At 36.8% G+C, this 288,358-nt stretch overlaps 2 protein-coding genes and 1 pseudogene across 3 annotated transcripts; 1 reads left to right on the plus strand and 2 right to left on the minus strand.

Moving 5' to 3' along the window:
* Nucleotides 1-3,488: 3,488 nt before the first annotated feature.
* Nucleotides 3,489-85,472, minus strand: SAMSN1 (SAM domain, SH3 domain and nuclear localization signals 1). Of its 2 annotated transcripts, XM_027586852.1 has the most exons (9): nt 85,376-85,472; nt 83,890-84,242; nt 32,085-32,156; nt 27,480-27,629; nt 22,767-22,896; nt 20,159-20,310; nt 16,729-16,935; nt 14,661-14,811; nt 3,489-4,371 (listed from the first exon to the last, which is right to left on the minus strand). In XM_027586852.1, exons 1-9 carry the CDS (start codon nt 85,467-85,469, stop codon nt 4,169-4,171), a joined length of 1,512 nt encoding a protein of 503 aa, XP_027442653.1. In that variant the 5' UTR covers nt 85,470-85,472; the 3' UTR covers nt 3,489-4,168. The 2 variants fall into 2 exon arrangements, with proteins under 2 accessions (XP_027442653.1, XP_027442652.1); XM_027586851.1 differs by lacking the exons at nt 83,890-84,242; nt 85,376-85,472 and adding an exon at nt 53,400-53,543.
* Nucleotides 63,251-63,419, plus strand: LOC113919142 (annotated as a pseudogene).
* A 17,958-nt stretch (nt 85,473-103,430) lies between the features above and the next one.
* LOC113918698 (putative uncharacterized protein ENSP00000383407) lies at nt 103,431-215,036 on the minus strand. Its single transcript, XM_027587395.1, has 6 exons — nt 214,980-215,036; nt 134,896-135,027; nt 115,186-115,223; nt 112,460-112,497; nt 110,028-110,114; nt 103,431-103,662 (listed from the first exon to the last, which is right to left on the minus strand). Exons 2-6 carry the CDS (start codon nt 135,016-135,018, stop codon nt 103,574-103,576), a joined length of 375 nt encoding a protein of 124 aa, XP_027443196.1. The 5' UTR covers nt 135,019-135,027; nt 214,980-215,036; the 3' UTR covers nt 103,431-103,573.
* Between the last annotated feature and the right edge of the window lie 73,322 nt (nt 215,037-288,358).

A 288,358-nucleotide genomic window follows, 5' to 3' on the forward strand; every position in this document is an offset into this window, starting at 1 on the left:
AGGATAAGTGACTTACCCAAAGTCACATAGTCCTCAAACCTGGGTCAACATTGGGTGTGATCAGATGAATTCAACAGTAGGACATGGGATAGGCTAAAGTAAGGGTTACTTCTATCTTATTTCTGTAGCCAGAAAACCTGGTCAAATTTAGAAACTGCTGTTCTTTTACCTATATTTAGTTCCTATTCATTTTTCTCTCAACCTTTACATAATTCTAGCATGACTTCCCACTTTATGAAGGAGTACTTGAAGTGTGCATCCGGATTAGTTATACAGTTTTCTTTGTTCGTGTGGGGGGATGGAAGCGTGTCGTGTGTGGTGTGACAGAGTATCTAAAATTTCTTCATATTATTTTTCTCAGAACTTGGGCTTGTAACGGAAGTTTCTCAACATGAAATGTCATCATGTCATCAATTTGGCCTCACTCAGGAAGTTGCAAGGCGCTTGACTAACCTCAATGAATTGGATGTTGTCTAAAACCTGATAATCTTTAGCTGACTATCATTTTAGAAGTTTTAAGAGTTAATTTATTTCTTAACTATCTTGGAAATTTAAGTGGTAAAAAAAGAAAAGCTTCTGATAAAAAATTTCAGAGGGAAAAAATATATTGGAACTTATATCAGCAATACAATTGAGGGGGCAGAATTTAAATGTTCTTATCAAAAAAGTATTATGAAGAGTTTATCCATTTATCTGGACTAAAATTTCTCTAACCATGCATACTTTCACCACACACTTGAATTTGTAAATATAAGATGTTCCTAGGATCAGAACAATCATGGCATTCCAGAACAGTTTTATAACCTTTCTGTACTGAAAGACTCAGTTTATTCCAGTGAGAGGCTATGGCAAGATTCTAATGCAGATTATATGATCCAAAGGGCCTTTATTGGCATAGTCTTGGGCAGCATATACATTCCATGTCTCAAAATTGTTGAGTGAATAAATAAATGATTGAGACTGGGACTCTCACCACATTTCAACCTGGAAACACAAAGCCATCTGGTAACCATTAAAATACCAACTTTCTAACCACCCTCACATCCACTCTTGAAAGGCTCAGACTCATGTCTGTCTCCTAGCCAAAAGCAGCAGCAGGTCTGTCTTTACCTTACAACCTTGGGTGAACTATGTCTTGCCTTTTTACTTCTCTTTATCCAGCGTCCATGGTTGAGAGAAAAGCCCAAGGAAAATGAGCAGCAGGGATCCAACAGATGAAATGAGGGCAGCAGGGATCTGTTAGTGTGATACATACTTTTGCTACAGATATCCTTTCCAGTGCTGTGCTACGTGATGGGGCCATCCTTCTGGCAGCTTGAACCCCGTAGTGTCTCCACTCCTGCCTCCTCCTCTCTTTGTAAGAAACCAGTCTCTCTTCCTCTTCTTCAGCCTCCTCAAGACCTTTGCAGCACTGCCACTCAAAAGTATATCCCCAGATCCTTGACTGGGTACCAGATCTTCATTTTGAAGGAGTAGAAGTTGTGGCTGAGTAAGCTTCACCAGCGATTTCTACCATTTTACAATCAGGCAGTTCGTTTCATCCTTCCTAACCTACAATTTCTTGGTATCTTCATAAAGAGGCTGTACTCTCTAGAACTACCTGAGGCAGCAGGTTGGTTAAAGTTTAAAAATTATGGTCAGTGGCTGTGCTGTGTCCAAGGAGGTCCTAGAATAATCTGTTTATTAGAGTTGTAGCCATAGTCAGGAGCAGGGCCATGATGGAGGCAGCATGTTGGAAATTTGAAATTGAAACACTATTTCCTGCTGTGGAGAGGGAAGAATAGAGAGTAGGCATGTGATTTACTCCTGACCTGGGCACTGCATATGGGATTAAATCTCATGGATCTGGAAAAATATACTGGAAATTAACAATGTAATACTGTCTCCCAGCATTTGAAATAACACTTTGTATTTCCTGATTTTTCCTAAGGTATTGTGTTTTATTTTTTAAGAAACTTTTAGATCACTTTATAAGGTATTTACCTATAGACTAAGGACATTGATTTAAATATAAATATGGAATGTGTTATATGAGAATAATTATTATATTCATTGCACTCCGGCAAATGTTTCCTAAATGCCCACTCTGTACCTGGTATAATACCAGGCACCAGAGATTAAAAAGGCTAAACAAAATAATAAGGAGATCATGGTCTTGTGGAAAGGTAAGTGCCTCTCAAATAGATAAAGTATAATATGGTAAGTCCTATAACCGACAGAGATACAAGTTGCTATGGAAACCCAGAGGAGAACACCAAAGGAAATCATGGAAGGCCTCACAGAGTAAGTGACTTTTGTGATGAGTCTTAAGACAGAAAGCAAAGGGAGACTCTTGGATGTAGAAAATAGCAGGAGCCACTCCAGGAAAATAAATAGCATAAGAAAAGTCACAAAGGAAGTGGTGAATTTGTGGAATTGCAAGAAGACTGTTATGGCCAGAGAGTGTAGAGTGAGAGGTGGGAGAGGAAAGGTATGACTCATAGGGTAGGTGAAAAATGGTTGAGAAGAACCTTATATATCCCGGAAGAAAGTTTAAAAATTATACTAAAGATAGTGAGGGGCTATAAAAAAATTTCAAGCCGGAAGTACATGATTTGATTTACATGTTAGATCTTTCTGGAGGCTGTGTGGAGGATAGATTGAAAGGTAGGGCACTGGTAGAATAGAGGTCAGTTGGAAAGCTATTGCACTGTTTCATACATGAGCTCATGAGCTTCCAAAGCAAGACAGCAACCATGGGAATGGATAGGAAGCCATGAATGACAAAACGCTTCTAGAGGTAGGACTTGATTGTATATTGAATCTACATGAGAAGGGTATATGTGAGATGAAGTGAGAAATGATTTTCTGTTTTGGGTAATTGGTTGGGTATTGGTGTCATTAAAGAGAGAGTTTTGTTTGGAATAAAAAAGTAGAGACAAATTTGTAGAGAAAAATCCAAGATTTGGGTATGTTGATCTGAAGCTTCTAGAGTGCTATGAGCTGAATTGGACCCCTTTCCCCACAAATATGTATGTTGAAGCACTGACCCCCAATGTATGATATTTGTAGATGGTGTTTTGGGGAGATAATTATGTTTAAATGAGGTTGTCAGGGTGGGGCCTTCATGAATGGATCAGTGCCCTTCTAAGAAAAAACACCAGAAAGCTTGCTATCTCTGATGTGAGAGGACACAGTGAGAAGGCAGCTATCTGTGAGCCAGGAAGAACTCTCACTAGAATCCAACCATGCTGCAACCTGATCTTGAACTTTTGGCCTTCAGAATTCTCAGAAAATAATTTCTGTTGTTTAAACCACCCAGTCTATGATATTTTATTATGGCAGCCTGAGCTGACTAATACATTGAAGTATTCAGGAAGTCAGATAACACAGAGCTGGGGTTCAGGAGACAGACTGAGGTGAGATAATTCATTTGGGAATTTCACTGTTAAGAGAGATTTTGTCTAGAGGTCTAATATAAAAATACTTTCAAGTACCACTAATCTGGAAAATGGCAAGTGCACATACTGCTTTTTATTATTAAAATTAGGGTATTTCACAGTTAAAAATATTTACAATTAAAGATGAAACATCTGTACAATTATTAAAATTCATTTTACTAAATGAGAATCAACAATATCTTGTTATCTATACTTTTATACCAGATAACAGTGAAGAAGTTAACAAAAAATAATTACTAAAACTCCACTGTGGATCAGGATGAAATGTCTCCAGTATTAATTCACACTCTCCCATTAAGTATAAAAATGAGTGTGAATGCTGCTTGGACAGTTGGTTAAACAGACACATGCTCCATTACTATTTGTTGAATAACAAACACAAATGCAAAACTGGCAGGTATGAAAAAAGGAGTTTTTTTTCCTGCAGAATTTATCATTTCACACTTAAAGCTGAATAAAGCTTATCTCACACATATCAAAGACTTACACTATAGCTTTTCTAACACAGGCAAGTGAAATATTAACAGGTAGCATTTAAAATAATAAATATACATACTATTTACAATAATTGGGAATGTTAGAGACATGAACTCTTATGTAAAATCATTTAGATTAAAATTAACTTTAGGCTGTATCGGCAAAGGCTTTCTTTCTCTCCTGTTTGATCTTTTAGCTCAAGTAGGGTTAAAATGGAATGCATCTATAGATATAAAGTTGAGAAAGTGTGTTCAGTCACTTGGCTCTGTGATAGTAATCTTCTGTACCATGTCAGAGAGATTTTCAGACTCCAGATCTTCTTTGCCATTATCTGAATTTTCTGATGAGATATAACAACCAGAGTCCCTTGGGCAGTCGTCTAACTGTGACTTATTTAAGGAGATGTCTGGGCTTAAGGATAGGGGCACAGGTTCATTTTCTTGCTCTTGAATAGCTGTAAATGGAAAAGAGGAGAGCAGTTAGGAGGAGCCAAGACAAGTTTTATTCACATACTCATTCGCCTTTGAGCTATTTTAACAGTACTAACCTTGACTTCATTACATTTGAAACTTCTGTGAGTAAACAATATATTTGTTTATTATAAAAGAGATATTTGCACTCAAATATTCAAGCCCTGCTTTCCTAGAAGACAAAGTTTGCTCCCCCCCCCTTTTTTTTTGCTTGCTTGCAGTTTTATGGAATTCATGTGAACTGCTTGCATAAGCGAAGATCAATATGGACTTTCTTACATTAATGATAAGTTGCCAGAGAAAGCAGATTGTATCCACAGTTTGACTGATGCCTTGTCCAAATACTCCTTAAAGTAACATTAGAAAAAGTCATTTGTGGTTTAAATGTAAAATCCAACTCAATAGTGATCTTTGTGGACAGTTCTGGAATCATGATAATGTGGAATAATGAATAAAATATCACTCTGGGCAACAATGTATAGTAGGACTTCAATTATTTGGAATTTAAGTAATAAAACTTAAAATATTCAGAATTTTCCTGTTTGCATTCACCAGAAAAATCAACATACAGACCAGGTTGCTCTTAGATAGTAAAACACCACCATTTTCACTGACTCTGCCTTATTTAGTCTTCTACATCTTTGTAGTTCTGAAGAACAATTATTTATATTCAGATTGGTAACTCTGTGTTATCAAAGCAGTATTCTAGATTCAACAGACTTTCTCTTTCAAAAAAATTAATACTAGAAATGTAACAAAAGATATTTTGAAGAACCTAAGCAGCACTATGAAGTTTTACTCTTCTCAAGAAGCTTTTAGCCTCAGAATTCTCTTGGTCAATGTAAAGTTTCTTTCCTTGCCTTCCCTGACACCAGTTAATGTGTGTTTCTCTGCATCATGAGATGGGTCCCTCAGGGAGGAGATTATCTTAGACCACCACCTGTCAGCTCTATCAGCATATCTAACCTCAGAGCTTCTCCGCTTTAGACATTTGAATAACTCCACTTTGGAAGAACCAAACGCACACATTTCAGGGTGGGACAAAACCTCTGCCTTCGGAGGCTATGTACTTCATCCTATTCTGTGAGAAGAAAGTAAATCCCAACTCCAAAATCCTTCAAGAAGGAAACTGTAATGTTCCTCAACAGACTTTATAAAAGTAAAATGCTAAGTAATTTATCTTTAGGAAATCCACCCTTTATCTTGCCTACAGATACCCTGCTTTTTTAAATGCATTTTCTAGGCTTCAGATACCTTGCCAACATTATGTTCTACTGTGCATCCAACTGCTTATCAACATCCTTTATGAGAGAGAATTGAGCCGTGGTGCCCTAAGGCATCCTTGTATGTAATGAATTCACTTCTCAAGGTATCTAGAGTGGTACTCATTTATGTACCATCCACAGAAGAATTGAGAAAAGAGTCACATTAGTTTTTGTATTCTGTGGTTTAGACGAGGAATACAGCTGGAGAAAGGTTGGGAAAAAATGATAAAGATCATTTTAGTCTACTCATCTTCAAAATGAACCATAACGGTTCTTTTAACCTTTTCCTCAGAGCTCTAATTTGCAACAATAAAACCATGTTTATGCCATTCTTCTGAATTTTCTCCATGTTTGCCACAACTTTTTTTAACTGTGGACTCAAATATCAGGTATTTAAGGCCAGTGATGTTATTATAACTCATTCTAGGTATCAGGAGCTTTAATTTTAATATGCATCGAATGTGACTGTTTACAAATTTTAGCCACCATGAAGCATTTTCTCTTTATAAGTCTTAGCAACCGTGAAGTTTAGGGAGAATCTTCTTAATATTCACTAGTGTTTGTGAATGTCAGTCAGTCAGTTTTGTTTCCAAAACCGCCTTGATGAAAAGACAGCCCTGAAATGGGACCTCATTCTCTGAAGGAAAGCTTTCTCCCCTGCCTCTGCTTTTCTGTCTTCTTGCCACTGACGTGAAAGAACCAGCTCTGTGTTTCATTTCCAAGTATTTCTGGAAAAGGCCAGAAAAATTAGTCCTTTTGTAATGCTTCCTGCTACTTCAGCAGTGGTTCACCATATTTGGAGTGTGATCCTAGGCCATATTTCCCCAGATTATATTTGGGCCTATCACCTCAACACAAAATTGAAGGAACTTAGTTATTGCTCTTCAGACCGACATTTTAAACAGGACTTAGCATAATAAAAATTGCTCCCAATACTGTGTTCTATTTAGGCTGATTACTGATTGTGGGATTCTCTTCAAGATATAAGACTTGGACTTAAAGAACTCTGATTTCCAAAATTAGTTCTTTTTCTTTCAAAAAATAAGTACTTAGCTTGGTATTTCGTCTTCGGAAGCCTCTATCCATTCCCCTCAAAGGGTAGCAAAGTAAACAAACAATAAATGAAAATCTGATGCTAACAGAGAATATGTCATTTTTAAATATTGGTAATAAAATGTATTTGTTTTTATTTTTGCCTGAGAAATGCTATGTCACCTTCTCTAAATTCTCAGAATTGGTTTGTTTTAAATACAGATTATTTATTATAGGAACCCTTTATCTGCAATTTTTATGGAAAAAGGAAATAGTTTCTCAGTATGAAAGTTATGCAGCACAGTAATTTACAGAATAGCAGCAATTTGCTAAATGATTTCCTAGTGAAATGAAAACATGACTTTGCCTCCTCAAATGCTTCCCACCAGGCTGGCAATAATTTCAGGCAGGTGATCAGCTGGAGCCCCTCAACTGTAACTATAAAAAGAAAAGGCAGGTCATTATGTTATATTATGGAAATGAAAGCTATATAGCATTCAGTTTTTGTGTTTGGAGGGTCAAGGTTTTCCTTTTCTTGTTTTTTTGTTTTTTTTCCATCCTGACACTAATGACTTCGGGATTGGCACAAACCTAGGTCTTGTACTATGGATACTTTTTCCAGCAGAGGGGCTGAATTCATGCTAATATGTCCATATTTTCTTTCTAAGTCATTTAGTCCCTTCGTGTGGCCATGAAACAGAGTAAAGCTAACTGATCCACCTAGAAATTGAAACTATAACCTTCATCAGTTTTGGCCCATGGTCCAATCATCTGAGCTAACCAGGCAAATAACACATTGGGATAAGAAACAGTTTGCCTCCAAAATTACAGACTTGCCATGTAAGATATGAGTGCATCTTTTTTTATATCAAAATATTTCTGATAATATGTTAAAAAAATCAATATATATGATTAAGTATTCTATTACTAAAATTATGTGAAGACCTATAGACTTATGCATATAATTCACACGTAAAAGTGTTAAAATTTTAGATAGATTTTCTCTATATTTCTCATGTCATCTATAATGTCTTATATTTTAATTAAAAAACAAAAGAAATTAAAATGGTACAGTTTTTCAATAAAGCCCCTGCATAGTTTGCAAATATTCCAAAGGCTATACATTTTCAAATCTGGGTATATTGGAGAATTATTAAATAATTTGAAAAAGGGTGTCTCTTATTGCTGCCAGCTAACAGCAGGCACAATCAGAAGGCCAGAAAGCAACCCCAAACATTTCTGTACTCGATATCATGAAAATAAAATAATTACATTAAGGAAAAATTATTTAGGAAATATTTTGTCATAAAGAACTAATTTGAATATTAAAATATATTATTTCTTACCAAATTTTTATGGAATCATGTAAAGCCCATGGTTCAACATTTTAAGATAGTCATCGATAAAGATAAAAAGTGGCATGGTGATTAGATTAAAACAGAAGACAGCTAATATAATTATTCATAAAATAATTATATTGGAATTGTGACATTTAATTAATTAAGTATAGGCAATCTCAATTATACTAAAAGTGAAGAAAGCTTTAAGGAATTCAAACTAAATCGTAATTCTGGGAAAAAGTCCTCATATCCTAAAGAGAGAAATCTGTCCTATATTCACATAGGTTTCTCTCTCAATTTTCTTCACCCAAATATTCCAGATTTTGACTTTACTTTTAGGTCTGAAGCTTCTCTTTCTTTGGGCTTCTGTTTCTTTTGGGTACTATAAAATAATGCAATCTACAGGGCATAAGAAAATGCCTGGCCAATGAAAGTGTTCAATAAGCAATTTTTTTTAATAAAAAGAATGTGATGTTTAAATTAATTAAAGGAAGTAGCAACTAAAGATCAAATAAGAAATTTCGTTGAAATTCAAATGAAGATACCTCTTGGCTCTTTGAATTATTGTCCCTTTTTCTCTCCTGGTGCCATCTCCAAAGAGGAAAAACCAAGCTATGTCATCCTCTCTGAGGATGGCTCAAAACCTCAACTTCATGTTGGAGTCCCATTTGAGTCACTCAGAACAAAACTCGGGCATTCTCCAGGTATCTACGGCTGTGTTTATTTGTCCAGAGGCAGTGTTGTCCAAGGAGGAACATTCAGTAGACAATATGGCGAAACTCTTAGTTATTTCTGATTTCCTCTTAAGCACATCCTTAAATTACCTGAACATGTTAGTTTTATAACAATGACTTTTTGGTAATCATGTCATTTGAATACTAACCTACATTTGGAAAAACAACAAATGGAAAACAGGAATCCCTTCATGGAATAACAACCAGTTACTCTTGTTTTCCTGAAGCCGTGAGAGAATAGGAGTTGAAATGATGCTCCCTCTTTTTGCACATCTCTCTTTGCATCTTAACAGCGTAGTCTACCTTCTGATGAGATGTGGGCCACGCAGTGAATCTTTGCACTCACATTCACAGCAACCTCCCCTTGCACCCTGCTGACTGCCTCAGTAAGGGCAGAGGCACCCTCATCTGAGATCTAATCGCTCAGCAGCACCCAGATGCTGAGGATCCGGATGCATCTGCCTACTGCAAACATTCTATCTGTGAGGTGGGATTGCTAGGGACTTAAAGTTTTATAATCAGAAAAAAGTTTCCTTATGATTTACAAGTCTCTTTATTTCCTCATTCTACAAGCATTTGTTGTTTTATTGTTATTGTTTTTGTTTTTCATTCTGCAAGTATCTGTAAACCATCTACTCAGTGCAGAGCACAGAACTAGGGGCTTTAGGAAAGGCATACGGTATTAGAGGATTCTGTCTTCTTTGACCAGGGTAATCATACAAATTCATGCCTAGTATACAATCATAGTGCAATATAAAAACAAGTACATTACAAGTGCCTTAGGTGACTGAGGTGAAAATTCTATGGACTCTCTCCTCTGGGCACTGTTCTCTGATAGAAGACCAAAAATGTTTACATTTCATTTTATTGTTTTTTTATTATATGGAATATGGCATCAATCATAAATTAAATCTTTGGGGGGAGGTGGTAAAACCAACAAGAAATCTGAAGAAATTGAATTGCATAAAGCTAAACAGCTATAACTAGAAATATATATTAAATATATTTATAAATACATAAAAGTCAGAGATGCCCATGTGCCTTCTCTACTGTGTATATGTGGATGGTTAACCTGTATTTCTGAAAAGCTATACCTTTCTTGAGTCTAGATTCAAATCATACAGCAGGTGGGTTGGAAACACCAGGCATGCATGTCAGGGGCTAGGGCACCAGGCTACCCTGGCACGCTGTCAGACCGACTGCTGGACTGCTGCTTGGCATTAACTACAAATCTCCCCTGCCGGCAGCTCATGTTCCAGGCTCCTGGCTGGGACTTGCCTCTTGCTCTGCGTCGTTTTGGGCACGTAGGCAGGCAGGAAGGCACAACTGGGGATAGTTGAGCAATGTGGAGCTGCTGTGACCACAGCTGGTGCCAACAGCCTGGCGCACAACCCACCCTTCCCCCTTTCCTCTTCACTGAGCACTGCCAACAGAGGTTGCAGTTATCTAAAATATATGATACATAGCTTCTAGGACAGTTTGCTTATTCAGTTACTAAGTTGATTTTTTTTTTTATCTTTTCCCTCCAATTTAAAATGTAATTATTCCTGTGCTTATACGGAGAACAAGCTATTTCCATCACCCATTTTCCCTGAGGACAATAGTACACATTCTCATCACACTTTTAAGACACATCAAAGTGCCTCTAAATGTGGGAAAAGAGGAACAAGTTCAGAATAAAGAGAAAATATTTACTATGAATAGCAGTTAACTCTGATTATTTGCAAGAAGCATTTATTAGCAAGCAAAGGGGTCCTGAAGGTTGTGTTTATGAACAACAAACACATGCACACGCGCACACACACACACACACACACACACTCTATTCTTACTGGGAATCTTTATTCAAAGCAAAGAAACCATTTTAAAATTCAGATGAGAAAGAGAGCAGTCTTAATGTGCACCAAATAATTCTTTTGCTCCTTCAAAAGCCGAGTCTCACTCCAATTTTTCTTCTCCTTCTAACCTTATCTAGATTCCCAGCTGAGGGAGCCAGTGACCTAATTCTGCTCAGTTCTAAGGCAACACGGGAGCAAATTCAGAACATCTCGGTATTGGCCTTGGCGGGATTGCAGAACCCCAAAGTTGTTAGCCTCCTCCAGAGGTAATCCTGTAATCAGCGCTACCACCACTCACCCAGCCCTTCTATCAGCTTGTAGGAGAAACACCTTTACCTCCTGTCAAGCGGTGACCTAAAAAGTGTTAATCCAGTTTACATGTTCAGGGTCAGAGTGGGTACAGTGCTATCTATTTTGGCCTAAGAGAAAAGGAAAATTGCTTGCTCTAAGTATTCGATTTCTGTTTTTGTCCCTCTCCCACTCCGCCGTCCTCTTGGGCCCTTTAGATACATTAAAGGCTCACATGTGGCTTGTGGTTTTTCCTCTTTCCTCTCAAAGTTTTAACTCTTGTTCTTCACACAGGTGTCCACTCTCCTTGATTTTTATAATGAAGGGTTAGTAAAGCAAAACTTTCCAGTTCCCGATCGAAGAAGCATTGAGGTTTTAAATTAGGAATTTTATCGACATTCCCCAAACTGACTGTATTCAGTGATCAAGATAAAATGCATACATAAAATCCTGGCCAATTTGCATGCTCCGTTCTTACACACACACACACACACACACACACACACACACACACACACACACACACACCCCTGTTTTTAACCTATGACTGTGACATGCATTTGTTTTTAATAATATCTTAGTTTTATATAACCATATATTCAAGGTCTTTATCTTTCAAGGTACATGAAGGTTGTGCATTTAATCTTTAGCATGGTTGTAGGAGATATGATTCACAGAGTAGAGAATAGATAAAAATAAGCATGCATGCAGCAGCATGGTGCCGAATCATCAGAACTCACCATCTTATCAACAAATAGAAGTCATTCTTCTTTATTTCTTGAGCAAAGCAGTTTCATATAAGATAAATAGCTTTCAGTCAGAATAGCCTAACATGTAATATGCATCTTTTTGACATGTATATTCTAGTACTACTTTAGACCATAAGATTAAAATAAGAAAAATCTCAGGGCTGTGTGTTAACAACAAACACTGGTTGCATCGGCATTTTTTAAAATATTTTTCACCCCCCAAAATTTGGCTTTGTGTGTGTATATTTGTACATTACTGGTTCTTATTAAATGATCAACTTTTAGTGACCTTCACATACCATTTTCTAAAGTCTTATAAGGGAAATAATTTGGGGGATTTTTACTTTTTTATATCATGCTTTGGAGATATTGTGTTTTGTTTCCAGGGCATAGTAGGATGTGTTTCTAATAGATGTGGGAGACTGGGTTTAGATTTGTGACCTTGAGAAAGCTACTTAACTTCTCTGGTTTTACTTTCCCCATCTTGCAAAGGAAGCATTTGCGTCAGATGGTTTTTCAAATTGCACCTAGCTCTCATACAATGTTATCTATACATCATTATTCTTTCATTAACATAGAAACTAGAGGGGGGAGGAGGGGGGGTGAAATGAAGCGGTTAAGTGGACACCATACATGGCCCAAGCCACAGCGCTGGACCGATCTTCCCGCCGTGGGTCCAGACGGAGCACTGTTTTATGGCTAAAAACCTTTCTCATCCAGGCTCTCTTGCCCTTCCTATTCACCAGTCCTGTTGCAATGCGGCCATAGCTGTCTTGCACCTTTCAGGCAGTAATGTTGTTGCAAGGTTTCTGTTCTCACTTACGTATTAACTTCCACTTTCTGAGATGGAAAACTGAACTGAAGCTCCTGAGAAAATTGGCATAGTAGAAAACTTCAATTTTCAGATATTCATTGTTCTTTCTATATTTACCAGTTTGCATGTGTGGAAGAAAGAACTTGGATTTTTATAGCACACTGCCTTTGATTAAAACTTCAGCTCTGCTACTTATCTAGCTGTTTTTGGCCTTTTTAAAATTCATCTCTGAAATGTTTTCTCATCTGTGGAATGGACAAAATACCTATATGGATGGTATTACAGAAGAAAAGCAATGTGTTTACAAGTGCTCAAAAAATACCTTTTCCCTCCCACTACTTCAACATCAAATTATTCTGGAGGGTATTGACAACAATACTGAACATTATCAATTCCAAGAAATCTACAGAATCTGTTTCTTAGCCTCACATTATTTAGTGAGGAGCCATGTTTAGAAATGACAAGATGTGAAAGAAACTGCCTCATTTACCCCAGAGATATTGCCTCATCAGTTTACATGGATCAGTTTTGTTTTGGCTTGTACTATTGAGTAAATTGGCTACTTTCTTAAAGTTGATCTTTGTCTGCCTTTGTGACCTCATCCCCTTCTCCTAGCCCCCACAGTTTCAAAGGATGCATATAAATACCTGGGCCTAAGAGGAAATAAATTCTGGAGGTGTCAAATTAGTCTTACATGTGAAAGCTCTTTGAAAAAGGAGGAAGATCTATGCAAACGCAAGACAGTAAGTAAGAATAAAGTGAGATGCAGTTTCTAAAAAAGTAAATTTATTCCTATGAGATAAAAGGCCAGTGTATAAACACGTGCTGTGTAACTATGCCCATTTTAGAGCATATGAGACAGGATACAGGAAACCTACTACGAGACAGTCAGGAGGCCTGGGTCCTAAATACAACTTTCCTCCTTGCTCTCCATCTGGGCTGTTACTTGTAGAAAGTAGAGTAGCATCACAAACACTGGCCCTGGCTCTCCATAATTTACTATGTGTGTGAGCTTGGACAAGTTACTTATCTCTCCATTTCTCATTATAAACACGGGACAGTACTCTCTGACTCACAAAACTGTGGAGTGTATTAAAGAAGATAATAAATGTAAAGATCTTGGCTCAAAGTTTTACTCCGAGAACAGGTTCAAAAAAAAGTAGCTAATGATTATGAGCAATATTACTTTTGGTTTTTTTTTTTGTTTTTTTTTTTTAAGATTTTATTTATTTATTGGACAGAGAGAGACAGCGAGAGCAGGAACACAAGCAGGGGGAGTGGGAGAGGGAGAAGCAGGCTTCCCGCTGAGCAGGGAGCCCGATGCGGGACTCGATCCCAGGACCCCGGGATCACGACCCGAGCCGAAGGCAGACGCTTAACAACTGAGCCACCCAGGCGCCCAGCAATATTACTTTTGAAAGAGAAAGTTGGATTAGATGATCTGAGTTCTTTTTCATCTTTAAAAGTCGCTACATCCCTCTTTCTTCCTTAGAAAATATTCCTTGTGGAGTTTGGTACGTCCCGAGCTCAGGGTTTCAGAAGCCTGACCAGATTTAGTAAGAAGAGCGTTCAGATTGGGCAACTGTAGAAACAAAAGCTATCCTATCTTTACAAACCCAGTTGGTAAGTGAATGTGCATGCATTACTCCATCTTCAGTTTATACTTACAAATACAGAGAACCATCTCAGATAATAAAAGTGAGTGCTGAATATTTTTGCAAGCTATATAACATTTTGAAAGAATACTATAAACACATACAAGATGTGACTATATGGTAATGAAATGAATTTTCCTGTGCGGCGCGAAGGCTCATTAGCTTAGAGCCATGCTCGGTGCTGTTCTACAGAAGTTGCATATGACATTTCTCACTAATGGCTCATGCTGTCACTAAATATTTGTCTCTAACTCCCTCAGTCTTTGGGAATGCAGACATCCACTTGTGTGTAAATTAATAGCTCTGCAGAATCTAAATGAGATGCCCAGAAAAGTCCTTTCATTTTCTGAGTCCAATAAGGGAAAAAAGTCCTCTTCCTAATTATAGACCTGACCAGAGTTGTTGTTTCTAAATAAATAAGAAAATACTTATTTTATGGGAAAGAATGCTTTATAGGATTCTCTGTAAATAAAACTGGGGCTTTGTTTTTAATAATTATGCCATTTACATTGAACTGTGATTTTTCAGCTAGGGAGAAAAGTAGGTGTGCACACTTACTTTCTTCATCAAGGAGATTTTCAGCAGCTGATAGTAATCTCATCCTGTCTTCTGGGTTTTTAATGTTTAATTCAATGAGATGACTCTCTCTTATATCCTTTAAATCTTCTAGGGTCTCATAACCATTGAGCAAAAGTGTTGAGGTATATTCCTATGGGGGAGAAAAAATATGTATAATATAAACTAGTCAGATTCAAATATTTTATTTTTAGTTCTCTTTAGATTTAAAGAAAGTGTAGAAGTGCGTATGGAAACCAAAGGCACCGATAGAACTTTTGCTTAACTTTCCTTTGTACTAGTTCTCCACATATGAACTCTAGGGCATTTAAAAGAGTATGTTGGAGAATTCTCACCTTCTGGAAGGACAGATGTAAAGAAGAAATAATTACGTTAAGCCGTGCAGTGCTAAATCATGGATCAATTAAATAGCTGGATCATTCATCCCATTTGGCACTTTTTCACTTCTCAAATAGTTCAATTGACAAAGCTAGCGTGTCCTTACGTCTATCAATAAAATGCCTCTAAAAGAGTAATTATAGTAATATTTCTGAATCTACATCTTGTTTGCTGTCTTGCAAAAATAATTTACCCTCACTAACTTCTTGGGGTAGTTTAAAAAATGAATTTGAAACAGGCATGAAAAATAGCATTTGGTGAAAGTCATTATATAAACCTAAGGAATTCCAGACTTTCTATTTAATTAAAAGTTTTTATTAAGCATAAAAGCACTGTGGTGAGGAAAAGTATTGTTTTCTTTTCTCAGCATGTATAGTTTGTCCATCATTTGCATCAATATATATTAATTTAAAATTCATAGGCTTCTGATTTCTGAGTCTGTATGTCATTTATGTAACCTTTGTTCTCTGTAACAGAATAAAAATGCAAAGTGAAGCTGAAGGCTTTACAGCTTCCTCAAAACTTCCTTCCATTTTACCTGATCATAATTTCAGTAACCTTAGTTTGGTTACCAAAACTGAGTAAGAGGAAGCATAAAAGTTTTAAGTAATTAGGAATAACTACCAGCCCCTTTAAAAAAAAAAGAGAGAGAGAGAGAAAGAAAAAGTACCACTTCTTTTAAAAATAATGTCTCTTAGAAGGAGCACTGAATTAGAACAGAGAAACCAAAATCCCTATTCTGACATAATCATCTAATTGTGGGTTCTTGAGTAAGTTATTTCACTTCCTTAGACCTTGGTTTTCTCATAGGTCACAGAGCAAACAAAAAGAAGAAGCAGGGTTTAAACTTTGTACTTCATCCAAGCAGTACCACATTTGGGGGGCACCAAAAGTAATATGAGAGGGCCTACGTAGTGTGTCTACAGACAGGAGTATAACTAGATAATTCAGGAGAAACAGTTAAGGAAAGTTTAATTGGCTATTGCCTTGATGAATTTTGAAAACTATCAAAGTACGGCTGCATTAATATTAGAAATGGGTTGCAAAACAGTAAATTGAGTGAGGCTAGGTAAATTGTATGTATACACCATTTAACAAGGTAGAGATTTCATAAAAATTTTGCTAATATAACAAGAAAAGAATTGGATTATAAATATAGACAATACAGTTTCCTTAACATAATCATCATGGGGGCTTAATGATTACTATTTCCTAAGAAATTGCTTTTGAAACAGTTATATTTAGTTATCTTCTCTTGACTTGCTTTTGATCTCTGCCATACAGAAAGTGTAATTTTCTTTCCCTGTTTCCTTTCAATTCTCTGGATTTTTACCTTTACTCTTCATACTCTCTTTATCATTCTCATTTCCATGTTTTCTCTGGACCTTTTATTCTCCTAGTTATTTTTCATTTTTCACTGCACTTTCTCAACATTAATCTCTACTGTCACTGCTAAGTACCATTAGAGTTTAGTCCAAGGGAGGTTATAACAAGACCTGTCCTTGTGTAATAAAAGTAATAAAGGAGAAATAAGAAGTCTTCTTGGAAAACAGATTTTTCTTTGCTGTAAGTCCTATATATTTTTTTTTACCGCTGTACCAACACTGATCCATTCTCCTCAATTATTCCATCCAGAGGCCACCAGAATCAAATAGGTCACAGGCTTGCTAACCTGAAGTTGAATCCTCTCTAAGAACTCCTGCAGAGTCTTGGGTTTTTCCTTTCCACTCTTTCGGTGTGCCTTTATTTTCTTGGGGGCTGCTTCCTCTTCGGAGATGACATCCACATAAATAAATTTGAAGTTTCCCACCTTATTGTTCAACATTCCTGTCCACATCCCCATTGGCGTTTTGCAGATAATGTCTATGATGTCTCCTTTCTAAAGACAAAGAAACACACCAATGAGTTTTCAGAGGACTTTGGTGCTATGCCAATTAGTAGAAAGAATGGAATCATAGAAAATTAGAATAATGAGGGAATATGATAAGGGAGGTTACTGATAACCGAAATAAATCTAAGAGAAAATTTCTTTTAAAAAGTTCAAGGGAACTCTTTGCTAGTAATAATGAAAAACACTTCAACAAGCTTGAAGAAAAGCTCCTACATGCATTTGATGACATCTTTATGTTTTTGGTATATCAATTTATGAACTTATAATTGTAGGGCACAGTGGAATTTACAAAGTACTTTTGCATACAGTGAGTCATTTTATGCCCATGACACACTTCTTAAGTACATATACAAGGTATCTTTGTAACTCTAAATATTATGGAAAAGAAATGCAAACATTAAATAACTTCTCAAACTCATGGCAGTCAGTTGTCTGAACTCAAAAAATGATGCTTTCTTCATTCATCTTGTCAAAGCAATAGATATATAGCAAAGCTCAAGCCATCATTCCTGGAGGGGCTCTCAAACGGGGAAGGGAAAGAAAAAGAAGTCTCTGTCCATGCTTCTAGTTCATCTGAAAAATTTATCTACAGTAAAAAACCATCTAAAGTATTGCATTCATCTAAAATCGTGAAACTGTTAAGAGCTTCATATATCTAAATATGTAACAAAAGTATGTGTGTGTGCACTAAGGATAAATTATGCTACTGAATTATTTTAGAGAAGATAATACTTAGATTGAGCTTCACAACAGAGTTTGGATTGAAATATGAATGAAGCACATTAGGATGGACAAACCAGTTGGTCTTTTTCTTCATTCATATCTAAGACTGATTGGCTGCAGGGTGCCAGTTACTGGCAAGATTAGAAAACCCCCAGGGGTACTTTTTTTTTTTTTTAAAAGATTTTTTTATTTATTTATTGAGAGAGAGAGAGAGAATGGTAGAGAGAGAGCATGAGATGGAGGAAGGTCAGAGGGAGAAGCAGACTCCCTGCTGAGCAGGGAGCCTGATGCGGGACTCGATCCCGGGACCCCAGGATCATGACCTGAGCCGAAGGCAGTCGCTTAACCAACTGAGCCACCCAGGCACCCCCCAGGGGTACTTTGTAAAGAAAATTGATTTCTACACAAATACAGTGCCTACATTTAAAAGTCGCATTTCCTCCTTTGAGACTTACAAATTTCTACCCCGGAGAGGACATTATAGATTCTGATATGGGGACTACCCTCAAACAAACAAAACAATAAGTCTGCTACTAAAAATGCTTTTTCCCCATGTTCTATGAATGTGTATTCTTCCATCTAAAACACGCATTGTCAATGTGATTAAAAGATTTGATCTTTCTGATTTGTGATCATCTGCTTGTCTGACCTTGTGAGCTGTTCATCTGGTTCTTCCTGCCTTTAACCATGGGGAATCAAATCCTGGGCTAGATGGGATCAGCTAAACAGACCTAGAAAATCCCCAGAAGCTCTGGGGGAAGTTTCTAAGCATGGGAGCTCTGTGCTGCATCCTTCCTATTATCCTCTAAACTTATAAAAGTATACGTTCTAGGAACGCCCACAGGTCACCAAGCAAAGACCCAATTTCATTATGGATAAGACCCTTGATATAAAGGATAGCATTCAATCCTCAGTGGTGACTGGGGGATTCTTACTGTGTCCTACAAGAGCTCTCCAAATAGCACCTTAGACAGCATAAGTGGTGGGGCACTGGTATGGTATTATAGGGAAGGTGAAAAGCTCTCCTGAGTCAAAATGTGTTCAATTTGTTCCCTTCTGCACCCTCCCCCAACAATGGTTACTAGGCTACAAATATTCTTTCCCCAAAACTTTAACTTAGACTTCAAATCATTTCATAGAAACGACTAAGGAGCTAACTATGGAAAATAATGTTCTCCTCATTCTCCCGCTGAGCTTACTCTGGTTTGTTACAATAGAGGGGATAAAGAGAAGAGCAGAGTGTCTTGAATGTTAAATAATAACATCAATACTTCATAACTTATAATTGCTGGTTAACATTGGCTTGGTGTTGATAGTATAGAAAAGTCATAATTTCTGTCCTTTTAGCTATATCAGTTTGTGTTACTAAAAGGAATAATTTAACATGTATAAAATACTTTAGCACCAAACCTTCTATTTGTACAATTGCAACAGCACCTCCCCTCTAGTGTGAGTAGGACTATGAAAGCGATGGATTTCACACCCATGATTATGTTGTATTTTATGGTGCAAGGGACTATGCAGATGTAATTAATGTCCCAAATTAGTTAATGTTGTAATTAAGAGGGAGATTATCTGGGTGTTTCTGACTTTATCAGGTAGGAGCTTTTAAAGAGATTTGAAACATGAGTGAGCTCTTCCCCTGCAGGCTTTGACGGAGCAAACTGCCATGTTGTAGAGAGGACCACGGCTGGCAACCTCAAGGGCCCGAGAGTGACTCCCAGACAATATCCAGCAAGAAAGCAGGAGTCTCAGTCCTGCAACCTCTGCCTTGGAAGAGGACCTGAGCCCCAGGGAGATTACAGCTCCAGCTGTCACCTGGATTTTAGCCCAGTGAGACCTTAAGCAGGGAATGCAGTTGGGCCATGACCAAATGTTTGACCTATAGAACTGTGAGGTAATACATTTGTGTTGTTTAAAGTCCCTGAGTTTGTGGAAATTTGTTCCACAGCAATAGAAAATGAATACAGAGAATAAGGGTTAAGAAGAGGGAATTCAGGAGGGAATATCATTGGGAGAAAGATGTCTGGTTATTCGTAGCAACTAACTTAGGTACCGAAGTTGCCCAACCAAGTCTGGTTCCCAAGGGAGTTGCTGTGAGGGGCTCTTGCCTGATATCACCATCTTTTCTCTCTCTCCTTTTAACTCCAGCAAGTATCAGGCAGAGCTGGGCACCTCCACCTGTGAGGCTTTTGGTTTTCAGAAAAATGTAGACAATTTCTCCTCCCCTGATAGGCTCGGATTCTGCATTATCTCCATAACAGCAACTTATGCTGTAGCCCCAACAGAATCTGATTCCCCTCTCCCACCTCATGTATTTTGTTCAAATTCTTGCCACAGTAACCCCGTCCTCAGCTCTACTGCTGGGAAGAACACACTCGCCGCGCACCGCCCCCCCCCCCCCCCCCCACTGCTTGTACTTCCTGACACAGATCATACAACCAGCGCTAGATAAACCATACAGAATGCAGATATGATGTGCACACACCTTGATTTTGAGGGAGTCAGTGTCATAGGGGCTTGGTGTAAAATCTGTATGTACTCTGGCACGGCCACAGAATGGTCCAGAGTAGGGGCCATCATCATCAAGTCGAAAGCTATCCCGGTTACTTGTACCATCTGAACAGCTTGTTATTCCACCTGATGAAAGCAAAGCAGAGGTTAACAGTTCTCACTGAAGGTTCATAACATTCTGAACCATCATCTGGATAGAGCTAAGCAGGGATAATGCTGAAGCACTGGATGCCAACCTTTTGAGGGGGTTCTAAGTGATGGATTCCTATTTTTTCTGCCTCCCAGTCACTCTCCATCATTGACCTCTGTCCTCTGAGCCATTTCTGAACTTCCTCCAGCCAATCTGACCATTCTTTCCTCAACCACTAACCCAAACACCCTCTCACTACAGTCTCTGTGATCTGATCCAGTAGCACAGTGTTTTGAGCATTGAACACTTGCTAAAGAGGCAGACGATACAGACTTAACTCCCTATACAGGCCAGACAATTAATTTTGTACCTGTAAACAAAGATAAAAACCTATAGCAACAGTTGGACCTTTATGTGCTACTGATCACAAATGGTCAAAGCATAAGACTACAGGGTTCCCTATACTTACCACAATGTAGCTAGAATGCTCTCCCAAACATCCTATTCTGTACCAAAAGCCATTTTGAAACAACATCTCTATGCATAAAAGGTAGCACTTTTGCTTGTTGTGTGAATGTGAAGGAAAGAGAAAGTGTGTTCCGGTGTCTGTACTCCCAAGTGGTTCTAAACTTTCTAAAGTGGGCTTTTAAAATTGCTCCAAATCCTTGTTCTCTGGTCCTTTTCCCTTCTGAGTTTGAACCTCAAGGGAAAAAAAGAAAAAGATTCCATTTTTGCTGCCTGCAGGACGGGGGCAAGAATGGCTCCCAGTGGAAGTAATTCTCGGTTTCTCCACCACTCTCACCACTCTCCACTACTTTCACTGTCTCCTTCAGTGTGGCCTTGCAGTGCTCTTTTCAAAGATGAAACAGCCCTGGTTTCTCTGCTATTTATTCAAATAATTATGGAAATAAGGTAAAGAACCTTAGAGATGTTCTATATCGAATATGAACCATTGTAAGAAAGGGTGAGTTGCACGTAACTAAGAAACTAATTTGTGTAGGACAATAGCGAAGTGGGCCACCGTCTCCTTACACCTTCCCTTCCATGGCCACCCCTGGTGCTGGCTTTTCATGGTACATTCCAGTTAGTAAAATTCTACCTACATTCAGCAATACAATTGAGAATTTTAAAACTTCCAGCAGAAGTGAATAGTAATGAAATCTGAATTTCACACATTGCAAAAATATATCCTTCAAATGTTTCTACATTAGTTTTTTTTTTTTTTCCACAAAATAACTCTTCTTCAGCCCATAGGAAAAGTAGGAATAAAATTCAGGATATCTGAAACATCTGGTCTTTGCAATCTATCTTCAAATAACAGAAGCAGTTGATTAAAAAGGAAATGGAAAATAAACTTTGCAAAAAAAGAAAACATTTAAAAGCCCTGAAAAGATCAGAGGAATGTATAACAGTGTACACATAAAAAAGTTATAAGGTGCCCTGCAGTTTCAGTAGTTTCATCCAAATATTGTAGCAGGCTATGTGACTGAAACCTGAACGACTTCCTTCTTGGAAACAATGATTTTGGAAAATCCTGTTGAACACATGCTGCTTCCTTTCTGTCACCTGGTGATATTCTTTCTATTTAGTATTTACATTAGTATTTCATTCTTGACTCACTAATGCTGGACGGACACCTAAAAAGTAAATGTGGGAATTGATGCATACGTCCTGCTCTTTTCAGAATACTTAAGGCAAAAAGGAACAGAAAGGAAGGGAAAAAGTGAGGACAGGAGAAGGGAAAAAAGAGAAGAAAGAAAGGAAAGGAGGGAGGGAAAAAAGGAATAAAAAGGGAGGGAAGGAAGAAGAGACAGAACGGGATTTCATTTATCTGAATACGTCAAGTCATTTTAAAAATTTTGACTCAAGATAATGCTAGTTCTCCTAAGCAAACATTTTTATTTTAGGGATGCAGATTTTAGTCACCCAACATGATCTTTTTGAAGCATATCCCCAAGAGTTCTGCCAACTACAGTGTTAAAAGTTTCAAAATAATACATAATTCTGTCGAATATTTTGTGTATCCCCATTTTAAACACCAGCAGCTCTACCAATTCAGCAATCCTACATTTTCACTATTTCTCTTATCAAGTAGCTGGAAACTTTTTGCTAATTTGATAAGCCCCAGAGAAGCCAATCTGTTATTACTGGTTTTCATTTGAATTTGTTTCTCTCTCTCTCTCTCTCTCTTTTTTTTTTAATTCCAGTATTATTAACATAACAGTGTTATATCAGTTTCAGGTGTGTAGTATAGTGATTCAACACTTCGGTACATTTACACAGTGCTCATCATGGTAACTGTACTCTTTAGTCTCCATCACCCATGTCACCCATCTCCCCACCTACCTCCCCTCTGGTAACCATCAAGTTTGTTCTCTATAGTTAAAATCTGCTGTTTTTAATTAACTTAGCCCTCCCAGTAAGGATCTTGTCCCTTATTCTATAGGCTTACTTGATGAACTCCGCCCACTGAAGAGACTATCCATGGAGTCACTGGCTTTGAGGGAGACCTTCTCTGTGTGAGATCCAATCATTGGGTCACTGTTCCGATATGGGAGGGCACCCTCTCCATCTTCCTCATCCTTCAGAAAAAACATATCAGAGGTTAAGTGCAGAGAACTGATATCCATGGAGATATCCACTTGATTTAACAAACAAGACATATTTTAGCAATAAAATACTTAGGAATACATCGGCATAAAATATGAGGGTCATTAATCTTTAGTTCAATTTCGAGCAAAACACGTTATGCTTGGAAAAATTCTTTAGATGAAACATTCCACATTATGGAATTCAAATGAAATTATAATAGTTCATTTTGTAAATTAGGATGACTATCATATTGGACTACTTAATCAGAAATGTTAGATTTATTAACATCTATGCTTTATCTGTTTAAGCACTTTAATTTCTTCATGTTCTCCTTATCATCTATTTATCACCCTTACTAATCCTTTGAGATCTGATATTACAAGTTTAAATTCTGCATCGTTGTTTCATGTCAGTTATTTGCACCCTACCAGATCACTAGATATGAATAAAACATGCACATTTTGCAATTCTAAAGTGAAGCTTATCTAAGAAGCTTTACAAATCGTCATACCGAGCTTGCACACCTAGTCAAGTGAAAAGCAAAGCCTGCATAAAAAGACAGACAATTTGAAAACAAATTACATCTGCTTGAAAACATCTCAAATGTTTTCCGTATTTAGATAGTTTGGACAAAACCTATAAATTTCTTAATATTCATCAAAATGTAATTCAATATTCCTCATTTATGAGCATTTCTAAACATCGATAAAACTTCAGAATACATATATGATACATACTCAGTTTGATTCTCTGCTCTTATCCATTCCTTTATTCATTTGTTCAGTCATTCAACACAAGTTTAGAGAACACCTTGTAAGTTCCTGGCACTGTTTTTGGGAACTGGGGATACCATAGTAAACAAGATAATATGGTCCCTACTCTAATGAGATACATTTTAGTGTGTTAGGGTTTGTGTGTGTGTTTGTGTTTAGTGTTTGTGTGTAAACAAAACACAAAAGAAAATTTCAGGGAATAAGTGCTATGAAGGAAATAAAACAGTGATGTGAGGGGATTAGCTACTGGATTAGGGTTAGGGGAAGATTGGCTGATTTCGATGGAGTAGCCTCCAAAGACCTCTTCTGTAGGGTAATATATGCTCTGACTTCTTGACCTGAATGTTAAGATGTAACTTGTAGAAAGAATTGGAGGCAGTTTTCCAAGCAAAAAGAATAGCAAGAACAAAATAACTCAGAATTAGCTTGGGTTGTGAGCGGGAAGACCAGGCCAATGTAGCTGGAGCTGAGTGAGAGCAAGGATAGTGTTAGAAAATGAGCTCAGAGGGCGCCTGGGTGGCTCAGTTGGTTAAGTGACTGCCTTTGGCTCAGGTCATGATCCTGGAGTCCTGGGATCGAGTCCCGCATCAGGCTCCCTGCTCAGCGGGGAGTCTGCTTCTCCCTCTGACCCTCCCCCCTCTCATGCTCTCTTTCTATCTCTCATTCTCTCTCTCAAATAAATAAAATCTTAAAAAAAATTAAAAAAAATAAAGAAAATGAGCAAAGAGAAGTACACTGGAGTCAGATCAGGAAGAGCTTTATAGACCAAGTGTAGCGGTCATGGAAATGTGTCACTCAGATCTTTTGCTGCGAGACCCTTCTTTACTGACAGCCCCAGCTACTGAATCCACCATGGTGTCTGCATGGAGGCCATGCTCTCTGCCAATGACTGAAACAGTGGGGATACCATTTGAGTCCATTCTGGTGGGATACAGGGCTCCTTTAATTGAAAACTGGTTCAAGGACTATCTGCCAATCTGGCTAACACTTTCTTCCTCTCCTTTCACAAGTTTCAGACTTGCACTGTTGTCTGAAGGCTTTCCTTATCCAGTTCTTCTTTCTCTATCCTTCACATTCATTTTCCCCAATAATCTTTGGTGTGTCCATTGCTTTCTTAGGACCTGCTTCTCAGAGAACTGGAATGAACATACTATAGTAAGGAAAGGCATTGTGAAGGCATTGTAAAATTTTAAACAAGGGGCATGATGTGTTCTGAATTCCACTTTAGATCCTTCCAGCTTCTGTGTGGAGAATGGCTTTTATGGAGGAAAGAGTGGAAGAAAGATGACCAATTAGGTGGTTTTATGGCAGTCTCGGCAAGAGAAGTTGTTCTTGGTTGGTTGGTTGGTCTAAAGCAGGAATAGTTTACATAGAAAAATTAGGAGTTTTAGATAAGATTTTGGAGTTTGAGCCAAGAGGATGTGGTGATGAACTGGTGTGAAAAGTGAGAGAAAAAGGGAATTTGGAATGAATCTTGGGCTTTCTTCTTTCTTTACTTCCTTCCTTCCTACCTTACTTCTCTTTCCTTTTCTTCTCTGTTCTGTTTTTTTCTTTCCTCTTTCTTCTTTCCATCTAGAGTTATGGCAATGTTGTCTATTACTACTGGGAAGACTGGACAAGAAACATTTTTTTTTGTAGAGCATGGAGAATTAATCATTCAGTTTTGAATATATTGGGTTCCAGATACCTATTGTACATATAAATGATGATATTGAATACACAATTGGTTGTTTTTTTTAAAGTATGTTTAGTTTTTTTTTTAAGATTTTATTTATTTATTTGAGAGAGAGCACAGAGGGAGAGGGAGAAGCAGGCTCCCCATTAAGCAGGGAGCCCGATGCTGGGCTCTATCCCAGGACCCTGCGATCATGACCTGAACACCAACTGAGCCACCCAGGCGCTCCCACAATTGGTTGTTTAAGTACAACAGGTAAGATATCATAACTAGAGATTAATTTCAGAAAAACAAAGTGATGAGACTAGATGAGATCACTGAGGGGGAGAGTAGACTGAGTACAGCATCTAGGAATAAGCCTCAGAAGGACTGAATATTTAGAGAGACAGTCTTTCCAAAGCCAAGAAAGGAAACTCTGAGAAAGAAAGAAAGCCAGAAGAATGCTCAGTTGAAGAAACCAAGAAAAGAGAATGTTTCAAATGTATTGAAATCATCACTTGTGTCAAATACAGTTGAAAAGTAATGAAAGAAGAAAAGTGACCAGTAAATTCAGCCACACAGAGGTTAATATCTATTATGATTACTGTTTTAATGAATTATTGGGGACAGAAGTCCTACTGAAGTGGGTTAAAAAGAGAATGGACTAAGACTTGCAGATCAATGTAATAGAATTGAGAGTCAGAAATAAACCCATATATAATTATGACCATGTATTTATTATCAATCGATTTTCAACAAAGGTGGAAGAAAAGACAACAGTAAAATAATTGTCCTTTTAACAAATTAGTGTTATGACAACTTGATATCCACATTCAAAAGAATGAAGATGGACTCCTACTACACTCCATAAAAAAATTAGTAGATCATACACCAAAATTTAAGAGCTACAGCTGTAAACTCGGAAGAAAGCACAGGAGTAAATCTTTGTGACCTTAATTTAAACAGTAGTTTTTTAATTGCAATATTAAAAGTTAAATGACAAAAAAATAGATAAATTGGGCTATATCAGATTATAAACATCTGTGCTGCAAATGATACCATCAAAAAAGTGAAAATACAGTCCACAGAATGGGAGAAAATATATAGTATTGCAAATCATATATCTGATAAGGTACTTGCCTCCAGGATATATTTTTCAAAAGCTTAAAAGTCAACAATAAAAAAAAACCCAAATAACCCAATTAAAAAATGGTCAAAAGATTTGAGTAAACATTTCTTTTTTTTTAAATTTTTTTTAAAGATTTTATTTATTTATTTGACTAAGAGAGAGAGCAAGAGAGAGCACAAGCAGGGGGAACTTCAGGCAGAGGGAGAGAGAGAAGCATGCTCCCTGCTGAACAGGGAGCCTGATGCAGGGCTCCATCCTAGGATCCCGGGATCGTGACCTGAGCCGAAGGCAGACACTAACTCGACTGAGCCATCCAGGTGTCCCTGAGTAAACATTTCTTTAAAGAAGATATACAAATGGCTCATAAGAATACGACAAGATTCTCAGCATCATTAGTCATCAGGGAAGAGCAAATCAAAGCCACATTGAAATTCCACTTCACACCCACCAGGAAGGCTAGCATCGAAAAGACAGTAACAAGTGTTGGCAAGCATGTGGAGAAACCGGAACTGTCACACATTGCTAGTGGAAATGTAAAATGATGCAACTGCTTTGGGAAGCAGGTTGCCAATTTCCAGATAGTTACCATATACCCAAGAGAAACAAAAGAATATTTCCACACAAAAACTCATAAATATTTATGGCAGCATTATTTACAATAGCCAGAAAGTGAAAACAACTCAAATGTCCATCAACTGATGAAAGGAAAAATAAAATGTTGTTTATGTGTAAAATGGAATATTATTTGGCAATGAAAAGAAATGAAGTACTGATGTTTGTTACAACATATGACATACCGTTCTTCATATGCTACATGTGTGATCTTTCTGAGCCTCCATTTCCTCTATTAACATAGGAGTCATAATGGTTTTTTTCCATCTAACTTCTGAGGGAGAAAATAGATTTTGAAGTCCTTCCTAAAGGACCAAGTAATTCTTTATCTAGGAGAAGAATCTGTTGACTATTTTAAGAAAAAAATTAATAGAAAAATACAAATGATTAGCAGAGTATATTTACCTTTTCCTCAGAAAGGGCTTTGATGTACTTTTTACCCACTTTTTTCTTCATTGTCCAGGAAATAGCTCTCATTTTTTTCCCTAAACCTCCTCCATTATTTGAAGTTTTATTTTGTTCTCCACTTTCATTTATGGGTTCCCCTTCATATACCTAGTTAGAATTGTTTACAAAAGACAGAATAATAAAGCAATAAAAATCATTGATCTGAAAACATTATTAAAGAGAAGATTTCAGATTTGTGGGCTTCCTGTGTGTTATGTTCAGCAGCCTCCAAAACTTCGATCTGGATATAATACATATTTTTAAAGTTGTCCAAGCCTGGTTACATGTGTTACAAACTCAGAAAATAAAACTTGCGATATCGAAGGACCTGAGCTTCACACCTAAAAGTTTTTTTTAAAGAATTTTAGTTATTCCTTGAATCGCTGTACAATAGAGCCACTTTAGTTTTTATTTATTTACTGGGGGGGGAGAGCACGAGCAGGGGGAGAGGCAGAGGGAGAAGCAGACTTCCCACTGAGCAGGGGAGCCCGATGCGGGACTCCATCCCAGGACCCTGGGATCATGACCTGAGCCAAAGGCAGATGCTTAACCGGCTGAGCCACCCAGGTGCCCCTGGTTTTCCCATTTTTGAGATGGGCAAAAGAGAATTAAATGACAGGCATAATGAGTGATTAAGTCTACATAGATGGAGATATTTGGGGGCTTTAGAAAGGCTATAGCATGTATTCATGCTTAACAGGCATTAAAATATCCTCTTGATTCTTTAGAAGTTGAAATAGTCATTTGTAAAAACGTTTTGGAGTTAAGTAAATCCACTGAGAAAGTGCAATTTTTTCTTCTTGCAGGTGAGTATCCCATGCGTATTTCCCACATTCTCAAGCAATAGTAAATATGAAGTTGGTCTAGCCACTAGTATAGAAATCTTCATGTAATTCATATGTAATGTATTCTAAGTATTTAACATTATCTGATACTTTGATTGGTTGATTATTGCCTGCATCTCCCACTATGAGGTATGCTCCATAGCCTAGAGATTTCATATTTTTTATTTATTCTGAACATCTAGAACACTTCCAGGAACATAACTGACACTTGATATTTTTTGAATAAGCAAAACTTCTCATGTAGAACTTTGGAGTGATTTTTTTTTTTCTTTTTCTTGAAGGACCTACTTGGGTTATATATCCTCAATATCTTAGATTTCAAGAAAGGACCCTTAAGGGTCATCTAGTCTAGCATTGCCCACCATTCTTGATGGGTGGACAGACAGATATTTCCTGAATATAAAAAAAATTAGGGGAAACTTCCCTTTAGTTAACTTGAATATTTATTTTGTATTTTTGTTATATTTAAGATTTATTTATTTATTTTAGAGAGAGAGAGCATGCATGGGGGTAGGGGGTAGAGGAGGGAGGGAGGGAGTCTCAAATAGATTCCCTGCCAGCCCAGGACGGGGCTGAATCTCACAAGCCTGAGATACAACCTGAGCTGAAGTCAAGAGTTGGATGCTTAACTGACTAAGCCACCTAGGCTCTCCCTGAAATTTTTTTTTTTAAGATTTTATTTATTTATTTATTTGAGAGAAAGAGAGAGAGAAACAGCATGAGAGGGGAGAGGGCCAGAGGGAGAAGCAGGCTCCCTGCTGAGCTGGGAGCCCGATGTGGGGCTCGATCCCAGGACCCCGGGATCATGACCTGAGCTGAAGGCAGCCGCTTAACCAACTGAGCCACCCAGGTGCCCCTCTCCTTGAATATTTTAATAGGAAGGCTTAACCACATAGTTAACAAAATTATTAGTCAATATTATGTTTTACTTCATATTTTACCCCAGATTGCCTATGATAAATATGAATGGACAGCCTATTGAAGTCCTCATTGAACTTTAATTTCTACATTCAAGGTTATAAAAGGCAGATTCTTTGCTTAATTAAAAAGCCCTGAATAAAATATAACTTGGAAACCCCTTAAAAATTTAAAGTCAGCCTTTTCTTCTCTCTTCTCTCTACTTAAGCTCTATCTTCACTGTAAAATTACAAACTAAAAACAAAACAAAACAACCCACAAAAAACCAAAAAAACAAGAAAGTATATTATTTTATTACTATCTGTGTTAAATTACCATTGCCTAAGCTTCAAGAAAGTATCACAAATACTTTTTTAAAAGATTTTTATTTATTTATTTGACAGAGAGCGAACACAAGCCGGGGGAGGGACAGGCAGAGGGCAAGGGAGAAGCAGGCCCCCTGCTGAGCGAGGAGCCCCATGTGGGGCTCGATCCCAGGACCCCGGGACCATGACCTGAGCTGAAGGCAGATGCTTAACCAACTGAGCCACCCAGGTGCCCCAGTATCACAAATATTTTTAATTTTAGGTTTTTCTATTGTTTCTTACAGATGTTTCAAAGAAACTACCTTAGCATATTTTCAACTTCCGCATTTTTCCATGCTGTTCTTTTTCATTACCTGAATCACACCTTTATTAGATATTTATTTACAGTCGTTGTCGTTGCTTTTCTAAGATCTGTCTCTCTCTCCCTACATTAGCCTTCATGAAGTAGGGATTTTCATCAGTTGCAACAGTAATTTTTGAGTGCCTAATGGAAACGCTGTCCTAGAGTAGGTGCTCAAGAAATACTTGTTGAATGAATGAATGCTGAATTGCTGAAAAACATGTGAACTACTTTTTCAGGGTCACTAAATTCTTTCACAAATTACTAAGCCACCATTACTAATCAATGAACCTGAATGAGCCTGAGCTACTTTTACAGGTTAACCCTAGTTTTAAACTAAACAGCAGATTCTACTGTGTAGAATCTACAATCTGTGTGTGATTATGGGAAGTTAAAGGTTTATATAAGATGTTAATTGAGAATGAAATTATATGGGGTTTCTCACTATATACATATATTGTCTTATTTAAAACTAAATAAATGTGGATAAACTATATAGCTATTTATAGGTTTATCCATAAGCATGTGTATATAAATAATATACATATATATAAAGGGGATATATTATACACACATGCATATATGTGTACTAATGGATATATTTATAAAGTAATACTAAATGTCATTCTGTTTTCATTTCTTTTGTTTAGAATTCCATTACTGAAATACCAATATTTAAAAATATAGATATATACACATAGGAATCTGAAAAGTATATTGAGAAATTAAATATAACAGGAAAATTCTTTATAAAAAAACAAAAAATAAACATTCAATAATGAGAATGAATAATTAAGAAATACATAAGATCCAAAACCTATTGATCTAAAATGTATCACATGTGGAGTTGCTGAATCAGGTTCAATGATAAACATTATTTTTAATTTTCTCAGTATATATCCCTCCTCTCTACTGTTTGATCAGATGTTAAACTTTTCATTAATCACATCACAGTTGGCCTGTCATTTGTGAGATAGTATAACAGAAATGCAAACTTGAAGTCAAACAAGATGTTGAGTTCTGCCTTTGTCATTTATTAACTGCGTAATTTAGAAGTACTTTCACTCAACGAAATGTATTTCTTCATTGGTAAAATAATAATACTAATAGTCCCTACACTAGAGGTAGGTAAAGTGTTTAGTGTTGTGCCTATATCATGATAAGTGTTCAATTAAATGTAGATATTATTATTACCATTATTTTTATATAGACTTAATTTTATGGGAAGATTTCCTTAAACTACATTTAAAGTGTTCATTGTTTGCAAACGTGGATGTAATAGTCACCTATGAGGCATATCAATGCATATGGTAGAAGTGTTGAGTGCAATTGAGCAACCATATGCTCTCCTTGACAAATTTACAACTAAGCCATTTAATCATTGAATTAAAGCAATTACCATCTACATAAAATTTAACATATATATTGTTTTATGGTGGAAATGCTCAGAAAATTTGGGATTATTTGTGTTCCTTTACATTGTAACTCTCTCTATTTTTTAGTACCATTGACTATATTCCCTATGCTGTTATTTTTGTTTTCTGTGACTTGTTCACTCAGTAACTGGAAGCCTGTACCACCCTGTCCCCCAACCCTCTCCTCTCTGGAAACCATCAGTTTGCTTTCTGTCTTTTTTTATTTTTTAATTAACATATAATGTATTACTTGTTTCAGGGGTACAGGTCTGTGATTCATCAGTCTTACGCAATTCACAGTGCTCACCATAGCACATACCCTCCCCGATGTCCGTCCCCCAGCCACCCCATCCCTCCCACCCACTCCGCTCCAGCAACCCTTGGTTTGTTTCCTGAGATTAAGAGTCTCTTATGGTTTGTCTCCCTCTCTGGTTTCATCTTATTTCATTTTTCCCTCCCTTCCCCTATGATCCTCTGTCTTGTTTCTCAAATTCCTTCTATCTGTAACTCTCTTCTTAAGTTCATGTTCTGCTTTTCCTAATGTTAGGCTTCTTATAGAGCTTTTTACTTTTAATACCCAGCATGGTAACTAGGTAGTAAGTAGTTCTTTGTTCATTTATTACAAAAATATAGGCAAGACTGATTTTTAAATATACTTTACTTTGCAAAAGTGATATTGGCTTCATAATTTTTCCTAATGTGTTTGCATAACATTCATAAAATTGTAATAAAATACTAACCTCAGTTGAATCATCTGGTTTTGAAATGGAGTTATTCCGAAAACGATCAAAATGCCCAAAACTGCTGCTGCGCTATAAAATAGGAAAGAGAAAGGAAAGGACATTTAGGATTTGTGACTTTCACTGATAAAATTGCTAGATAGATTAGATTATGTTCAGTAAGCGTTAATATACTGCAAATATAGGATTAAAAAACTCTTCTCTCTGGAATATCTGAAAGTATAACTATTATTAACATTATAATATTTACAGTTGACAAAAATGCCTTCATACATTTTATGTTACAGTGTTAAGAATCTTGAAGAAAATCTATTAAACTGTTTTCAATTTATAGTGTTACTTCTGCTCTTGGGAATGGCAGCTGAAGAATCTATGAATTCTAAGCTGAGCTCTCTTCAAGTGAGCTAGCCACAAACTAATTTCCATGACAGAATGACATGTATTACTAACCAACCAACTAATAAATAACAACAACAAAACAGACAAAAACATGAGTAGATCCACCAGTATGCCTCATAATCGTATTTGTCAAAAAACCAAAATGAATACAAATGCATTTATCATTGATCACTTGTTAATTTGAGACTCTCTACTTGGTGTCAGAAAGAGAAGGCATACACACAGAGCTAGTAATAAATATCTTGCATTTAGGCATGCCAGTCAGAGGTTGGAAGTAAAACTGAATTTGTCCACATTTAGCATGGGATTACAATGAGACCTCTGGGTCAATTTCATTCACTGGTTTTGAGAAAAAGCTCAATATGTTAATAGAAGACTTGTTCCCTTGGATACTTTTTGCCTACAAAGCTAAATTTTTATTCTTACATAACTCATTCTAGGCAGGTAATTATAAATAATTCTTGATATGTTACAAAGTAAATGATTCTCCTAAATACAGTTTCAACAATCTTTAGAGTCATTGAGTCAAAAAATGGATATTTCTTCACATCTAATTTTATACATTGTTTGGAATGGTGGATATCTTGATGTTGTGTCCTTTATGTACCCATATATCCTAAGAATATGTTCTATCTCAAGAACTTAATTTCATTCCAAGCTTATAATATTTTCAGAATAAGCTGCTGGTACTGAAAAATAACCTGGTCATTTGAAAAGTTAACAATGGGAGCCAGTAATTTATAAAACCGTGTCTTGTCCTTTCAGAAGTCACAGCCCAGTTTAGTACAAGTCAGCTTGGAAGGCTCGTTGTTCTTACAAGCACTCTTAGACTCGTGTTTCCCCACCAGCTATCTTTAAAACTCCTTGTTTCCGCCTGGGTGGCTCAGTTGTTAAAAGCGTCTGCCTTCAGCTCAGGGTCCTGGGATCGAGCCCCACATCTGGCTCCCTGCTCTGCGGGGTGCCTGCTTCTCCCTCTCCCACTCCCCCTGCTTGTGTTCCCTCTCTCGCTGTGTCTCTCTCTCTGTCAAATAAATGAATAAAATCTTAAAAAAAAAAATTTACAAAACTCCTTGTTTCCCTTTTAAATGAGGTGAGATAAAAAAGATCCTGATGTGTGACAAGGGGTTAGTTTGATAGACAGTGTGATATGTAATATTGCCCCAAGGACGATGGCTGTGTTAGACACAATTAACGCCTTTTGCTGACTCGCCACCTCTGCTGAACAAGCCCTTCAGCTTGTGGCAAGAAGAGAGAAAGAGAAGGGCCGAAACTGAGAACCACACTGGAAAATACAAAGTCTTCTCATGCAGGGCTTACTAACCTAGAATGACTTCCCAGAGCATTAATCACTTCTACTTGCCTAGTAGGCATTTCCATGAGGCTATCATTGCCCAGAGATCACAAAAGGGAATTGAGTGTATTGTTGTCCTGCTTATAAACAATCTGAACACAGGGAAATCTGTTACTCTTTTATATACTTGAAACATTCTGATGGCCTATTGGAACCTATGCCTAGGGCAATTTTGCATCCTGCATCCAGCCTGCGTCCTGCCTATTAAATATTAATGAGGGTTACAGCATGATTTCCACCACTGGATAATGGGTCCTGTTGCCCAGGAGGGCACAGAATAGGCTCACTTCAGCATTTCTCAACACTATCGTCTGCCATTAAGTAATCAATAGTCACCACCTTTTAAAATTAATTCTCCCCTCATTATATCAATAAAAAGAAGCAGATTTGGAAGTAGTGGTTTAAGAAGTCTTTAGACTATTACTTTGGGTTTTGTCAGTCATCTCATTGTGAATCACTCAACAGCTTTAAACGAAAGGAGTATAATATCAATCCATGATAAGACACCATTAAGAAGCAAATCTAAGTATTTAAAATGATGTTTTTAAAATTTCATTATTCTCTAGTCTAAAAGTTAGTGACTTTCTGAGATGGTTTCATAATGTATAGGTTATGGCTTATGATGAAAAGGGCTAATGTCTACTGTGAGGTATGCACAACGAACAAATTTGTAATTTCTACTCCTATTAAGTTTCCAATGAAAAGGTGAATCATGTGGAAGCAAGCTGGCTTCCTAGATAATAGTCCTTTATAAATGAGAATGTTTGAATATCAATAATTTTGCATTGTATAATCATAATGGATTAGAATTAGCAAATATTATCTGTGGCAGAAGCTCCCATCAAGACAGAGCTGTTATATAAATGAATAGCTATCAATGGGAAGGTAACTTAAATAAAAATGCAATTAGTATTTTAGGTAGTTCTTTGTATCTGTTGACATTAGATCATATTTGGTCTTTAATTCCACTCTCTCCATATTTATACAGTCTTCCCTTGTGCAATTAGATATGCATTTGTAAAATAGCACAACATTTGTGGAGTGTAATTTGGCAAAACTAGTAAAATTATATATGTATTTGCCCTTTGACCCAACAATTCCATTCCTACACATCTATACCAGAGACACACACTTGACTGTAAACTGACTTACACATCCACATTCATTATAAAACTTCTATATTATAAAAAAGCTATAAACCCTAATGTTCACTGAGAGGGGACTGATTGAATAATGTGTGGTAAATCCAAACAATGAAACTGTGTAACTGTAAAAAGTTGAAAGATATCTCTTTATACTTCTATGAAATGATCTCTAGGATACTGTGTAAGTGAAAAAAGCTAGATGTGTGTAGAGAAAAATGTACATAGTAGGATGCCATTTATCTAAGGGTGGCAATAGATGTTTGTGTTTTAATACAGGTGAAAGCATGTTTTCTTTCTTAGAAAATGGGGCAAAATGAACAAAGTGAAAAAGGAGAGGAAACAGACTTCTTTGCCTATACCTCGTTTTGTAGAGTTGACTTTAAAACCATGTAACTTTTACTTATTTTTAACAGAACTTAATAAAAATAAAAGCCATCCCTAAAAATTCTAAATAAAAATAAAACAAATGAACCTAATTCTATATTGAACTGGTGGTTTAGAGAGGGGAATTACTTTAAGTGATTTTTAAGAACAATAATTTGACTGTCTAAAGAATAAAAAACAAGGACAAATTTTAACCTGTTTTCAGTAATCCCATTGTTATTAATAATATTGGTATACATAAATACATATGTTGAGGGACAATGAAAATAAGTATTGGTCATGGCATAAAGCAAGTAGTCTTTCAAAGACTACTAGGCCCATGTCAAAACAACACAGGGGCCATATTGAAACTGTTCTCACTGTGGTAGATTGTATCCAAAGATGGGATAATTTTCATATCAATAAAAATAATAAGTGAATATTGAAATACATCTAATATATCAAAAGTTCATGGGTTATTAATGATACCAAAAGGAAAAAAAATCAGTGATCGCCTTTGGAAACATTACAGTTGTATTATGAAAACTGGCAAATAAAAGACAAGCATTTAATGTAGTCTTCTTTTATGAAATATATTTCAGAGTAGATAGTTAATGAGGAAAAGTTTATCTTTCTCTATGTGTGTGTGTATTCAAGCTAATCAATTAGGAATGATGAAATGAAATGATGAAGTGACTGTTTCATAAACCCTTGCTGCCAATAAAGGATCTCAGCGATGATCCCTGACGGCTGCTAGAATTACAAAAAGAGACAGCTAGAATATGTGCTTCATAGTAGTAGCACCTCATACCACCAATGAAGTATTCTTAGAAAAATTAACACCAAACTTCTGTATCTAACTACCAGATTATAGGAAATACAGGGATGAAGGAACATTTTAAATGACACCAGAAGGATGCAATCCGAAAAAGCTAGACAGTGAGAAAATCTACAGGACAAATAACCTGGTTTCTTCAACTAATCAATAGAAAGAGGGAAAGTATAGATTAATAACCTCTAAGAGTTGTCTAACCAAATAACAACCCATAGATCTTGTTTAGATAGAGATCAAAGAAACCATTGTAACAAAAGCAGCCAGGACACAACTGAGGAATTTTTTAAATAACTAGCTGATGATACTGAGGAAGTACTGTTATTTTTCACTTGTAATTCAAGATAACCTAGTGAGGGGCAGCAAGTATGTGGGCATAAAGAAGATACATGACTGGCCATTATTTAATGGTTAACTGGGTGATGGATACATGAGGTGAATTGTACTATTCTGTTTTTGCATATGCTCAAAAGTTTCCCGTAGTAAAATGTTCGGCTAAAAGAAAGAAACGTACCTAAATAATAGCTAAGAAATAAGAGTTAACCATGTGCAGGGGCTGGGAGGTACATGGCAAAACTACTTTCCTCTTAATTTTGCTCTGAATCTAAAACTGTCTAAAGAATAGTCTTTAAAAAAAAAAGTTAATGGTTACACAACTTTCTAAGGAACCAAATATCATTAATATTGCTTACATCATAGTTGTTTGGAAGTACAGACATATTTAAGGAGAAAATAAAAGTTTTGCTTTCCAAGTTTATTTTAGAACAACCAACTTTCTGATATAGATGCACATGATTAGATTGCCTTTTGAAGACTCTCTGCAATTACATGGTACAGATTACTTTCTTCCACTTAGTCTACTTGGCTTCCACAATAAAAAGGCTGAATAGTGTCATTTGGGGTGTTTGAACACAACTGTGTGTGTCCCTACACAATGCAATGAATAGTATAAAAGAACTTAAGAGGATTCATTTTTTTGTTAGTTACATTTTTTTCCTCTAGTTTTGTATAACAATTCTAATTATTACAGAATGTCATGTCATGATACAAAGCTGACAGTGTTCTTAGAAATGGTCTAGTCCTTTTCAGTGAGGAAATTTACAGGAACCAGAACTTGCAAAAATAAACTCTTTTTTTTCAGTTCTCCACCCTGATGTACTCTCAACTCTGCCATCCCATTCCAAAGTTTTGATCTTGTCTTCTATTTTCAAAGAAACTTGCTATCTGAGCAGGATGAAAATTTGGAAAGTTATCTTGATTGAACGAATGGAACTGAATCGGATTCTTAGAACAACGGCCAGCCTAAATTTATCAACATGAAGGACAACTGGGGGTCTCTTTTTGGAAACATGAATCAACCTTTTGACCAAAACCAAGACAACTAGACCCTTATTTTCGTTTCTTAACCAGCCATCAACTTTTGGAGTCTTCAAGGAAAATCTTATCTCCAGCATGACTGGTAAGGCCCTGGTGGAAAAGTTTCACAGTCTATTTCAAAGAAAAAATTTACATATCTGAGTCAGACATCCGCAGTATTTTGAAATACACTGCCAAATTAAAGATTACACCCTCTCTGCCAATGAGTTCTCACATCTTCTAAATACTGCACATAGAGTGATGGTTAGTAAATGCTCTTGAAGATCAGAATTGTTTCAGCAGTCACTTGTATGAATATTCTATAATAATAGTATGCTAAATGTCATTAGCTAGTCAGCCTTTATCCAAAGGCATTCGAGGATTTAATTGTTCTAACTTAACTCAGGTGCTGAGATCTTTTGAAGAGTGTGAAACAAATTTAACTCACTTAAAATAACCTGCTAGGATTGCTTCAGTGTTAAATAATGACACTATCATGTGGTGTCAATGGAGGATGGTTGTGTGTCGGAGTTGAAGAGTAAAAGACAACTGGAGCTGTGAGACATAACCTTCAACAACAACATTTCCACCCCGAGTAAAGGCCACCCGATGCTCAAACATACAGTAGTGCTCTAAATATTGTTAATGTAGATCTGGACTCTTAGGACAAAAGTTAGTTCACTTGATCGCTCTGGTTCAGTATCTTTTCTGTCAACTGCAAAATATCTAAAGGAAGTGCAGATTCTGATTCCACTCTGGTGTTTGAAAGTTGTGTCAAAATTTCCACGTGAAAGCTTTCCTCTCAGAAGCTGATGTGCCCCTACAGATGTTTTTGTGTAAACTGAAACTGCCTCAAAAGAAACTAGATCTAAAAAAAAAAAAAAATCAATGCAAAATGATCCATAACCTATAAAAGTGGTTATTCATATCAGCCTGTTTAATGTAACAAAACAAGTTTTGCGAGTTGGATATTTAAAATTCTCAATTGCGCCTCTGCATCATTTATTACTGTATGTCATGATTTACATTACATCCATAGATTGTAAGTCAGGCTGCAGTTTTAAGAATTGAATAGAAATTAGGATATTCTATTTTAGTTGAAAAGAGGTTTTAAAATAAATAATACTGATATGTCTTAAATATCTTGTTTTCAGGTAAAAGGCCTAATGTGGCAAGAGTTCAGTCACTTGATATCACCGATTCCTACAAAATCCTACAGAATAAAAAGGATAGGAAAAACTTCAAAAAATGTGACCACGATCAGGCTACCCTGGACTGCTCAGCCTCTTATCTTCCTGATTTTAAAAAACTTCTGCTTGGCCCGCTCACTCCTAGACTATTGCTATAGCTCGTGGTCTATTCCTTCTTTCTCTTTGACTACTAAATGGTTCCTCTTGATCCTTCTGGAATTGTTTCATTATACCACTGCTTCCTTGAAATCTTCAAGAATTTCTCCAGGGAACCCACGTTCATAGCTGCTCTAGCCCTCAGTGGCTTCTCTGCCTGCTTTCATGCTGGAAGGCAGATGTGCCAACCAAAGGCTCTCACTGCTTATATCCAGTTGCCCCTGAGTAGCGGCTTTGATTATGCCTTCTGAGCCATCTGCCTGCACTCTTGGAAATCTGTGTTTGCTCACTTTGGGAAGTTTGGACACATATGCAAAATGCAGGATACCCCTCACTCATTCTTTCAGCCTCCACATCTCAATTGTTTCTTGAAATCTCTGTCGTAAACATTTATTTTCATTACTGCTAGTCAAATATGTGCTTACAGCCTCATTCCTGAGCCAATGTGCTAACATTTAGCTTCTTAGTCCCTAAACTCTTGCCTTTCCAGTCATCTAACATCACACCATTGAATGAATTTTCCAAAAATACCAGTTCTTATCATTTCGTTCCTCTCAAAATGTAAAGCTTGCTCCACATTGTTAGGATGGTTACTGAGGATTTGTTCCATGTCAGGTGATCTATCTATGATTATCTCATTAAATAAACACAGTCACCCTCTGAGCTAGGTATTGATTTCTCCAGTTTACAGATGAGGAAAACTGAGACTCAGAGAGTTTAAGTAGCTCTTCCTTAGTCAGTGAAATAAAGCTCAAACTCAGCACGCTGCAATTCATGATTCCCCATGGTATCAGGTAATGGTAGTCTGATTTGGCAGAACTTCTGGCAATTCTTGCCGGTCAGAATGGACACATTCACTTATGCTTCTGAGCTGTTGCTCATGATGTTTTTTTGGTTTCTGTTTCTGTTGGTTTGTTTTCCAAGAAATGTCCTTCCTCTTTTTTTTTCCACCTACTCATATCCAGTCCATTCTTCAAGGGCAGGATCCAGTCCCACCATCCCTATGAGATCACGTGCCAGTGCCTCCCCAGTTTAGCACACACTCATTGCTCATGTTCTTAAGTGCTAGAGTACCTATGCAGAAAAATCCTACAGTTGTGAGGCTTGGGAAAACCACAGCAGATGACAGATCACACATTCCTCTTCAAATTAAATGTCCAAAAGCCATATATTTCATGGTTAACACAAAAGCAAATTATAATTCGATCATGTTATAGCCAAGGAGGATAATTTGCTGATGTCTAATTGAAGACTATAAGGTGTTGCATTATGCAATTCGACATAAATATATTAAGTGCCTTCTGTGGCTAAACTTTATGCTTGGGGTCAGGCTGTCTGTATGAATAAGACAAGAATCTATCCTGGAGGAATTTGCACTCTATTGGTCCCATCAACCAAATAACTTCAATCCCTAAGAGCTAAATAGAACCATATTTAAATGAATGGTATACAAATATAGAAGCAGTTCCTAAAGCAGATTATATTTATTCACAAAATAAATGAACTTAATAATGTATAATAGAAGTCAACTTGGAAATTTATATTCATCCATTTAGGAATACTTACTTACACTGACTACTTAGTACATTAAAGGCATTTTGTATACATATGTCTGTACCTTTATTATTTATAGTCAGTCTAAAAGAAAGGGGCATTAAAATGAGAAAATTTTAAATCAGCTGAAATCAGTATAGTTTGAATTTGCCTCAAAAATTATTTACCCTGAGAGATTATATAGTTGTTAACTGAGGGACTCTTTAGAAATCTCCAGACCCAAAGATGGTGATTGCTAAAACAATGACAAAATAACAAAAAAGGTGATGGACCACACACTGTATATTAAATGGAAAACTGGATAGCAAAAGTGCCACAACCAAATATAGATGATTCAAATTTCCAGTTGTAAAAATATGCACTATCCTTCCATAAATTTAGAAATTGGCTCTCTCTTGTGTGCATATTAGATTTCTCCTACTTAAACCAAGTATTAAATATTTTAATTGTTGACACATAATTATCAACTATTTCCATCCTATAGCTAAACTTCAAAAACAAATAATCTTGCAAATAAACTGTATAAATAATCTTTATATTAAATACATTTATAAATAACTGTATAAATAATCCTCCTGGGTAGGTTATGGCTAAGAAAAGAAGATAATAGTGAATATGATGGGAGAAGAAGGCAACAGTTATTTAGGAGAAGAAGAATTTTCTTAATTTTTTTTTTTTTTTTTTTAAAGTAGGCTCCAGGCCCAGTGTGGGGCTTGAACTCATGCTCCATAGACTGAGCCAGCCAGGCGCCCCAGGAGAAGAATTTTCATTGTTGTCATTGTTGTTTTTGTTTGTTTTTTTAAGTAGGCTCCCCGTTGGGGCTTGAACTCACAACGCTGAGATCAAAACCTGAGCTGAGATCAAGAGCTGGGTGCTTAACCAACGGAACCACCCAGGTGTCTTGGAGTAGAATAATTTTTCAAGTACTAAACATAACAGGCCTTCATGTTTTGACCATAATCTTAAGTTTCAAAATTCTTGTTTTCTTAACAAATGCCTCTTCCTCTATTCTACTTTTTAATGAACTTAGACTTAGGTTTTTTGTTTTTTTGTTTTTCCTTTTCAATAATCAGAGAGAGGAAAAGTCTTGGAAATGCTTCATTAGCTGACACATACCAAGAATGTACTTTTAAGTCTGTCAAGATACTTTTGAACATACTTAATAGTTGAATGTTGACTAAACTTTAGGTTCCTGAACAATTTCCTAACATATTTACCCATCAAATGTTTATACCACTAAACCCAGTTACTCCAGTTTAAAAAATAAAATCATCACAAAGAAGCAAATATTCATTGTTTTGAAATCATGTTTAAATAAAAAAAGGAGTGGAAATTAAGCTGGGAAAACAGAGTCCATTGAATAAACATTCCCCTCAAATTCTCTGGAACAAAAAGTCAGTCATTTCCATTAGTCTTAAATGTCCTCTGCATTCACGTGGCCTCCGGGTACATAATAACCTTTCTAAAGGTCTCCTCAAGGGATATTTTACTCATGCAGTGATCTCCTTGAACACAAGTAATGACAAACAATAAGCTAATTCTCAAAAAGTTTTTTTTTAAGTCATTTTTACTACTTTTAAATGAGTGTGTTTGATGCATGATTTTGGTCCCCCTGATTAATGGTCACCGCCAGCCCAGCTTCTGGAGTTGTAATGTTTCTGTGAGCTTCCCTCCAGCAGAGCTCGACCATTAATCCAGTGGCATATGTCAGCTCAGCAGAGCAAGGTCACTCTTCTGCTTCAAGGGGAACCTTTTTAGAAATAATAAAACTGACAGAAAGTTCTTTTTTGCATGCTTTATGCCACCTGAGGTTGAGTGCTGCAGTTAATATCATAAAGCTTATAAACATTCCCATCTCAGGCAGCACCCGCTGCCACTATGGTTAGGAATTTAAACGTTTTCTCCTTAGTAAGAACAGACATGTTTATGTGGAGCAAATATACAGTATGTAATCCCAAACAAGGAAAGAATGGGTGGAAAAAAATAGTTGAAAGTTCATGCTAGGATATTTGGAAGAGATGTTAGGGTTCTGTAACTTCCTTCTGATCAGTTACATTCTCCTTAAGGCAAATTTGGATTTGGCTATATAAATATTTCATTATACTGAGGCGTTAATAGTGATGTTAAAATGTAACAGTAGGTAGAAATGAATTCCACTGATGATAATTCTTAAACTTAGAATGTCTGACAAGACTGTTTATCTTGGAAGGAATTTTCCTTTAAAATTACAAATCTACTATAATTATTTGTTTTATAGGTAATGGCTGCTTTAAAATTGAGAAATAATTTTAGTAAGATATTCTTAATCTTAAAGTAACTTGAAACGTAGATGGCCTAACTTAGAAGAAGATGATGGTTGTATAATAACTAGCAATATAAAGAATATATACCCATAAGCATTATAAAGTTTATATATTTAATTACTCATTTTGTTATTCTTACTTAATTAAAAAATAATCAAGTTGCATAGCTGTAACCATGTGAAATATTCAGAAAAAATTTAAACCAAATATCCAGATTAATGCCTAGACATATCACTGTGTATATTATAAATAGAATTTGCCACAAGGTAAACCTGCCTTAAATCTACTTCAGGAATTTAAATTATTTAAATTATTAAAAACATAGAAAGGAGACTTCATTATTTATAGTTAGTTGTCTTCGTTGTACGTATGTAGAGAAAAGGTGGGGCCAGGTGGCAACTCATGCTTATCCTTTCTAGAAAACCAGTTCCTTGGCCAGGTCTCCATGTCCAATGCCAGCCTCTCACTTCATCAGGTCCAGAAACTTTATTTTTCAAGCTTTCTGAAATAAACAATCTCTGAAGGACTGACTCATAAACTAATGTAATAAGATACCAAAAATGGCAATGTCAAGTATTGGTTAGGTATGAGAAATTCAACTATCAAGAAGAATACATATTCCGGTTGACTTATCAAAGATTTTTTTCCCCTGGAGGAAACACTATATGAGACACAAGATCATGTTGGAAATTTGTTTCCTTATGTATAGTAAAGCTACAGTAACTAGGTGGTATCCAGGGCTAGAGACATGAAGTTACATAGCCTGAATTACTTATCTTATGAAGTGAGCAAGTCCACTGAGCCAAATGGAATATTTGCTTTGGTTGATCTATGCTGTTCTTCAGGCACTGACACATTTCTACTCTTCAACTCTTTTTTGGGTTCTGGCAAAGCAAGCCCTTTTGCTATTTTTTTTTTTTTTTTTTTTTACTCTTCAGACATATTAAATTACCATGTTTGATTATTGTTTTGTTTCATTACATTCTGATTCTAAGAATGTTGCTTTGCTTTATGTGGGTGTTGCCCAGATCTTTGTCAGCAACCCATTTGTAAACTATGCCCTCGGGTAGAGTACTTTTTAGATGACTAATATTATCCATTAGTCATTTCACACTCATTTTACACACATTGAGAAATCATGACTGTTCTGTGTGATAAATATTTTTGGCAGTAGCCAAAATAGGAATAGGAAGCACATGGAATCTGAAAGTCAGGCAGACTTGAGTTTAGTCCCCCTTGTTCCCAACAAAAATTCCAGGGATGCAGATATGCGTAAGGTATAGCCCCTGTTCTTGATGGTAACTCTGGTTGGGAGGGCATATTGGAATAAACTGTATTACAAGAAACAATAGAGGTGTGGAACAGGCACTGTGAAAACAGGAGAGTGAGATTATTAATGGACCATGTACTATGTGCTAGAAAATTTCCATATGGTAATTAACTAAATCCTCACATCAATCCTACGTGGCATGCTTTCATACACCCCTTCCTCCGAGAAGCACAGTGAGACTCTAAAGGGGTTTAATAAAATGTTCAATGTTCCCTGGTGTGGAAATACCAAAATAGGACCTCAAGATCAAGTCTATATGACTTTAGTTCACGTTCCCTACTGCTCTGCCAGAATGCCCTCTAAGACATTACCTTGGCCCTATTGGTGGAGGCTTTGTTGAGGGTTGAACAGTCCAGCTAGATAGGTGATTTTAATCTGTAGCCAGAAAGCCACTGGCCAGGGGGGCAGAGCAGATGCTTTACTTTTATTTATTTTCAAATGATTCTTAATAGAGGCCTAGTGGGATGTAGCAGAGGTAAGTTTGGACGGAAGGAAAGAGCAAGGAAAAAGACTGGATGGTGTGGGTAAAAGGGAGTCAACTGTAGTGAGGTCAGTGGGGCTGGCCCAATGAGGGGACTCGTCAACTGGAAGTGAAGAGGGACTTAGGGCAATTGGAAAGAAGGAAGCAGCTGACAATCAAATCCCCACAGTTAGTAGAACTTCACGGACTGTGTCATGAACTGCATTTTAATTTTTCCCAAAATTTGTATGTTCAAGACCTAATCCCTAGTACCTCAGAATATGACTATATTTGGAGACAGGGCCTTTAAAGAGGTGATTATGTTAAAATGGGGCTGTTAGGGTTGGCCCTAATCCGATCCTACTGGTGTCCTTATAAGAAGATTAGTTTTGGATGCAGAAAAGAGGGACATCAGGGGTGTACATGGACAGAGGACTGACCAAATGAAGAGGAGTAATGGGTGGCCATCTCCTAGCCAATGAGAGAGGCCTGGAACAGAGCCTCTCCTCAGGACCCACAGAGGAAACCAGCCCCCAGACACCCTGATCTTGGACTTCCAACCTCCAGAGCTGTGAGACAATACATTTCTGTTAAGCTACCCAGCCCGTTGTATTTTGTTAAACTCCTACCGGTGAAGCTCATCATGAGGGGGAGAAAAGAGACGCAGCCAGCTGGGTTAACAAATGGCTCTGTGCATAGAAGAATCACTTTGTCCACCCCTAGAAACAGCTTAAAAACCTCTTCTATTCTTCTTAATCAATTCTTAATGTAGGACATTTTTGTCCTCTGCTAAGAAGCTAATTATGAATGTCTTCTTTCTAAAAGTTCACCTAAATCCTTAACACTAGAAAGGAAGAGAAATGGATCAGTTTGGTAATGCTAAATTTGCAAACGTAGAGTATGGAGTTAATGCCATTAGAAAAAAACACAATCTTCAGGGATAATGAAGCAATTTGTCTCCAAAGCAAGGCAAGGAAAGATTAAAGAGATGTGTTTCATTAAATTGATTTTTAACAAATCCAGTGCGTTGGTAGTCAAAGTAGTGACTTGATACTCTTCCCATAGGATATAATATCCAAATTTCCAAAAAAAGGAAGGCTACACTTTTGTCATTCTCTTAGTCATTTGTCTCCTGAACTTCCTGTATGCTGTGTGGACACTGTTTCTTTGATTTTTTTTTTTTTTTCAAGTTTAGCCAACCTATTTGGCCCTGCTTTTTTGGCTACTTGCTTGCAATACAACTTGATTATAGATTCATATTCTGTAAAATGGGAAGGCTAGATGAATTAGTGCTTTGTTTGGAGAAAAGTTTTCAAGGCTAAAATTATTTAACTCAAGCAATTAAACATGATGAAATGAGCAAATTATTTGTTCATCTCTTCTGATTTGAGGTACACTAGGCATGAGAATTAAGTTCAACAAGAAATTGTAGTTTGGAGAAAGAGAAAATCTGGGGAAGTGACACATCGATTTTGGGGTGAATTTCTGTTGGTGTGACACAGAAATATAGGCATTTCTCCTGGGAATGTGGGCACAAATTAGAAACGAGAACAGTGTAGGGCAGTGGCGGCCTTTCTGTTCACCAGCTTTTCAATACACGTGGTGTGGTTAAGTTTCCTGTACATATAATACGTATGTACAAGCAGATTCCAAATTCAACATCTTGGCATCCACCCTGCCACTCCCCTTGTGTGAGCCACCATCATGTCTTGCCTAGTTTCTGTAGGAGCCTCCCATCTGGTCTCTTCTCCCTATTTTCTCTCTAGGTCCTTTCGGTATATTTGAATCCCAGAAGACAGAATAAACCCACTACAATGGAACCCAGATCCTTCCTTTCTCAACATTTTCCAGTACTAGCCCAAATCCTTGTAATGACCTAGAAGCGCCCTGTGATCCTGCTCTTTGGGAACACTCTTCCCCGTGCGCACTCTGTTCCACTGTTTCTCAAACACACTAGGGACATTCCCGCCTCAAGGCTTTTGGACTTACTCTCCCTTCTGCCTGGAATATAATTTCATCAGTCAAACGCGTGGGCAGCTCTTTCATTTCTTTCTGGTCCTTTTTCAAATGTCCCATTCTCACCAAATCTTTCCTGGTGTCTTGTATTCCTTCCCTTTTTAGCACTACTTAACATACGATATATTTAACATATTTCTCTTGCTTGTTGTGTGTCATCCCCAGTAAATGTCAGTTCTGTGAGGGCAGGGATCTTTGTTTTATTCACCACTGTATTCTCAGCATATGGTCTATATTGTCTATAGTAAACACTCAAGAGATATTTGTTGTATTAAATGACTGAATGAATGAATGAATGAATGAGTAAATGGATTAATCAATCACCTTCTAAGTCTTTTGAAAAGATTAATAGAAAAAATGTTTCCAGATTAGGTAACTAAAAGTTCTTGATGCTCAGGCACATTCTATATTAAGTAATCAAAATATTTGAATATGGAATCCAATCATTAGTATTTCTTAAAGTTCTTCAGTGATTCAAATGTGCAACCTAGGTTGAGAACCATCAATGTAAACATTTCTGAACTTTAAAGTTCTCAGAGAACTGATAGGTATCTAGTGAGGCCAGAGAATCAGCACTTCTAACAGACTCCTAAAATGCCAGAGCTGCTGGTCTGTATGACCACACGAGCAGCAAGCATTTAGACCCATGTTCAACTTGACCTTGGTGGCCCTGTGATACCTTTTAACATGATCTATACTCTGTTTTCTCCTGACCTGTTTTTAGTTTTGGATCATAATTTATTTAGTTTTGGATCATCATTTATTTTAACTATTTCTTGGAATACAAAGGTGACATAAATACGAACTAAATACATAAATGAACAGAACCTTTGGGAGAATTTTTTCCCGCATGGAGAGGAGTAATAATCAAAAGTAAAAATAAACATTTATTTACACCCATCATTTTGTAAATGGAAAAAATATTTCCTCCATTATATATCACGTCTCTTATCTGGGATCACTTTGAAAAGCCAGAACATTCAACTGAATTTATCTAAATTAAAGTCCAAAATTACACACCAGTCGAAGAAGCAAAAAGAAGTAATGGGGGGAAATCCACAGGTTTAGAAGAAGAAAAGCTGTCCCCTATAATCTTGAATAACTTTTTTTTTTTTACCAGCTATGATACCTTGAGGAAAATATTTCACATCTACAGGACTGCTTTCTTTCCTGTAAATTGGAGAGGCAATGCCATAAGCTCCTTCTATAAGTGCCTGGCCTAAAGTAAGCACCTGTACATGTGAACATTTCTTCCCTTAACTGGTTTGATAAGAGTTAAAATGTATCTCTGCAGTCCTGATAGGAAAAGCAATGAAGAAAGCTCTTTAATGCCCCAACTATGTGTCACCCTTGTCTAGGAGCATAAATTTGCACAGCGGGCAGTGCAGTGAAAACAGCTCATAATCAACTCATCACCTCTCATCATTGCTAGGATTGAATGCAAATGGGAAAGAATGCCACTTCAGTCATTGCTAGTGAAAATTAGCATCTGTGACACTAATGGTGTCTCATTTAGTATGTACTTTAGATTTAAAAATATGGTAAAAAAAAGCTATTTCCAGAACTGCCATTATTCCAGTGTTTCCCTTTAAAATAACAGTGGTATTTGAATCTCCTTTACTGAAAAAAAAAAAAAAATCCTGTTAACACAGATCATTAATCCCAGCCGAATAAAGGCCAAGTTGTTCTAATTACAGTTGCAAAGTTTCATTTATCTATTCCTTTTCTATTTTCGAAGTTTCAACATATTCCCTGACTTGGAACAAAGGTCTACGGTTATGTAAAGGTGGGCCTCTCCAGAGATTCTTTTTTTTTTTCCTTTTAGATTTTATTTATTTATTTGACAGAGAGAGACACAGCGGGAGATGGAACACAAGCAGGGGGAGTGGCAGAGGGAGAAGCAGGCTTCCCGTGGAGCAGGGAGCCGGATGCAGGGGCTCGATCCCAGGACCCTGGGATCATGACCCGAGCCAAAGGCAGATGCTTAATGACTGAGCCACCCAGGCGCCCCATGTCTCCAGAGATTCTTGTACAACATTTGCTGTGTTGGAGTCCTTAAAACTTAAAAATGAATTACAGTTGCATTTATACACATACATACAAACTTTCTTACGAACACACTAACAGACTTAGTACCAAGGGAAATGAAAGTTCACTGCACTGATGGGTATCCATACTTGAACCAGGATACATAGAGTAGACACAAGAAACTCCATTCACTCTCCACATGTTTGTTAGGGGCCTGCTACATTGAAGGTATGCTAGGGACAGGAGGGAGATACGTGGTTATACTTAATCTCAGTATTAGGTCATGACTTTTTTTTTTGACAATTTGAACATTTGAATATTTTAAAAATTGTTGTTGTTGGGCGCCTGGGTGGCTCAGTCGTTAAGTGTCTGCCTTCGGCTCAGGTCATGATCCCAGGGTCCGGGATTGAGTCCCACATCAGGCTCCCTGCTCACAGGAGACCTGCTTCTCCCTCTCCCACTCCCCCTGCTGTGTTCCTGCTCTTGCTGTGTCTCTCTCTGTCAAATTAATAAATAAATAAATCTTAAAAAAAAATAAAATAAAAAAATAAAAATTGTTGTTGTTTTACAGTTTTAAGTTTTGAAGCTTGAGTGGACACCTGGAGGAATTTTGTTGGTAGCATTCTTGTATCAGAGACAGGAATGGAGGACTTCTAAATTCCTTTCAAACTTAAAAGAGCCTCTTAAACATATGTTCTCTTGGGCGCCTGGGTGGCTCAGTTGGTTAAGCAACTGCCTTCGGCTCAGGTCATGATCCTCGAGTCTCGGGATCGAGTCCTGCATCGGACTCCCTGCTCAGCAGGGAGTCTGCTTCTCCCTCTGACCCTCTTCCCTCTCGTGCTCTCTATCTCTCATTCTCTCTCTCTCTCAAACAAATAAAATCTTTAAAAAAAAAATAAACATATGTTCTCTCTGTTTCCCATAAAACATATTTGTTAGGGGTGCCTGGGTGGCTCAGTTGTTAAGCGTCTGCCTTCGGCTCAGGTCATGGTCCCAGGGTCCTGGGATCGAGCCCCGCATCAGGCTCCCTGCTCAGAAGGAAACCTGCTTCTCTCTCTCCCACTCTGCCTGCTTGTGTTCCCTCTCTCGCTGTGTCTGTCAAATAAATAAATAAAATCTTTTTAAAAAAACCCAAACATATTTGTTAATTAAGACAGAAATAGGAGTCATATCTACAGTTCCTATGCTAGTAATAGCAGCATAATAAGAACAGAAATACTAGAAATTGACAGATGTATTTCACATCTCACAGTTGTATTTTTCATCTGACTGTGTCTCTGCTCAAGTTAATTAACCTTCTCTATGCCTTCTCATCTATGAGCTAAGTAAGAGTGATTCACAGAGTTGTTAGAAATATTAAATATTAGGGGCACCTGGGTAGCTCAGTTGGTCAAGCGTCTGCCTTCGGCTCAGGCCATTATCCCAGGGGTACTGGGATCAAGGCCTGCGTTGGGCTCTGCTTCTCCCTCGGCCCCTCCCCTGCTCATGCTCGCTCTCTCAAATACATAAAATCTTGAAAAAAAAATTATTAGTGTACAAGAAGCTCACAATAAATATAGAAAAATAAAACATTTCAGTTGGAAAAAGTCATGGAAAATCATGTTCTATAATTTAAGCATTTATAGAGTGTAATGAGATCATATCTTACCAAATTTGAATCCTAGATATGCTTAAAATTTTTAAAAATCACTATCAGTAGTGGGCACTAGTGATGAGAAGGCAAAAACAAACTTCAAAAAGCAAAGTATAGAACCTTGCATGTATGTTAAACAAGGCTATTTTTGAGTAATTAATCTAAATGTAGAGTACTTAGCCACTATTCATCAAATTTCTTTATTAATTTGGAATTTACTTATATATACCATAGAGAGTTCTGAGACACAAATTAAACCTTTTGGAATTTATTAACATTCCAGTATACATAGTGGGTTTTTTTTGTAATAATTCTCCAAGGCCTTCCCAGTTTCCCTTATAGAGTATCTCGGGTCTCACTCCCTTAACCTACACTATGAAGCCCTTATAACAAATATGAATACAATTGGTCCGATTTAATGAGCTATCTGAAGGAAAGATCCCATACCAAAAAAGGAGAAACAGGTATAAAAGGTGAAAAAGATAACATATTAATGATAAAGATGGTAAAACTGTATTTTAATTATTTTTTTGAATCATGGACATGTTTGTCTATTGGTAAGGCTTGTGAATGTAAGAAAATAATAAATCATTTTGTATATAGACTCCTATAAAATCTGTTGCTACATTTTATATCTGATTGTTTTGAACTTTCTCACAATTGTAGGATCTACTTAAAAATACTCAAAACAAAGTCCTTCTCCATTGATTCCCTTTTCAAATGAACATTTCCATAATTTTTATCTGGGGTGACACTAGGTATAATATGCATTCACCATTTGAATTGGGTACTAGGTCACCTGAACTATAAGGCACAGGAGTTAACACAAACTAGATGATTTAGTAATGGTTCCCTCATTTTTAATGCTGTTGCTCTTTACCTACTGTAGCCTTCACAATGAAAAACAAGAAAATCTCTCTCAGACATTCTGAAAGACTATAGTGCGAGGAGTATGTCTTTCTGGGTCAGGAAATGTGAACTATTGTTTGGTCCCATAGTTAATTAGCATAGACTATGTTATTCCCCATATTTCAGGCTGAATTCTTGATGGTTCTATTCTTTCTTTCTAGACACAGGCCGTATGATCCCTTCCAACAGATGAAGGAATTTACACTCTTCATTCTACTAGCCATTTATTTGTAGGGATCATCATGATACCCATCTCTTTCACCTTTTAGGGATTCTGCTGTTTTCTCCATAAAATTCACAAAGAAAATTACCCAGTAAAATAAATAAATGTGAATTGAAGAGGATTTCTTTCTAAGACATAATTATAATAATTAGAAAAATATTACCTCAATATAAAAGGAAAGGCCTTAGTGGACCTGGAATATACAAAAAATATACATGTACATATACGCTCACATATCTCTTCAAATTCATGTAGCATGAAATCACTCATCTAAAGAAAATGGGACTCCATTCACAACAGAAGTCAATGTTTCCAATGTGATTATTCTCTGTGATGTATTTTATTCCCAGATAGATGTTATCAAATATATTTTTATTTAAACGAACAAACAAGTCAATATGATGAACAATACTCCACTTATATTTCAATGGTTCCTGCAATTAAGGCAAATGATGATGATAGACTAAAGTATTATTTTGAAAATAGTTCAATGACATAAATATGACAGTTAACTACCTAATGCAGTTCTTGTGAGATACTTTCACTTCAGATTTTAAGTACTTGAAGGAGAAAACCTCTGTTTCATGTTAACTTTTATGATCTTCCTAAAACCTACTATTGTCAACTCAATATTAGTTACATTTAATTGAGTAAATTCTATATAAAATTAATCTTAAGTATAAAAGTGATGTTTTTAGGGGCGCCTGGGTGGCTCAGTTGGTTAAGCGACTGCCTTTGGCTCAGGTCATGATCCTGGAGTCCCAGGATCGAGTCCCACATCGGGCTCCCTGCTCAGCAGGGAGTCTGCTTCTCCCTCTGACCCTCTTCCCTCTCATGCTCTCTATCTCTCATTCTCTCTCTCTCAAATAAATAAAAAATATTAAAAAAAAAGATGTTTTTAGAATTTTTTTTTCTCTTTGGGAAACATTGCTGTGAGTTTTTATTATAATAGGGAAAAAGGCAGAAATCATGATACATTATCCAGTTGTATTTTTAACTAAAGATGCTTGACTTAGTTTTTAAAGATTGGAAGTATTTCCTTTTTAGTTTCCTTCAGACGGGTTGTATAGTAACTTGCAAAGACTTAACAAAATGTTGACCATTGTTCAATGCCACATCAATTTAGAAGTTCACAGTCAGTTCCCAACTCCTTTCTCTCAGAATGGGTGCCAAGCAAATAAAGACCAATAATAGATAATATGTCAGTCCTCTAAAAGTACATCTGACCTCAGCTATAGTTTATTCACAAATAGATTAAAAATGTTATTTATCTAGGGAACTCAAGAAATGTGTAAGTATTGGGGAAGACCTTTGAACCCAGTATTTTATAGTTTCGTTCATGTTATTAATGAAAGTAATTTAGAGTTCTACAATAGAATCTAAACTTTGTAATCTCATGCTGTACTTTTTTTTAATGTGGCAATTATTGTCAAGACAAAAATAGCATAACATTCCAAATAGAACCAATTTGACAAATCTATCAATATATGGGGTTTTGATGCTTCTTAAAATATAACCCAATCCTCTCACTAGTAGAGTATTAGCTCAAGCAAGAGTAGGAAAAATAATCTTTTCAACAAGCTATCATATTTTAATACAAAAAATGAAAAAAAGCAAATATTTAGCTAAAACATCTATATTTTACAATGTTCTTATAATTAAAAGTATTATGGGAGCTGAATACGTGAGGGATAAAATGCATTCAGTTAAATAAACATTGACAACTTTATAGTCATTAAAAATGTTCAGGAGTATTTCATAATATCAGCCTTTCTGAGAATTCCACATTGATTTCCATGAAGTTGGATCTGAGTTCAAACTTCAGTTACAAAGGTAAATGATCAAATATACACTATAAGGGAAAATTACAGAGACAGTAATTGTCAGGTATTAGTTAGCACCTAAGTTTGCAATTCAACGTTCATGTTTGCCATGAGGCATTCAGCCTATGGTTGAATTGATTTATGACTGACAAGAGAAGAACTGTGTGTGTGTGTGTGTGTGTGTGTGTGTGTGTGTTTATTCTACTAAATGGTTTTGTTTTGTTTGTATATGAAATTACCTTACCTTTGGTTTTTGATGTTTCTCCTTCTCTGAAGCATTGGATGGTTTTCTCTTCAGCATTTTGAATTCAGACTACTCCGAGCGAGTGCACTTTCTGTTGTACAGAAACAACTGAAAGCTGTCAGCACCGTGCCTTCTATGATGTGTAGCAGATAAGTTTGAGCCCAGTGACCTGCCACTTCCTACTTTGGTCAGGATATGACTTCACATCTACGTGGGTAAAGTTTTTTTTTTTTTAATGGTAATTCTTTGGTAACTCATGTTCTGTATCTTGTTATCCTTTGAGGTAGATTCCTAAATCTCACACTTTGACATGCCTGTAGTTACCATTAAGGCCACAAGTATTCAAAATAAAGATCTTTTTTTTTTTTTAGTTTATATGAAAATAAAAATCTATAACACATTCTGTGGATGGAGAGAGGAAAATATCTGCGATAAAACTTGGGATGTGGGCATTTTACTGTTAAAAAAATGAAGAGAATACTCAGGGTAGCCAGTTTTATACTTCTAAGTAAACTTTGTTATAAGATGAAATAAACTAGACTTTATGCATTACTCATCCTACTTAAAGCACGGATGCATATACTTAAAAAACAGTATGGATGGAATTAATATAAATATAAATAAGAATATGACTTCAGAATTCAATGATTATACATATTGTTACTTTTTAAACACATTACTATGTTGTCAAGCCCTGATTAATATGAATATCAATGAAACCCAAAAACCCTGCCTTAACTGGATGTCTCTTCTGCCACAAACTGCAGTGCCATCCACTGATAATTGCTATTTCAGTGATGATCCAATGGATCAATGGTACCTTCAAATGAAACATCCAGAGTCTCTATTTAATAGGCCTGGAATAGAGCTAATATGGCTTAGAAAGACTTTTCTCATCCAACTAAAGGATTTAACATTTTTATTATAATGTCAAAACCAAGATACCCAGAAAGTAAAAGCAAAAAGTTCAAGCTTTCTTGTTAATTAGGGATTTACCAAAGGGAGACTTGTGGAGCATCTAAAATTCCAGTTCTATTAAAACAGGCATATTAAGAATATCAACCCAGATTTCCATTTATCAAACCCCTGGGTTGAAAAGCTGTGGTGCCATATTCTTTTTTTTTTTTTTTTTTAAAGATTTTATTTATTTATTTGAAAGAGAGAGAACGAGAGATAGAGAGCATGAGAGGGAAGAGGGTCAGAGGGAGAAGCAGACTCCCTGCCAAGCAGGGAGCCCGATGTGGGACTCGATCCCGGGACTCCAGGATCATGACCTGAGCCGAAGGCAGTCGCTTAATCAACTGAGCCACCCAGGCGCCCCTGTGGTGCCATATTCTTAAAGAGCAGCTTCTGTAGGTCAAAACCAGCTGACTCGATTTCTCAGTCTTCCCTCATACCTCTGAGCCGATCCTCCCTGAGGCCCAGTTCTAAGTGTTCAAATTTCACTAATCATTTAATGAATATTAAATATCATGTCGTGTGCTGTTTGATAGTATATCATGCCCCTTGACTAGCTTAAAAATTGTTTATGTTCTATAATAGAATTAAAGAGATACACTTAAGATTCTGGTTAATATGCTTCTTCTTCTAGATATTAAGAGCAATTATATTTTTAGGAATTTTAAGACTGACTGGTATTTTCAAAATAACACTGAGGACTCTGAGGTTGGGTAATTCCCTAGAAGCATGGGTTATGTTCAGGCAGTGACCGAAATATATTTTTGTTTCATCTTTTCAGGAATTGAAAGTCATGAAAAAAAAATATTTCTTAACCGAAACATTTGCACCCTCAGTGCCCTCCTTTCTTTACCTGTGAATAGAAATTTAATTCAAATGTGGAGTTCAATCAACAACATGAGAATGATAGTACCTGCATTTACTACAGTAATAGAGTTTCAGGGGGAATAAAAGGAAATATCAGTAAAGAGCATACTTATTATATGACTTAGCATTTATAGAGTGTCTTACGACAAGAAATGTTTATGGATCTTAAAAAAGTAGGAGATTTCATATATTTAGGTTGGGATGGTGTTTGCTATAAATTATATTTGCAGTGATAACTAAAGAATAGAGAACACTCACATTCATGGGGACATACATGGACTAGACTATCTGCAGTTTTCAAAAGTGTTGCATTTGAGCAATGTGTATAAAATCGCAATTTATGATCTCTAGACACTTTACAATCATTAACACTTTAAGAAATATTTTAAAATGTAAGTAAAACAGGAATCTTTTCCTTCAGAATTACAGACGGGAGAAGCAATTTTCTAACCTTCTTTACTACTCAGGAAAAATATTTTCTGGAGATATTAAAAGACATTTGAAGTCCTATCACAATCTATGTTAAACGACTTGGTACTCAAAAAATCTCAGGTAGTAAGGTAATAAATGTTTTCTCTCTCTCTCTCTCTCTCTCTCTTTTTTTTTTTTATCAGTTATCTACTACATTATGGAATTCTGGGGCCACCAGGATATTTAATGAGTGACCAGAATGACCCAGCAAATTCCAAAGTCAAAGGTAGGACAAGAATGGGGTAAAGAGTATTGAACATACCTAACTCCCTATCATGATTAAACCACTAACCCACATGTTGCTTAAGACATGTTCTGAACCAGGGAAATTGCAAAACAACAGTCTGGGTGCTTTGTTTTTACAAATTACCTTAATGGTCTTAGAACCCCAGCAGGGTGAAACAAGGTTGGGACTTTGTGGCATGTATACAGGTCACTATTTCTGAGTCACAGAGGGTGAGTCAAAATTTTAAAAAAATGCAATCAAATAACAGCCTTTGGGGTATATTTTATGAGAAAATGAAGAGGCCATAGAAGAGTTATTTTAGCAGTTCAAGAAATATTTATTAGTGGATTGCTAATACATGAATTATCAAATTCAAATCAGAAAAGTATAGGTAAAACAAAATGTGGTCTGATGTCTTTGATTCTGATATTTTGATTGCCTGAGGACCTCCTTTGCTTCCTGCCGTCAGGTTGGAGACTGAAATTAGTAATGTTTGGATTATTCCTAGCCTATACTTTAGACACTTACATTTATTCAGTGGAAGGAGAGTTTTCAAATCAAATCTTTTAAAATGGGACTATAGGGGCACCTGGTTGTCTCAGTCGTTAAGCGTCTGCCTTTGACTCAGGTCATAATCCCAGGGTCCTGGGATCGAGCCCCGCATCGGGCTCCCTGCTCAGAAGGAAGCCTGCTTCTCCCTCTCCCACTCCCCCTGCTTGCGTTTCCTCTCTCGCTATGTCTCTCTCTGTCAAATAAATAAATAAAATCTTAAAAAAAAATAATGGGACTATGATCCCCACACCACCTTAATGTATACACCTCCAACATGTGGACTTGGTCACAGTAAATCTAATGCTTCTGTGTACTACTGGGGCGACCATGACCAAAAGCTGTTCTAATAACTATAACCTAAAATACTCCCGACTATATCTCAAATGCATTGTTGAGGGGGACAACAAAGAAACATCTTCCAAGAACTTGATAAATAAGAGAAATAAGATTGTAATCATGGAGTACAACTCTGAAATTAACATTTAATTAAGATAGATTATCTTATAGAAAAAATGGATTGTATTCCATTTAGATCTACAGAATTTAGTCACTTGTGATAAAGAAAAGAAGGAGTCAATCATAAAAACAACTTAAACCTGATAGTTCTGCTTTTCTTTCTGGCTCCTCAGAGCAGGTTTCTCTTTATAGAATGGGGAAGGGAAATTTCTAGAAAGGAGCCCAGTGGGGCTGCTGTGTTCTTGCCTGTTTATGGTTGCTGGAAGTAGAGATCGTACACTCTCATACAAATCCCAACTCAGGATTTTTTGAAGCAAATACATATATTGATCTGATGAAGTTCTTGCAGGTCTTTACTCAATAATTCATTTGGTAATTTCAAAGTCATTTGACCGTATACAACATATTGGGTGTTGTACCCTCTACATATCTAGATTATTCTTACAATATGATGGATAAAACACCTCCTTGTTTAGACTTGGGGGTTTAGAGAGAAATGGTGGTATGGATATTCTCCCAGACTTACAGTGGGGATGAAGGCAGTGGAGCCAGGGAGAAATGGTGAATTCTCTGTGAATCTCTTACATTTCCTAGCTCTCCAATGTCATTTACCCATTCTGTCTCTGGAGTCCCTATTTACTAACCCTTTTCCATAAAGGACCCACCCCCTTCCCTAAGCTCTTGAAATCCCTTCTAATGTCTTACTAATTGAAAAGCCTTATAGTGGCTTTTCTGCTTTGCCCAGGGACCTGCTTTACAGAATGAACAGAAGTTTTTGAGGAGATAATTGGGAGAAGAGAAAATTCTGCTCCTACTAACAGGAGGTATTAAGATGAGAGCTAAAGAAGTTTGTTTTTCCCAATGAGGCCTAAAATTAAGTATATGTATCATGAGGATTAATTTTTTTTCCAAGAACCCATATTAAGTCTATATGAGAAATTAATATTTCATCTGTTAATTTCTCTTTGTGATATGGTGCTTGCCTGAATTTTATCAGAGTTCTCATACATTCATTAATGGTGATGGGGTGATGACCAAACCACTTAGGAAGGTAGGAGGAAATCTTAATTCATTCTGCCTCACATAGAGAGAGGAGGGTAACAGAGGCAAATATTTGGGTTCAAGAAAGAGAGCTTCAGTGAACTTCAAGTATTTTAATTCTCTGACAAGATAATCCATCCTGTGGAGTTGGATGCATCAAGCAATTCTAGCTGGATTTCAGTAAACAACACATTTGTGTAACTATTTCTCTTAATTTTATTTTGATTTTAAAGCTCAATAAGTAACCTTCTAATGATGATTTGGTTCCTTGGGTAGGTCTGTCTACAGGAGACAAATGCATTGTTCAAATGGACATCAAGTACCTGAAATACTGCATTTGTATTTCTTACCATAAATTAATGAATTGCCATGTCCCAAAAAGGGATCCACTCTTGGTATCCTCAAAATATTATCCCTCTGAGAGAGGAGAACTGCTGGTCAGGTGCTAGATGTCTTGGAAAACCTCTTGAGAAAGAGCCTGGTGCCCTGCAATATTATTGCATATTTTAAATTTCCCATAAGATAATCAAGAATCCTATCTCATTATCTTAATTGTAGAAGAAATAGAGAATTGGGATAAATAAAAAAGGACCAATGGTCTAAGATAAATGAGGAACCTAAAGAATCATACAGTAAGAAACTGTCTTGAAAGAGACAAATAACTTCTAAGATCATATCTATGCCTGGCAAGATGTTGGAAAACAATATAAAAGAAGACTTAGTAAACACAAAATGAGATGTACCAGTTCGAAAGTGACAAAAATAATTAGGAGAGCGAAGTTCAAAATAAGTGCAAATTATTCAGGTTTCAATAAATTGTAACTATATACTTTCTAAGTGGTTGCCACAAGTAATAAAATAAAATTTCATCTATCTATGATTCAAAGTTACCATGCTCATGAAGTAATCTTATTCTCAAAGTTAATAATAATGAGTATCCATTTGAGTGCTTATTATGTGCTTATCCTTAGTGCTTCACCCATATTTCCCATGTAATCCTCAGAAAATCTCCATGAGCTGGTCTAATGTCACCATAGTCAACTTCCAGGTGAAGTTAGGTAAAGTGTCCAGTATGCACAGCTAGGAAGTGACAGAGTCAGGATTCAATCCAAAGCCTAAGCTTGTAACCATCATTCTCTATCATAGTTAACGCTTTGGCATATTTAAAGACCTGCTATAGAATAGAAATGATTTATTTGGGGGTTAGGTTCCAAATGGTAAACACTGGGAGGAGAGTAATGCTGAGCTACTGGTTGGAGACAATGTTTCAATTATTATGTGTATAAAATAATTTGAAACCAGTAAGTGTGCAACCCATCTAGAACCCTCTTAAAGACTTAGCACCACAGGGACACTTGATAACCACTTCATTTTCCTTCTCCAACCCAAGCTACCTTGTTGTGACTCTAAGAAGAGTTAAGAGCCCCTCAGTGCTATCTTTAATAATAATTTCATGCTTATAAGAATCAGGGTAGGAGCATAAATTAGATTTGTCCACACTTTATGAAATTCCCTAGGTTCTGAAGTGCTCTGATGATGGCTTTTGATAAAGTATTCATCTATAAACTGACACTATCTGTGAAGTTACTACCATGAGCACATTCTATTTCCTCCTTGATCTGGAGCTATAGCTCCCAAATTTATGATTCTAAAATGTATTATTCTCTTAATCTTTCACTCTTAATTTCACCTGTTTTTGCTTGCTTTAATGTCACATCCAATTTTAGTATATGTGCTGCCGAAGCGAGCACTTTAATGTCACATCCAAATTATGGTCATAATTTTCACATTTCTACAATACTTTTTCCTTCAACACGTCTAAATGGCATTTTAAGTTTTGTAAAAATTAAAATGCTTACCCTAAAAAATTGAGAAAACAAAAGTTTTCCTTTCTACTCCCAGACTTCCTAGTAATTTTTTTGCTGACTCCCTGCAGTATTAAAACCATTTTTCTCATTGTTTATCATTTTTTTCAATGATAGGCCCATACTTTCTTGACTTATGTATGAGACATTACCTATTGATTCCTGTTTTCATCCTTGAGAATTTTGTCCTCTTTTCATTCCCCAGGTATTTAGTTAAATCATTAGTCATTATTATTTTGTAAATATTGTCCATGGCTAAATCAAATTGTGTTTAGTGCTTTATGTTTCCTCTTTTTGTCCATTTTTAGAGCTCATGATTACATTCCTTTTTTATGGTTGGTTCCCTATGTATTGTTAAAATATCCCAGATAAATGTCCCAACAAATCTGTCAGCTGATTAGTTAGTTTTTTAGAGCGAGAGTGAGCACCTGTGTGTGTTGGGGTGAGGGGGCAGAGGGAGCAAGATAGAGAATCTTAAGCAGGCTCCACGCCCAGCACAGAGCCTGACATGGGGTTCTAGATCTCACACCCCTGAGGTCATGACCTGACCCGAAATTAAGATCTGGACACTTAACTGACTGAGCCACCCAGGTGCCCCTCAACTGATCAGTTCTGAATATTTAAATATAGACATCATACTTTGTAATTTCAAATGCTCTAACATTTCAGGTTTATTTTTTCCTCTGTTCCAAGGTGGTCTGGTTCTCTAAGTATACAGGGCTGAAATGGAACTTCTCAATCCTCTCTTGATTTGGATACTCTGTGGCCTGAATCTCACATCATCAATGTTGTGAGGGAGCCCGATACAGGGCTCGATCCCAGGACCCTGGGATCATGACCTGAGCTGAAGGCAGACGCTTAATTGACTGAGCCACCCAGGTGCCCGATACTTTCATTCTTTTATACTTCTTTGTTCCATTTCTTTTTCTTTTTCTTTTTTTTTTACATTCTGGGAAATTCCATTACTTTTTCTACTAATGATCTAATAAACATTTTTAACTATAATATTCTATTTTGCAAAAGTTCTGAATGTTCTCTTTTTATAACATTCTGTTCTTTTTATTTTTAATAAAGCAGTAAAAATTAATGAAGTCAACTGTTATTCAATAATATGGATAATCTTAAAAATATTAAGTGAAAAAAACCATTCCCAAAAGAATTACATGTAGCATGATGCTCTTTAAAAAAAACAAAACAGAAACAAAAAGCACATATACACAGTTTAACAAAGGAAAGAGTAAGGAACACAGCATTTAGTATAATAAATCACTTAGGGGAGGGGGTGCGGCATGGATAGATATCAGTTATTGCTGAGGTCCTATTTTGAGACTTTATTTCAGGGTTTTATTTTAATAACAGTATATTATTAAACTAACTAAAGAAAGTGGGTCTTGAAAAACGTTTTGTTCTTAATTCTTGGTAAGGCAGTAAAATGTACTGGGTAGGAGGGTGCACTTGTGAACCTGGTAGATGACCTGAGTTCAAATCCTGGCTCTGCCATTCAGTAGGATGTCCTTGGCAAGTTCTTTGGCCTTTCTATAAAGTGGACATGATAGTAGTGCACACCTCAGGGAATACTATGATGATTGAGATATTATTATAAAATTAGTACAAAAGTGTCTGGCATGCACTAGACACCAAGAACTAAATACATACACAGAATATGTTCTCTTTCTGATGTCATTAATTACCATTAATTTTCTTTTCCATCTGTCCCTTTCATTGCCTTTCTTTTTCTCTGATTTCTTTCTTCTGCTTGCTTTGATCTCTTTCATCTTTGAGGCGTTCTTCAAATGCCTAGCTATCTTTGGCTGTTGGTACATCACTAAGAGCACTGTATGAAAATCCTCACTAGTAGCTCTGTAACTGGGTGGGCTTATTAGGTGAGCAGGCAGCAAAGAAGCCTTTCTAGCAGAAGACCCCCAAATGGTAGTTTCTGGAGTTCTATTCTCTGAGGCCATTCAGGTTTGGCGGGTGATAACCATCCCATGTCCTGGGAGGGCTGTGGGGGAGAGGAGGTAGCTTCCCTGCAGCTTTTGAATGCTACAGCTCGGGAGGTCTTCAGTGCACACTGCCTTGCTGCACTGCACATGCTTTGCTGAAGGTGCTGAGGCTGCCACTGGCTCTAGTCCTTCCTTCACCTTCCACTGTTCCTAACACTAGCTGGCGGCTCTCCTCACCTACTTTTACCAAGTGTTCTTGTTGGTGTGGGTTCTCATCTTTTTGGTAAATGTATGCAGGCAATATATATATATACTATATTTAAGCACTAGTTTTGCCAACTCTGTTTCTTCATATTTGTATCACCTCTGACTCTCTTTCATTCTGTCCTTTAAAATATTTGTCTCTTTATCTTATTTTGCTAAGCTTCTAATTATAGGGAACGTACGTCTAAGTACACACACACACACACAAAACTGATCCCTGTCATTACCCCTCCCACCTTACAATTTTTAAGATTGATGTAGGACATGGCTGTTAGCATGACATGTAGGAAGAAGCCCAGCCACAAACACAAAGCTTTTCCAGGGCAAGTCCATTCTCACATTTAAATATTTGTGCTGTCTAGACATTTGCAGATGCTCTTCACGAGCACAGTCTTGTAAAATATTTTGCCTTTTAATTCTTGATAGATAATAAAAACAATAAAAAACTTACATTTCATTAAAAGTCTTCAAAGTAATTTTTCAACTAAGAAAATAATTCAGTGTCACCTGGATCATACGTCATTAGGCTGAAAGGAAATTCTGTCCAAGTACAATACTGACCAAACAGATTGAACTAACTCTGCACAGAAGTGTTTTCAAGTTAATTTTTATCTGAGCACGTGTAAAAAATACTTCACATGTACTATTAAAATCCCCTGCTTTTGAGAGTCCGTTGTCTCATGTTCTAGAGGGGAGGGGGGTGGGGGATGGGCTAACCTGGTGATGGGTATTAAAGAGGGCACGTTCTGCATGGAGCACTGGGTGTTATGCACAAACAATGAATCATGGAACACTACATCAAAAATGAATGATGTAATGTATGGTGATTAACATAACAATAAAAATTAAAATAAAAAACCCCAGCAAACCAAAAAAAAAAATAAAATCCCCTGCTTAATTCATACTTCTTTCCCCAGCAGCACAGAGGAAGGGAGACTGTTCTGATCAATAGACCATGATTTCCTGTCTTTACCTACTGAAGAAAAATGCAATTAATAAAATATTGCTGAAGAGATATATATGAGTCCCTTTCCTCAGAAAAGCTATTTTTAAACTGGAGCAACAAAATCATTTCTATTTCCTTTCTACCTTCACTCATCAAAAAAAATCTACAGCAGATTCAAGAGTGACCAGACTGTTTTTAATACCTTTATCATTTGAAACTGAACTAAAACTGTAAAGCTATGGGAGACAGTAATTTTATACCCTATCACTTCTCGGCCTTTTGGCTAAGATCAAGTGTAGTATCTGTTCTTCTCAGTTTAAGACCCTATCTATTTAAAGAATCAAAATCCTTTATGGGATCTTCCTTCCCTCAACTTTGGCTAAAGTATAATTAGTTTAATTATGATTAAACTAATATGCAATTAGACATACTTTAATTACATATTAGTTTAATTACAAAAGAAATAAATAGACTATGATGGTGGTGGATATAAAGTAAAAATGTTTACCATAGCAAAATCAAATTTCATAGTGCCATATATATACACATACACACATCACATGCATATGCACATATACATGTGTGTATATGTCTATATGTGGTACGAATGTGTAAATAACATGTATATGTTCATTTGGATGGAATTCCTTCTTTTTCTCTTAATAAAAAGGGTAATGGAAGATCCTTTTAGGAGATCAGGTACATTGTAAATAAATACACATTATCCTCCCTGACCCAACACACTCAAAGTAAGGTCTCCACATAAAGTGTGAAGCCGCAGTGAGGCGCAGCTCTTCAGAAACGCCCTCTGCATTCTAATTTTAAAGCATCTGTAATTGTCATTTCTGGGAAGGGAAAAATCAGGTGTTCATTTACAGGACTCTACAAGTATGTTACTCACAACTCAATTCTATTTTCCTTTCTAGCAAGAAAATTTTCCATAACTTTTCAGGTGTACTTTTGAGAAATGAAAGTCTGGTTTTCTTTGTTGATCTGTAGTACGGTGAACCAAAGAACCAAGTTAACATTTGAGCCCAGCAGCCCAAGAAAACTGACTAACTGAAAATTAATAGCTAGTTGGAGAGAATATTGGATTCCCTGTTTCTTTTCAAGGGCACAGGATTCTAAACACCCAAAGTGGCCCCTATAGCAGTTATACATTCTGGTAACTAGTCCTCTGTTGAGCAAGCTTGCCTTGGGGTCTGCTTTTCCTCATGCTGCCCATCCTTAGAGGCCCTGTGGTGTGATGAGGACATGTGTGCTTTGGAGGACTGATGTAGGTCTGAATACAGACGAGCTATATAACTGGGGCCCAACATTTGACCTTTCAAAGTTTCAATTTCCTCCTTGGTAAAAGGGGGAAATATTTCTTCTTAAGAGTTGAGTTTAAATCAGAAAACATCTATAAAATTCCTCACACAAAGAAGGTCTTAACAAATGCTAGCTTCATTCTTTCTCCTTCAGATACAAAGGTTGAAAAACATGAAATCGCTAGGGATTCAAGCCCCACCCTCATTCTGGGATGTGGTCACAGTGTGACCCAACTTCTTGGTAACCTATTCAGCCTCTGATTTCCAGGGCCTGCACACGATGCCCTTGCTAGTTTAACCTGATGTTCTCTCATTGTCACATGCTCTAGTGATATTTGAATATGCTACTTATCCTCTGCCACCAAGTAGGGGAAATTTCTACAGGGGAATTCAGTTCTACTTTCACTTACCTTTGGGGATAAGCATTTAACTGTGGATTTGCAAATGCACTTCAGACAAACTCCACGCTCTTTCCCATGACCAGAACATGGGAATAGTCCCCTCATCATCTCTGGCCTTTGCCTCTCTGTGCCGCTCTCTTTTCTCCAACCTGGTCATGTTGGTCTTCTTGCTGTGCTTGGACACCATTCAGTCTGTTCATTTGCTTTGCTTACCTAGAAGGCAGAGGCCAGGCCTACTGCTGGCACTAGCACAGAGCCTGGCACAGAGATGCTTTGGAAGCATTTGTTGAGTGGATGAATGCACTAAACTCTATAGCTTTGCCCACATTAGGGGCCATCTCCTTTGGACTGACAAGTATCAGGATCAAAATGTCAGAATTCACACTCCTAAAAACCAAGAGGGATTGTGGCAGGCAGAATAAATGTTTAATTAGACATTATCAGAAAAACATCTTGCAAAAATTTCGCAGCATACAGACTACAAACCACTTCATAAAATACTTTCTCCTTTATGGAGAAATGCACAAGATAGGTCAATATACCTCCTAATGATGATAATGATCTATTATTGATTTATATAATATTCTTTTCCAAGGCTTGAGCACTTTTAACATAAATTATTTTACCCTAACAGCTTTCCTATGAAGTGCTTATCCTGATTTTATGCATATGGGAAACTGATTATTTGAATTTCCTCTTCTCCCGAGTCAGCCCCTGATTCTAGGACTTTTAATTGAGCCCGTGAGCTTTCCTGCAAAACATTCATTGAAATGACATACCTCCTTACAAGCTATTGAAAGAAATTATATTGGTCTCATCTCCACTAAAGTCCTGGCCCTATAATTCTCTGAATGTTAAGTGCTTGACTTACACTTATCAACTTATCCTGTGGAGATGGTTCTTTAGAAAACTAACACTTCTCCTTTAAAAGAGAAGTGATAGTATGTGATATATTTAGGGGAAAAACATGGATTTTGTTTCTGGTTCTTAGTGCAGTTGGTAAGTATGTCATACAGTTCACATGCAAAGCCAACTTCTTTGTATCAGCCAGCAAAGGTCAGCTCCTCTTCTGGCAATCAGTAGGTGAACGGAAACTACACAGTACCACCTCGAGAAGGCACCAATCTAGAAACTGTGACATCTGTCGCCGGTCTTTAAGTCACTGCAGCTCTGGCCACCAGCTTGGAAATCCTTAACATGTGTCAAGGAATTTCCTATGACTTCCTCTTGCACTGGTGAGGAGGATTTGGTATAATCCCCCTAGTGGGTAGACAGAGAGAAGACTGAGTGAAATTTGAATCCCTCACAGGCATAAAATGTTGCTTCTGGGCTTCTCTTATCATTCTTGTGCTCCAAGATGTGGAGGACAGCCCCTCTTATCTTATTTGTTTAATAAGTATTTATTGAATGTCTCCTGTGGTGTTGGCATTCTGCCAGGTGTCCAGAGATGGAAAGGCATGGGCACTGCCTTCCAAGACTTTACAGTTTAGTGGGAAGATAGGCAGACCAAGACACAATGAGAATCCAATGTAACACAGTCTGTATCAATCCAGGTTGCAATGTGTGGAAAAAAATAGAGAATTGCTAATTTGTCTGGAGAAGTAGGGAAATAATTCACTAAGAAAGCAATGTTTGAGGTAATATTGAACCAATGGGGAATTTGCTGGGCAGACAAGGAAAAAGAACATTCTAGCAATGAGAAGAGTATATATTTGTTGTGGTCTGGAAGTGGGAGTAATTTTTATAGCAAGTGTGTATGGTAAACAAAGAGAAAGGCAGATGATGGGGCTGCCAGATGGTTTAAAGCCAGACCATGAATGGTTTGGAGGTCATGTGTTATGGCTTGAATTGTATCTTCCCCCCAAAAGCTATGTTGTAATCCTAACCCCTGGTACTTCGAAATGTGACCTTATTTGGAAATGGGGTTGCTGCAGTTGAAAACTGGAGTAGGTGAGCTCTTAATCCAATATGACCAGTGTCCTTAAAAGATGAGGGAAATTGGACACATGCATGCACAGACAGAAGACTAAGGAGAAACATACAGAGAGAGGCTGGCCATCTGAAGATGACAACAGAAATTGGAGTTACTCTACCACAAGCCAGGGACACCTGGGGCTATGAGAAGCTGGAAGTCAAGGAAGAAGCCTTTTGTAAAAGCTTAGGGACAGTATGGCCCTGCCAACACTTTGATTAGGGGCTTCTAACCTCCAGAACAGTGAGATAGCCACCCCAGTTTGTGCTACTTTATTATGGCAGCCCTAGGAAACCAATGCACTATTCTAAAGAGTACAGATTTGAATATAATGGGAGTATACATTTGTATGGGATGGGAATTACTGAAGAACTGATTGCCAAAACAAGAGAGTGACATGACGAAATGTGTGTGTGAGACAGAAGGCTCTTACTGAAATGTGGAGCTTAGACTGGAGATGGGGAATGGAGAGAATTTGCAAAATTTCCAAAGCTCGTTGACCACTATACTTAGGATCTCCTCGTCTATGAAATAAACAAAAAAGATGGAGAAAAGATCACTCTTCTCCTTCTCTTTAGTTGGGCTCAAAATGTTATAGTAGAGCTCTCCTGTCTGTATAATGGTACCTGGATAAAGAAAGGGGCACACTTTGAAATTCAATCCTTCCAGACTCCCTTGTTTAGTGATGGGAAGGTCACCGTGAAAAATGACAGTACTCATACTATGATACAGACACTTCAAATGATTTTAATATTGATATTTTGATATTGATAAAAAAACATAATTCAGTTGAAAATCTCATAACCATGAAATGAATACAATTAATTTTCCAGTAGCAAGCCATTTGAGTTCCCAGAATGGTTTTCTTTGATCTTTATCTTAATTGGAGAAACGAATTTATATCCATATTTTGAAATGTCTATTCCTAGGCAAGTAAAAAACTTGTTAAGAAACATACTGTCACTAAGATCAATAGTAGGGATGCTCGAGTACAGCTGGTATTTCTGTTAGGTGTATTTCCTAGAAATATCATGAATTGGGATGATAATTGGCAGCTCTGATGCAAGCAAATGATTCTTTAATTGGAGTAGGTGGCATCCAAACCTCTGACACTTGTAAGGCTATATACCCTCTAGCTGTTTCTGATCTTAAATGGTTTAAATAGATCCTGTTACAAATACAGAAGACTTGAGTATGTTTTCAGTATTTTAAGCAACATAAATGCACACACACACACTTTACAAGTGATATATCTTTACTGAAGTGATAGAATTCACTAGAGAGCAAGAAGCCACTGTTAAGGCATTTTGATTCACATTCTGCCATTTCATCATAACCTCCTGAGACACAGCGTGTTGTACTTGCATATATGAGTAAATAATTTAGTGACTATAAAACATGTTTCAATAACTTCCACTTACTGAATATTGTAACTGATGTTAGAGAAATATTAATTTTGGGGCACCTGGCTGGCTCAGTTGGTAGAGCATGCGACTCTTGACCTTGGGGTTTTTGAGTTAAGCCCCACGTTGGACATGGAGCTTACTTAAAAAATATATATTAATTTTATAACATAACCAAACATGTAAAGTATATGTTTCAGATTGTATTGTATTGAAGGAGTCAGCAGATGTAGCACCGTGCTATTGTCACGTGACCTTCTTCCACAGTGGTAAGCTCTGGGTACACAAACAACAGGGGGTTCTGTACTTAGTGATTCCTATAAAAATAGCTTTTTAGAGGTTGGAAGCCCTAATCAGTATTGTGTGATGATTTCTCATCCCACAAAATACATTTTCTCCAAGGAAAGAATAGATCTAGGATATTTGGGAGGGGCTGTGGACGTGGATATGGATAAAGGGGTGTCCTGTCTCTCTGTAACTGATATCTATGTCAGTATCAGTAGTGGTCAGAATACTCAAATAGGGAAAGACCGAACAAGTGGTATAGGCACAATTAAGAATGGTAATGGAAGTAAACCAAAAATACCCTGTATCTACATGGGGTGACTGAGTTAGATACACTTACCCAATGGCATTCATTCATTTTTTCCACTCCTTTCTCCAAACACAATTTTTTAGTACTTATTATGTACCGAGCATGGGAGAACATCTCCATTAAAAAAAAAAAAATGTTTGATTTGCATATATTATCTAGACTTCAGAAGGAAAGAGATGGCTAGTTCTGAGCCCACGCAATTGATTTCAGATCAGATCATCTAAAAGAGGAACTTAGATGCCTCTAAAATACTGGCTTAAAAGAAGAGTTAGATGGATATATGGACAGAGAAATATTTAAGTTAAAAAGCCACCATGCCCCATACTCACAAATTCAGTGTAGTTTGTCAGTAAAGTACAGAATAGGCAAGAAGAAGAGCAATTGCTTGAAAGAGGAAAATGAGCAACATTTACTGATACCCAGCTATAGATCACTGCATCTCATTTAATCTTCTGAACAACTGTATAAAGTATTATCATCTCCTCATTTACAAAGAGGAAACTGAAGCACAAAACAGCGAACTACCTAAAGTTAAAAAGCTAACAAGGACGGAACCCAGGCCTGTCTGGGTCCACTGTCCCACAGAGCCAAATCCTTTATACAGAATAAAGTTCAAAGGGAATTAAGGGAGAAAATTGCAAGCCAAAAGCAGCACCACTCATTTCTTTAGCAGTCACCTGTGCATATAAACCTTGGTTTTATAACTAGAGCATGGGCCACCTCCTCACCTTTGTCCTCTACCCCTTCTTCTGGTCTCTTTCCTTTCCCCACTTTCTATGTTGTAATTTTTTCCCCAAAGCCTCACTGCACTACTACTTCCTCCTAAGACCCCAGTGGAGTATTTTTCAGGAACAGTTAGAGAAGGAAATTGAAGGCAGAGGAGGGTAAACTCAAAACCAAGCTGAGAGGAGAAGTTGTAGCAAGCACAGACTACCAGATAGTATGCAGGCTTCGAAGGGATGGAGATGCAACTGGAGAAGTTATTGAAATTGAGCAGAGGTGAAGGGGAGAAAAACAGAAGGGATGTGCAGTGAAACATGTAAAGCTAAGAGGAAAACACATTTTGCTTTGTGTATCACACAGAAGTCTTCGAGATGTATGGAAAGTATCTTCAACTATTGATGCTCTATTGATAATGTTAACGTGCACACTAGCAGCCATACTGAGAAATTCAGAGACAGTATTAAAGTTCAAAAGGAAGTCAAAGAGCTCAACAAAATGCTTCATTTACACCTGGATCTATAATTGCCACATCGGTGTTGAGATGCAGCTTTTGAAAACACATGTTTCCTTTTAACATCCGTTCTTGGGGTTTTTGGTCACCGTTTATGTTAGGCAGAGAGCTGAGCACCTTCATATAAAGTATCTCTTACCATCTTAGCAATAAGTCTGGGAGAAGGGCTCTGTTTTCCCCACCATGCAGAAAAAGCAACTGGGGATCAGACAGTAATGTGACTGTGTATGCCATGGATTCCAAATTTAACCTCAGGGTTCCTTCTGTTAAAGTCTAATGCGTTCCCCTTATACCATGCTACAAAACTTCTAAGTACAAGGCTAGCCACACTAAAAATGCAAAAACATTCAATGGATAGTAGGGGTTTAATAAATATTGGTGATGGGCTTTTATGTTTAGGCAAGCCATTGTACACTATGTCTCCTTGTCAGTGGGGTGGGGAGTGGGGCATATGTCTAAGCAATGTAAAGAACAGGGACATACCATAATTTATTCACTTCCAATTTCATATATACAGGCTGACTTTTTAAATTAGTCCTGTTTTTGTTACTGATAAAACTGTAACCTCACCTTTCTAACAATTTTTTCAGATACAAAGGCCATACTGTTGCTTTGGTTGACAACTCGTTGGCAGTAACCACATTTGCACTGCGGTTCTTTTGGTTGAATTTAAATTCAATTGTATTTTAGTCAAGGGAGACTTTTCTCCACTTTCATCAGAACTGAATTAATGCACAATAAATAAAGCCATCAAATTTACTAATTGTGGTGAATAAAGATATCCAACGGTTGCAGACTGTCAGGAAAAGCACATTACAGAAGCTAAGTACTCAATTTCAAAAAGCCTTTTAACATAAATATTTCAAAATCATCAGTTTTGTTACCATTTAACACCAGTGATTTTCATTACCCACAACCTAGTCTGACATTTAAAGGAACATTAAAAAAGAAAAAAGAAAAACCCTATTGCATCATATATGACTACCACCATCTAATGCCTCTGACAATTTACTGGTTTAGAATAAAGATAAAAGACAGAAGGGGTTGGCCATGGTGAATCAAATGAAACCTTTTTCACATGTTTCTTTTTGAGTTATGCTAATGTTATTTGATGCAAAGAAACACACACTCAGATATACATGCACATACCACCTTGAGATCCCTTCCACACCCATCAGCTTGGTTCAAACATCTTAGGATTTAGAGTCATGACCCAATGATATTGGAAATACTAAAATAAGTGGGTTGCATACTTAACAATACTGGACATTTTCTTTAATCCTCTGACAGGGGACTTTTGTTCTTCAGTGATTGGATAGAATGTTGTGTTAGGGGCTTTAGGTCATACAGAAGCGTTGGGAGAGAGCTCCATGAGTACTAGAACCATAGGAAGTCAACCCACTAAAACATCCATACTAAGGAGGAGTTGGCAGAAAAGAGGGTTGGAAAATGGCAGCATAGAAAAGAGTTACCCATAATTTGAAGAAAGTTGCAAAAATGTTGTTTTTAAATCCATCTTGGATGTTAAGCTTGAAAGAACAGAACTATGATCTAATTAAGAAAATCGGATTCCATTTACATAGTTACTAAAGAAAATTATATCATAATCAAAGAGTTATTTACATTCAAAAGTATTTTATAAAATCTGGAAGATATAGGGTAAGTGGCCTGGTGGTTTGTTATCCTTTATCTGGGGATTTTTCTGCTCTGTGATTTATCAAAAGCCCCAAACACTCTCTGATGGGAGTTTTCACCAGGTCAGTTTGGAAAGCACTGAAATACCTCTGGGGATTTATCAGGTGCACCCATTAGAGGCTCTGTACACTTTCAAATAGGCTGATCACATGGGCTTTGGGTACTGAGAGTTCCCAAGGGCTGCCTAGTGCATTCCTTTGCTGTGTTCTGAGCATGAGGTCCCTAAGGTGATGTAACAATTTTATAGGAATGGGATTCAGAAGACTTTGATTGAACTCCCAGCTTGGCTCTGGAACAGAACTTGGGCAAATTCCTCAATCCTCAGAGCCCTACTGTCTCTTTTGAAAAATTGAATTATCTACTTTACAGGGCTGTTATCTTACTAAATTAAATTAAGTGAGATTATCTATCTATCTTTCTATCTATCTATCTACCTATCTATCTATCATCTATCTATCAAAAAGACTTTTGGTTGGGTGAAGATTAAATGGAAAATCAGGGAATCATGAATTGTTTTCTTCTATTCAGAGGTGATTCTCAAACTTTGGTGAGCATAAAAATATCACCTGTGGAGCTTATTAAAGAATGTCCATCCTAGAAATTCTAATTCAGTAAGTCTGGCATAGGTAGACCTTAGTAACAAATGCCTTCAGTGAATCTGATGCCCTTGGTTCATGGAACCACACATTGAGAAATACAGTTTTAGGACATAATATTCTAGCAAAACTGTGAAACATATTTTATTTGGAATCATCAGATGTGCTGCACTTCTTTCTTCTAATGTCATTTCTCTCCTTCAAACCTTCAGTTTCCCAAGGCCTCTGATTCTCATTTAGAATGAGTTCCCTAAGTCCCTCTCATAAATGAAACTATATCAACCTTTCAGATCCAAATAGCATTGAGTTCTAGTAAGTGTGCAATGACAAGACACCCGTTAGAACACTACACATTGCCTAGTTATTTAAAATTGGGTAATAAGTTTTTACCATTTTACCTTTTAAAATATAAGGCTCTAAGTTTAGGAATATTTTCATGGGAATTAAGTCGCATCCCCAAGATGATGACTGAATATAATCCTCAACAGCTATTTATTCCTTCACAAAGTTGATTCATAAATATTTATCCCTGAAGGAGATCTTAGTGGTTACCTAGTCTTATCCATTTATTTTACAGCTAAGGAAATTATAGCCTATACCATCTGGTTTGTCCTCCAACCCAGAATCTTCACAAATGAAGACGTTTCCCACCCAAGGGAAGCCTAATTGAGAACTAAGTCTACACTTAGAAAAATTTCCCCACTGAGCCAAGCTTTGCTAGCCAGCATCAAAAAGGAATCGGTGTCTTAAATCATAGTAACAATTTCTTCATGTAAGTAGGATGAAGGGCATTTGGGTTAACTTTCTGCAGAGAATCTAATTTCACGGGATGAAAAAGCAAGATCCTTGATTCATTTCACAAAGAAATACACTATTTCAACAAAACAAAATTACCCAGAACTCTTTTTACTTCAAGTATTGAAAGTCTAGCATTAAAAAGCATTAAAAAGTTACTTTCTCTAAGAACAGATCATCTGCCACATTCCGCAGTAAAATCTGAATGCCTCCAGGGTCATTGCTGCCTTGGGCATTTTCCCCCATTTTCCTTCCACACGTACGGAAAATTTAGAGCTGATGGTATTTTTAATCTTAATCCTCACCTGCTTTTTTTTATAGATTATTTTTGCACTTTTCAGAATGTGTTCTGTTAGCCCAGGGCCACACAGCTAACAAAACTCTCTGGAGCTCGTGCCTCTAATTCTCTTCCCCAATCCTATAAAGCTTTGAAAGATACTGATTCTGCAAATGTAAAAAATTAACTTATCAAAATATACCACACATAAAATGGGAACCGGCCAAAGAAACCCTAAGAATATTGTTCTAACTGGAAGTTGTACCATTAAGTGCTACAACTTACTGTATTTTTGTTACGGCTCTTTGCGATCTATTTATCATTGTGCGGGAACAGTTTAATCTACTCCATACGGAGGGCAGTAGGGGCTCACAGTGGCCTCAAAATATGATGGCTCTTGCCACAAACAACTAATCTGAATTTCTTGCAGGTGGCAGGTCTAACTTTTTTTTTCTAAAAGGAAATAACCCTTCTCTAAAAGTCAAATTTGTTTTTAAAGCTGCGGTGTCTTTAACCACTTCTTTTTCCAGTTTTTCAGTTGACACCTTGTCATGACTTACGGTGGGTTGCATCAATCACTCTGGGTTCTTACAGAAAATGTTTTGTGGTGGTAACTATTACATGCAAGAAGCTAAGTGCCCTTTGTGGGTGACTGCGCAGGTACCTCTGATTTCTTGCCAAATCATTCAGAATGCCGCAAATCCATTAAATCTCTCCACAGGGAGGAAAAAAATTCCCGCATCCTAGAGAGAGAATTTATGAGTTCCTTTCAATCACCACAAATGAAAGCCACCCTTAATATTCATTAGAGATTTTATGGTGGCAATATGCATTATCTATTCGTATGCCCCCATGAAAGGCCAATTTCCCTTGAAATCTTGCATGGCTCCAAGCCACTCTTTGTAGAAACAATGGCCTATGTCCAAGTGGAATCAGGGAAAGCAAATGGATGACATTTCCTTATCCATTGGTAATGATTCCATTAAGTCACCATGGTGGCTCTGAGCTTCTGCATTTTAAAAAATTACAGGACAGATTTGGGATGCGTGGTCATGTCACCGTGTTGCTTCTCTGCTGTAATCTCTGGCCATACGTCCTAAAGTGAACAGGGCTTTTCGGTTTGCATCATAAAAGATGACTTTCAAAACTGACATCTCTTTCATTTGGAAAAAGGCGTACGTTGGGGACATAAGTCTATGAGCCCGAGAGCTTTTTATTCATCTCTACTTTCTACCACCACAGTTCAAGTCACCGTCATCTTGCACCTGTTTCTGCCCCCAGTCTAGTCCCATCACTATGGAGAGGGATCTTTTCGAAATATAAGCTTCAGCACATATCTCACACCTTCAACAAAGAAGGAACAAACAAACAACAAAAACAACCCCAAGCCACTGGCTTCAAAGACTTCTTGTATAGCTTCCCACTGCCTTTTGGGCACAAAACACAAAACTTAGGAGAAGCAATTAAGCCATAGTGGTGTGACTCCTTCCTCAGACTTACTTTGTACCACACCTCCTTGCTCTCCCCCAGCTAACCTGACCCATGTCGCATCCTCCTTAGCTTTGGCTAATTAACTCCCACTGTTTTCATCAGATTTGGGTTCAATCATCATTACCCCTGTAAGTTTTTCCCGACTCCTTGACTAGATCAAATCTGTTTATTATAGGCCTTCATTGACCCACAGAGCTCTCATAGCCCTTATCAAAGTTTTCATTTTGTGTTTATTTGTATGATTATTTCTATGTTTGTCTTTCATTGGACTATGAAGTTCACAGTGCCTGCTTCCACCCGACATTTTATCCTCCTTAATGTAAATATTCCACAACAACTTGTTCAGGGAATTAATAAATGACTTCTTGTACTTAATCCATTTTGTATCCTGGCTAAAAATCCCTTTCTGTAAGTGAGATGTGGGCTTCAGTTCGGGTTGGGCTTAAGGTGAGCTGCAATACGGCTGTATTTCTAATCCAACTATTTGTCAGTACAGTTGTATTTAATAGCTAGGAAGCATGAGATGCATAAAGATCTTACACTGAATATTCATATGGGTTTTAGAGTGAGTTCAACCAGTTGCTTTACATCTTCCTAGGAAGGAGAGGGAACATGAATTTCTTTTCCTTCATTTTTCATTCTCTTTCTTAAAAAGGTGAGTTGTGCCTGAGAGTTATATTCTGAATCTGAAATAAAATATCATGAAATGCATGTGTGATATGGCTATGATAAATATATGAAAGGAGCCTTTAAAATCTGAAATCATTTTATGTAAGTAACATGCTGCTAATATGGTGATAATTTGGGAAGTCAGAAAAGGGCAATGGTAAACACAACACATACATCCCCAGCCCCACCTTCTTTTTTTTTTTTTTTTTAGGATTTTATTTATTTATTTGAGAGAGAGAGAGAGTATGAGTGGGAGGTTGGGGGGGTGGGGCAGAGGGACAAGCAGATTCCCATTGATTGAGGAGCCCAAGGACGTGGGACTAAGTCCCAGGACCCTGAGATCATGACCTGAGTCAAAGTCAGATGCTTAATTGACTGAGCCACCCAGGCACCCCCACATCTTCTTTTTGTCTGCATGGTGCAGTCACTAGGGCAGCCCCAGGAAGCTAAAAGCAGAATGTCACCCTACCCATACTGTCTACATTTGAACTAAGCAGTTCTGGTTTTCTTATCTCCAGGGGGAGAATAGGGCAAACTAAGTAAAAAAAAAAAATCTTAAAAATAAGTGAAAGCTAGTATGTACATTTAATACAACATTATCGCATACAATATCATATCACAGATTTACTGGTGGTAAGACCCTAATGCCAGGTATGTGTCTTAGCCATCTTTGTGGCCCCACAGCCCAGGACAATACTTGATATCCTAGACATTATGGTGTGTTCATTGAGTGAAGGATAAATAATTATAAACACATAATTGCACATTATAATTAAATAGTAATAATTGTCACTAAAAATAGTAGCTCTTCTTCATTAAGTTCCGACTGGGTATCAGGTACAGTGAAACACTTTACATCTAATTCTCACAAGAACTCCACATAGAAATCTTCATTATGTCTATTTAATAGATAAGAAACTGAAACTCAGAGAAATCAGTTGGCTTAGTCCCACAGTTCAAGACCAGGCTTATTTGGCTCCAACACACATGGAATTTCTACCCTGTACTGTTCATCTTTCTGCTGAAAAACAAAACAAAACAAAACAAAAAAACAAAAAGACAACTTACTGATAGAAGTCTGGACTAAGAGTTAGGAGGCTGATGTTCAGTATCTGCCATCATCTGCTGTGGGACCACAGGTCACTCACTTAATCTTTCTTGTGCCTCAATTACTCCATGTGTAAAAGGGCAGCAGTGTTTTGCCCAATTCACAGAACTCGTATAAGATAAAATATGAGAAAAGTTATATTGTACCTTGAAGGCAGGGACTCTATTTATTAAGCTATTAAGCCCCTACCTTGAATTGACACTTTCACATGGATCATTTCATTTTACACTGTGAGGCTAATGTCTTCGTTTTTACAAATGAGGAAAGCATAGATAAGTTACCAGCTTAGTCTCAAACCTTACAAAGCCGTGATCTTTGCAGGAAAACTTTGGACTGTTATAGATGTGAGCTTAAAAATCCACCTCTGCCACCTACTACTACATTGCATGAATTATTCAACCTCTTTAACTTCAGATTTTTATCATAAAAATGGGGGCAATAATACCACCTTAATGAATCATGATACAAAGATTGCATATACAAAAGTACCTGAAACACGGTGAAGTGCTAAGTCAATGGAAGCCACGATCATCATTATTTCGATGTGCCTGCCTGGTCAGAACAAGATCTCAAAGGCATGAACCACTCAAGGTGGCACCTAGGGCATGTGTGTGTACGTGGTGAGGGGTGGTGGCAGAAGATGGTGTCTCGTTCCAACCCAGCACTCCTTTACCCTGCATAGCCCCTGCTCTTCTGCTCCCCTCTTTACAATCTTACTTCAACTCCACTCACCCATTTTTCAAAGCAAAATTCAGTCCTCTGAAATGACTTTCAAAATGTTCTTTGTGAACGGCAGAAGCCTTCTTAGCTTCTGAGAATGGAAATGTAGACATTTTGGTTCATGAAGAAGTTTGCATGGCCAGGAGAACTTGGCTGTATCCCAAGTGAAGTCTATATTCACATACACAGTTTCTGGTTCAGACAATGAGGGAGAGAGAGAATGGAAGTAGCTGGGACAGAGGAAGTATGGTTAGGGAAAAGAAAACAAACCCAAACCTAAAATAGCTTAGGAAAAAAAAAATGATAGAAATAAGGTCACCAACGGTCATCTGAAGAGTGAAAAAAGAGCGGCTTTGACAAAGCTGAGAGAAAATCTTTATGCACTAACCTTTTTGTACATAGAACTCGTCACCCTCAGTGTGTCCTCATAGCCCCAAACACTGAACGTAAAAACAAAAATAAAATGAGATCTTAAAAATAATAGATAGCTCTCCTTCATTCTAAAGATGAGGGGGCAGAAGACTGGAGATTAAGCAAACTGAGCCACAGTGATTCTAGTAAGTGACAGAGTTGAACTCCCATGTGATGCTCCTGGCCTCAACTTGTGCTCCTTTGATGAGTTATATGGCCTCCAACATACCATACTACACACTCAAAATATGACTTTTGTCTTTAATGTGTTTGCCATCCTGGTGAATTTTTATACCAAGGACTGTGATTGTTTATTCCCTTCCTTTTTGACTTGTCCTCTTAACCCATAAACTCTCGCTATAAATATGAAACAGTAGGTTGGCCATCCTCCCACGTACACACTTCTAAGCTTGTACATTCATACACTAAGTGGCTCGGAGGCACTTGACATGAATTTGCTCACAAGTGAATGAATGGATGAATGAAGGAATGAAGGAATCAATAAGCTGTTGCAGCATCTCCTATTTTTCAGACTCTTCTCTTGGGTAAATGTTAATTCTCCTTCCACCAAACATACTGGTTTCATTAAAATTTTGCCATGTAAAATATTCATAATTCATTATTCATTCTTGTTCATTTAGTTTTTAAAATTATTTTTAGAATCTCAATTCTCAAGTTCATCTATTTCAGGGCAGCGTGTAGTAAAGTATAGATTATCTTTTGGTATTTTTGTATCAAATTTTTCTGTTTTTCCTTTTGATTTTCTCAGTCTAGATTATCATTTACTCTGCCTTTTCACAAGTTGTCCAAATCTATTCATTGAATCCATGTTCTCTTTCCATACTCCCATAATTCCAGTGTCAGCTGATAAAAGTTTAAAGCTGTTCTAACAAATGGTTTTTGCTGTCAGAGTTGAACACAAGGGCATGAAACTATGAGAAATTATGCATGGATGGTTCATAGCCTGCCTCCCTTTGGGTGGATATGTGAGCAGTCTTCTTAGAATGTCTTATTCAGTGGGACCACAAAGGCTTTTTGGTAGGAGTCTAACATCACTAATGTACAAAGAAAATGGTGGAATCTATGAAATTAACATGTCCTTTCTTTCTAACCCATGTGTTTCCTTACTCTCTTTTTACTGGTCCTCTCAATCTTCATTCTTTTTCATATATATATATATTTTTTTTCTTCAAAGTGTACATCATGGATTCTTACTTATCCATCTACACTTTTAAACTTCCATACTATTCATCATATAGATAGGGAAGGAAGGAAGGACTAAATGAGCAAACAGTATAAACAGAGCTATGAAGATGGAGAAAAATCATTGTGTTTGGTATCACCTTGCCGACGGCAGAGTGTGTCTGTGAAAGAGACTTGTGGGGATCTAGTGAAGAGGGCAGATTAGGTGAATGGGTTTGCATTTGACCCTGTTGGTGTTGGGGAGATATTTAAAGGCTTGTGAGGGGAGCAGTAACATTAGATTTGAGCTTTGGAATCATTAATCAGGTAGATTAGTCAAGTAAATTAATCTGGTAGATTAATCTGGTAATGACAATGTCATGTTGATGGAAGAAAGCAGACCAGGGTCGGAGAGACTGGGAGAGATTGCCAAGGTGGAGAATAGAGAGTAGAAGAAGCCCCCAGACAGCTGATCCTGCTTTGGTCACTTCTTTCCCACAGATCAGTAGTTTTCTTGGTCAGTATAAAAACCCCTATACCATTCAGCAGTGGGTCTATGGGTCGCTGGAGCATTTTCCCGTGTCAATATTTAGAGGGCTCACTACTCCCCATTCGAATCGAAAGGTTAATTGTAAAATATTTTGTTCCTTTATTTCTTGGTGAACTTTAGCACACATCCTGTTCCTCTCACTGAAACAGTTCCCTAGAGAAATTTTCCATTATCCATGCTGTCTCTTCTGGTGCAGTTGTGCAGTAGTTCACATACTACGCCAACAAGACCTTAGTGCTCCACTCTTCTCCACTCTTCTCATGTACTTTAAGATGCTTTCAGTAGAGCTCTGTTTATTTTCTCACCTTGAGATTCTGTATATAAACCTCACTTGTTTTTCTTTGATTTTTATCCAATTCCCATTATTACTTTTCTATCCACATTGTATTTGAATTATCCTGTACTTGGGTCTCTGTTCTGTTATTTCAGGCCTTTGACCTTCCTTCTTCCTGAAAGAGCTTTTGCTATTATCACTTTTTAAATGTATCAAACTATTTTTATAAAATATTTTAGACAGACGAAGGGAGAAATGGATATTTGCTCCCCCTTTCCATGTCAAGATTACTTCCATTTCTTTATATTACAAAAAAAAAAAGTTGTTTATCCTTCTTATAAATCTGAAAAATTATCCCAGGTTGTGAAAAGTATGTTTGCTACTATCATAACATTATACTAAGGGAAGGTCTCATCTCCTTTGCAACATATGTATTTTATTCTTTCTTTCCCTTCTTCCCAACCAAGTCTCTTCTGACTCACTTTCCTCTTTTGTTAAGATGTTTCAAGCTCTTAGAATGCAGAGCTTCATCGTAAGTATGCTTTGATCACTCTTCTTGTAAATTGATTGTAAACACTTGGCTTCAAATATAATTTTTGGTTACCTCCACTATTACCTTTCTTAAATGCATCTGAAATCCCCTCTCTATACCACTCACCTCAGATATGGGAAGAAACCCTGCATCCTTAAGTAGTTTTTCCTTGTACACTTCTCTTGTGGAGTACACACTTGCATAAATCTGGTCTTTACCTTTCTCAGTTTATATCAATTCCGTAATCACTTATCGTCCCCCACACTCCAGATCCCATAGACCTTGCAAACAACTAAACTGCATGTTAAAGATCTGTGGGTGTCTCATCCACCTCCTGTTGACTTCTGTGAAAAGCTCTTCACAAATAATACATTCCCTGTCTGATTTCAGGTTGTTTATGGTATTTCCAATGACTAAAATATTGCTGCTTTCCAAGCCCAGCACAAGCCTCTGGATTCTTTGGTTCACCTGAGTGAACCTGAGTATCACCTGAGTCCTGGCACCATTTTCTTTCACCTTCCCAACAGCCCCTCATGGTAGATGTCGATAACCTTGTTTTACAAATGGGTGTTTTCAGTATAGAAAGAGTCACTCAGAAGAGAGGGGATGAGCAGGGTCTGATAGCAATGTCCAGAATTGGAATTAGTGGGTTAAAGAGGGTGAGGAGTTTGCCTAAGCTCACTGTGCTGGTGATATCAGAGTTGGCGTTAAACCCGGTTCTATCAGAACCAGCGTTGAGAGCATGAGCCTGCCGTGGGATTATCACTTTCTGGAACTTTCTGGAAGACATGTCAATTTCAGGCCCCCTGAAAACTCTGCTTTGATAACAGGATCAAAGACACTGGAATCTACTGTTGCTGAAATTTCTCGAGTCAAGGAGAAACTAGTGTCTTTGTGGACTGGTTTCATTTTCCCTGAAATGTGGGGTTTTGGCTCAGCTCCAGCATATCTGCATATGTTGGTAGATTAAAAAAAAAATCTGGTCACACTTTTACCCTTTAAAATTGCAAAAATATCACCTCTGACTATCTGTCATTGATGGTAAGTAACACTCATTTCAGAAGCACAACTTTTCCCTCAATACCATTTGCCTTCTGTACCTTCTATAGAATGAAAGTTAAAGTATAACCCAAATAATAACCCTGCAATTACTACAGAAAAAAATACCAGCTATGCTAAAATGAAAGTGTGTATTTTTCACTTGGTATTATTATAGAATATATGTGTAGAATATAAAAATAATAATTTGCACTCATCCAACTTCTTTCATTCTGTGTCTCAAATCCCTGAGTGTAAGTGGTCTCATTAAGGTTACCAAACCAATTTAACTCTAGCATGTTCTTGAACTCTCTCTCCAAATCCAGTGAGATTTTCCTGTCACAAATGCTGAACATTATCATCTGAAATTCTGAGTATTCTGTAGATATGTTTGACCTTCTGCAGATAAAACTCATTTACTTAATCATTTAGTTATGTACTAAAACAGACAAAACCACCACCAAAAGAAAAACATTACTATGTTTATATAATTAAATCTAGACCCACATTCACAGACACACATACACAATAACTGAGTTTATGTGTAATTGGATTAATGTAAGAACAGTTAGAAGAATGGGAACAAATATTTTAAGTAGATCTATGGAAACAAAATCCATTGGTTTCTCAAGCTCTATTCATTTAGTTAGCAATGCCACTCAAATATTAGTCGAGGACCCATAATATTTTAGGGACTATGGAGGATATAAAGATAAATTACCTATAGCAAATAAATGCTCAACTAATTCCACTATAAGGTAGAGTACGGTAAGCTCCATGAAGACAGGGGCAGTGTATGTGCCCCAGTGCCTAATATTGCAAACTGGTATACAGTGATGCCAATATGAGTTTGATAAATATATAATGGAAGAATAATGCCTTTAAGTTCTCTAGAATTTCAAAGGAAGCAGTGATTACTTCTATCTGGCATGACCCAGGAAGTCTTTCTAAAGGAGAAGAAAGTAATCTGAGTCTTAAGGGCTAGGGTAATTGTTAAAGGCGAGAATAACATGCTAGGTGGAGGCCAATATGTAAACACAAAGATAGAGAGGCAGGAAAGTACAAGACAGTCATTAGGAATAAGCAAATCATTCCAGTTTGGTAGTCCAGCACAGGAAATACACAAGGAAGAAGTGGTAGACAATGCTGAACCGATAGGTTGAGGTCAGATTGCTAAAATCCAGGACTGCCAAGTTAAGGATTCCAGATTTCACTCTTAAAAGAAGCTCTAAATATGTGAATTTAGATTCTTATATGCCAGCTTTACTACTTGCCAAGTAGTCATTATTCTTGATCCTGATTCTGAAGCTGTCAAGGGGAGTCTTCAGAAGTAGTTCCTAATTATATTACCAGCTGCTGTCTAAGAAAGTACTCCAGGAAGAAGTCCGCAAAGTCCAGTGGCCCCAAAAGAGAAGATGAAGACTAAGGAAGTGGCAGAGACGTTCCTAAAAATAATTGATGTTGGACAGTTTTATCAGTTCCAAGTCTGCTGCTAGACACCTGTAATATTTAATGTGGTACTTTGAACACAGATTACTTTAGCTCTAACTTAATATACAAGTCTTGAAAGGTGAAAAGGACTCCAAGCCTCTTCAGAGAGCTCTAATGCACCATGAAATACAGCCTCTGTCTAGTGAGAGACGGATTCTTAGAGCAAAATGGTATAGAGTAGGGATCCTAGAAACACAAAGTTGTTCCATTTATTCACTACAAGTACAAATGACCATGAACTGTAGAGAAATGAAGGTACAAAATACATGCCTTAAGTAACCTACAATCAAGATGAAAAAAAATTACTCTTAAGTCCTAGGATATTTGTGTTATTTAGTTTCGGTTTCTCAATTACCTCATGAATTTAATATTACTATTTCCATTTTATAATTGGGAAAATTAAGTTGAAAGGTTTTAATTCATTTGCCCAAGCCAAACAAGTAGCAGAGCTTGGATCCAAACCCAATTTTGTGTAACTCCACAGTCCATACTCTTTCTTTTGCACCATATTGCCTTAGGGCCTAGTTTAGTGTATGGGAAACACTATAATATATTAGCTAAAAGCAGGATCCTTAGCATAAGACTGTCTAGGTTCTAGATCTTGGCTCCACTTTTTGTTAGCTCTGTGACATTGTACCTGTTGCTAACTTTTTTGTGCCTCATTTTTCTCAATCATAAAATGGGGAAATCAGTATTAGAATAACTTTCCCTACTTACAACAACCTTACAGGGTTGTTGTGAGATTTAAATAAAATAATAAAGTGCTTAGAGGAATGTCAGGCACTTGGAAAACGCTTATTTAAATTAGCTGTTGTTTGTCAGTGAAACTTCATGACCACTGCAGTGATTTAGACAATTCAATCCACATCTTGATCTGAATGAACATCCAAAGTCTTCCCTAAAATAAAAAAAAAAAAAAAAAAAAAAAAAATTCTCTAAAAAATACCGTGCAGTAGTTTATTTGAACACAAGGTCTATACACAACAGTAACATGATAGCAAAAGTCGCAAGAGCTGCATTGCTTTTTAGACAAGTCTAGTTCTAGTAACTTTCCTGACACTGATAAATTTGACTGATTAGCACTTTCGTTATCTGTTTCTTTTCTGCAGGTACAAACATCCAGATGAGATGATATATTTCTTTAGCTTACAAACTTACCCAAGAGTGGGGGAGATCCGTATCTGTATAAGAAGGCTTAAGTGGTGGGTGGTGAGTGCAGCGAGAACAGTTGTTCCAGGGTCCAGTTTGGGCAATTTGGAAATCAGCACATGCCCAGAGAGGGTTTTCTGGAAAAGTCTTCCAGCTGTTCCACATCTGAAGTTCACCTTCATTGTGGGATAACATGTCGGCCAAGTTGCATCCAGTTGCAGTGCTGGATCTAGCCAGTGATGCCGAAATAGAATCCAATCCAATCTTCATTTCTTCCTTTCCTTTTGTGCTAACAGTACTAATTTTTTTTTCTTGGGATTTGGCTAATTTTATACAGGAAATCAACATTTCATCTTCATCTTCTGAATGACAAAGAAAAATAAGTAAGTCTAATAATTTTGCACATGTAGAAATTATGAATATTATATTTCCTTTTCTATAGTAGAAATGAGTGAACACCACAGGATAAAATGGGAAGTCATTTAATTTAACAAAATAATTTATAACTGCAATTCTTTAAAGAGTGATCTTTTGTATAGTAAATGCTTTGTTTTGTAAAGATAAGTTTACCTAAAATATTTTGAAGCTGTATATAATGATTAAATTCAGTTTGACTACAATGACTGAAAGCCACATGCAAATAGTATACTGAAAGATTCAGAAAAATTACAATTTGAAATTAAAAAAATTCCCCACATCTTATAGACATGATATGGTATGCTTATATTCTTAATATTTTTTTTAAATTTTTTGAGGTAATGTGTATAGACAGCATCATAAGGAAGTAGATGAAATATTCCCCTTTCATAAGAAAATGAAATCTCACTGTGCATGGGCTGAAATCCTCGATTCTAATTTTTTTTTCTGGTATCAATCTATAAAGAGATTTATGCATACACTATTTGTCACAGTGAAATATTTTCGAAAAGGAAGATCAAGACTGAGAACAAAAAGAAGGTGTATCTTCAATACTATGAAGTTGATGAGTGAGACCTATATTTACATGTGGTGAAGGGTCTGATGAAATTTCTGGTAATATATAAAACAGTTACAGAAATTAGAAATATGTATTACCCATAGTAAATTGTACTGTATCATTGAATCTCTTTCAGTTCAAATGTTTAACTGGTGTAAATGAAAGATTACGATCAATAGCATGTAATTGTGAATAAATAAACGAACATCTAAGTTGCACGTCAAAATTGAAAGATATTACTTTCCGTGGCCAAAGAATGGGGATAGTGTACAGTGCTGATCCGGACTCTTTCTCCCACTCTATCCCTGAGTCTGGTCTTGAAGGGAAGAAGATATGGGGTATATAAAGTAAAATTCAGGAATAGGTTAACGATATCTGTTTCACAAATAAATTGGTAATTTGAAAACCCTCAACGTTTAATGATTATTTTATGGCCTTATCAAAATGGCCTTCATTTCATATACGCTACCCCAGTTCTTTCTCAAAGAACTTTTAGCAGCATTTTGACTGCTGACTTACGGAGATTTATGAATGTAGGTTTCATCTCCTTCAGACTCGGCACCCTGGCTTTCTTGGTCTGGACCTTTTGCTGTAGTCTCTTTAACGTCCCCATTGATTCCACTGGGTCACCACCTGATTTTACGGCCTAGCACAAACATAGCTCAAGGTAAAGACAAATTCTTCTTCACAAAAGGCTAAATATAAAATGTGTCGAGATCATAAATGTGGGAAAATTCATAATGTGACCTTAAAACCCGTAGCCTGGGACAATTTAAGCAATAACTTGAAAGCAGACCATTTTTGGTCTCAGACGTGTAAAATATACTACAAACGGCCAGTCATACTAAAGCAGGGTGTTTTTTACCTTTTTTTTTTTTTTAACTTCAACATGAGGCAAAACAGATTGAATCTGGAACCATCTATAAATGAGTTGCTCATGCTCAATGTGAAATAGTGGAAAGGAACAAGGACTTTGCAGGATAACAAAGAAGGAACAAGAGGTTTAAAGTTGCTACTTGCAAGTGTGGGAACAGACGGCATGCACACACAAAAAAGCAAAAATCAGATTTTCTTCATTTTTCCTTGTGGAAATTTCTGATAAAACAGCATTTTATTTCTGTTTTCAAATAATATACTTTTCTTTATATAGCCTTTTGCTTTTTAGAAGATAGACACTGAGCAAAATAACAAAACAGAAGAGCCATGGTATTCTGTATTATGCTTTAGTTAGTATATAAGTGTCACTGGTTTATTATAGCAAAAAATTTGGATAGAAGAATTAATACTGCTTAATGACTCGAAATTTCTTTGAAAGTGAAAGATACGGAAAAGCTTCCCACTAGTTTAATGTTAGCAAATTTGTATTTATACTGTTTTTATTTATTATATTTAGGATAGCTTTCTCAGAACAATTTCAAAATATTTCGGAAATTAATACTTTATGTGCTAAATTTAAAATTGGTAAAGTAGTTGTATTCTGTGCTGTTAACTAGATATGAACTCATATATAGGGGAATACTTCTCTTTCATCCAGAAATCTCTGGACGCAGAAATATTCCTCCCTCTGCTTTTGCCTTATTCTTTCCATTGAACAGCTGATAGATGACATCTAAATAGATACTGCAGTTTTCAAAAGGCGAATGACCTGTTTCCTCATTATTGTTTGAATGAGATATATTGCTAATAGTGCTTTCCAATCCTTTGAGAGGAAATAAGCCCAAAGAAATGTTTGCGAGAAAAAGATCTCTGAGATACAAACATTTCCAATCATTATTTTCAGCACTTACTCTTGGTCTTTAAGAATGACTTTGAGCAACCCATATAAACTTGATGTTCTGTCTCTGCATAATAGCACCTGAGTAGGAAATGTGATGTTTTGTCAGAGCAAGCCATACCTGTTTGCATTAAATAAATGGGAAAATATTGAAATCATTTTAATCTTTCAGGGAGGCCTGTGATGAGATTTTCTTAGATATGCAAAAATATTCCCTCTCTTTCCAAAGGTTCATGCTCAGCTCAACACAATTTCTATTGCTATTTATTTTTGTATTATTTTCTCCTGTATTCCTTTTCAGTATTTTCTGAGTTACTCGGCTTTATAGGCCCTGTAACTCAAGAAGAGTCAGTTTCTAATCTTAAGGCCCTTCCAGAAATAATAAGCTGACATTGCACAACCATTGAGCATGATAATTCTCTTTGTTGTACTTCTTTTCATATGGCAACCTCCTCCTATTACAGCCAGATGCTTAATTGCTCCACTGAAACACTGGCATCAAAAATAGCCTTCTCCCTCGCCCTTCTTTGTGAAAATGACTTTCATTTGATATGGGGAAAGGTGTTATATACCAGGGTAACTGAATTTCGTATTAATGATTTGCCCCTAGAAGGAATGAAAGCATTTGTACAGTGTCTAAATTCATATAAGTGAGAGCTCATGGCCCAGAGGTGTTAAAACAAACGGATCTCTCATTATTTTGTTCAAACTGTATCATAGCCTTTTCAAAGAACAGTCTCGCTAACTTTTGTATCTTTAATCACTCAGAGATCTTTGAGTTAATAGAGATCAATCTATTGCATTTTATTCATTTTTTAATCCCATTATGTCTAGGATAGTACATGGCTTGATAAATGTTTGCTGAATGTAAATACACTCTTGAGTTCATACATAGGTTTTATCCACCAAATGGATTATCCATAGTAAATTTTTTACACTGGACTATTTTCTTTTTTTTTTTAAGATTTTATTTATTTATTTGAGAGAGAGCACGAATGGGGAGGAGAGGCAGAGGGAGAGGAAGAAGCAGGCTCCCCACTCAGCAGGGAGCCCGATGTGGGGCTTGATCCCAGGACTCTAGGATCATGGCCTGAGCCAAAGGCAGGTGCTTAACTGACTGAGCCACCTGGGCACCCTAGACTGACTACTTTCTAATAGCAAAGTACTTCCAAAAAACCTTCTCTTGCTATTAGGTAGTACATACCTGAGGGATGAAAGTTAGAGTAGGTATTATGATAAGAGATAATAGAATCATTAAGATTATCTATTAAAAAGAAATCCTTTATAATATTTTCCAAATTATAATGTTATTCACTATAGTCCCCTAATCTGTTACCTGTATATTTGTGCTGAATTTGATTAAAACTTATAATAATGTGCCTTTTAATTTCTAGATGTTTTCTAAGAAGACTGACTTATAAATTGAACTCATCATCCAACCAATAAACGAACTTTTATTGAGCACCCTACTGTATGCCAAGCACTGTCACACATTCTGAGGATATGGCATTGAACAAGTAAAATGAGACCCCTGCTTTCGTACGGTCTACATTCTAGGGGGAAGTGACATACCATAAACATATAAACACATACATAAACAAGAAAATGTGATATCTGCTGTGCTAACAGTTAACAGCATGACTGAGTGTGGATGGGGGAGGATTACTAATTTACACTGGGTGGTGGTCGGGGGTGGTTTCACTACAGATACTGAAGCTGAGCCCGAATTATAAGAAGGAACCGATGTGAAGATTTGGAGATGGCTTTGAATTCAGTGGATGGTCAGGGAGGTCATTTCCAGAACTAAGATCTGAATAACAGAGAAGGGTCAGCCCAGCGACTAGCAGGGGGAAGAGAATTCCTGTGAGGGTAGGGCTTGTGCAAAGGTTCCAAAGCTGAAGATCCTGGAAGAATTCTTAGCATGCCCAAGGAAGAGAACAGAGGGAAGAGCATTGTAAGATCAGCCAGAGACCTGATGAGGGGCCCTCAAGGAGTTTTGTAGAACAAGGTGAGGAACATGTATTTGTTCTAATATTCTTCTTCCGACTTTATTGAATTTTGATCATCTTACTTTTTAAAGGGCTTTTCCCAAAAGCATTCAAAATATGTTCTGATCTTATCCATCTTTAATTCACCATATTTTATTTACCACTCTTTCTGCTCCCTTTCCCGGGCATGCTTCTCAGAAAAGTTAACCGTGTATGCTTCCTTTAATTCCTCTAATTTCTCATCTTTCAACTCCCCTCACGTACTTGTCAATCAGCTTTTGCCTCTACTATTCCATTTAGATTGCTTTTGTTTTCCAATGAACTATTTTCAGATTCCATTATTGCTTGATATGCAGCAATATTGACCATGATGATCTGCAGGAAACAATTTCTTTTTTTGGCCTCTGTGACACATATTTTCTGGTTTTCCTTTCACCCTTTTTGGCTCTTCTTTCTCTAACTCCTATATTCTGGTAACTCCTTTTCTCTCAAAACTAAATGCTTAAATTCCTTTACAGCTAGCTCTGGGTCCTCATCTAATATTACCATCATTCTTTTCTCACCTACACACACACACACACACACACACACACACACACACACACACACTTTTTAAGGCCACTTACATGCTGATGATTCCTAATTATTTCTCCAGAGTTTTTGTTAGAGCTTCAGACTTACAGATGCAACTGTCTACCTAAAATGACTTCTGAGCACTATCAAAACTGACCTCTACACCACCAACATGATTCTCATCTTCTTCCACTCAGTGAATGCCATCTTCATCCACCCTCATGCACATTCCATAAATCAGATTATCACCTTTGCCACTTACCTCTCCTCTGTTTACTTATATTTATTCCATTACTGAATTTGGTCTATTCTATTACTGAGTTTGGTCTGTCCTCCAAAATGTATCTTGAACCTGTTTCTTTTTCACCATTTCCATTGTTACCACCCTAGTTTAATCTTCTCTCATTGAAACTACTGCCAAGAGTCTCTTTTGTTTTGCTTTGTGTTTTTACTTTTGCCTTTCTTCAGTTGATTCACAATATAATGTTAGAGTTCTCTTTGAAAGATGTAAATCTGATGATACTACTATCTTGCTTAAATTACTGCAAAATTTCCCAGGGTTCTTTAAATAAAATCCCAAATATTTGACTGGGTTTGTAAGACCTTGTCTCCAGACTCCCTTCACACTCACCAGGTGAAGATGTTTAGATTCCCAATCTCCAAAGCACGTTGTTTCCTGAGTGTTTTATGTACACTGCTCTCTCTGCCCGGAATGCATATTCTCATTCACCCGGACTGGTGAATTCCTACTCACCCCTGCAGCTTCCTCCTAAACGTCATTTTTCAGAGAGATCTTTCCTGACTCCCAAGTCCAAATTAGATCCCTATTCTTTTACCTTCTTGGCTTTCACCACAATTTCCGATTTATATTTTTGTGTCATCATCGGTTAAATGTCTTCCTTCCCCATAGACTCTAAACTGAAGGAAGGCAGAAACCATAACCTTCCATATAGGTACCATGAAGTATGCTTGGTACCTATAACATTGTTGATAGTTGGTACTCTGTATGAATTAGTTGAAGTAATGATACAAAATGAATGAATGGATGGATGAGGACTTGATTTGGTAAAATCTATTTCTTTAAAATGTAATGATGTGAAAAACAGAATTAGGGATTGAGACTGAGAGAAAGAGATAAGAAAATTTTTGTATTTAGTTTAAGTTTTTCTCCTATTAAATGGCAATTATATGTGAATATAAATTAAATATTTTTCATATGTATATTTTACCATGTATATACTATATCTTTCATGTGTAAATGTGCATATCCTTTATTTTGCTCACATTCCTTAAATAATGTAAAAATTTTGTTAGAAATGTTAGATTAAATACCTCACTTTCTGACATTTTGCTTGACTATTAGGATGATAGAATAATTTTTAGAAACTAGCATCAATGAATTATTGAACTGGAGTAGTCCTACAACCATATTTTATGAGCTGGGATGGAACTTATTGGACATCTAGTCTACCAGCCTATTTAAAAAATGAGAAAAACCAGAGAAGCTAAGTGGCTTTTCCAGAGAAAGATAATTCATTAATAATAGAGCAAGGATGAGAATCAAGTATTCTGACTTTTAATCCAATGTCCTTTCTCACAAGATTTTTATTTAGAAGCCAGAATAACTACTAATTATCTAGGATTGACAGCCAAATTAAGACCAATCAAATCCAGGGTTTTGATTATTAAATGCTTCCCTAATAGAGGACAAGTATCAGGAAGACACTCTCAGATTTATAGGTCTATTCTCTTTCATATATATATATATGAAATAGATATATTATATATATATATCTCCTCTTTCATATAGATGTATATGAATATATAGATATCTTTTATTTTTCTTATATATTATTTATTCATATACAAATGTAATATATGAAAAAATATATATATTAAACACCTCATAAATGCACACACATATCTTCTTTCCCACATATATTTCACTACAAGGGAATTTAAATTTTTTCCAATAGTATCCCTTCCTTTCACGCAGGAGAAACTTAGGCTTACGGAAACTATACCCAGATCACCTAACTGTCTGAATTGTGTACTCTTTATCCCACTAATGAAAAGGAAGTTGGAAAGTAACATGATAAACTTTGCATGAAGGAAAATAATTTCCCTTTGTTCTTTTTTTGTTCTTCTGATTTAGAAAACTGTTCCTCTCTCATGACTCTTTAACAAGTATTCAAAGAGAAAAAGCCTGATCACTTGATGTCTATTTCACATAATTTCTTCAACAGGGGAAATAGAGATCTTTTAAAATTAATATCTTGGTTTATTTTAAAGAAAGCCTGTAATGAACTCCCTGAAATGAAACCTCAGATAGTTTCATGTATTTTGCATTGACAGTTTTTCTGAGCTTCCAAGTCTTCTGACTCTTCACTTAATTACTAAAGATTTCCCAATTTCAGGCTTTAGAAATGATTTTTTTTAAATGCTCTTACGTGAAAAATCAGTATGTAAATTTGTATAAAAAGTACAAACACCACTCTAAGTGGCTTTTCCCCCCCTCTTTAAATACCCTGCATTTTCCAAGTTTTCTACAATGAACATATTTTACTCCTATAATTAGGAGAAATTCTATAATTTAAAAATACATTTAGAATACAGGTCTTTATGATCAAATCTATTTCTGTCAAGCAGAACATAAGTACCTAAGTTTTTCTACTGTGAATTTCTCCTAGCCACTTGAAAAATTACCTAGAGACTGGATAAAAATGAGGAAAGTTATTTTCATGGTAAAAACAAAAATATTTTGCTTTAAATGCTGAGATTATTAAAACCCCAAAGCTGTAGATACATTCTCTTCCATATAAAAGAAACTACTCTTTATTTATGACTTAAAACATACTCTAAAAAGATAATCTGTAAGGTCACGATGATCAATTAACATTTAGTAACTCAATGGACAGTAATAAAACCTAAAGAATTATGAACTAGAATCAATCAGCGCAACCTATGAAAACAAACAAGTCTCATTTCACAAAATTATTTTAATGCTTTCTTGGAACTACAACTAACTAAAAAGACAATTTGAAAATAATTCATTTATATAAATGAACTGATTGAAAAAATAATTGGTGGAAAAAGTGCCATGTTGATGTTAGGTATTATATAATTGTAATTATAAAATTTATTATTTTTTCAGTAATACAAACTAAAATTAAATGAACACTGGACCAATACTTAAAATAAGGTTAAGCATAATTTTTTTATTTTTTTATTATGTTATGTTAATCACCATACATTACATCATTAGTTTTTGATGTAGTGTTCCATGATTCATTGTTTGCATATAACACCCAGCGCTCCATTCAGTATGTGCCCTCTTTAATACCCATCACCAGGCTAACCCATCCCCCCACGCCCCTCCCCTCTACCCTCCCCTCTAGAACACTCAGTTTGTTTCTCAGAGTCCATAGTCTCTCATGGTTCGTCTCCCCCTCTGATTCCCCCCCTTCATTTTTCCCTTCCTGCTTTCTTCTTCTTCTTTTTTTCTTAACATATAATATATTATTTGTTTCAGAGGTACAGGTCTGTGATTCATCAGTCTTACACAATTCACAGCACTCACCATAGCACATAACCTCCCCAATGTCTATCACCCAGCCACCCCACCCCTCCCACCACCACTCCAGCAACCCTCAGTTTGTTTCCTGAGATTAAGAATTCCTCATACCAGTGAGATCATATGATACATGTCTTTCTCTGATTGACTTATTTCACTCAGCATAATACCCTCTAGTTCCATCCACGTCATTGCAAATGGCAAGATTTCATTCCTTTTGATGGCTGCATAATATTCCATTGTATATACATACCACATCTTCTTTATCCATTCATCTGTCGATGGACATCTTGGCTGTTTCCATAGTTTGGCTATTGTGGACATTGCTGCTATAAACATCGGGGTGCACATACCCCTTCGGATCCCTACATTTGTATCTTTGGGGTAAATACCCAGTAGTGCAATTGTTAAGCATAATTTTTAAAAAGGGCACTGAATGAATAGGCAATTGAATGACTTAATTAATGAAATAGAATATATTCTCCTAGAGACTTGAAAAATATTTATTTACTCACTCAACACACATTTACTGAGCACCTACTCTGTGGGAGCTACAAAGGAGAATAAGATTTTGTCTGCTTTGTGATGCTCATTGTTTAACAGTATGAATGATTAAAAAAAAAAAAAAACCAACAAACAGTAGTCTGTCCCTGTGTGTGTTCCCTCCATTAAAAGTATGAGATTTTGGGGGCTCCAGAGTTATTTTTACACATCTGAAACTTGGTCTCTAATATGGTCAATAAATATATATGAACAGAACACTTGGTTAAAAATACATCTGGAGAGAGATGCCTGGGTGGCTCAGTCGGTTAAGCGTCTGCCTTCAGCTCAGGTCATGATCCCAGGGTCCTGGGATCAAGTCCTGCATCGGGTTCCTTGCTCAGCAGGGAGCCTGCTTCTCCCTCTGCCTGCCAGTCCCCCTGCTTGCATTCCTGTTCTTGCTGTCTCTCTGTCAAATAAATAAATAAAATCTTTAAAAAAAATTTAAAGAAATACGTCTGGCGGGGGGCACGTCGGTGTCTGCCTTGGGCTCAGGTCATGAACTCAGGGTCCTGGGATCAGTCCCCAATCCAGCTCCCTGCTCAGCGGGGAGTCTGTTTCTCCCTCTCCCTCTGCCCTTCCCTGCTCTTGCTCTCTCTCGCTTGCTCTCTCTCTCAAATAAATAAGTAAATAAATAAAATCTTAAAAGAACATCTGGAGGAAAAGGTTAATACGTGCCATGTGAGAAGTACAAATAAAATGTGATGGTTATTCACAAGAGAGAAGATTGCATAAGGTAATATGGGGAAGGGAAATGTACTTGCCTAGAGGATTAAGAGGCATTTGAACAGTGTAATTTAGCATGTCTAACAAAGCCCTTTATGTAACAGTCTTATCTCACTATATAAATACAAATCACCTACTCAAGTTCTAATACAGATTTCTGGCTCCTTCTGCTTCCTCTGAAGTAGATTTTGGTGTTCACAATTCTGGTCTTGGAATATGTGACACATAGGCTCTATTTTCCATGGCACATGGAAGTTAATGGCCATCTTTCCCCACTTCTGTATGGGAGGAGCCAAGACTGCTCTTTGCTTATTTACCTATATGTTGGGGTCAGTCCTTTAGTGTGGAGACACTGTGAAGTCAGTTGGGAGCTGCCTGGATTATGCAAGTCAGAGATTGCTTCCTGTGTAATAATCCTCTGCTCTGAAATTTGGAAGAAGTTTCCAGAACTTTTCATAAGATTATTTCTCTTTTTGAGTGCACCCTCTAGCTGACCCAAAAATGTGTGCAGTAGGAAATTTAAGTGCCAGCGTACAAATTAATTTTTCTTAAGCATCTACTAGAGTTCTAGCATACAATGAGCTATGGGTATAGGAAATTTCATGAATACAACCCTTGTACCTACCAGTTACAGTTTAATCTACACAATAAAGAAACAAAAAAATCACCTGGTTTGATAGAACCAGCCCTGGTCTGCAGACACGGGGCTGCTTTACTGTGATGCTCTGCTTTGTGACTAGCCATGTGAACTTGAGCAAGCCACTTGGCCTCTCTGTGCTTCAGTAACAGGAATTCACTGTTCCTCTAACAAGTTTAGGGACATTAAACTAGATAAGTATCTCCTTTTGTTACTTTACATCCCACTCTTGGACTTCAGAAGAATATCAAGGAAAAAATGAGAATGAGCTACTATTGATCACATATTATTAGAGCTTCAACAAGTTTTTGTATTCATCTAGTCCACTACCTTACTTTCAAAAGGAGGAAACTGAGGCACGGAAATGTGAATTTAGTAGCCCAAGAGCATAGTGGTAGCTCCAGGTCTCTTGATCTGGTTCTCTTGATTCTGTCTCTAATTAAGTTACTTCTTAGTCCTCCCAAATGCCTAGCTTTATTTTCATCTGGGAAGTCCCCTTTGTATTCATCAAGATTCAGTTGTTGTTGTTTTTCTTCCTACAGCTCTTTGATATTTAACTAGTTATTGAAAACTTAGAAGGCATGGTACCACCAAGGGCAGAGTACAGTAGTTTTCAGGAAATAGAAGTAATATTTAAATAGTACCTTTTCATCACCTCTTCCTACCTAGAATAGCTATCATCCCTTAGGCAAAAAACTACTGTTGAGAAGAAAACTATTAAATTTAGATTGTTAACATGTTAATTATCTTTGGGAAGAGAGTGCTGTGAATGGAGATACCTTGAAACGATCGTATTTGTACCTACATAAAGAAACAAGATTTACTGAAGGTACTTATTTGCCACAGAATCTGCAAGTTTATATTACATTTTAGGAAATAATAATCAAATAAATCTGTATAATTTAGCTAGCAGTGGTCCCAAAAGCAGGTCTGGAAAAATAATTGTAAAGAGGGCTTATCTGTAACACTCCAAGATGTGCTGATGTCCATGAGTGTCCTGCAAATTTTCCCTACCTTCTAAAACATGTCCTTTCCCTGAATTTCTGTTTAGCAATGGCCCAACAAGGAAAGGAAGGTGGTTAAGGTGATCTGAGGATTTTAATATTGTAAGAGAAAGTTGGCACACAGAGATAAACTTTTTAACACTATAAAATTTTCCTTAATCTCAGGAGAAATTGCTAAATTTGGGGGAACATTTTGACATAAAAACTTTACTGCTTTAGGCTTAAGTCAGAAAGCTGCTCAATAAGGACGAGTCTTTTATGTTCTCTAAAAACACTTCTATGTGGCAAACTATAGAAAATTATGCTTACTGTACTAAAATTATTGGGAAATTATTGGCAAACAGAAAAACCAGTTAAATAGTATTATTTGGAGGGAAGTTTCCTACCATGCCATGGGCAGTAGTCTTTGATAGTAAGATGGACGCCAGTATGAAAAGTTACTCTCTTTAGCATTAGAAAAAGAAAAGACACGATTGATGTTAACATTCCTTAAAAAAACAAAAGTAAAACCACACAGGTGCCAAAATAATGGAGAAAGGATCCATTTTCTCAATTTTAATAATCATCAAGTTAACAAGGTACATGGACTACCATTTCATCAGATACATACATATAAAGATGAATATCTGTGTGTAGGTATGTGTATATAGTATGTATACATATTATATATATAGTGGATTTGCTCCCCATCGTTCACCAACTTCAGTCCCAACACATGATCCAAAACTCAGAAGAAGTTGGTAGAAAGAGTTAGGATCAAGAAAATGGTTTATGAAGCAGTCTATACCTTACTCCCTTTCTGCCCTTCACTGTTAGGTACATAATAGACATCGTTTTTGAAACTCTTTTAAACTCAAACCAAATATACATTGGGAGTTAGGTAATATCTGGAATAATAACACAGGATATTTTTTATTATGTGTAGTACTTGTCAATGTAAGCTTCTTACTGTTGACATCTACTTGAAAAGTCATGTACCTGGTATTAAGCAAGAGGCCTTGGATGGAGTTTACAATGGAATAGAAGGAAATTTCAAATTTTATTCTGAGAGTGAGGCCTACAATGGGATTGCAAGGAGTTTAGGGAGAGCACACAAATGATCACTAAACATCTTCTGGGGGTAATATGCATATGCTGTTTCATTTAATATTTATAACAATCATAAGAAATTTTTCTCATCACCATTTTACACATTTTACACATAAGGACACTGAGACACAGAGAATTTAAACAAGTTCATGTCTAAAGTTATCACCCATCTAAAGGCGAAGCAAGTTTGGAGTATAAAGTCCAAAGCTAAGCAAAAGTCCCACAAATTCTAATCAAGGACCAAAAGGCAAGAAGTAGAAATCAACAGAATAGCTGAAGTGACTGAAGCTAGTACTGAGTGACTGGATTTCATTTTGCCATTGGGTGTAGCATGTGGATTTGTAAAGGATTAAGCCCACATTTTCAGGTTTGTGTTACATTTTAAAGATGTCAACTAGTACTTGGTGCTTGGCACAGTGTAAGTTACCAGAATGTTTTTTCAAGCCATTTTTTGAATTGTATAATTCTTTTAAAAATGAGAATAATGCTAAGGAATACCCAAATAATTCCTTTCAACCTTTCAGAATGATCAAGATGGGATAATACCCATATATATATATTTAAATAAGAATTTGGCTAAGGAATAGAGTTCATTCATAAAATTCATTTGTTAGAACCAGGCATTTCTTTTTCTGTGTATAAACAAAGTTGAAATGGGGACAGCTTAACCTCTTTCCTTGCTTTAAAAGGGGGTGGATGGATGGATGGATAGATAGATGATAGATAGATAGAGCGAACATGACTTTGGGTACTAAAATAGGAAAATCTATTCTGATTTTAATTTCATTTCACCAGAGACCAAGATGTGGGTTTCATACTAACACTCAATGTTCCTTTAACACCAACTAAAACCACTCTGTAAAATCTTCTATTAAAAAAAGAGGTTATATTTTTTTTTCTAGCTAACAAATAGAGCTCTACATTCTTTCTATCTGCAAAATGAGTTAAAATATTGCTCTTGGGATATAGGAAAACTCCTCCATCTACAATGTAATATTATTAGGTAGCTTTGGTGGTTTCAAAATATGTTCATACATTGTTTTATACTGCTCTCTTCAAAAGGTGGGTCATAATGCCCCTCTCCTTAGTATGAGCAGGATTTAATAACTTGTCCATAACAAATAGAATAAGGTAGAAGTGATGGCATATGACTTCTGAGACTAAGTCTTAATAGGCATCATGGTTTCCTTCTTACTCTGTGCCTTGGATCACTTGTTCTGGGGGAAGCCAAATGCAACACTCTGATTTACTCAAGCAGCCACATGGAAAGGCCAACAAGATGAGGTACTGATTTCTCCAAAAGGCCTCCAGCAAGAAGCAGAAACCCCTGCCTAGAGTAGGGAGAGGGAGTTTGAAAACAGATAACTAATATGGTAGCAAAGTTACATAATGGATAAGAAAGTACCTGAAAATAAGAATGATGTGCAACATAATTTGTTCATTTTTATATTACATCATACACAAAAACTAGCTATTTTTTGGTTGACTCTGGCAAGTACTAGTTAATCTGTCGTTTTGGCCTGTTTTTTTTTCCTGCCTTACAGTTTTTTTCACACCTTTGACTAGAACCATCCCAAATTTGTCTGATAAAACCTAATGAGGGACCTGCCTCTCCTGGATCACAGCATAACCTTATTTTCCCAGTCACTGCGTGTCAAGCCACCTCAGTTAAGCTCACCAAAAAGCAGTCCCACTTTGATCCAATCTACACATTTTTTTCCAACAATGGTGTGCTGTATTGGATACAGTTTGTTTTTTTTTTTTAAGATTTTTTTATTTATTTGACAGAGAGAGACACATCGAGAGAGGGAACACAAGCAGGGGGAGTGGGAGAGGGAGAAGCAGGGTCTCTGCTGAGCAGAGAGCCCGATGCGGGGCTCAATCCCAGGACCCTGGGATCATTACTTGAGCCGAAGGCAGACACTTAATGACTGAGCCACCCAGGCTCCCCTGTATTGGATACAGTTTTAAGTCTCTACCTTGCCAATGGGCTGTATGTAGCAAAGAGGTTTGTTGTTGTTGTTGTTGTTATTAATCCAATTTTCTCTCAAGGACTAAATGACTAACTCTCAGCTCTAGATGCTGATTACCCTGGAGGAGGCTGGTCTAGATTGCACAGTCAGGGCTGAGTTGAGACACGCTCTAACTGTGCGCAAGGTTTGGTTGAATATCTTAGAGCAATTAGGGCTCAGCACTAGCAAAAGTGGCAGTTACACAAATAAAGTGTATCTATGAGGAATACGTTCAGCTTTGAGGAACAGAAAACCCAACCATAGTGGTTTAAACAAGTGTGGGGCTTATGATTCCTCACAACAAGGAGTCCAAATATAGGCAGTCCAACGCTGATGCAGTAACCCAAGAGTGTCCCCGAGGAATCAGGCTCTGTGCCTTTGCCTGCTCCACCATTCTTTTTTTTTTTTTTTAATATTTTATTTATTTATTTGACGGAGTGAGAGAGAGAGCACAAGCAGGGGGAGCGGCAGGCAGAGGGAGAAGCAGGCTCCCCACTGAGCAGGGAGCCCGATGTGGGGCTGGATCCCAGGACTCCAAGATCATGACCTAAGCCGAAAGCAGACGCTTAACTGACTCCCCCCGACCCACACCAGGCACTCCCCTGGTCCACCATTCTTAACATGTGCCTTTTGCCCTTTGGTGAAAGGATAGCTGCTAACTCAGCAGATACCATGTCCCAGCTTCCAGCAAGAAAAGGGCAAAGGACAAAACTTTCTCCTCAGGATTTGCTCCCCGCTCCCCACCCCCTGCCCCCCACCGTCCCTGAAGAGAAAACCCTCCCCAGGCATTTCTCACTATAATTCCCTGGTCAGAACTGGATCTCATGACCACCCTAACTACAGGGGAGGCTGAGAATTCAAAAGCTTTGCAGTCTCCAAAGAAAAGGACATCAAAGGAGAAATTGGATGAAATGCGTGCAAAGTGATCTAAGCCTTAGAAGAGAACCTAACCCACACTTACATACACACACATATTTTTTTAAAAATTAATTCACGCAGCAACACTTTTTCCACTGAAGCAGCTTAGGGAGAAAATGTTTTGGTGCAGTCCTGGGTGGGGGTGCTTGACAGGGCTTAATATCACCAGCACTGAAAGTAATAAATGTTATCCCTCTTTTCTATCATGAATATGAATGACGCTCTGAAGGCTGAAAGCAACCTAGGAATTTACGTGAGAAATGAGGCATGAAACATTTTTGAAAATATATTAGCCCAAAGTCTGTATTACTGCATATTTTATACCCTTTTCAATATGCTACAAAAGGTCTGAGCCATCAACTGAATGCTGCCAGAAAATAACAAATAAGAACAAGGATACAAAAATAAATGCTGGGAGTCAAGTTACCTCCAAGAGGTTCTTTATGGTCAGTATAATGATCAACAGTACCAGGCGGATGGCTTTGCTTCAAACTCTCCCCATTGGCACTTGTCCTGCAAGGTGGGTTCTCCAGCAAGTTTATCCCAGGCCAAGCAGTCAGAAATATTCATGGAACTAAATCGGTATTGGAGAGAGAATTCCATAAACGCTTCCCACCCCCACCTCCTGCCCCTTGGTTCCTTGTACTTTCTTCTATGCCTGAAATCTGTCCTCTTATTTTGAGAACATGAAGGAAACATGTTTAGTTGAGGGGTTCCTGATTGGGAATTCAGTTAATGTTGAAATTTTGTATTACGAATGTTTTTATTGTCCAAAGCATATTTTTGCAGGCATAGTCCCGTGATAATTAGAACTATGAATATATTTTATGTCCCATGAACTTTATCCCATGTTAATGATATTCAGTAAAATGGCCAGCCATATGACATCTGTGCCCTGTTAAGATATTATTCATTATTTTAATCCTTTCTACTTTTACATGATTTTAAAAAGTTCTACAATGAATATGTATCATTCTCACAATAGGAAACAAAAACCAGCTTCGGTTTTTCCATGAGGCTATTGTCTTCCCAGACCAGACATGAGCCAAGTTTGGGCTTGTAAAGTGAAATTTCATGGGGCATCATGTCTGTAGTCAAGTGCCCATCAATCAGCTGTCTGGATGCCATAGAGTCTCATGGTTCATGTACTTAGCATCATCATTTCACTCATAAAAATATTTATTCCTAGCCCCAGCCATGGTAATTCAGTTGGACAGGGGTGAGGCTCAGAAGTCTGCACTTTTAACAAGTACCCGCATTCTTTTTTTTTTTTTTTTTTTTTTTGAGAGATTGAGAGAGAGCACACATGAGCGAGATGGGGGGCAGAGGGAGAGTGACAATCCTCAGCAGACTCCACCCCCAGCAAGGAGCCCCATGCAGGGCTCGATCTCATGACCCTGAGGTCATGACCTGAGCCCAAGTCAAGAGTCGGGCGCCCCCAAGTCTCCTTATTCTGATACAGACAGTCCCCAGGCCACAGTGGAGAAACACTGCTCTGAGAAGTCATTTGCTCACTTGATGAGAGGCCATTCTATGCCAAAGTCCATTCTTACAGCTCCCACCGAGAAGCCAGTCTGCCCCTTCACACCACAGGACGGTGCCCTCTCTGCCCCACCTTCCAAAGAGTAAACTGCTTTTACTTTTTCTCAGTCACAAGGAGTTAACAGGTTAATAATTTGCATAACACTTCTTAATAATACTTCACTAAAGTATTCTGTCGTACAGGAAAAGTGTTTTTTAATATATTTTTAAAGATTTTGTTTATTTATTTAAGAGAGAGCAAAAGCAAGAGAGAGCACAGAGAGAGAGAAACAGACTTGCCGCTGAAAGGAAAGCCCGATGAGGGGCTCGATCCCAGGACCCTGAGATCATGACCTGAGCTGAAGGCAGATGTTTAACCCATTGAGCCACCCAGGTGCCCCAGAAAGAGTGTTTCTTAATGAATTAAATTCAACTGAATGCCCACCATGAATAAGAAGAGAGATTTTAGGGGCGCCTGGGTGGCTTAAGTGGCTCAATTGTTATGTGTCTGCCTTCGGCTCAGGTCATGGTCCCAGGGTCCTGGGATGGAGCCCCACATCGGGCTCCCTGCTCCGCGGGAAGCCTGCTTCTCCCTCTCCCACTCCCCCTGCTTGTGTTCCCTCTCTCGCTGTGTCTTTCTCTGTCAAATAAATAAATAAAATCTTAAAAAAAAAGGAGAGAGATATTAAAGATAGATGAGACCACCCTCTACTCCCAAATGAAGATTTCTAGATTAGATATCTCCTGCTTGTCTGTCACTGCTTATGAATTCCCTCAACTGATCTTTAGTGATAAACTACACAGTACAAGTGAGTGGTTACTATTCTAGAAGGATCATTTCTTAGCCAATGAAAATGCCAGAAGGATTGGGGTAGCAAAGATTTACCTTTAACCCTCCTACAAAGTTTTTACATCATTTTCTTCATTCTCAGAGATGGTTCTAATTTCTACTAAAATCCTAAAGAAGGGCTTCTCTTGGCACCACACATGTCTGGGGAGCTCTCACTGTAAATCGGCCTTCATTTATTTCCTGGCCATCAGACACTGTTTACTTAGATACTATATCTAAGGCTTCATCTAAATTTAGGAGAATGAGACTGCAGATTTCAGAAATAATCTGCCAGCCGTGCTTGTGAAAGTGTCGTGAAGCCCTTGCAAAGAGTAAAAGGAGGAGGAAAGGGAAGGAGGAGAGAAAAGAGGAGCCTCAGGGAGGACCACAATGAAGCCTTTTTAAGCATCTCCTAAATGCCAGCCATGCAGCGAAATGCTTTCAAATAAAGTATCTCTTTCAATCCTCCTGACAGCCAGGAGAGAAAGGGTCTTTATAGACCGACTTTACAGATCATAAAAACTGAGGCAGAGAGAGATTAGTAAATTGCCCCAAATCACAGAGTTACTAAGGGCCAAACTAGGATTCAGAGCTCTGTCTGTTTCCAGAACTCCCCACCATGCACTGCAGGAGATCTTGCCCGTTGAAGGCACTCAGGCAATGTGGTGCAGCCCCCTCAGGAGCTCACTACTATTACTCTGGCAGCATCCAAACCACCAGGAGAAACTGTGGCCGATCACAGTCCACTGTCCAATCCATCGGAAGGCCTCCGACAGCCTCAGAAATCAGGCTGGATTTAGGAATGTGAGCTTCCTTTCCTCACCAAATCAGCCCCTCACAATTCAGATGCTGTATCCTGTCTTCCAATTGATCAGTCTACTGCACCGAGGAAGGCCAGTTCTAAATTTCCTAATAAAACTATCAGAATGATGAAAGAGAACATGATGGGCTGTCAGAAAAATATCAAAAATCAGTATGATGCTTGAGTTGGCCCGATTGGCTCATATACTGTTTTTCATTACAAGGTGAATAGCAACTATTTGGCTGTTAATTAATGTTATGTTATTATTATGAGGGAGGCCCAAGGTTCAGACATTCTTAATTGCCTGAACTCCTGGGCTAATTAATGCAATTTATAAGGGATATGTCAGGAATAACAGTATATGTTTTTATATCAAACGTAAAAACATGAGGGATGTGCCCCTCACTGAAGGTTGCCAGATAGTTCTAAGCACTTAACATAGGTCTTGTCAGAGAAAATCCCAGTACATTAATTTAACAGGCTCAGAGTTACTTATCAAAAGGCTGTAAGGCATAATGTTTTGCATAATCAAAATAGTTTATTAACTCAAGTCATCATTTGATTTTTTCATTTCCAATTCACAGAGATACAAGCATATCAATTACAAAAACAACCTATAATACCTAAATACAAAATAGCTACAAGGCTAAGTATTGTACACTGCATCTAAAATATTACAGAACTCAATAACAAGATGATTTTCACAAAACACACGCCAAGTGTTGATTATTCACATTACCTGACAGGAAATGCCTGGTGGTTTTTTTCCTTGAAAAGTACGTATGTTATTACTCAAAAAAAAATCATCTTCATTTATATCTATGAAAAGAGATAAATATTATATGCAGATTATCAGAAATTACAGGATTTAAGAAGTTTAAGTGCAATTTAATACTCATTATACTTTTCATTAATCTATTCAGGTACTATATTGCCCAGATCATAAATCTTTATTTTCTTAAAGATATGTTATTCTCACAAGAAACAGATCAAAACAAAATACAAATTTAACAAAGTAAAAATGAAGAATGCCACTGGCTACCTGAGTATCTGAGCAAGACACGGAACCTCTCTGGGACTCAGTTTCCCTCTCAGTAATAAAAGAGTAGCATACTACCTACTAAACCCACGTCTAACCCCAAAATGCTATGATTCCATGAAGTTATCACCTCACCTGATTCTGTTAAACTAAGCTTTCCACCCCTGGCATTTTGGGTTTCATTCGCTTATAGATGTCTTCTCAACATGGATTATTTTGTTGAAATTGTTCCATGCACGCTTTAGTAAAGGGTTTGCAATGTGGCATCCATTTGCTTGCAGCTACATGAAACCTTTCAAAAAGTCGTAGCATTTCCCTTTCAGGCACTGGAAAAGGGGCCTCCCTTTATTTAAATCTGAAATGCACCTGTGCTAAAAGAGGACAGAACTTTAGGGTTCCCTTAATCCAAGCCCCTTAGTTTACCGAAGAGGATACCATGACCGCAGAAATCACTCCCTTCACCTTCATGCTTTACTTGCAATCACTGCTTCCGTTTCCCACTATTCCTCATTCTCAGATTCCACGGGGTGGAGGGTGGGGGGAAGGGAGTGGGCAAGGCCTACCCTCTACGCACAGTGAAAAACGGGGGCAGGTTCTCCTCCAAATCCCCATTTTAGCAATAGTGAAAATATAGTTTAAATTCACAGCTCAGTCTCAGAGTTATGTATATAGTTAACAATATTTAAAATCAGAATAACCACACAAGATTCCAGAAAATACTTAAATGTTATTATAAGCTGGTTTTGTGATCTGACTCTTTGAAACCAGATCTTCCATTACAGCTTCAGGATGCAAGAAACAGTTTGGGCAACCTTTTTCTTTTCTTTAAGTTTTTGTATTTAGGAAAAAAAAATTCTGTCCTCTCTTCCTTCATTCCTTTTCATCTCTTCCCTTTAGATTCCTTTAACATGAATTTTTGGAGAAACTCCCTCTATAGTTACCCTTCTGGGTAGAGAAAAAGAACAATAGAGTGGTCACCTATATTCTAGAATCTGGAAGCAGCTGAGGCATATGCACAACACATTACATCACTTAAATAGCGATGGAAAGTAGTAAAATGAGTGATTCAGATGCTGCTCTGGGGAGAGATCACTATGAGTCAGGCTACTCCTGGAAGAGGTAGGACCCCAGTGGTAGCTTGAAGAGTGGCTGTAGCTTGGAAAGGCAGAAGAAAAGGAAAAATTACAAATATAGCAGCAATGTGACCACTAGGCTCTGGTGTGGAATAAGTGGAACGCACTTAAGTATAGAGACTGAAATTGGTCAAGTGACAGGCAATTCTGAATGTAGCACAGGAGGAGGTAGGGCTGGGAGGGTAGATAAAGTGAAATTTTAAGGAACCTTGAGTGCCAGGTGGAGGAATTTAGACATAACCTACTAGAACGATGTTGCAAATATAAATATATCTGCAGGAGTCAAATAAGTATCTTAACTAAATGAGGTGAATTTTGTCAGGGAGATAATGAAAGATCTGTGGTGAGCTGAAGGGTCACCACTGCTAAAGGGCGGCCATTGCTCTCCACTTTCCCAACCAAAATCACTTCAGACTTTGAACCCAGGATTGTCGGTTTCCCTCATGTTTTTCAAGAGAGAATAAATAAATGGATATTGATGTAAAATTTCATGATTTTTAAAATATAGTATGGTTCAAAGAAGCTTTTTTCAGAATAAATTCAGTTACAGAGTTACCAGTATGTGGCCTCTGCTGTAGAAAAAGGATTAGCTGTTCGTTTTGTGGTCTTATACATTTTTATTTGCAGTCTCCCAAATATTGCCTTATAAGAGAATATTTATAAAAACAGAAGCAATCTGGTCCTAAGTAGCAACAAAGTTGCAATAGTTGAATTAGGCAATATGCAGTTGTACTGTCCATAGATGGCCACAGAAATCTCTCTCACACATGTTCTGCAATGTGAACTTGGCACGCCTCCATCAAGAATTAGAGTTCAATTCTCCTCTTATTGAACTGAGCTGATCTTAGTAACTCACTTGTCACAGGACAATGCAGTGGAAATGATGCTTTGTGACCCCCCCAAAACTAGGTCAGAAAAGCCTTACAGCTTCTGCCTTGTTCATTTGAGATGCTCACTTTCCAGACACTTCCTCCCAGGATGTGTGAAGCTCTCTCTCATATCTCCTTCCCTCTTGCAACCCAGTCCTTGCTGGGTTGGGGGGGATGGGTGGCAGCTTAAGTCACTTGGAGAGGCTACATATTGGAAGTCTCCACCAAGCCCAGCCTGCGAGTTATCCCAGAACAGGTGCCAAATATGTAAGTGGAAAGATCTCTAGATGATTCAAGCCACCAAATATTTAAGTCCTCCCCAGTCATTCAAGTCTTTCCAAAAGAAGCCTCAGATATCATGAAGCACTGCCTTGAATGAATTCCTGGCCCACAAAATCCACGAGCCTAATAAAATGTTGTTTGATGCCGTTAAAGTTTGGGGTGGTTTGTTTGCAGCAACAAGATTATCAGAACATGCATAAACTATAAACTATGTGAGTCACAAACAACAGTGTATGTAGGAATGCACCATTCAACATAAACATTCAGACTCCAACTGCCCCTCAAATGCAGATGTGGGGAAGAAATGAGATTAGGTAAAAAAAGCAATATTTCTAATCAGGTTTTAGGTGATTCTAATGAAGATACTCCTGACCATACTCAGGTAACTATAATCCTAGGAAGAACTTCCCTAAAGAACTGAAGGGAGGCTCATTTGTCCAAAACACTAGGATGCTGAGTGTTCTCATCACTCAATTCAGAAAGCCCTCCTTGGAAGCAAGAGGCCCGCTCACAGGAGCCTTTGCTCAGGGAGTTCAGTCCCACATGATAAGCAGCTGTTCAGGTGTGAAATAGGGCTTCTCTCTGTCACTCCTCATGTGAGCCAGTCTAACCAGAGTTAAATTACATGGTCTTGGGAAACAATTTTTAAATTAGATGGTGGTCCCTGAAAATTAAACAGAATAGTAAATACATTTGTGACTTTATATACTTGCCATCCTGAAGGTGAGGGTATCAAGCCAAAAAAGAAAGAGAATTAACAAGGTCTGGAAAAATCAAGCCAGAATATTTATATGCTTACTCTGAAGAGGCTGGCCAAATAATAATATTGACTAGAATTCAGGAAAGAAGGTTTCAGACCCATGGCAATTCAAATGTGAAACTGGAAGGCCCTAATAACATCCCTCCTATAATAGGATTTTTGATAATGAATCTCATCAAAATCATATGTAAGGAGTATTTATTTTTAAAATAATTTGAAAGCAGTGTGGGTGAAATTAATATTCCCTTCAATACTAACCACATTTCTTGATCTTATCCAGCCCCTTACTTCCTTTACTAACAGGCCAATTATTATTATTATTATTATTACTTTGCCTATTTTCTGTTTTATGGAATAGTCTGTCATTGTCACACTGTTTGAAAAATTTCTAAATATGTTTTGTTTCCTTTTTATTATTTTTTAAAAAATTTTGCTTTGTTTTTATTCTTTGTACTTTCTGACATAAAATATAAAAACCTTGTTCTTGATACTACCTTTACTTAAATCAAAACTTGATCTTAGGTAAACTCCAATTCACAGATTTTAAAATTTGTTCTTTTCAGGCTTAATTTAGTTTCTTCATAAAACTAAGGCCAAAATCGATTTTAAAATTTTAAAATCGATTTTGATTTACTCTAATGAATATTATGAATATTCTGCCTGTTTATGATGCTGAAAATACAATTAATGTGAATTACAGATTAATTTTCCTTGATATCTCAACTATGCCAGTGCTTTAGTCATAAAATCCTGAGCACTTAATTTATCCTGCATTTACTTTACAGATGTAGTCTCTTTTAGCAGCACAGATGGAGGTTTCGATAAAGCTCTTCTTAGAAGAAGGAAATCGGCTAGATAAACTAAAAATATTATGCTTCTGGCACTCAACGTATTCTGATAAATTTTGTCTTAACTGACATAACACAGTCATATTATTGAGCTACGTGAATATCTTTATGATTCAAACACCAGGAAAAATCCTTGCTAAACATAACCCGTGGATGTTTCTTTCATCGGGCCCCAATACTCTTTAGGCCTGAAACGCTGTTGATATGTGTCATGCAAAAATACCATTTTGAAATTGAAATTGAGAGAAGTGGCTTTTTTTTGTCTTGGAGTTTGTAACAGATTCCTTAGGAGTTAGTACCACTCCTACCATTTAATTCCCTGTATATTTTCTTCTATTTTTATTGAGGCTGTCTTTAAAATTTCATCATACATGTTCAATAAAATAATGGGCTCTGGCCATAGCGATGAGGCACCTTCCGGTTTTCCTCTCCCTAAACTTGACAGACTGCCTATCCTCAGACACAGTAAACCTCTCTTAAGTAATTATGCAATTAAGTAATAAAAGTAGTGTTTAAAAATGAGAAAGAAATATTATGGGTTGATGGGTAGGGCACTAATTGTCTAGAAATACTCTGAGCTTTCCAAATAAAGCTCCTTCACCCATAAAATTCAAGTCCACAACCTGTGGCCCTCCCTCCCCGACTGAATTTCTCCCTTCAGTTTACAGTGGCACAGACAGATGGCCTTGGTGTCGGGCCATCAACTCTTCCTTGCACAGCATTAATCCCTAGGAAACGTCCTGTGACTCCGCTGCTATGGTTGAAATGTCAGCTCAACTTTTAGACACACACACACACACACACACACACACACACACACACACACACACACACGAATATATGGTAGCTCAAGATTCAGAAGTAACCAAAGCTGAGGTTTCTGTAAAGGCTTGCTTTTTTCTTCTCTGACATAGAGCACATCACTAATCAGAAACACCCCACCGAAAGCCAAGATTTTTTTGGCTATGATAGAATTACCTGCCTATGACTTCTAAATTAAAAAAAAAAAAACAGAGAAAGGCAGTTTTAGCAAATTGAATTTTTGAAGAAACATGGCAAAATTTATAACTAAAAATAATCTATAGTACAATGATAACTTCTTGATCCGTCGATCAATATACAATAATCTAAAAATCACATGTGTTTATTAAAGGGACAGAGGATGGATGATGTAGATGAATGTTTGACTAATCTATAGAAAATGTGAATGAACATAGCTGGCATCCATAAGGTAAAGATACAGTCCAATCAAAACACGATCTTATTAAGACATTTCCCATGTTGTGATTAAAAGAAAATATCCAAATCCCAAAATGTTTCACCTATTTATTTATAATAGAGAAAATTATAACTATTAAAAAATTCAGTTAAAATTATTCCCGCAAACGTTACATCATCTTGAATAAAATTGAAATATTTAAAAATAAATTATTTTCATAAATAATTACTTTGTAAATCTAAGGGCACTCTTAAATAAAAGGTAAAATCTGGACAGAATATCTAGTCAAATCACTAAACTCATGATAAATATGCACTATAATTCCCTTTGTCCCAAGATACTAAAAAATATCTTTAATTAAAAATTAGAAACTCTTAAATAATCAATAACTAACATAATCAATTATTTCTTGTTCCAGTAACATTAGAGGGAGAATACCAAGCAGATCAACTTTTTATGCTGTTCAACTTTGTGAACTCTGAAGACTTTCTGTTTTATTCATTACCTTCCCAAAGTTAAATAATTTTAATTTTGAAGTCATTTATCATTAATAAATTTTTCTACACCTGGCTGCTAATTTTCTCTTGGGAATTTTTAAATTATGAAATGATACAATTTTGTATTAATAATCAAGGTTACTCTTCTATATTTTTAGGGAAAACAAATGCTTTAACAACTATTAATATTTTGATGTTATTTTAGAGAGTTTTTCTATGTGCTGATTTTTAAAACATTTAAAAATTCTTAAAGACATCAAAGACTTTCAAATATTATTGGCAATTGATTCTTTGCTTTGACAGTCAGCCTAATTAGATTTGACTTCCTTTCTATATGTCTATGCATATCTAGGCACACCCGGACACACGTATATATCCTATTAATAACATATACTTCCTATTCTAGTTGTCTTTCCTTTTTTAAGTAGACCACAATGCCCTGCTTATTTTAATAGGGAAAGATGTAAATTTTTCTTACCTGCCCTTTAAACTACTTTTGGAAAATGTGAAGTCAGCTGAACCGAATTTAGCAATTACCTTTTAGCTGACAGAGTCTTCTGATGTGGGAATCATTCTCAGGCTTGCAGGGTTCCTGCCAGATTGTGTCATTCACTGTTTTTCTTTCTAAAATAAAGGAGAAGATTGGTTAGCAGAATTCACAGTAACATCTGTCCAGTAAGTGTAAGAAATCTGAAATCAAAACAAAATCAGCACCCAGTTGTAACTTGGTAGGTGACAGGAGAGCTCTGTGGTCCATCCTGGAGAGTTCTACTGCCTGATGGACGATCCCAAGTGTCCTGTGGGCCCCCACTTATTTCCATAAACTACATAAGCACCCAAGCATATATGGTAGTATGCTGCTATTGAAATACCTGTTGATGGTTTGTGATTATATTATTCTTGGAAGGATTTTTTCCTGAATTAACATGTTTTTATGCTTAGTTCAAGTGTCCCCACCCTCCACATTCCTCATCATTTATAACAAAAAGATCAAGTGTGTGGAGAGAACACTAGCTGTGATGGTTTCAAGAAACTCTCAAGTCTTGAGTGGAAGAACGATGACTTATTTGGTCTTGTCCTCCCACCACCTAGAGCAGGGCCTGGACGTGCAGTGAAGAACTGAACTGTGCTAACATGAAGAATTAGAATCGCTTCTCATCTCCTCACCAAAGACGATCATTCCACATGTCATGTCATCGTACTGATCAAGCAAATGTGAGATAACACACCCAAAGCATCACATGGAAACAAAGTCAGCACACCTGTGCTGTTTTTAAAGACACTATTTACTCTCATATTTGACTACAGGAAGGCAGTCGAGCATCAAGAATTATGTTAGGATGGAAATCTCTATAGCCTTGTGTTTACAAACTGCATAGCAAGTTATGAGAATAAATCTAGATGGAAAATAAAATTTTGCCTTATTTCCTTATATTTAAGACTATAGATTATTTAAATCAGGGCTGATATTCAAAATATTTAACAACTCGTTGCCCACAGGGCCTTGATTAGTGAGATAGGACACAACTCTGTGGCTGCTGCCACCTGAAGAATATCAGACTTGATTAAAATGCAGGCACCCTTGGAAGATGCATCCATTGATGATCATCACCTTGGTCTGAATGAGCTTTTCAGATCTACCCAGGAGACTGGTTTTTGAAAAGACAGGGAAAGGAGTTTGAGCATCCAACTCCTAGACTCTACTGGGGAGAAAGGGCACTCACAAGTTTAACAAACTTCATGAAAAATAAATTATTGCCTGGGTGCCTGGGTGGCTCAGTCGGTTAAGCGTCTGCCATCAGCTCAGGTCATGAGCTCGGGGTCCCGGGATCAAGCCCCACATTGGGCTCCCTGCTCAGTGGGGAGTCTGCTTCTCCCTCCCCCTTTGCCCCTCCCCCCCAACTTGTGCTCTCTCTCAAATAAATAAATAAAATCTTCTAAAAAATAAAGTATTGGGCACCTGGGTGGCTCAGTTGGTTAAGCGACTGCCTTCGGCTCAGGTCATGATCCTGGAGTCCCTGGATCGAGTCCTGCATCGGGCTCCCTGCTCAGCAGGGAGTCTCCTTCTCCCTCTGACCCTCTCTCTTGTGCTCTCTCTCTCTCTCATTCTCTCTCTCTCATAAATAAATAAAATCTTAAAAAAAAGAAAAAGAAAAAAATAAAAAATAAAGTATTGCCTGAATAATCCAGATTTTTTATTTATTTATTTGAGAGAGTCAGAGATAGTGACAGAGTGGGAGGAGAGGGAGAAGCAGGCTCCCCGCTGAGCAGGAAGCCGGACGCAGGACTAGATCCCAAGACACTGGGATCATGATTTGAGCTGAAGGCAGATGCTCAACCAACTGAGCCATCCAGGCACCCCTAATCCAGATGTTTTGCCACTGTGACTATTTTATAATTAGTGACACTATAGTCTGTAAGAGGAGAGACGTTATCCATTAGCTTTCTAAAAGTGATTAATAGAATTAGATGTTTACTTAAGAATTAAAATACAAATCAAGCCAATGGCCTTTATTATAACTACAGAAACTGTAATCACAGAAACTAAAGAAAAGTTCTGGTTTTTGAAATGCTGTGGAAGAGTCTTTTGAAATACATTTTTTATTTCTTTTTATTCACTCCTAGATTCATATATCTGAAAAGATACGGAAGAGGTCAGGTCACCTTGACCATGGCCAGCCAATCTAACGTTGGGAAGCCGGAAGATAATCAGCCAATAAACCATCAAACAGAATATTTTTAATGTAAAAGGAAATTATTCTGAATAAATCAATGATTTCTTTGTCTTAGCCATTTATAGTTAGAATGGAACCAACTTCCTTTTTAAAAAATTTCTTCTATAGAATTCAAAGACAACTCAATTTAACTTTCATTAATCAATTATTGTTGCTGTATGGAAGTGGCAGAAGAAAAGAATTTTAGAGAAACAGAACAGATTATTTGCATGAGTAATCTTCTAAATTACTAACCAAATCCTTTGTTTTCAGACATAGATCTCTGGATTGACCTAGAAGAATAAAAGAAACATATTTATTTAAGTCTACATCTAGTAAATAATATTTTTAATCAAACAGAAATTAGATTACCTAGACATGCTTGCAATATGTTTGAGAGCAGAAATATATTCTACCTCTAAGGTCTATATATAGCCCTGAATTTTCCTGATCCTAGATGGCAAAGAACAGTTAATATAAGTATAATCTTGGACTGGAAATTTCCATGCAATTTGGAGAAATGTCCATGCAACATTCATAAAACCTCCACACAAAAAAAGTGGGCCATTTTTACATGACTGTATCTCAAGATAATCAATATAGTTGATGTGGAAAAGCTCTTTTTGAAATAATTCCATTCAATAAATACAGAAAGAATGATTGAATATAATCATGTACAATCCCCAATGAAATGATAGAACTGGGCAGTAATCAACAATTGCTGTTAAAACTTTTCACTGAAAGGCTGAAGGGCAACTTTGTGCTGGATGGATCATTCTGATACCATATGAACCCACTAAGCAAGTTCACAGTCATAAAACTACAGACAACCAGATATATGAGCTTCCAAAGTAATACAACAGGAAGCCTACAGTCACTGATGACCTACTTTTAAAATATATACACATATATCAAACTTGAACATTATCAAGCCCTGAGATCTAACTAAAAAATTTACAGGAAACATAGAGGATAGAAGAACATTTTTTTTTTTAATACCACAATGATGCAATCAGCAAAATTCAAAAATATGGAAAATTCCTCAGAACAAACAATCCAGTTTCTTCAACAAATCAATGGAGAAGGACCTATGAATTAAGAGACACGAACTGAATGCATTGCAATGATCCTGTTTGGATCATGATTCAAATGAACTATTAAAAAAAGCACTTGAGGCTCTCAGAAAAATTTTAACAGTGACTATATATTTGGCCATATTATACAATTTTTCTTATTGTGTTCTAGTGCAATGTGGCACTGTGGTTATGTTTTTTTTTAAATACAGTACTTACTTTATAGCAATATATATCAAAAAATAAAATTATGTGTCTGGGATCTGCTCTAAAAAAATGGTGGGGGTTGGAGGGCTGGTGAGTCAAATGGGTAGAAATGAAATAAGATTGACTATAGGCTGACGCTTGTTCAAGCTTGGTGATGTGAGTTCATCATTATCTCCTCCTTTGCATATAATTGAAAATTTCCATAAGAAAATGTCCAAAACAGAAACAGAGGATAAGACTACACTGACTCGATCGTGTTAATTACTTTATGCACTGGGTGAACACACGCGTGTTGTGTACATATAATTAACTTTGTGGTAGCTTGACTGTTTCCCACTATTTATATTCTTGGTAGTCATTAAATCAATGCCAAGTTCACCTTTCCTTAAGTTCAGGGTTGTAAGAAAAAAATCTGTATATACAATTTGTCTTTACCATTTTATTGTTTTTTTTATTCGTCAATGCAAACACTTAGGACACCTCTTGGCAAAGAGTAAGTGTTCCCAAACAGCATTTATAGTATTATAAGGTGAGGTAGGTGCAGAACAGCATTAAGATGTTATTTCCTTCAGGGGAGTGGTAGACAAGAGAATTAAGGAACTCAAGAGTCTTCAATTTTATTTTAATTGGTCGTAATTGGAGGAGCACATTCACTGATTTTGAAAAATCCTAATTCAGTCAGCATCAGGTACTTTCCCTCTCATCCATTCCCCTTTGCCTCTCCATGTTTTGGTGTCCTCTGATCTATAGAAGCATCAATCATAACCCAATAGCTGTCATTTCATTTAAGTATTTTATTTAGAATTCCTTATCTGTGGATGGAATGAACCGCTAATAGGCAGCTGGGTTTTTCCCACTGAGATGAGCCCTGACAAAAAACCCCTTCTTTACTCCTGTTCAGGCTTAAAATGCCACTGTTGTGGTTTAAATAGTTAACTGTGGCTAAAAGCCAACAACCCTTGTCTGCCAGTGCTCTAAGCTGTTAATCATCCAATCACCTACTTCCTATGGGTGTGTTTTATACCCTTACTGGGAGAAAGCTTTGAGCAGGAAAGGAAGGAAAGTATATGAAAGCACAGAATGCCTTGGAGGCAGGAGAGCAAGGCTGTCCAGAAAAACTCCATCCAGAGAGAATTTCACATATTAACAGTTTGGTCTCAGACCATTCCAGAGTGCAAGGAAGCTATTCCGTATCATCAGCAACCAATCTGGAAATTTCCCCATAAACCAACTTCCGACCCCTATGTATTTCCCGCTTATTAGTTAAAATCCCATTACCTTATGCAACATGTGTGTGCCCCCACATCCTCAGGCAGCTTGATGTGCTGAATGTAAAGCCAAGCCTGACCTAAATAACCCAAATCTCTTTACAAACACATTTTTATTTGGATTAGAAGAACCCTTCAGAAGATTAATATGTCACCGATAGAAGCATGTTTTTGAGTAGGCTCCCACTTTAATCTGAGCCTAGTTTGAACACGTTTCTTCTTTGGAAATTTAATTTTCACCTCCCTGTGGACAGAAATGTCACAACACAGGTTTCCTATGCATCAGCATAAACAGATAAATGGTAGCTGAGAAAAAAATATCTAGATTTGTACAGTTTTTAAAAAAGCGCTTTGACAGGAAAACCACTAAAATATTCCATTCAACATTATAGAACTAACAGAACAGAAAGTTTTCAAAGTAAACTTGACTTACTTTCTTTTTGGTTGTGCATTCTCAAAATTAGAAACTTCCTGAAAAATAAAATACAAAATAAAATAAAATAATACTACTCCAAGAAATCAGAAGAATTCAAGTATGGTTTGTCTTCAAGGATAATCCAAATGTAGTTCATTTTGCCTCTTCCCAGTAAAATGACTGGTGTTTCCTCCCTGTATTTCAGTACTATGTCATAGAATCTCAGTTCAAGTTTGTTTATTTGTTTCTTTCTTTCTCTTTTTGTCTTTGTAACTTTGAGAGATGTAGAGTGCTTCCTTTATTAACCAGGGCTTATACCTTATTCTAAGCCCTGGTCAGTTAATAAAGCAAGTCTTTTAAATAAAAACATGCAATTAAATCCTCATAACCTCAAGTTTCCATTCCCCATCAACCCACCAACACCAAGGGCAGAGATATGCACTAGAGTATGCTAATTATATCACATAGTACTTTCCTTTGAGACAATTTAATCTATCACAATATCCTGAGTGTGTCGAAATACACCTGTGATTCATCTGGCCTTTCTCTTCAGAGCAACTGAATGTTGTGTAAAATCCCTTACACTTTTCGGGGAAGACTATGTCGCCACATCTTTCACCATCCTTGAAAGAGCTAAAACTGCACCTTTAAGAACCCTTCAGATTTTCTTGTTATCATTCATCTTCTCCTTCATTCAAAACCATTTATGTTTTTGATGTTCAAAGTGCTTTTTGAACATCTACTATATCATAGGCAACAGACCATGTTGTAGAGAGGTTTGATTGGTGTGGTAGGAATTTGTATAGTAAAGAATATTGGAACCAGTATTCCACATGGGGGAAAACAGAAATGCAAAATTGGGGAAGAGTAGTGAATGAAAATCAGAAAAAGGAAAATTGGTTTTATTATACCAATGGCTGATAGTATTCGTCTGAGCACTGCCAAATCCAGGATAACTTGTCCCCTGGGAGAGTAACTGAAAGGAATCTTTCCCTAACCCTTACTGTGTTTCTGTCAAGATTTAACTCTCAAGGACAATTTAAATTACCTATTTCAAGCTGCTGAGTAGAGTGTCACTGAAAATTCCAGATGCTGAAACACTCCATCCCTGAACTTGAGGAGCAGGTTTTGCCAAGTTAAAATGCCTGGGGATCACCTGAAGGACAATGTCTAGTAGGAAACAGGTAGGAGTAGGGGTAGGTACTTGGGAATCATGAAACAAACCCTGAGCTGAGGTGGGATATCAACAGACCTTTGAAGAGCTAATGGTCAGACTGACAACTCCTTCAATTCTCTATGCTTTGTCATCATGTGTCCTAAAAAATAATCCATCTCTATCCACGGTCTTTTTATGAAATTCCCTCAGTGTTGCTCTGGATGGCTCCACACCTCAGCCTGGAAGCCAACTGTGTTCTTTCACCACCATCAGCAACCACACCAGCACTGTGAGGGTCATCAGGAAAGAGGATGGCCATCCATCTTTCTAATAACACTTTCCTGTCACATATATTTGGAATTTAGCTGGGAAGGAGCAAGTTCCATGTTCACATAATCTATAACATCTGGGCCAAATATGTCTCAATAATTAGAATCCACTGTTTTGAGTCTAATGAATTGTTGTATGGATTTAGATAAATTTCTTCTGATTGCAAATCTCATAGTCCTCAAAATAGTTTCTACCTGTTTTGACTACAGAGAATGAGGTGCGTAGTCTAGAGTTAACCAATCCAAAAGGTCGACTTGCAATAAAGATGAAAGATGGGAAACATTAGATATCTTTTGTATTTTTAATCATGCAAGTCACAATACTTTTGAATTAACTTATTATATCAGTAATCCATTATTTTGGTTTTTGTTTTACATGGGAAAGTTTATTTTGTGCTGCATGAAAAATGCTACCAAAGAGATTAATTCCAGAGCACTCACACAACTTGTATGCAACGGAGCTCTAAGTGTTTGAATCTGGGACAGGGGGTGTATTATTCAAGCACGGTTTCCTGCTTCACTTGGGTGAAGCCTTTGACTAAGCTAATACAAGCAGGTATTGAGCCCATGCAAAACTGGTCAAATACGTGTGGCTGCTGATCATGGTAAGAGATACAGTTAGCTCTGGGCTGAGGTAAGGAGACATCTGGATCAAGACTGAAGGAATTTCCTAAGACCAGGGATAGAGATTGGTTATTTTTAGGGCATATATTGGCACAACATTCTCTAGGGACTATCAACTTTGTTCTGTTTTACTGGAATCCGGGTTATCCAATTTTTACTTATGAATCACTTTGGTTTGGGAATTTTTTTGTTAAAGAGTTTTTTTGTAATGGATACATTGAAAAATATTTTGAGGGGTGCCTAGCTAGCTTAGTAGGAAGAGTACTGATCTCGGGGTTGTGAGTTCAAGCTCTGTTGGGTGTGGAGATTACTTAAATAAATAAAACTTAAAAAAAAAAAAGAAAAAGATTTTGCGTTAAAACTTCTTTTAATCCCTAATAAGATATAAGAGGTAATGTAGTTTTCCTTCAGCAACCTGCTTCCTACAAGATGGCAGAGAGAGTCAAGCACATTAAATGTGTGTCTGAAGTGTGATTATATGGGGGAAGGGGATTACTCAAACAGGGCAACATCTACTTAATTAATAGTACATCTGTTCCCTGGGTGTTGCCTAGTTGTAGATTACTACTGAATTGGTTAAGCAATTTTTAGTACTGCTTGTACCAGACTCAAAGCAGCTGCTTTCCTTTCTGACTTCTGCTTACATAAGCAGACTGCTATGTATTCAGAGTTCAGACCCTGTATTCCTAGAGGGGCAAGTCAAGGAAAGACTAGACACAGCTTTATTTTTAGAGCTACATTTGTGTGTGTGTGTGTGTGTGTGTGTGTGTGTGTGTGTGTGTGTGTGTGTGTTACTCTGAACTCCAAAAAGAAGACACCATTTCAGAGAGTCAATGAAATGATTGTCTAGTCCATTAATTTGACACTTGCCATAAATACCAGACAAAACTTGCTCCTGTTAGCCTTCATTTCATTATTCCCTAAATCAAGCACTAATCATTAGTCTTACCTTTCATTCACTAGGGAGTTTGTGGCTTAATTTAATTTTTACCCCTGGCAATTGTTAGGAAAATAAAAAATGAAATGTAGGCAAATTATTACAAATGGGCCAGCAGAAACTAAAAAATACGTCCAACATGTGTTATTATTCAAGTAGATGAGAGTAGGCTGTAGGAGTAACATTTTCACATAACTATGCAACAAGGTCGTATTAGGTCAAATTAAAAAAAAATTCAAAATGAAGAAAGAGAAGAAGCCACTTAAGAGAAATTTTAGATACCTAATGCCATATTTCTATTCTCATGCAGTGGTTATGGTTGACTGTCCTTTGGGGTTGAGTCTAATATGTGTCTGTTTCTTGCTTTATTGGTTTTTAAATCTTACTTACTTTTTTTTTACAAAAATTTTTTTTAAGATTTTATTTATTTATTTGACAGAGCGAGACACAGCGAGAGAGAGAACAAGCAGGGGGAGTGGGAGAGGGAGAAGCAGGCTTCCCACTGAGCAGGGAGCCCGATGTGGGGCTCGATCCGCAGGACCCTGGGATCATGACCTGAGCCGAAGGCAGATGCCTAACGACTGAGTCACCCAGGCACCCCTTAAATCTTACTTTCAAATCACAAAGTCAAAAAGGAAAAATGAAGTGAATATGTCAGGGATTGTTGTTGCCTAACTAGTGGAAATGTGAAACATGTTTCTGTACCAGAGAAAATTGATTGGCAGTAAATGACGGTGTAAATCCCATATGGACTTTTAAGACTGTAGAGATCTGACCTCTGATTCGCAGATGAGTAAACTGAGATCCCAAATGGTAAATTAACTTGTCTAGGGTCATGCATATAGTGCTTTACTTTGATTAAATGTTAGTCATGCTTTCATTCTAATATATCTTTTGGAATTGTATAAGTCGTTCATTCATACATTCACAGTTTATTCAACAAATATTTATTGAGCATGTACTATGTATCAGACACTGTTTTAGATGCAAAGAAGAATTATAAGTGGTCCTCTCAAATATTCAACCATGAGTGACTGCTGATTTCAGGATCCTGTTGGAGTCTATGATTTTCTTAACTTTGAAGATTAAATGAGTTAGCCTTCATAAAATCCTTACACGATGCCAAACACATTGAAGATACTTATAGATGTTATTTCTCATTAAAGTCATTATTAGTCACATTCAATTCTAATATTGAAGCAAGAGTTGAATATAATACAAATACACACACTTTTATGTATATACATAACTTCTCATTAAAATAAGTTAACCCAATTTCTAGTTTGTCCGCCTCATTCTCTTGAGAGAATGAGGATGATTCACTTACATAACTGAAATGGTTTTACTAATATTAAAATACAGCAATTCCAAGAATGCCACATCCAAACTGAATGAGCCTGTTTTCCGTACATTTCTTAGGTTTCTATGCTTCAGTAAAGTTCCCACAGATGTTCAAAAAAGACATGGAAATTAATGGAAGTTCCTTTTTAAAAAAATTCTTAGAGACATCTGGCAAAGATGATTATAATGCTCCAAAGTTAATAAAATAGAGTAGTTTTGCAATGCACCTAAAGCACCAGAGAGAGTACACGTACACACACGCACACACACACGCACGCACACATGCACACGCACACACACCCACACACCCACAGACAGAGGTATATACATGAGCTATCAGTTCTTTTGTCAAAAGAGGAGGTTGGTGTGACTGAATTACAAACCATCACCCATGGGAAGGAGTCCTACCCCCCATGAGCTCTTCTCCCTTGCCTGTACATCTTAGTGCAAACATGTGGAGAAAAATCCCATAATGGAGAAGTCTCCTAAATTATCAAATGGATCACACAGCAGAGAGGCATATTAGCGAATGTAGCTAGTCTGAACCCAAATGGTTAAAGCAAGCTGCTAAGAACGATATGACTTTAAATCACATTGCTTTTCTATTCCTTGATTTAACACATTTGCAGAATAATAATGGCGGAACAGTCATGTCATATTAAGTACAATTCTAAATGCTTTATATATTGTAATTCACTTAATCTATAGAGCAATCCTGTGAGGTGGATAGTATTATAATTATCCTCAATTTACAGATGAGTAAACCGAGGCACAGAGCAGTCACGATTCTTGTCTAAGGTCACATAATTAGTATGTGGTAAGACTGGTATTTTATGCCTGATGTCTTAGCCAGCACACAATACTACTTCTATACTTGACTGCACAGCTACAGAATCTACCTGTCATTTAGATCAGAGATCTCACAAATGAGCACTACTGGCCAGAGGGAGAGTGGCTATAAAAAAGCCAAGGAAATATCATGTTATTTCCCACTACTGAACAAAGAACTCAGGAAGTATACCCTTATCAAAGCACTAATATGAATAATTTAGTATTATTTGAAGGCAAGTGCATAGACAGCACACTGATGTGTTTTAAAGGCACTAATCATTTTGTGGATGCTGTCGTCATCATCAAAGAATGCCCAGGAATTTATGACAGCACATTTAATTAAAAGTGGGCATTTCAGGAACCACTGAATTTAGATGACAGTCTGTACATTGGAGGTCCCCCAGTATATTACTATAATAATATTACAGTTCTCAGGGAAAACAGATCTCATCCCCCCATGAGAATGCAATGAAGAAGAAGAAGCAATGTCAGCTCATCCTGATGGGAAAAGTAGACTTTCTTGCCAGCCCGTCCAGCTCCTGTCAAAGAGTAACAACCCTCTATAGCTAATGAATTCTGATTTCCTCAAGAGAAGCAGGTGGTGTATGGCATCCCCACACGGCCCATCATGTCAGGGCAGATCACAGAGCTTGTAGTACCCGGAGAATGCACAGCTACTGTATCTACTCCATCAGGGACAGAGCTGGTAAATCACATAAAATTTTGCCATTTGTGTCCTGGTGTGCTAAGTGAGCTTTCTATCAATCCTGAACTAACAAACTCCTCTCACAGCGCTATAAATATCCAGGATGACAAAACAAGTTTCCTAGGGGATGGTTATTTGCATTATAAAAGATTCTTCCTTTACAAAAAGATTCCATTCCAGATTTCTTAAAAAAGAGAGCTTTTCTGAAGTATCTTCAAATGTGTCATGATTTATGAAATTATATTTACACAAGGTTTTGGGAAGGGGAATAATGCTTATTAAGTCGCTGCCATGTAGATCATTATCTTATTTACTCCTCACAGCCACAAATGGAACTAGAGCAGAGAGCAAGCCAAACGAACTTGCGAGAAGTCCGGTAGGAAATGTGATGGGTAAAAATATGAAATTCCAACCTTACAATGAGAAAACACTGACCTGGCATTCCAGAACCTGGCTTGCTTCCCCAGGTCTGCTCCTCAACTGTGCAAGATCCAAAAATTCTCGCAGAGCTTCAATCTCTGCATCCACAGAATAAGGTTGATGAACGAGAACTTTACAATCTCCTCCAGTAGGAACAAGCCATGGTTCCTAATCTACAATATTTCAATCCAAAATCAGTAGGGATGACAAAAGCTTTTAAGAGAAAATTCAAGTGAGAATGGGCTTTTTTGCTTTACAGCTTTTTCTTTAAAACATGATTAAAGAGATAACCATGGCTTTCATTAGATTCAATTAGTAATTGTATCATAAGCTTAGGAAATAAAAAAGAGAATAAGGCATAATTAACCTTAATCTATTGATTTCATTTTATTTTAACATAAGTCTCTATTTACGAGAGGAAACTAATTAAAACCACCAGAAAGTGTTCACACAGGAATTGGTGTCCAAAGAATCACTGTATGTGATCATAGATATAATGGGTAAAAAAATAAAAATGAAAGAACAGTGTCTTCTTTTTAATGAAGGTAATCTATGTTTTATATGTCAGCTTGTTAGGAGTCATTTTACAATCCAGAAATCAAGAAAAGGATTACATGCATTGTTTTGACACTGACTCCTCTTGTTCATAGTTTGATGAAGACCTAGCTGATGGGATGCCATTGTTAATCTCATTTTCTTTCTTTAGTGTCTATGTTATTAATAGCTCTGTCAATGCTGACACTAATATGGAGACAGAACAAAAAACTCCCAATTTTAATAGTTTGGAGGCGAGGAAGAAATGCAGTTGAGTGGTTAGAATACCAACCTGAAAGTCACCTACCTTGACTTCTCCATTACTCACCTATTCTAAAATGACATGTCACATTTCAATGTGTCCGTTTATCCATTTATAAGACACTTGGCTTTAAGTGCTTTTTAAGCTCTTTTGTGAAAGATGCTAGAATAGTGTGCGATGATAATGTCTTAACCACCTCCTTTCACCACTTTTAACTCTAGATCTTCCTTTAAATCTGAAATCTCATTTCTGTGGAACTGGCACCGTTAAACCACAAACCACAATTCTGTTTATAGAGATAACACCTATTAGTGATCATTTATTTCTGTGCCAACCACTGTGCTAATAATGTTAATTATATTGTTACTTTTTATTCTCAAATGACGAATAACAGTTTCTTCATTGTATAGAAGAAATGGGGCTTGAAGAGTCTAAGGAACCTGTTCAATATCACATAGCAAGTAAATTTCAAAGCTGGGATTTTTTTAAGGCTTATTTGATCCCCCAATTTTGTGCTGCTGACAACTATATTATTTTTTCTTTTGAAATTCCTTCTGAGAATTCTTATAGAAGTCAGGCTTGATGCTTACAATACAGCATTTAATTACATAGCTATTTCTCTCTAGATATTTTGGGCATCTGTATTTCTTGCTGTAGCTGACATCTGTCATTCACTAAACCTAAAATCAATGTGTAGAAGAGGAGGAAGGCAGAAAGAGAAGGACCGAGGAAGGAGGGGAGGGAGGGAGGAAGGAGTGGAGGGAGGAAGGAGTGGAGGGAGGGAGGAAGGGGAGAAGGAAGGAAGCAGAGAAGGAAGGAAGGAAGGAAGGGCAGAAAAAAAGAAAAAGAGAGAAAGAAGGAAAGAAAGAAAGAAACTTCTCTTGTTATGAGAATAAGATGTGGGGCGTTAGGTTCTGCCCACCGTATCCACCAACCTAAGGCACTGATACAAAACTGACTAACAGGGGGCAGAATACAAGCTATGGGCATCCATTTTTAATGTAACAAAACTCAGCAGAGACAATATGGCTCTGGAGCCTGCCACAGTGATAGTGTCTTCTTGATTTGGCCACTTCCTGGTTATGACAGAAGCAGCAGCTCTCTTAGATGGCAAATTTTGTAGTGTGCTTCTCAGAGTAATTCCTGCAAGCTCAGCTAGGTATCAACCTCCTAATAGTTCTGAGTTCTCTTTAACTGGTATTATATTCCTTTCTGATTAAATATGGATTTGATTATCTGCAAACAACTTTGATCAATAACTTGTCAAATTAATTTTAGTTCCTGTATTAGTTAAATATTGCTGTGGGGGTGCCTGAGTGGCTCAGTCAGTTAAGTGTTTGCCTTCGGCTCAGATCATGATCTCAGGGTTCTGGAATGTCAGCCCCACATTGGGCTCCCTGCTAAGCAGGGAGCCTGCTTCTTCCTCCCCTCAGCCCTTCCCCCCACTTGTGCTCACTCTCTCCTTCAAATAAATAAATAAATAAAAATAAATAAAAATATTGCTGTGTAATAAATTACTCCAAAATGTAATGGCCTAAAACAATAAGCATTTATTATCTCACAGTTTCTGTGGGTCAAGAATATGGCCATGACTTAGATGGGTCCTCTATTTCATGGTCTCTCACAGGGTTGCAGCCAAGCTGTTGGTCTAAGGGTCTGAGGTCTCATCCAAAGCTTAGCTGGGGAAAGGATCCTATTCTAAGCTCTCTTAATGATTGTTGGCAGCATCCAAATTTTTGAGGGCTATTGAAATAAAGACCTTGTTGGCTGTAGGCTGACTGCAGCTCTAGGTCCCTTTCCAACATGGGCCTCTGTAGACGGGATCTTGCTTCATCATGATGTTCAAGCCAAGAAGGTAATGGAGTCAGTCCACTAGCAAGACAGAAGTCAGGGTCTTTTGTAACCTAATTGTGGGAGGGACTTCCTGTTACCTTTCTGTTTCTCTGGAGAACACTGACTAATATAGCCAGGTTCATTAGAGGACATCTTAGAAGTCCGCCTTCTATAGTTCCAAAAGGAAAATAATAGTGTTTTATGTTAGACAACACTCCCCTTCCAAAATAATTAATTTTTTAATTTTTTTAAAGATTTTATTTCTTTATTCATGAGAGAGAGAGAGAGAGGCAGAGGGAGAAGCAGGCACCCTGCTCAGCAGGAGCCTGATGCAGCACTTGATCTCAGGACCCTGGGATCATGACCTGAGTCAAAGGCAGACGCTTAACTGACTGAGACACCCAGGAGCCCCTTCACCTCCAAAATAATTTAAAATGTATTTAAGGAAACATTTTAGAGCAGCAAGGGGCCTTAGAGATCATCTAGTCTAAATCTACTACCTTATAGAGTGGAAACTGAGATCCAGAGAGTATAAGGACTTATTCAACACTCTTTAGGAACAGAGCTGAGGCAAGAATTGTTTTCTCTCATAATGCTCTTACCACTGACCCCTGAATTATCCCAAGCTGAAGGCTGAGAATTGCACTGGTGGCCCGAAGACTGATTATAGTGCAGGAAACTCTTCGTGGGCAGATGAATTATTGGTCAGCAAGGTTGTTCTTCCCTTGAGTTGCTCCTCCCATAAGTGGGTAATGGTTTTGTGCTGGTGCCTCCTCATCCTCCAACCTAGATTCCTTAATGATCAATGGCACACATAGCCAAGACAGCAGGCTGGGGTCATGGATGATGCCAGTGGCTATGGAGCACAGCAAAAATAACTGGCCATATGGGGATTAAACCCCTGACCTTGGCCTCATTAGTGCTGAGCTCTAACCAACTGTTAGACCTGTATTGTATTGTTTGTCTTTAAAGCTATCTTTGAATCTGCTATATTACTTTCTCATTAACATCTGGTGACTGGGAACAATTTAATTGATTTCCACAGTGCTTTTTATCAGTACAGAATGTTGATGAGTGAGTATATAAAAAAATTAAACTTGCATTTTAATAATACTTAAGTTAAAATGAACTCCCCAAAACCAAAATGAAAACAAACAAACAAAAAAACACCCTGAAATAGGAATTAGGCAAACAAGAGCCCCTGTGATAGATTTTCTTGTTCACTGCTGTCTACACATGATGGGAAATCTAGGGCTGAATTGTCAAACATTGCACTCAACCTGAGTGTTCATGATTTGAGGCAATTTGTGGAGATTAAAATCTTGGGTATTCTAATGCACATCAACAATAAATCCTGTTGCTTCTTCTTGTCCAGCCCAGTAAAAATCAATGCTTTTAGGTAAGGAGTGTTGATTACAAATTATTTTTGAGCAGTTATTTTAAAACGACATCCGAGCTCAAGTGAGAGTTTGACTTAAAGTCATTTAATCAAGGATATTAAATTAAAGGATCACTCTGCCCTGGTGTGATAGGTTGCAGAAGGAAGGAAAACGAACATTAACATGCATTATGCCAGGTGCTTAACGTGTGTTATAACATTTGATCCTCACTACAAACCAAGAGGCAGACATTTTTAGCCACATTCTATTGCTTAGGAAATTTAGGGTCAGAGAAGTTCAATAACATTTTCAAGGACACACATTTCTCAGCCGCCTGGGGAGCAAGAATAAACTCGAGTCTATTAACTGCATTGCCCATCTCAAGTTCTTTCTGCTATGTTCTCTATATCATCAGATTATATTTAGCATATATATTACAAGATAGGATTCTTTATCCTCCTATTTTCTGCTCCTCTTCACTTCTTATCTCCCAAAAGCACTCTGCCACTTACCTGTCTCTTGCCTTCTCTAACTCTTGTGTATACACACATTCATACCTCTCTCTCTCTCTCACGCACACTTCTGGCAGAGGGGCCAAAGGACAAGATCAGTATTTGGGAAGCCAGAGCTCCAGTCTTGACTCCATCTGTCTCTCCATACAAGTCACTAATCTCAGTTTCCTCATTGGGTAACACACACCTGTTTCCTATTGTCTCGTCTCCTTCTGCAAGTATATAATTAAATGTTTATCATCAAGTATTTTTATACTTTAATATCTATACTTCCTTAAATGAAGTGGAGTATGATATTATCTGGTTACTTTGATGCCTCAATAGCACAAGCAGTTTTCAAGCCTCTCATCCTGCCCAATACAGAAGCCATTACTAGCTTCATGTGGCTATTGAGCAATTGATAGATGGCTGGTGTGACTGAGGAACTAAATTTTAATTTAGCTTAAATTAATTTTAATTTAGAAACTGAAGCTGGGTACAAAATACACAATCTTTATGATTTCACTTTAACCACTGACACTTTAGCATCTGACTTGATGTATAAAATACAGGCAAAAGTCTTAGTTTAAAAACAAGAATGTACAATGTCTCATTAACATTTTTTATTAATTACATTCTTTTTAAAGTTTTTTATTGTGACTACTAGAAAATTTACAATTATATCTGTGGATCGCATTATATTTCTACTGGACGGGGCTACTCTAATCCTATCTTATTGATATGGTAGACCCAGAGGAGGGTCTAAATGTATGTGTCTTCAGGTGATCCTGAAGTCCAGCTGCTCTTGAGAACAACTGCCAAAAGTCGTAGCAAAGTCTTTTTATAGCAGCTCTTTTGTTTGTGATTCAGGTGTTTTGTTTTTTAAGATTTTTTATTTGAGAGAGAGAGAGAAGGAGTGAGAGAGTGCATGAGCAGGGGGAGGGGCAGAGGGAGAGGGAATGAGAGAATCTCCAGCTGACTCCACCATGGGGCTCGATCTCAGGACCCTGAGATCATGACCTGAGCCAAAATCAAGAGTCGGACACTTAACTGACTGAGCCACCCAGGCGCCCCCGTGGTTTAGTTTTTACTGTAATAGTATTAGTCTTTTTTTTTTTTTTTTAATCATTCCTCTCCATCTTAACTGGAAAAAATCAGAAGTCTTAATTTATCACCACTTTATAAGACCCAAATATTACAGGGCGCCTGGGTGGCTCAGTTGTTAAGCGGCTGTCTTCGGCTCAGGTCATGATCCCAGGGTCCTGGGATGGAGGCCCACATTGGGCTCCTTGCTCCGCAGGAAGCCTGCTTCTCCCTCTCCCACTCCCCCTGCTTGTGTTCGCTCTCTCGCTGTGTCTCTCTCTGTCAAATAAATAAATAAAATCTTAAAAAAAAAAAAAAAAGACCCAAATATTACAGAAGAGTTGTAACTCATTTTAAATGTTAGGATAATACTGTAAGCCTGGAGTAGGGATGATGCAAATTATTTTCTACAGAGACAAAGGAGAGCCACCTTCAGAAAGCTAGCCATCCTCCTTGTCCACTGCAGAGGGGTTCCAGAGGTGAAAGGGCCCTGGTTTTCTTTTTTTGTTTTGTTTTTTTGAGGATGGTAATGCTAACAATAAGTACGAAAAGTCTCAGAAGGAAGGATGGTGGACATAGTAGAATAACACTTGACATCTCCTCACCTCCCTTCTGGTGTGCCTTCATCCATCAGAGGCCAAAAGGCTAAAAACCACGTTCTACAAGTTTCCTAAAGCCTGGAGAACAGATATAATTGAAGTCTGGAAGAATATAAGCATCCATGTGACATTTGAATGGTGGGATGTGACGTGGAGGCCACCATCCAGTAGCTATGTTAAGAGATGAGTGAAATTCCATTTATCCTAATGTACCTGAAATATTCTCATTTCAACAATTAACATAAAAATTGTTAATAAGCGGTTTTATACTTTTCTCATACAAAGTCTGTAAACTATGGCATGTATTTTACCCCTCCTACCATTCACATTTGGACCAGCCCCTTTTCAAGCACTCAATCGCCCCTTGTGTTTGTAACTGCACAGCTCTAGGGGTCAGTAAACTTTGCCTCTGAAAAGCCAGATAGAAATATATTAGGCTCTGGGGTTCAGAGGCAATTTCTACAGCACAGTCTTCTTTACTTTTGCTTTTGTTTTTAAGCAAATCTTTTAAAATGCAAAAGTGGCTCTTAGCTCATGGGCCATAAAATCCAGGCCCCCTCAGGCTGCAGCTTGCGGTTTTTCTCAGGTTCTTGAACTTCTGTGCTAAACCCTTCCTGCATGTGCAGAGGAGGAGGGGCAAGAGGAGATTGTCTTCCTGCAACACAACTCAGCTGAAGCCGTACAGGGGACTGTTCTCATTCTATAGAGAAGGACACCAAGGTCTAGAGAATTTGAGCAACTTTCCCAGGTCAAATAGCCGGTAAGGATGAGAACTCTTATTTGCCCAACTCTAAAGCTCATGCTTTTCGACACTGCATCATACATACTTCATTATTTAAAAAAAAAAATTGTATTTAAATTAAATTAGCCAACATATAGTACATCATTAGTTTCAGATGTAGTGTTCAATAATTTATCAGTTGCCTATAACACCCAGTGCTCATCACATCATGTGCTCTCCTTAATGCCCATCACCCAGTTACCCCACCCCCCCACCTCCCCTCCAGCAACCCTCAGTTTTTTCCTAGAGTTAGGAGTCTCTCATGGTTTTTCTCCCACTCTGATGAATTCCCCTTCAGTTTTCCTTCCCTTCCCTTATGATCTTCTGTGCTGTTTCTTATATTCCACATATGAGAGAAGCCATATGATAACTGTCTTTCTCTGATTGACTAATTTCACTTAGCATAATCCCCTCCAGTTCCATCCATGCCAATGTAAATGGTAAGTATTCATCCTTTCTGATGGCCACGTAATATTCCATTGTATATATGAACCACATTTTTATCCATTCATCTGTTGATGGACATCTCAGCTCTTTCCACAGTTTGGCTATTGTGGACATTGCTGCTATATATATTGGGGTGCAGGTGCCCCTTCGGATCACCACATTTGTATCTTTGGAGTAAATACCCAGTAGTGTGATTGTTGGATCATAGGGTAGCTCTATTTTTAACTTCTTGAGGAACCTCCATACTGTTTTCCAGAGTGGCTGCACCAGCTTGCATTCCCACCGATGGTGTAAGAAGGTTCCCCTTTCTCTGCATCCTCGCCAACATTTGTTGTTTCCTGTCTTGTTAATTTTAGCCATTCGGACTGGTGTAAGGTGGTCATTGTGGTTTTGATTTGTATTTCCCTGATGCCAAGTGATGTGGAGCATTTTTTCATGTGTCTGTTGGCCATTTGTATGTCTTCTTTGGAGAAATGTCTGTTCAATACATACTTCATTATTAAGACTTCCTTTAGCTTGATTAATGGAACTTCACTGATCCGTTCATTTAGCTTACAAATATTTATTGAATGAATATTTGTGCAATATTGAAAGGACATTGCCCCTACTCCACACCCCACTTTAAAGCTCATTTTTGAAAAGGCTCAAATTGCTTACCAATTTAATTTATGGGTTACAAAATGTAAGCGAAAATTGACAATTATTTGCTTACTTCAGTCAATACAGGGCAAACCAGATAATTCAGGACCGATCCAGTTAACCCCCAATTGGCAGAGGTACAATTTTTTTTAAGATTTATTTATTTATTTATTTATTTGACAGAGAGAGACACAGCGAGAGAGGGAACACAGCAGGGGGAGTGGGAGAGTGAGAAGCAGGCTTCCTGCTGAGCAGGGAGCCCGATGTGGGGCTCCATCCCAGGACCCTGGGATCATGATCTGAGCCGAAAGCAGATGCTTAACGACTGAGCCACGCAGGCACCCCAGAGGTACAAACACTTTATGTTCTCACTCTGTTTCTAAATCAAGACACTTTATTAGCTTCAGATATAATAAAGAAGTAATAAAATAGGTAGAGAATCAAGCCATAATGGCCCTACGTTTAACTAATATAATAACAAAGTAGTCAATCCTTAGTTAGGCTAGTATATTAGCATAGTTTCTTTCAGCATATTTACTTAGTTGCATAATCATTCACTCCAAAAAACTTTTACCCATTTTTTTTGTTGTTGTTGTTAGTAGCCCTCCAAAACTCTCTGGCTTTGCTAACATACAAGTAGATCACTTATTATTGTTCTTCACAAAATTTAATAAAGTCTTGTACTTATTATTTTTTAAAAGATTTTATTTATTTATTTGACAGAGAGAGACACAGCGAGAGAGGGAACACAAGCAGAGGGAGTGGGAGAGGGAGAAGCAGGCTTTCCGCTGAGCAGAGAGCCCAATGTGGGGCTTGATCCCCGGACCCTTGGGATCATGACCTGAGCCGAAGGCAGACGCTTAATGACTGAGCCACCCATGCGCCCCTGAAGTCTCGTACTTTAAATTGATTCATCTCTGGACCAGCTCTCCATTACCAGCCCCTCATGGAACTGCAATTAAAATGGAAGCTGGATATTTCAGATGTTCATCATTTAAAATCCCAAAATACTGAATAGACGTTTTTCCAAAGAAGACATGCCGATGGCCAATAGACACATGAAAAGATGCTCAACATCACTCATCATCAGTGAAATTCAATCAAAACCATAAGATATCATCTCACACCAGTCAGAATGGGTGGTCTCAAAAGGACAAGAAATAACAATTGTTGGCAAGGATGTGGAGAAAAGGGATCCTTCCTGCACTGTTAGTGGGAATGTAAATTGGTATGGCCACTGTGGAAAACAGCATGTAGGTTCCCCAAAAAATTGAAAATAGAAATACCATGAGATCTAGTAATTCCCCTTCTGGGTATTTACCCAAAGAACATGAAAACACTAATTCAAAAGGATACAAGCATACCTATGTTTACTGTCGCATTGTTTGTAATAGACAAGATAAGGAAATAACCTAAGTGACCATCAATAGGTAAATGGATAAAGAAGATGTGTTTTATATATATATATACACACACACACACACACACACACAATGGAATATTACTCAGCCATAAAAAGAACAAAATCTTGCCATTTGCGAAAACAATCATACACCTAGAAGGTATTATGCTAAGTGAAATACGTCAGACAGAAAGACAAATACCATATGATTTTACTTATATGTGGAATCTAGAAAATGAAACAAACACACGAATAACAATAACAGAAAGAGAGACTCATATATATAAAGTATATATATATAACTTTATATAAATATAAAGAACAAACTAGTGGTTACCAGAGGGGAAGGGGGCAGGGGATAGACAAAATAGGTGAAGAAGATTAAGAGGTATACACTTCCAGTTATAAAATAAGTTGCAGGATTGAAAAGTAGAACATAGGGAATATAATCAATAATATTATAATAACTTTGTGTGGTGATAGATGGTTACTATACTTATCATGATGAGCATATCATAATGTAGATAATTGTCAAATCACTGTTGTGCACCTGAAACTAATAGTATATGTAAACTATACTTCAATTAATTTTTTTTTAATTTTAAAAATCCCCAAATAAACTTCTTTCCCTTTAATACCTATTCAACCCTTAAATGTGAAGTTGATCTACACTGGATAATCTCCTCTGGGAGTCTGGATTATCTTATATATAGATCTATATAACTATATGCATCTATATAACTCCACACCTTGCTTAGAACAGTGTTTTCTACATCACAAAACTCCTAATAAGTATGAATAAATAAAACATATTTAAGGGAAACCAGGAAGACTAGGATTCCTCTCTCATTTTGATTTTTCTTTTCTTTCTTTTTTGTTTTTTAGAGAAGGAGAGAGAGTGGGGGAGAAGTAGAGGGAGAGGGAGAGAATCTTAAGCAGGCTCCATGCTGAGTGTGGAGCCTGATGAGGGGCTCGATATCACAACCCTGAGATCATAACCTGAACTGAAATCAAGAGTCGGACATTTAACTGACTGAGCCACCCAGGTACCCCGGATTTTTCTTTTCAATTCATATGACAAATGATATTATTTTTAGTATGGGCTATTAATTTCCACTGTTAACAACTAGATATGCTGTCTGATTGCTTCTAAAGAGTCTGAGTATGAGAGCACCTCTCCTCTCTGGGAAGGTTACAGATACATTTGGGTTGAGGACTGGGAGCTTGAGATATAACTCCATGAACTTTAGGGGTGTTTTTATAATATTTCTAGAACATGAATCCAAAAAAATACTTTTTTCTGATATTGTCAAGACTAGTCCAAAACTTTTTTTTCCCTTGATTTAGGGGGAAAAAAAGGAAGTGAGAATACTAGAAGGAAAAAATGATCCATTCTTCAGAGGCTCAGAGAGAAAGTTCTAAATCACTAAATGTCATTTTTTCAAAAGACTGATTTCATTTTATCCAAGCTATGGAATCATTTTTATTAGGAATAAAATTTCAGTGGTAATTTGAAAGGACTGGTACAATTTAACAATTAATAGTAGGATCAGGGGCGCCTAGGTGGCTCAGTCATTAAGCGTCTGCCTTCAGCTCAGGTCATGATCCCAGGGTCTTGGGATCGAGCCCTGCATCAGGCTCCCTGCTCCGCGGGAGGCCTGCTTCTCCCTCTCCTGCTCTCCCTGCTTGTGTTCTCTCTCTGGCTGTCTCTCTCTCTCTGTCAAATAAATAAAATCTTAAAAAAAAAATAGTAGAATCAATGGTTGAACTGATTGCCTCTCAAAAGTGTATACACAAATGCACATACACATTTATGTTTATATGTATGTATGCATAAATTTTAAAATTAAATGTGGAGATATATATCTATATACATGATATGCATGTATGTATACATGTGTGTGTTGTATATATACATAGAAAAGAGAGTTGTAGCAATTTAAATCATGTTTTCATTATTCTCATCTACTTTGCAATGTAAGGAAGTTTGATAAAAATTCTAGTAGACTGCTTGGCCATGAACTTGTTTATTTTTCGTGCATATTTATTAAACTAACACATTTAAGGAAATATCTTCAGGCTCTTCAGCCTATTCAATTTTTCTTTTTAATTATAGAGTAAAAATGCTTACAAACATTTTGCAATGTCATTTGAGAGTCTCCATGTAAGTCTTACTCTCTCACATTAATATGTAAAATGTATCACTGCTTCCTCTTCTGCATATCTGTCAACATCAACACCTTCATGGATATTGAAAAGGGTATGATTGAGGGAAGAGTTTCCACTACACTAAATTTTTTTGGATTATTTTTACTGACTGAGACTTATTATTGAACTTGGCTGCTAACTAATGTGACATTGCTTACATCTGTAAGCTCTACAAAAAAGGTTTTCAAAGAATGTGCCCAAGGAATAAAATGAGTAGGTGTGAAGGTAGGTATAGAACTTGAAGGTACTTCTCTGGATTTGAATCCTGGGTCATCCTTTTTTTAATTGGGAAAGTTATATAACCTTTCTCCACATTTCTTTTTTCTTTTTTTTTTTTTTAAAGATTTTATTTATTTATTTGAGAGAGAGAGAGCACGAGAGGGAAGAGGGTCAGAGGGAGAAGCAGACTCCCCGCTGAGTAGGGAGCCCGACGCGGGACTTGATCCCGGGACTCCAGGATCGTGACCCGAGCCGAAGGCAGTCGCTCAACCGACTGAGCCACCCAGGCGCCCCCACATTTCTTTTTTTAAAGATTTTATTTATTTGAGAGAGAGAGGACACAAAGGGAGAGGGAGAGGGAGAAGCAGGCTCCCCGCCGAGCAGGGAGTCCGATGAGGAGCTCAATCTCAGGACTCTGGGATCATGACCTGAGCTGAAGGCAGATGCTTAACAACTGAGCCACCCAGGCACCCCCTTTCTCAACAGTTCTGAACCTCTCTAAAGTTACTGTGAGGATCAACACAAATAATGTCATATATAACATCACCTACTTATAAAAAAGGAATCGGATATTAATCTTTGTGTTGTTATTGGGGAAAAGTATGATCATTCCCTATAAGTATAGGGAAGTTCTTTATTTGTAGCAGACATGGGATGTTTTGTATTGTACTAAGCCACAAGAGAAGCAAAATAAGTTCGCTAGTATGGGATTAATTTAAATACAGGACAATCAACTATGAGAACAGCCAGCACTGTTAAACAAAGACAGGGCCAATTTTGCAGAGCACCGAGAACTCTCTGCCTCTAGTAATTATAAACATAATTCAAAAAAACTATCTGCATTTGCATTCTAGTAATACTCATGCTTTGTAAGTTCACAGTGTGTGTCCATAAATATAAAGAACAGCTTAGTAAAGTGGTTAGCACAGATTTTAAAGCCACCACTGGTGTGCTGTAGTTGGCACTGGAGATAGTGAACAAATAAATATTCAGGTATTGTAAGCCTATTATTACACCACTGGTAGCTCGAAAATGACCATGGTAGAAGCATTTACACCAAGGCAATCGGCAAATGCTACAAATCTGGGGTTCCCTCCATCCATCCCAAAGACCTGATTACCAGTACCCTAGTGATGAACTACTGAGGCAGACCCATATATCTTTAATTGCCAGCTTTACCACTTCACGGTTTTTAGCCTTTAGCAAGTTATTTTGCTTTCTCTCCTGCGGTTTCCTAATCTCTAAAAAGATATAGTTATTTCTTTGTCCTAAGGTTGCTTTGAGGATTAACTGAGTTCACCTATGTAATACATACTCTATAAATGGCAGTTTATATTAATAAGCTAAAATCATGAAAGAGACAACAACGAAGAGAAACTCAGAAACCAAAAGTAAACGAAGAACTTTCTGAGAACAGTGGTTTTTGCTGTGTTAACCGGTATCACGAAGCAAGTGATCCTAAATATATAACAGAGAAGCAATCCACAAAACTCGAGGCTTCACTCACCATAAAGAGATTGTCGTGTGCTTTTCCACTCTCCCCAGAAGGTGAGATAAGAGAACCAGTCCTGACAGAGGTGCTTTCTTGGTTAGTTTGTTGTTCTGGGACTGGCTCATATAAGCTGTCCATGGAGCCTTCCTGCAATAAAAGAGATTTATGAGGTAAAAAATAAAATGATATTTCCTTAAAAAGTCTTCCTTTTTAAGATTTATTTTATTTTAGAGAGAGAGAGCACACAAGCAGAGGGAGGGGCAGAAGGTGAGAGAGGGAGAGAACCTCAAGCAGACTCCCCGCTGAGCGTGAAGCCAGACGCCCGGCTCCATTTCACGACCCCGAGATCACGAGCATATAAGGATAATGAGAAAACACACAGAACATTCAGGTAGAAATGTGGAAGGTATATTAAGATGTTACAACATAAGATTAATAGGAATTCTAGAAAAATAAAATGACAGAATTTCCTTGTCAATTCAAGAAAAACTACAGACCAATTTTACTTATAGTTTTAAGAAATTCTAAATGAGATGTACACATTTAAATTTAATTAAATTTAGTAGTCTACATAAAAATACACCATGGTCTGGGGTGCCTGGGTGGCTCAGTCGTTAAGCGTCTGCCTTCAGCTCAGGTCATGATCCCAGAGTCCTGGGATCGAGCCCCACATCGGGCTCCCTGCTCCACGGGAAGCCTGCTTCTCCCTCTCCCACTCCCCCTGCTTGTGTTCCCTCTCTTGCTGTGTCTCTCTCTGTCAAATAAATAAATAAAATCTTTAAAAAAAATACACCATGGTCAATCAGTATTTAATATGGGAATATAAGGATGTTTCAACATTTAGATGTCTTTTTAAAAATATTAAACAGAAAATTTATTGAAATTTATTGAAATAATAAAGGCATTTGAAAAATTTATTATTCACCTGTGATAAAATCTTAGCGAGTCGGGAAAAGACAGGACTTCCTTAACCTCAGTAGGATTATTTATCAAAAGCCTCCGGAAGACTCAATTAGGAGTAACTACCTGAATGTGAGAAACAGGTTTAGGGGGCCTGCTGTTATGGCACTCTTCCTTGTCAATGTGACAAGAAGATAGAGAAAAGCTGAGAATGATATAATTAACAAAGAAGAGGAAAACTTACAGATTATCTGTATGGGAAACCTAAGAAAAAAACATAGACTACCAGAATTTTTTTAATTCAGCAAAATTATTTAGTTGCAATATCAATATCAGGAAGTCAATAATGCATCTATAAATCAGCAGAAACAAATTAGGAACAAATAATCACAAGAGCAACCAAAATTCTTAGATCCCTAGCAATAAATTTAGTAAAAGATGTGCATGAATTTTATAGAGCAAATTATACAATATCTTAAGAGTCCATAAAAGAAAACTTGAATAAGTGAAAAGCTACACATGTTTGTGGATGGGAGGACTCAACTCCATAATTAAGTCAATTTCCCCTAAAGATGATGTGAGATTAAGTCCATTTTAACCAAAATCCCATCAAAGATTTTCATATTATTTGAAATTTACCTAGAAGCACAGACTTAAGAAGTCCAAATTTTGAAGAAGGACAAGGAGAGGGTATTCTGTTGAATAAGATGTCTCCCTTAGCATTAGAATTACCCTAATAAAAGAACAGGTATAAGGAAAGGGGTAGAGGTAAACCAAAGGGATAGAATATAGTCCAAATAAAATAGAGGCAGCATTATTACAAATCACTGAAGAAATGGTGCAGGGATAATTGATTTGTAACTTTACTGGGTTACAAAATCATGTTAAACTCAGTAATTATATGATGAGCTCAATAAGAAAATCATCCTGCTTCTAATGAGCAAGTCTTCTAAAAGCCTTATCACAGTGTTAAAACTGTAAGAAAAATTCTGGAGTCAGAGTGGCATACATAAAAGGATATCCCTGCCTCCCTTTTGAAAGACAGACCCCATTTCAAGTTTATAGATCCAAAATAACAGCAATCACCTTTAATGGATTATTTATAGGATCCTTGGTTCAGAATGGGTAGTTCATTAAATTTGCTTTATTATTTCTCTTAAAAACCCCATTTACTAAAAGATTTACAATTTCCCCCTCCACTTAAATAAGAGAATGCTTAACTCTTTCTCTGGCTTTCTTTAGTGGTAATCTTTACTTGATGCTTAATATTTAAAACCACCTCCTTCCTACAGAATTAAAGATCAATATAGAAATATACAACCTCTACTTATTAATTCTGAAATCATTCTTTCCACTAAATCAGTGATTTTTATTCTCTTTATTTTAAATGCCTGTCCCATATGTTCACATTCCTACAGGCACAGACAAAATATGTTTTGAATTATGCACAAATTCCTGGCGAAAGCTGTAGCCACACCCCTTTGTCACAGCTCATAACAGCACAGTAGGGTGTCACAACACCCTGGTTGAGAGCCCAAACACTAAACAATTTTATTTATTTACTCCACAGGAAGAAATAAAAAGCACCTAAAATAATTTTGATTTTTTTTTTCCAAGTACCTTGTGGACATTTTATTATGAGAGCAATTAACTTTGACAAACTTTGGAATGCTTGAACAAAATATTTCAGTGTTCATGATGGTTCCGTCTCATCAAACATGTTTCCGAACGAGAAAATGTTTAAGGATAACTTTAAAACACGGAAAAGAGTTGCAGTCAGACTGAGGCCATGAGGCATGGTGTTGAAGCAATCTTTTTGGAGTACATGCTCCTTTCCCTCTATTGCAGAGAAAGACAGTGATGCTCATTAGATGGTTAGATGTCTTCAATAGCAGGATTACAAACGTATGCCACACTATGCTGAGCCATGCTATGTTACATTAACATTAGCATACTGATTATAGAGCCATTCCGAGTGATTTCGGAAAGCAGTCCTCTCTGCTGCTACACTGCCTATTTCCATGGAAAGTATATTCACATAAATCACATATAGCTCTTTTAGATTGGCTAGAAAAGAATGCACAATACCACTTAAATCACCTGAAATGGGATTTCTCTAGTCAGATTTATCTGGCACAAAGCAAAGTTGAGCACTGGCAATTATTTTGTAAATTGGGACTATATAGGCAATCAGAACTCGATGATTCAGCCTGCCACAACTCACAATTGCATTTTATTTTTCAAGATACTCCAAGATTAAATCCCTTATCTTGGCTTAAAATGCCTCCTGTTTAGGTATTACAACCTATGTCAGCACCATCTCTAGCACTTACGTTAATCTTATTTGCAATTTGGAAAGAAAACAAACATCAAAGTAAACCATTTTATTTCCACAAATGACACAGATCTCCCATCCACATCTTGAAACACCAATGAATAGGCATAATGTACTGCTGTAAACACAGATAGAAATGAATAAAATTATTTTTGGAATTCATTTTTAGCATTGGCAGATGGTCACAACTGCAGGTTAGAGTTATAAAGTATTTCCAGATCTATGACTACCTGCTAACTTTCACTGATCCACTTCAGGCTAAACTAAAAAAAAAAAAAAAAAAAGTAATAATGTAAAAAAGAATTTGAGAAGTGCTTATGCTCTTGAATGATCACATCTGCAGGTCTGGAATAATCTATTGTACCTCGCATTTACAGTGCTGTGTAACTCAGAAGGCTGCCTCCATGGTAGTTTAACAAAGCCAACATTAAACAGAATTCATTACTTAAACAATAAAGAAAAAATTTTGATCCTAGGATGTCTCAGAGCAAGGCAAGTAACCTAAATGCAGCATATTTTGCAAAAATTTTTCTCATATTTATAATAAATAAAATATTCCTCAAAAATACCGTTTACATTTCTTAGAAATTCAGCATCAAAAAAAATTCAGCATCAAAATGTTAAATAACTACTAATTATTTTAGATAAATGTATATATATATGTATATATATATATATAGTTAAATTACTTGCCTCTGAATGAGTTGGCTTAAGTGCTTTAATAAAAACATCCTTTTCTTCTTTCTGATGTGGATTTTTTTTATGACACCCTAAATGTGTTAATTAATCACCACATAGGAAGTTTAGGGTATCCCTAACTCCATTCCTTTTAATTGATACAATAAAATAAAAATGTGGATATCGATGGTGCATGTAAAGAAACTCACCAGTGAAAAGCAGAAAAGATTCATTTTGGTAGGCTTCGGTCCCTTGTTGCTGTGCCTGAGAGAATGTGGTCACCCCTTGTAGCTCTGTCTTGGCTTCACAGCTGTTTGGGCAGTTCTCATGGGAGATTATTACAGAGTAAAATCCCTGCCATAATCCACGGGATTCAGAGACCAGGATCAAATAAGATAGGTCTTTATTGAACAAAAAATTTTCTAAACTAATGAGGAAGCCTGACTAATAAAATGAGAGAAGGAGACATGCCATGTTCTGTGTAAACAGATTGCCAAGGTGGCAATAATATTACTAAAATCTGAAGGAAAACTGCAGTGAAAACAATCATAGACCTAGCTAACTAAATTGAAAAGATGAAGCAAACCTTGAACAAAAAGACCATCCTTCAATATAAAAGTAGCACCTTCCCTTCAAAGGTGGTAGGTCAAGGCTGAGTCCCATGTGTGCCTCTCTATCTCCATCACTCTATTACCTTCCATTAATTAAAAAAAAAAGTTGGATCTTTTCTATGACAAGATACTGAAATAAGTACTTTTTATGGTGGTAAAATAGACATAACAAAATTCACCATTGTCACCATTTAAAAATGCACAGTTTTGTGGCATTAAGTACACTCACATTGTCATTGACCATCACCACCATCCATCTCCAGAAAATCTTTCGTTTTGGGAAAAGTGAAACTCTGAACATTTAAGCACTAACTCCCCATTCCTCCCTCCTCACCAGCCCCTGGCATCCACCATTCTACTTTCTGTCTCTATGAATTCCTCTCTTCCACTAGGTACCTCGTATAAGTAAAATCATACAATATTTGTCCTTTGGTGACTGGCTTATTTCTCTCAGCATGATGTCTTTGAGGCTCACCCATGTTGTAGTATATGTCAGAATTTCCTTCTTTTTTAAGACTTTTAAAATTCATTGCATGTATATACCACATTTTGCTTATCCGTTCATCTGTTGATGGACACTTGGGTTGCTTCTACCTTTCGGCTTTTGTAAATAATGCTGCGATAAACAAGGCTGTACAAATTTCCAGTGTCTCTGCTTTCAATTCTTTTGCGTCCATATCCAGAGATGGAATTGCTGGAAAGTTCAATTTTCATCTTGCAAATATGCTTCTTCTTCAGCTGATCCTGGACTTTTTTTCCCTTTAAATAACATTTATTTCTAATACCCTCAGAAAAGGCATCTACAGTTGTCCCTTATTCTTTAATTAGGAAACCCTGGAGAATTACATTGGCACCTTCTGCTTTTAAGAGTGTTGTGAGTTAGGAATGCTTTCGATTCCAAGTAACAGATTACATATCTGAGGATGCTTCCTTAAGAAGAGTTACTCTTCTCATATAAGGATTGGTCTGTGCATTGACAACAGCTGGTATTGATGCAAAGGGTCAGTGAGGTCAGTCATGGTAACTTTCTACGGTTCCCCTGCCTTCCCTTCATGTTCTGAGGATGGATGCAGAACCTCAGTGCATGAAGTCTTCACACAGTTGCTTTCAAATGAAAAAAGTACATCATCGGCACCATTGTAAAGTGGTCTTCCATGTTTGGCTGCCTTCTATTATTCCTCCCAATAGCCACCATAGTACCCCTGTACGTTTCTCCATTTCTGCATTCTTTCCCAAGTTAGTACTTTGGGGGAGTATTATTTACAGTGTATCCTGAGAAGATGTGATATTAAAATTTAATCAAAATCGAAACCAGATGAGACTAGAACTTTGAGTCTCTTTTAGGAACTATAATATTATTTCAAGACTGAATATTTTAAAAAATTGATGATGAGCTTTTCATACATACTCAAAAGTGGAGTTCACTAATCCCTTCATATTCCCATCAACTATATTCAAAAATTATCAAGATATTACAACAGTTGCTAAATCTATCCCATTTTATCCTTATCATTTTTCCTTCCTGCGCAAGTATTTGAAACCCCAGACATCATGTCATTTCACTCCTACATGCTTCACTTTGTATCTCTAAAATTTTTTTGACATTTTCTTAGATAATCAGAGTGCCATTGCTACACTTTAAAATTATTCCTTGATAACTTCAAGTACCTCCCCATGTCATTCCCCCCCACAGAGAGATGGAGTCTATTTCTCCAATTCCTTCAACGTGGGCTGAAGCTGTGACTACACTGATAAATGGAATATGGAAGAGATATCACTGTGCTAGATCTAAGCTTAGCTTTTAGGAGGACTGCCAGCTTCCATTTCCTCCTTCTTGGACCCCAGCTGTCCTATTGTGAGGAAGCCCAAGCAGCACATGAAGAGACCTCCATGAAGGAACATAAAGGGTTCTAGCAACAGCTCCCACTGCTCTGCAAGTTGATGACCAGCACCAAGGTGCTAGCCCTGTGAGTGAGGCCATCCTGGAACAAAGTCCTCAAGTCCCAGATGAGTCACCCTAGTTATGGCAATGGGGCAGAGAGGCATCCCCAAAAGACCTGACCTGACTGCAAAATTGTGAGAAAATAAATTGTTTTAAGCCACTAAGTGGTCTGCTATGTGCCAAGATAGCCAAAGCATTTTCCATAATTAAATCCCCCAATAATCTTAAGAAAAAAAAAAAAAAGGATCTTTGCTTTCATTTGCTCCATTTGAATCAAGATCCAAATAAAAAAGGACCACATGTCACTTTCGGGTATCATGTCTCTTAAGTCTCTTTAGTCTAGAACTTCTCTTTCTCTTCCTTTCTTTCTCTCTTTCTCTCTTCCTTGCCACTAACTTGTTACCATCAGCGGAATCTAAAGATAATACTGTAGTATCTAACTTTTTAAATCTTTGTAAAAATTTGTCTCTCTATACTTTTCTTCAACTTGAATATTTCCTGATTCATATGCCTGGTAGAAGCAAGAAAAATAATCAAATATCCTAAGATTCTTTTTGCAAAAGGTCTCCAAGGAATTGTACCAGGACACCCACTCCCCAAAAGCCATCACCAATTCAAAGAGGAGATTAGGTTCTGGTAGGCACAGCGAATGCCCCTATTTCCTCCTCCCCTCTCCTTCTCTTCTCATATGCTGAAAATTAACTATCTTTTATCTATCTCTTCTGCAGGCAGAATTTCTGTATGTTATAGAGATGACAATTACTTTTCATTCCAACAGGTATTTATCAAGATAGTGTGCAAAGAGCATAAGCTTTGGAGCCAGACAGATCTGCATTTGAATTCAGTAACTTACTATGAAATCGCTGACAAGTCACCTAACTTCTCTGAATGCCAATTTCCACTTCTATAAAAAAGTGATAATAGAATCTGTCCTAAAGTCTTCTTATATGAGTTGATACACATGTATATAAAGTGAATTCCAGGAAGAATTCAGCAAACTGTTATGAATTAGTTTGGTTGCGCCTTCCAATAAAAGTGCTTACCAAGAGCAGCCACTAAATTTTACTGTCTCACTCCAAAAGAAGGAAGGAAGTGTGTCGTGGCCCACGTGCATCAGAGCAAAAGCCACAAGATTTGGATTCTGCACCTAGGCTTAGAACTAAGGAAGCCTCTAACAAAGCCTTCAAAACTCAAAGGGCTTTCAATTCTTCATCTACAAAAGAAAAGAGATAGAATGCGTTTTTCTAAACATTTTTCACATAACAGCACACACACAAAAGCAAATGGAAGTTTCTTCAAGGCTCCACCAGTCACTTCAAATTCCAAGGAGATGACATCTCAACACATCCACAGCCGTTCCTGGCATCTCAGCATGTCACCACACGCCAGCTGGGAAGCTCTGGATCTGGAGAATTCTAAAGTCTCTCTAGCTCATGATACTCATGATAGCTATTTCAGAACAGGGAAAATGGTTAAATTAGAGTGGGGGAGGAGAGGAAAAATCCTTCAGGCTGGAGAGGTAAATCTAATATTTATATTCAAGTCTTGTGGACTACTACATGAAATTATCCTGCAGACAATTCTGAGACCCTACCATATCTCCAGGGGGCACTGCCTTAAATGAAATTGAAATAATTATAAATCATACAGTCCTTTCATTGCAAAGAAGTGTCTTAGCTTAATAAATAATCATTTATTATCTCATCTATTTCTGAAATTTCATAAACAAAGCACAAACATAAAGTAACACATTTTGAAGAGGCATAATTAGAATAGTGGAACATGCAAATACCTACAATTTTGAAGTGATTCATAGAAATTATCTATTTATCTATCATATCTATTAGCTAGTCAACCGAGATAACACTGTTTCCCCATTTTTAAGCATCCAGTATCAATGAAAGAAAGGGGGGGGGGAGAGAGTGAGAGAGGGAGAGAGAGAGAAGAGGAGAGCGAGAACTCTAACAGTATGTACATTTTTGTTATAGACAATAAGTATCTTGCTTTTTCAGGGACTGATTTTCAAGGAAAGCTGGGGAAAGCCATGTTTATTAGATAAAGGTTTACAGAAGTGTGTTGATTTTGCAATGCTGAGACTTCAACCTTTATTTGGTAGCGGTTTTTAATATTTCTTGCAATCAAAGTAGAATTGGACAAGGAATAAGCTTTTAGGAAGTTCAAAAGATTTGTTTTAGAAAGGAGTGATTTGCAGACATGGTGGAGAGGAGAAACATTTAATAAAGGGTATTCCAGCGGAGGAAGAGTGCATACATGATATATCTGTGCCTCAATTTCATCCGTAAAGCATATGGCCTAGAGTTGGATAATCTTAAGATTCTTCATCTTTTTTTCAAATTTCCGTAGAAACTGCAATGAATGAAAGATGACTTTAAAACTGTAAGCAACCTGGAATACATTAGAGTTTAAAAATATCAGACAAGGGCGCCTGGGTGGCTCAGTCGTTAAGCGTCTGCCTTCGGCTCAGGTCATGATCCCAGGGTCCTGGGATCGAGCCCCGCATCGGGCTCCCTGCTCAGCGGAAAGCCTGCTTCTCCCTCTCCCACTTCCCTGCTTGTGTTCCCTCTCTCACTTTCTATCTCTCTGTCAAATAAATAAATAAAATCTTTTAAAAAAAATCAGACAAAAGTAAACTAAATGAAAAAATGTATTCAATTTAAAGAATGATCTATGACTACAAATAAAGTCATTTTTTTAAATTAGTAATTTTTAAAGTTTTAATTTAATAGAAAAGATACAGATAGGTAAAAGCAAATACACCTATTATCTTCTGCCCAACAGATTTCAAGAGAAGCCCGGATTACTAGCCTCAGAGAGCACTGTATATTAGCTACCTGGTACTGATGACTCTGGAAGACTGCATTTGTCCAACCCAAATTGAAATACTTTTCCTTTATAAATAGGATGACACGAGGAAGTGCACGTGGCTGTTTAATGTAATATCTCTTTGCTTTGGGCAAAGTACAAATTCAGGATCAAGAAAAGTATATGCCATGAGAGGGCCATCAGTGTCGGCTTGCTGAACTTCTCATTTTGTTTAAGTAGCCTTTATGTATCGTTATTGAGAACAATCTGACTGTATCTGCCTTTATGCCAATACGTTGTTTGATAATGCTAAAACAGCCTAGATTTTCATAGAATTGGCCAAACCAAAATACTGATATGCCTCCAGGCCACCACACAGGCCCTAGAGGGTCTAGTGATTCTGCACCTGTCTCCTCTGGCTATGAACAGTGTCAGTCTGCCATAAAAATATCAGCATTATCCATGTGTGCCATGATGAGACAAGGATGGGGAGGTACAGTGGTGGGATGACAACAGCAAATATTTGAAGTATTTATTAGCCCAAAAGAAGTAAGGCAAAATGTTCTCCAAGATTTTCTACTGGTGAATTATTTGGTTCAGGGAATAACATCATTGCCACTTTTGAAAAATTGAGATATAGCATTCATATGGTAAGCCATAAGTATATAATACAGCTCAATAAATGTTTACATATATGTATACTCATGCAACAGCTGCCCAGATCAGATCAAGCCTCCAGTGTTCAGAAGGCTACTTATATCCACCCCTGCCAAGCGAGTACCCTTTTCACCCCCCTCCCAAGGTAACTACTATTCTAACTTCTATCACCATATATCAGTTCCACTTTTTAAAAATTTTAATGTAGAGCTGAATTTTTATTCAACATTATGCCTGGGACAATCATCCGTGCTGTAATGTGTTCTTCATTACAGTGTGGTATTCCATTATGTAAGTATTCCATAATTTATTTACCCATGTATTATTGATGGGCAATGGGTATTGGTTTGTTTTTTTTTTTTTTTTCATTTCAATTGTGATGAATGAAGCTCTTCTGAACATCCATATAGAGGTCTTTTGGTGGTTATCTGCATTCATTCCTCTTTGATATATAACTAAGAGTGGAAAATTGGGTCATAGATTAGGTATATGGTCTGCTTTGGTAGATACTAGCAAATAATTTTCTGAAGTGATTGCACCCGTTTACACTCCTATCAGCAGTGAAGAATTTCAGTCATTTTATATCACCACGAAAACTCGGCATTGTTAGTTTTCTTAATTTTAGCTGTGCTGGTATATGTGTTTCAATTGAGGTTTTAACAATAATGAGCTACTTTTCATGTTTGTTAGCCATTTTGACGCTGACATATCTGTTCAAATCTTTTTTTTAAATTTTTTATTGTTATGTTAATCACCATACATTACATCATTAGTTTTTGATGTAGTGTTCCATGATTCATTGTTTGTGCATAACACCCAGTGCTCCATGCAGAACGTGCCCTCTTTAATACCCATCACCAGGCTAACCCATCCCCCCACCCTCCTCCCCTCTAGAACCCTCAGTTTGTTTTTCAGAGTCCATTGTCTCTCATGGTTTGTCTCCCCTTCCGACTTACTCTCCTTCATTCTTCCCCTCCTGCTATCTTGTTCTTTTTCTTTTTTCTTAACATATGTTGCATTATTTGTTTCAGAAGTACAGATCTGTGATTCAACAGTCTTGCACAATTCACAGCGCTCACCGTAGCACATACCCTCCCCAATGTCTATCACCCAGCCACCCCATCCCTCCCACCCCCCACCACTCTAGCAACACTCAGTTTGTTTCCTGAGATTAAGAATTCCTCGTATCAGTGAGGTCATATGATACATGTCTTTCTCTCACTGACTTATTTCACTCAGCATAACACCCTCCAGTTCCATCCACATCGTTGCAAATGGCAAGATCTCATTCCTTTTGATGGCTGCATAATATTCCATTGTGTATATTTACCACATCTTCTTTATCCATTCATCTGTCGATGGACATCTTGGCTCTTTCCACAGTTTGGCTACTGTGGACATTGCTGCTATAAACATCGGGGTGCACGTACTCCTTCAGATCCCTACATTTGTATCTTTGGGGTAAATACCCAGTAGTGCAATTGCTGGATCGTATGGTAGCTCTATTTTCAACTTTTTGAGGAACCTCCATACTGTTTTCCAGAGTGGTTGCACCAGCTTGCATTCCCACCAACAGTGTAGGAGGGTTCCCCTTTCTCCGCATCCCCACCTATCTGTTCAAATCTTTAACCCATTCTTAAGTTACCTGCTTTTTTCTTATTTATTAGGAGGCATACTTTATGCTCTGTTAATGAGAACTTTGACAAATATATATAGATGTAATATATTACAAAAATCTTTTACCAGCCCGTGGCTTGACTTTTTATCCTTTTAATGCTATCACTTAATATAACAGAAGTTCTTAGTTATTTATTAATTAAATAATTAAATTTATTTTATTTATTATTATCATTTTTGATTAGTGACTTTTGTGTCTTGGTTAAGAAATCTTTACCTACTTCAAAGTCAAGAAGATATTCTCTATGTTTTATTCTAGAAGTTTGATTGATTTAGCTTTCACATCCAATATTTGTGATCTATCTCAAGTTAATTTCTGTGCTGGGTATAAGGTAGGAGTCAAGGAGGGGTTTTTCTGTTTGTCTTTCATTGCTATACCCAATTGATCCAGCACTATATATTGGGAAGACCATCGATTCTCTGTTGATATACAGTGGTATCCACACCACATCTTATCAAGGCACCATTTCGGTGGCGATATGCTTCTGGAATCTCTATCACATTCCATTGGTCTTTGTGCCAACATTTACACTTTCTTAATTACGATAGCTTTAGAGCGGGTCTTGCTATTTGGTAGTGGATGTACTACGGCAGTGCTCTTTGTCTTTGATATTGCTTTGGCTATCCAAAATCCTCTAGTAATTTTTTAAAGCATTAGATTGAAAATCTAGATGGAAGTTTAGATTTCATCTTGGCTACTGTCTAGCCAAGTTTAAATTTCATACTTGGCTACCTTGTGAAAGACATTTAACCTCCCTCTCCTGCTCCTCATTTGTGAATTTGCAGGGCTTGGATTAGACAAACCCAAAGACTTTTGCATTTGTGATTTTCTAGCCCAATTCACACAGAAAGGGAAGGCAATTAATGTTCATAAATAAAACACAGGAAACCTCCCTTGGAAGGATGGTTGCTTAAACACAGCCAAATTTTCCCTCCACAAATATTATTTCACATTTAAAATAACACATTTGAAAGTGGGCTTAGAGACCATTGCTTAATATAAATCAAAGAATTTACAAATTCATTAAGTTCCTAATGACACAACAAAATGCATAGCTTTTATTGGAAATAAAATTTGGATATTCCTGGAAACACTGGCTCACATGTATTTCTGTTACTAGGACAGGAGTTTAAGTCGGCTGTGACTGGTTCGACTCTACCACTCTAAACACCATCTTTAACGTAAAACGTATCCTCTCATTCATCAGGCTGGCAGCACAACGTCACACTGTTTTGTTCTCCAGCCTTTTCCTATGTCATTCTCCACACCTACATCCTCCTGCTGTCTTTTCACCAATTCACGTCTGTTAGTTTCTTTACAAGTCACTGCCTGCTTGTGTCCCTTGAATGACCCTATTTCACACTTCTTACCTTTCCACTTTGTACTCACCCACCTACACTGCCTTTCATATTTTATCTGTATACACAGATTGTACTAAACATTTCATTCTCATCTCCCTAATTCGAGTCTAAGCTGCTTTTATTTTGATTCGTCAGATGAGGAGCACTGTATCTAGCTTTGCGCGACCATAGCGCTACCATACCCAGGTCCTTGGGAAAGACTGTTCGGTTGTGAGGGCTTCCTCTCTGTCGGTCGTATGTGTCCCCCCATTTCACGGTGGCCTGGGGAGGTGGTCGGCATCCCTCTGATTTTATCAAGGAGGAAACGTTGATTACAATTGGGTAACACCCTCAGTGTCACTTAGAGTGTTTGAATCTCTTCCTCCATCAGGGAGATGGGAGTGGGAAAGAAGTGGCTTAGTGGCACAGCGGGCTCTTGGGGGTAGGAGACAGGTCCTAAAGGGTGGAGACTAGGAGCAAGGTGTTCCTACCAGAGACAAGAGTCACTGGAGCTGGAGAAAAGCCCAAGAAGAGAAGGAATCAAATCTGGTCAAGGTCTAAGCTGAGAGATCCAAGATGGATGCCAAATCCAGAGGAGAAGAGTTTGAAACAGAGAGATAAGATGGAGCAAAGTCTGCTTTGAAACACAGAGATGGGACTGGAAGAAGGAAGGTGTGCAGGAGCAGAAAAGAGAAAGGTGACTAATAAGCATTTGCTGGATAAAAAAACAAATACATGTCTTATAAAGGAATAAATAAGAGGGAGCCATCAAAAACTTATTCGGAGATTTGAAACCTAGATAATGGCAAAAATGTGAGTACCAACTAATAGAATTTCAGAAGTCAGGAGAAAATAAAAGCTTGAGCAATGCATGTTGAGATGGATTTTAGATGTGAGACAGCCAGCAGAGAATGTCCAATATGCAAATGAAAAATGTGTAGCGCTCAGAGGACTAGAGATGAGAAGTTGCAGTTTGCAGCTTACAAAATGCCTTGCATCCTTCACCTTATTCTCATACAAACAAACAAAAAACCCAAGTAAATCGGAAACTAAAACTAAAGAAACTGGATTTAAGAGAAGTTAACCGACTTTCCCAAAGTGACACAGCTAATGCGCAGATGATCTGGAATATGAATGCAGGAGTCCTAATCATAAAATTCAGTGCTCATTTTATTACATCATATGGCCCCCCAGATAAGAATGAGTAAACCATCCAAAATAGAGGATTTCAGATAATATGATTCTATTCAGGCCACGCATATGATAATGTCTTATGCTAATGTGCATAGCTTCAGGTAACAAAGAACTGAAATTTATCAGACACAGCTAGTTGACCTCCCCGTTGGTTAAAGATATTTTCTTATTCATTTCAAGAGTTACTTGCTTGCTGCAATTTGCCAGCTGGTATGGACATAGCTGACAGCATCACCTGCCTGCCAAAAAAATACATGTGCTGAAAGCTGTTAAGTGGATTAAAATTTTGTGCCACAAAGTAATGCCCAAAGCATAGTCAAAAATTTCACCTCAGCCAAAGATGTTCCTAAAAACTCAAACCAGAAAAGAACACACGTAAAAAGCTTCATGAGGTAGAAGATGTAAGAGGAATTATAGAATATACAAACAAAGAAAGCAAATATTTGAAAATTTGCCAAGCAGCTGAAAGCAAGAGTTGAGGAAAAAAAAATTGAGTACTGCTGATTTTCTAGAATACTCAGGGAGTTGGACAGAGAGTAAAATAAAATAAAGTATGTGTTAGTTATTATAGCAGAACTGGCACCTTATTTCTTTTGCATTCTGTCCTCCAAAGGAAGCCTAAATGCAGGTTCAAGTGTGGGGAAGCAGATGCCTCCTTTTAATGGAAGAAGCTGCAAAGTCACATTGCAATGGATGCGGACACAAGGGGCAAGAATATTGACAACCGTTTTGTAATTGGTACAACCAGTAACTAGATGTTTGATTTTAGGCAGTTCATTTCACCTCTTTTGGCCTGTTTCCTTATCTCTAAAATAAGGATGAGGACCAGATGGTCCCTAGGACTCCTCACAGTTCTTTATTTCTAATGCAATGATTTCCAAAACAGCCTTTCAGGCAAATTAGAGGGTTTTTAGGTAACTCAAAGAAAAAGAAAATCTGCAAGTAAAGCGGCATGTAGTTGCTTAGCTAAACTCACTTGTAAATATAAAGTCACTTACTAAAATGCAAAAGTGCCATATAGAATATAGAAGTGACAGAGCATGTCAGAAAATCAAACAGCGTTATAGTACTGCAAGTTGGAAATCACTGAAAATTGCTAGTTTAGCCATTTGACAACACTGATAGAAGTCATCCAGTATGATTACAAATCCTCTATGCTAGAAATTGGACTGTCTGCTTCATGTCCTAAATGACCCAATTTGACACTGGCTCATCACCCATATTCTACTATGTAGATTTGTCTTTATCCATAATTCAGGGTGTGAAAGTGCCCAATGTTAAAATTACTTGGATTAACTGTTAACATAGTTTGAATTAAGTGGTTAATTGCTTCATCTTCAATTTCACTTGGATCACAAAGATCCAACCAGTTTTATGAAGCCCAAACTTTAGCCACGCAGATACTAAACAAAGGAAGTCAGTCAACTAGCCAACCGTACTTCCTGTTCTAATATGCAGAAAAGAAAAGTAGTGTACTCTTACGAGAAACCCCAACTGCAAGAGAAGACAAAATGCTTTACTTTTCTTAGACTGGTGAGGAAACAAAGGCTAAAACAGAAAGCATCATTGCCCAGAAATAAAAACAAGCCTTCTTTGAATGCTTTAAAAAAAAAAAAAACTTTAATATTTTCCATTGTTGTAATTTACAAATATCTGAATGCTCTGTTTTTCTACAGGATACACAGTTGAAATGTCAAACTACTGGAACCTGGAAATTACTTTAATTAGATCTTGTCTTACTTAAATTTAAGCAGGCTAGAGAAGTTAGCCCTAACCACTCCCATCAGTAAGAAAGAACATGTCTGGATTCAGCACATATTGTAACTTATGAAGCTTTACTGTCAGACAAGAATGAGGAAATGCTCAGATCTAAATGGAGCTGTTGATGTAAGAAAACCATTTCCTTGATATCCGCATGTTCATCATCTTAGCTCTCAGGCCCCAGACAGCTGTCTCTTGAACTTTAGGAAATTAGACACCAAAAAGAAGATCTGAAAAACTAAAATCTACTAAGCCTATACATAGCAGACAGAGGTCAGGCAGAGCTATATTTAGGATTAATATTGAGAGCTCTGGGTTTGTTTGTGCGTTTTTGCAGGAGGGGTAGATGTTTGGGTGATCAGTGTACACATCTTAGGTAGAATTTAGAGAAGTTAGTAAATTGGTGTAAAGTAATGACCTGCTTCATTAAAACTTAGAGTATTCATTGACTTGTTCGCTGCTGGAGTGATAAGGAGTAATGTACATATATGATGTCGTCTTCATATTTTCAAAATACAGAAAATTTAGGCAACACAATTTCGATGACATTAGCAAATGGGAATTACAAAACAAAAAAAAAGCATTTTAAAAAAATAAACTCATTTTCTTTGCATTCTTCTTTCCATTGCTTCCAAAAATGTTTAAAAATCATTGGCGTCATAAACTTTACAGTCCCATTTCCCAAGTTGGCTTCCTTCTTTCCCCACTCCCAATCCCTGGTTATAGTCCCCTTCTGTATCTATAGCACACAGCTGAAGACCCATGGTTGCACCTGCAAAAACACTCTGACTTTCTTCATGAATGTGAGTTCTCAGGAATGCCTATAAAAACACCAGAAGAAGGGATTTTGAATTTGCCATTTCTCTTACACTAGCTTCCCGACTTCCTTCATCCTCTCATGTATCTGGCATTTGAACAATTTCTCTTTAACTTGACAGTGTGAGGTTAAACTCCTTGCTGTGTTCATGCTTTCATCCCCTCTACCTCTTCCAGAGCAAAGACCGTATACTACTAACGATGTATTTTCAGCCTTTTTTCCTCTACTTGTTTTATCACTGTAGTCTATACATCAGCTCAACCTGTCCCTGCCTTTAAAAACACCCTCTGTGACTTTAAGCCTCCTTCCGTTAACTATCACTTTCTTGCTCCTTCCTCTCATAGCCAAGTTCTTCCAAAGACTGGTTTATAATTGCTCGGTCATATTATTTATTTTTAATCTGCTACAGTCAGAATTCCAGCCCCATCATTCTGGATGAAAAGTGGTTTGCAGAAGGTTTTTATGATTCAAAGTTTCCCAATCCAATAGAGGCATTGATTGTGATGTCATCTCTGCAGCTCTTGGCACAGTTGATTACGCCTTCCCTCCTGGACTGGATAACCCCTTCTCCTGGTCTTCTATTATTCCTTTGACCATTCCCTCTCAGTCCTCCCTAAGACCTCAATTCTACTGCCTCCCTATCTATTGCCATAAACTTTCTGCAGTACCTCCAAATCTATCTCCACCCTCTAACCCCTTAGTGCCTTAGTTCAGTTTTTACCATCTTTCCTTAGACTCTAGCAAGTCTCTCCTCACTGGTATTGCTGCCTCTACTCTTTTCTACCTCCACTTCATTTATCCCCTTCCTGTCAATGTGATCTCTCTCAAAATCACTCTTATCTAAAACATCTGAACTTCCTAGAACACCTTATCATGTTGTGTTAGCTTAAATTTTTCCAGAAGCAGACCCTGACATAAAGGTTTATGTGCTGACTGTTTATTTGGGAGGACAAGGGATACCAGTAAGGGAATGAGGAACTGATAAAGAGACAGGAAGGCAGGGTGACTGAAACTTAATCCTGCTGGAATAATGAGACATGCTGCAAAACCCATGTCTCAGAGTTATCTCACTATGGGGGTACGTTTGCTGGGGTATATATGTATCAACTCCGGTCAGTATGCTCTTGGGACAGAAGTCTCACTTTTCTTGGCACTTCTAGCCTGCCAGGAGTGCCCAGAATGACTAGTAAAGCCCTAGGCACAGCTTGAAGTCAGCACTAGAACACAGTGAGCTGGTTATGGTACAAGGGATATGGGTGAGGTTCTGACAGCATCTGCTACAGATGGCTTACAAAGGTCTTTTGCTTTCTTTACATCTTAACTTACCTCTTGTAGCACCCTGTCTCTCCTTCTTCTTGCACACAATGCTCAAAGCATCAGGGAGAACTTTGATCTTGTGTGATGTGTTGTTCTGGTCTATGCTTCTCTAGAATGTCCTTCTCTCTTTGCTGATTGGCACCTGATAGTTTAACGATCGCCTCAGTTGTCGTCTCTGTCACTAATCCTGGCCTCACGCTCCCACAGCTACTAACCAGTGCTTCCCCTGAATCCCCACTGGGAACTGTACACATATCAATCCTACAACCTTGAACACTTCTCTGCAGGACACGTGTTTTTCTGTGGTCCTAAATAAAGCTGTTTGAACCAGAGGAGTGAACTCAGGTCACAAAACTATAAATATAAAAGAAGATAATTCATTTTAGGTAAGTACTTCCAAAACTATTGGTAATGAAATTGCCTACTATGCAGATTTACCTTGTTTAACAAAGATAATTCCTGAATATTTGAGTAAAATTCAAAGATATAAAAGTCAAGCAATAGGCTTAGACATTTTAAGAAGAGCTCCATTCTGAGAGTTGAAACATTTCATAAAATTTCTAATTCTATCTTGCCTTTTGGAAACACTTTTATGAAATAGTAGGAAAATTCTAACAATAGAAAATGTTGAGATAACTGGCCAGCCCCCATCCCCATCCCTACACAACCACACTACACAGACCAAAATGGTAGTGCAGCCCAAAAGGAACTCATGATCCTGGGGCAGTCCCACCTAACAGGGGTTGGTGATATTCCTTAGTTAGATGATGGCAGCAGTCTGTATTTGTCAGATCAACAATGGATTTGGGGCATCCTGGTAACATGTATGAAAACATAGGTCGTGCAAAAATACTGAATATTGAACGGACAGAATACTGATATTCAATAGGGAGAGTTTAAAGCAATGCTATGCAATCCTTATTGTACATTAGAAGGACCTGAGGACCTTTTAAAGCCTGAAGACCCTTGGACTCATCCAGACTAATTAAAACAGATAAGGAAGGAAGGGAAGAAGGAAGGGAAGAAAGGAAAGAAGGAAAGAATCCATTCCTTAAGTTCAGCAAGGGCAGAAATCTAAAAATACAAAAGGGCAAAATTCTGACTAGTGAAACTCTGGGCTTCCGACCTACCTAAGGCCTCAGCCGGGGCTACACTGAACTGACTTCTTGTGGAGCCTTCAAGTCAGTTAACTCTACACTTCTTTTCTGGGACACTTTGCTCTCCACTATATCCAATTAATAAATACTTTCTAACCATACTACATCCATAGTAGGGCTCACATCTGAGGCCATGATGACTTCTGCTCAGTGTCAATGACCAGTGTTTCAGCGTATGCCTCCATAATTGTTCACCAGGCTCTCTGCAACCATCTCTTAATTGCGTGTCTATGCCCAAGGTATCCTGTGTACACCACTCTCTATACCACCAGAAAACTCCTTCCTTTGCTGAGAGATCTGGACAGCCCTCCCTCCCACCTAAGTCAATGTTTCTTCATCTAAAGTACTGGATTTTAATCTGGAGACTTGAAAGATTTCTGAAATCTGTATGAATTTGAGTTTTCCTGTGTGAATGTTTATTTTTCTTGGGAGAAGTTGCTCTGTTTCCTTCGGATTCTGAAACAGGCCGGAAGTACAATCAAGGTTAATACCTTCAGGACAAAGCCACAGACCTCAGCATGAAGTCCAAGACCCCTCATGACCTAGCCCCAATAGCTTCTGTCATCCCAGTGTCACCATCTGTCCTGCACACTTTATGCCCAGCCATAGAAAATATCTTTTAGTTTCATAAATGCACCAACTCTCTTTTTCATGTTTTTGCACATTCTGTTTCTCCTTCTAGAGTGCTCTGGCCTCTCCAACACCATTCATTACCTAATATCAACCCCCTTCTCAAAACTTGACTTAGAGGTCACTTTTTTTCTGAAGCCTTCTTTCTCCTCACCTTGATAGCGTATAATTGGTATCTTTCTTTTAAGTTGCCATGGTACCTGGAAATAGATCATGGCACTTATCAAACAATATCACAGGTGTCTGTCTATACAGCTGTCCCACGGTGAAGGGTGAGCTTCCAGAACACAGAGGTTGTATTTTATCTGTGTTGGTAATCTCAGTGCCCAGAGGTATCTAGCGTAAGTAGGTGCTCAGTCAAAGCTTGAAGAATGAAAAGCATAAGGTATTTGAGCAAAAAGATGGGGAACTCAGGTGGAGATGGAAAGCTTCAGGGTCATGTTTCAATCAAGGGAAACTGAACCCCGGGCAACAAGTAATTAATAGCAGGCATTTGGCAGAGCATGTTGCTGGGAGTGAACCCCTTTAGAAATGTGAATGATAGAAAGTTTTTACTGAAAGTATGCTCTGAGCAATTACACAAGCAGAGGCCAAGAATGGCCTGCTTACAGCAAAAGGAACCTGAAATAAGGAAGTAACCTCCCAGGGCAGAATCTCATGTTACCCAAGAAGTTTGGTAGAATTTGAGCAGTAGAAAAATTTAACAATTGAAACCAACCCTGAGCGGAATTATTTTCTTAGTTCTAATTGGCTAACTGGGACCATTTACTCATAAGACAAGACTGGAAATTGACATTAGAAATAACTATCAGTTTACTGTGAAGAATTGTGCTAGATTTTATGATATTTTAAGTTGTAGATACAGTAGTTCCCACACCTGAGTTATTCTTAACTCATCATTTTGTTGCTTTATAAAATCTCCAGTTTAAAGAAAACCTATCATAATCAAGATTCTAGGTACAAGAGTAAGGGAAACCAGGTAAGCAACAGGCCTTCATGATTACTTCTGTAAAAAGATTTATCCCTACATGTTACATTTGTACTCTCTCAGAGTATCCCTTAAATCTCTTAAAAGGGATTTAAGAAAATAAGATACTATATAATGATCTAAGTAATAAAAGGAGAGAAGATAAGGCTAGCTAGCATCCTGAGGCGGCAGGTGGGGTGTTATTTCTGTGGAGCTAGGGAAGAGTTTTAGGAGCTATAAGAAGAGCAGGGGAGACCTTCCTTGTGAGTATGATTCCTAGGAGAAGTGTGAGAGGAAGACATTTGGGAAAGAGGGTGTTTAAGAAATGTTGCAACTCCTATTTCAAGATTTTGAATGTCCTCACCCTTTGCTTTTTCTGTGAGGGATTGCCATACATATTTAAAATGCTTTGTAAATATTCCTGATAACAGACTAACGTCTCTTCAAAAGCAACACCTGACGGTTGGACTATTTGTAGGTTAACACTTACAATTTTAAATATTTTCTAAATTACTATGATATCTTTCTGATATACCAAATTTATGCAGCCTTTGACAAATAATATAGTTGGCTTGCCCACATTCTACTACATTTCTTGTTCTCTGACCTTCTGTATAAGCTAGTAGAACAATGATTGAGAGCACAGACTATGGACCCCAACTGACTGGCTTGCTATGTGGGTGACCATGGGCAGATTACCTGTCTTAAATTCTTTATCTGTCTAATGGGATAATAATAGTTCCTTGCAGTCTTATTATGAAGATTAAAAGAGTTACTATTAAAGTGAAGCCCTTAGATTAGTTCCTGGAACATTATGATCTCTGTATGTGCTTATTAAATAAAGAACTCAACTTTGGGAAAGTGAAGTGAGGCATTTAATAAACTGCACCTTCACAGTGAATAAAGAAACATTTATGGGGGTACCTGGGTGGCTTGGTAGGTTGAGCATCAGACTCTTAGTTTCAGCTCAGGTCATAATCTCAGGGTTGTGAGATCCAGCCCCACGTTGGGCTCTGTGCTCAGCAGGGAGTCTGCTTGAGACTCTCCTCTCTCTCTCCATCTCCCTCTGCCCCTCCACCCCCACCCCCGCTCTCCCTCTCTGTAAAATATACATAAATCCCCCCCAAAAAATTTATGGAATGCCTACCATGTACCTTAAACACATCTGCTCATCCCCTCGCTAATGTCAATGACACTGTGAGGAAAGTTATCATTACTGCCTCTACCTCAAAATGAGGAAAATAAAAAGAAGCCAGAGGATATGTTCCTATCTCACTTACCAAGTCAGAGATAGAACTAAGCTTACTCAAACCCAGTGCTCTGACTCCTCACTAGCTCTAAAGGGCCCGGCTCAAATCCCTGTTCCAAAATTAATAAGCAATTCATCCATGACTCCTTCTCATGCAATCTCTCCTTCTGCCAAATGGACACCTCAGTTCCCATCTTGAAGTGCAATGCACGGAGAACTCAATGAATCATAGAGAGAGAACTGGAAAGAATATCAGAGCTCCTAAAACCCAACACTTTATTTTTTTCAGATAGGGAAACTGAAAGAGAGTTCAAGGAACTTGCTCAAAGCCATATAATTTATTTAGTACCGGAGCCATAGTGCAAACCCATTTCTCTTGACTATCAGCTTAGCACTCTCATTATATCCATATCATGTGAGCAATTTTGACAGGAGAGCAAAGGAAGGACCACGAGGTCAGGGGACTCTCGAAGAAACATCAGAGAGATGCTAGAAACAAAGAAAGGAGAATCTGGGGCCCCAAAGACACAACTTTGCCCACCAGTTCTGCCAAAATGTCTCAGATTGGTTTAGGCAAACAAGTTTTCAAAACTTTCTGACTATAACAGTTAGAACATTTTAAATAAATTATTTAGATTGAGTTAATTGATAAGAAAATCCATTTGCATTTAAAGTATCTAAAAGTAACCTACTTAAAAACTCAGTCCTCAAGTTGTACAGTTTGAATAAATTCTATAGGAGTACATAACTGTGTTCACTTTCTTTGTGTTATAATTTGCCTTTGGGAATTCTTGAAGCGAGTCTGGTTTATTTACTCTTGTATTTCAGCATCTGGTACAGCACACAGCACTCAATGAATACTTCTATTTGCTATTTTAGCATATATAGTGGTCCTCAAACTTCCCTGAACCAGAGCATCACTTATAATACCCGGTTAGAAGGTGAATTCTCTAAATAAAATCCCCAATGAAGTTAACCCGGAGGCCTGTGGGGCATTGTTAATAGGCTCCTCCTGAATCTGAGGGAGGTAGCTTTACATAATGTTCAAATTAAAAATACAAGTAATAGACGAACCACGAGAGACGATGGACTCTGAAAAACAAACTGAGGGTTCTAGAGGGGAGGAGGGTGGGGGGTGGGTTAGCCTGGTGATGGGTATTAAAGAGGGCACATTCTGCATGGAGCACTGGGTGTTATGCACAAACAATGAATCATGGAACACTACATCAAAAACTAATGATGTAATATATGGTGATTAACATAACAATAAAAATTATAAATAAATAAATACAAGTAATAGCCTGGATCAACTTGTCATCTTTCTTCATTATTTTATCAAAAGTTTCCTCCCCAGGCACATCTCACAAAGCTCTCTAGTGCTCTCTAACTCACATGCCACAGGGATCCCAACAGGAATATTTATATATATATTGCCTAGTCAGAAGTGTAATAAAACTTCAGAGCAGTATTCTCATCAGGCCATCTCAATCCTTTCTCTCAATTACTGGTTATTTTTGCTATTGAGATTTGATTAGAAAAGAATTGAGAGAGATGTTGAGGGGCTAAGTTTGACATTTTCAGCACAATGGAAAATACATGACCTCCTAGGATAGGAACTTCGTCAATACATCCTCAAGTCTGTCTATTTGCTGGTTTCCAAGTATTTTAAATTAGTACAATGGTCTCAGAGTTAGGCTTACACCCTGAAAGACAGGGTGATAGTAGGGCAATTACATAACTAACACTAATCCTCGAGGGTAGGGTTCCACAAAAACATTGTTTGGGTCAGTCTGAGACATTCTGAAAAGAAGTGGATATTTCACAAATACATGTTTAGGCCTAAATTCTTCACATTTAAATGTCTACATAGTCTCAATGCACTGCACACAGAGCTTATTGCCAGGAGATCTGGCTGTCATAACAAGTAACATGATCATGACTGTGACTCAAGAGAGGCTTAGGTGGAAAATGGCATCATTTACAATGTGTGTTTTTTTGTTTTTTTGCTCTGGAATTATTTGCTAAAGAAAATGTGTTTGGTGGCTTAATTGTCATCAATAAGTCATTAAGAGAGACTGGGAACATAGCAACATGCTAGGAATTAGACAATATAAATTAATCAACAGAAAAATGATACTCTGGTATCACCATAAGTATAAACAAAATCACAGGCACACTGGCTACTGATGCGTATGTGAGTAAGAACCTAACATTATGCACATAAACACAGAGTCAGGTAACTCTTGCGTGGAACAGAGAGTTGTGGGTTTGTTACTTGTCTGACACTCTCTCCGCCTTCCAAAGAATGACCTGGCACACTGAATTCATCTACAGTGTGCTCAGAGATCACTCTTGTGATTATTTCAAGGGAAACATTTTAAGATTTGAGATAGAAACCTGAAGAACTAAAAAATAAAAAAGATTAGGGGCACCTGGGTGGCTCAGTCATTAAGCGACTGCCTTTGGCTCAGGTCATGATCCCAGGGTCCTGGGATCGAGCCCCCCATCTGGCTCCCTGCTCAGCAGGAGGCCTGCTTCCCCTCTCCCCCTCCCCCTGCTGTGTTCCCTCTCTCACTGTGTCTCTCTCTGTCAAATAAATAAATAAAATCTTAAAAATAAATAAAAAATAAATTAAAAAGATTAATCTGAGAACAAAGCAATAGAGTCTGCCCAAGCTTGAATGGAGAGCAAAGGAGCATGGTTTGTCTGGTATATAAACAGGACCAATCATCAACTGACATTGATAAGCCTTGCACTAAGATAATGGCAAAAAAGAAGGTTATTGTGTTCCTGTTGGGAAGGAACTTATGAACTACTGGTGGAGCAAAGAACAATATAACTGCACATGAATTTTTAAACGTATAGAAACAGGTGTGTACACACAACAGAAGACAGTTGCGAGAAAGTTCTAAAAATTGAAGTTTGGGCAGGAAGAAGTGACCTGCTTTACTGGAAAGTGGTGTGCATGCTGCTTTAAGTGAGAACAATAGTAAATCTAAAAGGAGGAAAATAATAGGGGAAGCAATATGGCAAAGAGTTTCTGTCTGGCTGCGGAAGGGAGGAGAGAGTAGTGTGTGAAACGAAAGAACAGTAAGGTACAGGATGGACAAAGCAAGAGAGTCAGAACATTTTATTTTGATGTGAATTAAAACTGGAAGTTCTTTTAAAGGTTTACTTAAAGAGAGTAACATAATCGAAAGATGATGGCAGAGGATCATTCCTTCTACTTATAGTTGGAGGAAGAAAAGAGAAAAAATGAGTTGAGGTCTGATGAATTTTTTAATCCCTTAATTCTAAAGCCTACATGGAGGACAGACTTAGATCAAAAACTCAAAAGAAGTTCACAATATTTCATCAGATGCCCAGGAGTTCTTGGCAGGAACAGTGAGGACACCTCTGCGCTAGACCATGTAGCCTGACTTAGGGGAGAAAAAAACAAAAACAAAAAACCTTCCATGGAAACAAATAATGTGTTCCACTTCTGCCAAGGTCATTCTGTATATACAGATGGCTTAGGTGGCTCAGTGTAGTTAACTCCTTTGGCAGAGGAACACAGATTTCCATCAAATCCTTCTTCTGCTCACTGATATCTGGCCCCTGGCCTTGCTCGATCCTGACATTTTAGAAAAACCGTGTTGTGGTGTTTGTGGTTGCTCTTATTTTAGTTTCTCTAACCCTAATATCTTCTGTCACAATTCTCAGCGGCAACGTGTAGGTGAGGCCAATTCAGCATTACCTCAAGGAGCTAAGGTGTCTCTATCTTTGTCTCAATTGCCAAAGTTATGTGGTTAGGGAAAGTCTGCTAACACAGCTCTCCTTGGCAAGGATTCACTCCAGTGTTTGTAATTTCTCTGAAGACCCATCAAGCAACCTGGCCTGAGTTTGAATTTGTGCAAAAAAGCCTCTAACCAGGTTTGTCACACATTGTTTCCAGCTCATTAGAGATGTTGTGGACAACTTCTTTAATGAGGTTTGACATTTGACTACCACCACATATGTGACTTTCTCCATCATGTCACCCTCCCCCCATTCTCTACTTCCTTTGCTCTTACTCATTTTTGCGAGTGAATCATCTGATCCTGTCCCTTATATGACTATGCTCTGGTTTGATTAATCTCTCTCATCAACCCTCCTTCCTGAATCTTCTGATTAAATCTAGTCTTCTCCCTCCTCGCTCCATAATGCATGGGACCTTTTAGCAGCTATTAATTATTTAAAAGAACGTTACTTTCTATCATGCTCAAGTTAGTCACTACAGTTTTCTGTCGACCACGTGGCTTCTGTTAAAAATTATGGAACCCAATTAAGAAAGCTTTCAAACACCAAGTTCTAAAAGCTATAAAAATAATCTTTTTCTATTACATTGACAAACTCACTAGGTTGGAAAAGAAAGAGACACAATATGTCTCACCAAAATGCATCTCTTCATCCTATCCTAAATGGCATATGGTACTCACCAACAGATTGAGGAAATGTGATTTAAATCAAATTATCAGCAGGTGCCTGTAAAACTGCTAGGGGTCATTCCCAAGGAGGAGTTCTACTAGTGGATATTTTTGATCCGAGCAGTCAAAATTCTGGTGGCATTCCACCGATGTTAGACCCTTACACAATATTCATGTTTTTCACTAACAATCCAGCACAACTATCGAAAGGTAAAACAATAAATTAATCTGTTGTTTAATTCAAAAAAGCCAAACAACTGTCTGGACTGATTTTTTACCAATTTGACTGAATCCACCGGAAGTTTGGCCATGGTATAGATACAGTCTTCAGTGAATCTGCTCTTGACATAATTTTCTGATGGTTATGAATTAGCTGAAACTAGCTAAAATAAGACATGACTTTTATAAGCTGAAATACCCTGTAGGTCTAAATAGGATGAAGTAAGAATATAGTGCCAGGTGCAGCCCACGTCCATTAGGTAAGAAAAAAATACCCAGAGAGAGCTAGACTGGCTTGTAAGCCAGAGAGGCATTTGAGGTCAGAGCTGACCGCTCTTGAAACCTGGCATAATAACATGGCGCTGTAACTAAGAGAAGCACAATTCTTAGCTGTATGAATAGGTGAACAGCGTGCCAGGAAACATGAAGAAATCTTCATTCATAATTACCAAGCAGAGCCGGCATTAAGCTGGTAAACACAGACAAGGGTGATCATGCCAACTGGTCAAAGTCCTTCAGTGTTCAATATTTAAGACTTTGTAGTGCTGTGTTTACAAGGACAGTGTTATAAGAGGATATTATAAGTGGGGTGGATATACTGGTTTGTGTAAAGAGAGAAAGAAGTCATCTAAAGTTAAATTTACAGAAAAAAGCATTTTCTCTTTACTTTCTATTGCTCAAATGATCATTCAATATAATCCATCAACTGTATCTCATGGGATTATAAGGGAGAAGACACGGCTTTGATGCCAAAATTGAATAGATGTTGGTCAGAAACTTTTCCTGCAAATGTCAAGCCACACATTATTATTAGTGTAGAACTAGTCGAAAGTATGTAGAACAGAGTTATTTTTTTAAAGAAAATAAAGCTTCTGCAGGATGCTCCTCTAATGTAGCTCATGTGCAATGCAGAAGTGAAAGCCTCCTGAACCTTTCAAAATCCCAGTTAAATACTTTCTTAGGCATTGCCCAAGTATTACCTCAGAGGTGTGTTCATTAAACTAGGCTTATTAGGCTAATTGCTTTTTTTTATAAGCATATACTTTAGTATAAGAAGTAGAGAGTAAAGTCAATATAAGGAAAATAGTTTCTATGGTTAACATTTGGCCAGCAAATGGATTTTCCTGAGTTTATTCATCCATTACATCACACACACACACACACACACACACACACACACACACACACACACACACACACACGCACACACCATGTGATACAGAATACCAAGTAGGATGAAACAAAATCAATTCTGGTTAGTAAAAATTCAAATTTCTTTGATATTCTTTTCAAGATTAGAAGAGGTGAATGGGGGGGCATTTTTTCTCTTAAGAATGAAGAACTACTGAACATGGTGGATTTATTTAATGCAGAAAGTCACATTATTGAGATTAGACATCTCTTTTTCAAGGTGCTCCTGACAGATAATGGCTCTCACACCTATAATTCAGTGGACGCATTGGTAACATAAAAATGGACCTGAGGACCGAAGTTAACACCTTCATCTCTACATAGCACATGATGATTTTTAAGAATATGTTCTGGAACATATTGGTTCTTTTACATTACTCTCATTTCTAAAAGTTTCTTTTAGTGGACTCTGTATGAATATATTTTCTGAAAAATATAGTCAGTTTTAAGACAAATGAAAAATATGAAATATAAAATATGAAATATTTTCTGTATTCCACAAAGTTATAGTTTATAATACCATTCTTACTAATAAATACAATCAAGGCAGGAAAAAAGTAAAGTCCTGCATGAAATGGGTAAAAGAGTTGGAAAATGATTCTTCCTTTGTGAAATAGGTATGACATCATGTCTTATTTTAAAATAAAATTAAATATAAGAAAGCAAGTTATTGTTAACATTCATTTTGACCACTCTGTACATGCTTATTCTCAGGAGAATGAAAAGAAAAAGAGAAATGTTGATTCTCAAAAAACAGATACTGAGTATTCATCTCATCTTTGAATAAGCCTTGGCCTCATCAGTAAAATTCCCAGCCTCTGCTGCTGCCCTGCTTGCTTCCTCGTGGAATTTAGCCTATTACAATCTTGTTTTTTACCTTCATTACACTATGATTATAGCCAAAATTTGGCTTTCTTAATCTGATCTCTTCATGATCAAAGAGAGGAGTCACAGGCTCATTTTGCCCCTGTCCCCAGCCCCTGAGCCCCAAAGCCTAATATACTGTGGTGAGGGCATTTGGCCCAGGCACTCTCGCACACCTTGCACTGTCTCATCTTAAGGCAAGGAGCATCCCCTTCTTCAAGACTGAATTCTAGTGTCACTTACTCCAAAAGGCCTCCCCAGATTTCTCCAGCCCAGAATGGCTGCTTCCCCTGAATTTCCAGTACTATAGATTCTGTACATGTGAAAAATGTAGACTGCCTTTTGATACCTATCAGGTGATATTTTATACTGTTACATGTGTTTTACATTTCAACTTTGCAATTAGACTGATGATTCGCACAGCTGCCATTTTTGAGTGCCTATTATGTGTTAAGGAGCATTTATGTATTTGAAATTTTACATCAAACCTGCATAGTAGTTACTATCCTTATTTTATATATAAGTAGATGAGACACAAGGGTTAAATTACTTGCCTGGGGTTATATAAATACTGTGTACCAGACCTGGATTGGAATCTTATACAGAAGGCAAAGATCATTGTTGAAATTCTTGTATATCCCCTTTGCTATTTTTATAGTGCTTTACCTAATTAGATACAAAAACATTATTTTCTGATGATTGGTTTTAATCACTGACTTAAAACTGTCCAGGTAATCATTAAGTAATGTTCTACAGTATCAACCAAAACTAATATTTATGCTGTCTAACATAGCACAGAGTAGACTGGCACTAGGCCAATGCAATCAGTGATAAGAAATATAATTCCTAAGGAGAAAAACAAATACATGAATGGATGCATGATCAGGTACGTTGCTTTAGAAATAAGCAACGACTGTGGCCAAGACACTGTGTCTCTTTGAAATGCTAAGGAACTAGTGAGAAGAGATATAAAACAAAGAACATACAAAAGTATGAGAGCATTCTCTTCAGCTTTCAAGAGCAAGATTTAAGCACATCTGAAATAAAGTAGTTGATAAAAATGGTTAGGAGCATGGGTAGTATGAAAATGGTAAACACGTAGGAGAGCATAGGCCCATGCCAATCAGAACAGTTGTCTGTTCTGCAAGGGTCTGCAAGGGTCAGAATGGACATCTGTGGGGGTGTCTGGGTGGCTCAGTTGGTTAAGCAACTGCTTTCAGCTCAGGTCATGATCCTGGAGTCCCAGGATCGAGTCCCGTATCGGGCTCCCTGCTCAGTGGGGAGTCTGCTTCTCCCTCTGACCCGCCCCCTTCTTGTGCTCTCTCTCTCATTCTCTCTCTCAAATAAATAAATAAAATCTTAAAAAAAAAGGAATGGATATCTATGGACAATTGGTCCAAATATCCCAGTACATGTTGCCTAAGCATCCATCCTGGTTATAAGGTATGGATTAGCTAAAACACTTCTTGAACAAATGTCTCTTTCATTCCTCAGCATGGTTCGATTCTAGTCTGCTGTAGACTACTCTGCCATGTCCCTGGAATTATCAGGCCCTGTAGCCAGGCTACTTGGATTATGGAGATTCATTCAGCAGTTGTATACTGATTACCTACTCTGTGATAGGCACTGTGCAAACCACTCAACAGATAAAGACAGATCAGACATCATTCTTGCCGGGAGTGTACAATCTAGCTGACTCTTCATCAGAAGTTATCCCTGGTACAATTCTAGGAACTGTTTTGCCATGAAAGGATAAAGATAACCCGCTTTCCTAAGAAGCCCATGTTTTAGTTGAGTTCTCTCAGAGAAGCAGACCCTGAAGCAAGGATTATGTGCAATCTTAGGTGTGTTTGATCAACAGATATCTCTGCTGGTCATTTGAGGAGTAAACACCAATAACCCATCAATAAATCCCTCTTATTTAGGTACCTTAGGCAAAATCAATTTCCATTACCTGCAAATAAAAAGTTGTAACTAAGACATGGCCGTTAGTGTGCATGTTTGAGGAATGTCATTTTTGTGTATAACTCTCCCCATATAACTGGAGAGTGGAGAGGTGGTAGAGGGAAAGCAACCTATAAAGGAGGATGTTATTAAGCCAGTTACCACATTGGATGACTAAAATTTAACCCCCTGAGGAATTCAGAACTATGCTGGCCAATTACCCCCCTATACTCTTCAGTTATTAGTTAAGGGCTGCCTCTGCAGCAAATTCCTTGGGGCAGCTCTGGGACAAAGATGCTTAGGGCGCGATTTAGGAATCACAGACTGCCTTCCACTGAAATGAAAAGAGAATCCAAGAGGAAATGGGTGACACTCCAATAAGGAGGTCTACTGTAGCGTTTTATCTAAAAGTTGGGACCTTATGAATTCAGCACAATAGGTACAGCTATTGTCAAACAACAGATATTGGGGATCTACTTTTACTAAGACAATACGCTAGTGACTGACAGGGGATGGCACAAGTAGTAAGTTGGTCTATTTCTTTATCTTTTATATGATTTAACATTATACCACAATATGACTTTTTTTTTTTTTTGCCTTCCAGAAACTGACAGTCTAATTTTATGGGACAAGCTGTACACAAAATGACATTCTATGAGCATGTATGATAATGCATGAAATAATTAGCAATTTTTACAGGCAACATCATTTAATTTTATCTGATTTGTCCAGAAAATAAAAAAGAATTTATTGGTTGTTTACTAGTATTGACTTTTGGTTCCCCAAACAACCACCAGAAAAACCTGTTGATCCAGCAAAACTAAGTTTATTAGACCTACTACACTAAAGAAGGTCAACACTTATAGGGTTGTAGGGTCTGGATATAGTGATTGTAAAGCAAGTCAGTAAGTCAGGCAACAATCCGCGCAGAAATTATAATACAGTAGTTTTAGGTTAAGTGAACACAGTGAGGCAAGGGCCTTGAAATGAGTTTTGATGAGCAATCTATTGGTCCTGATTTTAATTGGTTCACAATCTTATCTTCCAGGAACAAGTATATCCTGGAGCAAGAAGCTAAGCAATATTTGCTGGATCTCAGTGTTGCCTAGTAGAGGGACAAGGACTTAAGTTGGCTTCAGCTCTCCTTGAATAGCTCACAGGCTCAAGAAGAATTAAACAACTAGCTCTCCAGAAAGAAAAGAACTAGGTTATCTTGGGGAATTCAATGGTATTCACACACAAAACGTTTCTTGAGTGCTCCCACCACCTCTCATTCCTGAATGTTCCACCTTAAGGATCAAATTCCCAATACAGTGCCAAGAGTTGGTCTAGTGGGGGATATGTGACAACCCTGGGGGACAGGGTCTGTACTTCTGTATCCCATAGAAGTCGCATGGAGAAGAGTACAAAGAATTCTTATAAGTACTGAATTTTTATTGAAACCATTTCCTTTCATAGTTGTTCAGAATTTAACAACTAAATTTTTGTTGTTCCTCAAAATACAAACTTTGTATTTTTAAAAGTCATTTATCTCCTCTGATTGCTTCCCTATAATTAACTACTGCAGTCAATGCTTGTCGGTTCTATCTCTATGACGTGTTCTTCCTGCCCGCCCCTTCCTTTCCATCTACCTATAACTGATCTAATCTAACCTAAATTATGTTATTTCGAGATTCTTGCAATAGCTTCATACCTGTTCTCTGCATTTACAGAATCTCTACTTCCAGATTAATAATCTTCTTGAAGCACAGTTGTGATTCTTTCATTCCCAGCTTTTCCTGATTTAGTTATTTCCCATTCTCTATCATTTAAGTGTCACACACTCTTATGTTCACCTTAAGCATCACTTATAATGGCCACCACACCTATATCTGGACTTACTTTATACTACTCACGTTCATGTATGCTTTACCTCTAACAAAACACATAGTGATTTTTTTTAAGATTTTATTTATTTATTCATGAGAGACAGAGAGAGAGAGAGAGGCAGAGGGAGAAGCAGGCTCCCAAGGAGCAGGGAGCCCGATGCGGGACTCGATCCCAGGACCCTGGGATCATGACCTGAGCCGAAGGCAGACGAAGGCAGAGCCACCCAGGTGCCCACACATAGTGATATTCTTAGAATACCAAATGATTTCTTAATTTCAAACTCCTTGAGAACACAATGTATGCCTGATTCAACTTCGTTTTCCCCAAATGCTTAACACAGTCCCTTAGGTTGCAATTTGAGGTGCTATTCTGATGAATTGAAAATGATTGCCTTAAACGCTACTTTGAAAAAGATCATGAGGTCAAGTTCAGGATGAATGGGAAGGAATGTTGTGATTGATTATTAATGTTTATAATGGGCATTTTGTATCTGTGTGGAAGGAGGGGGGAAAATAACTATCTGCACCTCGCACTTTCCATCTTTTCCTGAATATTCAATTAATATTTGTTGAATGAAGTTCACTAAGAATTTAGAATAAAGAGATCTCAGAAAAGACCTCTTATATCCTTGCTGGTTTGAGAAAGGAGACCACCTCTACCTACAGATAGCTATCATTAGTGAAAACTAAAGCTATCTGGGTTAGCATGGCTCAACTATCTGTTGTAGGAAATTCCTTCCCAAGAAGATGGGTAATAAATCAATAAATAGCTTAGCTGTTTGCTTTAGGAAAATTCCTACAAACCAACATGTCTGGGCAATTATTTTGCTCTTCTATCAGGACAATAGATTGCTCACTGGGGCAAACAACTCTCTTATCAAACTTCAGCTTATTTTATCAAGATTCACTTAAAGACCCTGTCCTCTTAAGTCCACCAATACTAAACTGTTATGTCACAAATGTTGCCCATGTCCAATCAGTTCCCCACCTTGAACCACCCAGTCTAAGACCTACTTAAACGATACCTGAAACCCTATAAATGTCCTATAAATGACATTTGCCTTCTTCAGACACTACCAAGACTCAGGTAGTGTTCTCCCTTACTCTAATACGTTAGGAAACAGCTTTGTCAAAATATTTTGCGTTGATTTTTTAGAGAGTTGATACCTGATAGTTGATTTAAGGAATACTACAAAAAAAAAAAAAAAAAAAAGAATGGGGACAAATTCAGGAAACTGATACCTTTTTGGTGAGAACTGAGCTGCACCTTCCTAGTTCAGGAAGAGTTTTCAGGGACAGATAATTTGAGAATAGGTAAACAATTGTCTGGTAACTTGTAAAGCAACATGACATTTTTGCACATTTACAATGGAAGGAAAAGAAGACTGTTAGCCTTAGACACTGTCACTGTCAAGCACACAAGGCCAGTTGATTCCAATCATGTAGAGGTTTTCAAACTATCATGTACACAAGAATTGTGTTTACACAATTGTTTACCACACTAATTAAAGGCCCAACTTCCAAAGACCAATTCAGAGGTCTAGGGCAGGGCTCAGGCATCTGCCTATCAAATAAGTTGGCAAGTGATTCTAAGGCAAAAGAATCCCTGACTAATGCTCTTAGAATCCAGGCTGATATCTAAAGTCTAGTCACCTAAAAACATTTCTACTACTGGCCAATTTCCTCAATGGCCATTTCATCTAAAAATCAACTTCCTTTTGACTATTTTTATATTCATTTGGCTGTCTTTTTTTTTTGCATCTTTTTGATACTGTAAGGATTTTAAAAACAATAGAGAAAGAAAGGGAAGGAAAGATAGAATTCACCTTACCTAATTTTGTTTTTCTGTTAAAACATTTTCTGTATTTTATGAATGATGTATTTTCCTTTCCTGTAACAAAACTTCAACTTTGTGTAAGAAATAAAGGAAAACAGGTTCCCTATACAAGATATACATTAAGGGCTACCAAGAGGGAAGAGAAAGGAAAAGGTGGGGAGGAACTGCATGTTCCTGAACGGCAAACCTTCCTTCTTGACTAGGGCCAGCCCTTAGAGCCCTGCTTGAACTCAGCTCTTAGGAGCAATTCTTCTACACCAATGATAAGGGATGGTGAAAGAACTCCAAAAACACTGTAATCAAAATTTTATGTATATAACTACAACAGCTGTTAACAACATTTTTCTTGCAAAAGCCAATGCCTTATGTTGTTCATCCAAATTCAAAAAAAGAAAAAAAAGAAAATATTTACACATCAAAGATAGTACCTTTCTTGTACAGCAGAGTGTTTCCCCAAATACCTTTTTTTTTAAACCCCTTTGGATGAGATTTTTATTGTCAGATTTATTGGACACCAGCTTTTCTAAGAGCATGCCCTATTTTTTTCATTCTGCATGAACTGTACCAAACTTGCGATGCAACTTTTTGCATTATGGTTGGATTTGGTGATTGGTTTAAAAATATATACTTTCTAACTTTTATAACATATAAGCCAGATAAATTGCTAATGCTTTAGAACTCCCTAGGCTGTATGAATGATGGAGATTTCTGTGTCATCCCTGATAAAGCTGAGGATACAGAAAACAGTTTTAATCCTCTTTCTATACATGCCTGCCTGTTTGTGGAACAAGTTCAGAGAATTGCTATACAGAAGGAACAGAGCCACAGGCTTAACTTTCAAAGCCAGGTTATATTATGTTCACATATTTTGAATATATTTAAAATACAAAATAACTAAATAAACTGACCTAGATAAAGTAACTCTTATACTCAAACAACAAATAAGAGTTTTTTATAGGCTGAATTCAGGCCAGATAAAATTTCCACTTGTTAGCATTGTTGCTATCCGAAGTGTCAATGTTTAGTAAAATTTTAATCTTTCATTAAAAATGAAAGACTATTGGGCGCCTGGGTGGCTCGGTTGGTTAAGCGACTGCCTTCAGCTCAGGTCGTGATCCTGGAGTCCCGGGATCGAGTCCCACATCCAGCTCCCTGCTCAGCAATGAACCTGCTTCTCCCTCTGGCCCTCCCCCATCTCATGTGCTCTCTCTCTCTCTCTCTCTCACTCTCGTTCTCACTCTCTCAAAATAAATAAATAAATCTTTTTTTTAAAAAAAAAGAAAGACTATTTTTTATGCAAGAAAAGATAATAATAAATATAGCCAGAGCCAATCTTAATTGTACCTTACAGTGTTCTGTCACCTATATCTAATGTCTGTACTTCAGCTGTATGCTTTGGATTATATTCAACCAGATGCATTTTTTTTCCGCTAATTATAATCAGGATGTGTCTATCTGAAGTGGAAAATGTGAACAATTATTTAGATTGTTTAAAAAGATAAGAGCAAGTTCAGCTGAAAATATGTGAGTGAGTAGAGCAGACTGAGGTATTGTGGAGATGAGAATTCTACGGAAACACCTCCAGTTTTCTATCTTACTTATGTAAGTAGTTTCTCTTCATTTTTATTTTCTACAGTTCGTGGATTTGTAAATCTGGCTGCAGATCCTTTTAAAATCATCTTGAGACATTTGCTTTACAAACTGGCCATGCATGGCAGGGCTATCTGTGCCTTTAGACCCTACTCTCAGAAAAGCGAGAATTTCTATGAGTGTGTGATGACAAGTATGCCCAAGAGAACATGGTGGCAATGTTCATATAAATAAATTAGATGAATGGCAGAGGCATCCTTTTTTTTAAAGATTTTATTTATTTATTTGGGAGAGAGAGAATGAGAGATAGAGAGCACGAGAGGGAAGAGGGTCAGAGGGAGAAGCAGACTCCCTGCCAAGAAGGGAGCCCAATGTGGGACTCGATCCCGGGACTCCAGGATCATGACCTGAGCCAAAAGCAGTCGCTTAACCAACTGAGCCACCCAGGCGCCCCAGAGGCACCCTTTATGTGAAGGAAATATGAAGGCAAATAAATCTTTCTACCCACACCCCCTCACCCAAAATTACCTACCCTGTGTCTCATTTCTTCAGAACCCTGGGGGTGGGGGTGAGGGTGGGGATAATTCATTTGTTAACTTCAGTCTCCTTACTCCTCATTCCAGGTGTTTGGTTTTAAACTAGTGTTTGTGGCATAATAACATCACCTGGAACTTGTTAGAAATACATCTCTTGTTGAGATGGGTCCCATCTCAAACCTACTGAATCATAATCTGAATTTTAATAACATCCTCAGACTTTTGTAAGGATGTCAATATTTGAGAAGGTCTGAGTTAGACCTCATAAAACCATAGTCTGATTAGCTATCCTCTAATTAAGCCATACTCTAATTGGAAATACAGATAATGGACTTCTTATACACATGTACATTTCTATAATTCCACATGAGATCTGACCTCACCTTTCCTGGTTCTTCATTGTTTCTCAAAAGACCCAAGAATATCTTCAGTGTCTTCTCCTGACATGAGTAACTTCTTACCCCAAATGCATGGCTCTTCTACAATGATGAGAATTTTGGATACCAATAAGAACAGGGGCAGGGGAGGATTTTTAAGTTGTTCTTTAAATCATATCATGTAGGCAATAATCAAATCCATCTACATGTGAGGAAAGTCTTGTTCATATTTATTCACCTTGTAAAGTAAATGAATCAATCGTAACTTATAGTCAATTAGCTTATTATTATAGGCTAGTCTTGGCACATTTTAGAATGCTTTTTCTGCCTAGATTTTCATGAAGAGTACCTTGGGTCTCTCCATTTTGTTTTGATTCTGAAATTTTTGGTAGAATTTTCTTCTAGGTTCTTAGACCAAATATAACTTTGATCCTCAGAAGACGATTTTTTTCCTTTTATTTGATAAAAATGAGAAGTAACTATTCATTATGGCAGTGAAAATAATTCTGTCAAGAGCAATTACTCTCACTTTGCCCACGCTGAAAGAATTTGGGAACTCTATTGTCCTCCTCACCTTTATACTTCCTGAGCATAGTTCTCTTTCCCTTCCCTCTATTCCCATCATTGCTGTCATAGTCCGAGTTCTTATCATTTCTAATGCAGACTATTGCAATAGTCCCTTAATTAGTCCCTCTGACTCTGGTTGTAATCCTTCCTCTTCACTCTGGATACTTTCTAAAATATACACCTGATCATATCAAATTCTGTTAAAAATTCTTCAATGGCTCCCATGTTGTCTGCCTGGTGATCTACAGACTCACTTATAAGTCATGCATGGGTTTGCTTAGTCAGGGCCTTGCCTTTCTGTGTGGTATAATGTCCCATTTCCATCTCCTTTTGGCATAAACACGAGAAATAAGATACTTTATAAGCTCTCTTACACCTTGATTCCTTCACCTAGAATGCTGTCAAATTTTTCTGACTTTACATACTTGCATCCATCAAGTCCTCACTCAAACATCGCTTTCTGTGAAGGCTTTCTTGGTGTACTCCAGAAAAATTACATTGTCTTCCCACATTTCCACTGTACTTTTTATGTCCATCCAAATATATCTATAGTATATATTTTTATGCCTGTCTATGAACTAGACTATAAATACCCTGAGGGCAAGGAAAATCTTTTAATTCTTTAATTCTGAATTCCTGGCAAAGGGAATAGTTGTAGTGCTCAATGAATATTACAGATTGACTGAATGGGCTTCATTTATATGAGAATTCATCAGATCGAAGGTAATGGATTTTTAGACATTGGGAAATGGGGGTTAAATATCAAATTCTATCTGCAAATCTGTAGTCAACAAGCATATACTGTGCATAGATAGGACTCTACTTGACGCTGCGCAGGACTTATAAACTCATTCAACATATATCTATTTAGTGCTTGTCAACACTATTCCGGGCATTTGGGAAACATTGCTGAGAGATAGAATCCTTATCCTAAATTGCCTGCATGGTATTGAATACAAGACTTCATTAAACCATACTCTGACCATACTCTTCATTAAACCATACTCTGTACCTTAATTAATTTAAAGTCAAATTAAGACTATAAATGAGGGCTCCTCCGATTCATTTATCTTTCCATAGTTTATTATGGTGCTTCTCAAACCTCAAAGTGCATATGAATGCAGATTCTGATTCATTACATCTGATGTAATGAATGTACAAGCTGATACCCTGCTTTTCTAAAAAGCTCAAGAGATGTTCACATTAGTGGACCATGGACCACATTTTTTTTTTTAAGCTTGGGCTTAAGGTTCAAGAACAATATTGAAACTTCCTAGGAATGAACCTCTCTCATAATACCAAAGCTCCAGAGCACCCTCATTGTGTTCTTCAGAGCCATGGATCAGAATGGAGTAAAGATGGAGCAAGGCTAACCATGTAGGGTGCTGTCCTAGGGAGGGTTAGAGACAGTGCTTTCAAAGAAGTTCTTAGGGTTCATCTACTCCTAAACAGAGGCAAGGAAGCAAAGAGGAAAAGGTAGTTGAATGATATGGGAAATTGTTTCAGAAAGTTGCAGTAGCAGTTCTCTAGAAATTAAAGCTGGTCCCAACCTAGCCTAAATGATGGAGAAACAAGTGCCTCTGGATAGTAATAAACTTATTTTAAATAGGCATGTCCTTGCCCAACTTCCTTAGGAAAATACTTTGTATAGATTCCTTTGCCATTCCCCCTCAAGATAGTGCTCTGCATAGAATACAGGTTAAACGTATGTGGAATGAATGAATGAACAAATGATTGTTCTTTATGTTACAAGCTTTCAGACTATAAGTGACTTGTCTGGCCTATTAGTTATGGAAGACAGATTAGGCTTTATTGAAATGCTATTGTTAAGCATTGAGTTATGCTGACTTATGTAGGTTAAAAAAAACTTTCAAGAAAAGTACACATTACATAAACTGCCTTTTAACTGAGTAGGATGGCTGGCATTTAAGCACTGTGGTTTTTATGTTCTATGCTGGTTGTCTGCCACAGTCTAGCTGAAGTTTAACATTAAATAATGTAAAGTATGTGAATTTGGGGGAGAATTTGCATTTTTATCTCATATGGTTTGTTACCCAAATAGAATTGAGTGGCTACAGTTTTCTATTTTTTCATGTCTTATTTTGTTAATCATTCCAAACACATTTGTTCCATTCCATAAAAATGAGCAGCTTATCTTCCACCTTTGTGAAATTACTGTTAATCATTCTCTAATGTCTGCATTATCCCATTTAATTTGTTCCCCTGTGGTTTTACAATTCCTTCTGCTCACTAATCCAACAGGAGGAATGATGTGCAACAAGCAAATATAGAGAAACAAATAGGTTTTTCTTGTGAATCATCATTGTAAGCCTCGTCAGCAACATCAGAGTTTCTCAAACTGTTATTTAAGAGTCAAATAAACCTACAGATAGAGCATCCCAGCCAATGAGCTTGAAATTTGTCCAAGTAAGGATATAAGCCCAATAGAAGATAGAAGATATTTTTATATCCATGATCCACTCCCACTTCTCATACCTAGCCTTACTCTTGGCTGATGGGATGTTAACCTTAAAACTTGACCATGGTGGGGACATCTGAGTGGGTCAGTTGGTTAAGCCCCTGCCTTCATCTTAGGTCATAATCCCAGGGTCCCAGGATCCAGCCCCGCATCAGGGCTCCATGTTTAGTGGGGAATCTGCTTCTCCCTCTGCCCCTCCCCCTTGCTCATGCTCTCTCTCTGTCTCTCTCAAATAAATAAATAAAATCTTAAAAAAAAAAAAACTTGACCATAGTGAAAGAAAAATTGACATGAGACATATAATGGAAAAAGAAAATACATATAACTTCCCAAGAGATATGTCCCTCTTGCTACCCAAACTTATCTCAGATGATAAAGGATTGCATATCTCCATGTAATTGTTACATAAGCAAATGCATCAGTAAATATTGCCAAATAGTTGCATGGAATATAGAGACATCTAATCAGTTAGCTGGATATTTCTTAAATATCTGAATGTTTCATGTTATATAAATAAAATATCCAGATATTTAACTGAAATTTATCATTCTCATGTAAGTGCTACATACTTTGTATACAAATACCTAAATATGTATTTTGGATCAATATCTTATAGAGCTTTCTGAGATTATATAGCTATAACATTACATATTCATGATAATGTCACATTTATTTTTATGAATAAATGCTACAATTTTTTATTTGTATATTAAAGTAAGAGTGTTCAGGTCTACAATGAGCCCAAGTAGATGCTAAACTAGTATTATCTAATAACAGTTCACTGTGGCTAGGGAAGGAGGCAAGACGAGAACACTGATGGGGTGTACATCTCATTTATTCATTTCCTTTCTAACCATTACCTGAGATACTAAATACAAAAAAAAGTATGCAAGGGCGCCTGGGTGGCTCAGATGGTTAAGCGTCTGCCTTCGGCTCGGGTCGTGGTCCCGGGGTCCTGGGATCGAGTCCCGCATCGGGCTCCCCGCTCAGCGGGAAGCCTGCTTCTCCCTCTGCCTCTCCCTCTCTCTCTGTCTCTCATGAATAAAAAAAAAAAAATAAATAATCTAAAAAAAAGTATGCAAGGATAATAATAAAATAAGTTGACTAAATGCCAAAAGTACCAATATCACATTTAAATCCTGAAATAAAACCTTTTTCTTCTCTATCAGTTCGGACACAAGCAAATTTTTCAACTCAATAAAGAAGATTACTTTTCATGCCACAATTCTAAATTATCCTTTTTCATTCTACATGTCTAGGGTCTTTAGCAATGTCACACTATAATTATGCTAAAGTGTGGGTGATTAGGAAGGGAGACTATTCCCCTATTACCTTCTCCTTGCCTTGTGGGAAGTTACAGCAGGATATGAAAGATTATCATGTGTATTGTGCCATGACTCTGTTCTCTCTGTTCATTAGACAGCCCACTTGACTACTATCATAGGAAAAGTTGATTTGAACATGAAATACACCACTGCTAATTTTTACCTTCACTGTATACTCAATACAGATAGAGAATACACATGTAAGCTGAAGTCCACTTAATCTCAGATCGTGCCCTTAATTCTGATGTTCTCTTTTAACCTACAGCACCATTGACATAAATGCTTATACTCCTGGTCTTATCTCTACTGAAGTCTTTTATAGACAACTCCTTTCTATGATTTACACCTCATTATAAAAATCAAATTTCTGGGCTGTCAGAAAGAAATTGAGTGCAGCAAGCCGGGAACTAGTTCTCTGACATCCTGAGATGGCATATCAGCCTGGAGGTGTAATTCCCAAAACAGAAAGTTGGAATTATAGATACCACCTACATTCATTCATAAATAGAAGAAATAATGATGGCACAGAACAGTGATTTTCAAGTCATAGTGCAAAAGATTCTAAAAAATATTTAAATTTAAAAAAATTCATCTATGACTAAAGATATGAAAATTCACCAGGACTCATTTCCCTCTTGTACCATAAATTAATATCACATTTATCTTATTGGAAAAATAGAAATATTAATGGTTTATAAAATGAAACAGAGTGGTTAACCTCTCTTCAGAGGGAGGGTCTCCCAGTTTCCTTAAAGCTCTACTAATCTTGATAACACTAGTTATTTTTACTCTTTGAACTTTAATCTGTCCCTTTGACTACTTTGAGGAGATATGTAGGCACAGTATATAACTTTGATTTTTAACTAATTATGAATTAAAGTTTCTTAAAGCACCTACAGTAATTTGGATCATATGAACAAGAACTAAAATTAGACCTAAGAACTTCATAAACCATTTCCTCTTCATTCACTATTCATTAATGTGTCCATTTTTAAAAAGAATCATGTATTCTTCTTGTACTCAGCTCCCTCCACTCCCCATTCTCTCACCATCAGCATCTAACACATACTTTCATATGTTCAGTAAATGTATGTAACAAATTTATGTGTCTGTTAGCATATATGTTTCTTTCTCATTAATGAGACAGGGTGTGGAATACTCAACCCTGGAGAGCTTTGAGAAGTGAATAAAACCTATGTTTTATATGATACATTATTCCCTTCAGGAGCCTGGGCCAGGTGATCTCTTAAAGTTGTTTTTTGATCTATAACTAAAAAATCAATGAGCCATCATTAGGTTATTCTATACTATTTAGTATATAGTGCTATTGCTCAAGAGTACTAAATGGTGCCCCTGGGCTCTGAAAAAATTAATGTACAACCCTTAGGGTCCAAATTATTGCCAGGGAGTGATTTAGGTGATGAGAAATAAATTCCATTAATACCTAGCTAAGTAGTTAATCAGAAAGTAAAATAATAATAGTAATAAATAAAGAATTAAATGTGTTTTCCCATTTTGTCCCCCATGGACAGAAAGAATAACTATTAGGTGTGTTCCTCATAAAAATCTTTAATAAATTTTAAAGTAGTGATCAAGACTTCCCTTGGGTTTCTTACCTCTCAACTAAATATTCCCTATTCCTTTAATCTTTACACAGAGGATCTGTTTTCATCCCTTTAATCACCTTCATTGGTCTTTTCAATGTCCTCCTCAGTTTATCCACATCTTTATCAATGTGATAATCCCTAATATTAATCTGATGAGGGACTAGAATATATTCAAGAACCACAAGACGTGCTCTTTCTTGCCTATACTTTTAAATGTTAGCTTAATCTCATGACAAACACCATGACAACTTTACAAATGGCAGATCTGTAGTTTCCGTAATGACAAACCGCAAGTATGGGTAACCATTCTAGCCAGTGATAATAGTACCTAAGACCTCTCTGGTTTACATGTCAAGTTTACGAACCAGGCTCTGTTTACTTTTGGCACCAAAGCATTTCACTAACCACAAGAAGTAATGCAGCAATATTGATGACCTACTGTAGTAGGACTATAAAAACATACATACAAATCTCACAGGTCTGAGAACAACTATTGGTGCCCAGCCATATCAGGCTTTTCCCTCAGTAATCACATCTATCTATGAAAGAATACTGAATCTAATAAAAGAATACAAGATCACTGTGATTTATGCCTCTGGGTTAGTGTGGTAGCCTCTGCTTGGTACTTCTTACTTTCTCATTTTTATTAAGTTTGTCAATAATTTGGCTAATTAGTGCTCCTGGAAATAGCTCCTATTACAGTTAAAACAAAACAAAACAAAACACAAAAGAGTCAAATGTGAGAAATACCATGACACACACTTCTTAATTCAGTTGCCTGGTTGTTGTTTGTTCTCCCTTGTACTAGCAATTTATTGATATATGAGGATATTAGTGATCTGAAATTCTCCAGTTTCCCTAAGGAAAGTGAAAAAGAATTATATGCTCTGTAAGCCAATGCCTAGGATCCGGGGGGCTTAGTGTGTGAAATTCATTAAAATCTGTTTATTTTTCCATTTGTGAGACTCAGTTTTGCCTAAAGCCTGATACAACTATCTTGAAATCAATCTCATTCCAAATGTAAGAGTCAACTTTAAAGTTGTATTTTTCACAGTTATTTTGAAAGATGGTTCAGATTATGACCTCACTGAAATTTGCCATTGGTAAGAAAAGAGGAAAGGAATCCAGTCAATGAAGGCCAAAAACAGATGGTCTGTTCTTCTTCCCAATTCATGTCTGTTTACCACTGTGATACATTTTCAACTCTTCCACAAAGTCATTATATCCTACTAAGCATTCTCAATCACTTCAATAGCTCCTTTATTTCTTGAAGTTACCATCTTTTTGCAAGTAAGGAAGAATGTGAAAAAAGGTGGTCAATGAGAGGAAGGAAAGTCAAATCACCCATATGTTGTGTATGACAGCAACAGTTTTATTCACATGAGAACAACTGACTCTTAGAAGAATGGTAAAGAACAGTTTGGAGAACAGCTTATTAAAACTAAAAAAAAAAAAAAAAAGATAAAAGCAGTCCTAATCCTATAAGGAGACTAACCCAGATGGTAAGTAAAAAGTCAAAGGGATTGGGTTTCATCTGACAACAGGTATGGTCAGATCAGATACTATTTAGATATGAGGGAAGATACAGATATATATCTGTACTTAGGCTTAACGGAATGTAAGGTTACCATTTGGGAAACTTAATGAAAAGACCTGGTACTTTGTTGGTAACAGACATTATTTCCATAGTAAAATCCAAGTATTATTGGCAATGTTAGATATCTATACTTACATATATCACAATCAAACTGTTGAAAGACAGATTTTTTTTTAAGATTTATTTATTTATTTTAGAGAGATGGAGAGAGCGTGAGTGAGAGGGGCAGAGGGAAAGGGAGAGAGAATCTCAAGCAGACTCCATGCTGAGCACAGAGCCCCATGCAGAACTCAACCTCACCACCCTTAGATCAGGAAATGAGCCGAAACCAAGGGTCAGATGCTTAACCAACTGCACCACCTAGGCGCCCGAACAAATTCTTGAAAGTGAGAGAAACAACTTATGTAAAAGAGATCTTCATTAAGATTAACAGCTGACTTTTTATCAGAAACCACTGAGGTCAGAAGGCAGTGGGATGACATATCCAAAATGCAAAAGAAAAGGACTGTCGACCAAGAATTCCATGTCCAACATAACTATATTTCAAAAATAAGACATTCCCAGATAAATAAAAACTAAGACAATTTATCACTACTGAAACAAGAAATATTAAAGGGAGTCCTGCAGGCTGAAATGAAAGAATACTAAACAGTAACTTGAATCCACATGAAGAAATAAAGGGGGAAAAAAAAGCTCATAAAAGCTCATTAAAAAAAAAAAAGGTTCATTCATAAAAAAAGGAGGGCTGCAGATTGAAGCCCTCTGTGGATATTACCCTTTTCATTAAGGACCATAAAGAAAGAAAATTGGATTAAAATGGCTAACTGTTCTTAAAACAATTCCCACAAATGACAATAATTATAGATTTTGGTTTCTTTGGTTCCCTTGGCTCTAATCTTTAGTAGCATAGTATGATGTAGAACACCACATCAAATACTTTCCTCATGACACACATTTAATATCCTCATGTTACAGACCGTGGGTCAAGATTCCAGTTCAAATGCAATTAGGTTCAAGTGACACAATAGGAGCCACAGGAAATGTGAGAGCTGTCAAATACTACACTGTCCTCACTACTGAGCTAGACTGTACCAGAAAGAGGCTAGCCTTTAAGACTTCCATTCTCCCATCTCTGACAATTCTAAACTTGACCTCTGGGTCAATCTTTACTAAATAGGCATTTTAATGACAGGCTAAAAGGGTTTTTGTTGATGGTGGTGGTAATATAAAATAAAAAGGTAGAAAGAACTGATTAACGTAACTATATAGAGGTAAATAAAAAGTATGTATTTTTGGTTTTGTCTCTTTTATCTGATTTAAAGGCAACTGCATAAAGCAATAATATAAAACTGTGTCGATGGGCTTATAGTGGATAAAAGTGTAAGTTGTATGATAATAATAGCACAAAGGAAGGTGAAGAAACAGCTATATAGGAGCAAAGTTTTTTAAACAATTGAAATTAATATGGCATCAATCTGAACTACACTGATATAAATTGTTTGCTGAAATCCCTAGGGCAATCATTCAAAAAAGTATAGTAAAAAAAATGAGAAGAGAATTAAAATAGTGCACTAGAAGATATCTATTTAACACAAAAAAAGGCAGTAATGGAGGAATAGAGGAGCAAAAAAGCACAAGATATAGGAAACCAACATCAAAACGTAGATGTAAGTGCTATCTTATGGCCAATTAATTACATTAAATATAGATGGATTAAGCACTTCAATCAAAAGGCATATTGGTAGATGGAACAAAAAGGAAAAAGATCCAACTATCTGCTCTCTATGCGAGACACATTTTAGGTTCAAAGACACAAATAGATTGAAAATAAAAGGATGGAAAAAGATATACTATGCAAATAGTAACGAAAAGAAAGCTAGAGTCAGTATACTAATATCGAACAAAATCGTCTTTGTTTTGAGGCCATTTAAAGTTAAGGAGAAGCATGAGATATGATTCCTAAGCCATTAATTGCCTCACTCCAGGGTAGTGGTTTAGAAAGTGAGGAACATCTACCACCAATTCCCACCTCTTAATTATTGTCCTCTCCTTTTCTGTGGCTTAGGGAAGAAGAAATTGCATAAAAAACTAAAAGTGATTACAAACCCTGTCTAAAATATAGTTGTTTTGATTTTATTTTTTAATAAAATCCTATTATGAATGCTTTAAGATCTTGAAGATATTTTTCTAAGCTTCTTTTAAAAGACTTACTGTTTTACCTTTAATATGAAGATCTGTACTTTATCTACAGTTGACTTTCCTGTGTAGTTGAGAGATATGAGATATGAGTTAGGAGATATACATATATGTATATGTATTATTCCCCATGGATGGATATCCAATTCACCTAGCACCACTTATTAAAATGACCATCCTTTCCCCATTACCCCCAGGGCATCTTTTTTTGTGATTTTGAAGATCTTTTCTTTTTTTCCCTCTTTTAGCTGGCTAATGAGAGTTTTGAAGATGTTATCCAGTAAATATTGATGCACAGAAAATCATGAGCCCAGATCTTGAAAATAAAAAACACTGATGCTATTATTTCTACTATTCCTCAGTGCTTTATAGTCTAGCAATGCTTAATACATATTCCCTTCTCATGATTTTTACTTTCTTTGAAAAATATTTTTCTTAATAAGTAATATTGTTCATTGATTTTTAAAAACTAAAATTATAAAATACAGAATATAAAGCAGAAAATAAGAATCACCCATAATCTCACCGACCAAAAGAAAATAACTAAACACTTTTGATGAATTTCTTCTTATTCTTTTTTCTAATAAGTTCATTCTAATATTTAATTCAAAGTTACTACGCACATAAAAGCACAGAAATTTATAATTAAAACATAGAAGATGACTTCTTACCAAAATATGTACTTAAGAACACTTAAGAATGCAGAAGGGAAACAAGATGGCACAGACTCATCTTTCTCTGTTTTTCTCCTTCTAAGTACAGCTAAAAAACTCTGAAAATAACCCGAGTCAGCTCTGAAAGTTGAAAAGAGGAAGGTGAACTAGCTAGAAATCTCAGAACCGACAGGAAACATAGCATCCTGGCATCTTCTGATCTTTCCCTGTCCCCATTTGCACCAGCAGAAGGAAAACTAGGCCCAACATCTTCTGGTCACCAACTAAATGGCAGAATATGGTCCAGATAACTGAATTCCTTTTCCAGATTGAAACTAAATCAGCCTGGATTATTATTCTCTGCCCCCATGGCCAAGATTATTCCTGACCTCCAAACTCAGAGACACAATGCAGCCTTGATTGAGTGGGAACCCTCCCAACAATAGGAAGTTCATGGAACTATCTCTACCCCATGAGCAGGAGTGTCCCTTCCCTTAAAAACCTAAAGACTCTTAAGTCCCTAGCCTTGTGGCTGGCACCAAAAAAAATCGTCAGAGACCAACCAGCACGAGGCAGGTAAACCAAAGAGATAAAAATAGACTACAAAGGCTCATAAGGATAAGTTGTCAGTGCAACTGTAGGCCATAAAATGTAGGGCAGGACCTGCATGCTAAACCAGAACATACGACATAAGATATAGAAAACCATAGAAGAAATAGAAAACATGAAGAGGGGACTGTCTGATAAAGCAGAAAACTTAAATGGGATCCAAAGTACCCTAAAATAATAATCAAAATTTCCAGGATACATTTGAAAATCATTTGCCACAACAAGAGATAGGAAAATTACAACTTGAATGAGAAAAGCCAACAGATACCAATTCTAAGGTAAATGGGCTATACTGAAATTATTTGACAAAAATTTTACCATAGCCATCCTAAAATTTCTTCAACAAGCAATTATAATTAACCTTGAAAAAAAAATGAAAATCTCATCAAAAATAAAAAAATCTCACCAAATGAACATCATAGAGCTAAGAAATACAATAACTGAAATAAAAAAAAAAAATTCAGGGGTGTCTGGGTAGCTCAGTCATTAAGCGTCTGCTTTCAGCTCAGGTCATGATCCCAGGGTTCTGGGATCGAGCCCCACTCAGCAGGAAGCCTGCTTCTCCCTCTCCCACTCCCCCCCTGCTTGTGTTCCCTCTCTCACTGTGTGTCTCTGTCAAATAAATAAATGAAATCTTTAAAAAATAATTAATGGAGGAGCTCAACAGCAGAATGAATATGGAAGGAAAGAATCAGTAAACTTGAAGCTAGAATAACAAATTACTCATTCTGAACAACAGAAAGAAAACACACACACACACACACACACACACACACACACACACACAAAGATCCAATGTCCATTTCATCAGTGCCAGAAGAAGAGGAGAAATAGAATGGGGCTAAAAACATATTGAAGCAATAATAGCTATAAATTTCCCAAATTTGGTAAAAGACATGCACCTACAGATTCAAAAAGTTGACCAAACCTCAAACTGAATAAACTTAAAGAAATCTAAACCAAGAAACATTTAAGTTAAAAATTTAAAAACAAAGACAAAATTTTGAAAGCAGCCAGAGACAAAAAATACTACCTATAGGGAGAAACATGTGATATTATTCTCATCTGAAACCACGAAAACCAGAAAAAAAGTGGTAAGACATTTTTAAAGAATTGTCAACCCCAAATATATCCCTCAGGGATAGAGGAATAAATAAAGACATTTTCAGACAAAGAAAATTTAAGAGAATTTGTCATCAGCAGACTTATCCTCAAAGAAGAAAGAAAGTACTCCAAACAGAAAGAAAATGACAGCAAGATAAGATTTAAAATTCCAGAAAGGAAGGACAAACAATGCAATGGGTGGAAATAACATTAAGTAGACCATTCTTCTCTTCATGAGTTTTTAAAAATCACATTTGATCACTGAGGCAAAAATTATAAGACCATCCATTCAACATATGTAGAGAAAATATTTCAGATAATTGTATTTTCAAAGTTGAAAGATAAAGAGACCTAAACGAAATAAGGTTTCTACACTTCACTGGAAGTAGTAAAATGCCAAGACTAGCACATTGTGATATGTTATATAGGTATATTATAATATCTAGAGCAACTACTAAGAAAACTAGAAAAAATACACTCAAAACCATTAAAAATTAAAATAGTTTCCTAAAAAATGGTCAAGTAACTCACAGGAGGGCGAGAAAAGAGAGAGGTATAAGAATAAACAGAAAAACTATGGCAGACTTAAGCCTTGTCATATCAATAATTACCTTCAATATAAATGATCTAAATATACCAATTAGAACACAGAGTTGGCAGAGTGGAATAAAAATCATGACCCAACTATATGCTGTTTATAAGAAATTAACTTCAAAAACAACACAGGTAAGTTGAAAGTAAAAGGATGGAAAAAGATAACACCACATAAACATGAATTTAAAAGAAAAATTCAGAGAGAATTCTTTCTTTATTAACATACTCATGATGTATGGGGCTCCATGTTTGTGAAATGGATTGATGACTAGAGATTTGCAGTTTCTTAGCTCTTCCTGAACCAAACTACTCAAGTATTAAGTCAAGATCTTACAAATATATATGTTTTAAAACAGTAATAACTAGAAAACCATCTAGATGAGCACACTGATCTGAAATTGCTGGCAGGAGGTTGCTGGTCAGAAAAGCAGCCAAGGCTAAAGGAAACACATATGCAAGATCAGTTAGATAAATGAGGGCCCAGCCTCATGGTTTGCATTTGAAAGAGTTTTGAAGCATTACAAAAATAGCAATAGAAGAGGTACTACTGAAAAGATGATTTTTATCCTCAGTTCTGTGGTGTGGCTTGTGGCTGTTTTTTTCAACATCTGTCAGTCTCTATCAATATATGCCTGTATAAAAATTCAGGCAATTATCATTTGAAAGTTTGTAAAATTATCCACACAGTGAAATTCACCTTCTCAGTTGTAGTTTGACAGCAAGGTTGGTCAGTTAGATCCAAATAAAATTAGCCTTCAGTAAGATGTTTTCACATTACTATAATAAACTTCCTGGCACATATAGTACCTTTTAGAGGACCAGAGGCCTCACCCAAATGTACCAGAAAACCTTTTGACTAGACCTGACGGCATGCAGTCCACTGAAGTGCTGGAAGTCCTTGGGGGGGCAGGGGGGTTAAGGGCGGGTGGGGTGGGGGTGGGGGATGGAAATTGTCCCTTGCCTCTCACTTTTTCCCTTAGACCTTGTGATATGTTATATAGGTATATTATAATATCTAGAGAAACTACTAAGAAAACTATAGAAAAAATACACTCAAAACCATTAAAAATTAAAATGGTATCCTAAAAAATGGTCAAGTAACTCACAGGAGGACGAGAAAAGAGAGAGGTATAAGAATAAACAGAAAAACTATGGCAGACTTAAGCCTTGTCATATCAATAATTACCTTAATATAAATGATCTAAATATACTAATTAGAAGACAGAGTTGGCAGAGTGGAATAAAAAAAAATGACCAAACTATAGAAATAAAAAAACATCACCCAACTTCACATTGTAGAAAAGTGAAGCTATATTTTTTTTAACATAGATGAAAATATACTAGACTTTCTATATATCAATCAATTCTAGGATGTCCTGTGGGTTTAAGAACCAAAACATGATGTTTTGATACATGTATATTGTGTATTTGATACACATACACATTCACTCATGAAATGATTACCACAACAGGGTTAATTTAACACATCCATCATCTCACAAAATTATCATTCTTTGTGTGTGTGGTGAGAACATTTTTTCCTGAAGTACTGTCTTCCCAAAGAGACGTTAACAAATATAAATATTGATTTCCACCTATCATTTCCCTAGCATCTTTCACTCACCAAAGACAACAATACCCTCATAACAATAGATGTCATAAAAGCAGTCACTCCCTTTGCAGAGACCTGAAGAGCAAGGAGGACTTTCTCAAGGTCACCTTTTACTTTTCTGATGCAAGCACCAGCACCCCTGCTCTTTGGGTAAAGGCATCTCTCATGCTGCAGTTTTCTTCCACCAACTATAATGCACTACTGGTGATTTTCATCTACTTCTGTATGAAAACATGATAGAATGCACCTCTTCCCTGGGTTATTTCCATAGCTACTGTATTTATTATATTAATGTTTATCACTGGGATGTCATTTAATGAATGTCGGCAGGGGGGAGGGAGGAGATAGAATGTTCACTGAAAGAAGCTGTGCCATTAATTCAAATGGATGGTAAAGACAAGCGTGCACATTCACATGGCCATATGGGGGCTGTTTTAGGGCACTGAAGCAGTTAATTTTGTTTTAAAGACACAAGCTTAGATAAAATAGATCTTTTTGACTTTGTTGAGAATTGAAATTATAAAGCATGCAAGGCTTCAGATCAAAATGCCATATTATTCTCCCCTCCCCACCTTATCTGAGGAGTGTAATGCCCTTACAATGGCCCACTTCTTGAACTCTTTCCAATTTCAGATATTTCCTATCTCTTTTAATACCTCATTGCTTTTGCATCAATTACAGCCTGACCTAAAGCTGCACTGGAAGTGGAAGTGATATATAGTGGAATCCATTTAAATGAATTTCTGATGAAAGAATAAAACTGTTAAAAGAATAAATTTACTGCACACAAATTTATACAAATCCCGTATATGCTGTGAAATCCTCTTAAATGAAAAACTGATGAAAGATTAAAATGTTAAATGAATTAAAATCCACCATACTGGTGAAATATAATGATGATTTGGCCTACTAAATGAATGGCTGAAATGAAGATATAAATTTGAAGTGCTCCAATGTATGTCAATTTTAAATGTGTGGTGAGCCAGCATAACACAAAAATATGGCTCTTGCTATTAAAGGAACACATTCTTTGTTGAACCAGCCATTATTTAGAAACACCTGTGTTGGTTCTTTGCATGATGAAAAAGTCAAATACCCTGTTTCTCACACAGGTAACATTATGCATTAACTTCTTTCTCTTTCCTAATCTTTTGTCATTTGGTCTCTTTCGGTTATATTTCAGTTTGTATATAGTACCTAAAGGGTGGATAAGAATTGGGACCCTCCCATGGCTGTTTCTACCTTTCAACGGGGGTCCTTACTAAAATAGTGGTTAGATCTTGTTCACTGAATATACATTAGCCAAAAGCTAATATTAGGATATAAATTTCCAGTGAGACACAGGGAGTTAGCCAAGCAATTCCTATTAAGAATTACTACTCTATCTAATTCCCAATTTAACATTAAAAAAATAAAAATTCTGTTGTAAAGTTTCTAGCACTTAAAATAAGTTTGCAAACTAGTTTCTTGCCCAGAATTATAGGTTCCAACTCAGTTTAGGGCATAGGTGGTATGTATTTTGTTGGTAATAAACTCAAAGCCTTGGTCACTCAAATGTCATACTCTCTAATTAGGCACAATTGGAAGCCTTTGATCATTGCCAGGAAAAACAAAAGTGCAATTGCACTATGGAAAACTTCACCCAGCAGTCCTCTGACCTCAGTTCAGATTATGGTATTACAACCATTTGCAATTAAAAGCCATGGCCAGGAAGAGGTCATTATCCCCACAGGCACCTCTGGTGGTGCCCAAATTTCTAGGCATATGGCCAAATGCATGTGACCATTAATTCAAATGCATCTACTGACCATCAAATGATATATAATTTGTCTTAAAGGACCAAGAGGGGTGAGGTTTCTATGCTAATTAGGTCTGGCCAATCCTGAACTTGATTCTAGGGAGAAATAGAAAGTTGCTTTTAGAGAGCCTTTGAATTTTTCATCAATCCTACATATTTTGGGGTCAGGAATTGTCCCAACCTTCAGTGGAATTCCTAACAAGGAGGAAATCCCAAGGCATGGCTACAAATGATCCAGGGTAGTCTGTGGTAGCAGCTGGCATAGTCTAGAAGTAGAAGTCTTGGGTGCTTCAATATCCCTTAAATTTCTGTGATCTAAAAGGCCAGGTGTTTGCCTTTAGTGGATAATCTTGATCTAATTTGTCGACTGTAGTAGTTGCCACACCAGCTTCTAAACGCCCTAAGAACAAGAACTGAATCTTGGTTATCTCTGTAATTCTAAGGAAACCCACAGCACTAAGTAAGTGTTGGATTAAACTGAAACAGTACAGAGCAATTTTACTGAGGCAGGAGTCATAAGTGAACAAGACTTGGGGCTTTAGCACCCCCTGGGGGATGTCGCAGTTGGCTTCCCTTCTATTTTTTTTTTTTTTTTTTTTTTTATTCATTCCAGACTATGTAGGAAGGGCCTCTTATGAGGAGCTAAGTACTAGGAATGGAATGTTTATCCTCAGGAGGCTTACTACCTGTTAAAAGTGCTGAAAAGTACTGCCAAATTGTTGTCCAATGATTCTTTATAGAGCAACAATTATTTCCAGGGCCTGTGGGAGGCACGGAGATGCAGGAGTAAACAAGGTGTAATTCCATCTAAGGGAGCTCTGATGGGGAAAGAGGCAGTTACAATTGAACGTGAGAATGTTCCAAAAGGAGTACGTAGGGAATGCAAAGAAGGAAGTATGATCTAAACTGAAACCTGAAGGATGACTAGAAGTAGGTTAAAAAAAAAAAAAGTGTATAAATAGGAGAGCTACACCTACCAGATGACTTCATTTTGTGGATCCATATGTTCTAATATTTGAATTTTAGGTTCTTCATTAACATACACATATTTTCATCTTTCAAATAAATAATATGAAAAGTTAACTTTACCAAGTGTTTGACACTTTTTAAATAGCTGATGAGTATCCACGGCTTATTTCCTTATGATTTCTTTTTGTACATATGTCTACCAAGTAGGTCAGGTGTTACCATGTAAAATTAAATATTTATTGGTATTACTATCATCTTAGGGCTTAAAGACTTCCAGGACTTATTAGAGTTAGAGTGAAAAAGAATTCTGATATCATGAAGTTAAATCAAGTATAGTGGAAGTATATTAAATTGCTAAGGGTTAAAATATTTATGTTCTTTAAACTGTAACTAAAAATAATAAAAATAATGAAGACACTAAAAGACACAACTTGACAGGAAGGCAACAAGTAGAATCTAAAAGGTTATTTTTGAACATTTCAAAGACCTCTTTTTCTCAAGTCTTTTTTCTATTTCTAATTTAAATATGTTAGGAATTAGAAAACCAAGCACATCTCAAATTTCACATTACCAATCAAAATGTCAGACTTCCATTTTTGCATGCACTTAATTCTTTCTAGACTGAGACTGGGTATAAAATGAGATACAAGGGTTTATGAATATCTATCTGGTCACCTAATGGTGACTTAGGCTTCTCGGTTTATATGAGCTATCTGCTGATCCATCTTGGAACCATCCACTGGGAACTTGCTATAAAGTAGAGTTTCTAGGGGAATAAGTCTCTAATCACCTTCATCAGAATCACCTGCAGAGTTTGGATTTATGAAATGCATAATCCTGGACCCATGCCAGGTCTACTGGATCAGAATTGGGAGGAGGGCTTAGGAAAGTAAGTTTTAACAACAAAATTAACAAAAGTAATTTTAATGCACATTTCAGTTTTTTAAATGGTGAAACACAATAGGAGGTAAGTCTTCAAATCATGAAACCCTGAAGAGAAGCTGTCCAAAAACTCAATTTTCGTGTTGACTAGGATTCTGACTGAGAGTAACGGAAAAATTCAAAAGGAAAAAAAAATCTCTGGTAGCATCTAGAGAGATTGTAGGGGATCACAATCATGATAGGAAGGAAGAGTTTTTTTTGTTTTTTGTTTTTTGAACTAAGATGCAGCAGTGCTCATCAGGAAGAACTGCAGCTCCCTAAAAGACGGAGTCAACAGCCATGAGAAATCATTAGGGAAAATTAGTGAGCTAAGAGGCTAGCCTCTGGAGTTTTGGCAGGGATCACATAAGCCCTGGGTCAGTACAACATAGATCCTCAACAAATTTTTGTGGGATGAGTGGATGGATGGAAATCCTGGTCTCCTTTTTAGTGTGTCAGTGTATTAAGAACTACAGTTACAGAGATTCTAAGAAAATGGAACTTTATGTATTTTGATCACAAAAATATTCTGCAAATCTGTGATTTACTGTTAGAATGTTTTCAAGTGTGACATGCTAGATTGTCTCATAGGGCATTTTTCTGGATGCCTATAGGAGACACATGAAGTAATATGGATGTTTTGTGCTGGGGCCAATCTGAAGCAAAATTTCCAAGTATAAATAGATACCTGTGATTAATTTGTGCTTTACTTGACAGTAACTATTGACAGAATTGATCAGATAGGCATCATTTCACCTGAAGCTTCCTCTAGAGCTTGGTATACAAGTCAAGAGTATTATTTCAGTTTGGGGATTTAAAACAGGTAAGAGAGAATTTCCCTTGGCAAAATGTTAAAGTTGAAAAATTCTTGGCCTATGCATTTGGAGAACAAGATGCTAATTCTTCTTCTTTTTTTTTTAATTTATTTGAGAGAGAGAGTGTGTGGGGTTGGGGAGGAGCTGCAGAGGGAGAGGGAGAGAGAATCTCAAGCAGACTCCACACTGAGCACGGAGTCCTATTTCACAACCCTGAGATCATGACCTGAGCTGAAACCAAGAGTCAGATGCTTAACCCACTGAGCCACCCAGTGCCCCAACAAGATGCTAATTCTACCACTAATTCATTGTGCAAATTTGGACAGGTTATTGCATACCAGTTAGTAAAACAAGAAAATTAGATTATTATTCTAAAGGGCTAGGCTAGTTGTAATCAGTAACATGCTTGTAGTTTTTTTGTTTTTATAAAATCTTTTTTTTTTTTTTTTTAATTTGACAGAGAGAGACACAGTGAGAGAGGGAACATAAGCAGGGGGATTGGGAGAGGGAAAAGCAGGCTTCCCGCCGAGCAGGGAGCCCGAGGTGGGGCTTGATCCCAGGACCCTGGGATCATGACCTGAGCCGAAGGCAGGCGCTTAACGACTGAGCCACCCAGGCACCCCACTCATAAATAGTTAACAACTAGATCTCTGAGGGAGGGGAAAAAAAGCCCTTATATTAGCATTTTCTAATTTACATGAAGTAAAGACTCCCTTTGTAGCAAATTTCAACCTGTCAATATGGTATCACTGAATGCAGAGTTGGGAAGAGATACATACAATTCTTGCAAGGTGGTAGGAGATAATATTCCATGTAGCATAATAATATTTTATGTAATTATTCTCCAATCTGGAAATTCACTTTCTCTTTTTTGCTCTTCTTCATTAATCTTTAGATTACGAGAAGTGAAATTTCTGAATCAAAGGGTGTATGTGAACATTTCTAAGGCTCTTGATAAATACTGCCAAATTATGTCCAAAAAACCTGTACCAATTTATATACCCACAAACAGTGAGGAATGAGTATCTCACCATACTATTGCCAACAAGGAGTATTATTTTTTTTAAAACAGCCTTCTTAATTCTGTAACCTTTTTTTCTGAATGTATAGTTCTCAACTGGACACACTTTTAAGTATACTAGTTAACAATTTGTGTTATATCTTCGAAAAATGTCTATTAAAAAACTTTGTCATTTGTCTATTGTAATTCCTAATGGATTTTTCTATTTAATTTATGTAAGTATTTTATAAGTTGAGTCTATAACCCTTTGTTAGTATGTTGCAAATATATGATTATGAAGTTGTTTAATGTTCAAAAGTACTACCTCTTTTATGATTAAATCTGTGGATCTTTTTCCCATTCCTTCATCAACTTTTCTGGTTTTCATTTTACACTTAATTATTTAAACCATCTAAATTTACTTTGACCTATAGTATGAGGAAAGGATCTACAATGTTTTTTTCCCCAAAAAACTTTAGTCAATTTCTCCTTATCTCTTTTTCAAAATCTTTCTCCTCCCAACGTAATGTATCATTACATTACAATCATCTTCATCAAATATTAAATTTTTATATATGTAGGGATCTGTTTTTGCCCATTTAGCCTTTTCTATTGATCTATCTGCCTACTCTCAAAGCAGTAACTTTCTATTATAATATTAATGCCCCATTATAATTAATTTCAATATCTAGCAGGTAATTTTCTGTTGTTTTCTTAAATCTTTATAAGTTATTTCTTCCAGATAACTTTATAATGGTTCAGCCTGTTAAAAAAGCCCAATGAACTTTTTATATCTATTATATTAAACATTAAATATTATATTAAACATATAGTGTTTGTATCTTTGCAATATGAAACAATTTAAGTCTTATTTTTATATTTCCTGGTAAATCCTATGGTTTTCTTTATGTATCTTGTTGAAGTTATTAGTATATATGTAATGCTTTTCATGCTACTATAAACAGTATTTTCAATCTATTTTCATATAGATAGGTTATGATCTACATATTTCACTACTGACAAGTAGAAAAGCCATTGATTTTATATACTTGTCACTTAAACTTAATTCACAAAATATTTTTTTAAAAATTAATCTTGAAGAGTTATCTTTATACCATTACATAAATGATGATTTGTTTTCAGTTTTACATCTTAGTGTGTTGGCTAGGAATTTCAAAACAATAATAATGGTGAACTTTCTTGTTTGCTTCCTTGCTTCCCCTCCCTTTTTTTTTTTTAAATTTGGAGAAAGTTGTCTATTACATGCAATAGGTAAATTCATCTGTGTTTGCACCTTTAAGTATTTTGTTAGCTCTCTGTTTGAGATACATATCTTTGAGCTAAGAAGCATACTTCTATTTCTAATATTTTAAAAGTATTTTTTGTTGTTGTATTTTTAACTATTTGTTTTTAATTCATTAAGTATTAAATTTTACCAGATAGATTTTTGGTATCTGTTGATATGTTTTAGAAACCAGTAAATAAAGAGAAAAGATTAAGTATTTATCTGTCTCTCCTACATGAACTATATCCCTAGATAATCAAATAAAAGATCAGGAGACATTTCTCTGTATAGACATATTCTAGCTAATAAATAAGAAATGAATGATAAATTAGAATTTCACAATTTTACAAACTCTAACAAACTAATGGAACAGACACTGGCCACCAAATACTAATTTCCAGGATGTGCAGAAGACCAAGGAATGTATTAAACTGTACCACAGGGTAGCAATCAGTCAAATACATACTCTGGAAAACTCTATAGTCAAACCTGATTCTTTTAAACAAATAAATTTTAAGAACAAAAAGAGGGTCACCTAGGTGGCTCACTGGTTGGGCATCTGACTCTTGGTTTTGGCTCAGGTCATAATCTCAGGGTCCTGAGACAGAGCCCCACATCAGGCTCTGTACTCAGCATGAAGTCTATTTGAGATTCTTTCCCTCTCCCTCTTCCTACCCCCTCCCTTCCCCTTCCTCCCACCCTCTCTCCTCCCTCTCCCTCAGCTCCTCCTACTTTCTCTCTCTCTCTCCCTCTCTCTTTCAAATAAATATATACAATCTTTAAAAAAATTAGAACAAAAAGATATGGAAGGAGGAAGGAGGCCATGAGCCAAGGAACGCAGGCAGCCTCTACAGGAGACAAGGAAACAGATTATCCCCTAAGGCCTCCAGTAGAAATGCAGACCTGTTAATATTTTCATCTTAGCCCACTGAGATCCATTTCTGACTTCTGACCTCAGAACTACAGGATAATAAATTTGTTTGCTTTAAGCCACTAAATTTGTGTTCTTTTTTTTTTATAGCAGCAATAAGACATTAATACAGTCTCTAATCACCCTCCACTTTAAGATCATAATTATCTCAGAGAAGGATTATCCTTGATCACAAAAAAGCCTTGGTCCCATTATTGATACAGATGCAGCAAGAGTGGTAATAAGCCTCTTTGAGCTTGTTTTACCAACCTAGAGCTGTACAGTATCAAGCAACCACTGAGGCTTTAAACTTAACTTCTGTCTGAGTTTCCATAAGAATTTCTGATTTGACCTTTATAAACATCTCATTTGTTCTTCTAAGACTAGAAATCCAAACCCAAGAAAATATCCACTCCAGATTTCATGTGTAGTACCTTATAAATTTAAGTGAATTCTATTCTAAGGGTCCCCAAATTTTTCAAGGTCTATGCCCTGCAAAGAAGTGACCTTCTTACTACCTGTTAGGGCTGGAACCCTGTGAGTCAATGTTCCAAAAAACAAGTCCTTAAGAATAATGATTAAATTTTCAAAAATGTCATTAAATATTATATCTGACTGATACAAATATTACAGTGATATAACATACAGTATTCCCAAGATAATATATGTAATATACAAAGAATATAGCAAGAATATCAAGTAAGGAGGTTTAGTAAGTCTGGAGTCGGGCCTAAATACGTGCAAAATTTCTTCCCTAAGTGTGATGTTTATCTCCAATTGAGCATCACTGGCCTAGAAGATGCTAGCTTTTGTTGAGTGTGGGATTTGATTTCACTCTACTTATAAGCTACTGAGATATCCTCTTACTGTCTTATGGATGCTGGCAGAAGACATGTGACTCCTTGGTCAGAGGCAAAGGACTTTACTACTCACATCACAGCAAGCACATAAACATAAAATTGCATTAGTCTCCCTTGTCCCCAGATCCCACTGGGGTGCCAGAGGCTGTACACATATGGAGTTTATGTCACAGGCTGAGGAACACTATGTTTGGGGAAATCCATTGCTTCTATAGAAAGCAGTAAGTAAGGCTTAATTTTTGTCTCAGAAGGAAACATTGCTTCATCCCTCAAAGTTAATCATGAGAGCATGGCCCTGAGAATTGGCGGAGGTGAAAGAACAGTCAGGGCCTTGAAATCTCTGCATTCCTAGCAAGACACACAGGACATGAGAAACCCTTGGACAGCTGTCTTTTTCAACATAGTCAAATGAAAAAAGCAAGGCTGTGGCGAAGTAAACATTTTAAGTAAAAGTAAAAACTGAAAAGTGACAGATAATGCTATAGTGTTGTTGCTTCCCATCATCACATAAGGCAGTCTAGGACTCTGATAATTATGCAAAATCTGACAGACTATTTCATAAGAAATTTGATCAGTGCTTCACAAGAGTTAAAATATATATGGAAAGCAAAACACAAAACAAAAATTTCCGGGGACTCCAAATGAAGCATATAATTTCTCAAATATTTATATTAACATTTTACCTTTGTAAATTGAACCTAGGGAAGACTGAGTGTCCCTTCTAATTTGACAGCTTTCCCACATTACTCTTATAACAGGGTAGCAAAAAGAATTAATTAGTTCTAGCATCTCTTTTTATAAGCAAAAGAACAAATCTTTGTGATTTTTCAAGAACCCTCTGCAAAATCCCAAAGATAGTTTAGGAGTACAAAATATGCTGAAATTTTTATTTTATTTTTTCTACATTTAGGACCTGAATTTGGAAGGTGAAAATCAAAATATTTAAGAGGAGATCTGGGGCACTCACATAGTTACCTATTTAGGTACTGTGACAATAAAACATTTAAAAATAAACATGGAAAGTAGGATGCTTGTAAAAACCTTAGCTCTTTCACAAATGAGGAACCTTTGTTCTTCCTTTTTTCGTTTTGCATAATGGAGAAATAAGTCAATGAAAAGCACAGAAAATTATTCCAGAAAAATACAGCATCTCTGCTAATTTATGTGGACTACACAGAAGGTAAAGAATACCTTTCGTATTGTAGGGGAAGACAATCAGTAAGCCAAGGAAGCAAACTCACTGAGTAAACTTTGCTAAAACTGTAACCTATTTCATAGCTTTTTTTAGATGCAAGTATTATAAACCAGACCAGGGCCAAAAAAAATTCAGTTTCCAAATTTCAGCCTTCTTTATGTATTTTCTTATTATGAAGATAACTAATGTTTTACCTTGGACAGACCTCAGGAAGTTTGCGAGGTAATAACTTATTTTATAGTAGATACTATTTATGTTTGTATACAATGCATTCATCATTGTGATCTTAAAATGGATCAATAAATATTTTTAAATTTCTGTTTTAATTCCTAACATGGTAAATAAATATTGATATTTATAACTCACATGAGCTAAAGCTCCTGGGATCTTCAATGAGTCTCAGTGAAGTGGGTTCGGGAAATAGAAAAATAAAAAGCTTGAAAACTGCTACTTTAAAACAAAAACACTCTTTTTCTATAAAGTATGCACAGTTACATTCCTCTGTTATCATTACTCCCAGTGTAGTTTCAATCATTCATATTAATTAAACTGTTTAACAAATAATCACAAAGAAAATGGGAGGGGGGCTCATTAATAACTCATATGCAAGTCTTTTAGCAGATGAGTAAAGCACATGGATACACCATACAACTTTCTAATGTCACACAATTATCTTAGATACTTTCTTAAAATGGCAGAAATGAACACAACCGTTAACAAGCACCAAAGATAGGACTTCTCGATAGCATATACAAATGAGAATGAGGTATATGAACTTAAAATATGCTTAGTACCCAATAACTATATTACTTGGAAATTTTCTAGGCCTCCAATGATTATCCATTCAATTTGGTATCAGATCTTGGAAATTTTCTTCAAGCTGACATATTATAAAACATAATAACTGTCAAAATAAATTTTTGTCAGAAAAATTACTTCAAGTGAACACAAATTTACTTTTTTCATAATCTTAAACCTTACATAATAGTAATTGTTGGTTACTGTGATCAGTAAAAGAAAAAGCACAGAAAAAACAAACCTAAATAGAATAGAATACATGCTTATGTCTTACTTAACATTGATAAATCAGAGAGGACATAGCTCTTTTTATTAAGCCAAAATTATTGATCTAGTCTCATTTATAAAAGATTCACCTTTATTATATAAACTTGAATTCTTAAGACATTTCTAAGTTAGCTTTTTTTTTAAAGATTTTATTTATTTATTTGAGAGAGAGAGAGCACAAGCAGGGGGAGCGGCAGAAGGAGTGGGAGAAACAGGCTCCCTGGTGAGCAGGGAGCCCGATGTGGGGCTCGATCCCAGGACCCAAGGATCATGATCTGAGCCGAAGGCAGATGCTTAACCAATTGAGCCACCCAGGTTCCCCTCTAAGTTAGCTTCTACAAGAATTTTTAAAGTTAAGTACATTTAAAGTATTAGAAGTTTAAAATGTATTATTTTTCTACAAATTTTAGTAGTGCTCAATTTTTGGTATGTTAATAATTTAATCAGAACAAAGCTCCTTTGAGAGACTTTATAATCTAATTTATTAAATATCCTCTAGGAAGATATTTTACACTAACACAAGAGGTAAAAGCCTTTCTGAATCAAAGAAATATAGACATACAGACTCATGAAGTGCTTAAAGTTTCAGATTTAAAACTTTAGCTGCAAGTCAACTGTAAAGAACAAAATCTTAATAGTCCACATATTAAAGAGCTATACTTCTCCTCAGTGCACAATATTCCTGAGTAAATTGAGCTGAAAATTGGACAAATCAACAAACAAATAAAGAACAATAAACCAGATTTTCTCATCTCTCACCCAACAGAGAAAAGATCTACCATCTACAGAGATTGCAAATAGACCATAAAACCAAACTTCCAGTAACTGCTGCCACCAAGGGTACCTAACTCACAAACCAGGAAAAAAAAATCACTAAAAAGGAAAAAAAATTTCAGAAAAAGAGAAAAAACTGTAGTCCTATTGCCACTTGGGATTCAACCCCTGGGAGCCATGCAAGAGGTTTTTGGCTTAGGCTACTTATGAGATGCACTTCTCCAGCAGTGCACATTGCCAGACAATGGGAGGTGAATCCCCTGGGCTTCTTGGCGGGACCTCCAAAACTGCTAAGGGGTAATTTTAAAAAAAGGACATAATCATGACTCTCATACAAATATAAATGAACACATCAAAGATTTTACTTAATCCATTAATTAAAGAGAGAACCCACTGGTTCAAAGGATTAATCAAAGAACCACACATATAAAGGCAGTGATACTAAAATACATTTATATAGATACAAAACTGCCTTATTCTGTGAGAGAGATGGATGTCACATGAGAGAGAGCAATTATATTTTCACTGGCAAAATTCATTTGTATGTCTATGGACAAGAATCATTTGCATTGCTATTAGTTATCTGCAAGAGTTATAAAATACCTCAAAGACAACAAAAGGCATAGAGAATCCTTGGAATCATGGAATAAAATAACCCAGAAGGATGTGCTTGGACAATCTTTTTGGCCCATTTTAAAGTCTCATGATTTCTTCCTATATCTATAAGAAAAGTTTTAAAACTATCATCAATTTCTAACTTTGTTATATTTTAGAGGCCAAAGTGATCTAGAAACTACAAAAAATTATTTACAAAGAATGATCTGAATGATAAACTACAAGACTTCTGAGAAACAGAAATCAAAACTCAAGTGAGTGATAAAGTCTCCTTTCTGTAAGTGAAATCCATTGTCTGTTCCTCTTAAAATACATTTTCAATTCAGTTGTAGGAAGATCCAATTAAAGTTATATTAACTAAAGAAATCTAAAAACTAGTAGGTCATACAAATAATCTAAAACAAAAATGTTAATTTGAATGAAACTTATTTATTTATTATATCATGACAGAAATGTTAGCTGCTTGAACAAACACCCATATTTAAATGTTAACAATATAAAGTTTTATTTCTTGGGCATAGAAAGTTCTAATGCCTCAAGCAGCTTTCATGGCTGCCTCTTCTTCAAGTGAGGACTCCTGGATCTGAGTTCCCTCCATTATGTGGTTTTGCAATTTTGGAATCTTTCACTTCCAGACACAAAAAGCAAGCAAATGAAGGATCCCACAGGCGATTTTAGGCACTAAGGCTAAAGTTGACTTTCAACACTTATATTCACATCATCTTTGTTTAAAATAGGCACATGCCCCTAACTCAACTGCAAGAATGCTGAGCGATGTGTTCCTCATGTGTGTGTAGAAAAAAGGAACAGATTTCTGAGTAGCTACCCAGTCACTTCCATAATCATGATGACTGGTTTAATTAATTTTCAGTCAAAAACAATTCCTTATAAACCATGAAAACCTATTTCTCTTTTTTTTCTTAACTTTATTAATTTAGAGTCAATGGAAAATTGCCCAACTCCTTGACTCCTTGTCACCCTGAAGACCCAATCTGGAAGACTATTAACAGAGCAAAAGCTGTAACACATTCAGAAGAGGACAATCACATGGAAATAAATGAGCAATGGAGCCAACAGGGGTATCAACGTGTTTTTCAATGCTTCATGCATCATCAGCTGTTTATTTCAATATTTTGTATGTCATCAGCACTTTGTCTGACAGCTCCATTTGTTCACTTTTCATACTCCTTTTGAGTAAACAGCACATATAATAGTTCCATTTTAGAACAGCACATTAATCTTCACTTGTTAAGGGATGACTTGTCCTCACACTTATCATCACACCTCTCTTGTGATATGACATCATCTCCTCATTTGCTGAGATAAATGCCAAACAACAAAAAGTCTCACAGGCATTTGAATTTCTACATTTGTCTATTTGATTTGCAGCACAACTTAGAAATATAGGGAAAAGAGGAAACTAGTCATTGATGGAGCTATTTTTTTTTTTATTGGCAGTTTTGTATTTTCCACACAGTCTGTACTCAGTATTGAGACTCTAAAGGTCTAAGCCAATTGGGTGGATTGCCCAGTAGGTTAAATCAAACCATGCCAGAAAGCAAAACATACACCTCTATACAGCACAGTGGAATGGCAACAAGTCTTCCTTGCCTGTCAGCATCCATAGGGAGTCTGTTTTCTGGAACACTGAGTAATAAAAGCGAATAGCCAACTGCTGTATTTAAAGCAATTCTGGAAATTTTCCTTTTAGAAAATGAGCCATGAAAGTTGTGATTCATTTATAAATAACTCAAATATAAATACAAGTTAAGCCCTGTCTAGAAGGTAATGCAGAGAGACTGCAAAATAGTAGTGTTTGTGTGCTGAGAAAGGGCATTCAGTAGCCATATTTCACCCCAAGTTAAGTGCTATCATTAAATTCCTAATCAAATTCTTTTTAGATTTACTATAATGCTCTGAAAAATTTACCTCAACACTAGCTCTCATCCTTTCTGTTTGCGATCTCAGCTTGGAATTTGACTACTGGAAAATACAGGGGAAAGTTGCTGAGTTTGGGATTATAACACCTCACTGTGAAAGACATATTGAAACTGAAAAAAGCAGTTAACTAAATGAGATGAACTGGTTTCCATACAAGCAGTTAATATAATAATAACATAATTTGGAATGAAAATCATATAGTGTATTTACTGTTTACCTTTCATCCATAATAAATTATGGGGTATAAAGACTTAGAAGAATAGAAAATTAGAAAAAAAACAAAATATCCACAAATAATGAATAAATTGCAGTATGTTCAAACAATAAAATACTACATAGCAGAGAAAAGGAATAAAATACAGCTACACCTATCAATGTGAAGAAATCTCATGAACATAAATGTTAAGGGAAAAAAGGCAAGCTAACAAAGAACACATTGGTATGGGATTAGTTATATAAGCTCTTAAAACATACAAGAAAATATGATTACATATTGCTTAGGGGTATATGTAGTTATTGTGTTGCAAGTGCATTGGAAGTTAAGCACCAGTGGCCTCCCTGAAGAGGCAAAGAAGAAGTGGGCCATGATCAGAGAGGAAAACACAGAGGACTTCAAATACACAGATAACATTTCATTTGTTAAGCTGCGTGGTGGCTGCATTCATTAACTTTATACTTTTATGTGAATGTAAATATTTGCAAAATAAAATTTAATTAAAAAAAAGTGTGCAGTGACCCTTGACCTTAGAAACATAAAACTCTAGTGTGATAAGAAATATATATTTGATCTTTGTCCACAGTTCCTAACATAGATTTTCTAAAATCTTCAGAATTCCCTTAGTGATAGGGATAATAGCAGTACCTTTTGTAATTAATAAAAATCTCCTTTCAAGCAAACCTGAGTTTATGCTAAGAAGGTGACTTTTGGTATGCCCTTACACAGCTTCAGGATGGGGACTGGTTGCCACATACACCAACCATGTGATTAGAGAGTTGAAACTTTCAGCCCTACCCTTGGACTTAAGAGATTGAGTTCATCATCTATGGCCAATGATTTAGTCAATCATACCTACATAATGGAACCTCTAAAAATCTGTAAACAATGGGGTTCAAAGAGCTTCCAGGTTAGTGAACACATCAAAGTGCTAGGAGGGTGGCACATACATTGAGAAGGCACAGAAGTTTTGTGCCTTTTCTCCCATACCTTGCCCTACACATCTCTTCCATTTGGCTGTTACTGAGTTCTATCTTTTATAATAAACTAATATTAGTATTTTTTCCTGCATTTTGTGAGCCCTTCTAGCAAATTATCAAACCTGAGGAGGGGTTGCAAGAATCCCCTGAAATTTTTTTGTTTAATTTTATTTTTATTTTTTTGACAGAGAGAGAGAGTGCACAAGCAGGGGGAGTGGCAGGCAGAGGGAGAGGGAGAAGCAGCCTCCCTGCTGAGCATGACCTGAGCCAAAGGCAGATACTTAACCTACTGAGTCACCTAGGCACCCCAGCAATTGCATTTTATTTTTTTTAATTTTATTATGTTATGTTAATCACCATACATCATTAGTTTTTGATGTAGTGTTCCATGATTCATTGTTTGCGTATAACAGCCAGTGCTCCATTCAGTACATGTCCTCTTTAATACCCATCACCAGGCTAACTCAGCCCCCCACCCCCTCCCCTCTAGAACCCTCAGTTTGTTTCTCAGAGTCCATAGTCTCTCATGGTTCGTCTCCCCCTCCGAATTCCCCCCCTTCATTTTTCTCTTCCTACTTTCTTTTTTTTTTAACATATAATGTATTGTTTGTTTCAGAGGTACAGGTCTGTGATTCAACAGTCTTACAAATTCACAGTGCTCACCATAGCACATATCCTCCCCAATGTCTATCACCCAGCTACCCCTTCCCTCCCACCCCCACCACTACAGTAACCCTGTTTGTTTCCTGAGATTAGGAATTCTTCATATCAGTGAGATCATATAATACATGTCTTTCTCTGATTGACTTATTTCACTCAGCATAATACCCTCCAGGACCATCCACGTCATTGCAAATGGCAAGATTTCATTCCTTTTGATGGCTGCATAATATTCCATTGTTTTATATATATATATATATATATATATATATATATATATATATATACACACACACACACACACACACCACATCTTCTTTATCCATTCATCTGTTGATGGACATCTTGGCTCTTTCCATAGTTTGGCTATTGTAGACATTGCTGCTATAAACATCGGGGTGCACATACTCCTTCAGATCACTACATTTGTATCTTTGGGGTAAATACCCAGTAGTGCAATTGCTGGGTCATATGGTAGCTCTATTTTCAACTTTTTGAGGAACTTCCATACTGTTTTCCAGAGTGGCTGCACCAGTTTGCATTCCCACCAACAGAAGACATAAACAGACATTTTTCCAAAGAAGACATCCAAATGGCCAACAGACACATGAAAAAGTGTTCAGCATCACTCGGCATCAGGGAAATCCAAGCCAAAACCTCAACGAGATACCACCTCACACCAGTCAGAATGGCTAAAATTAACAAGTCAGGAAATGACAGATGTCGGTGGGGATGCAGAGAAAGGGGAACCCTCCTACACTGTTGAGAATCCCCTGAATTTATAACTGGTTGCTCAGAAGTAGAGATGGAAACCTGAGACTTGCCACTGGCATCTGAAATTGAATAGTCTTGTGGAACTTAGCCCTTAATCTGTGAGGTAAGTGCCAACTCTGAGTAGTTAGTGGCAGAATTGGATTGAATTGTAGGATATTTAGGTAGTATACAGAAAATTGGAGAATTGGTTGTTGGGCAGAAGAAAAAAGCACACATTTGGTGTCAGAAGTTTAGTGAGTAGAAACACTATCAGATCTAGCTAGGGAGAAAAGGCATTTGTACATAAAAAAGTAGATGAAGATGACAATACAAAATTATAAATGTATATATTCCAAATGAGTCCTACCAATAATATTTCTGGGGTCTTTGAGAAATCTTTCATGGAGAAGATAAATGATCTTATTATCAAAGAGGAAGATGAAGTAGGGAGAGGATTAAGAAGAATGAGATCCATGTCCATAAAATCATAAATGCCTATCCTCCCACTCAAACGTCATCTCCATGAGGGTAGGATCATCTGTTGTATTCAGTACTGAATCCCCAGTCCTTGGCATAGGTAATCTCTATATAGAATGATTTTGATGGAAGGAAGACTAGGATTCTCTAATACCCAGGATATTAGACACAGAGAGCACATAGGCATACTGACAGGTTAGTAATGGACTTTACACGGTGGTTATCAACTTCATAGAACTCTTTCCTTCAGAGGACACATCAGTAGATATTTGGGGTTTAACATTTGTAGCCTATAGATCAACAATGGATTAGAAAGAGAACTTAATTCTATTTATTAAGAACAGAATAGAGACACCAGAAATAAACCCATATTTATATGGTCAATTAATCTATGACAAAGGACGCAAGAATATACAATAAGGAAGAGATAATCTTTAAATCAGTGGTGCTGAGAAAACTGGACAGCAACATGCAAAATAATGAAACTGGACTTCTTCCTAATACCCTACACAAAAGTAAATTCAAAGCATTAAAGATCTAAATGCGAGATGTGTAACCATAAAAATCCTAGAGGAGACAGTAATTGCTCTGATACCAGCCATAGCAACATTTTTCTAGATATGTCTTCTAAGGAAAAGGAAACAAAAGCAAAAATAAACTATTGGGAATACACCAAAGTATAAAGCTTTTGCACAACAAAAGAAACCATCAAGAAAACAAAAGGACAACCTACTGAGGACGCCTTACTGGCTCAGGTGGTAGAGCATGTGACTCTTGATCTCAGGTCATGAGTTTGATTTTCAAATGATACATCTGATAAGGGGTTAAGATTCCGAATATATAAAGAACTCATACAATTTAATAGCAAAAAAACAAAACAAAACAGTCCAATTAAAAAATGGGCAGAGGACCTGAATAGACATTTCTCCAAAAAAGACATACATATGGCCAACTGACACATGAAAAGATGCTCAACATAACTCATCATCAGGGAAATGAAAATCAGAACCACAGTGAGATATTACTCCACACCTGTTAGAATGGTTAAAATCAAGAAGACAAGAAACAGCAAGTGTTGGCGAGGATGTGGAGAAATGCACTATTGGGAGGAGTGTAAATTGGTATAGCCACTGTGGAAAACAGTATGGAAGTTCCTCAAAAAATTAAAAATAGAAATATCATATGATCTAATAATTGCACTATTGAGTATTTACCCAAGAACACTAACTCAAAAAGATACATGCACCCCTATGTTTATTGAAGCATTATTTATGATAACCAAGACAAGTAACCTGAGTGTCCATCAATAGACAAATGGATAAGGAAAATGTTGTACACACACACACACACACACACACACACACACACACACACACACACACACACACACACACAGGAATATTACACAGCCATAAAAAGGATGAGATCATGCCATTGGAGATAACATAGATGGACCTAGAGGGGTTATGCTAAGTGAAATAAGTCAGACTGAGAAAGACACATACCATATGATTCCACTCATAAATGGAATCTTTAAAAAAATAAACAAGCAAAATCAGAGCTATAAATATAGAGAACAAATTGGTAGTTGCCAGAGGGAGGGTGTGGAAGGGCTTGGCAAAATGGGTGAAGGGGAGAGGGAGATATAGGCCTCCAGTTGTGGAATGAGTAAATTATGGACATAAAAGCAGAGTATAAGAAATAGAGTCAATAATATCATAATAGTGATGTAACGGAACAGATGGTAACTATACTTGTGAACATAGCATAAGGTATAAACTTTGTCAAATCACTTGTTTGTACACCTGAACCTAATGTAATGTGGGTCAACTATACTCAGATTAAAAAAGGGAGGGAGAACTTAAAGAGTATATTTGAAAAAGCAATCACTTTGATACCTTAAAGTGACACTTGGTGCTCCTATAAAAAAATTAAAATGGAATGACAATATGTATACCATATCTTCTTTATCCATTCATCTGTTGATGGACTCTTGGGCTGCTTACATAATTTGGCTATTGTAAATGATGCTGCAATAAACATAGGGGTGCATGTAGCCCTTTGAATTAGTGTTTTTGTATTTGGGGGGATAAATACCCAGTAGAGTGATTACCAGATCATAAGGCAGTTTTATTTTTAACTTTTTTTTTAAGATTTTATTTATTTATTTGAGAGACAGAAAGAGAGCAGGGGAAGAGCAGAGGGAGAGGGACAAGCAGACTCTGTGCTGAGCATGGAGCTGGACGTGGAGCTCAATTCCACGACCCTGACATCAGGACCTGAGCCAAAACCAAGAGTCGACTCAACCACCTGGGCCATCCAGGAGCCCCTACTTTTAACTTTCTGAGGAACCTTCATACTGAGCAATACACAGAGTTGCTGAATCACTACTGTTTTATACCTGAGCCTAAAATAACACTGTATGTTAACTACACTAGAATTAAAAAAATTAATTAAAAATGGAATGGCAATAACAACAAAATCTGGACCATTTCAACCATTAATGTCAAAAGGACCGAATTGAGAATTAGTAAGCCTAAAATAAGATTTCCTAGTTTATACTCGTTGTTCTTGAAGCGGGATGGAAAAAGAACTGAAGCAAAATACTGAATGTTTTAAATGATTCTGTGCGTCTTAAAGAGAAAAAAGGCCTCAGAATCATTTGCAGGCTCTACATTACAAGAAGAAATAAAAAGTGAGAGGTCTAGAGTGACCTGGCCAAGATGTGTGTCCATAGGATGCCCAAGAAACCAGATGGTGTGAAGCATTAAGTCAAACAACTGCAAATTCAACAAAAAAAAATCAATCTGGTAGAAGCTTATTTGTGGGCTGTCTTTTTCATCTCTTTTCGCTATCACTCTAGCAACACACATACGTGAAATTCCATGCACGTGAGAAATAAAAGATAAAAGATGTATAAAACACTTAGAACAGTCTACTATGTACTATGTGTTCAATAAATACTGACTACTTTGCTACATTAGTATTAATAAATATTTTTGTTACTGGATTTGAAAAAATTTTGATTGCATTCATGAAGTCTCCTTCAATGCCATCTCTTATTTTAACTATGGCTTCACATCACCTTATCCTAAAATTCTACCCTTTACCCAGTATCCCAGAGAGGGGGGTGCTTGCACCAGAATGCACCAACCCCAGAGAATCAGAAGCATGCATGATGATAGTGATTTCTACTGTGAAGAAGAAATAGGGCTTCTGTAATCTGGTCAATGTTCAGTTCCCCATTGTGTATTCTTTGGCTTCTGTTGGTGCCAGTATCTCATGCTTTGCTTCTATTTGTATCATCTTTATCAAATAATAGGACTAGCAGGAGAGTTGGAGCTGGGAGGGGATGATGGAAGAAACCCAATGTAGGAAACCTTCCACAATGGCTTCACATCACCAATACTAGTAGGAGGTTTGTAATAGGACTAAAAAACGTACAGAAATATTCATATATCAGGAGATCCAAAGCCTAATCCAAACTATCTATCTGAGTGACCTTGGGACAAGTTACTTAACTTTTGTGACTGCAACAATATGTTTAAATTAGAAAATCTTCCAGATCCCTTCTAGTTTAAAATTCTGATACATTGACCCTGAATTTGCCAAGATACTCAGTAAGAATCACCTCTAAAGAGCAAGGAGTTCTTTCTCCTCTCTCATCATACTCTCACTTCCAATATGTGCTATTACTCTCTAATTTTTTTAATGGAATCCTCTGGCAAAGCCAATGATTCTTCCATTACTCACCATGAACAAAAAGGCCATATTCGCTTTCTGACCTCCAGAAATATTTGAATAAACATGTGGTATGTTGAGAAGAACCCTGAACCTGGAAGATCTGGGTCCAACCTCTGAAGCTACCACTTACTAGCAGTTTTAAAGTAAAAACAATATCAAATTTATAGTATTGGCAGTTATCCTGGAGATTTTTGTCTTTGATTTCATTTACTTTACTGAAGACTAAACACATCCTGTGAGACTCAAGATACATACTGCTGGAGTCTTGATGGAAACTTAGTTTCTTCCCACAGTACTTTGAAACCAAAGGATAAGAAAAAAAAAAAAAAAGCAGCAAAAATGTTCTTCAAATAAAGTCCAATGTGCAAATTCAATATATGATCAAATCAAAGTGATGCCAGAGTCTTAAGGATCCCCCATTGGACCTCTTCCTTCCCAGCCCCAGAGCGCTAACAACTCAGTCCTAGAACCTTCAAAGCCCCTCCTCAAAGTGGTCATCAGCATCCCCTGGGAGCATAGCAGCAGTGAAGAATCTCAGGCCCCACGCCAGGCTAACTGATAGAATCTACCACGTGAGGAGATCCCTAGGTGGTGTGTGTGCATAATAAACTTGAGAAGCACTGATCTAGAATACAATTTAAAAACCACTGAGTTACCCCATGCTGCTCCCCCTAATTAAAATCTCTGGTTTAGCTTTCTTATTGCCTATCTCATAGTGTTGTTGAGAACATGAGTGTGAACTCATTTTGTAAACAAAAGTTACTCTTATTAGTTCCAACTTACTGGAAGTTTCTGCTACCTTTCTTCTTGTGTTCCAGTTAAAACCTCCTTCAAATTCCCATTGCAAAGAATAATTCCATATAGTAAAAGTATCCCTATGTCTTAACAGATATTCCATAGGAAAAATGCTTGATTTGATTATATAATTTTTATACAATAATTCCATATGTGTTCTTTCCCCAACCTCTGCTAATCTAAGTCACTTTCACTGATTGAAATATTTTATTGTATACTGTTTTCACTGTATACTGAGTGAGCTATATTTGGTAAGTTAATAAATGCTTTATCCAGATCCCATACTTAAATCCTCTTAAATCCAACCAGCACATCCTACCTCCAATATTTGAAGTAATGAAGTAAACAAAATATAGAATAAAAGGTGATTAATAACTAATAAACACTCAAGTAAATATACTGAACGACTGAATGAAAGAAATTTGAAGAAACAGAGTACAAACAGGTTCAACATTTCTCTCTCCTAACCTTTTCTATTTTAATCACTTGTTTTTATCTGAAAATTCACTTCAAAGGGGCAACTCCTTAATGGTTGATTTTTCCAATTGATAATGTGATACGTAGCAATTTATTTATTTTGACAAGTTTCCAAAAAGCTCAAAACCATGCAGTTAACCTGAGGTTGTCGTGAAGAGATTTGATACATTATGCTTTTCTTGAATGTGTTCTCTCTAGTCAATTAATTTAGGAAGAAAACCCATTTCTATAACTGAGCTGTGAAATGGTTAGATGATCTCTCTTTTTTTTTTACTTAATTATAAGAGTCTTCATTAGAATACTTAGAAACAAAGAGTATTAAAATGTGGATGAATTTTTCTCTCTCCCTTTTTCTTTCTCTTCCAATATAAACTCTACAGATATATGTATCTACTGGGAGGAAAAGGAAGAAAGAAAAACTGACTCCACAACCATATTGAATTTTCCTGGCTAATGCAAGATATGTGATATTTCCAATCACCTGTACATATTACACTGAATCGTGTAATTTTAGAGTTAGATTCTTAATGATTACTCTTACACATACCACACCAACACCCCATTTTCTCTCCAACCTATTTTCATTTCCTTCCCTATTTCTTTATATTATTGTTTTTATCTTTTGCTTTCATATTCTCTTTTTACAGTGCTCTAGAATTTTTAAAAATAAAGTAGCATTGAGTTTGTGAATTTAGAATGCTGGAGGTGAGCAGGGCCAAAGGGTAAGTTTCTTTAAGTAATACATAGAACTACAAAATTTTTATAAAGTATATACTTGCTTATATACATACCATACAGAAGAAGCAAGGAGTGAGATATTTTTATATTTTTATTTTAGGGACAATATTTTTCTATTGTCCCTAAAGAGTCCACATTTAAAAAGCTGTATAGAACTTGTTTTCTAGGGTTCAGAACCATAAAAATAGTATTTTTAAACTCTTAAATGCAATGTATTTGTTCTTCTTCATAGATACTTTATCCAAATAGCCAAATTTAACCCAAATATTCAAATAATTAGTTATTTGGCTTATTAAGCTGTTATTTTTTTAAGTTTTATTTATTTAGGTAATCTCTACACCGCATGTGGGGCTCAAACTCACAACCCTGAGATCAAGAGTTGCATGCTTTTCCAAGTGAGTCAGCAGGTATTAAGATGCTAAATGGCTAATACCATCACACTCAGAGAGAACAAGGAAAAATAGGGCTTCATAGGCATCCATCATTTAAATCACTCTTGGTCATCATTAGCATCATGGCAGCTAGGATTTCTGGGTAACAGAGGGCCTTCCAAGTAGATAACACTGATTCTGCCACCTGTAGTCTGCACAGTTTTAGGAAGAAAGTAACACAGAAGTGCCCCCTTGAGTTTAGTTTTAAAAACAACATTAACTGGTAATAATAAGGAACTATCAGTGTTCCAGAACTTAAGTACGTAGAGTAGCCTGATGCTGTTTGACAATAAACTGTGTAGTATAATTGGAGGAATGCAAAATTTACTCAGAAAAGCCACTGAACTTGCTAATAAATTTTTCAAATAATGTGACTTGGGATTTTTTTTTCTAGTTAGAAATAAACTATATAAGCATGCTACTTTATATTCAATGAGAAATACAAAAATATGTAAAATATATATATATATGAATATAAAGAAGAAAAATAAAATTCACCCATAAATCACCACCAGAGAAAACAACTGTTAATATATTTCCTGTTATTCTTTTTATCATGTATCTGTGTATGGATATATGGATACATGCATACACACATAAACATAGTATGTGTAGGTACATATATTTACATATATGTACATGGCTAATTTAACAAAATTAGGATGATTCTATATATACAATATTGCAACCTTTTAAATACAAAATTCTAAGCATTTCTCATATCAGAAAACAGTCTCCAAAAATGGTTTTTAATAGTTACAGTATATTCATTGCATAACAATTTAACTATTTAGATAATTAAATACTATTTTTCAAACTCTTTTATTGAAGTATAGTTGATAAACAATGTTACATTAGTTTCAGGTGTACAATATAGTGATTTGACAAGTCTATATGTAATGTTATGCTCACCACAAGTGTACCTACCATCTGTCACCATGCAATGCTATTACAAAACCATTGACTATATTCCCTATGCTGTACTTTTCATCTCCATGACTTATTCATTCCATAAGTATAACCCATTCCCCTTCACCCATTTTTGCCCATCTCCCCACCTTTCTCCCCTTTGGCAACCATCAGTTTGGTCTCTGTATTTAAGTGTCTGTTTGTGTTTTTTATTAATTTGTTTTGTGTTTTAGATTCCACATATAAATGAAATCATATGGTATTGGTCTTTCATGGTCTGACTTATTTCACTTAGCATATTACCCTCTAGGTCCATCCATGTTGTCACAAATGGCAAGATCTCACCCATTTTATGACTAATATTATATTATATATATAATTACCTATCATTACAATATGTTATATTATTGTATATTATATATAATAATATCATACAATATCTATTTTTGTGGTATCTATCTATCTATATATATACCACATCTTCTTTATCCATTAATCTATCAATGGACATAGGTTACTTCCTTATCTTGGCTATTGGAAATAATGTTGCCATAAACATAAGGTACATACGTCTTTTCAAATTACTGTTTGTATTTTCTTTGGGTAAGTATCCAGTAGTAAAATTACTAGATCATATGATACTTCTATTTTTAATTTTTGAGGACCTCCATGTTTGCACACTGGCTATCTCAATTTATATTCTCACCAACAGTGCATGAGGGTTCCTTTTTCTCCACATCCTCACCAACACTTGTCATTTCTTGTCTTTCTGATTCTAGCCATTTGGACGGCTAAAGGTGATATCTCATAGTTTTGATTCTTATTTCCCTAATGATTAGTGATGTTGAGCATCTTCTCATGTGTCTGTTGGCCATTTGTATGTCTTCTTTGGAAAAATATCTATGCAGATCCTTCGCCCATTTTCAATCAGATTATTTGTTTTTTTGGTGTTGAGTTTGGTATAAGTTCCTTAGATACTTTGGATATTAACCTCTTGACAGATGTGTCATCTGCAAATATCTTCTCCCATTCACTAGGATTGCCTTTTCATTTTGTTGATGGCTTCCTTTGCTGTGCAAAAGCTTTTTATTTTGGTGAAGTCCCAATAGTTTATTATTGTTTTTGTTTCCCTGTCTGAGAAGACATGTCTAGAAAAATGTTGCTATGGCCAATGTCAAAGAAGTTACTGCCTATGTTCTCTTGTAGAAGTTTTATCATTTCATGTTTCACATTTAGGTCTTTAATTCATTGTGAGTTTACTTTTGTGTTAGGTGTAAGAAAGTGGTCCAGTTTCATTTTTTTTTTATGTAGCTGTCCAGTTTTCTCAGCATCATTTATTGAAGAGACTATCCTCTCCCCATTGTATGTGCTTGTCTCCTTTGTCACAGATTAATCAACTGTATAAGCATGGGTGTATTTCTAGCTCCCTATTCTGTTCCATTGATCTGTGTGTCTATTTTTGTGCCAGTACCATTTTGGTTTGGTTACTACGGCTTTGTAGTATATCTTAAAATTGGGATTGTGATACCTCCAGCTTTGCTCTTCTTTCTCAAAATTGCCCTGGTTATTCAAGAACTTTTGTGGTTCCATACAAATTTTAGTATTATTTGCTTCAGTTCTGTGGAAAATGTTATTGGGGGAAAAAAAGAAAAATATTATTGGTATTTTGACAAGAATTGCATTGAATCTATATATTGCTTTGTGTGGTATGGGCATCTTAATAATATTAATTTTCCAAACCACGAGCACAGAATATCTTTCCATTTATTTGTGTCATCTTCCATTTCTTTCATCAATGTCTTACAATTTTCAGAATACAGGTCTTTCACCTCCTTGGTTAAGTTTATTTCTTGGTATTTTATTCTTTTTGGTACAAATGTAAAGAGAATTGTTTTCTTAATTTCTCTTTCTGCTACTTTGTTATTAATGTATGGAAATGCAACTGATTTCTGTGTATTACTGAATTCATTTATTACTTCTAGTAGTTTTTTGGTGTCTTTAGAGTTCTCTATATATAGTATGTCATCTATGAACAGTGACCGTTTAACTTCTTCCTTACCAATTTGGATGCCTTTTATTTCTTTTTCTTGTCTGATTGCTGTGCCTAGGACTTCCAGTACTATGCTGAATAAAAGTGGTACAAGTGTACATCCTTGTCTTCCTGATATTAGAGGAAAAGCTCTCAGTTTTTCACCATTGAGTATAATGTTAGCTGTGAGTTTTTCATATATGGCCTTCATTGTATTCAAGTATGTTCTCTTTAAACCTAGTTTGTTGAAAGTTTTCATCATGAATGGATATTGAATGTTGTCAAATGACTTTTCTCCATCTCTTGAGATGATCATATGATTTCTATCCTTTGTTTTGTTGATGTGGTGTATCATGCTGATTGATTTGTGCATATTGAACTATCCCTGCATCCCCAGAATAAATCCCAGTTAATCATATATCTTTTAATGTATTGATAATATTTAGTTTGATAATTTGATGATGTTTGATGGTTTGATAATATTTTGTTGATGATTTTTGCATCTATGTTCATCAGGGATACTGGCCTGTACTTTCTTTTCTTGTAGTGTCTGTCTGATTTTGATGTCAGAGTAATGCTGGCCTTGTAGAATGTATCTGGAAGTTTTTCCTCTTCTATTTTGTGCAGTAGCTTGAGAAGAATAGGTATTAACTCTTCCTTAAATGTTTGGTAGAATTCACCTGTGAATCTATCTGGTCCTAGACTTTTGTTTGTTGGGAGTGTTTTGATTACTTCTTCAATTTCATTACCAGTAATTGGTCTGTTTAGATTTTCTATGTTTTCCTGATCCAGTTTTGAAAGATTATATGTTTCTAGGAGTGTATCCATTTCTTCCTTATTGTCCAGTTTGTTAGAATCTAATTTTTTATAGTATTCTCTTATAATACTTTGTATTTCTAGGATATCCACTGTTACTTTTTTCAAACTTTTTGATTACTTATTAAGGATTTAATTGTAGAAGTAAGATCAAAGGGTATAAAGATTCTTACAGAGGGTAAGGATTTTTTTTTTTAAAGAATTTAGTAATAGTACAAAATTGCTTTCCAGGAAACATTAAATAATTATTGAAAAGAAAATATGCCTATGAAATAGAAATATGAAAATAAACAACTAAATTTATTTACATATAACCACTATAAACTTTCTTTATTTGAACTTGAAATGCCATGGCAATTTTGTAAGGCAGTATAATAGCTGAGAATGTGCTCTGAAGCCATCCTGAATGGGTTTAATTCCACTCTGCTATTTGCTAGCCGGGTATTATATTAACCTGTTAGTGCTGCCATAGGAGAATACCACAGGATATGCTGGGTGGCTTAAACACCAGAAATTTCTTTTCTAATAGTTCTAGAGGCTGGAAGTCTATAATCATGCTGCAGGCAGAATTGGTTTCTGGTGAGATCTCTCTCTCTCTGGTTTGTAGATGGCTGTCTTCTTGCTGTGTCCTCACTGGCCTTCTTTCTGTATGCACACATCCCCAGGTGTTTCTTCCTCTTCTTACAAGGACCCCAGTCCTATTGGATAAGGGCCCTGACCTTATGACCTCATTTAGCCTTATTTATGTCCTAATCTCAAAATACCTTTACACTGAGGTTAAAGCATCAGCACATTAATTTGGGGGGTGGGAGACACAATTCAGTTCAAAAGAGGTATGTTTGACCAAGTAACTTGATGACTGCATATCTGAGTTAGCTCATTTGTAAAATAAAGATAATAATACTTCACCAGCTAACATGAGATTAAATGTGTTAAACATAAAGCATCTGAGAGCAGTGCCTAGCAAATGGTATTTAATAAATAAATAGCATCACATTAAAAAATTAAGGGGTTAAATGGACATTGTATATATTAATCATGCTACACTACTAAAAATAGCTTTAATAGCACAATTTCTATGTTGGTCATCCTGTTAATTGTAATAATTATTAGGAGATATTAGGATTTAACAGAAAAGAAATTGAAACATTAAGCAAGTCATCCAAAATCATACAATGAGTTGACAGTATAATTAAAAATAAACACAAGCTTTTCAAGAAAAGGTATATCTTTTTGATTCCTTTGAAATTAAAATAACTGTCAGAAAGAAGACCAGTTATCTTCTATGATGAATATTTTTAGCAGGAGGAAAATGGGTTTAAAAAAGAAACAAGATTTATATTATTTGGAATATTTCAGTTTTACGTAAGTTTTTTTAAACTGCCTCTTCCACATAGAAAATAAATTTCCCAATATAACGATTCCAAAAATATTTAGTAAAATGCTTAAGAATGAGAAAAATAAGTACCAAGAGACTAACAGCATTCATCTTGCTTCCTCACTGAAATAAACTTACTTGAAAATCAAATAACCCACAAATGTTTACTGAACTGAATTTGTGATTAGTAGTAGTCCAAGTACCACTGGAAATGCAAAAGAAGTTATGACACATGAACAGATAATTAAGACAACATATATATGACATATATATAAAGTACCTTGGAGCATAGCTGAAGGACATCTAACTCACCATGGCAAAGGAAGTTCAGACAGGAATACCAGTGTTAGAGTAGTCGTTCTAGAAGAAATAGAGAAAATAATATTAAGCTGAAGAAGATGAACCATAAATGACTGGTAATGAGGGGAGGTGAGGGGGGGGAGAACAGCCAGGCAGAAGAAGGTAAACAGGACTACAGGACCAAGTGGTACCAATACGCAAAACCTGCAAAAAACTACAAGTAGTTCAGTGTTATAAGCCAGAGTTCTAGGCCGTGGATGGTAAGAGATGAAACTGGTTAAGTAAGATCATGGATGATTGTATATACTGTCAAAGGAGTTTGAAATTTAGTCTGTAGATAATGGGAAGTTGTAAAAAGGTCTGTAGCAGCATGAGTTACTGTTATTGACATCTGCAATAGATCTCTCTGGCAGTTCTATAAAGGATGGACTTGAAGATGACAAAACTAGAGGCAGGTAGATCAATAAGGACACTCTTGTGATTGTCTAGCCAGAATTGAGGTAGAGGAGACAAAAGGGGAAGGAGCAGAGAATGTCAAGAAATACTTAGGCATTAAAATTATCAGAACTTACGGCTGGATAGATATGGAACTGTGGAAAAGAAAGATGATTAAACAGAAAGTTTAGGAAGAGGAACAATTTTGAGAGAAGATGACATATGCAGATTTCAAGATATTAGGATCGAGGTAATGATGAATGGTTGAGAGAAAGATGGATATATGAGTCCAGAGCATAGGATTAAGCCTGGGGGATATGGCTATTGAAATAAGAGTGGACAAGATTGCCCACCGAGTTTTTAAAATGACAAATGATCAAGGACAGAACACTGAGAAAAACTAACATTTTAAAGGATGAGTCATGTGGAAGAAACCATGAAGGAAGCAGAGAAGAGATGTGAGAACCAGCAAAAACCTGGGTTAGAGAAGACAAGTGTACCAAGGATCAAAACAGATGGCGACCTCTATTGAATGCCCACTGGATATACCAAACAGAAAGCTATTTGTGACCTTAGAGATGTCAGTATATGTATTGTGGGGGACTGGGAAAATAGGTTGTAGTGAGTTCCTTTGAGGAGGAGAGGCAGTCTGAAAAGACCTTAGAATCTCTCTTGGTTAATGTAGGCAGGAGGTAATGTCCCACCACCTAAGGTCTTATCTTATGAGGCAAAGCAAACAGACACAGAAGTGTCCAAAGTAAGCAATGTGCAGAGACTAGACAGAAGAGTCTGGCCCAGATACAGAATTATGGTTCAAGGCATACTAAAATGTTCTTACTTGGGAGAAAATCAGGATTTCAAGTAGAGAACTGGTCAGTGGAAAAAGAAAATGCAAAATCATTAGAAATCAGAAGCAAATCAGAAACCACAAATACGATTAGCAGTAAGGTTGACTTTTGATGCTGTATCTTGCAAATTACCCAGGAAAAATTCCTTAAATACCAGCAAACAGCACAGGACAGGTCAAGTTCCAGAGAATGGGGTAAGTTAGAATGTGCAAGCAAGATAAAGTGGCTGCAACTAAGGAAGAAGAGTGTGGCAATTAAGGAGCCAGGGAAGCATAGGAAGCAATTAATAGGGGAGAAACGACTGAAATGCTCAATCTGGGAGAAATATGCAAGGACACCATAACTAAATTGCTAGAACACATAAAGAAGTCTGGGAAGTATATTAACCCAAGGAATAAGAAATGGACAAACCAAGAAAGATTAGCACTTCAGAAGTCAAAGATATGTGAGAACATCCATCCCTTAACATACAAATTACTCCATAAAGATTTGCTGAATGAAGAAATTAATGAATAAACAAGATAATGGAAAAAATAATAAATGAGATTTACAGCAGTTTTATTCTGTTCAACTTTACATTAAGATGGCTACATAGTCCAATCTTCAGCTAAAACTTCGACCTTTTTAAACTGTGCATGAATTATCTCATACATACACCAAAATTTCTCTAGACAAGAGTTATTTTACAAAAGTAATCATTTTTCCCTAGAAAATTAAATAGAACCAGTAGAAACCATTTATGAAAAGCACTTGTAAGCACTAAGAATTGGTTTTCTTTCACAACTATCCTATTTCCCAGTGTCTTCTCTCAACAGGGAAGGTATTAATCTGTTCAGTTTTATCCTAGAATCATATTTTTACATTTAATTAAACGGACAGCATATGCACTAAGCATATCCTCACTAAAGGGGATACCTTAATAAAAACAGTAAAACATACTTCTTCTATAACATAGCGAAGTAGAGCCCTTAGAAGAATAAATTAAAAGATAATTAATAATTCCTAGGATAACCTGAGAAGATAGGAAGGAAGATTGTGTCTGGAGGACAAAATGATAGAAAAATAAATAAAAATGATGACTTATAGGTATACCTTTGATTTAATAAAACAATAAAAAGGATTGTACTTTAAGTCAGCAGACAAGGGTTCTAATTCTATGGTTCTCTTTGTATTCTAGGACAAACATTTTAATATATTTGTGCTTGAATTTCCTAGTTCTTGTTTTCATTCTTTACCTCCCTTACTTGCTATGTGGAAGCCATAGCGATCTTTTAAAAACATATATCAAACCATATCACATCCTTGCTTAAAACTCCAATAGTTTCTTGTTACAACTGGAATAAAATCTAACCGATTCCTCAAACCTTCATCAGCTGTCATGAACAGAACCCTGCTTACTGGGGCGCCTGGGTGGCTCAGTCATTAAGCACCTGCCTTCGGCTTAGGTCATGATCCCAGGGTCCTGGGATCAAGCCCCGCATAGGGATCCCTGCTCGGTGGGAAGCCCGCTTCTCCCCCTCCCACTTCCCCTGCTTGTGTTCCCTCTCTCACTGTGTCTCTCTCTGTCAAATAAATAAATAAAATCTTAAAAAAAAAAACAACCAAACCCTGCTCACCTCTCTGAACTAATCTTTCCACTGTCCCCCTCATTCACTGTTCCTGGCCTGCTTTATATTCCTTAAATTCTGAAAAGCTCAAATTTGCTATCTATCAGTCTAGAACAGTGAGCCCAGGTCCTCCTGTGGTTGGCTATTTCTTGTCATTTAAGTGGCAACTCAAATGCACTTCCTTGGCGATGTCTTACTTGGCTTTCTATAGGAAAATAGTCACCCCACCCTCACCCATCTATCTCTATTATATAATTATGACTTTTCTTTATAAAACTTACCACTATTGAAAATCATATCTTTTTCACTATTTATGTGTTTGTATATATTATAAATATCTCCATAACAATTTTATTCATCAGTGAACTCTCTGGCTCATAGGTAAGGATCCATAGGTAGTTGTTGAAGAGAAGAGAAGATGGAAGGAAGAAAGGAAGGGAAGAAAGGGATAAAGGAAAGAAGGGAGGGAACTGAATAAATAAAATATTTGATAATAAAATGAAAAAACTATGGAAAAGCATACTGGAAATAAACATCAAGACATTAGTTAGATACCACACCATACTTAAATATTTATAAATGCCACAGACTTGCTTTGATTTAAAGGAAATTCACATACTATTGTTTTCATTTTCTTGATATTTCAGTGAAACCTGAACAATACAAAGATTTTTGTACATATATAGATGAGTGAGTGTGGGTATGTGTTTTCATTTTCACGGTTTATTTGGGTGAAACTAGGGTAGAAAAAACATCAGAGACACCCTCAGAGCACATTCAAGATGTCAGCATTTACAAACCCATGTGCTACTCCTCTAAATTACACTCCTCCAGCTGGCTTGATTAATTTTGAAGTGGATAAGCTAACAGTGCCAGATCACACCCAAGCAGTATACACTGTATAAGAACACAATAAAACAGTGATAAACAATAGATTATTTCAGTGGCATATGGCTGATACATACTTGGGCCAGCCTCAAATGCAACCTTTGGATTCTGTTTAAAAATCAGTTGTCTGAATTATAGATTTAGCATTCAAGGCATTCCTTGTAAGCATTAAGTAATTATTCCAAAGAGAAGAAAGGGAGGGCCAGATAAAGGAGAAAAAGAACACACACTGGTCATTGAAGAAATAAGATAAATTAGAATTAATGAGTAGAATTAGTGAGCATGCATGACAGTCTACAAGGGACAATATAAAATGCATAAAAACATTCAAAAGGAAGAGATGGCAACAAGTAGGCTAATATGTATGAAGGAAAATAAATATAGAGACTACCAGGGGAAGCAGAGCAAAGGAGAAAGAAGTAAAAATTAACTTTAAAATTCTCTCCTATACTTACTATCTGGATGTAAAATCAAATTTTTTCCACTAAAATTATGACAAAAATCCCATGTTGCACATTTAAGAGGGTTTGGAAATATGTTGCTGAAATCTTATCTACACCATCCTTAAGTAAAATTCCTCCCTCCAGAATATGTCTTCCCCATTATCTCAATCTCCAACCATCTTCTTCTGGGTAAGGGATGCTTCAGAACAATGAGTAGTGAGTCCAAATTGGTGGGATTAAAGCTTCCACATGAAGAACCCAGAGTGTTTACCTCCTAATATCCTATTTATGAACTGTATTTCAATGCAAACAAGACTTTCACAGTGAGAGACTGCAAAGCTAGAAACTGATAATCAGTAATAAAGTATTGTTTTTCCAGGAGAAGGTCCTTGACCTTTTGATGCCAATGGCTAGCCACATGTTTTCAAGTAAGAGTCTCATTGATGGATAGTTTATTGATGACATGTGATCGGACTAAAGTTAATTATTAACATACTGACACATTTAACATACTGAAACATTTCAAAATAATATGTAATAGGACTAATGTTAACAAGGTGACCCAACCCTTGTTTACTCACAAAAACACTGATTTAACAATGATATGTGGACCAATATATCTTTGTGAGAATTCTGAATTCAATTAAGAAGTCTCAAGTCCCCAGGTGAGAATAAAGCTGAGGACAGCTGCTTTGAAACAGGTAAGAAGAGTAATTCCACTTTACCTGCATCAGCCTGTCTCCCAAGCCAATACTAGGAGAGAACACCTCAGCCTGTCACCATTCCTTTAAAGGGAAAGTGAAGAGTGGAGCATCCCTCCAATGTTCTGGCTTTTTGGAGAGCTGCCTGAGGAACTGGTTTCTGTCTCACCTCACTTGAAGAACTGACAAAACCAGTACACTTTGCATGCCTGGGGACTTCTGAAAACAAAGAAAAGCAGTGGGTGACTTGTTGCAGCCAGCATAGTTCAGCACCATTGGCAGAAGCAGCATAACCTGAAAATTCTCCCTTAGAAGGGAGGGAGAGGAGTGAAACGTGTGTCTGGCATTCCAGTTCATTAAAAGACTGCCCAAGGGAGTGGTTTCTGTCTTACTTCATTTGGAGCAATGACAGAACCAACATAGTTTGGATGTCTGGAGATTGCTCAGAATATAGGAAAAAGATAGGAGGCTTGCTATGGTTAATACAATTCAGCATGATCAAGAGAAGGTACACATGCTACTACCTCAAGAGGGCAGGAAGAGAGTAGAGTGTCCAGGGCTCTGGCTTTTCAGTGGGCCCCCTGGGGGACTGGTATCTAACACAGGTACTAACAGGGAGCTGGTATACTCTGGATACCTAGTGGTCACTGAGAACAAGGGAGAGTTGGGCAGCTTGCTTCTGTAGAACTAGAGAACTGCAGTTCCACAGACAGATATTAAAGGCAACAAAAGATTACAGGCTCCTGAAATAGAAACCAGTAATTGAGAAACTACACATATAGGCCCAGAGAAGTTGTACTGTCTGCCAAAAAGGTTTCAGAGGCCTTTAGAATTTCTAGCAGGGCTGATTGGTGAAGGTCTTACATAGTACAAGGCCAGCCTTTAAAGACAGAGAGGTGGCTGCTTTTTCAAACACAAAAATCCCAATAAAAAGTAACAAAACACATGAAGAAAGAAGGAAACATGGCCCAATCAAAAGAACAAAAGCAATCTCCAGAAAACAAACCTATAGAAACAGAGTTATATGAATTAACTGAATAGGAATTCAAAATAAGCATCATAAAGATGCTTGATGAGCTCAAGAAAACAATGAGTGAAGGAATAAGAGTATCAACAAAGATAGAAAATATTTTGAAAGAACCAAACAAAAATCTTAGAGCTGAAAAACTGAGTAACTGCACTGAAAAATTTACTAGAGGAGTTCAACATCAGATTTCATCAATCAGATGAAAGTATAAACAAACTTGAAGATTGGTCATTTGAAATTATCCAACCAAAGGAACAAAGGAAAAAAAGAATGAAAAATAAGAAAATCTATGAGATATATATAATGCTATCAAAGAGACCAATTATACCCATTTTGGGAGTCCCAGAATAAGACAGAAATGGCAGAAAGCTATTTAAACAAATAATGGTTGAAAACACCCTAAATCTAGAATGGAAAAGGACATCAAGATCCAAAAAGCCCAAGAGATCCCAACTAGAAGGAATACAAAGAAATCCAACCAAAGGCATATTTTTAATCAAACTGTCAATAGTCAAAGACTAAGAAAGATTTCTGAAAGCAGCAAAGAAAAAAGAGACTCCTCATTGTACAAAAGAACCTCCACAAGACTTGTGATACTTTAATTAATAAGAAATATATATTTAGTCTTTGTCTCCATTTCTGGCATAGAGCTCATAAAATTCTTGAAATTTCCTAACTGATGAAAATCCTAGAGGCATCTTTTGTTAATGTTAATGATGTGAATTTGGATCCCTAAAGATGGGTTGGTTGCCAGTGGAGTCAATCATGTGATTAGAGGGCTGGATCTTTCAGCTCTACTCTCCAACCTCCAGGGAGAGGAGAGGAACTAGAGGTTGAGGCTATCAACAATGGCCAATGAATTAATCAATCATGCTTTATAATGAAGCCTCCACAAAAAAAAACCAAAAATGGGGTTCAGAGAGCTTGATTGTTGATCATATGGAGATTTGAGGAGAGTGGTACACCTGAAGAGGGTATGGAAACTCCATGCCCTTCCCCGTACTTTGTCTTATTCATCTCTTCCATCTGACTGATCCTGAGTTATATCCTTTTATAATAAACCAGTGATCTAACAAGTAAAATGTTTCTCTAAGTTCTGTGAGCTGCTCTAGCAAACTAACTGAACCTGAGGAAGAGGTCGGCGAACCTCTAGTTTATAGTCAGTCAGTCAGAAATACAAGTAACAATCTGGATTGCAACTGGTGTCTGAAACCCAAGAAGGGGTTCATTGGAACCTCGAAATCTATAGTTGGCTGGTCAAAAGCACAAGTAATAACCTGGGCTTGTGACTGGCATCTGAAGTTGGTGGGAGAGGAGGGTATAGTAGGACTGAACTTTTTTTTTTTAAGATTTTATTTATTTATTTGACAGAGAGAGACACAGCGAGGGAACACAAGCAGGGGGAGTGGGAGAGGGAGAAGCAGGCTTCCCACCGAGCAGGGAGCCCAATGCGGGGCTCGATCCCAGGACCTTGGGATCATGACCTGAGCCAAAGGCAGACACTTAACGACTGAGCCACCTGGGCGCCCCAAGGACTGAAATTTAACCTGTAATATCTGAGGCCCTCTCCAGGCAGATAGTGTCAAAACTGAGTTGAATTCTTGGACACCCTGCTGGTGTCTGGAGAATTACTTGGTGTTGTGTCAGAACCCACCCACCCACCCAACACATACAAACAACAGAATTGCAACCAGAACCAAAAGAAGACTATAAGTGAATTTCCCAGCAGAAACTTTGTAAGCTAGGGAGAAAATGGCATGAACTATACAAAGAGCTCAAAGAAAAAACAACCCATCAAGAATATTAAACCTGGCAAAACTATCCTTTAGAAGCGAAGGAGAGATAAAGACATTCTCAGACAAACAAAATCTATGGAAGTTTATCACCACTAGACCTGCCTTACAAGAAATGCTAAAGGGAGTCTTTCAAATTGAAACAAAAGGGCATTAAACAGCAATACAAAAGTAGAAAAACTGCTGGCAAGTATAAATATATGGACAAATAGAGAATATTGTAATACTAGAATGGTGGTATGTAAATCACTTTTAATTCTGGCATACAGGTTAAATGACAAACTATTAAAAAAAAACTATACCTGAAAAATTGAATATAGAAGGAACATACCTCAACATAATAAAGGCCATATACAACAAAACCAAAGCAAATATCATAAACAATGGTGAAAGATGGAAAACTTTGCCTCTAAGATCAGGAACAAGGCAAGGGTGTCCACTCTCACCACATGGTACTAGAAGGACACAAGGGTGTCCACTCTCACCACATGGTACTAGAAGTCCTAGCTATAGCAGTTAGGCAAGACAATAAAATAAAAGGCATCCAAATAAGAAATGAAGGAGTAAAATGGTTGTTATTTGTAGACATCAACTTATATAGAGAAAATTCTAAAGGCTCAAGCAAAAAAACTGTTGGAACTAATCAAGAAATTCATTAAAATTGCAGGATAAAATCAACATATAGCAATCAGTGGCATTTCTATACACCAACAATAAAACATCTGAAAAGAAATAAAGAAAACTATCCCATTCATAAAAGCATCAAAAACAGTAAATACTTAGGAATAAATTTAACCAAGGAAATGAAAGGTCTCTACAATGAAAACTACAAGACTTTGTTGAAAGACACAAACAAATGGAAAGATACCCCCCGTTCATGGATTGAAAGACTTAATGTCAGAATGCCCATACCATCCAAAATCCTCTATAGATTCAATGCAGTCCTTATCAAAATTCCAATGGTATTTTCCACGGAAATAGAAAAAGAAATTCTAAAAATTTATGGAACTACAAAGACCTTGAATAGCTAAAGCAATCCTGAAAAAGAAGAAGAAAGCTGGAGGCATCACCTTTTGATTTCAAACTATACTACAAAGCAATAGTAATTAAAATAGTATGCTACCAGCAAAAAATAGACACACAGACCAATGGAACTTTTATCTTACACTACACAAAATCAACTCCAAGTGGATTGAAGACTTAAACATAAACCTATATTGAAACAATATAACTCCTTAAAAAAATGTGAAGATTTTTCATGACATTGATCTTAGTAATGATTTTATGAATATGACACCCAAAGCACAGACAATAAAAACAAAAATAAATGGGACTACATCAAGCTAAAAAGCTTCTGCATAGCAAAGGAAACAATCAAGAGAGTGAAAAAGACAACTTTTAGAATGGAAGAATATATTTTCAGACCATATGTCTGATAAGGAGTTACTATCCAAAGCACATAAGGAATCCCTATAATTCAACAGAAATCAATCAGTCAATCAATAAAATAATCTGAGCAGATAACTTGAATAGACATTTCTCCAAAGGAGATACACACACACACACAAACCAGTGTTGGTGAGGATATGGAGAAATTTGGACGCTTATGCATTATTTGTGGGAATATGTAAAATGGTAAGCTGCTATGGAAAACAGTATGGAGGTTGCTCAAAAAATTAAGAATAGAACTAAGACATGATTCAATAATCCCACCTCTGGATAATTATCCAAAATAAGGAATCTGAAAAGATATTTGCACTCCTGTGTTTATTGCAACAGTATTCATAATAGCCGAGCAGTAAACATAACCTAAATATACATTGACAGATTAGTTTTTAAAACGTGGTACACATATAAAATGGAATATTATTGAGCCACAAGAATAGAAAGAAATCCTGTCATATGCAACAACGTGGATAAATCTTAAGGACATTATGCTAAGTGAAATAAGCCAGTGGCAGAAGGGCAAATAATACATGATTCCATGTATATGTAGCGGAGTCACTTATATTTGACTATCTAAAATAGTCAAATTCACAGAAACAGAAAGTAGAATGGTGGCTGCCGGGTGTTGATGGCAGGGGAAAATGCTGTTCGATGGGTTTAGAGTTTTAGTCCTGCCAGATGGAAAAGTTTGAGAGACCCACCATACCACATTGTGCTTAACACCAACAATACAATATGAACAGCACTGTATTGTACTTAAAATTCTGTAAAGAGGGTAGATCTCATGTTACGTGTTTTTTAACCACACTACTATTTAAAAATAGTAACTTGTAGCATTCATCAAAAATGGATTTCCTTACTTTATTTATAGATATAAAAGAATCTTTTAATCTATAATGTGTTTTTTATTTATATATACAGTTCAATGAGAAAAAGTAATCATTGTAAAATTAAATTATATTGGTAAACATGGCTGTTTATAGTAGGAAATATTGATCGTCACATACTAACTATAAAATAAAGATTTCCTAATCTCAACTCATAACTCTCTAATAAAAATATAAAATTACAGATTCAAACTTTCAACTTTCATCTGAAGCATAAATTTCCAGAGCCATTCCATACTTGGGGGGTGGAAGTATGTGCTTAAAGATAAGATTAATATTGTATCTCCCTGGAGGACCTTTTGTGCTCAAAGAGAGAACCCACCACAATATAAATCATAATACAATGATAGTCAAAGGGACTTCCACAGATAATGACACTGTCTTAACCTCTGAATTGCCCCAGCCTAATGGGCAGCAGCCCAAAAGTGTATATGCACTGCAGATCATTGTACTTAAATCATCACTTATGTTTCCTTCATATTTTAAAATGTTACTACTGGCCCACCAAACATAGGTTCCATTGTCCACTTCTCTCACAGTCTTTCACGCAACATGAAGCCTTTAATCTTGACATAAGTAGAATATCCCAACCAAATGAAATTGGGACTTGCTCACATCCCTGCTTCTCACATATGATCATGGCAAATGAGATATGAGCAAGTAACTGGTGAGCCTAATTCAACATGGACTCAATAAAATTGTGAAGAGGTAGGAGTCTGTGGTTCATTGGGAAAATTTGAGAAGAGCTCATGGTGAAGCTAATGAAAATATTCATATATTCATCTCCATGAGTTCAGGAAAACCATGTCAATCTGGTCTTCACTACGTCCCCAGTGCTCTGTGTTTACTAAAAATTCCTTGAATGAATGAGTGAAGGAATGTCCAAGGTTATACAGATCCAGAATCTATAAGTGTAATTAATCAGAAGTATATGCCTTGATAGTATATTAAAATACTAACAGCTCTTTATTGCCATAGAAGTCTTCATGATGTTCAATATTATGAAATCTACATATTCAGAGCCAGTGTCAGTCTATAAAATTTAAGTATTCACATAGAATTTATTCACTTATGTTTTCTTCATAAAAGGCATTACTTAAGACTTGTTTGCTCAATCAGAGAATTAAGGATAATTTATTTTTTCTATAATTTTACCCAAATGATAAAGTGATCATTGCACAATGCTACAGCTACTAATATGATATTAAGACAGAACATAAAGGTTCATAAAGACCACCATAGTGTCTGAGATTGTGTAATACACAACTTTGCTCTGGATGATCTGCAAACAAATTTATTTTCAGGTTTTAAGCTTAAAATCAAATCATATCAAGGATTAAATGTATCTAGTTGTCCAGTGGTTTATAGTCTATAAACATGTCCTTAAACAATCTCAAATGAATGAATTAATTCTCACAATTTGTGTGTTGTTAGGATTGTCCAGTATTTTCAACTCAAGTAAATAACCATATTTATTCATGCCAGTAGCTGTTACAAACCTTTACCATTCTACTTTAAATCACTCAACTGGACTCACCCACTCATGTTTTAACAGATGGCATAGCCTCCTACCTCACAGAGAAAATAGCAATCATCAGTCACAAACTCCACCTCCTATATTATCTGCATGTTCCCCAGACTTCCCTCCTTCCCTTCTGTCCCAGAGGATGCCTTGCCTTTCTTCCAAAGATAACACCTTTATTTGTATTCTTGATTTCATCTTCCCCTCCCTTCCCTTCTTCCTCTCTTCATGCATTCCTTCAATAAATGTTTTTTTGACTGCCTTCTAGTGCCAGGATAGTCTACGCCTGGGGATACAGTGTTAAACAAGACAAACAAAGCCCTTCTCCTCAAGGATTTACTATTCTATTGTGTCCTCCAAGGCCTTTTGAACATCCACCTGATTTTCTATCTTCAGTAAATCCCCTCTCGCTGGCCCTCCCTTTTCAGCTTACAAACCTGTTTAACTCATCCTCATATTTAAAATGCATCTGCTCAAGAAAGAAAAATTGAGAAAACATTCCCATTTACAATTAGACCAAAAATAATAAAATACCAAAGAATAAACATAACCAAAGTGGTAAAAAAAAAGCCTATATTCTGAAAACTATAAAATGCTGATAAAAGAAATTGAAGAAAATACAAATAAATGGAAAGATATTTCATGTTCGTGGATTGGAAGAACCAGTATTGTGAAAATGCCCATACAACACAAAGCAATCTACAGATTTAATGCAATTCCTATCAAAATACCAACAGCATTTTTCATAGAACTGGAACAAACATTCCTAAAATTTGGATGAAACCACAAAAGACCCAAAATAGCTAAAGCAATCTTGAAACAGAAGAACAAAGCCAAAGTATAACAATTCCAGATTTCAAGTTATATTACAAAACTGTAGTAATCAAAACAATATGGTGCTAACACAAAAATAGACACATATCAATAGAACAGAACAGAAAACCCAGAAATATGCCCAAGATTATATGGTCAATTAATCTACAACAAAAGAGGCAAGAATATGCAAAGGGAAAAAAGATGGTCTCTTCAACAAATGGTATTGAGTAAATTGGATAGCTACATGCCAAAAAATGACACTGGACCACTTTCTTACACCACACACAAAAATAAACTCAAAATGGAATAAGGACCTAAATGTGAGATATGAAACCATAAAATCCTAGAAGAGAGCACAAGCAGTAATTTCTCTGACATTGGCCATAGCAACATTTTTTTCTAGATATGTCTCCTGAGACAAGGGAAACAAAAGCAAAAATAAACTATTGGGACTACATTGAAATATAAGGCTTCTGTACAGCAAAGGAAATAATAAAACTAAAAGACAACCTACTAAATGGGAAGATATTTGGAAGTGATATATCCAATAAAGGATTAGTATCCAAAATATATGAAGAACTATTAAACTCAACACCCAAAACCCAAATAATCAGTTAAGAAATGGCCAGAAGACATGAACAGATATTTCTCCAAAGACATACAGATGGCCAATAGACACATGAAAAGATGCTCAACATCATTCATCATCAGGGAAATGTAAATCAAAACCACAATGAGATGTCACCTCACACCTGTCAGAATGGCTAAAGTCAAAAACACAAGAAACAACAAGTGTTGGTGAGGACATGGAGAAAAGGGAATCCTTGTGCGCTGTTGGTGAGAATGCAAACTAGTACAGCCACTGTGGAAACAGTATGGAGGTTCCCCAAAAAATTAAAAAATAGAACTACCATATGTTCCAGTAATTGCACTATTGATAATTTACCCAAAGAATACAAAAACACTAATTCGAAAAGTATATACTCCCCTATGTTTATTGCAGCATTACTTATAGCAGCAAAAATATGGAGGCCCATTTCCATCCATTGATGAATGGATAAAGAATATGTGGATAAAGAATAGACATAGCTAAAGATACACAATGGAATATTACTCAGCCATAAAAAGAATGAAATCTTGCCATTTGCAACATGGATGGAGCTAAGAGTATAATGCTAAGTGAAATAAGTCAGTCACAGAAAGACAAATGCCATATGATTTCACTCAAATGTAGAATTTAAGAAACAAGCAAAGGAAAAAAAGAGAGAGAGGGAGAGACAAACCAAGAAACAGACTCAACTATAGAGAATAAACTCATGGCTACCACAGGAAAGGTGGGTGGGTGGGGAATGGGTGAAATAGATGAAGGGGATTAAGAGTACTCTTACCATAATAAGCACTGAGAAATGTATAGAATTGTTGAATCACTGTATTGTACACCTGAAACTAATATAACACTATGTTAACTATACTGAAATTAAGATTTTAAAAATAAAAATAAAAAATATGTAATAATATATATATATATTTTAAAGATTTTATTTATTTGAAAGAGAGAGAATGAAAGATAGACAGCATAAGAGGGAAGAGGGTCAGAGGGAGAAGCAGACTCCCCGCCGAGCAGGGAGCCCGATGCAGGACTCGATCCCGGGACTCCAGGATCATGACCTGAGCTGAAGGCAGTTGCTTAACCAACTGAGCCACCCAGGCGCCCTGTAATAATATATATTTAAAAAAGAATGAACTCATTTTGCTGACCTTAAAAGCATGTGTCTCCATCGCTTACTGCTACAATTCTAGAATTCTAAGCTGCAATTTCTGTTTCTACCTTCACTACACTTTTTCATTCCTTATTGCACAGCAATTTTACTTTTGCTCTCTGTTTTCTAGTGAAATGTTTATACTCAGCTTTTAACATAGCCTTCCTTCCTTTGAATTCTCATAAATTCTAGGAAAGAATGTAGTTTACCACACTTCCTGCTGCCACTTTTCTCTGCCTATACCCTTACTGCTTTTCTCCTCAAGATTCATACCTTGGCCTTCCTTTCTCATTCTGCCCATTTCTCCTGAAATATCCTACCCCTGCCCATGATTTCAACTCCTACCTATGTGCTAATGACTCCAAAATTCTGTATATTCAGACCATCCTGAGTTTTCTATCTGCATTTTTAAAGTACCTCAAAGACATTCTCATTTAAATGGCTACCAGCATCAAGTACTAAAGGGAGAGTACTTATTGCTACAGAGTAGCATAAAGAAAAGTATTACTAATTATGGTGACAGAAAAGCTCCAAATTTTCAGTGGTTTAATGAAGAAATATTTTTCTTCTTCTCACATGGTTCAGTTGGTGGTGGTGGCGGCAGTGTGGTATGGGGGTAAAGGTGGTTCTAGGACCTAAATTCATGGAGACTCTACCTTTTTTATTATGTGGCTTCCAAGGTCATCTGGCAGGGTTTCATCCAACTAGCGGATGAGAAAAGAGTTTGCTGGATGGTGTGGAAGGGTTTTATGCACCCATTCTGGAAGTAGTATACTTCACTTTTACCCATATTCCATTGAACAGAATTCAGTTATATTGTCCCATGTAAATGCAAAGGAGTTGGGAAGGATAGCCTATGGTTGAGTAGCTACTTCACAGCAAACTTCTACACTATGAAAGGGCAATGCAGATTTTTAGTAGACAGCTAGCCTTCTCTGCAATGGAAATCATGGGTGACCTTTGCAGAGATAAACTTCTGTTTCTAGTTAGGTGAATAGGATTGAGAAAGTATGAAAGTGGAAACTATCAGGGTGCTTCTCTTTCTGTAAGCACACTGGTGACATATAGGTGCTAATTTAATGTTCCCAGAACCAAAATTTGGCTGTTAAGGGAAAGTAAGAGCTGAGGAAGCAACTAGCCTCTCTGCCTCCTGTCTCTTTTTCTTTTAATCCAAATTTTACAAAATTACCAAAACGTCATCTGTTTTTCTCTTTCATTCCTTATTTTTTCTCTTTAAATTTATAAATTCAGTTTTCTGATAACAGAAGTAACAGATTATTTTTTCTAAAATTCAGTTAATCATTTAATTCCCTGTTAAGACATTCACCAATTTCCCCAATGATTCTAACATAAAGTACAAGCACATATTACATCATGCAAGTCTTATAGTAAGACTCCTGCCAACTTTACCTGTCTCTCACTGAACTTGCTTCTCTCCCATTAATTCATCATCACTCTATCCCCACTAAGGTCTGAAGAAGCTAAGAACAAAGATGATGCTGAGAATATCCTTCTCCTATGTGGTTCTGAGTTAGAATCTATTATTGATAGGTATCACACAAGAATTGGAAGGTAAAGAGAAAAAGAGAGCATTATTTCTGATATTGCAAGCAGATGCTGAGGTGATCATGAGATTTGAAATGCTTTCTGAGTGGGCTCTTCAGAATCATTCCATACTAGGATAGTCTATCTCCCCAAGGCCTTCCAATGAGTTTAAGTGTCTAAGTCCCTCAATTAAACATTTGAAACCAGCAATATAAAGAGTGTTGAGGTTTTCTTGAACAAACCGTGGCAGATAAACCCACTCAAGTGGACACACACACACACACACACACACACACACACACCCTATGCTCCAGCCAAACCAAAATTCTTGCCATTACCAAATCTAATTCATTGTTTTTGATACATGCTGTCCCTTCTGAACAGCATGCCCTTCCCTGACATTCCTGACTGAGAAAATTCTTGCTCATCTTTCAAATTCAAATATCACCTGAGACCTTCCCCAATTCCCCCGGTTATTGACACACTTTCCTTGGGGAGACCATACCATCCCTGTTCCTATCTCTTACATAGTATTTATAACATCATTCACATGACCTTACCTTGTCAAGAGGAATCATGCTCTATGATGATTTGTGGCCTCAGTTCCTAATACACAGATTCTCATATATTAGGCATTCAATAACATATGCTAAATACTCCATTCTGAAATAAAATGTCCTTAATATAAATGAACACTATTTTTCACAGCACTCTTAAAATTGGAGAGTAAACCTGTATGTTAGGAGTGCATCTAAGGCTCACTGAAGCATCCCAAGAGCCCCTCTCTCCAGAACTATGTGAACATGCAGGGACAAATAAGTAAGGAATGGGAAGGAGCATATGTTTTCCAGCCTTGCCCTTGCCTTTCTCCTCTTAATCTTTTTATCACTCATAAATTTAGTGGCTCTATATACTGACATCGTAGGAAGCAGGTTTTATCCCCAATTTCTGACTCTCAGATCCTCACACATTCCTCCTCCCAAAGACATGCTGTAGAGGAAAAGGCTCCTCCACATTTTCATAATAATGGTACCGTGTGGCTGACCTTCCCGCAGGAGATGCCCTGGTTGCCCAAACAAGTGGCACCACCTGCTGTCGCAGCGGCAGCCTGGGTGCAGTGGAACGTGCCCCCACCACATTTGCAGGGCAGCGGCAACACAACCAGGAGAGGAGCCCCAGCTGCGATGTCAGTTTTCCCTCATTAACACTGGGTCAAAATGACTCTGCTATTTAAAATGGCTCCTCTTTAATTAAATTGATGCTAGCTTTTCTGGGTTGCCCTATCCCAGGAATTTTCTGCCTGCTACTTAAGGTAAAGACAGGGGAAAAATTAATCTGATTAGCCCTTTGCTTGGGTTTTAATTCCCATGAGAGGCTTTATTCAGATCAAAAGCTATTAAACAAAAATTAGTTACCACCATTCAGCTGATTCATTCAGCATGTACAACATTTATTGCGCACTGACTTGGTCAGGATTGTCCTGGGGTCGGGAGTGCCCTGACAAAATAAGATAAGCATGTTCTTTGCCCTCTTGAAGCTTGTAGTCTGGGGTTTGTGGGGTGGACAGAGGAGGAAAAAAATGTGTAACACGGTATAAAAGTAAGTGCTATGAAGAAAAACAGAGCCGAGCAAAAGGACAGAGAGGCCAGTAGGGGCGGATATAACACACTCTTTCAGCTGGTGTGGTCAAAGAACTCCACTATGATAAGAAAACTTTTGTGTTTAGATCTGAAAAAATGAGGGAATAAGCCATGAAAGTATCTATGGGAAGAGCATGACAGGCAAAGAGAATAGAGAGGTCCTGGGGCAATGGAGCCTGGAGTGTTCAAAGCAAGTGGGCCAGTGTGGCTCAATCTGAGAGGGAGGAGATGAACTGGAGAGGTGGGCAGGGCCCAAATCAGTTAGAGACTTACAACTGGACTGGAGACTTAGTGTAGGTCTAAATTGCTGTGGGTGCCCGGGTGGCTCAGTCCTTAAGTGTCTGCCTTTGGCTCAGGTCATGATTCCAGGGTCCTGGGATCGAGTCCCACATCGGGCTCCCTGCTCGGCGGGAAGCCTGCTTCTCCCTCTCCCACTCCCCCTGCTTGTGTTCCTGCTCTCACTATCTCTCTCTCTGTCAAATAAATAAAACCTTTTACTAAATAAATAAATAAATAAATAAATAAATAAATAAATCGCTGTGACACTTGTGACAGGACTTTCATTAGGACCATGCTCAATGCTCCTTACACCTCTCGGAAATGAAAATAAATAAGCCGATCTAGGATGAGTAAAACCAAGAAAGTTATTACTCCTGCCAATTTTTCTGTTATTTGTTATGCTATTTTCTAAAAGAAAAAAAATAATAATACCTTGTTAATATGTCTCATTTATTTAGACCCAAAGGACTTTACATAAGCTGAAGTTACATGAACGAGTGCTTTTACAAAGTTAGGGGAAATTACTTCTAGGCCTGAAAATGGTGGAGGAAATTTTGCCAATGCCCTTGTGAAATCCTTTTAATTTCCTGGGAATGCAATCATGTTTTTAGACCTTTCTGAATAAGCTTTAGAGATGATCTACTGTTTTACATATGAGAACACTATGACTTTTGCAAAAATCATCCAGGTCATTGGTCGCTATTCCAATCAGATTTCAGCAGCACCTCAGTATGTAGAGTGGGTTTTGAAGCCAGACACACCCATATTTGCAATCCATTCACAATCTTTCTGCCACTCTGAGCTTCAGGTTCCCCAAACTGCTTGATATTAGAATCAAATGTAAACATGTAGCCTAGTACCTAGCACATCTCGTGCACTTTAAACTAGTATTTCTGCCTTGTTAGTACCAGTTTTTATATCTCATGAAGCTGGTGCATAAGAACATTGCTGTACCTCTCCAGAATATTCCACAAGGACAGAGCATATTTGTTTCCTCCTTTCACTGTTCCCTTTCTCTTACCACATCTCTTAGAAGGTAAGTCAGTTTAAGAAGAGCCCTCCCTTTTCCCCAAACGTAACAACCTTCAAACTGGAATGGGCCTCTTATGTAACTAGAAACTGTGCTACATCGTACATAAAACAAATTAATCCCAAATTGATACCATTCTGGGCCCTTCTATTTCATCTCACAGACCCACATGCTGTTGCTACACTTTGATTTGCAAGATGTTTCTACACAGGTAATGTAAATTCACTCCCATTGATAGATCAGCCGCTTAATGGTAAAATTTGGCATATTAGTGCTATCTGGTTCCAAGATCCATAGTAGCAATTTTCAACTTGAAGAAAGAAAATGAACAATAGCACTTAGCCGGGATTTGTCTCTGGCTTCCCATATGGCAAGACTCTCTGTGACTTTTGGAGTTGCTTCAAGCTTCTAAGCTCCCAAAGAAGTATCCTTGACCAAAACAAAAACAACACATTTGCTGATGTAAGGGAACATTCCTGTGGTTGCTATTCCAGAATCCACAAATCATTAGGATCTGAGGTAAACCCAAGGTTTTGTTCATCTGCTTCCAATTCATTGTCACCATTATACAAAAATGACCTACCCTACACAGGATACAGACCTATCTGCCTATTCTGTCATGAATTGTCTCAGGTAACTAGAGCCTCAGCCTATAGCTGGGCTACATATTAACTTTTGACATTGCTCCCAGGTCTACTCTTGCTACAAACTCATATTATAAATCATTTTCCGTTTATTAAAACATATATAAAAATTAAGTATTAAAACTGAATGTAGACACTAGAAATTCCTTAACAATCTCAACGTGTAAAACCCATTTGCCTTTTCCCATGGACTTTGGTGCTGTTTCCTTCTGAGCCTGCATGCTCAGGGGGAAGGGTAGAGAATTATTTGAGAGTCAGATTTCATGGACTTCAAAGAACTCCATGTAGAATATCGGAGGTTTTGACGAATATAGATCCCTGCTTTTCCTAACTAGGGTTCTAGCAGATTGGCTAAAGCAATATTGAAGAAACAGATCAGAGAAGAGAATTAGAAATCCACTGTAACATCATTGGGAAAAGGGAAATTAATCCTTTTCACAGACTTTATCATCTTTTTCCCTCTTCTTTTATCAGAATTCTTCCCTTCTTCCCCGAGACTTCCGTTCGCTTCTGCGCTCGCTGTCCTCCAAAGCCTGTGTCTCGTGCATTACATAGCCCTCCCACATTCCTCATTTTCACCAAATGGGACAGAGAATAGTTTTTAAATGTCTCCATTTACAGATTCAAGTTTTGACATTTACTTATATGGTCGTATAATATACATTAAGAGAACCACTTTTATGGTAACCACTTCATCAATATTATCTTCATCAGAATTAGTGATGATTACCATTCATTGGAATTTTGTAATGTGAAAATATAGCTGTCATCTGCAAAATGTGGTGTCCTCATTTGCTGTAGATTCTCCACCTTCACCATGAAACATCTTATGGTAAACCCTCCCCCATAAAACCTTTTTAGAATAAATATGACCCTACCCAATGTGAACAACTATATCACTGACAAAAGAACTTTACTTTGAGAGAATGTTTACCAAATATTTCCTTTGAGTATTTGGTTCAGTAGATGAGGAATGAAATTTAAGTCAAGATTCAAAAAAATTTTCCTGGACACACTTCCCGTGGAAACATTTTTTTTTAAGATTTTATTTATTTGACAGACAGAGAGAACACAAGCAGGGGGAGTAGCAGAGGGAGAAACAGGCTCCCTGCTAGGGAGCCCGATGAGAGGCTTGATCCCAGGACCCTGGGATCATGACCTGCGCCAAAGGCTGACACTCAACCATCTGAGCCACCCAGGCACCCCTCCCATGGAAACATTTGAATGTTAACAATTCACTTTCTTCCTTAACTGTCCCTTGGTATCAGACCCTCTAACTGTTTTATTATGCTTGATATTTATAGGGCCATATTTAGATAAAACAAGAAAATAAATAATGGATTAAAAACAAACTCATCATCTCATGCCATATATAAAGAAAATGTCCTAAATATCATTAATGATCAGGTTCCCCTTTCCATGTTACATTTTTTTCCCCTCAGGTTTCTACTGTATACACAGTATTTGATAGGGTAAGTATAAAATAATTACAGTAACATGTAAATTACAGGTATCCACAAAGACATGAAGCACCAAATTTGTGATTTTCATAAGTAGGATAAATAGAAATAAAGCAAGCTAAAGAAGTGGTTCCAAAGTGTGGCCCCTGGGCTGGTAGTAATAACATCACTAGGAATTTGTTAAAAATGGCTCCATCTTATAGATACTGAATCAGAAACTCAGGAATGCAGCCCAGCATTCCATGCTTTAACAAGTTCTCCAGTTGATTCTGATGTATCCTAAAGTTTGAGAACCACTGACGTAAAGGCTTTTCTAATTAGGATTATTGTATTATCTTTACCTGTGTTCATATCTGAAATTCTTTAAAGAGTGGTATTTCATGACCAAGCCCAAATTAATAGACTTATTATGCAACTAGCCCAGAGATAACCATGAAGTTGTCTATCAGTATAAAAAAATGGAATTGGATCTGGATTTGTAAGATAGAGAGAAAAATGAAGATTTTGTTGTAAAAAATAAAAATGCAAAGACAAGTGCATCCCTGGAAGTCAAATGTCATTAGGTAAACTAAGAGCGTATCACTTAAGGATGTGTGATAGACAGAATTTTGGCCTCTGTAATAACTTGTTCATTATTCCCAGAAATACATTAGATTATACACAAAATAGATCATATATATTTTTGAAGATGTAATTAAGGTTACTAATCAGCTGACTTTAAAAGAGGGAGATTATCCAGATGGACTTAATCTAATCAGATGCACTCTTAAAATCAGAGATCTTTTTTTTCAGCTGGTAAACAGGATTCGAACCACTATTGTTGGCTTAAAAATGAAGGAGGCTGTGGCAAGGGAACAGGGACCTCAGTCCTACAACTACAAGAACCTGGATTCTGAACACGATAGACAGCTTGAAAGAAGATTCTTTCCAGAGCCTTCAGGTAAGAATCCAGGCCAGCTGATACCTTGCCTTGATTTCAGCCTTTGTAAGATGGTGAGCTGAGACAACTTCACTGAGCCACGCTATGCCCAGATTCTACTTCATAGACTAAGAGATAATGAATGAGTAGTGTTTTAAGCTGCAAAATTTGTGGTAATTTTTCATGGCAGCAACAGCAAACAAATAGTGGGTGCTAACTTAAAGTGCTGTTACAATCAACCCACATTTTGCAATGGACCTGCTGTTTTTGACAGCAGAAGAACCAGTTGGCGATTTAACATTCAGAACGTGAGGTCTTCACTAGTATATTTGTCTTGAAGGCACACTCACTTTCTTGTTGGCTAGACAGCAGCATCTAATATTCATATATCAGTCTCTGAAAACCAGAAAGAAGTGTCTCTGACTTTGCTCTGTTCTTCAGAGGGATCTTTCTATGTAAAGGAAACTTAGTTCACAAGGTTCAGAGAAGAGCCACAAAGTAACCCCATTGCCATACCCTGATGGACTTTAATCTGGTATATTGTCAGACCTCTGCACTTAGAGGAAACTTTAGGGCTTATTTTTATTTAAGGGAAGGACGAAGCGGATTTCTCATAAGTTTGTGACACTACCCACATAGAGTCCCCAGGCCCCTGAAGAATCACGCTAACAAGGAGACTTGGAGCAAACAGGTGGCATATTCATTTCCTAGGGCTACTATCACAAAGTACCACAGCTGGGTGGTTCAAACAACAGGAAATTATTTCCTCACAGTTCTGGAGGCTAGAGGTCCAACATCAGTAGGGTTGGTATCTTTCGAAGGCCGTACTCCTTGGCTTATAAATAGCCATCCTCTTTCAATGTCTTCACAAGGTCTCCCCTCTGTGTGTGTCTGGGTCCCAATCCTCATTTCTGGGGAGGATTTATCAGTCACATAGGATTAGAGCCCATCCCAATGACCTCCTTTAACCTTAATTACTTCTTTAAAGACCTTATCTCTAAATACAGTCATATTCTGTGGTACTGGAGGTGTGGTGGCACTTTAGTATATGAATTCTGGGGAGGCCCAATTCAGTCCGTAACAGGGGGCATCCGGTTACTTCTGGAAGGTAGCCTCATCTATTCATGACTACCAGTGCATCAGAAGGCATCAGAAACTTTCTCACTTTTGTCAAAAGGTTTTAGAAGAGGTTTATCTACCACGTACGGCCAAAGAGGATAATAGGCTTATGTGCAAAAATTAGGTAACAGGAAGTGATAGAGCCATAATAAAGCAAAGCTACGAATACAAAGCCCAGTGGCCTTTCTACTACATTGTACCATTAGTACTGGTTTATAGAGGAAAGGTTCTCAAAAACCATATGCATTCTGTTTATATTAGAGTTACCAGGATGTTCCATTAAATTAGAAAACCATTAGCATTTGTCCGTTTAACTGTTTATCTCTTTTGCTTTCTCTCCATGCTTCCTGAAATATTCATACAATGGATATAATTCAATGTTATTTAATTTCATGTATTTTCTTCACTGAACATTAAAGCTAATTAAAATAATGCTTGACATTTATTACCTTAATGTGGCATACACTGTATTCAGTGGTTTACACGTGTTATCTCACTAAACTCACAATAACCCTATGAACTAAATACTATGGTTATCTCAATGTCAGAAAATGGAGCTGAGGTTTAAGAAATTCAGTATCTTGCCAAAAGTCATACAACCAGCATGTAACAGAGTTGGGTCTATCAGGGTCTGTCCAACTGTCTCTCTGATGGTGATTTGCTTCAAAATATAAGAGGCAAAACTTCTATCACAGAATGAAGGAAAGTGGCATCATCACTCATGAGTCCCCATATGTAATGAAAAAATATATTGACAAGAGATAACTCACCAACTGAACTGCTATATAACATAAGCTCTGGCCATCAACCTGTCATTGTAAAGTTTGGGTGGTTCTGCATGTGGAACATTTCATGGGCTTTTATGGGTGGGAAACTCCTTTCTCTTTCATAACAAATTATAAGATTCTCTGTAAACAAAGCATTACATTTATATATCGAAAATGAAATTAACAATAGAATATAATCTTCAGACAAGGGACAAACTACTCTGGTACTCAGGTCAAAATCATTAATATAATGGCTATGACTACCTACTTCTGAGACAACATTAAAAGGAAATGGACATTTCCAAGAGGAAAAATGTGAACATCAAGCACTGCTTTGGAGAGGACAGAAAGACCTACATGAAAAGCAAACAAAGACCAGCTCTCCTCCAGGAATGAAAATTAGGCTATGACTCACACTAGTAAACTTCTTTCTAGAAAAAAATTTCAATATTTGAATGATACTACAAATTCCTGCTGACCTATTTTAAGTAAACTATTACCACTTCCTAGTAATATTTTTATTTATCTAGTAGACTGTGGAGAACAGCTGTACTCTTTTCTTCTCAAGCCTTGAACTGAAACAATTTCTCAGCTGACTTAGTGCCAAGATCAGGACTTCAGCTTCATTGAGAGCTTGGAGGTCCGCTAAAGTGCCCCAGCATCTATTCTCATCCCAAACTGCAGAGAGGCACAGTGCTGTCTGCTGGCTAAAACCCTGGGGCCACAGAATAAAAACCTTCCAAAGGTAAAATAAGATTCCAGATAAGCATGTGCTCTAAAAAATTTTCCACTGCAGAAGGAACGTTAAAGAAAACCTTTGGGAACAGGAACATAATACCAGATGCAGACTTGAATCTACACAAAGGAATGAACAGCACCAAAAATGGTAAGTATGAGTAAATATATAAGAAAAATGTCCTCATTTTTAAGTTATTTAAAAGATATTTTGTTCTTTGCTTCCCCTTATTCCACAAACAGCCATATGTTGTTGTGCAGTGTCAGTCACATCCCTAAGACATGATGGCTAAGGTCAGAGTAGACAAATTTGTCCATATTAAGGGCCTGGATGCCAGGGCTTCTAACTTCAACGAATGGGAAATTATCATCATCAATGTCTCCTTTAGTACATAAACTACATGGTCTAGCATGTCCCAGTAGGATTTCACACATGGTAACTTCAGTGGCACAATCACTAGCATGGCTTTCTGTGTTCCCACCCCTAAATCTGCTGGTTATGGATCAGACCTACTCTCTGGAGAAAACTCCCAGGTATGAGGTCATCAAAAAAAAAAAAAAAATGGTGAAGCAGGTGTTAGAGGGCCCCTTAAGAACCAGGGTGTCTCCTGTTACTTTAACAATGACATCTACTTGTTTACCTTTGATGCTGGGGCTGATGCTCTCCTCATGATCACTTTTTCAAAATCTTTTCCTGACATAATAATGAATTTGGCTACAGAAACAAGGTGGTATATCTTATGAGCTGCATTGCTTCCAAGGAGTAAGACTCCCCTGGACCACCAGTCCCAGTAATAGCAAAACAGGAAGAGAGGTCTCCAACTGCTAGGGAGTCCCTGCCTCAACTCAATGTAACACAATGAGATTTCTCTTCAACAATTTCCATCATAGATTCCCTAAAGAGAGTGGCTTTGAGAGCCCTATGTTGTCACATACCATCAATATAGCATACTGTACTCTATAATAAAGATAATTGTTCAAAGCAAAAAAAAAAAAACAATATGATGGAATTTATAAATGTATAATAGTTTATAATTATGTATAACACAAATAGTACAAAGAACAGGAGGAAGGAAAAGCAGTATATTGTCATAAAGTGGAGAAGAGATGTAAATAATAACATATAATAATATGACTTAAATATGCATGAATAAATCTTAAACACAAAGCAATCACTAAAAAATACAGAGGTGCAGGTAATAGGTTGAGTGGAGATAAAGTGATACCAAAAATACTCAGCCCAAAAAATAACAGGAAAAGAAGAAAACAACAACCAAAACAAACAAAACCCCCAAACAAAAAAACCCTGAAACAAATAGAAAACATAAAGCAAGATCATAGATTAACCGAATCACATTAATAGTTACAATAAGGGTAAGTGGGCAGTTGGGGCTAAAGAAAACACACCAAAAAAGACCCAATAAGAATACACTTTAAATGTAAAAGCATAGATAGTTTCAAATAAAAGGATGGGGAGAAAGATATGTAATCACTAAGTATAAGAGAGTTGGAGTAACTCTATTAATATCAGACATGGTAAACTTCAGAACAAGAAATATCATTAGGGGAAAAAAGGGACCTTTCATGATGAAAAGGGGTCAATCATGAATAAGACATAACCCCAAATGGACATGCACCCACGCACAGAACTAAAACCAAAAACACAAACAAACAAACAAAAAAAAAACACTAAGCAAAAATTAATAGAGTTGAAAGGAGAAACAAAAATCTGCAATTATAGTTGATTTCATTCCTCTCTCAGTAATTCATGCATAAAATCACCAAGGATAGAGAAGATATGAACATGTTGTCCATAAACTGGATCTAATTAGTAGTTATCCAACACTCTAGCCTGCAACAGCAGCATATACACTGACATTAGAGAAGTTATCACAGACCAAGTGGACCTGAGATACAAAGCAAATCTCAACAAGTTTCTTAATACACAATTTCAAAAAACTATTATACTTAGTAATTATAGCTAACATTTTTTATTATAGTAAATATACATTACATAAAATTTACCATTTTAACCATTTTCAAGTGTGCAACTCAATATACATTATTCAAATTTTAGAATATTAAATCAAAATATGTTCTCTGACTACAATGGATTTAAATAAGACACCAATAACAAAAAGATATCTAGAAAGTCCCCCAAGATGAGAAAAGTAAATAAAACCCTTCTAAATAAGCCATAGGTCAAAGAAAAGATCACAAGGGAATTTAGAAGATATCTGAACTTAAAAAAAAAAAAAAGAATTAAAGTATAACCTTAGTTGCAGCTAAGGCAGTGCTTAGAGTGAAGTCTATAGCTATAAATGCTTAGACAAGAAAAGAAGAAAGCTCTAATATCCCTGATCAGAGCTTCTGTCTTAAGAAGTTAGTAAAGAAAAATAAAGCCAAAGAGATAGAAAAAAGAAAGAATTAAAGAGTAAAGATCAGTAACACAGAAAATGAACCAACAATTGAGAAAATCAATAAAAGCAAATGCTGGATCTTGAAAAGATCAATTAAATTGATCCAGCTAGGCCAATTGTCAAGAAAAATAAAGAAAAAATATAAATTACCAATTTTGTTAAAATCAAATGAATATCACTGCAGAAGATACTGATGTTAAAAGGGAATTATGAGGGAATGTTATGAACAGTCTTATCCCAATAAATTTGACAACATAAGTGAGAAAATTATTTGAAAGACACAAATTACCAAAACTGACTCAAAAAGAAGTAATAAATTAAGTATACTTCTGTCATCTATAGAAACAGAGTTTATAACTTAAAATCTTCCCACAAAGAGAATTCCAGTCCCAAAGAAATCCTAGAGAAAATATAAAAAAATCAAATCAAGCAAATAAGAATAACCAAGGATAATTCATCCAAGAATGTAAGGTTGATTCAAACAAGAGAAAAAAACATTTATCATCTGAACAGATGCAGAAAAAAGTATTTGACAAAATCCAATACACCTACATGATTTAAAAAAAAAAGCCCCTGCAAACTAGGAACAGCAAGGAATTTATTGAACTCAATAAATGGAATCTTTGAAAAACCTATAGCAAACATCATACTTAATGGAAAAAACTAAAGGCTTTCCCCATGAGACTGAAACAAGGCAAGAGTAAGAATGTCCCCTCTCACTATTTCAATTTGATGTTGTAGTTCCAGACATCTACAGTTTTAGAAGGAACAATAACATAGGACATATAGGGGTCTATTTGCACATGACATAATCTCTATGCAGAAAGTTCTCAGGAATCACCTAAAAAGCTAATAAATGAATTTAACAAGAATTCAGGATGCAAGGCGAACTTGCAATATTATATATATATATAATATATATATATAATATATATATATATACTGCATTTCTGTATGTTAGCAATGAACAGTTGGAAAATAAAAAAAAAATTATACCAGTATGTCATCCAAAAATGTAAAGTACTTAGGAAAAAAAAATCTACCAAAAGATACATAAGACCTGTACACTGAAAACTATAAAACAGAGAAATTAAAGGAAACCTAAATAAAGGGAGAATAAAGGGAGATATAAGCTATGTTAGTTGAACAAAATACTCAAGATTGTTAAATTGTCAGTTCTACCCAAACTGATCTATAAATTCAATAAATCCCAGTCAAAATCCCAGAAGGCTAATTTGTAGATATTGACACGATAACCTGAAAATTGTTATGGAAATGGAAAGAAATTAGAATGGCCAAACAATTTTGGAAAACAAAGATGGAAGTTAGAAGATTAAATCTATAGTAATCAAGAAAGGATAGTACTAGAGTAAAAAGAAATATACAGATCAATGGAATAGAATATAAAACTCAGATAACAGACTCATAGGTGCATAGTCTTGATTTTCAATATAAATGACAAGTTAATAAATGGGGGAAAGAAACTCCTCAACAAATGGTGCTGAAAACAGCTAAATATCCATATGGAAACAACTGAAACTCAACCATCACCTGACACCGTACACAAATAATAATTCAAAATAGCTTAGCAGGCTAACTGTGAAATTTCTAGGGGAAAAAACAGGCAGAAATCTTTGAAACTTGGAGAAGGCAAAGATTTCATGACAAGACACAAGCATGAGCTACAATAAAATGTTGACATATGTGGATATATTGACTTCACAAAAATAAAAACTGCTCTTCGATAAAAGCTGTTAAGAAATTGAAGGACAAGTTATAGATTAGGTGATACATATATCTGACAAAGACCTTATATGTAGAACAAAGAGCTCTTAAACTAAAAATAAGAACACATACATACACCCACAATTTTAAATGCCCAAAAGGTTTGAACACTTTACCAAATAAAAATATTACACACACACACACACACACACACACACACACGCACACACAAATGGTCAATAAGCACATGAAAAGATGCTCAATATTAAGTCAGGCTACACAGACTAACTAGAATGACTAAATTAAAAAGACAATACCAAGTAACCAAGAGGCTGTACAGCAACTGGAATTCTTCCACATGGCTAGTAGGAACATAGTATGTACAACTTCTTTGGAAAATGGTTTGAGAATTTCTTTAAAAAGTTAAAGATATTCCTATCATGTGACCCAGAAATTCCACTCTTAGGTATTTATTTAACAGAACTGAAAACATATATCCTCTAAGACTTGTTTCTGAATGTTGATAGGCAGCTTTATTCTCACAGTTTCCCAAAACTGGAAACAACCAAAATTTCTAATTAGAGGTAAACGGATAAACAGACTACGGTATATCAGTACAATGGAATATAAGCCTGAAGCAAAATAAAAAAAACACACATAAAAAAACTATTGATGCAGCAACAACAGATGAATCTTAAAAATATTATGGTGAGCAAAAGACAAACACAAAAGATTGCATGTATTATAATCTCATTTACATCAAAGTCTAAAAGAGGCAAAGCTATTTTACTGTGAATTATAAGTCAATTGGTTGCCTGGAGCCACAGGTAGGAGAAATTGACTGGAAGGGATATATGGTTACGTTGGGAGTGGTGGTGGTAATGGAAGTGTTCTAAGTCTTGATTTTGGTGGTATATAGGAGTTATACATTTCCTAAAACTCTTCGTACTTTTATACTTAAAATGGATACATCTTATTATATGTAAATTATACTTTAATAAAATTTGAAGGGGGAAAACCACAGAGGCCTTTCTCCAACTTATGTGATAACCTAAGCCCCTCTTCTCAGTTCAGTTCCCAGAAAACTACTTTTCCACACATGTCCTTGATATTTGTCCTTAGAACTTACTCCCTTGAGAATCCATTACCTGCCTCCAACCTGGGATCTTCTTACTACCACCATTACCACTGCCCCCAGATCCTTTTGGAAAGTAGGATATAGACTTTTCAATTTTGCCCTCACTAACTCTGAAACAGACTCAGAGATACTTTTTGTTTTCCCATATTTGCTTTGTTTTCCCATTTTTACTAGACTTAACTACAGGAAAAGGAAAGTAAATAATGATAACCAGGAATGAAAGTTAGCAAATTTTTCCTGAAGACTAGAATATACTCTCCATTCTAAGTTTTATCTTAAATGATTTAAGTAAGAAAGATGTTAAATTTTGCCTTTGGAATCAGTCCACAAAACTTAGAGTGCCCTAGATGTTAGAACAAATTACTAAAATCTTGGTCTTTCTATAATATATGGTATGTCCTGCTATGTCTGTTAAATTCCTGTTCCCTCCAATATCAGGAAATAGTAAAAGTTTTAAATTACTTTAGAGAGATACATACCTGGGGTTAAACATCAGTTCTATCACTTATGTGTATGACCTGTAGCAATTAGCTTCAAATGTAAAATGGCTGGGCTGCCTTAAAGGAAAGCAATATTATCTTTCATGGCTACTAGAAGTTCAGATTATCCATTATGTCCTTCATCACCTACTCTTAATTCATTGCAGGATTTCATGTCTTCATGCTGCAAGTCCAACCACAAATCTTGACATCATATTATAGAGAGGATTGCAACCAGGTGGTAGATTTAGAATTGATAAATAGGAAGTAAGGAATGTTTCTACACAGATAGGTAAACAATGATAGCAAAACTCAGATTACTTTGCCGGGGATCAGAAGTCTCCAAGAAGCATTCCATTCGATAAGGCTCCCCAGTAACAATTTTCATATTATGTTTTTTAGAAAAGGGGAAAGATAGAGGAAAAATGGATAGAAGGAGTCAAATACACTACTTATTACTGATATATATATATATATATATATATATGCGAAATAACAAGTCATTAAACCCCCTACTCGAGAATCTTTGTTGCTTCCCCATTTCCTAGAAATCAAAACCTGAATTCAAGTATTTGACATTCAAGACTTTTCATACTCTCATCTGGACCTATTTTCTTCCATGTGCTTTATGCTGCATTAAAATTAAAATGCTAATTATTTCTCATAAACATCCCATATTTTTTCAACTCTGACATTATGCTCATAGATCTGATCTTAAATATCTTTTCCTCCAACAAACTTCATAATTGAAATCAGTCCTTTCATCCTTGCTTCCTCCTTTCTTCCCTTCAAGGTCCAATTAAAATGTCACTTCCTCCATGACTCTGACTTCCCACCACCTCCTAAAGCCAGAAATCTGTGTTCTTTCCTCAGAATTCCCACAATCCTGTGTGCATTTCCTGCTCTAAAATCCATGAATCTGCCTCTTTCTGTTAATATCTTAGCTCTCATGGGAATAATAATTGATGGATGAAAAAATAAAGATCCCATAGTTCTTCTAAATAGGTACTTTGCTGAGAACTTTATAATGTCAAACCCTTATAGTAGATTAACATATACCACACTTCTCTTTTTGAACTTAAGCTGCTTACCACCAACTAGTCTGTTGAATCCTCTTTTATATAGATAGAAAACATGTACATTTATAAATATTCTTCACAGTTAAAAATGCTGTTCCTTATTACTTTCAAATGTGTGAAATGATGGATGGTGCCAGCAGTCCTTTCTTTATAGGAGACAGGCTGTTCTATGGTTGGCAGCCATGACATATCCACATGGTCCATTATAGTACATGATCATTTCACAGTATATATGATGTATTAATCAGCTTTGGTTATGGGGAAAAAAAAAAAACCTAAAGTCTAAAAATAGTTTGCAACAATAAACATGCATTTCTCACTCACAGGTCTGAGAGTTGCTGCAACTCTGTTCAGTTCTGCTCCAGATTTTTCTCATTCTGGAACTCAGGCTGATGATGGAGGGCTATTTCTGCTATCATACAAATAAAGTCACATGGCCAAACTTAACAATGACATGGAAGGTATGTTCTGCCTATTGGAAGGTACTGGCGGTCACATGGCAAAAGGAATGGATGTACACCTCTTGGGGAGGGATCACATAGTTAGAAACAATAACAAAATCCACCACATGGGGTTAAATAAGCTGAAAGAGTAGCCCCATTCTTTAGAGGCAAGCTATGCTCCCTCCTGCCACTCTTCTCAAGCCATCTACAGCTTAAAGCAATAGAAAAAGCAATCATCACTCTCTTGATATATTTGCAAAGCACTTGAAATTCAACTCGAAAATGCAGGCTAAATACATACGGAAAGAAATAATAAGGCAGTTTCTTGAAAGAGACACTGGGGTTGTGGCTTGCTTGCCATTCATCAGATGCCCAGAATCAATTACACAGTAAGCACTGGAGCCTGGACAACAACAACAACAACAAAAATCTGGTTGAAGCAGGAGGAAAGCCTAAATACTCTTTTGTTCATCTGTTCTGAGTGAAAAATATACACAATTTAAATAAAACAAAATTCCTCCAGCCAGCAAAGTGTGATCACTTTGATTAGCCACTGATTGATATGTTAAACTTATTATTTTCACCAAGTCTTCAAATCTTATTATACATGTCAACTGGTCACAGAGATAACCCAACCATGACCTTCCTTAAACAGTCTATTGGAAATGATCCCAGTTTTAACCAATTCCTCTTTTGTTCACAAAAGAAAGCTAAAGGGCCCTAAATTGCAAAAGAACTGTTTTAAAGTCCAGCCTTGGATGCAGATGAATAGCTCTGTAAAGGTGCACTCTAGAGGTGAAATGGCATAAAAGGAATTCTAATACCTTATATAAATATCCTCAATAAGGCCTCTTTCCAATTTGCTTTACAGAGAGATTCGGAACCTTGAAGGGCTGGCCAAACAGATTAAAAGCTCTATGGAAAAACCATGAGAAAAAATAAGCAAATGTCTGCTCAGACCAGCACCTTCTGTCTTAGTTATACTAAGTAATCAGTAAGATAAGAATTTTAATGAGTTTACAGGCCAGTGTCACAGAAATCACCATCCAAAGCAGAGACTATAGCCCCAAGAGCCTCAGAAATAAGGTAGGGTAGCAACTCTTTCTTTGTTAGTAAGTAAGAAGACCACTTTCCCTCTGTGGTAGCTAGTCTTTGAAATGGCTACCAGTGATTTCTGGCTCCTGCTATTTACACCCCTGTGAAGTCCTTTCCCACTTCACACCAGAGTTGGTATGTATAACTAACTAATAGGATACACTAGAAGTGATTTCCAAGATTAGGTTATAAAACCCTGTGGCTTCTGCCTAGGGCCCTGTGTCTCTCAGGGCACTCACCCTAGGGAAAGTCAGCTTCTATGTTGTGAGCTGCCCTATAGAGAGACAAGGAACTGAGAAAGGTCTCTGGCCAACAGCCACAAAGGAAATGAGGCCCTTAATGCAACATTCTATGAAGAACTGAGGCCTGCCAACAGCCATGTGAATGAGATCAGAAGCAGACTTTTCCCCTAATCAAGCCTTCAGATGAGACTGCAGCCCTAGCCAACTGCTTGATGGCAACTACTAGAGACCTTAAAGCAGAACCACCCAGCTAAGCTACTCCCAGATTCCAACTCAAAAGCTGTAAAATAATAAATGTTCAGTGTTTTAAGCTGCTAAGTTGTAGAGGAATTTGTTATGTAGCTATAGATATTTAATATACCATCACTGTTCAAAGTTTTATCTATTAGATCTTATTCTTCAAAGGACAATACTTTGTTCCTTACTCATTTCTAATTTTTCCTTAGTGTTAAATTAATATCAGTATCTTATAGTATATACTTTATAATTTCTAAAAGCATAAGAAATCTTATATACACACACACACATATATATAGGGTGTATGTGTGTGTGTGTATATACATACATATATATATATATATATATACATATCAGGTCAATATCAGGGTCAATATCTATTAACGTAAATTCTTCCCTTTGTACAGTGATAGGTAAAATTCTATTTCTGGTAACATACAATTTACTTTGCTGGCAAGGAGTAATATAATATAAAATGATAAAACTGAGTTGCCATTGCTTCTGTTAGACTAACACAATAGGCACCACACATTTCCAATTTTTTAACAATTATAACACAGAAAAAACTAATGTAATATTTATACAATTACCATATGTTACTTATTGACATTATTTCAATACCAGTCACATTGGTAACTTTTTAAAGCAAAAAGTTCTTATTAAAACATTTAATTTAGAGATTTTTTTATATAAAAGAAAAAGTTAAAAGTAAAATGGAAAAAAATGTCAAAATGAATATTTTTAGCTGTTACTAAGAAATCCTAGTATTTCAGTTATACCCTTGGCAAAATCTAACCTTGATGTTACTAAAATTTGAGAATTAAGCTTTATATATACAGTACAAGTTAGTTTAAATATATTTTTCCGAGGCACCTGGGCGGCTCAGTCATTAAGCATCTGCCTTCGGCTCAGGTCAGGACCCCAGGGTCCTGGGATCTAGCCCCACGTCAGGCTCCTTGCTCAGTGGGAAGCCTGCTTCTCCCTCTCCCACTCCCCCTGTTTGTGTTCCTTCTCTTGCTGTCTCTTTCTCTCTCTCTCTGCCAAATAAATAAGTAAAATCTTTAAAAAATTTTTTTCCCCTCTGGCTATACTGACTTCATTAGCCAATTGCTGATTTTGTCAAATTGTTTGGTTAGTAATAAAAGTTAACATTATTGCATATTGATAATACACCAAGTTTGTGCACTTGACACATTTAAGCACAGGTTTTGTTACTATAAACTGGAGGAAGCTGAAGCTTTTAAAATTATAACTAAATTGTACATGGTTCTACTGTTAGTAAGTGACAGAGGATTTACACACAACTTGTCTTGCTCTAGAAGCCCTAGTTTTACCACTGTATTGTACTCTGTGGTCTTTCACAGTGTGGCTGAGAATCTGCTTATCCATTTCCTATTAATTAGGCTTTTGTCTAAATTCCTACAACATTAAATACAGTCTTGCCAGATAGCACAGAACTTAAAATATTGCTGATAATAGCCTCAGATATTGAGTCTTTAATACGTTCTTTTTTTTTTTTAAGATTTTATTTATTTATTTATTTGACAGAGAGAGACACAGCGAAAGAGGGAACACAAGCAGGGGGGAGTGGGAGAGGGAAAAGCAGGCTTCCTGTGGAGCAGGGAGCCCGATGCGGGGCTCGATCCCAGGACCCCGGGATCATGACCTGAGCTGAAGGCAGCTGCCTAGCGACTGAGCCACCTTAATATGTTCTTAATATTTGCTTTGCAAATATTTATTCAGTTAATCCTCACAATGATTATGATAAAATGTTTAAGGCATGCTAATAATGCCCATTTCACAGAAGGAGAAAATGAGACACAACCATATTTTATTGTGTAGAAAGAAAGAAAAGATTTAAAAACCTGTGATTGTGCCCCCAATTCTACCATAAAATCCCATCATATCTATGAATTGCTAAAATAACATAAAATTTCCTTATTTATAAAGACAGTTGAACAAGATAATTTTTTCATTTTATTAGCTCATACAAATACATCTTCCTCTGGGCACCTGGGTGGCTCAGTTGGTTAAGTGACTGCCTTCGGTTCAGGTCATGATCCTGGAGTCCCAGGATCGAGTCCCAGGATCGAGTCCCACATCGGGCTCCCTGCTCAGCAGGGAGTCTGCTTCTCCCTCTGACTCTCTCCCCCTTCTCATGCTCTCTATCATTCTCTCTCTCTCTCAATAAATAAATAAAAAAAATCTTAAAAAATAAACAAATACATCTTCTCTAATTATAAGCATCCTGAAATCTAGAGTTGTATTTAATCTGTTTTCTCATTACCTACAAAAGTAGAAGCAGCTCAACAAATACTACAGAATGTATGAACTCTACCTTAAAAGGGAACAAAAAAATGTTAGCCTCCATATTAGAAGCTTTTATCAATCATGTTCTTGAACACGTGGATGTCTCCTCTGAGATCTCAATTCCTATAAACAATATTTCTTTCACCACAGTAATGCATCTTCTTCACTGACTTATTGCTATTACTATATAGTATTAAGGTCCAAGAAATTTATGTAATTTTCTATTAAAAGTCTATATGTTATTTAAATGAGACTTGGTTCCTAGGTACTTAATGATTTTCATGTTTATTTCTCTAATTTTGTGTCAAAATATGTTTTTTTAAAAAGCTGTCAAAGCCAAATTCTGGCTTCCCAAACAATCTATTTGACAGTTGATTAGCTAAATGATTAAGTGCTTTCCTGAACACCAAATAAACAATGTCATAAAATAAACTGCCAGTGTCAATCTGCAATATAATCTTATCATAACAGCTAAGGTTAATTAGGAAGAAGCCCATCCTTCTAAATCCAAATAGGTTTAACGTAATAAAGAACAGATCAATTACTAGATATAGGACAAGAACATGAATCTATATAATAGTGATTGAATATTTGGCAATGATGTCAAAAAGTCAAGGTCACCAAACATGACAGATCAATTCTAAGTTTTAAATGTAAATCATAAATAACTGAAAAAGTATAAAGTTATTTTTGTACGATTGTTCAAACATTATTGATCTAAGCCTTTCAAAGTCAATTTCAAAGTAGGTTTCTCTGTCTACTGCTATGACATGTTATTACTGAGTAACAACCAGAACTGAAGAATGAAGATAAAAATGTTTGTCTTATAAAGGGTCCACAAGAAATAATGATTAACCTGAAAAACATGACAACAAAAAATTAATAATTTTAGAAGTGAATATAACAACGGTTTTAAATATCTCTTTAAAAAGGTGAGATATTGGGACGCTGGGTGGCCCAGTCGGTTAAGCGTCTGCCTTCGGCTCAGGTCATGATCCCAGGGTCCTTGGATCGAGTCCCACATCAGGCTCCTTGCTTAGCAGGAAACCTGCTTCTCCCTCTGCCTGCCGCTTCCCCTGCTGTGTGCTCTCTCTCTCTCTCTCTTTCTCTGATAAATAAATAAAAATCTTAAAAAAAATAAAAAAAAGGTGAGATACTCATTTCTTAAATGAATATATACAAGCTTATCATTTCCAGTTTAAAAAATATCAAATATTTCCTCCCAAATATGTGCAAAATAAACAATATTTTAGTATATACCATATGCCAAATATTTTGGTAAGCATTTTACATGCATTATTTCACTTTACATGTACAGTAACCATATTAAGTACTATTATATCCCCACCTAACACTTTTGACAACTTTCACATGCCCATTTTTACCAGTTTTCTAAAATTGTTTACATGTGTTAGCTATGCCTGAAATGTCTTTCCTCCATCAAAGCTCATAATGTAAATCCTTCCTTCCTTCAAGATCCAATTAAAATGACACTTCATGAATCTGACTTCCTAGCACCTCCTGAAACCAGAAGCCTGTACTCTCTCCTCAGAATTCCTATAATCCTTTGTACATTAACTTCTCTAAAATCCATGAATCTGCCTCTTCTTGCTAATATCTTCCTAGTCCTCCTGAGAATAATAATTGATAGAGGAATGACTGAATGAAGATCTCATGGCTCTTCTAAATAGGTACTTTGCTGAGAACTTTCTAATGTCAAACCCTTATAATAGCTTAACATACACAGTATTTCTCTTTTTGAACTTATTAGGTATTCATTAGAATTAAGAGAAACCATATGTGGAAAGTAGCTAATATAGTCCTGCAAAAAGAATTCCACTATAGAATTTTCCTAAAAAAGCTTAAAATCAAGTCTCAAAATGATTAACCACATGCTCTAGAAAATTTACTGTCTACTTGAACACGACATTCTATTAACAGACCATAAAATTTTCAGATTCAACAATGTGAGCTCAATAATGTCCATCATCCACTAAGAAATTACTAGATATGTAAAAAAGAAAATACAAGAAAAATCAGTAAGTAGGCGTAGTTCCCAAAATAAAATAAAAACACAGATGGAATTACCAGACTGTAAAGCAGAGGTTAAAAACATTGTAAACAATAAAAATAAATTTAAAAAAATATAGAGAGAGAAAGATTTAAAATAAAACATACACATAATTAGGAAACAAATAGGAAATCTCAAGGAAGAAATGAAAACTATCTTATAGGATAGGTTTAGCAGATTAGACACTGATAGAGAAAATATCAGTAAACTTAAAAGTAGGGCACTAGAAACTAACCAAACAGAAGCACTGTAATTGCTGGTACTGACAGGGAATTTTTTTTAAAACTATGATTAATATGTCAGAAGATCTAGTGCAAAAGGTAAAAAACAGATTGGGAATTTTAGCAGAAAAATGGAAATTATATGAGAGCTGCAAGAAATGCTAGAAATAAAAGCCAATGGTAATATGACTTTGAGAGACTCATTAGATTTGACATAATCAAGAAAAGAACCAATGAATCTGAAGATAGGTCAATTGAAAATACCCCAGCTAAAACACAAAGATAAGAAGGAGTGAAATAGAAAAAGAAAACATAAGAAAGCATTGAAAAGCAGTGAGAATATATCAACTAATCTAACATCAGCAAAACTGGACTCCCAGGAGAACAAAGAGAAAAGGAGACAGGGGGAAAAAAAAAACCTGCCCCTACGCACATCATATTCAAATGGCTTAACATTAAAGACAAAGAAAAAATACTGAACATGGTGGGGGGGGAATCCAAATTATATACAAAGAAATAAAAGTAAGAATTAGAGCAGAAATTTTGACAAAAACAATACAAGCAAGACTATGGAGTGACAGATAAAAAATAACTATTAAGCCAGAAAAATATGTTCATCAAAAATAACTAAAAAGTAAAGCATATTTTTTCAGATTAAAAAAAACTGAGAGAATTCATTTCCAACAGAACTGAACTACAATATTAAAGAGAAGTTCTTTTTTTTTTTTTTTTTTAAAGAGAAGTTCTTTAGCAAGAAGGAATATGACACAAAACAAAAACTTGGATCTCCTGGAAAAAAATGAAGATTGCTGAATATGGTTAAAATAAAGGTAAATATAAAAGATATTCTTTTCTTAATCACACTAAAAAGGATAACTGTCTAAAGTGGGAGTTGTCAAACTTTTTCTTTAGTTAGGTAGTAAATATCTTCAGCTTTGTGGGCCATAAGGTCTCTGTTGCAATTACTCAGCTATCTCTTTGTAGCATGAAAAGTAGCCATAAATTATACATTATAAATAAATGAGTATGACTAGCTTTCTCCTAAGGGTTGCATTTTTCTAAGGCCTGAAAAATTTGTGGCAACAACAGCAAACAATTGAGAGGGATGAATTGGAAGTATACTATTGTAAGTTTCTGACATTATACATGAAGGGTTACAATGTTACTAAGAGGTAAACTGATTATTCAAAGGTGCATTTTGTAAACCCAAGGGAAACCCTAAAAATAGTAAGAGGCATAAGTAATAAGCCAATAAGTTAAAATGGAATCATAGTAAATAATTTAAAAGTAGGCAGGAAAAAAAGCGGAAGAGAAAAACAAGTGAAAACACATAGAAAACAACTAGTAAGTTGGGCATCTTTCAATTAAACTATGTAAAATAGTTACATTAAAGGTAAATGATCAAAACATACTAATGAAAATACAGAGATGGTCAAATTGATAAAGCAGAATCCAAATACATGCTGTTTACAAGAAACCCACTTTACATATAAATAAAGATATAAATAGGTTAATAGAAAAAGGATGGGGAAAACACACTATGCAAACACAAATCAAAATAAAGCTGAAGTGGCTATACTATTCAAAGTAGACTTCAGAAGAAGGAATATTATCTGGCATAAAGGGGAAAATTACATAATGATAAAGATTTAGATTCACCAAGAAGACATAAAATTCCTAAACATGTACACACTAGCAACAGAGCTGAAGTACAAATTAATAGAACTAAAAGGAAAAATATAAAAATCTGCAATTATAGATGGAGATTCCAACACAATTCCCTCAGTAATTGATAGAACAATAGACAGAAAATCTCTAAGGATCTAGAAGACCTCAATATCAACTGATTCAACCTAACAACAGCAGGTTCAACAGTTTTTTCAAGTGGACATGGAAAATTCAGCAAGATGGACCTTAATCTGTGCCACAAAACAAACCACAACCAAATGAAAATAACTGATACCATACCAAGTACCTTCTCCATTCATAACAAAATTAGTTATCAGTAACAGAAAGAGATCTATAAAACTCCCAAAAATCTGGAGATTAAACAACGTATTTCTAAATAGCCTATGTGTCACTGAGCAAGTTGAAAGGAAAATGAGAACATGTTTTTAACTTAATGAAAATAAAAACACAATGTATTAAAAGGTATGGGAAGGTGCTAAAGCAATGCTTGGAGGAAAATGTATAATGGAAAATGCTTGTATTAGGAAAAAACAAACAGTTTTAAATGATTATCTGAGAACAAATGCATATCTGAGAATAAGAATCCTAACACCTGTGCTCTCTTCCTTTCCAGTGGAGTGAATTCTCTTAAGAAAGATACATATGCCCAACAGATAGATTTTCCAAACATATGCACGTGCATTTTGAAGCCAGACATTATAATTAATTAAGATGCATTCCTAAAACATCTGGTCACCAGCCAGGTTATCTAATTTAGGAAGTATCACTTTAAACATTAAATGCAACTGCTTTCAATAACATTTTGCTGCCTTCTTCCTTTGAAAGCAAAAATGTCTGCTTCAAAAACTACGGTACTGTAATTCAAAGAAAAGTTGACTTTATCGTATACTATTTATTATTCTTACAGATGAAGATGAAAACAGAAAAAAGACACAGTAGGAAAATATAATTAATATGTACATCATAAAATGATAAAGATACGGTCATAAATAATGTGTCTTCAACTTACAGTGACCAATCGTCATCAACTTCCCAAGACTAAAGGAATTACAGAAATGTGGGATTTCAGTGCTGAAACTGAGAAAGTCCTGAGGAAACCAAGACAAGTTGATGATTCTGCTTGAACCATACTCAAGGTATGTTTAAGACATCTAAAAGAAAAAGTGAATTAGGCATACATCTCAAATGAACCAGGAATCTATTTTAACAATTTTAAAAGTAAAATGATCATATCCCTAAAAACAAAGTATTTCAATGTTTGTCTTAAGACATGTGTTAAACTGATTTTCTATTTATTTTCATGGTACCTAGCTATGTGTTTGTTGATAAATCCATAGGTTATGCTTCATGGCCTCAGTCCTGGGCCCATGGATTCTTCCTAGACCAGATCTGTGCATCTCTGCCATCTTTCTGGCTTTTTTTTTCTCATTTTGTTTGTGTTTCATAGCTACCACCACTTTCTCTGTTTATTGGCATTACTATCCAAAATTGTTAGCTCAAATATACTTGAAATTCCCAGTTCTGCTTGCCTCTGTGTTCCCAAATGCGTTTCAAAATAACCAAGGATAAGCCAGCTATGGACTAACATTTCCTTTTTCCTCCTTTTTAGATGATGTAGTCAGTGCAGTAGTTCTTAACCGACATGTAAGTGCCTGCCTAGTTGTGTATAAAACCCTGTATGGGGGTGGGGAGCCTGGGTGGCTCGGTTGGTTAAGTGACTGCCTTCAGCTCAGGTCATGATCCTGGAGTCCCAGGATTGAGTCCCGCATCGGGCTCCCTGCTCAGCAGGGAGTCTGCTCCTCCCTCTGACTCCCCCATCTCGTGCTCTCTCTCTCTATCTCATTCTCTCTCTCAAATAAATAAATAAAATCTTTAAAAAAAAAAAAAACTGTATGGGGGTGGGCTTTGAGGGGTATCAACACCAACAAAAGGGCTCTACAAATGACACAGACTCCGATCCCCAAAGACTAGTTTGAATCCTGAAGAACTGGAATGCAAAGCAGCAAAGAAGAATTTGAAAACAACTCACAGTTGTTTCTGATATATCTATCCCTAACTCGTCAAGCTCTGCCAACATACAAACATACACGCACATGCATGCACACACACATACACACCCCTCCCTGGAATCCTAATATAAACCAATTATCGATTTCATTCCTGTTAGTAGGTTCTTCAAACTTCCTTCCTTCCCATCTTGCCTCTTTCCCACCAACAGCCCCCACCACCCCCACCCCATATCCATACTATGAAAGTGTTTCTCTTTGGGCAGAAAACAATAGTGAAATAGCAGACAATTCAAATGATGTTGGGTTCATCTTAGAAGAACTCTACCATCCAAGTGCCCCCCTTGCAGTCTGACATAGCTCTGAAGAGAGGTCGTGCTATGCTAAGCCTATTATTAACTTACAATAATCCTAAGAGGTAATTACTGTTATCAGCATCACTTTATGGGGGGGGGGGGAGTGAGATACAAAGACAGAAAGTAGAATAGTGTTTGCCAAGGGGTGAGAAAAGGGGATAGAGGGAAGGTATTATTAATGGGTACAGAGCTTCATTTTGGGATGAAGAAAAAGTTCTGCAGAAGGACAGTGGTGATAACTGCACCAACAGTATGGATGTATTAATGCTACTGAACCATACACTTAAAATAGTTAATATGGTAAAAATAATAATAGTAGTACTGAACGCAAACAATCATTTCAAATCTTAGTTTGGCTATTATATTTTTTAAAGCAGAACATATGCACTCCTAAGAAAGAGCCTCTAATTTAAAATCATTCTACAGTTCAATTTTATCCACCACAAGCATTCGTTCCCAGGTAATCTGAAAAAGGTAATCTATATAATCGTCACCAGGACTGACTCAGTCAGACTACATGGACTGAATCCTCACTGTACCACTTCCCAGCTGTGAGGTTGGACAAACTTCCTGATTACTCAGTACCTCATTTTTCTATAAAGTGATGCTGGTAACAGTAATTACATCTTAGGATTACTGTGAGTTAATTATGTGTTAATACATATAAAGTGCTTTGAACAGTTCCTGGCACATAGAAAATATTCAATAAACATTGGCCAATATGTTTATAATGGTGTAACAAAAAAGTTAAGCTTTGTTACTATGTAAAACATTTATAAGCTGATAAAGAATGGATATTTTTAAGATAACACACAAGAAAAAATGTTGATAACCAACAAAGAGAATACGCTAAAGAATTTGCAAAAAAAATTTTTTTTAAATAAAACTATTCCAGTTGTGTATGTTTCAAATTTTATAGATAATTTATTCTTTGATTGTACAATGATTTTACAACTCAGGAATAATGTTTATGTGTGTGTGTCCTCTAAGCAGCAGACCATGTAGGATAACAAATAGCCTTTGCCATTTTTCACTTATAGACTATTAATGGGCAACAGCATTGTTATTTATTTATGTTTAAAATTTAATAAGGATGTGAATAATTTTAAATTTTTGCTATGTATATAAAAAAGGAATATTAAACTTGCAATGCTATCTAGCCATTCGTTTTCTAGAATATATCAAATGGAATTTATCACAGAAAATTGTTATTAAAAATGTGAATGGACATGAATAATGAATATTAGGAGTAGCCATTACCTATTAAAACCATCACTTATCACAAAGAAGGAAATACTACACTAGAGTCACTATTTCTCCTTTCATAAATCTTATGCTGGGCTCCAGCATTTCTATGAACTGACACTAATTGTTTACTGTCTATACCAAAATTTTCTCCAACTGTTGACAAACCAATCACAAGGGTACACAGCAGGGGACGGGACCATTTCTTCTACTAATCTTTTAGGCAATTCCTCCTACATATCTTGGCAGGAAGCCTGTAACAGTCTGAACAGAGTTGTGCACAATATGTGCGGTGCAGCCAAAACTCATTAAGTGTCTTTGTCTCATGCATCTTGTAAAACACAATATTGCACCCCTGATGAGCAATGCCTCCAAATGTTATGTTAACATTAAGATCACCAGAAACCATTAATTTACTAGTCAAATTACATCTCTCAGCAGCATTTAGACAATGTTCTAGGGAATGATCTGCCTATCACCAAATATAAATGAAATTTTAATGACTGTTTTCCAGGTACTTCAGACACCAGTTAAGAAAGTGTTCTAGAATATACTTAATGACTAGTTTGTTATAGGATGAGACTTTAACTTAAACTTTAATTTAAATGTAACACATTCTGTACATTTTTTCCAGGTGTGAACAGGGTCTTCACAGCATTCTGGCTTCATTAAAACACGACTTCCTTTCAAAGAATTAAGGTAAGTCTTCAATTTTGAGTTCCACCTTCTATTTACTTATGGCTATTGCCAGGCCCACATTTTACCTTGCCTCCAGGGCTATCATTCCACATCTGTATCTTCCCATGTTAAAGTCCATTCCTAGAATGTCTTTACTATCCCAAATAAAGCCTACTAACAGCCATTTCCCTCTGTTTTCAACTCCTCTTGAAAATATACCCCATCGATGAATTATTCTGACTAGCAATAAGGCAAAGTGACCTTCTCTAAACCCCTCTCAATCAATCTTTGATACCAAAAAATGCATTTATCTCTTTCCTGTTCTACACAGAAACATGTCCATTATTTAAATAACCATTATATTTAAAAATTATGCTTGTTTTTTTCTGTCCTAGATTATAAACCAAAAGCTATCACGTTCTTTGCCTGATTTGGTATACAATCTAGATCATCAACATATACGAAAAGGCATTTAATAAGTAATGTGCAACTCATTCATTATCTACCAAATTTGATAAACATCAGTAGCCAATCTGGTTAAACAAAATACTAAAAAATTATATTCCTCAACATCAGTGATTTCTTCAACTCAATGATCTGACTTCCTTATTGTCTATCTTTACCTGAGACACAACCCTGATTGATAGGTGGGTAATTCTTTATCTTTCAATGACAAAAACAAATAAACTACATGACAACCTGAGCAATAAGGCAAAAATTGATCTTTAAAGCTGACAAGAAAAGACCAAATCAACAACGAATAGATCAATTTAGTCATTAACTGTGGACAAGGCCATCACATGCAGGTCAAAATTCAACTGCATTTGATCTAACAATCAAGAAGTCATTTTTTTCTTTTCACCACTTGCTAAATTCTATCCATCCAGGTTCCCTTAACTCAGTTGTTTAAAATACTCTAAGGCAATGACAATGATAACATGGCATTTACTGATCTGGAAAATAATTCTGATTTAGAAAATAGTTATAACATGGCATGTTTTTATTGGCTTTGTTTATAATAGATAGTGGGCTAAGATATAAAAGCACATTTTACAAATGTAAAATCCTCATATTTTGAGCAACACCACAAAAGGAAATACTGCCTCCTGATTTGCTGATAGACAGTATTAAAGGAGAAGGAAAAGAAAACGATTTGTACAAGCAGCTGAGCTCATCATTCAATAGGATCCCTAAGAATGATAGATCACGTGCCACAATGGTTATTTTTGGAGAGCTGAACATGGCAATATTATAAGATCAGCCTTATTTATTTTGTGAATGATGATTCAGAAAAAGTTGAGCCAGAAACAAATGTAGGCTTGGAACAACTCAAAAGTTAGGTGCTCTGGGAATTTTGTGGTAACTATAACTTTTTATTAATAAAAAAATATTTCCAAAGCCCCAATAAAGGATTGAAAAACAGGGAAGTTTAAATGAATGTTGGCCCACCCACAGTTATACAAAATAAAAAACATGGAGATAAGACATCATAACATGAAGCTAAAACATAAGGACTGAGGGTTGATTCTGAAGCCTAACTGCCTGGGGTGAAATTCCAGCTCTAGCACCTTCTACCTGGGTGATTAGGGGAAGTCTCATAACCAGTCTTGCCTCCTTGTTCTCCTTGCCTCCTTTATCCCAAAAAAGAATAATAATAGTACCTACCTCAAAGGTTTCTTTTTAGGTTAATATGGGTAGCCTCTTAGAACGGTGCTGAGCACATAGGAGGACTACATGTGATGCTGCTGCTGCTGCTGATGATGGTGATAATAACGACAACGACCCAGGAGCATTCATGTCATTAGTGCATTTCCTGAAAGTATCACCAGATGAGTTTGTGTTTATTTCTTTCATTTAGGTTCTTTTGGCTTAAGCCAAAAGAGATAAATGGCTGCTTGTTTTCCCATATTTCAAATGGGATGAAACTGTTCCAGTGAAGCATTCATTTTAGGGGAGTAGTTGGAAATCCCCAACATGATGAGTCCTCCAGGGGTGAATAATGATACTCAACTGAAAAGTGAAGTTAAAAAAATTTTCAAAATATTAAAAGTACTAGGATGGTAACTTTGAAAAAAAAAATTTTTAATTTTATTTGTTTATTTGACAGAGAGAGACACAGTGAGAGAGAGGGAACACAAGCAGGGGGAGTGGGAGAGGGAGAAGCAGGCTTCCCGCTGTACAGGGAGCCCGACGTGGGGCTCGATCCCAGGACGCTGGGATCATGACCTGAGCCGAAGGCAGACGCTTAATGACTGAGCCACCCAGGAGCCCTAGTAACTTTGAAAATTAAAATTTAAAATAATTGCAAAAGATGAGGATGGCAGTTTCTAATATGGCAATTACTATCTGACATGAGCACCAATTCAAGGTCACAGGAACCTCACAAAGACTATAAGTATTCTATTATACATTACTGCTTGGAGTAAATAGGGACTGCAGTCTTTGTATGAGTATCGAGCAAAGAGAACATGTTGCAAATACATTTCCATAGGTATCATACCCATTTTACTGCTGCATGTCTAATGAACAGAGGAGCTACTGTCTTCATGACTAGACTGCAGGACTGGCATTTGCTTTACAAAGGAACTGTCAATAAAGGGAAGGGGAGATCCCAGAAGTCATCCACGCTACTAATCAACTCATTCACCACTGACACGTGGATTTAAAAGTTGCCCAACATGGAATGAGAAGCCTGTAATACGGTGTTTTAAACACTCTTAGGCGTGGGATATAAAATGATCAACAAGTAGTGTCCTGGCAACAAATGCATTTTGAACAAGAAAACATTTCAAAACCATTTTTGCTGTATCCTAATGTTTCAAGCACTTTGCCCAAATACTCATACCCATACCATGCAAGTACTCTCCCACCGGGGTGGATTGGTGGAAGATATTTTTAAAATAATCCTATCATTTTAAGGAATGCATTTCTGTTGGTCCCTAATCTTACAAGCTTTGTTTTCAAAGATCTTTGACAACAGGTATTGATAAGGTAGTTATTATTACAATTGGCTACACTTTATGTATACTTAACAATAAATATTAGAGAATATACTGATGATATATAGAACATACTATTATCATTTTTAATTTTCAATTCTTTTCTGGAGGGTCTATTCCCATTAGGGAATATGAGTTGGCAAAAATCACAATTCTAGCACTACTTCTGCCATACCTTTCTAGAAATACCAAATGCTGCAAGCCTCCTGTGGATGAAAACAGTTTTGCAAACATGGAGGAGTACTTCACTTGGTAACTTTTCACTTAACAGTCCTCAAAAGAACCACTTATGGACTGATTATTTATGGTATATTCTATTTTGAAGTGATTTCTCTAACTAAAATTTATATTGAAAAAAAACAAAGACAAGGAAAGTGTTATCTGTTCTCATAATACACTATTTAATAGCATTTTGTCCAAGAGACAGGCCAGTTATTTTTCCCTTTGAACTATTTTTCCTATGGAACATTCTTCTTATGAAAAACTATTTTAGATATGTAGAGGTATTGTTTTACAAATGAATTATGACAGGATTTCTGTGAGGATGCTAAGTTACCCAAATGAGGAGCACTGTTTCAGATTTTGTAGGGATTCTGGAATCCTACTTTGAAGAGAAATTTAACAGAAGAGGACATTATGGCCAGGATCATTCTAGCTAAATGGAAAACTAAAGCAATTATCTCCTACAGATAGCCTTTAAATGAAACCACTTTTGTCAATTCTCCAGATAACTCATATAAAAATGATGTTTGGAGCCTGATTCAACTAGAAAACCCTCACCTTTCCTTAAGGTATTTGATTATATACAGTTGATCTCAGATAACACAGCAGAAATATAGACTTCAGAGAAACTAAACCAAATTAACACATGAATATCTAGTGTTTCCAATTCTAATGATTTCTTGGGTAACTAGATTTTACTTCACTTTCTCTGTTGATAGGAAAAATAATTATTAGTGATATATTAATAAAGTAACATTAAAATCATGTATCTGACAGTTTAAGGTAAAGTTTATGCTATGTAAGTTCAAATTTTACTGCCTTTTTAATAATTTGTAAATCATGTTGACACTTTTAAGAAAAATGTCCATATTATCTAAGCCCAAATTTTACTGCTTTCTTATTTCTCTTATGTATTTTGGAAATGGAAGTCTTTTGACCTTAAAATAACCAAGTAATAAAATAAAGTAGTAAAAGAAATTGAAAAGCCATGCATCTAACTCTTTATTTCAAACCATTAAGATGAAAGTCAGAAAAAAAAATTGATGACTTCCACTCATAACCAACAGAAAAAGGAAGAAAATCCCTCTCTATCCTGAAAGCAAGATCAGTATGAATAAAAATAGATAAACTCTGGTTGGTCAATATAACGGGTAGTTACTGTTGTACTGATAGAGCTTAGTAGTTTACACTTTATAGATATAGACTATGTAAATACAGTTTAATAGCTTAATCTGATGGCACTACCTTTCTTTGCTGGTTTTATGTGAGAAATTAGTTGGCTATTTGCTAAATTTATTTCCCAAAAGTCGTTTATTATTTTGGGAACACTACATTACAAACACTGTAGCATAAAGAAAAATAGGAAAAGATAATGGCCTCCACCTCTGAAATCTCAGTAACATTTTAATGTTAACAATGATCTGCTTTTTCCTATGACTGGTAACACAAATACTGGAAAAATCCTGTTTGACAGAAATCAAACAAGAAGCTGAAGAAACATGCCAGAAATGTCCCAAAAACACTATCGGAAAGACAACTACAATACAGAATGTGGAACCCTTTACACAATAAATTCCTAGGATTTTAAGAGAGGACAATTTGTTTGTTACTGACACTCCCACAATATTTCAACAATTATCATGCTGTCTGCTAATCATTACTTACTAACTAAAACTGCTAAGGACAAAAATGATGCCCATTCCTATAAATACATTCAGTTAAGGAGTTTAAAAATATAAGTCATTTATTCTTAATATTAGTTATTACATATTAAATCAAATGAAATAGAATACTAATCCTAAGAAGTGACTACTTAAAATATAAAAATACCACATTCAATACAATACCAAATCTGTTTCTGCTCTGCGCTTTTATTCCTCCAACATGGCTCCCTGTACAAGTCCAATCTATGTTCAAACTTATTTAAACAAATCAAACTTTTCAGAGTTTAAATATGAAATAGTACTCTGACACTTATCATGTTACTTAAGCTTTTCCTACCAACAAACCTGGTTTCAAGGAGACCCAAAGACAAGCCTTGTCAGAGGGGAATTCTCTAGGTCTCTTCTCTTTTTTTTTTTTTTACTTATCAAAAATAGTATTGTATTAGTTTCTTTATTTTATTTTATTATGTTAATCACCCTACATTACATCATTCATTTTTAATGTAGTGTTCCATGATTCATTGTTTGCGTATAACACCCAGTGCTCCATTCAATACACGCCCTCTTTCTAATACCCATCACCAGGCTAACCCATCTCCCCACCCTCTTCCCCTCTAGAACCCTGTTTATTTCTCAGAGTCCATAGTCTGTCATGGTTCGTCTCCCCCTCTGATTTCCACCCTTTCATTTTTCCCTTCCTACTATCTTCTTCTTTTTTTTAACATATAATGTATTATTTGTTTCACAGGTACAGGTCTGTGATTCAACAGTCTTACACAATTCACAGTGCTCACCATAGCACATACCCTCCCCAATGTCCATCACTTGGCCACCCCATCCCTCCCACCCCCCACCACTCCAGCAACCCTCAGTTTGTTTCCTGAGATTAAGAATTCCTCATATCAGTGAGGTCATATGATACATGTCTTTCTCTGATTGACTTATTTTGCTTAGTATAATACCCTCTAGTTCCAACCACATCGTTGCAAATGGCAATATTTCATTTTTGACGGCTGCATAATATTCCATTGTGTGTGTGTGTGTGTGTGTGTGTGTGTGTGTGTGTGTGTGTGTGTATATATATATATATATATATATATATATATATATATATACATACACCACATCTTCTTTATCCATTCATCTGTCGATGGACATCTTGGCTCTTTCCACAGTTTGGCTATTGTGGACATTGCTGCTATAAACATCGGGGTGCATGTACCCCTTTGGATCACTACATTTGCAATTGCTGGGTCGTACGGTAGCTCTATTTTCAACTTTTTGAGGAACCTCCACACTGTTTTCCAGAGTGGCTGCACCCACTTGCAGTCCCACCAACGGTGTAAGGGGGGTTCCCCTTTCTCCACATCCCCACCAACATCTGTCGTTTCCTGACTTGTTAATTTTAGCCACTGTGACTGGTGTGAGGTGGTATCTCATGGAGGTTTTGATTTGGATTTCCCTGATTAGGGCTCTTCTCTTCTAAATCCATCTCACTGGAATGAATAAGCCCCCAGAAAAAGGCCTGCATCCCTGAAACATTGCTTAGCCCTTGTGTTGGACCAGAGGGCATCATTAATATCTACTCAGAGTTCCAGTCTAGATATCCCCTGCATTGGTTTCCATTATTACACCTATGGCCTGCTATTCTTTCGAAACGTACGTTTATAAGGAAAAATCTGAAGCCCTCACCCATTCAGCAGACCAAACTCAAGCTCAATATATTTTTATCTTCTATGCATTTATGGTCAAAAACTGACCTTCAATTAAAGAGTAAAAGAATCAAATGAGGCCAAGTATCAAAAAATATATTTCAATTCAATTTAGGCTTTAGTTTAGAAGGCCAACGGGATTGTCACTTAAGAGAGAACTTCTGCCTCCCAACAAATCAAAGTATGTTTTATCTGACTTGTTCCTTAACTGAAATGAAGAGAGAATTTGGATTACTTCTTGAATATACCAAAGTGACTAGTAAATTGAGTCAATCAGCCATAAGGGGTCAAACAAACATTAATGTAACTATTATTAATCATATCCACTGCAACTATGTAGATGGGGCTTGGAATGATATGTGATATTTTCATATGTTACTGGTACTTTCAGAGAACATATGAATTTCTAAACTCACAAGCACGAAGAATGCCTGAGAGGTGTTGGCACTGCCATAACCTAGATTCCTAGCTGACTTAGGTATTAAAAAATAAAAGCCATTCTTGCCACATCTCACAAATAAACCTGTGATTGACTCCATCGTCGTCCTCTGGTTAAACCACAATTAGATGAACAAGCATAATTCACTCCTTATATTCCATGAACAGCTGATGAACTGAGGTTTTTTTCATGTGCATATAGGGGCACAGGAGGAAAGGAAGTACTGAACTGTCCTTCAGGATGAGTGGCCCTGGAATCTATTTTTGTAGATGAGCCCTTTGAGATGCCTTCTGGATAAGGACTCAAACTACTAAACCAAAATGCAATAGTTTATGGCAAATAGTTTGTGTGAATGAGACAAAACAAAAACCTCTGGGGATGAAGGGAATGCTTTAAAACTGGATAAGAAAATGGCATACCTGTCACATATTATAAAAATATAACTTCAGGGACATCCATCTCTCTTTTTGATTTTGCAATTTTAAGTTTTAGTCAAAAAGTATAGCTCAGTCATCTTTCTCTTCCTATTGCAGAGATACAGCTCATATAACAAGAGGAAGCCTGCTAAGGCAGCTGCTCAAAATAAAAGGTCTCTAACAAGCAATAGCTTCAGCTGTATCAAGTCTTCCCTGGGGAGCCATATTCAGACACAGGAGCCAAACTCATATCGTGTATCTTCTTCATCTTGTACAAATGAAAAGCAAAAACGCTGGAGGCAAAAAGACAGTAAAATCAACAACAGGACTGTCAAGGTAACGTGATTACTTCAGCACAAATTACTGAATTTTATGCAATAGATTCGCCCCAGATTATGTATTCCTATAAAGTGATCAGCTTTGGTAACAAATACTGTTATTTAACTCATGGATTTTTCTTCCATTTAGGATCTATGGTTACTTAAAGTCACATGTTTTAGACAATAAATGGACTCCTCCCTATAAATACAAAGCATTAAAAATAGAACCTGCTTGCTCTTCTAATCAGAGGCAGCTCCACCATGAGGCGATCAGGTAGCTACCAAAGACCATAAATGAAGATTCAAATGATAGTCAATTTTACTCTCACCTTATAGAATTAAGAACAAAATTAGTTTTTCCAATGTCTGATAAAACCAGTATTTTGCTTCCTTCTATTAAGACTTTAAATCACAAGATAAACAAGTATATCACCCAAGCGGGAATATTATAAGGTCAAAAAATGACTTTTGCTGGGAGTCCTACTCTGGAACCACCTTTATTTCGAAACAGTAATATCTGAGAAAAATGATTAACCTCAAACCAAATGATGTAGTAAATCTAGGCATATTCACCAAGGTTATGAATTTCAGTTCAAAATTCTGTCATTTTATTTCACCCGCCAAATTATTTTTTCTGAATCCATTCCCTAATACCATATAAATGATGATAAATGGCTTAGAAAAACCAAAAGTCCCAAACCACTCATATTCTTTGACCCAATGATGCAGTTCCTGGGAATTTATCCTATAAAAATAGCATAACACCACCAAAAAACCATATGCACAAATGTACTCAATGCACTGCTATTTTAGAGGAAAAATGCTTTTACATGTTTGCTAAATTATTCTGGGGCCACAATATGGCATATTATGTAGCTATTAAAGTTATGGTAAGGTGTACTATATATGTAACAACCAAAAGACAATAGTTGAAGTTGCTTACCTCTCACTGCTACCTGGTGTTCTCCCTCACCTTTTTTTTTTTTTTTTTTTGAGATTTTATTTATTTATTTGAGAGAGCACAAGAGGGGGGAGGGGCAGAGAAAGAGGGACAGGGACAAGCAGACTCCCCCACTGAGCTAGGAGCTTGACTCGGGGCTCGGTCCCAGGACCCTGAGATCATGACCTGAGCCAAAGTCAGATGCTTAACTGACTGAGCCATCTAGGCGCCCCTAATTCTATGCCACTATCAAGCTGTTATTTTGGCTTACTTCAACAAGAAGCAAAATGAACATCACCTTCCCTGTCATCACCTTGCATTCCTCCACTTCCTACCACACATACTTTGCTCACATATCATATATACTTTGCTCCTCTTCTTGTATTCTCTAGTCAGAAATTTGGGGGTCTTCCCTTTCCTTGCAATATTATTTCCTAATATCTGTAGAAGTCCCCAGTTCCTCTCTCTCTCTCTCCTGTACCACGCTGCCTCAGTTCAGACCCTCATGATTTCTCCCTTAAACCACAGCAATTGCCTTCCTACTCCTTTTTCTGCTTCCAGTTCCTCCCCCAACCTAATTCATCCTCCACTTTCCCACCACGTGCTTTTTTTTCAGAAACCTATTTCTCATCATGTTACTTTCTCTTTAAAATCATTAATTCTGGGGCGCCTGGGTGGCTCAGGCGTTGGACGTCTGCCTTCGGCTCAGGTCATGATCCCAGGGTCCTGGGATCGAGCCCCGCATCTGGCTCCCTGCTCTGCGGGAAGCCTGCTTCTCCCTCTCCCACTCCCCCTGCTTCTGTTCCTGTTCTCGCTGTCTCTCTCTCTCTGTTGAATAAATAAATAAAATCTTTAAAAAAAAAATCACTGATTCCTTCAAAGTAAGATAAGTTCAAATAGCATGTATAGCATGCAAGAACTTTCTTGTATCCTTTTTCCAACAGCCTCATTTCTCACTGTTAGGGGCCATACCCTGTGCTCCCACTTACACTGAACTACTTGTAACTTCCCTGGATTCTGCACATACTGGAATCCCTGCCCACAATGTCTGTTCTCACCTCATTTGCCCCACTCACTCGCTTGTGTCCCTTTTTACAATTCTAGCACATTCTTCACGTACTTCTAATTTTACTGCTTGCATGTGCCTCTCCTCCACTGTATTATGACCTCCTCTGGCCAGGCATTGTGTCACATTCATTTGTGTATCCACAACTATTATAGCCCTTGGTATTTAGTAGAATATTTCTTGAATGAATGAATGAATAAATAAATGAATAAACAAAGGGCCTGCAACTATGTAAAATATGCATATATGTGGGCAAAGACTAGAAGTAGATGTGAAAATATGAAAACAGTTCAGATCTGATAACTGGATTAAAAGCATTTTTTCCTATTTTTAGCTAGTTTTACAAAAAAAAATAAAATAAAAAGGAAAGATCTTTAAAATCGATACTAAATGCCTACTAAAGAAATTTCTATTGATGAGTAAATGCAGATTAGCAGTACTGTCATTGCTTATAGTACTGGTAACTTCTGGATATAGAAATGCAAAATTACGGTGAGCTTTTTTAAGAAAACGTTTAGGCCAAATATATTTCTTGTACAGGCATAATTCAGAGATATTGTGGGTGGGGTTCCAGGCCATTGCAAGAAAGCCAAGATTGCAATAAAGCAAGTCAAATGAATTCTTTGGTTGCCCAGTGCATATAAAAGTTAGTTTACCCTATCCTGTAGTCTATTACATATACAACAGCATTATGTCTAAAAAAAAGTACATATTTTAATTAAAAATACTTTATTGCTAAAAATGCTAACCATCATCTGAGCTTTCAGCTAGTGGTAATCACTGTCACAGATCATAACAAATATAATAATAATGAAAAAGTTTAAAATATTGTGAGAATTTCCAAATTTGACAAAGAGATACAAAGTGAGCAAATGCTATTGGAAAAACGGTGCTGATAGACTTGCTCAGTGCAGGGTTGCCACAAACCTTCAATTTGTAAAAAACAGTATCTATGAAGAGCAATTAGGTATGCCTGTATAAAGAATGATTGGCCCAAAGTCACAATATTCAAAATCATTCAAGATATGTAAGAATCTTGGGATTTTTTTCTTATTTAAAATGGACAGGCAATTTCCAAAAGGTTAGCTTAAGGTTTCCATCCTAAGTAGCAACCTCTGCAAGTTCATACACACAGTTCTGTCCATATGCAGAATATGAAATTGCAAATGGGAATGAAACGCTCATCAATCAAACATCAAATACTAACAGAATCCGGGAAACATTTTGCATTTCCAATTATGCTATATCACTTTACATATCCCAAGCTCTCCAGCAGATAAAATGACTTCTTGTGAGAATAAAATACCACGCTTTCTTAAATTTTATATATATATGTATAGATGGTATGTATATGTATATACATGTATATATACAAAGTAGAGAACAGCAAGAATGTGCTATCAGAGATACCCTACCTTCAATCCCCCATGATTAATTATGTACCTCAACTGATACTCCTTTCCATAAGACTATCCTTTGCCCTTTATCATTAGCTAAAGTTATAGTTAAAAAAAAAAAAAACTACTATACTATTAAAAACATAAAATCATATAGGAGCAGGACCCTAAATATTTAAAATATTTTTTACTGCTTACTAGAAAAACTATATGATAGCAGTAAATCCCCTCTATGATGGCTGAAATTCTCCCACGGTAGCCTGAGAAGCTCGGAACTATAACAGACTATAGAGGTTATCTGGTTCAGTGCTTCTAACCTTTTGCAAATCCTGTTCTGTAGAAAATGGTATAATTTAGGCAGGATACCATGGGAGGTAGTTACTGCATGGTGAACAACTATAGGTCATCACTCTTAAAAATCTTAGGCATCAAAATCTCGAGGAGCTTACAAAAGAAGCCATACAAATTCAGTTAAGATAATTTCACAACTGTTGTGAAATTCTAAATGGTTGCGGGAAATAAAAAGGGCGGGGGGGGTGCGTTCAAAATCTAAGGAAATTCTGTCCCAGGTACTTTATTTACAGGAATTATCAAATTAATAACAACTTCCAGGCCATGCTATTTTAAATATCACATTTCGTTTAAAAATATGAGGAACTGAGCAGGCCATAGCCTTGGTCTGTGGGATTGGATAATGTTTGTGGCTGTGCCTCCTATCGCCTAAAACGCCTCTGAGCTTCAATCTCTGTCGCTCTCTGGGCTCTCTTCCCTCTTTCCTCCTCCAGCCTTTGAGAACAGGCTGGGCTCACAACCTGGATTCGCTTCCTCAGCCCCGACTCCGCACACGGCTGCAAGCCGCCTCCGGCCTCAGAGCATGTGGGCAGCGGCTTTTGAATTGCGATAGACCCTAACTTCATCTTGGTGTGTTTAAGGAGGAACCTGGGACGTTCTTCTCCATTTTAATAGGGCCTCCGGCTTCTGGCTGGCAGGAGCGATCGATGACTGTTCAGTCCGTCCCACTTCATCTTTAACTCATACAGCGGTCTTCTTTCTGGTTTTCTTTCTTTTCTGTTTTCCTAATTTGTGCTGTTCGGAGAGTGTTTCGTCACTAGAGATTCCAGATGGACTCGATGAGGGGGTCTGAGCCCCAGAGCCCTTCTCCCAGAGCTCTCTGGTCATGCCACCCACACCCTCTGAAGCCTGAGGGGGGCTGTTAATGGGATACGTGGTGGCCTCGAGTCCCTTAAAATGGTCAACGGCCAATATTGTACTCTGCTGGTCTTCATAGCAGATAAAACTGAACTTTAAACTTACCTTCCGGTCCCACGTGAGATTTACGTTAACAATCTCGCCGCACCGGGAGAACACAGAGAGGGTATCTCCTTTGGTCAGTTAGTGAGGAGGCACTCCCAGGAAAATCCAGGCGCTGTCCTTGTACACGGAGTGTGAGGACGCCTCAAATGCCAGGGCACTGTCGGCCTCCCACTCATTCAGCTCCCTTACCTCGGTCAACAGGTACATCTCGCCGAGCTGCCGCACCACTCAATGGCGCCCCACGGGCTGCACAATGCCCACTTCCGATGGACACAGGAGGGCGCTGCTTCCACTGGATGCCCTCAGAGCAGATGCCCTATCCCCGACCCACCTTCTCCACTTGCTCTGAGCTGCCCTTGAAGTTTCAACTTTTCATGGCACCGCATTCATAATGCAGAAGTGTGCTACAGCTCACTAGTTTGAAAGCGCTAATTGAGTTCAGTTTGAAAGGGATGACTAGGTTGAAGCAAAAGCTTCTGCTCTGAAATGTCTGATCCATGGGAGTCGTAACTACTATTTCTTTTTTTTCCTTATAATAGATCCTTTTGATAGCCTACCATGTACTAGTTTCACTTTGGTCAAGTTATAAAGAGTAAATATTTGGTAGGTTACAAGGCAGGAATTTAGACGGAGCTTTCCTTAATATGTACTCATTATATTAGGGGTCTCCAGAGAAACAGAACCAATAGGAGATAGATAGATAGATAAACAGACATATATCTTATCGATGTATAAAGAAATTTATTATATAGAATTAGCTCATGTGATTACAGAAGCTGAGAAGTCCCAAGATCTGACCTTGGTGAGCTGAAGACCTAGGACAGCTGATGGTAATAGTTGATGCTTCAGTTCCAGTATGAAACCTGGCAGGCTCAAGACCCAAGAAGAGCCAATATTTTAGTTGAAGCTGAAAGCCAAAAAAAAAGACTGATGTCCCAGCACAAAACAGTCAGGTGGGTGGGAGGGTTAGCCTTTTTTTTCTGATTCAGGCTTTCAACTGATTGGATGAAATCCATCCACATTAAGGAGAGCAATCTACTTTACTCAGTCTATCAATTCAAATGTTACTCGCATTCAAAAGCACCCTCACAAATACACCCAAAATAATATTTGAACAAATATCTGGGCAGCCCGTGGCCCAGTCAAGTTAACATATAAAACTAACCATCATAATTCATCATGTTTCCACATTGAATAAGCCCCGAGGCCAGTGATAATTCTGCTCCAACCTTTTATACTTATTTTATTATCGTAGAGGATGATCCTTTGCTCTCAAAGATAGCAGTTCACAAGGTGAATGCAATGTACATTCGTGCATACAGCCTAAAACGGCACTGAGTAAACAATACCTACTAACATATGCAATGGCTCCAGTGTATAGCTTTAGTGGCACTTTGCAGAACCTTACTTTGACTTGATTTCTCAAAATAAGCCACCCAATTTCTGTGACACTATTGTTACTTCTGTAACCCACAACTCTGTAAGAGCTTGACTATTTTCCTGGGTATTTCAAGATGTGCTTCCCTGGGTATTTCAAGTCACATGATGGTAGTCCCACTTGAAAAAGTCACTTAGTCACAACCAAGTCATATGGCCAACCTATTAGATTTGAAACTCAGAAAATAATTGCCCACTTATCATCCTGTCTTTGTTATTTCATTTCTATCATTATCACTAGCGCAGATGAAAGGACTCGAAAGTGACACATAATAGTTAGAGAAGTTGAATAAGTTTTTGAAGTCCCTTCATGAGTCTAGCACGGAAAATATACCTCTACAGTTGTTCAATTTGACCCGTAATTAAATGTCATCTTAAAGGCAAGATATATGTATTTCCTAGTGAATAAGTGGACTTCTTGATTTATTTTACTTATGAAAGATGGACTAATGGCATATGCTTCAGTGAATTGTTATCATGGATACAGCTAATAAAATACAACCCTCTGTATTGGAGAAGGGATTTGAAAATACTCAGCTGTGTCCAAGAGCTTAAATAATTTACCCCAAGTCTTTCCCATTCATAAGCATCAAGATTATTCTACACCCTTGAGACCATATGGGAATCAGGAGTTGGAAGTTAAAAACTTTTGGTTATAAATCTGAAAGGCATTTACATAGAGGAACTTACAAGGAAAATATCCTTTCTGGTATTAATATTGATTGTATCATCATCAACACAAGTTAAAACTGTCTCGTTGAAAAAGTGATGAGAAAGGCTTTTAGGAAGCTAAAATAAGAATGTATAGCTAGCCATACAGATTCCCTCTTTCTCTAAGAAGTCCACTTCATCAAAAAAGCAATATTAGGCATAGTAGGCCTAGTATTTAGGGCCCACAACACTTTTTTTTTTTGCATTTTTTTATTATGTTATGTTAATCACCATACATTACATCATTAGTTTTTGATGTAGTGTTCCATGATTCATTGTTTGTGCATAACACCCAGTGCTCCATGCAGTATGTGCCCTCTTTAATACGCTTCACCAGGCTAACCCATTCCCCCATGCCCCTCCCCTCTAGAACCTTCTTTTGTTTCTCAGAGTCCATAGTCGCTCATGGTTCCTCTCCCCCTCCAATTCTCCCCCCTTCACTTTTCCCTTCCTACGATCTTCTTTTTTTTTTTTTTAACGTATAATGTATTATTTGTTTCAGAGGTTCAGGTCTGTGATTCACCAGTCTTACACAATTCACAGCGCTCACCATAGCACATACCCTCCCCAATGTCTATCACCCACCCGCCCCATCCCTCCCACCCCCCACCACTCCAGCAACACTCAGTTTGTTTCCTGAGATTAAGAATTCCTCATACCAGTGAGATCATATGATACATGTCTTTCTCTGATTGACTTATTTCACTCAGCATAACACCCTCCAGTTCCATCCATGTCGTTGCAAATGGCAAGATTTCATTCCTTTTGATGGCTGCATAATATTCCATTGTATATATATATATATATATATATATATATATATATATATATATATATACTACATCTTCTTTATCCATTCATCTGTCAATGGACATCTTGGCTTTTTCCATAGTTTGGCTATTGTGGACATTGCTGCTATAAACATCGGGGTGCACGTACCCCTTTGGATCCCTACATTTGTATCTTTGGGGTAAATACCCAGTAGTGCAATTGCTGGGTCATAGGGTAGCTCTATTTTCAACTTTTTGAGAAACGTCCATACTGTTTTCCAGAGTGGCTGCACCAGCTTGCATTCCCACCAACAGTGTAGGAGGGTTCCCCTTTCTCCGCATCCCCGCCAACATCTGTCGTTTCCTGACTTGTTAATTTTAGTTATTCTGACTGGTGTAAGGTGGTATCTCATTGAGGTTTTGATTTGGATTTCCCTGATGCCGAGTGATGTTGAGCACTTTTTCATGTGTCTGTTGGCCTTTTGGATGTCTTCTTTGGAAAAATGTCTGTTCATGTCTTCTGTAGGGCCCACAACACTTTTAGGGGACCATGAAAATGTCTTTATTCTTTAAAATCAAAAAGAAAAACTTAATTTTGTGTCAAAGAAAATGTTTTAATAGATAATAATCTTTATGTCAATATGATCATAAAACATAATTTTTTACGAAACATAATTTTTAACAATTTTTTTAGGGATGATAGGGCCCACAAAGACAAAAGTGACTAGACCCCATAAGAATCATAATGTGGCTCTGTTCCCAAAAGCCATGTTTACCCTACACAGCCCTGCCACCCTGGCTGTAGTGGATTGAAATAGTGATAGACACTTTATTCAGGTCAGACCTATCAGATTCTGTCTCCTCTGAGTTCAGAATTGAGATTTCAACTTATTAATAAGTTTTTGTTAATTTGTGGGGACCTACAGGTAGTTCTCCTTGTAGGCTTCGGTGCAGTCATGTGTGTGGAAAAGTGAAAAAAAAGAGAAAAATTAAGAGACGATGTAGCCTGTGAGGCAGAGAGAATGAGATTCAGAGATACTGTCTGAGCTCTGGTACCCTCCCGTCTCTGCACACCAAGGTTGGTTGTCAGACTTTCTTGGAGTCCATGAGATGTCCTAGTATCCTTCCTGAAAGTCTATCTTTTGGCTAAGCTGTTCGAAATGATTTTCTGCTAATTTTGATCTAAGAGTACTGCACCAGTTTGCTAGAGCTGCTATAACAAAGTACCACAAGCTGGGTGGCTTAAACAATGGAAATTATTGTCTCACAGTTCTGGGGAGTAGGAGTCTGAAACAACATAATCAGCAAGGTTGGTTCCTTCTGAGGGCTTTGTGGGAAAGCTGTGTTCCACATTTCTTTCTTTCTACTGTAAATAGCTATCTTCTCTCTAGATCTCTTTTTATTGTCTTCCCTCAGTGTGTGTCTGTGTCCAAATTCCTTTCCTTAAAATTACAACAGTCATATTGGATTACGACCACCCTACAAAGCTCACCTTAACTTGATTATCTCCGTGAAGACCGTATCTCCAAATAAGGTCACATTCTGAGGTCCTCATGGTTAGGCTTTCAACATACAAATTTGTGGTAGGCACAATTTAACCTGTAACGAAGTGCTAAAATAAGAGTAAATGTAGATTAAATTGTAGAGTGCCCATATATTACTGTCATTGATTTTTTTAAATATATTTTTTCCTTTTTTCTTAAATTTAAATTTAAATTTAAATTTACTTATTTATTTTTAAAGATTTTATTTATTTATTTGAGAGAGAGCACACAAGCCGGAGGGAGGGTGGTGCATAGGAAGAGGGAGAAGCAGACTTGCCCCTGAGCAGGGAGCCTGATGTGGGGCTGATCATGCAGCTCAGTCGTGGGCCTCAATTGTGGGGCTTGATGGTGGGGCTTGATCTCAAGACCCTGAGATCATGACCTGAGCCGAAGGCAGATGCTTAACTTACTGAGCCACCCAGGTGCCCCTTAAATTTTAATTTTTAAAAGGCACTTCATGTTTCCTCCTGTTTCTTCCAAATTTGGATCCCAACAAATTGAATTTCACCCATTATTTACTGAAGGTCTTAAATGTCCAAGACATGATACAATATCCCATTACAGCAAAGAATATAGACTGTAGAATCAGACTGATTTCAAAGCCTGCCTCTGCCACTATAGTGCAGTGATAGGCAAGCTCCTCATTCTTTTTGTGTCTTATTTTCCACAACTATAAAGTAAAAATTAAAAGAATTCCTTACTTTTTGGGGGGAGTGTTTGAAGATTAAACTGATATATGTAAAGTGCTTGGCATGGAGCGAGTGCCATCTAAGGCCTTACTATTCTTTTTGTAGAGCCTGGGCCCTCACTGCACACTGGCCTTCCTTCATGAGGTCTGCCCATTAAGATGGCCATAAGGCAAACCTCATCTGCTGACTACCTTCTCTGGGTAGGTTTTAGGAGCACAGACTCACCTTGAGGCCAGGTTGGTGTGGTTCTGATCTGTCACTTACTTCCTGGGACCACAGAGAATATTATTTTCTTTTCCTCACCTTTGAGATGAGATAACAATGGCACCTTACTTTAAGGAGTCTGTTGTCAAAATTCAATGAGTTACTTTATATAAAGCATTCAGTACATACCAAGTGTACACTTATGTTAGCTATCATCATTATCATGAGATGACTTAACCCGGTGGCAATCCCTGACATAGAGCACTGACCCTGATGAAGCTCATGTCCAGACTACTGCTGGACTCTAAAGAGCCTTGTGCCTTTTCAACTACGTTTTACTCTCTTGGAATTCATAGTCAGGGTAAAAGCCCTAATCTGAGTAGCTTTGGCCTGTGTTTAAACACCATTTACAGGGTGCCCGGGTGGCTCAGTCATTAAGCATCTGCCTTCGGCTCGAGTCATGATCCCAGGGTCCTGGGATCGAGCCCCACATCAGGCTCTCTGCTCAGCGGGAAGCCTGCTTCTCCCTCTCCCACTCCCCCTGCTGGTGTTGCCTCTCTCGCTGTCTCTCTGTGTCAAATAAATAAATAAATAAATCTTAAAAAAACAAAAACAAAAACACGATTTACTTTTATCTCTGAGTTTGATTCAAGATTAATTTTTAAAAAATATTACAAGAGCAATACTTAAGAAACATGAATCTTAAATTTGTCATTTTAATTGTAAGCTGAAGGACAGATATAACCTTCCATGGAGAATATCTATAACCACATGCCATGCATGAATTATTTCTGGACAGCCACTCCCAAAGAATAGGGGGGAGATGATGTTCAAAACATTTATTGATATTTACGCAATATATAAAAGTACTTGAAATTTGTTGGCCTCCCCTTGGGGAAAGGAATCTAATTTTCTTATTAGTTATAAGAAAACTAATTTCCCTAAGGTAGAGAAATCAATATAATTTATAGGTATTTGATAGCAATTTCATGACCACTTTCTTCAAAGTCTCTCTCTATATATGACATAAAGAAAACAACAATTAGATGGAAAATATGCAAAACGAGCTTCTATTTTATTTGCATTTCAGAGCACACAAATTGACAATCCAATATCACTTTGCTGATATTACAGTGCAAGCAAGAAATTTAGTCACACCTCTGATAAAAGAGATCATTTTGGAAATCTATATTTGCATAATTGGGGAAGTCCAATACATAGAAGTAAAAACATTTCCCATAATGGTGCTAATTACTGCACGGTATCCACAACCTTTTGAGCATTGAGCTTGATTCAAACAAAAATAACAGATGGTGTTTCAGGAAAACAAGCCTTTATATTGCTTTTTTTTTTTTCTTTTCATATGCAACTGTTAGAGAAAGCCATGTTGGAAGTTTATTGAGGCTTAATTATATTTTGTTTTCTATTCTGCATATTTCATTCCAGTAACATTATAGCTAAATTAATTTGAGCTTTAAAAAGGAAAGAATATTATATTAATTAAATATCATACTGGAAAACATTCTGTTTATGTTGGCAAAAGTTCTACTCATTTGATAAGATAGAAGAATAAGCTTTTCAAATACATATTGTATTTTAGATCCTGATTCATTATTTCGTACTCTATGTTTGCTTTTGGAATTTGAGCACTCTGGGAGAATTCAAACTAGAGCAAATGGAAATACTGGCTTAAGCTTGAAACAAATGACATCTTCCTAAATCAATGTGTACCATTTTCTTTTTTTTTTAAAGATTTTATTTATTTATTTGAGAGAGAGAGAATGAGAGATAGAGAGCACGAGAGGGAAGAGGGTCAGAGGGAGAAGCAGACTCCCTGCTGAGCAGGGAGCCCGATGTGGGACTCGATCCCGGGACTCCAGGATCATGACCTGAGCCGAAGGCAGTCGCTTAACCAACTGAGCCACCCAGGTGCCCAATGTGTACCATTTTCTGTAAACAAAGAAAGTCTGGGTAAATCTACAATAATAATTGAGAGACTTACTGGCAGATTTACATATGGAGGATCTCTCAAGAGGGGGACATTGTGATTTATAACAATGTTGTTAAAATACCGAGTATAACAACTTTACCTACTGAGTTTTGAAAAACCAGCTGAGTCAACTTTGTGGCTTTTAGTCCTTTCCTACAGCTGATAGAGTAGACAATTTTTCAACAGAAGACCATTTGAGTGGCTGTTGTCATCTGTGACAGTACTAAGCAGTCCCAATCCGGATCTAAATCTCAGCTCAGGGCGCCTGGGTGGCTCAGTCTTTGAGCGTCTGCCTTCGGCTCAGGTCATGATCCCAGTGTCCTGGGATCGAGTCCCACATCGGGCTCCCTGCTCAGCGGGAAGCCTGCTTCTCCCTCTCCCACTCCCCCTGCGTGTGTTCCCTGTCTCGCTGTCTCTCTCTCTGTTGAAAAATAAATAAATAAATAATAAATAAATAAATAAATAAATCTCAGCTCAACAACAACCAACATTATTCAGTCCTGTGCATCTATCTTTACATCTACTCTCTGGCTTCCATTTTTTCTTCTCTACTTCTATGAATATTTACTTACTCCAGCCAGAAGAATTGGAAATCAGTTTATTAGTGACTGAATTAAATAGCCAATCCTTAATTTTTGGAAAAATACTGAAGTCAAATTTTCCAGCATAATACATGACACCCAATATATAGCAGACCAGAGTAGGATGGCCTACACTCTGTGACTATTTGTATTAGCTACTACTACCTAATTTACCAACCAGAGAGATTTCCCATCCTCCCAAGAAAATAGCTGGATTCATTTTAATCATCAATACGCTCAGGTACCAACTATGTGAACTAGTTGTCCTAATTTTGCTATTATATATCCAGTATTAGAGGATAGATCCTAACTTAATTTACTACAACAGGATCAATTAAAAACAATTGATCAATGGTAGTGCTTCTTTAAAACCCAATCCCAAAACTGGGTGAAATCTCTCTGAATTGATTCAGATTTGGTCTTGCTTGAAAATGACCTGCTTAACTGATAGTTTTCCAGACGAAGAACCACATAATGACTATCCTCTCTGGCAAAAGGTAAAGATATGTACAGACAGTTTTAAAGAAAAACCTTGATTATAAGAGTGAAAAATAAAAAGGAAATTTGGAAAACAAAAAAAAAAAAGAAAATGACCTGTCTACATTCTCCCCTGCCTTGCTATTCTACAAATCTCTGCTGAAAATAATGCATGATCATATATCCTATGGTCTGACCATCAGAACTACATTATAAGTGAGTTGATATCTTTCTTAGTCATTTGGAAAAAGTGTGAAACAGTCTCAAGTTAAGTGGGTTTTGTGCTATTAATGTCATATTGCACAAAAGTTCCAGTGGATAGCATAAGGCCTAATACAAATATACCAAGATCTCACCTTAGCTGTGACCACCCCTCCTTGGTATTATTCCTAGAATCTCACAGATAAGCTCAGGAATTAGTTCATTCCTCATATCAGAATAAATGGGGCCAGAATTTGGCTCGTGTGATTAGACTGAAGATGAAATTTTCACTAAACCATGAACTCTACTTGGCAGTGGAAATGACATTTTTTCAAAATGAATCATCATGAAAGCCATTGGTCCACTCACTCCACACCAGCATAAATCCTTGCTGAGTCTAGAAATTTATGTTTTCAGTTTGGCCTTCCTTTTCATTACTGGAGAGCTTTAATTTCTTTTCATTACTTGGGATTCTCTCATTTTCTTTCCTTACTTTCAATGCTCTGCATATATTATACACCTGTATTTGTCTTTGATAATGGAAAAAAAGACTCATCACTTTCAATGCTCACTCGACATACCTTCATTATCTTGGGACTATCTTCACCAAAATATATTAAAATGTCACTAGAGAAAAATGAATGCATGTAGAATGTATGAATATTCCTGGGCTAGATCTGTATCTCTTTCTCATTAGTCAGCATGCAGGCTCCTGGCTGGATGCCTACATTTCAAGTCCAGCAAAAAAAAACAACAAATAGATTTGAGAACATCAGGCACAAATAGAATGGGTCTTTTCGCTGTGTTAATATTCTAACAGTTATTTATCAATCAGTGTCTTTGCCTTAGTCTTTTTTTTTTGCATCAGAAGCAAATTCCATTTGTTCCTTCATTCCACAAACATTTATTGTGCACCTTCTATGTGCCAGGAGTTAACTGTAGGCACTAGGAACAAAGAACGAACAAAACCAGTAAAGTCCCTGCTCTCATAAAGTTTACGGTTTAGTGGAAGGTGTGAGGCAATAAACAAATACACAGAATGACAAATACGTGATAAGAGCTAAGGAGAAAAAATATAATAAGACAGGATGGGAGCTAGAATGTGCCCTGGAGACAGCAGGGATGCCAGTTTATCTAGGTGATATTTGTGTGAAGACTTAAAGGAAAATAAAGAATCAAGTCACCTGAGTATCTGGGAAAAGAACATTCCTGGCAGAAGATAGAATGTATAATAAAATCCTTCATAATATGAACTGATCAAGACTGGGTTGGAGGAGACATCTATCCCAAGTAATGAACAGATCAGAATGATAAATCCTTTAAAATACTGTATACTATTTCAAATTTTGCAGAAGTCCTCTGAAGATATTGTGCACTTAACCCTTACTTATACTTTCTAAACTCTTACAAGTTTGTATCACAAAATCAATGACTATAAACTAAACTTCCGCTCCTTAAGATGGTTTTACATTTTTTAACCAATGGACAGTAAGTCAGCGAGTTTTTATTATACTGCATAGTTGTTTGGTTACAACTGAAATGAAATTTCTTCATTTCCAGGCTTGTGGGAGTTCAGGGAGCAGGAGTATGGCCAGATATCCTTGTTCTTATTTAAAAGCTTAGATTTCAAGTGACACTTGTATATTTTTAATATAGACTACTTCTTTTCATAACAGTATGAATGTTTTCTATAACAAGATGCTGTGATCTTTGAAACGGATTGCAAGTCCCTATCCCACAGGCAGTCTCCAAAGGCAAGCTGATAAATGCATTTAGATGTTTGATCATAAACAGTGAAAGTAAGAAGAAAAGAGTACATACACCAAATGTAGTCGAATACCAAACGAATGGAGTGCCAGCTAGTTTATTCTTTCAGAGGATTGAAATGCCTCATTTTTATTCTTTTTCTTTAGGATCAGTACCCATTAGATGATTCAATTAATGTTTGGCATTTAGACAATAAACATTATACCCCTTTCCTCTTCGACTATAAGAACAGGGGGAAGATGAGGGGAAAAGTGAAGATTCTAGAGGTTCACAGATACCTGAATTCAAACTGATGAAGAGTGCGAATGAGACAGAGCACTTTTTTTTTAAGATTTTATTTATTTATTTGACAGAGAGATAGAAAGAGAGCGAGCACAAGCAGGGGGAGTGGCAGGCAGAGGGAGAGGGAGAAGCAGGCTCCCCACGGAACAGGGAGCCCAATGCGGGGCTCGATCCCAGGACCCTGGGATCAAGACCTGGGCCAAAGGCAGATGCTTAATGGACTGAGCCACCCAGGCACTGGAGATACAGCACTTTCATTACTGGATTTAAACTGCCTTTTGGCCTGATAAAGTCTCAACTTCAAAATTGATTTTTTGCTAAAAATAAATAACTTATGTGAAGGAATAGCAGATGAATTTACACCCTATAGAAATAATTTAGGATGCTGATTCCCTAAGGTTTGTTTCAAGACTAAGAAATATTGACCAAGAACAATAAAAAAATTTCCACCCAAAATAATGTGAACAGTTTGAAATTTTATTTTTGTATTTTGCCTTTATTCTAAGCACCACCTATAAAGAGCTTAGTAGTCAGTCACCCTTTGTTATTTATCTTCTCAATGTTTATCTCTATAAAATAGCTAAGGGAAAAACAATGATTTTTAGTAACTGAACAAAGAGGGTTTAGATAAAATTTTAAGGAGCTGAGTGGATTATTGAACCAATTAAACAGATAATTCCTGCAAAAATTCACAGATATGGTTGAGGTAAACATTGTTTTGTTAGACTTTATGCCTATACGTTTCAGACAATCACCTTGATTCGCTCTTTACTCTTCATGGAGAGACACGGGCTAAGTAATTTGTGTAACATATATTATCTATATGCTGCTTTCAGTACCATTGTCTGTTTAATCAGCATTTATGCTTAGTTGACTTTTCTTAATTAAAAAAGGGAGATTAATTTAGTCATTAATTTATGGTCTAAAAGTATAAGCTTCCACCTTGCCAAACAAATAACTAGCACTTGCAAATGACTGTGTGATTCCACTTGACTGAGTTTTAGTGACAACATAGCATAATGACCTTAAAAGGGATAACGTGGTACTAATGCAGTGTAAACATATATCAAATAATGTTAAGTAAAAAAAAATTAGAATACACTATTATATCTCTGCTATAATTAAAACTATGTTAAAAGTAAACCAAGGCATGAATGGAAACAAAGACAAAACATAATGGATTATTTTGTTGCCATGATGAGAAATTGGGTTCGACTAGATCTAGATTCAACTGAAAATGTATTGAATGCCTACTACCTATCAAGCACTGTGCCAAGTTCTTTCATCCTTCTTTCTCTCATTATCTCTTATCAATCCTGTAAGAATGGTATTATTATCCTCACTTTACATAAGAAAAGAAAAAAACACATTACAAGGAAGAAACTCCAGACTGAACAACTTTGTGAGAAATTGGAAAGTAAGTCAGGGTTTCTGATGTCTTTTATGTATTTCCCGCAGCACATAATGCTTTAAAAATAATATATATAACTGAAAAATCTAGTTAGGTCATATGTAGTGGTTTAAAATATACACAGTACATGCTATATTTAATGCACTAGTCCTCACTGTCATTAGGTATGAGACTTTAGGGAATTATGTCTTGCATTATAGAATAGGGCAATCATGCGAGTCAAGGTGGGCAGTAGCTGTAATGGGGTTGTGGTAGAAATCCAGAATATAGCACTGTGAAGAACTTTATTCTGAACTCCTCTTATCTGCCTAACGGCAGAGCCTCCCAAAAGAATTTAACTATCATAAATCACTTCTCCAGGGGATCTTTATGGCCATGAAGACGATGGAAAAAGACCACTTGCACCTGCATGAACAAACATTATTACCAGCTTTCTTACTTCCTGTTTGTTCTTCTAAGAACCATTTGTTTTTCCTAAGGAAACTCATCTGTTCATCCCAGAATCCTTCTCTCTCCCCTCCCTTTCACCTTTTAATTTAGATTATAAGCCACTAACTTTAGCCATTTAGTGAGCCACTTTTTGTGTGCACTCCCATGTCAATACAAATAAACTATTTTTTTTTCTCTTGCCAATCTATCTTTTGTCAGGTTAATTTACAGGCACACAGTCCCTTAATCTAAGCAGGTAGCAGAGAAGTTTTTGCTCTCTGACAGTCTGGTGACAAGGATTGGATGATTGGACTTTATCAATCACTCTGGAGGCTGCAGCTGAGACCTTGGAATCTCTAAGTCTGAAAAGGTAGATTTCCTTAATAGTCAGACTCCTGGAACTTCCTGCTAAAAGTCCAGTTGGGCTAGGGCAATAAGAGCCTCTCCTTGTCTTTTCTTTCCAAGATTTAGGTTAGCAAGAGAAAACACCTGAAGGAACTAGTACTTTGGGTATTTGGACTTTTGGTTTGATCCTTTTCGTCCCAGATGTAGCTATTGTGTTCTCTGTATCTTATTTTGTGTCCCGATAGCTTGGCTTGGATCCATGAGAACATTCTCTCTGTGACTTTCTGCATGCTGGGTCTACGCTCAAAGAGATTGGGAAGCCCTAAGAATTTAGAGTTGGCTGGAGAGAAAGGTGGGTAGCCTGGGCATTCCATTTGCAGTTGGTGCCCTAAAGACCATTGCCAGCTCTCAAGTTCATCTAAGTCTCTTTCCTGTTTTTGGTTATCTTTGGGGGTGACTTTGGATCATGGGGATTACATCTCCTGCATCCTTTTGGGGGATGTGTTTTGTGTCCATGGTTAAGTATAAGTCTTATTAGTTTGAGTTACATTTTGGAAAGTTATACCTTTGGAGACCCTAAGTCATCAATACCCTTTAATTTGGAAAAACTTTTTTTTTAAGATTTTATTTATTTATTTGGGGGGGGGCACAAGCAGGGAGAGCAACAGAGGGAGAAGGAGAAGCAGACTTCCCATGGAGTAGGGAGCCCAATGTGGGGGCTCAATCTCAGGACCCTGAGATCATGACCTGAGCTGAAGGCAGCCGCTTCACCGACTGAAACACCCAGGTGCCCCAAAACTTTTATATTTAAAAGGATTTTTGAAGGGCAGAGAGCTCTCATCCTATACCAATGTCCTACTGGTACCTATAAGAAGATCAAATTGAAAGAAGGACAAAAGTACCATGGCTGGCCTAAAATACTCCCTTGACAAAATTAAAGAGCAGAAATCAGATTTAGAACAAAAATTTAAATCCAAACCCACCATAAACCCTCCCACCCACAGTTTTACTGTAGTTATGCAACAAGGCAGACAAAAACTCTCCTCACCAAGGTAACAAATAGTCAGACTCTCTTCCAGACCCTTCTATAAATCAGTAGTTGACCTAGTTATACACAATATTCAGGACTTGATAGGAACTATTTTACAAGTCTTCCCTCCAAATGTTAACTGGAGGAAAGTGAAACTATGTACTCAAAAGGAGAAAATATATTCTGAAGCCTTTCTTGAATGACATATACAAACATTCCAAAGGCACACACCTCTAAATCCAGAAGCCCCAGAACACAGAAATCTTTAGATTTCTGTATTAGTTGGAAATTTTCTTCCTGATATAAAAAAATATATAGTAATAAAAAAATAATGGTCAGCCCCTTTGTGTTATTGTTGAGACTGCCAACCAATTCTTTGAAAATTGCTTGCAAGATAGCAATAAAAATGAGAAATTAAAATCAATAATCTTTACCATATAAATCAAGTCTTTGTAGAAACAGAAATATAACTCTAGGAGTAAGAAAGCCCACTCATTTTTCTTACCAACAAGAAAGCCTTCCCCATTCATCTCAAGACACCTGTGGATAGTGTAAAAAGCTAGGACCTTGAAAAAAAGACTATCTTGTACTTAAAGAGAAAGGAAAATTTGAATAGTAAGCGCTAGGCCTCAGCCTTTTCAATCAGACTACTCTGAGTCTTCTCAGCTAAGTCTCAGTCTTGGCCTATAAAAACTGCAGACTCCTAACACAAAAGATTTCTTCTCCCACTCCTTCCATGCCTACTTTAGAAAAAAAGAAGTGCTTATAAATTAAGTATTCCTAAAACTCTCAAAAATATGGATACTAACCCAAATGTTTATCAAGGTCACCTGATTTGGAAAAATTTTAAATAAGACTAGTTTGGTAATATTGACTTAATAAAAATTGCTTGCCTTCAGAACTGTCAGCGTTACAATATATGCAGAAATACAACTCTTATTCTACCTGGGCTTACTAGTCAAGTAACCTTATGTTATATCTATTAAATGTTTAAGATTACAAAACTTACAGATTTGATTTTAATCAAACCGAGTCAGTGTTCTCTCAGACTTTATTTCAACAATAATTGTGTTTTATAATATAGCTGCTTAGAAGTAGTTTCCAAAATCTTTTTGGTAAGTTGGAAACTTAAAGTTATACTAAGTTAAGTTAGACTATTGATATTTATTGAATATCTACATTTCTTTTTTTAAAAAAAAGATTTTATTTATTTGAGAAAGGAGAGAGAGGGAGCCAGAGCATGAGCTGGTGTAGGGACAAAGGCAGAGGGAGAAGCAGACTCCCTGCTGAGCAGGGAGCCCGATGCAGGGCTTGATCCTAGGACCCTGGGACCATGACCTGAGGGGAAGGCAGATGATTAACCAACTGAGCCACCTGGGCACCCCAAATATCTACCTTTCTAAATAAGATAAAATACTGAAACATTAATTATTAGACATAAGTTTAAATTTATCTACTTTGGGCTTCTTATTTTTACGAAGAGAATAGAGGTATTTGGGTCTGTTAATAAACATGTTCTTCTTGCTACATTAAAAAATTTTTACTATAAAGAAATTCTGAAATGATGTATTCATAAATTTTCCAATCTACTGCAGACGGCTGATTTATGACAGACAGTTCATATTGTCTACTTCCTCTTTTTTTCCTACAAATTAAAGTTACTAAGGGATAAGAATTTTAATCAATATATGTAAATGAAACTACTAGGAATAATGAGATTGAAGGGAAAAAAAAAAAAACTATGCCAAGTATTCAAAGAAAGTAGAATGTTTTTATTAAAGAAAAAAGGAGGGTACTCTTGTCCTAAAGTCATTGTTTAGAGGTTTTTAAAAGGTTGTTCCAGAATGAAAAAGAAGAAAATGAAGGACAAAAACCTGAATGGATATAGAAAGTGATAAAGGGTTGGTAGAAAAGAAATAGGAGAGAAAAGAAAGCATGAGAGACTATCTCATATGGTCAAACCGGCTAAGATTGAAGGGATTTATTATAGGGTTTTAAAATGAGCTTTAATATTAATAGTGTGCCAATGCAAAACTAGAGTTTGGTTTCTTTTTTCTGGTAAAGGGACAAAGTTTTCTTGGGTTATTGGTCTGCTCTTAAGAAGAGATTGCAAAAGGTTTTTCTTTACCTTGTGAGTAATCTACCTAGGAAACAAAGGTTCTGTGTTTTGTTTAATAATTTCCTGGGCTTTATGTCATCTTTATCATCTTGTCCTCAACCAGATCTTTTTGACTTCTCTCAATGTTAAAAGAGCTATTTTTTTTAAATTATGTTATCTCCTATATTTACTTTTAAAATCTCTTATTATCACTTGGTTGGATAGATATCTAAGTATCATTTCATAGTGAACTGTGATCCTGTTTAATCAAGTATTCAAACTTTTTGACATTTTGACAACTTCCTCAAATCAAATTTTAAATGAAGTCTTCTTGACCTTGAAATGAATTTGAGATTTCTCAGGGGGACCCTAAAAAAAATCTCAAAGGATTTGTTCCCTTACCTTGTAAAAAGAAAGATGTCAAACTAATTGGGTTTACATTTTATATGCTAAATTGCATAAGAAGCATTGTCAAATAAGTAGAGATTCTTAACCTTCTTAGGTTATATTTGTATGTGTACATCTTATTAATATAGGTATTACAGAAATTATATATAAAGTTCCTAGAAATTTGACAATGTCTTTGTTATCCATCATATGTCTTGGTATAATTTTATCAGTCATGATAAAATTTTTAAAATGTTGTATGTGACAGACAACCAAATTTCCCTTTCAATTGCATTATAATGAACTCTCATTAGATCTTTAACCACAGCCATTTTAAGTCTTTTGTCATTACACATAGTTATTATTTTATACTGATGCTTTTCTGAAAGCTCCTACAATCAGCTACCAGTCAAAGTACTTCATCTTCAACAAAAAAAATACTGCCTCAGAGACTTATGGAAAGGACTATGACAGGACTATGATAGTTATTTGCATAAGCTCAAAATAAGCTGGATGACTTAATACAAAGGATTTATCACCATAACAGTGTGGATCACCCCAGAAACTTCACTGAAACACCTACATTTCCCATACTTTGCTCTAGGAAATAGCCATGACTATGACACTGCCATGACGATCCTCACTTCAAATGGACTGAAAAACAAACAAACAAAAACAGAAACAAAAAACCTAACAACCTAAATAAGTAAAATCTTAAAAAAAAAAAATCCAAAACCTTGTTTGATAGTGTATGCCAACTTTTAATCTTCAT

The sequence above is a fragment of the Zalophus californianus genome, chromosome 1, assembly GCF_009762305.2.
Source record: "Zalophus californianus isolate mZalCal1 chromosome 1, mZalCal1.pri.v2, whole genome shotgun sequence".
Classification (NCBI taxonomy): Eukaryota; Metazoa; Chordata; class Mammalia; order Carnivora; family Otariidae; genus Zalophus; species Zalophus californianus.

Coding starts and splice junctions, on each gene's coding strand:
- SAMSN1 (XM_027586852.1), bottom strand. CDS start 85,469: ATGGGGACGTTAAAGAGACTACAGCAAAAGGTCCAGACCAAGAAAGCC. Junction 32,157..83,889: donor CGGATCTCCCCCACTCTTGG/GTAAGTTTGTAA, acceptor CCTATTTTATAG/CGCAGCAGCAGTTTTGGGCA. Junction 20,311..22,766: donor CAGTGGGCGGAGTTCATCAA/GTAAGCCTATAG, acceptor TGCTTTCATCAG/GTGGAATAACAAGCTGTTCA.
- LOC113918698 (XM_027587395.1), bottom strand. CDS start 135,018: ATGGACAGCTTATATGAGCCAGTCCCAGAACAACAAACTAACCAAGAA. Junction 112,498..115,185: donor AATGCACAACCAAAAAGAAA/GTAAGTCAAGTT, acceptor TTATTCTTCTAG/GTCAATCCAGAGATCTATGT. Junction 110,115..112,459: donor GTCTGAAAACAAAGGATTTG/GTTAGTAATTTA, acceptor CCTTTATTTTAG/AAAGAAAAACAGTGAATGAC.